The following is a 288,358-nucleotide window of genomic DNA, read 5'->3' as shown; positions in this document are numbered from 1 at the left end:
CCCCGGACTTTCCACAAGCCCACGCCAGCCCACATGGCCGCCTCTCCCCGCGGCGGCGGCGGCGGTAGTGCTGCCCAGCGCTCCGGCATTGTCCGGGCTTCTCCCGCCACGAGCAGCCCAGCAGCGGCGGAGGAAGGCGAATGCGGCTTGGAAGCTGGGAGGGGGGCGGAACGTCTTTGGCCACTTAGCTCTTCCGCCCCCCTCCCAGCTTCCAAGCCGCATTCGCCTTCCTCCGCCGCTGCCAGCCGGAGCGAGCTGTTGGGCTGCGCGTGGCGGGAGAAGCCCGGACAACGCCGGAGCGCTGGGCGGCACTGCCGCCGCCGCCGCGGCATTGGGCTTGGTGGAAAGTCCAGGGGCAGCTCCAGCGACTCCCCTCCCGTGGCTGCTCGGTGGAAGGCAGAGGGCGCGAGGAGGAGGAGGGGGGGCGAAAGCCGACGCAAGGAGAAAGCGGAGGGGTGGGGGGTGGCGGGGAGGCATAAAAAGAGAGGAACCCCCCTCCCCGCACTCACATTCTCTGACTAGCTAGAGGCGCGTGTGCGCGGGCGCGTGTGTCGGTGTGATTGCGACTCCCCTCCCGTGGCTGCTGTTGAGGCGGCAGCGGCTCTCTCTCCATTCTTCTCTTTCCCCCTCTCAGGCTCCGAACGCTCCTGTCCTGGCTAAATCGTGTGGCAGCAAACATCCTTTGGGGGTTTGGAAGGTGCTACTTCTCCTCCCCAGCTAAACCCCCAAAGCATGTTCGCTGCCACACGATTTAGCGGCGAAGTAACGTGAAGGATTGGAAAGCTGAAAACGCCCGGTTTCAGCTCCCCAATCCTCCACGTTCCTTCGCTCCTGTCCTGGATAAATCGTGTGGCAGCAAACATGCTTTGGGGGTTTGGAAGGTGCTACTTCTCCTCCCCAGCTAAACCCCCAAAGCATGTTCGCTGCCACACGATTTAGCGGCGAAGTAACGTGAAGGATTGGAAAGCTGAAAACGCTCGGTTTCAGCTTCCCAATCCTCCACGTTCCTTCGCTCCTGTCCTGGCTAAATCGTGTGGCAGCAAACATGCTTTGGGGGTTTGGAAGGTGCTACTTCTCCCCCCCAGCTAAACCCCCAAAGCATGTTTGCTGCCACACGCGAGCGATCCGGGAGTCCAGGAGGGGGAGAGAAAGAGAAAGAGAGAGGGGGGAGAGAGAGAAAGGGAGTGATAGAAAGAGAGAGAGAGTGAGAGATGCTCAGTGAGCCTTTCTTTGAAGTTGCCTTTCTTTCTTTCTTTCTTTCTTGCTCTTTTTCTTTTTTTTTTTTTTTTTTTTAAATTTTTTATTACAAATATATACACATTTACATACAATATATGTTTTATATTAATACAAGGCTAAATCAACGCGTAACAAATACACGAACAAACAAACATGACATACAAACAAACAAAAATATTCTTTAAAAAAAGATCTAATTGCTTATTTAAGTACATTAATAACAATAACTATTCACTTAGCATATTTTATAATATTTGTACTTGTATTCCCTTCAGGAGGTAAGTTTTGAATGATTTTTGATTTTAAATTATTTTCTGGTGAATCATGTTGTGTCCTCAGCGTATACCATTTTCTCTTGTAGGTTGTCACTGTTTTTTAAATCATTTAATTCTTTCTTATCCGCCTTCTTTTATTCATATTCAATTTCTTTAATGTCATACAGATCTTTTTTTATAAAAAGGTTTTTTGTATATATGTCTTTTGTATATTTTTTTTTCTATGTAATGAAAAGGATATAAAGTATTGTTAATTTGATTTTTTCTTTTGAATTTTATTTCTTTTCTTAAACCAGTTATAAAGATGTATCCAGGTTTTATCGTGTTCGGAATCCTCTTTGTTTTTTAATTTAATTGTTAGTGCGTCAAATTCGGCACAGTCTAATATTTTTTTAATTATCAAATCGTCTTCAGGTGGTTCGGGTTGCTTCCAATTTTGAGCTATCGTTATTCTAATTGCTGTCAATATATGAATTAATAAGTAGTGTTTGTTTTTTTCAATTTTTTGATCTATAATTCCCAGGAGAAAGGCTTCAGGTTTTTTATTTATCTTCATTTGTAAGATCTCTTCTATCCAATTCTGCATTTTGTTCCAGAATTTTTTCATTTTTGAGCAGGTCCACCAAATGTGGTAATATGTCCCCATTTTTTTGCACCTCCAACATTTTGGGCTTGTTCCTTTATACATTTTGGCTAATGTTGCCGGTGGAAGGTGCCACCTATAATACATTTTGTATATGTTTTCCTTATAAGCTGTAGATTTTGTTAATTTATAGTTCTTGGTCCAAATTGATTCCCACTTATCTAAATTTATGCTATAACCAAAATTTTTGCCCCAACTATGTATACTATTTTTAACAATATGTTCCTCCATTTTATAGTGTAGCATATATTTATATATTTTGGAAATCATTTTTTTTTCTTGGCCTAAAATTATCTTATCTAATTCTATCTCTTTTATTTGTATTTCCTTCCTTTTCCCTTCTTGATATTTTGATTTAATTACGTTATACGCCCACCAGTCGATTTTGATTCCAATTTCTTCTAATTGTTCCCTAGTTTTTAATTCCCCATTTTTTTCTAATGTTTGATAATAATTTAACATTTTGTTTAGTTCTCTTGAGTTTGGATATATCGTCGCCTCTAAGCTTGAGTACCATTTGGGAGTTTGGTGATAGTACATTTTTTTGATTTTTTTCCAAGTTGTGTATAACGAGTTTCTTATTATATGTTGTTTGAAGTAACTATGTGTTTGTTCTTTATTTTCCCACAGGATAGCATGCCACCCTATTCTCATATCGTGTCCTTCCAGTATTAGAAGTCTCTTATTTTCCAATTTAAACCAATCTTTCAACCAATCCATAATTGCTGCAGTATAATATAATTCGAAATCTGGTAGTGCAAATCCTCCTTGTTTGATATTATCTTGTAGATATTGTATTCTAATTCTAGGTTTTTTTCCGGCCCAGACGAATTTTGTAATCATTCTATTTAGTTTTTGAAAAAAGTCTTTTCTTAATATAATTGGAATCGTCCTAAATAGATATAGAATCTTGGGTAAAATAGACATTTTTATTGTTGAGATTCTACCTATGAGCGAAATAGGCAATTTGTTCCATTTTTCTAATTTCTTTTTTATTTCTTTCATCAAAACTGTGTAATTATCTTCCTTTATTGTGATCGCTTTTGCTGTTAATCTTATTCCCAAATACTTAACTGTTTTTACTATTTGTAAGCCTAATCTGTCTTCTAATATTTTCTTCTCTGTATTTGTTAAATTTTTTGTCAGTATTTTGGTTTTTTGTTTATTAATTTTAAGTCCTGCTACTTTTCCGAATTCAGTAATCTCCTTTAATAAAACTTCCCCTGATTCAATTGGATCTTCTATATTGAATACTAGATCATCGGCAAATGCCTGAATTTTGTATTCTTGTCCTTTCAAATTTAATCCTTTAACATTTTTATTTAACCTTATCTGATTTAATAAGGTTTCTATGGCCAAAATAAATATTAATGGGGAAAGGGGGCATCCTTGCCGTACTCCCTTTTCTATTTTTATATTTTGCGTTAATTGGTCGTTTATTATAACTTTTGCCGATTGTGTAGAGTATATCGTCTTGATTGCTTTTATAAATTTTTCTTTAAATTTCATTTTGGTCAGTTGTTTAATGAAGAAGTTCCAATTCAAATTATCGAATGCTTTTTCCGCATCTAAAAATATTAGTGCCAAATTCTTTCCTGGGTTTACCTCATAGTATTCTAAAATATTTATAATGTTTCTCAAATTATTTTTTATATTTCTGTTTGGTAAAAAGCCGTTCTGGTCCGGATGTATGATTTCATTAATTATCCCTTTAAACCTTTCTGCTAATATTGTTGTAAAGATTTTGTAATCTGAGTTTAGTAATGCAATTGGTCTGTATTGTTTTATTAAATATCTTTGTTCCAAATCTTTTGGTATTAGTGTTATTAAACCTTCCTTCCAGGATTCAGGCATTGCTCCTTTGTCTAACACCTCGTTCAACATCTGTAGTAATAATTTTTTGACTGGTTCATATATTTCTTTGTAATATTCGGCTGGTATTCCATCTACTCCTGGGGTTTTGTTATTGTTTTGTTTTTTAATTGCTAGCTCTAATTCTGTCATATTTATAGTTTTATCCATTCTATCAATGTTAGTCTCCGATATTTGGGGTAATTCAATCTCGTTCAAATATTGATCTATTTCTTCCTCTTTTATCTCATCATTCCTATATAGCTGTTCAAAATAGTTTTGTATTATCTTTTTTTTTTCTTCTATATCGATTTGTTTTTTTCCCTTTTCATCTTCCAATTGTTGGATATATTTCTTCTCTTTCTGCTTTTTAATTTTATAGGCAAGCCACCTTCCCGGTTTGTTTGCGTGTTCGAAGTAATTTTGTTTTACACTTTTGATTTTTTGGGCTATTTCTTCCTGTGCTATCAAGTTTATCTTATGTTTAATTACATCTCTTTTTTCTTTTAGTTCGATTTTTTTTGGATCTTTTATCCATTCGGCTTCTATTTGTTCTAATTCTTTTTGATTTTCTCTCATCTCCCTATTTTTATCCTTATTTTTTTTACTAGTGTATGCAATGGTTATCCCCCTTATATAGGCTTTGGTTGTGTCCCATATGTTTTGTATGGTTGTGTCTTCATTCCAATTTTTTTCTAGAAAGATATCTAATTCTTTTTTTGAAAATTCTTTGTATTTATTTTCTTGTATAATTTTTGTATTCATTGTCCATCTATTTTTTTTGGTTTGGTTTCCTCTAATTATAATACTTACTGGGTTGTGGTCTGCCCAAAAGTTGGGTTCTATTTCTGCTGATATTATCTCTTGTTGTAATTCTATATTTGTCCATATCATGTCCAATCTGGACCATGAGTCATGTGGGTGTGAATAATAAGTATACTTACATTCATCTCTGTGTCTTTCCCTCCACGTGTCTTTTAGTTTAAATTCCTCTATAATATCTTTGAGTTTTTCTGGTATTGTTTTTTTCTTTTTACTCTTTTCTTTACCTTTATAGTCTTTGTCGTAATCTATTATTATATTGAAGTCCCCAATCACACAGATGTTTCCTTTTTCAATTTTTATTATTTTTTGGTACAACGTTTTATAAAAAGATTTTTGGTCTTTGTTGGGAGCATAAATCACAATTAAATTTGTTTTTTTTTTATTAATTTCAATTTCTGTTATAAGTATTCTACCCTCTTCATCACTGTCAATTACTTTTGGATTTAACCAGCTTTTAATATATAGTGCAATTCCCCTTTTTTTTTTGTTTGCAAGTGATGTGAATAGTTTCCCTAGTTTCGGGTGTTCCAATACTTTCTTATCCTTTTTCCTTACATGAACTTCCTGAAGGCATATTACGTCTAAATTTTGTTTTATTAATTTTGTAAATGTTTGTCCTCTTTTTTGAGGAGAGTTCATTCCGTTTATATTCACCGAGAATAATTTAATTTCCTTATTCATTCTTCGTCAACTATCTTGCCCTTTTGCTGCTTCTAAGCTCTCTGTAATTTTCTGTTTTCTCCCCTTTCCCCTTGCTTATCTTGTCTGTTCTCTCTTCCTCTATCTCTCCCTCCTCTTGGCTTGTTGTCTCCAGTTCTATGCTGCTTTCCCCTTCTTTTTTCAGATGTTCTCGAATAAATTTATCTGCTTGTTCTAGTGTTTCTATATTTATTTTCTTCCCCTTCCACGTTAGCATCACCCCCTCTGGCACTAGCCATCTAAATTGTATCTCATTTTTTATTAATTTGTTTGTGAAGTAGTGGTAATCCCTCCTTCGTTCCCTAATTCTTTTAGGTATTTGTTTTAACACAATTATGTCTTTCCCTTTGTACGTTAAGACCCCTCTGGTGTTCCTGTATATCTCGTCTCTCAGGGTTTTTTTTGTAAATCTAAGGTGGACCTCTCTGGGGAGTTGGTGGCGACGTGCGTAATTGGTTTGCACTCGGTATACCTCGTCTACGTGGTTAATTAGTTCACTATCATTTATTTTTAACTCTTCCGCAAAGAGTTCAACTACAGTCGCAAACAGGTTCTCCCCTTTTTCTTCGGGTATATTTTGTAGCCTGAGATAGAATGAGGCTTTTTCGAATTCTAATTGAGCAATGGCCCCTTCTAAGTCTTTATTTACCCTCCTAAGGTCTTCTTCGTTTTTAGTTAATCTCAACTTGTTCGCTTCTGTTGTCTCTTCCACTTGTTGAATTTTAATTTCCTGTCTGTCTACTGCTTCCTTAACATCTTCTATTATACTGTTAAATTTGGCAAAGTTTTCATTTACTTCCTCAAATTTTTTTTGTGTCTCTTGGTGGTTTTTAATTATAGTTTCTTGGGTTTGATTAGCGGATTCCTGTTGTTTTATCATAAATTCTTGAATTTTGTCTAGGGAATTTTGTAGGCTTTGAAGCGAGGGTGCCTGATCCTTAATTTCTCCTGTAACTATATCGGAAGTTGAAGAGGATTTCTGCACAGCTGGTGATAGTAGGGTTAAATTACCCCTTCTCATTGACTTGGTTAAAGTCCCTTCCCCCTTTCTTTCTTTCTTTCTTTCTTTCTTTCTTGCTCTTTTTCTTTCTCTCTTTTACCTTCCCTTCCTCTATTTCTTCTTTTCTTTCTCCTTTCCACCTTCTTCCCTCCCTCCCTCCCTTCACTCATTCCTCTCTTACTCTCCCCTTTCATAAGTTTCCTTGCTTCCTTCCTCTGTTCCTGTCCCTTCCCCCTTTCTTTCTTTCTTTCTTTCTTTCTTTCTTTCTTTCTTTCTTGCTCTTTTTCTTTCTCTCTTTTACCTTCCCTTCCTCTATTTCTTCTTTTCTTTCTCCTTCCCACCTTCTTCCCTCCCACCCTCCCTTCACTCATTCCTCTCTTACTCTCCCCTTTCATAAGTTTCCTTGCTTCCTTCCTCTGTTCCTGTCCCTTCCCCTTTTCTTTCTTTCTTTCTTTCTTTCTTGCTTGCTTGCTTGCTTGCTTGCTTTCTTGCTCTTTTTCTTTATCTCTTTTACCTTCCCTTCCTCTATTTCTTCTTTTCTTTCTCCTTCCCACCTTCTTCCCTCCCTCCCTCCCTTCACTCATTCCTCTCTTACTCTCCCCTTTCATAAGTTTCCTTGCTTCCTTCCTCTGTTCCTGTCCCTTCCCCCTTTCTTTCTTTCTTTCTTTCTTTCTTTCTTTCTTGCTCTTTTTCTTTCTCTCTTTTACCTTCCCTTCCTCTATTTCTTCTTTTCTTTCTCCTTCCCACCTTCTTCCCTCCCTCCCTCCCTTCACTCATTCCTCTCTTACTCTCCCCTTTCATAAGTTTCCTTGCTTCCTTCCTCTGTTCCTGTCCCTTCCCCCTTTCTTTCTTTCTTTCTTTCTTTCTTTCTTTCTTGCTTTCCTTCTTGCTCTTTCTTTCTCTCTTTTACCTTCCCTTCCTCTATTTCTTCTTTTCTTTCTCCTTCCCACCTTCTTCTCTCCCTCCCTCCCTTCACTCATTCCTCTCTTACTCTCCCCTTTCATAAGTTTCCTTGCTTCCTTCCTCTGTTCCTGTCCCTTCCCCCTTTCTTTCTTTCTTTCTTTCTTTCTTTCTTGCTCTTTTTCTTTCTCTCTTTTACCTTCCCTTCCTCTATTTCTTCTTTTCTTTCTCCTTCCCACCTTCTTCCCTCCCTCCCTCCCTTCACTCATTCCTCTCTTACTCTCCCCTTTCATAAGTTTCCTTGCTTCCTTCCTCTGTTCCTGTCCCTTCCCTCTTTCCTTCCTTCCCACCCTCCGTCCATTCATTCACCCATTCCTCTCTTGATCGCTTAAAGCCGGTCCCTGGTGCAAAAAGGGTTGGGGACCTCTGTCCTACAGGATTGGGTGGCAGAGAAGTTGAACATATGTAAATTTAAAAGTTTAAGAAAGTTTACAAGTTAAGTGAAAGAAACTTCATTATTCATTTATATGTACATGTACATTTCTTCATTAAAAACATGTCTTTCTGCATAATTTAGACTAACTTTGTGAGTTTTTTGAGGGCTGGAACCAATTAAAATTATTTACATTAATTCCTTGGGGAAAAGTCGTTCGAGATAAGAGCTGCTCGACTTAAGAGCCCAGGTCCGGAACGAATTAAACTCTTATCTCGAGGTACCACTGTATATGAGATTGTTAAACCCCTAATATAGGCCTTGGCAGTGTCCCAAATATTCTGTAACGTAGTATCTTTGTTCCAATTATCTTTTAAAAACAAAGTTAGTTCTTTACCCATAAATTTTATATATTCCTTATCCTTCATTATATTGGGGTAGATCGTCCACCTTTTGTTTCCCTTTTTGGCTGTTTTTAGTGTTAGTATTATTGGATGATGATCCGCCCAAATGTTCATTCCAATGTTGATTTTTTTCCTATCTTGTTTTCAATCTCGCTATTGGTCCATAACATATCCAGTCTGGACCATGATTGATGGGGTGGTGAAAAGTAAGTGAATTGTTTATTTCTCTCCCTCAAAATGTCTTTAAGTCTGTATTCCTCCACCATGTCGAAGAATAAAGAGGGTAATCGATTTCTATTGTTAGCTTTATTTCTTTTCTTCCCTGTTCTATAGTCAATATTCAGATCTACAATGGCATTAAAATTGCCTAACAGGCATATATTTGGATTTTGTATCATATTAATTTGTTCATATAGTTTTTTATAAAATTCCTTTTGATTAATATTTGGTGCATAAATTACAATTATTGAAATTTTTTTATGTTCTATTAGAATTTCAAGGATTAGGATTCTACCTTCCTCGTCTGAATATATATGTTTGGGGTTGAGCCATTCTTTTGCATACACTGCTATACCTCTTTTTTTATTTTCATCTGAGGCCACAAATAATTTGCCAAGTTTTGGATCCTCTAGTAATTTTTTTTCTGATTTTTTGATATCGGTTTCCTGTAGACAAATTAAGTCTGCATTTTCTCTTTGTAGTTTTTGATTGTTTGTTTCCTTTTAATTATAAATTTTAATCCATTGATATTAACCGAAAATATATTTACTGGCCGTTGCTCAGTTACTATTTTTTCTCTTTCCTCTCTTAAGTCTTGACTGGTACTTTTTTCTTCTGTTTCTTTGTCCCTGCCTTCCTGACTTCTGGATTCAATCTCTGGGCTGCTCTCTCTGTTTCTCTCTAGGGTTTCTTCTATAAATCTGTCCGCTTTTTCGTAGGAATCAATTTTAATTCTCCTGTCCTTCCATGTGATTAGTAATCCTTCCGGGATTAACCATCTAAATGGAATCCCTTGTCTGATCAGTTTGTTGGTTAAGAATTGAAAGTCTTGTCTTCTTTCTTTTATTCTTTTCAGAACTTGTTTTAATATTATTATTTTCTTCTCTGCATACCCTGTGCAATTGTAATGTAGAAATATATTTATTTCAGCAGCTAGCAAGTAAACAACATTCTATGTCTCATACCCAATAAAGATCAAACTGGCCAAAGTGACCATGTAATTTTAAAATCATATTCTCATTTAAATATAGTCATTGTTAGGTCAATTGTATACAAAATGGGAAAAAATCTCTTATTTTCTTTACAGTAGTGCAATAGAGTTATGATTAGTAGTAAAGACTAATAAACTAAGGACAGGGAGAGAACTACTTCAAGTAGCAAACATTATTTATGTTCTTAGCTTCATTTACAAGGCCAAAGGCTTAATACCAGAAGTGAAAAACTTGATTTCATTGTGGATGTGCAAAGAATAGGGCAGCCCTTGCTGGATGGAATGAGGTAAAGGGGGGTTGGCGGTGCAGGTGGGCCAAAAACAACAGGTGTCGGCAATCCGTAGCTCTTTTGTCCCACTGCTGTGGCTTTCTGTTGGATGATCCCACCACTGGCTGTCCAGACCCTCCCAATCACTCCTTGCCTGGCCTGAGAAGGGAAAGGTGTGGGGGGGTGTGGAGATTCACTCCATATTCCAGAGCAGAAGTGAAGTTTAATCTCTTACTAGGTCTTGTGGGCATTTCTTCTAGTCCCTCTTGGTGCTGTGTGCACCTCAGAGAATCAGAGAGAGTGAGAATGATATATATAAGGCCAAGGTTGCAGGTTCAAGTCCCAGTGAGGGTATGGTTAGCTGATGAGGCCAAAATAAGGCCGAAATAGATCTATCCTAGTCTCCCTTAATTTTCAAATTCAGCCAAAACATGTGACACACACACACACACACACACATATATATATACAGTGATACCTCATCTTACGAACACCTCATCAAATGAACTTTTTGTGATACGAACCCGGGGTTTACGATTTGTTTGCCTCGTCTTAAGAACCATTTCTGTCTTATGAACCCGAGCCTGCCCTCTTACTGCGTGTGCGCTTTCTGACTGCACAGGGATTTCCCTGCCTTGTGAATGTCAGCGCTGCAATTTCCCATTTGATTGCTGTCCCTGTTGGGTTTCCATGAGGGGGATAGAGCCGCACCTGAACATGGAGTCGGTTTAGGAGCCGTGGCCTGCTCGGAGGAGAAGCCACTGCAGCCACCATTTCCTTCAGAGCCGTGCCGGGCTCTGAAGCGGCGCAAAGCTCTCCCTGCCTCCTCTGCGACCGGGAGGCTCCAAGAGGAGGATGACCATGTTCAGGCGCTGGAGTCCCCTTTACCCGGCTCCGGCCCTCCCGTACCCACGGCCTCCTGCCGATGCCCCCTGCATGCTCGCCCGCCCTATCCACCCCTCTCTCTGGCTTTCTCCTCCTCCTCCTCCTGTGGCCGCCTTCCCCAAGGAGCCACCCAGCCACAGAGGAGGCGGGGAGAGCTTTGCACCACTTCAGAGCCCAGTGCGGCTACGAAGAAAATGGTGGCCACAACGGTGGTGGCAACTGTGGTTTCTCCTCCTCTTCCTCCTCCTCCTCCTCCTTTTGCGGTTGCCCTCTTCAAGGAACCTCCTGGCCGCAGAGGATGTGGGGAGAGCTTTGCACCACTTCGAAGCCCGGTGCGGCTCTGAAGGAAAGGGAGGCCACAGTGATGGTGACAGCTGCAGCACTCCTCCTCTTCCTCCTTCTCCTCCTGCGGCTGCCTTCCCTAATGAGCCTCCCAGCCCCAGAGGAGATGGGGAGAGCTTTGCGCCGCTTCGGAGCCCAGTGCGGTAGTGGCCACACCGGCGGTGGCCGCTGCAGCTTCTCCTCCTCTTCCTCCTCCTCCTCCTCCTGTGGTTGTCCTCCCCAAGTAGCCTCCTGGCCACAGAGGAGGCAGGGAGAGCTTTGCGCCACTTTGGAGCCCGGCGTGGCTCCGAAGGAAAGGGTGGCCACAGCGGTGGTGACAACTGCGGCTTCTCCTCCTCTTCCTCCTCTTCCTCCTTTTCCTCCTCTTCCTCCTGCGGCCGCCTTCCCCAAGAAGCCTCCCAGCCACAGAGGAGGCGGGGAGAGCTTTGGGCCGCTTCGGAGCCCAGTGTGGCTCCAAAGAAAATGGTGGCCACAGCGGTGGTGGCCATTGCAGCTCCTCCTCCTCTTCCTCCCCCTCCTCCTCCTGTGGTTGTTCTCCCCATGGAGCCTCCTGGCTGCAGAGGAGGCGGGGAGAGCTTTGCGCCACTTTGTAGCCTGGTGCGGCTCCGAAGGAAAGGATGGCCACAGCGGCAGTGACAACTGTGGCTTCTCCTCCTCTTCCGCCTCCTCCTCCTGTGGTTGTTCTCCCCAAGGACCCTGCTGGCCCCAGAGGAGACGGGGAGAGCATTGCACTGCTTGGGAGCCCAGCACGGCTCCAAAGAAAATGGGGGCCACAGCAGCAGTGGCAGCTGTGGCTTCTCCTCTTCCTCCTCCTCCTCCTGCAGCTTCCTTCCCCACATGCTTGTCCGCCCTATCCGCCCCTCTCTCTAGCTTTGTCCTCCTCTTCCTCCTGTGGCCGCCTTCCCCAAGGAGCCTCCCGGCCCCAGAGGGGACAGGGAGAGCTTTGTGCCACTTTGGTGCCCGGCGCGGCTCCGAAGGAAAGGGTGGCCACAGCAGCGGTGACAACTGCGGCTTCTCCTCCTCTTCCTCCTCCTCCTGCAGCCACCTTCCCCAAGGAGCCCTGTCGCTGCCCCCGCACTCTCATCTGCCCTATCCGCTCCTCTCTCTGGCTTTGTCCTCTTCTTCCTCCTGCGGCCGCCTTCCCCAAGGAACCTCCCGGCCACAGAGGAAGCGGGGAGAGCTTTGCACCACTTTGTAGCTTGGCACGGCTCCGAAAGTAAGGGTGGCCACAGCGGCGGTGACAACTGCGGCTTCTCCTCCTCTTCCTCCTCCTCCTCCTGCAGCCACCTTCCCCAAGGAGCCTCACAGCCACAGAGGAGGCGGGGAGAGCTTTGTGCTGCTTTGGAGCTCAGCATGGCTTCGAGGAAAATGGGGGCCACAGCAGCAGTGGCAGCTGTGGCTTCTCCTCCTCTTCCTCCTCCTCCTCCTCCTCCTGCAGCCGCCTTCCCCAAAGAGCCCCGTCACTGCCCCCCGCATGCTTGTCCACCCTATCCGCCCCTCTCTCTGGCTTTGTCCTCCTCTTCCTCCTGCGGCCGCCTTCCTAAGGAGCCTCCCAGACACAGCGGGAAGAACTTTGGGCCGCTTCGGAGCCCAGTGCGGCTCCAAAGAAAATGGTGGCCACTGCAGCTTCTCCTCCTCTTCCTCCTTATCCTCCTCCCGTGGTTGCCCTCCCCAAGAAGCCTCCTGGCCACAGAGGAGCCGGAGAGAGCTTTGCGCTGCTTTGGAGCCCAGCGCGGCTCCAAAGAAAATGGGGGCCACAGCAGCAGTGGCAGCTGTGGCTTCTCCTCCTCTTCTTCCTCCTCCTCCTGCAGCTGCCTTCCCCGCACTCTCGTCCGCCCTATCTGCCCGTCTCTCTGGCTTTGTCCTCCTCTTCCTCCTGTGGCCACCTTCCCCAAGGAGCCTCCCGGCCCCAGAGGAGATGGGGAGAGCTTTGCGCCGCTTCGGAGCCCAGTGCGGTAGTGGCCACAGCGGCAATGGCCGCTGCAGCTTCTCCTCCTCTTCCTCCTCCTCCTCCTCCTCCTGTGGTTGCCCTCTCCAAGTAGCCTCCTGGCCGCAGAGGAGGCGGGGAGAGCTTTGCGCCACTTTGGTGCCCAGCGCGGCTCCAAAGGAAAGGGTGGCCACAGTGGCGGTGACAACTGCGGCTTCTCCTCCTCTTCCTTCTCCTCCTGTGGCCACCTTCCCCAAGGAGTCCCATCGCTGTCCCCCACACTCTCGTCTGCCCTATCCGCTCCTCTCTCTGGCTTTGTCCTCCTCTTCCTCCTGCGGGTGCCTTCCCCAAGAAGCCTCCCAGCCCCAGAGGAGATGGGGAGAGCTTTGCACCGCTTCGGAGCCTGGCATGGCTCTGAAAAAAATGGTGGCCAAAGCAGCAGTGGCCACTGTGGCTTCTCCTCCTCTTCCTCCTCCTCCTCCTGCAGCTGCCTTTTCCAAGGAGCCTCCCGGCCACAGAGGAGGCAGGGAGAGTTTTGTGGTGCTTCAGAGCCCGGTGTGGCTCTGAAGAAAACGGTGGCTGCAGCGGCGGTGACAGCTGTGGCTTCTCCTCCTCTTCCTCTTCTGTGCTCCGAAGTGGTGAAAAGCGCTACCCGCTTCCTCTGCAGCCGGGAGGCTCCTTGGGGAAGGCAGCCGCAGGAGGAGGAAGAGGAGAAAGCCAGAGAGAGGGGCAGATTGGGCGTCTGAGCATGCAGGGGGCAGCAGCGGGGCTCCTTGGGGAAGGCAGTCGCAGGAGGAGGAAGAGGAGGAGAAGCTGCAACTGTCACCACCACTGCAGCCACCATTTTCTTTGGAGCCGTGCCCAGCTCCAAAGCCACGTAAAGCTCTCCCTGCCTCCTCTGTGGTTGGGAGCTCCTTGGGGAAGGCAGCCGCAGGAGGAGGAAAAAGCCAGAGAGAGGGGTGGATAGGGCGAGTGAGCCTGCAGGGGCAGCAGTGGGGCTCCTTGGGGAAGGTGGCTGCAGGAGGAGGAAGAGGAGGAGAAGCCAAAGCTGTCACCACTGATGCGGCCACCCTTTCCTTTGGAGCAAAGCCGGGCTCCAAAGTGGCGTAAAGCTCTCCCTGCTTCCTCTGCGGCTGGGAGGTTCTGAGGGGAGGGCGACCATGTTTGGGTGCTGGAGCCCAGTCCCCCTCACCCGCCTCCAGCCCCCTCACTCCTCTAGCCTCCCATCGCTGCCCCCCGCACGCTCGCCCCCTATCTGCCCCTCTCTCTGGCTTTCTCCTCCTCTCCTCCACAGAGGAGGCGGGGAGAGCTTTGCGCCATTTCAGAGCCCGGCACAGCACTTTGTTGGGAAAACTTTCAAGGAGGGTGGGAGCCCCGCCATTTGACAATCTGCAAGGCAGCTTCCTGCAGGTGTCAATCCACCCACAAGGCTCCCTCCAGGCAGCCTGCGCTGTCCCCCCACCTACCCATCCCACCCGCCCACCCGTCCCCGAACAAGGATCCAAACGCCGGCAGTTGTGAGGAAAATGGGGTGAGTCTTGGGCTTGCACGTATTATTCGCTTTCCCACGGATTCCTATGGGAAACATTTTTTCATCTTACGAACTTTTCACCTTACGAACCTCATCCCAGAACCAATTAAGTTCGTAAGAAGAGGTATTACTGTATGTGTGTGTGTGTGTGTATGCTATGTATGTATGTATATGAGAGAGAGAGAGGAGAGAAGATACTGAAAGAGATGAGAGAGGGGGAGAGGGGAGAGAAAGAGGAGAGAGAGAGAGGAGATACTGATATAGATACTGAGAGGGAGATGTGTGAGAGAGAAAGAGAGATACTGAAAAAGATGAGAAAGAGAAGAGGGGGAGAGAGAGATGTGAGAGAGATGGAAGAGAAACAGATAGACACACAGAGAGAGCTACAGACAGAGATAGAAAGAGAGGAAAGAGAGAGATGACAGAGAGAAAGATACTGAGAGAGAGAGAAGGACAGGTGAGAATGAAAGGGAAGAGAGAGAGGAGTGGGGAGAAAGATGAAATATAGAGAGAAAGTTGAGAAAGAGAAAGAAAGAGAGAGTTGAGAGATCCCGGTGTTTTGTTTTATGTGGAAAATGAGTCCAATTGGCTCTTTGAGTGTCTATGTTTGCAGAAATAGGCAGCTAAGTTAAATCCCTAAGGACCACATTCTGTCAATGGGAGTCCAGGTGCTTCAGCAAGCAGCGTGCTGGATTCATATTAGAGATCCACAGGATTTAAAAATATGAATTTAGTGGTCCCTCTGGTCCGAAAGGCTGATCTAGTCCAATCCCCCTCCCCAAGCAGAAGACCCTACACCTGTGATGGTGAACCTATGGCACGCGTACCACCTGTGGAGCCATCTCGGAGGACACTCAGGACTTTGCCCTGTGTCAGCTGCAGCAGGGGTGCTCATGCTGCCAGCTGATTTTTGGCCTTGGAAAAGGCCGTTTCACCCTCCGGACCCTTCAGGAAGCGCCCCTGAAGCCCCAGAGGCAAAGACATCCCCCAATGGACAAACCAGAGGTTCGGGAAACCACACTTCCTGTTTGCAGTTGTACTGTTTTTTTCAGTCTGGAGGGTTGAGGGAAGCTTCTCTGAAGCCATGAGTACAAAAAACCAGCACAACATAATGATTCAAGTTGGCGATCCGTGCAGATGCTTAATCACATCGTTAGGCAGTGAAAGTTAAAAAAAAGTTAAAATAACTCAAGTATAGATTTAGCAAAAGCAGCAAAAGCAGCAAACCAGATTCAACTTAACAATAAGGAGCGATGAGACACAACAAGCAGCTCAAAGCAGCAAACGGAGGTGAGGGAGGGAAGGAGAGAAAACAGAGGGAGCACATTACCAGAGAGAGAGAGAGAAGAAAAACCATGCTGTCGTTTACTAAAGTGTGAGAGAGGCGAAACCTAAAAATACTTAACAGAGGCAGTACATTACCAGAGAGAGAGAGAGAGAGGCAACCTATGTAACCCTGCCATTACCCAGCTGAGGCAACCCGATTAGTTCTGCTGCTCTCCAGCTGATTTAAATTACTTCTCTGCTAAAGAAGCCTCCCAGCTGATCTCCATACTGTTTTAACTGCAATTGCAACTAAAGTGCCTCCAGCCTGCCGAAGCAGCACCAAACAAGGCAAATAAGGCACAGCCAATTCCCCACAGCCCTGCAATTTAAATTGGGGAAAAGGTGAACCTCCAAGAGCCCTATTCCCTAGACAGCCCTGCACAACTGACTCAAATAAGCCCAACAAAGTTACCTGGGAGCTTGCAAAGAAATGCAGATGAGTCTTCAGCTCTGTGATCAGTGAAGAACCATCATTGAAGAACCATCAGTCTCCTGCAGCTCATTTCAACAGTGTTAGGATCCAACTGACTCTGCAAATGCCTGAGCCTTCCCAAAGCTGATTTAGGATTAGGAGCCTCCATTACCACGTGTTCCATCAATTTAACAAAGACCAAGAGACTTCCTGTGGTCTCGGAAGTGAAAGCTTCTATCAATTTGAAAAGTTACTTAATCTGGCAGCAACGCTCCAGCTCCCCTAGTAGTTGGGAGGGATCCTATCAATCACATTTTCAGATATATCTATACCCTGCTACCAGCCAAGCTATCAACTAAGGCTTGAGCCATCTGAAGCTTGTAAGACAAAGCTTCATTCCCGAAGCACAGCTGACGCAGGAGGTTCCCCTGAGCCCCTGAAATCAGCAGAAGTAACCCAAGCCGCAAAACTTGCCTACTCTGTACCCAGCTGATGAGGGAGGTTCCCCTGAGCCCCTGACGTTAGCAAAGGACACCAGGCTTCATTTCCGATGCACAGCTGATGCAGGAGGTTCCCCAGAGCCCCTGACATCAGCGGAAAAAGCCCTAGCCCGCTCCGTGACCCGGCTTCTTCTCTACCTGGCTTTAATTGGCATCCAGCTGGCGTGAGAGGTTCCCCAGAGCCCCTGACGTCAGCAAAAGTCGCCCTAGCCCTCTAGGTGCCCCAGAATTGCACACGGCAAACAGCGGACACAGGTGGTTCCCCAGAGCCCCTGAAGTCAGCGGTAGACGCCCTGAGACATCCACGGAGCCCTCCACGAGGACTAGCTTCATACCCTGCACCCAACGGAAGTGCCCCCCCCAGAAAAGATGCCTGGATCCCTGCCCTCACACCCAGCACCCAGCTATGCGGGTAGCGGAAGACACCAGGAGCCCCACCTGAGGGCCACAATCAACACCCCGCATCCCTGATGCCAAAGGAAGACACCTGGAGCCCAACCAAGACTGTCTGAGCCTCCTCTATCCCTCGACACCACTCCCAGCGCCCTACTATCGTTGGAGTTCAAGCGACAGCGCAAAACGCCCAGAACCCAATCCACCCGGCACTCACAAAAAGATTTCCAAACCTCACCCCCATGACCATGCCGTGCAGGAAAAAACCCCAAGTAACTGAAATGACTGTTTCTCATAACATCCGCATTATATGCAACATCAACATAAATACACAAGAAGGACTCACAAAATGCCATTCCTGCAAAAAATCTGCTCATCACACCTGCCTCAGCATCAATAAACATGTCGCCACTTTTCTCCAAGACAATCCCTCATTCTACTACTTCTGCCCATCCTGTACTCCCAAACCAGACCCCTTTGACAATTTATCTGATGTAATCTTCATTGCAGTCTCTAAATCCCAACAATCATACACTGAAAGCATGGAACCGTGGATCACCGCCATTGAAAAAAACATCCAAGAACTGATCAACGCTAAAACTCCAAAACAAGTGCCTTGCGCCACCCTGCCACCACCTCTCAATGCCCAGTCCAGGCCTCCAAAACCTCTATCTCCAAACCCTACTACTGACATCTCCACCCTGGTGCAAGATGCCATGGAACGGCAACAAAAATGCCATAACGCTGTACTTTTTGGCCTAGAGGAAAATGGGGAAACCGATCTATCAAATATTCGTAGTATCATCCACAACCATCATCCTCAATCAATCGCCCCTGACGATATTTTAGAGGTTTCTAGAAGCGGCCCTGTATTAAAGTACAGTGATGAATCAATGGCTCCCCGGTTATGCAGAATAGTCTGCAAAAATGAAACTACCAAACAACAGTTCATTAAGACCATGAACTCCATCGCCAGAAATAATGCAAAATACAACAAACTCAGATCCAGACCAGACCTAACACTACTCCAATGCATCCGCTCTCGGGAACTACGGGCTGAACTCCGGAGACGTTGTGACCAAGGTGAAACTACATTGACTACCGCTCTGATTGCATCAGGACCAAAACTCATAACCCTTCATCTCCAAACCCACTGTCCCTCCTCAACCATCCCACACTTCTCCACCCACCATCCCTCATCTACAAATGGACCCCCCCAGCACTTCAAGCAATGAATAGGATAGCACGCCTCTTACTACCTCATTTCAATCCAATTTCAACTCAAATCAATCCAATCTCACCCCTGATCACAAACTCAATCTCAAATGTAAACTAATCAATGCAAGAAGTATTATCAACAAGTTGTCTGAATTCCTCATCCTACTTGACACCAACTTATTTGACTTAATCTTTGTTTGTGAAACATGGCTGAATCCTTCCTATCCTGACTCCTTCATCACACAAAGTAACTACCTGGTCTTCCGGTCTGACCGTGAATCCCGCAGAGGGGGTGGTGTAGCCATATTCTACAAAAGTTCACTCAATCTAAAAAACATTCAAGTTGCACATGATCTTATCCTCCCTGAAAGCCTAGTTTGTGACATTTCCCTCAACACTACACTCCGTTTCCTAATGTGCTACGGAGCTCCAAACTACGACATTACCCATGCAACTAAACTAACCTCCCTCCTAACTTGGGCAACCTCCTGCCCCCATCCCATTATCTTCCTTGGTGACCTCAACCTACCACATATCAACTGGTCACTAAATGAATGCTCCACTGAACCTGTATATACCGCCATCTATAATGCCGTCACCAGCCTAGGACTGGAACAATTAGTATCAAACAACACCAGACTCAACAACTGTCTCGACCTCATATTCTGCAACAGCAAAAGTGCTATCTATGGACTGCACACAAAAGAACCCTTCTCCAACAGCGACCACAGTACGATCAACTTCAACCTCAACCTACATCATCTAAACACTCACCAGAATAACGTGGCTCCTAAGTACAATTTTAGGAAAGCCAACTATGATCTCATAGATGCCAATCTCTCAATCCTTAACTGGCAATCCTTGTTCTCTAACTGCATCACCACTGATGATCTCTACAATATGTTCTTACTCCAAATCAAAAGGCTTATAGAACTACATGTGCCAATCACTTCTTCCAGAAGTAAACGAAAAAATAACATACCTGTCTCGATAAAGAAACTACAAACTAAAAAAAGATCCCTCTGGTGTAGAAACAAAAAAAGCCCAGTAACCAACTTTAAAGTCCGCTACAAAAGCTTATGCCAACGAATAAAAGCAGAATGCCTCAACTATCACAGCAAACAAGAGGAAAGCCTCCTTCGCACCAAGTCTAACCAAGCATTCTATAACTTCGTCAACAACAAACTCAGTGACTCCAGACCTATTTCACCACTCGTAGGACCCAATAACAAAGAATACCATGATGACCCATCCAAAGCCAACCTCTTCAACTCTTTTTTTTTTGCCTCTGGTTTTGTTAATAGCAATGGCTCTTCCCCCATCTTCGCAAATCGCACCTCGAACCCACTAAAAAACCTAACCCAAATCGTCTTCACTGTAGACCACGTAGAAAAAGCAATCCCTGACCTCAAACCTTCCCTATCTGCCGGACCAGACGGTCTCTGTGCATACTTCCTAAGGAAACTTTCTTCTGCTGTTGCTGAACCCCTAAGCATTATCTTCCAAAAATCCTTCAGAACCAGCACGCTCCCCAAGCTATGGTCAAAAGCAGTAGTCATCCCCATTTTCAAAAAAGGAGACCCTTCACTAGTGGACAACTACAGACCAATATCTCTCTGTTGCATTCCTTGTAAAATCATGGAATCGATTATAAATCGATCAATCAACCTCTACTTAGAATCTAATAACCTACTCTCAAACAAACAATTTGGATTCAGAAAGAAATTATCCTGCAACCTACAACTACTTCACTGCAAAACCATTTGGACTACCCACCTCGACCAAGGAAAATCCATTGATGCAATTTATATAGACTTTTGCAAAGCCTTCGACTCAGTGGTCCACGACAAACTACTCCTAAAACTCAAATCCTATGGCATCTCAGGACTCCTCTACAACTGGATTACTGCATTCCTGTCAAACAGGCAACAAATTGTCAAAATTGGTATCGCTATCTCCACCCCCATCCCTGTCATAAGTGGCGTTCCCCAGAAAGCGTACTAGGTCCTACTCTCTTCATTCTCTACATCAATTACCTCTGTGACCATATCGAAAGCAACTGTGTTCTTGTTGCCGACGATGTGAAACTTTTCAACACCACTGACAACACACTCACTCTCCAAAAAGACCTGGACTATGTTTCAGACTGGTCTAACACCTGGCAACTTCAAATATCAACCAACAAATGCTCTACCCTCCACATCGGCAAAAAGAATCCAAACCGCACATACGAACTGAATAAAGAATCTGTCACTGCCAACCCACACTCAGTAAAAGACCTTGGAATACTAATATCGAATGACCTAAGTGCTAAAGCCCACTGCAACAATATCGGCAAAAAAGCTTCTAGAGTTGTTAACCTGATCCTACGCAGCTTCTGCTCAGGCAATCTCACACTACTCACAAGAGTCTACAAAACTTTTTCCAGACCCATGCTAGACTACTGCTCATCTGTCTGGAACCCATACCACATCTCAGACATCAACACCCTTGAAAATGTCCAAAGATATTTCACCAGAAGAGCCCTTCACTCCTCCAGTCGAAACAGAATATCCTACGAAAATAGACTAACAATCCTGGGCCTAGAAAGCCTAGAACTACGGCGCCTAAAACACGATTTGTGTATTGCCCACAAGATCATATGCTGCAACATCCTACCGGTCAATGACTACTTCAGCTTCAACCGCAACAACACAAGAGCACGCAACAGATTCAAACTTAAAACGAACCACTCCAAACTTGACTGTAAAAAATATGATTTCAACAATCGAGTTATCAAAGCGTGGAACTCATTGCCGGACTCAATTGTGTCAACCCCTAACCCCCAACATTTCTCCCTTAAACTCTCCACGATTGACCTCTCCAGGTTCCTAAGAGGCCAGTAAGGGGCGTACATAAGTGCACTGGTGTGCCTTTCTTCCCCTGTCCAATTGTCTTTCCTTTCTATCACTTATCATATATATTTTCTTTCTTTCATATATCCTCTCCTCTAAGTTCACTTTACCCTTATATATATTACTACATGTCTATTTTTCTTCCTATGTATTTGTGTATTGGACAAATGGATAAATAAATAAATAAATAAACAAAGGCAAACAGAAGTGCATTTTCCCAAATGTGAGGTGAGTTGGAATCCCAGGAAAGCGAGGCTTCTTTGGGAGAAGCTCACCCAGTTGCTGCAACAATCATGGAAGTAGAAGGCAGAAGGACAGGTGGGCAGGGGAGGGAGAGCTGGGGGAGGGGTAATAGCATTAGCTGCACCATGGGAGGGGTGGAGGGCCTTCTAAGTAGCTCCCTTGTGAAAGGGGAGGAGGAATCACCTTTTCTACTGCAGCTTTCAAAGTGGCTGCTGATTTTCCTTCTCTGTCCCATACACACACAGAGAGCAAGTTGCAGTCTGACTCTTTAAGGCAATGTTTCCCAACCTTTTTTGAGCCGGGGCACATTATTCACATTTTCAAAATCCTGGGGAACATTGAGCGGGGTGGGTGGGGGGTTTGGACAAAAAAATATATCTTCCTCCCTTTCGCTCTATTTCTCTCTCCCTCCCTCTCCCTTCCTCTCTCTCTCTCTCCATCCCTCTTTCTTTCTCCCTTCCTTCCTCTCTCTTGCTGTCTCCTTTCTTTCTCTTTCTCTTTCTCTCTCTCATTCTGTCTCTCTTGCTATCCTTTTCTTTCTCCCTTCCTCTCTCTTTTGCTCTCTTTCTCTCTCCTTCCTTCCCCCCTCTTGCTGTCTCTCTTTCTTTCTTTCTTTCTTTCTCTCTCTCTCTCATTCTGTCTCTCTTGCTATCTCTTTCTCTCTTCCTTTCTTCCTGTCTCTTTTGCTCTCTTTCTCTCTCCCTCCTTCCCCCCTCTTCCTGTCTCTCTCTTTCTTTCTTTCTTTCTCTTTCTCTCTCTCTCATCCTGTCTCTCTTGCTATCCGTTTCTTTCTCTCTTCCTTCCTTCCTCTCTCTTTTACTCTCTTTCTTCCTCCTTCCCCCTCTTGCTGTCTCTCTCTCTCTTTCTTTCTTTCTCTTTCTCTCTCTCTCATTCTGTCTCTCTTGCTATCTCTTTCTTTCTCCCTACCTTCCTCTCTCTTTTGCTCTCTTTCTCTCTCCCTCCTTCCCCCCTCTTACTGTCTATTTCTTTCTCTTTCTCTTTCTCTATATCTCTCATTCTGTCTCACTTGCTATCTCTTTCTTTCCCCCTTCCTTCCTCTCTCTTTTGCTCTCTTTCTCTCTCCCTCCTTCCCCCCTTTTGCTGTCTCTTTCTTTCTCTTTCTCTCTCTCTCACATTCTGTCTCTCTTGCTATCTCTTTCTTTCTCTCTTCCTTCCTCTCTCTTTTGCGCTCTTTCTCTCTCCCTCCTTTCCCCCTCTTACTGTCTCTCTCTCTTTCTTTCTTTCTTTCTTTCTTTCTCTCTCTCATTCTGTCGCTCTTGCTATCTCTTTCTTTCTCCCTTCCTTCCTCTCTCTTTTGATCTCTTTCTCTCTCCCTCCTTCCCCCCTCTTGCTGTCTCTTTCTTTCTCTTTCACTCTCTCTCTCTCATTCTGTCTCTCTTGCTATCTCTTTCTTTCTCCCTTCCTTCTTCTCTCTTTTGCTCTCTTTCTCTCTCCCTCCTTCCCCCTCTTGCTGTCTCTCTCTATCTTTCTTTCTTTCTCTTTCTCTCTCTCTCACATTCTGTCTCTCTTGCTATCTTTCTTTCTCTCTTCCTTCCTTCCTCTCTCTATTGTGCTCTTTCTCTCTCCCTCCTTCCCCCCTCTTGCTGTCTCTTTCTTTCTTTCTCTCTCTCATTCTGTCTCCTTTGATATCTCTTTATTTCTCTCTTCCTTCCTCTCTCTTTTGCTCTCTTCCTCTCTCCCTCCTTCCCCCCTCTTGCTGTCTCTTTCTTTCTCTTTCACTCTCTCTCTCTCATTCTGTCTCTCTTGCTATCTCTTTCTTTCTCCCTTCCTTCCTCTCTCTTTTGATCTCTTTCTCTCTCCCTCCTTCCCCCCTCTTGCTGTCTCTTTCTTTCTCTTTCACTCTCTCTCATTCTGTCTCTCTTGCTATCTCTTTCTTTCTCCCTTCCTTCTTCTCTCTTTTGCTCTCTTTCTCTCTCCCTCCTTCCCCCTCTTGCTGTCTCTCTCTATCTATCTTTCTTTCTCTTTCTCTCTCTCTCACATTCTGTCTCTCTTGCTATCTTTCTTTCTCTCTTCCTTCCTTCCTCTCTCTATTGTGCTCTTTCTCTCTCCCTCCTTCCCCGCTCTTGCTGTCTCTTTCTTTCTTTCTCTCTCTCATTCTGTCTCCTTTGATATCTCTTTATTTCTCTCTTCCTTCCTCTCTCTTTTGCTCTCTTCCTCTCTCCCTCCTTCCCCCCTCTTGCTGTCTCTTTCTTTCTTTCTCTCTCTCTCTCTCTCACACACACATTCTGTCTCTCTTGCTATCTTTCTTTCTCTCTTCCTTCCTTCCTCTCTTTTGCTCTCTTTCTTTCTTTCTCCCTCCTTCCCCCCTCTTGCTGTCTCTTTCTTTCTCTTTCTCTCTCTCTCTCATTCTGTCTCTCTTGTTATCTCTTTCTTTCTCTCTTCCTTCCTCTCTCTTTTGCTCTCTTTCTCTCTCCCTCCTTCCCCCCTCACTTTCGCCAGCCTCTGGAGAACGAGAGAGAGTGAGAGCGACAGAACAAGATAGAGTGAAAGTGACAAGGAGAGAAAGAGAAAGAGGGGGGAGAGAAAGAGATAGCAAGAGAGAGAGAACAAGAGAGAGAAAGGGTGAGAAAGAAAACAAGAGAGAAAGAGTGAGAGAGAGAAAGCAAGAGAGAAAGAGTGAGAGAGAAAGCAAGAGAGAAAGAGTGAGAGAGAGAAAGCAAGAGAGAGAGAGAAAGAAAACAAGAGAGGGAAAGTAAGAAAAAGGGAGAGAGAGCAAGAGGGGGGGAGAGAGAGAGAGAGAGGAAGAAAGCAAGATAGAGAAAGAGAGAGAGAGAAAGAAAGAAAGAAAGAAATGAAAGGAAGGAAGGAAGAGAGTGAGAGAGAGGAAGAAAGCAAGATAGGGAAAGAGAGAGAAAGAAAGAAAGAGATGACAGAGGAAGGAAGAGAGTGAGAGAGGAAGAAAGCAAGATAGAGAAAGAGAGAGAGAAAGAGAGAAAGAAAGAGATGAGAGAGAGAGAAAGAGAGTGAGAGAGAGGAAGAAAGCAAGATAAAGAGAGAGAGAAAGAAAGAGATGAGAGAGGAAGGAAGAGAGTGAGAGAGAGGAAGGAAGCAAGATAGAGAAAGAGAGAAAGAAAGAAAGAGATGAGAGAGGAAGGAAGAGAGTGAGAGAGAGGAAAAAAGCAAGATAGAGAGAAAGAGAAAGAAAGAAAGAGATGAGAGAGGAAGGAAGAGAGTGAGAGAGAGGAAGAAAGCAAGATAGAGAAAGAGAGAGAAAGAAAGAAAGAAATGAGAGAGGAAGGAAGAGAGTGAGAGAGAGGAAGAAAGAAAGAGATGAGAGAGGAAGAGAGTGAGAGAGAGGAAGAAAGCAAGATAGAGAAAGAGAGAGAAAGAAAGAAAGAAATGAGAGAGGAAGGAAGAGAGTGAGAGAGAGGAAGAAAGAAAGAGATGAGAGAGGAAGAGAGTGAGAGAGAGGAAGAAAGCAAGAGAGAGAAAGAGAGAGAAAGAAAGAAAGAGGTGAGAGAGAAAGGAAGAGAGTGAGAGAGAGGAAGAAAGCAAGAGAGAGAAAGAGAGAGAGAGAAAAAGAGAAAGAAAGAAAGAGTTGAGAGAGGAAGGAAGAGAGTGTGGTAGAGGAAGAAAGCAAGATAGAGAAAGAGAGAGAGAAAGAGAGAAAGAAAGAGATGAGAGAGAAAGGAAGAGAGTGAGAGAGAGGAAGAAAGAAAGAGAGAGAAAGAGAGAGAGAAAGAAAGAGATGAGAGAGGAAGGAAGAGAGTGAGAGAGAGGAAGATAGCAAGATAGAGAAAGAGAAAGAAAGAAAGAGAGAGATGAGAGAGGAAGGAAGAGAGAGAAATGATAGAAAAAAGGGGAGAAAAAAAGAGAAATGAGAAAATGATTGAGGCAGAGAATGACAGGAAAGAGAGAGAAACAGAGAGAGAAGTGACTCTTGATTTAAAGCATATGATAAAAGCACTTAAATAATAACATAGAAAAAAACCCAGCCCTCACCTGTTTTTATTAATAGTTTTGCTGATTGTTTTAGTTTTAATTTTACTGGTTGTTTTAGTTTTAAATTATTAATTGATTTTAATAAAAAAGAAGGCATTTGTTTGTTTGTTTGTTTATATGCTGCCCAGTCCCAGGTTTTTCCTTATTTCCAGATTGCATTTCTTCTTGGTGAGGTTCCGCCCATTGCTTCTTGTACTACCTTCAGGTGGCATGGAGAATAAATAGATGCCATCTGCTCTGTGGCAGCCCTTTAAGGATTGGGAAACTACTATTATATTCCCCCTCAGTTTTCTATTTGTTGAGCTAAACATACTTGTTCTCTTAGCCCTTGGTCATAGGATTTAGCCTCTAGGCCAGGGGTGTCAAACTCAATTTCATTGAGGGCCACATCAGGGCTGTGTTTGACCTAAGTGGGCTGGGGGACGGCTTGCCCAGGGTGTGTGGTCATGGTGGCATGGCACGTGATTTGGGGGGTAGTAGTTTTAAAATGGAGGCAGGAGCAGACATTTAGGCTGTATGGGGCCCCAAAATTCCGGATGGCGGCCCTGCTTCCCCATGATACATAGGGTGAAGGAAGCCGCCGCTGCAGTTTCCCCTCTCCCCCCCCCCCACACACAAACCGTCCCTTCCCCTGTGTTCTAAGGTGCGAGGCTTCTACTGAGAATGGGGATGGAGGGGGCACAGCAATCGCCGGGCGCTGAGCTACCACGTGGGCTGAAGGAAGCTGCTGCTGCAGTTTACACACACACACACACACACACACACCTTCCCTGCCCCAGCATTTTAAGGTGCAAGGTCTCTGCCGGGAATGGGGATGGCGGGGGGGCACAGCAATCACCAGGAATATTTTGGATATTCATCTTTCATGGTTTTCCTGGATTTTCCTTTATTATCTGTGATATAACAGCCATAAGCCCCCTTTGAAAAAACTCGTGGAAGTAGCGAATCCGTGAAAGATGAACCATGAAGTAGCGAGGGATTACTGAACCTGCTCAGTAGGCTGCAGCATAAGCCCAAATTTACATTGTTTAAGATTGACAGTGAAAAGGGTTTAGTTCAAGTGGCAGCCTTTTTATCAGTTTTCATCAGAAAATAACGTGGGAAGCAAATCCCTTTCATTAACTGTTCTCTGTTAAGCTCATCCTCTAGCCCCATGATGGTGATTCTATGACACCCAGTTTTCACAGAAACTGGGGTGTTTGTGCCTTCCCCAAGCCCTCAGAAGCATTCTGCAAACTCTCTGTGTGCCCATTTTTTGAAAAAATTGCCCTGTTTTTCACCTGTTTTTTGCAAAAAGCGGGGTGTGCAGAGTGTTTGAGAGGCCTGCAAAGTGCTCCTGGAGGGGCCAGGGAGGACAAAAACTTTTTTCTTAGCTTATCTCTTCACAATCTTTATGTGTCTTATAGTCTGAAAAATATGGTAAATTGCCCTATTGGCACTTGGAGCTTGATCCTTTCTTCTCTGTGGCAGCCCCTCAAATATTGGAGTACTGCTATCATGTCTCCCCTAGTCCTTCTCCTCACTAGAATGGTTCTTGTAACCATTCTTCATATGTTTTGGTCTCCAGGCCCATAATCATTTACACATGGCCTGGCTAGGCTCCATTTTCGCTGGCAGAAGCACCACAGGCCCATGTGCCATATCTAAGCATCCCGTGGGCTAAATCTGGCCCATGGGCCTTGAGTTTCACATCCCTGGTTAATACTATGTACAATTATACATTTATCACCTAAACTCCTGATCAAAGAGGACATTTTCAGATTATCTTGCATTTTCAAGATTCAGTGTGAATCTTAAGACTTCCTATATCAATACATCTGAAGGGCAACAGGATAGGAAAAATTGCTATAATTGTTTGGAATGATTAAATATAAACAATGAAAATTGCACTACCTTTTTCTGAATCTTTCATTTCTTATATTCTGAGTGCTATACATCAGGGGTGTCAAACTCAAGGCCTGTGATTAGATCCAGTCCGCGGGTCTACCCTGGAAACATCTAAGGACTGGCCCACAGTACCTTTGCCCAGCCCAGGCTGACCAGGCACTGATCTCCTTTGGGCATGCACACACACACAGGGCCTGGTGTCCCTGGGGACTGCATGCTGAAGTGCTGCCCTTCACCCAGGATGCCAGCCCATGTGCACTCAGAGCCTTCTGGGTGCAGGCTCAGGGCTGCAGTGCAGATCTCAGGCTGGCTGCAGTCTGGCCTGGATGGCTGCCACCAGGTGGCAGATCAGTGCTGCACCTTCACTGGGGCCTCCATAGGAAGAAATAGCTATGGACTTTATAGTAGCACTTCTAGAAAGTGGTGGCAACACTGTGATCTGGACTTGTGATAGACCTGTTTTCCAAACAGGCCCTGTGTTCCTTGTTCTGGACTTCCCTTGGCAAAGAAATTGGCCAAGATGTTCATCAAACAAATCTGCCAGCTGCATGGAGTTCCACAATGGGTGATCTTAGACCAAGGAGTTCAGTTCACCTCTAAATTCTGGAGAGAGTTCCTGAGATCCATTGGGTCATTGCAGGGGCTTAGCTCAGCTTCCCATTGAAGTACAAGTAGAGTCATGGAACGTACAAATAGAACAGCCAACATGGAGAACGGGTATAGAAATAACTGCCCCCTCCCACTTATTTTATACTGAGAGTCTTTGGGGCTCTTTTCACCATGTTAGCCATCCCTCTGTATAACTCTATCTTGAAGAGATGGTTGTGCTTTGTGAATCAGAGTGACAGTTTTCTTATTAACATCATTCCCACCTATTATACCTCTATTTACAAAACCTTAGGAAGAGGAGGTAATAAGACTCTAAAAGAAAGAGAGCATTTCTTCTCATATATAACATTTTGGACAATTCTTGAAGGACTGAGGTTCTGTTTTTTTTAATATATCTTAACATATTCTATGTTTTAACATATTTTTAATATTTTTAGTGGTATTGTGAAATTTTTAACATTTTTAAATTTTAAATACATTTTATTTACATATATAACAAATACACAAAGACAATACAAACATACAAAATTAAAACTCACAATGAGAAGTGGGCAAGTGCGTGGCAAGTCTGTATAATAATATTAACTATGTGTATTCTCTATAGCCTAATAGCAATACATACTAATTAGTACTATCGATAATAATTAAATTGACAAAAAGTAAACAGAAGAGAGATGATAGTCTTAATTAATATGAATATCTTGATTTCCTTTAAACATTAAACTTTGTCACCAGGTAATTTTCTTTTACCCTTTAACCATGGTATCCTTCTGCGCCGGCTGGAGGGGTTGGGAGTGGGAGGCACTGTTCTTCAGTGGTTCTCCTCCTACCTCTCTGGTCGGTCGCAGTTGGTGTTAGTGGGGGGGGTCAGAGGTCGACCTCTAGGTTTCTCCCTTGTGGGGTGCCTCAGGGGTCGGCCCTCTCCTCCCTGCTATTTAATATCTACATGAAACCACTGGGTGAGATCATCCAAGGGCATGGGGTGAGGTATCATCAATATGTGGATGATGCCCAGTTGTACATCTCCACCCCATGTCCAGTCAACAAAGCAGTGGAAGTGATGTGCCGGTGCCTGGAGGCTGTTGGGGTCTGGATGGGTGTCAACAAGCTCAAACTCAATCCAGACAAGACTGAGTGACTGTGGGTTTTGCCACCCAAGGACAATTCCATCTGTCCATCCATTACCCTGGGGCGGGAATTATTGACCCCCTCAGAGAGGGTTCATAACTTGGGCATCCTCCTCGATCCACAGCTAACATTGGAACACCATCTTTTGGCTGTGGCGAGGAGGGCCTTTGCCCAGGTTCGCCTGGTGCACCAGTTGTGGCCCTATTTGGACAGGGAGTCATTGCTCACAGTCGCTCATGCCCTTATCACCTCGAGGTTTGACTACTGCAACGCTCTCTACACGGGGCTACCTTTGAAAAGTGTTCGGAAACTTCTCCTCAGCAGGGTTGAAAAGGCAGGCCTGCCCTTACAGTCTTGTGGAGAGTTATCAACTGGGAGTCCTGTGACCTTGCTTCGATTCTTGGCGTCTCTGATCTTGGCTTGTGGCCTAGAAGGCTGAAAGACTTGGAGGAGCCGTGGATTTTATTATCTCCAGTGTTGTTTTTGCCTGGCCTTCGTGAAACCTCTGTGAAGCTTCATCGTGTTCCTGTCTGTAAGAACAGTTTTTGTTACCTGTGTTTGCTTTCCAGTATATAAACTGCCTTTGCTTTTTACCAGTGTGTCTGATACTCTTTTTGGTTGGTGTTGGCGTCTGGGGGGACCCAGACAGAACATTTAATAACTCTTTTGTTTCTTTCGGGACCTTTGGAAGATTAGCGAAGTTAAAGATTTTTTGGATTAATGGCTCCTGGATTTCCTTATTTAAATTGTTCTTGTTTACATATAGTTTACTATAAAAATCCCAGGCAATCTGTTTTTTCCCATCTAGATCATGGCAAACTTCTCCTCCTTCTGTTTTAAGACAATTAATCATTTTCCTTTCTTTCTGTTTTGTAAGCTTAGTAGCCAACCAGTTACTGGGCTTATTCACATTTTCAAAGTAATGTTGTTTGCTACTTTTAATTTGTTGAGCGAGTTTTCCCTTGTCTATCAAATTTAATTTGTGCTTTATTAAAAGCATCTGCTGTTTTGTATCATCATTTGAAGTTGTTTTTGTAGCTCCTCTTCAATTTTTTTGTATTTCCTTTCCAAACTTTCAAAATTATTTCTTTTCATTTTATAGTCCTTGACCATATATGAGATTGAAATTCCTCTAATTACTGCTTTGGCCATATCCCATAAGTTTTGTAAGTTAATATGTTCTTTGATGTTTTCTTGGAAAAAGATATTAAGTTCTTTTTTCACTTTCTGCCAAAATCTTTATGTTTTAAGATTGCTTTTTTAAATGTCCATCTGTTTATCCCTTCTTTTCCTTTCCAAATTAGTCTTAGTGCGCTATGATCTGAATCTAGATTAGTTTCTATTTGGGTATTTATTTCGATTGTTCTCCAAATCATATCTAATCTTGACCGTGACTTATGTCTATTGGAGTAGAAGGTAAATTTTCTAGATTGTAAATTTCTTTCTCTCCAGCTATCTTTGAGTTTAAATTCTTAAATTAATCCCAGAAAAGAATTAGGAAGGGTTCTTTTATTTTGTTTTTTATTTGCACCATTTTTATAATTGAATTCTTTGTTAATTGTTCCATTAAAATCACCCATCATGCAGATATTGTCGTTTGCAAATTCCCTAATTTTATTTTGCAGTTTTTATAGAATTTCTCTTGGCCCTCATTTGGGACGTCTATATTAATCAAAGTTATAAATTCATGATTTTTCTGAATCTCCACCATTAAAATCCTCCCTTCTGTATCTTTATATCTTAAATTTGCTTTAATATTTGCATGTATGTAAAAAATCACCCTTCTTTTTTTTCTTGCACTAGAGATGTAAATAGATTTCCCAATTTATTTCTTTTGAGTAAGTGTTCAAATTTTTCTTTTATATGGACCTCTTGTACGGCTATTATATCTGGGTCATTCTTGCTTAACTTATTGTGTTCCTTTTTTTTGTGCATTTAAGCCATTTATGTTCACAGAATAAAGTTCAATCCCTAAGTTAGTCTCTTTTTGTGAATTTATTTTACTTGTATTTGGGCCTGACTTCTCTTGTATTTCTAACTTCTTTAGGTTCTTCTGTCCAAAAATTCTGCACTAGTAGGCATTACCAAAACATATGCATAAACACTCCTTTAGCTTGGCACCCATGTCAGCAAATACCTTTAACATTCTGCTGAAAGTATGCAAGTTGAACGGGTGTGTAATACCACTTATGTAATATTTTCTTTCTCATTTCCCTAACTCTTGTATTCTTAATTTTCCTTATATTCTCTACTATATTTTTTTCATTTCTTGAGCCTCTACTTGTATCTCATTTTGCCACCATTTAGTCAATAATAATAATAATGAATAATAATTTATTAGATTTGTATGCCACCCCTCTCCAAAGACTCGGGGCGGCTCACAAGAATAATAAAAACAATGTTACAGAGGAACAAATCTAATATTAAAAGAGAAAAAACATATAAAACCCCATAATTTAAAACCAAACAACACATACATACCAAACATAAAATATAAAGGCCTGGGGAAGGTGTTTCAGTTCCCCCATGCCTGGCGATATAGGTGGGTCTTGAGTAATTTACGAAAGACAAGGAGGGTGGGGGAAGTTCTAATCTCCAGGGAGAGTTGATTCCAGAGGGCCGGGGCCGCCACAGAGAAGGCTCTTCCCCTGGGGCCCACCAAATGACATTGTTTAGTCGATGGGATCTGGAGAAGGCCAACTCTGTGGGACCTTATCAGCCACTGGGATTCGTGCAGTAGCAGGCGGTTCCGGAGATACTCTGGTCCAATGCCATGAAGGGCTTTAAAGGTCATAACCAACACTTTGAATTGTGACCGGAAACTGATCGGCAGCCAGTGCAGACCACAGAGTGTTGTAGAAATGTGGGCAGATCTGGGAAGCCCCACGATGGCTCTCGCGGCCGCATTCTGCATGATCTGAAGTTTCCAAACACTTTTCAAAGGTAGCCCCATGTAGAGAGCATTACAGTAATCGAACCTCTAGGTGATGAGGGCATGAGCGACTGTGAGCAATGACTCCCTGTCCAAATAGGGCCGGAACTGGTACACCAGGTGAACCTGGGCAAATGCCCTCCTCGCCATAGCCGAAATATGGTGTTCCAATGTTAGCTGTGGATTGAGGAGGATGCCCAAGTTGCGAACCCTCTCCCCCCACCAGGGTAATGGACGGACAGATGGAATTGTCCTTGGGAGGCAAGACCCAGAGCCACTCCATCTTGTCTGGGTTGAGTTTGAGCTTGTTGACACCCATCCAGATCCCAACAGCCTCCAGACACCGGCACATCACTTCCACTGCTTCATTGACTGGCCATGGGGTGGAGATGTATAACTGGGTATCATTGGCATACTGATGATACCTCACCCCATGCCCTTGGATGATCTCACCCAGCAGTTTCAAGTAGATATTAAATAGCAGGGGGGAGAGGACTGACCCCTGAGGCACCCCACAAGAGAGAAACCTAGAGGTTGACCCCTGATCCCCCCACTAACACTGACTGCAACCGACCAGAGAGGTAGGAGGAGAACTATTCCCCACTCCCAACCCCTCCAGCCTGCACAAAACGATACCATGGTCGATGGTATCAAAAGCCGCTGAGAGATCAAGAAGCACCAGGGCAGAGGACAAGCCCCTGTCCTGGGCCCGCCAGAGATCATCCACCAAAGCGACCAAAGCAGTTTCCATGCTGTAGCCGGACTACTGAGGGCTTAGATAATCGGCTTCTTCCAAGGACCACTGGAGTTGGAGTGCCACCACCTTCTCAATAACCTTTCCCATAAAGGGAAGATTGGAGACTGGACGGTAGTTATTAAGCAGGGCTGGGTCCAGGAAAGGCTTCTTGAGGAGGGAGCACACAAGTGCCTCCTTATAAGGAGCCGGAAAGGACCCCCTCCCTAAGGAGGCGTTCACAATCTTCTGGACCCAGCTCCATGTCACCTTTCGGCTGGTCGAAACCAACCAAGAGGGACACGGATCCAGTAAACAGGTGGCAGAACTCACAGCTCCAATGGCCTTGTCCACTTCATCAGGTGTCACCAAGTCAAACTCCTCCCAGACAGATGGACAAAGACACTTAGCCCCAGTCACCTCGACTGACTCATTGTCAGCCGATACTGCTATACAATTGGAGTCGAGGGCCACCCGGATCCGAGCGATTTTATAAGTGAAAAATGAGTTAAATTCCTCAGCAGTGCCCTGCAAGGGCTCCCCAACTCCCCAGCTGATTTAGAAGGGAGTGGGTCACCCTAAACAGAGTTGCTGGGCGGGATTCCTCTGATGCAATCAAGGCGCCATGGTACACGCATCTTGCCACCTTGAGTGCCACTTTGTAAGTCTTAATAAAAGCTCTTACAAGTGTTCGATCGGATTCGGACTTCCTCTTTCTCCATCGCTTCTCTAGACATCTCTTCTGATGTTTCAACTCCCGGAGCTCCTTGTTGAACCATGGAGCTCTACGGGGTCTAGTGCCACAGAGAGGTCACAATGGCGCAATTCGGTCAAGAGCCTCCACTGCAGTCTTGTTCCAGGCCTCAGCAAGAGACTCCGCCAAGCTGTGGATGAGTGAATCTGGTAAAACCCCAAGAACTCCTGTGCTAGTCCAGAGGAACCACCGAGTGATGGCAGATTGAAGTCCCCCAGGACAATAAGTCCAGGGAACTCCACCGCCAACCCGTCCACCTCTTTGAGCAGCACAGGCAGGGCTGTTGACACGCAGCTGGGAGGCAGGTACGTGAGTAACAAGCCCACCTGAACCCCTAAGTCCAACTTCACAAGGAGGGACTCACAACCCGCAATCTCAGGGGCAACGAGTCTACGCAGGCAAAGGTTCTCCTTGGCTACAATAGCCACTCCTCCCCCACCTTCCCTGGGGTCGAGGCTGATGCCATACCTATAACCCGGCTGGGCATATTTCTGAGAGAGGAACTCCTCTCTCCGGGCCCAGCCAGGTTTCAGTCACACATGCGAGATCGGCCTCCTCATCCAGGATCAAATCCCGTATGAGGAGAGCTTTGTTTACTACCGATCTGGCATTGAGCAGCAGCAGCTTTAGCCCAGGGCCCGGATTACACTCGTCACCAGGACCTCAGGTAGAGTTCATGGGACCAGAACAATGGATCCTTGGATCACATCCCCGTCTGATTTCACTAACATCTTATATATATTACTTGCTTGCGCCTTGGTACCCTCACTTTTTTCTCTTATTATTTTCTCTAACTCTATCTCCTCCCTTAATAGTGCTTATTTATTCTCTATTTCATTCAGATATTTACATATTGCATTTGTTTGTAGCCACCTTCCCTTACCCAACCGCCATTCTATGTGATTTCTACTTGGCCTCCCATCCTTCTCATATAACTGTTCTATCCTAATTATCCCTCTTCCCTTCAACGCTCCTATAACCCTATTTAAATTTGTTTCATTATCTCTATTTATTACATATAGTGATGACAGTTTTGATTTATATAATCCTATTTTCCTCTGCCATTTTTTCCAAATTTCCATAGTCCCTTTCATGGGACCTACTAATTTATCTAAGTTGCTCCTATTCCACCTTATAAAAATTAATTCTCTATTCTTCATCCTGTTTATTTGTTTTTCTAATTTCACCCATTTATTTTTGAATAATTGCAGCTCCATTAATCTTTCAATTTGAAAAGTTTCCCTATACAACTCTAAACAATGAATTCCCCATCCACCCTCTTTTTCATTCACTATTAACCACTTTTTCCTTATCCTTGGTCTCTTATCTTCTTCAACCCAATAATTAAATTTTTTATCCCACTCTCTAAACCTGGATGCTAATAATCCCCCTGGCAATACATGAAACAGGTACATCATTTTGGGAAGTATCATCATTTTTAATCTTCTTATTTTAGTCATTCTCCTTAGCATTTTTCTTTCCAGCTCCTCATCTGTTTCAACATTTTCCTCCATATTAGTCTATAATTCATCTCCTCGTTTTTCTCTGGATTTCTCAATAACCAAATTCCCAAATATTTAATTTTCTTTAATCCTAACTTCAACACTGATTCTTTCCTAATTTCTATCTGCTCTCTTGGATCTGTATTTAAACACATAATCTCTGATTTTTCCATAATGACCAACAATCCCGATTCCTGTTTAAACTCTTGCAAAATATTTCTTATGCCTTTAATCATCTCCATCGGGGTCTGGGTCAATATAATTGCATCATCTGCAAATAGGTTTCGTTTCATTTCTCTTTCCCCTATTTTATATCCTACTGAAGTATTATCTTGTCTTATCTTGTTAGCTAATGTCTCTATTGCTATTACAAATAACATTGGAGATAAACGACATCCCTGCTTGGTGCCATTTGTATTTTGATTCTCTGCGTTCTTTGTCCATTCACATATATGCTTCATTCCCTTTAGAATTCCACAAAATTTGTACCCCATATTTCATTCCTTACATACTTTGTATAAATAACTATAGTTAACTTTATCAAAAGCTTTATAAACGTCTAATTCAAAATTCCCAATTTCCTTTTAGTAACGGTAGCATGGTGCATAACATTTATTACATTTCTAATTGGTTCACTTATCTTCCTACCTTTCACAAATCCATATTGACCCTCTTCAATTACTTTTGGTAAAATATTTTTGAGTCTGTTTGCCAATATCATCATAAATATTTTATAATCTTTTATAATATCATGAGTTAACAATATATTATTAAACAATTTCCCCAAATGCGGCAACAGTTCATTCATATAAGTTTTATAAAATTCTCCTGTAAATCCACTCGGGCACGGTGCTTTGGCTTGTTTTAACCCTTTAATTACTTTAGCAATTTCATCTTGTGTAATTTCTGCATTCAATATTTCTTTATCTTCTTCACTTACTATTTTCCCAACATTAAGGACTCCTATATTTACTTGCTCCTCTTTATATAAATCCTCATAATACTATCTCATAATCTTCTCTAGCTGCTCTTTACCATATCTAACCTTTCCACTGGAGTCTCTTAGTGCTAATATACATGATTTTTCTTTCCTCTTCTTCAAATATCTTGCCATTTGTTGCATTGATTTTGTTCCCCAGCTCAATATTTTTTGCCACATCATCATTCTCATCTTATTCCATTGGATCTCATCATACACCATCAATTGTTTCTTTTTCAATTTCAATAGAATATTCCAATCCCTATTCTTAGTTAATCTCAATTCTATTTCCCTTATCTTCCTTTCCCTTTCTCTACCCCATCTCTTTCTAATATCTTCTTCCATACATATACATTGTCCCTGCATATAAGCCTTACATGCATCCCACACAATTAATTGTTTAATATCGCCCACATCAATAATTCTAAAATATTCACATAACTATGTCTGCAATTTATCTTTATCTTGTTCACTAGAAGTTACAACTGCATTATATCTCTAAATTCTTCGATTGCATTCCTGACCTATTTCCAGTTCTGCCAGTAGTGGGGCATGATCTGACAACCAAATACTTTTAATATCTACTTTTTAAACTTGTATATTACCCACCCTGTTCATTAATATATAGTCAATGCAACTAAATGTATGATATCTTGCTGAATAGTAAGTAGCTCTATTTGGTATATCTGCATGGAGATCCACCATATTAAGTCTATTTAAATGTAACATCCTACTATTTCCAGTCCCATTTGTTAATTGCATATTGAAATCTCCTGCCAAAAACATTGTGCCCTCCATAAAGTTATCCAACTTCCTCTTTGTATTTATTATAAATTGTTTTGTTTTTGCATTCAGGGCATAAATTGCCACCAGTGTCAACTTCTTTTGATTAATTTTCCCTTTAACAAACAACCACCTCCCTTCTCTATCTTTTTGAACTCCAACCTCTTCAAATAAAACCCTCTGATGAATAAGAATCGCCATACCTCTACTATTTTGCATTCCTCGTGATTCATATACCCATTTCCAATTTCTATCATTAATCAATTTATCTCTTTCTCCCCGTCTTTTATGTGTTTCTGTCAAAATCATAATATCCACATTGTTTTGCTTATCCATCCTCAATATCCTGTAACATTTCAAATCTGATCCCAAACCATTCACATTTAATATCATTATAGTACACTCACTCATAATATACAAGAATAACCCTTTTCCCTCTTGTTTTGCTCTTGCTTTGCTTATTTTCCCTTTCCTCACCCCAGTCACCCCCCAAAGTGCTTCCCCCCATGCTCCCCCCACCAAAAAGGGGGAGGACAAGAAAAACCCTTGTCCAGTCATGAGGCACTTCTTCTGATTGCGTTCCCACACTGCTGAGCTCCACTTGCAACCACTTTTTAATATAATTAGAGAGAAATATTCCCCTCCCACCCTCCCTTAGCCATTTGAATAAAACCTTCTTTTTGTTTTTTCATATTTATTTCACCTTTTCCCCTTCTCCCCCCAACAAGAATAAAAATTAACACTAAGTTCCAGAACATCTCCAAGAGGGGATGATAGAATCAGTCAACTCTTCACTTCTTCCCTTTCTTCTCACGCTGGGCTCTTGTTTTCCTCTGCTTCCTTCTGATGGCCTCCACCTGCCCCGTTAACTTCTTCAGCTGCTCCTTCCTTTGCCTTTCCTCCTTGTCTGGGGTACTGCGACCACGGAAATAATTTTTTCCTCCTTCTCCTCCTTCTGCTCCTTTTGGCTCTCCAACTGCTCCGCTCTGCCCACCTTCCATTCCTTGTGCTTTGCTTTCTCCCAACTCATAGCCAGTTAGGTTCTATCATATCTCAAGACCTAAAATGGTCACCTAACATCAAAAACATCATCAAAAAAGCACAACAAAGAATGTTCTTTCTGCACCAGCTCAGGAAGCTCAAACTGCCGAAGGAGCTGCTGATACAGTTCTACAGAGGAATCATTGAGTCTGTCATCTGCATCTCTATAACTGTCTGGTTTGGTGCTGCAACCCAACAGTACCAACACACACTTCAGAGGATAATCAGAACTGCAGAAAAAACAATTGCTGCCAATCTGCCTTCCATTGAGGACCTGTATACTGCACAAGTCAAAAAGAGGGCGGGGAAAATATTTACTGACCCCTCACATCCTGGACATAAACTGTTTCAACTCCTACCCTCAAAACGTCGCTACAGAACACTGCACACCAAGACAACTAGACACAAGAACAGTTTTTTCCTGAACGCCATCACTCTACTAAACAAATAATTCCTTCAACACTGTCAGACTTTTTACTAAATCTGCACTTCTATTCTACTAGTTTTTCTCATCATTCTTATCATCCTTTTCCTCCCACTTAGGACTGTATGACTGTAACTTGTTGCTTGTATCCTAAGATTTTTTATTATTATTGATTGTTTCTTCATTGCTTATTTGACCCCTATGAAAATCATTAAATGTTGTACCACATGATTCTTGACAAATGTATCTTTTTCTTTTATGTATGTTGAGAGCATATGCACCAAGACAAATTCTTCATGTGTCCAATCACACTTGGCCAATAAAATTCGATTCTATTCTAAAACAAAGATTAGTGATAAAGAGATTATCCAATTATTTTATCAGGAATTATATAACAAAGGAGAAATTAAAAAAGAATTAATCTTAAAATACTTTAATGAAATAGAACTAATACTAATACTAATACTAATGAAGATCAATCTTGTTAGTACAAGTACATGAATATAGCCTTGCTTCCAACTGTAGGGATTCAGCTCCAGTGATCTCAGAGGCTGATGTCTTAGAAGAACTTGGACAATTAAAGACAAATAAGGCAATGGGTCCAGATGCCATCCACCCCAGAGTTCTTAAAGAACTCAGATATGTGATTGCTACCCCCCTAACTGATTTGTTTAACCAATCCCTTTTAACAGGAGATGTTCCTGATGATTGGAGAATGGCCAGTATTGTGCCTATCCACAAGAAGGGCAGTAGAGAAGAAGCTGGTAACTACAGGCCAGTTAGCTTGACATCAGTTATAGTTAAAATGATGGAGACTCTACTCAAAAAGAGGATAAATCAGCGCCTAAAAACCAATAACTTATTGGACCCAAACCAGCATGGCTTTACTGAGGGCAAATCATGTCAGACTAATCTCATTGATTTCTTTGACTATGTCACAAAGGTGTTGGATGAAGGTAGTGCCGTGGATATTGCCTATCTGGACTGCAGCAAAGCCTTTGAATCAGTTCCACATAAAGAGCTGATAGATAGGTTAGTGAAGATTGGACTTAATCCCTGGATAGTTCAGTGGATTTGCAGTTGGCTGAAGCATAGATATCAGAGGCTTGTTGTTAATGGCAAGTATTCTCAGCAGAGCCTGGTTACAAGCGGTGTGCTACAAGGGTCTGTTCTGGGTCCTATTCTTTTTAATATCTTTGTGAGTGACATAGGGGAAGGTTTGGTAGGGAAGGTTTGCCTATTTGCCGATGACTGTGCAATAGGGTTGATATTCCTGGAGGCCTCTGTAATATGGCAAATGATTTAGCTTTACTAGATAAGTGGTCAAAGCAATGAAAACTGCAGTTTAATTATTCCAAATGTAAAATAATGCACTTGGGCAAAAGTAATCTTCAATCTGAGTAATGTATTGGCAGTTCTGTGCTAGCAAAAACTTCAGAAGAGAAGGATTTGGGGGCGTGATTTCTGACAGTCTTAAAATGGGTGAACAGTGCAGTCAGGTGGTAGGGAAAGCAAATAGAATGCTTGGCTGCATAGCTAGAGGTATAACAAGCAGGAAGAGGGAGATTGTGATCCTGCTGTATAGAGCACTTGTGAGACCACATTTGGAATACTGTGTTCAGTTCTGGGTAATTCATCTACAAAAAGATATTGATAAAATTGAACAGATCCAAAGACAGGTTACAAAAATGGTGGAAGGTCCTAAGCATAAAACCTATCAGGAAAGACTTAATGAACTCAATCTGTATAGTCTGGAGGACAGCAGGGAAAGGGGGAACATGATCAAAACATTTAAATATGTTAAAGGGTTAAATAAAGTTCAGGAGAGAAGTGTTTTTAATAGGAAAGTGAATACAAGAACAAGGGGGCACAATCTGAGATTAGTTGGGGGAAAGATTAGAAGTAATGTGAGAAAATATTATTTTACTGAAAGAGTAGTAGATGCTTGGAACAAACTTCCAGCAGACGTGGTTGGTAAATACACAGTAACTGAATTTAAACATGCCTGGGATAAACATATCTCCACCCTAAGATAAAATACAAGAAATAGTATAAGGGCAGACTAGATAGACTATGAGGACTTTTTCTGCCATCAATCTTGTATGTTTCTATGTTTCTATGGTACATAAACTACTTGGGTGTTGCCATACAGTAAACTAACAATGTTAGTCTGTAAAATATAAAGACTGTACTTTTAAGGAAATATTACTGGTTGGCCATAAGAGGGCACCAACACCATTCCCTTTGGGGGGAGTTACTTTGTTAGATATATCTTTGCCTGTGAGCTGTATTATTTTTGCTGTGTGCAGTTTGTAAACTATTAAAGTTATATTATTGATTCTGTATATTTGTAAATAATAATATTGTTGTATATACATTGATACTAAGTCTGAGTCATTGTCTGGCTAACCCACACTACCTACATCCACAATAACTCTGCTTAATGTATGTTGAAGGTTTTGCACTGAGACATACTAACATTGGTTATGGGCCCAGGGCAGAGGGGTGTAGTTTTTGAATGTGTATATTGAATGTGTATATTGTTTTATCTTCACTTGATGACAGTTACGATGACTATGTTTCATCATTAGGAGTGTTAACCAGAGATGAACTGATTTTGACCAAGGTGACTGGCCATTTGCTAGAGGAAGCAAGAATGTGGTATGACCATTTGCTGTTATGAGATAAGCCTTAAGAAAAGCCTCAAGACAAGCCTCATGAAAGAAGAGACCTTGTGTCTAGAAATGTTTCTGTAAAGAAATACTATATTTGTCAAAGGCCAGGACATTTAGCCAAGTTTTGCTGAAGGAAAGAGAAAGAAGTATCTGGTGATTCTTTTGTTGCTACCAGGAATATTAAACAAACCAGGAATGTGAATTGTAGTTTGTGGGTTGTTGATAGTGGGTTGACACATTGTTTAATTAATGATAAGAGCTGTTTTGGAAAACTAAGTGCCAGTAATGAAAGTATCTGTTTAGCTAATGATTGGAGAGTTAAAGCAGCTGGGGAAGATGAAGCAACATGTCCATTTCCTAAAGAGACAATGTTCTCACTATTTATTCCTCAGTCAAAGTATAACCTGTTGTCTGTAAATGTATTAGCTAAGATGGATTATACAGTATTGTTTAAGAATGATAATTGCATTATTGAAAAAGAGGGGTATAAAATAGTTGTAGAACTAAAATATGGTTTATATGTTATTAATGAAGAGAAACAAACTAAAACAAATGCCATGTTTAGTAATGTGAAACCTCATGATAATTGTATACATTTAATGCATAGAAGAATGGGGCATTTGAATTTTCAATTGGTGAAAAAGACAATTGGTCTTGTTAATGGCATAAAACTTAAACCATGTTCCAGGTTTGTTGATTGCAACATTTGCCATGAGGAGAAAAACAAAGTTATCCCTGCAAACCATTATGAAGGTTTTAAAACTAAGGATATATTAGAGCTGGTGTTTGTGGATGTGATAGGTCCAATGAGGAAACCTAGCTATGGTGGCTCACACTATATACTAAGCATTGTGGATCATTTCTCAAGGTTTGGATTTGTTTATGTGATGAAGACGAAAACAGATACCTATAGACTGTTTTATAACTGGCTAAAGTTTGTTGAGAGAAGGATGAATAAGAAAGTTATTAGTGTGGTGACAGATAATGGTACAGAATTTACTAACCAGAGATTTGTTGGCTTGTTAAAGGATGCTTGTATAGAGCAGTGTTTCCCAATCTTTTTTGAGCCGCGGCACATTATTCACACTTACAAAATCCTGGGGAACATTGAGTGGGGGGGGGGTCCGAGCGGGGGGGGCTAAAAATGTTTGGACAAAAAACCCCTCTCTTCCTTTTGCCCTATTTCTCTCCCCCTCTTTCTTTCCCTCTCTCTCCATCCCTCTTTCTTTCTTCCTTTCTCTCTTTTTTGCTCTTTCTCTCGCCCTCCTTCCCTCCCTCTTTCTTGCTTTCTCTCTCTTGCATTCTTTCTCTCTCTCTTTCTGTCTCTCTTGCTATCTCTTTTATTCTTTCTTTCTCTCTCCCTTGCTTTCTCTCTCTCTTTCTCTCTCTCGCTTTCCTTCTCTCTTCCTCTTTCTCTCTTGCTTTCTTTCTCTAACTCTCTTTCTTTCTCTCTTTCTCTCTCTCTTCCTCTCTCCCTATTTCTTTCTTTCTTTCTCTCTCTTGCTTTCTCTCTCAGACACACTCTTTCTCTTTCTGTCTCCCTTGCTTTCTCTCTCTCTTTCTCACTCTCTTGCTTTCCTTCTCTTTCTCTCTTGCTTTCTTTCTCTCTTCCCCTCTCTCTCTTTCTCTATTTTTTCTTTCTTTCTCCCTTGCTTTCTCTCTCTCTCTTGCTTTCCTTCTCTTTCTCTCTTGCTTTCTTTCTCTCTCTCTCTTCCTCTTTCTTGCTTTCTCTCTCTCCCTTGCTTTCTTTCTCTCTCTTGATTTCTCTCTTGCTTTCTCTCTAACCCTCCTTTTTCTCTCTCTCTCTTTCTCTCTCATGCACCACGCCGGCAACATAGAGAGAAAGAGAGCCGAGAGAGAGTGGAGGGTGGCTTGCCGGTCTGCGGCCCCCTGGATCAACGGCCCCGCATGGCCCCAGCGCAAACTCCGCCGTTGCCTTCGCCTCCACCTAAGAGGCAGCAGCCACATCCAATCCTTCGCCCTCCCAGGTGTCTATGGTGCTCAGTGCCCGGCCACGCACCGCCTCCACCTCCCGGTACCCCGCCCAACTTCTACCTGCAGGAACGGGTGGTGGGGCGCCATGAAGGGCGGCACTTGGAGGCCACCACGGCACCGTTGTCATCAAGGCGCAAAGCCACGCAGTCTCAGATCGCTCGCTTCTCTGGCCAGCAAGCTGGCTGCCTGGGAAAGCGGCGCGCTTTTTAAATGCCCGCTTTTCAAACGCGGCACTTTCCCGGGCAGCCGACTTTGCTGGCTGGAGAAGGGAGTGATTCAGGACTGCGTGGCTTTGCGCCACTTCAAAAATTTATGTGGGGGGGGGGGTTCCTAATGACTGCGCGGGCGCACGCCCACGCAGCTTAGAAGCAACAGTGGCCGGCACCCTCCCACCGAGCCCCAAAAGCTCACTTCCCGTCACCGCCAGGGAAGCTCCAGCCAGGCTGGGCTCACGGCACACCTGACCATGTCCCGTGGCACACTGGTTGGGAAACACTGGTATAGAGCATAGGCTGTCTGCACCATATAGGCCACATCATAATGCCTTTGTAGAGTGAAGAGGCCAAACATTACAAGCCATGATTAGGACGATGATAAGGGATTCTGGCTTATCAATTCAGTTATGGGCTGAGGCATTGATGTGTGCAAATATGATCTTAAATAATGTTGTTCACTCGGCGACTGCAGAAATACTGTTCATGAAATGGTGTGGTAGGAAAACTGACTTGAGTTATCTTCATGTGTTTGGAGCACTAGCATGGGTGCACATTCCATCACAGCTTAGGAGAAAAGGACAGCATAAAGCACAATTATTGTACTTTTTTGGATATAACAATAATCACAGGTCCTATAAGTTTTGGGACAAGTACAATGGTGCTTGTTGGTATAGTGCAAGTACCAAGTTTTTGGAAGACACTGGATGGAATAGGGTAGAACATCCTGAAGGGACAAGTGAAGAAGTTGTCATTCAGACTCCATTATTTATGGAGAAAAGGATAGCTGTCAGAGACTGCGTAGCAGTGTTAGAAGTGAGTCTGAAGAGTCAGTGAATGAGGAGTCATCAAGAGATGAAACTCCAGGTATCAGTGAGAGTGCTCCAGTAGTGGATGTAAAACTTAAAGTGAAAGAAGAGCCAATGCCAAGTGTTAGCGATGTAGTTGTTCCCAGAAGAGGTACTAGAATTAGGCAGGAAACTGATAGGTATCAAGCTAATGTAGCTTGTAAAGCCGTTGTGGAACTATCGCATTATAGCAAAATTAGTTTGTATCCAGATAAGGAAAGGAAACATTGGTATGATGCAATGAGGAAAGAATTGGCTGCAATGAAGGAGTTGAGTGTTTATGAGGAAGTGCAGTTGCCTCCAGGAGAGCATTTGGTTGGATCTCGCTTGGTTTATAAGATTAAGACCGGGTCCAATAGTGCTATTAAATATAAGGCTAGGTTAGTAGCACAAGGTTTCTCCCAGATGGAGGGTGACTATGATGAAGTATTTGACCCACGTTTGTGGGCAGCAACTCTAAGGACAGCATTGGTTTGGGCTGCAGAGCACAAGTGCTGTGTCCACCATGTGGAAACTGCATATTTGCATGTGCTATTGCAGCATAGAATTTATATAAGAATTCCACTGGGTGTTACTCATGAAAAAGGTAGATGCTGGAAGCTGAAGAAGAGCTTACATGGATTAAAGCAATCTGGATACAAGTGGAATTTGGTAATAGTGAAAGAACTGGAGAACATGGAGTTTAGAGGAAGTAGTGCTGATCCATGCATGTTTATAAGAGAGAGAAAAGGTTCCATGGAGATATTGTTGCTTTTCACAGACGATATAGCAATCATTGTTCGGTCTGTAGAGTCTGTTAACAGAATTGTGAAATATTTAGAAAAGAAGTTCAGAATAAGGAATTTAGGTGAGATTAGGCAATATCTAGGCCTTGATATTGTAAAAACAGACAAAAGCTATAGGTTGTCACAAGCTGGAAAGATTAACAGTCTGCTAAAGAAATTCAATACGGAGAATTGCAAGATTGCTAGAACTCCGGTGGAGAGTTGTTTGTGCATAGCAAGGAAAAAGGGAAGGCTGTTGATAAAGAACTGTATCGTTCACTTATAGGGAGCTTGTCGGTATTTGGGAAACTGGTCATGGCCAGATATAACTTTTAGCATGAATCAGTTGGCACGGAATAATAAGGAACCAACTGAATATCAGTGGAAGGCGGCGAAAAGGATATTGTGGTATCTAAAGAGTACCATGTATTATGGTTTATTTTTGGAATCAGATAATAGATTGGAATTGACAGCATATGCAGATGCCAGTTTTGCCTCTGATAATGTGATCAGAAAGTCTATGACTGGATTAGCTATTTTGCTTGGTGGAGCCTTGTTAGGCTGGATGTCAATGAGACAGCAACACATCGGTTTGTCTACAATGGAGTCTGTTGCAGTTATGTACAGATTTAGTGGTGTATCGGCAGTTGCTGATGGACTTGGGTATAGAGTATAAAAAGCCTATTACAGTGTATGAGGATAGCCAGTCAGCTATAAGCATGGCTAAGAGTAAAGCTATTAAGACTAGATCTAAACACATGGTCCTATCTGGACCGGGACTCATTGCTCACAGTCACTCATGCCCTCATCACCTCGAGGTTTGACTACTGTAATGCTCTCTACATGGGGCTACCTTTGAAAAGTGTTCGGAAACTTCAGATCATGCAGAATGCAGCTGCGAGAGTAGTCATGGGCTTACCTAGGTATGCCCATGTTTCACCATCACTCCGCAGTCTGCATTGGCTGCCGATCAATTTCCGGTCACAATTCAAAGTGTTGGTTATGACCTTTAAAGCCCTTCATGGCATTGGACCAGAATATCTCCGAGACTGCCTCCTGCCGCACGAATCCCAGCGACCGATTAGGTCCCACAGAGTGGGCCTTCTCCGGGTCCCGTCAACTAAACAATGTCAGTTGGCGGGCCCCAAGGGAAGAGCCTTCTCTGTGGCTGCACCGGCTCTCTGGAACCAACTCCCCCCGGAGATTAGAACTGCCCCTACTCTTCCTGCCTTCCGTAAACTCCTTAAAACCCACCTTTGCCGTCAGGCATGGGGAATTTATACATGGTATGCTTGTGTGTGTGTCTGTTAGTATATGGGGTTTTTAAAATCTTTAAATATTTTAATTAATTGGATTATTTATTATTTGTTTCACTTGTTGTGAGCCGCCACGAGTCTTCGGAGAGGGGCGGCATACAAATCCAAATAATAAATAAAAATAAAATAAACTTGAAGTATTTGAATGTGACACAGCGTGTAAAAGATGGGATAATCAAACTTGAATACTATGAAAGTATGGATAACATAGCTGACAATTTTACCAAGGCACAAGGTGCTAAAATACATGCTGAGAATTGTAATAGATGCAATATGAAACAATGAACAGAAACTGTATTGTCAACCCCAACGGGGGAGATTGTTAGTACATGGTAAGTAACCTACTAGGGTGTTGCCATACAGTAAACTAACAATGTTAGTCTGTAAAATATAAAGACTGTACCTTTAAGGAAATATTACTGGTTGGCCATAAGAGTGCGCCAACACCATTCCCTTTGGGGGGAGTTACCTTGTTAGAGATATCTTTGCCTGTGAGCTGTATTATTTTTGCTGCGTGCAGTTTGTAAACTATTAGAGTTATATTGTTGATTCTGTATATTTGTAAATAATAATATTGTTGTGTATACATTGATACTAAGTCTGAGTCATTGTCTGGCTAACCCACATTACTTACATCCACAATAACTCTGCTTAATGTATGTTGAAGGTTTCACACGAGACATGCTAACAAATCTACATTAAATGACAAAATTACACCTTTAGAACTAAATACTGTAATGCAATCGCAAAACAAAAAAAAACAATAGAGCCCCAGGTCCAGATGGGATTCCATTTGAACTTTATAAATACAGTCAGGACCTCTTGGAACCTACAATGGTAGACATCCATAATGAAGCTCTTGTGGAAGGTAAACTTCCAAATTCATGGTCTCATGCATATATAACAGTAATTCCTAAAGAAATTAAAGACAGAAAGTATTGTGGTTGCTGCTGTGTAAGAGCAACCCAGTGGGGTCACCCACGAACGCAAATCCTAGAAAGAAGAACCTGGACACATTCTCTCTCTGGGTGGAGTGACATGGTATAGAGCCATGCGCTCCTATTTATTTGGGAACATAAGGAAATGGGGTATGATTACATATACATGTCAAAATGATACATCAACCATACAACTTCAAACGTATCTTTGAGTTTCTTCTTTTCCCACACATATCAAGGAACGATCTTCAAGGAACTTCCTAAAAAGCAGATGTTTATTTGCACCTTTTTTATCTGGCTTAATCTCCCTTAATTGGCCTGCTGGTTTGTGTGCTCCTGGCAATGAAACTTCCCCCTTTGATCCTATAATGTCCTGTCCGGAGTTGTAAAAGCTTTGAGATATTTATTCTGAGCCCCTGTTCCCAGGGATGCAGATTAGGTTTACGACCTTTCCTTGTCCTGGGTTTTTGAATCAGGGTCACACAGAGTATATATATATATATATTTACGCTAGAATTCCAGATTAATAAAAATCCTATCTAATATAACTTGCTATACTGCAACATCTCCTCCTTTTTATTTGAATGCAAGCACCTTATGTCGGTGCTCTGTTCTTATTTTATCCATCGGATCCTCACAAAACAGTCCTGGGGGGGGTTAAGAGGCTGAGTAGATTCATACAATACATCGTGAACAAGGGCAGAACGACACATAGAAAACAAGGAAGGAATACATTGGATAAAACAACATAACAATATAGCGGCTGAAATGATACCTATCACATACATAAAAATTACCCTTAACCAAGAGCCATCAGGAAGCCATGACCATAGAGCATTCCACCAATTGGGTAATATGTCTGTGCCCATGTTGTCCAACAATTGTTTCATCCCTTTAATCTGTTCTTCAATGGTGGCAGAGTTATCACTGAGATTGAAACAACACATGTTCTTAACTGCCTGACAGCCTCGATGGTGCAGTAACAATAAAAAGTCAATGGCAGCCCTGTTATCTAATATCGCATGTCTCAGATCAGATTGCTCTTCATTTAAACCAGTCAAGGCGATGGAGGTTCTGTTAATATCTTTTGCCAAGGTACAAGCAAGCTTTCCTATCAAACGCTGATTGTATGCTGCCAAAGCGGGCACTCCTACAAGTGAGGCAGTTAAAGAAATATATTCAGCTTTGTTCAATAAGGCAATGCTATCATCACAGGTGTTATCCAAGGGAATAACAGTTCTGCGTTGCCGATAATGGTGAGACAAAAGTACATCTTGCTTGGAGGGGAGAGCAGGAACTAGGCGGGTCAGGCTACAAATGGTTTCAGATAGGTTTGCTGGAATATAATTGAAGGTCCTGTCACCACATGTAAAAAACCATCCTGGGGGAAGCAGAACATGACCATAGGCAAATGATACATTTTGAATGATTGAGCAATTGCGCTTCCACATGGCAGGTGACAATTTAAAACAGCATGGGTGGGATTGATGGGTGGAACAGTTAACAATACGGGCACATGCCACATCTGCTCCTATGGCAACGTGAGGGGTATATAATGACATTGCTCCAGAAGGGAGACGATATGACTTGGGACCCCATTCATAATACCGGGCATAATGTAGTTCCTGGGCAGTTAAAAACATCGACAAAGAGGAATCATTAAGGAACACAGGAAGGGGGGTGCATACAGGAATCAGACAATGCCCAAGAACCATATGCATATCAACAGTTTGCGACAAACAAAATATAGACAAGTTGGAAATATTTGCGAGACGTAGCCAAATATTATACTCCATCCATTGTTGCAGGTCCATAGAACGTCTGGGGCGGGTGTAAGTGGGAGCACGGGAACAGGTAGGAAAAGCAATAATAAAAAATATGCACAAAAAACACAATAGAAAAATAAAAATGTGTAGAAAAAATGGCGTACATGACATTGGTCCATTTAATTTATCCCATAGAGTGAAATGGGAGGCGCGTTTGTGAATGCGCAAAACAGGGCATCCTCGTGGAGGAAAGTGTCCTGGAGGGTCAGGAAAAACCTCATCATAAGGTGGAGGCTGATGTAGTCCGGATTCCTGGATGGACGTGGGAACAGCTTCTGTAGTTGAGGTGGACATCATTGATCAAGGATACAGCACTCAGAGAGGTCAGGGAGGGATTGCTTCTTTTCCTTAGTTTTTGGCAAAAAGGGACGCACGTGCTGGCCAGGGACCCACAGAACACGATCTTGCAATTGCATATCAGTGTATCCTCGGCCCCAGGTGATGAGATCTGCAGGGCCTCTCCAGGTCAGATCTGGAAGTAACCTGTAATAAACGGGGGGCCGGGGGGGCAAGGATTCATGCGTGGCAAAATGTCGCTGTGCAGCAGTAGAGAGAGCGGAGGGCCCAGTTAAGTTTAGAAAATTAAGAGTAAAAAGTACTCTGTTTAATTGGTTTTGCAAGGATGGGAGGCCCGGAGGGATTTTCTCCGTTTTTAATTTTTCTAGCGCCCGTTTAACGGTTAAGTTTCCTCTTTCAACTATAGATTGACCCTGACTGTTATGAAAAATGCCAAACTTATGCTTCATGCCCCAAGTATTACAAAATTGCGCAAAAGCTGAGCTTTTATAAGCGGGCCCATTATCTGTTTTGAGTTCTTTAGGGCGTCCCATCGTTGCAAAGGTGCGAATACAATGGTTGATAACATGTTTCGTGGTCTCGCCTCTCTGTGGGGAGGCCATAATAAAGCCAGAATAAGTATCAACAGAAACATGTAAATATTTCCAGGGCGCAAAAGGTTGGAATTGCGTAACATCCATTTGCCAAATTTGTGAAGCCTCAAGACCACGCGGGTTGACCCCCATGGGAATGGAGTTAGCATGCTGACCGCATGTGGGGCACTGCTGAACAATGGCCGAGGCTTCAGATTTTGAGATACTAAATTGTTTGGCGCGAGCTTTGGCATTTTGGTGAAAATAGGAGTGGCTCTCCCAAGGGGTAGGGGAGGACAGAGAAAAAACAGCAGGTGACCGTGCCGCCTTATCGGCAGTGTCATTTCCCTCGGTTAGCATTCCTGGGAAAGGCTGATGACTGCGTACGTGAGCAACAAAAAAGGGGGCAGTCCTAGCCATAACTAGCTGCTGGAGAGTCAAAAACAGGGCCAATAAGGAGCTGTCAACAGCTGGGGACAGATAAGCATCAAAAATATTAAGAATAATCTGGGAAACATACAAGGAGTCTACAATAAGATTAAAGGGTGTATCAGACAGTTTCTGAAAGGCCAAAATGGAAGCAGCCAATTCTGCACGTTGAGCAGAGGTTTGGGATGGGGTGTGGTGTATAATCCATTGGCCATTTCTTTGAAAAACGCAGGCTCCCCTGGTTTTTGTCCCGTCAGCAAAAACAGTTAATGCCTGCGGGATAGGTTGGTCTTGCATACAGGTGTTAAAGCGGACAGGGACCAACTGAATTAATTGAATGCGAGTGTCCGCAGGTAGATGATATAAGACCTGACCAGGCCAGTCCACAAGGGCCATCTGGAGGTCTTCACTTTGAGAAAATAAAGATTCCCACATGGGGAGGGGAAGGGGGACATAAAGTGAGACTGGCTCAAAACCTATGAGCATGAGACAGCGGCGGCGGCTGCGAACAATTAGAAGAGAATATAATGAAAAGCGAGAAGAAATAGTTTTTCGGGGTGTGTGTGGAAGATGAATCCATTCAATGATTAAGATCGATGAGGGCAACACTTGTATAATACAAGCAGTAGGAATAGAAGGAGTGTTAAGCAAAAGAAGAGACAGAGGGGTATTTTCCTGGCATCTATCCACCCATTTAACGCGCAGCGCATTATTGATTTCAGCCAATGTATCCAGCTGCTCAGGGGTGAGGTGAATAAGATCTGAGGGGGAGGAGGCTCCCGCCAGGGCAGAAAAGAGGGGGGTCAACTGAGAAGTTGTGAACCCCAAGTAAGGGCGAGCCCAATTCAGCGATCCCAAATACTGCTGGAGCTGAACCAGGGTGGCAGGGGAGGGTAAAGACAAGGAGGGAAGAACAGAGGAGGAATGGGACTGGGAAAGTTTGTGACCCAGATACAGAAAGGGTTCTGTTTGCTGAACCTTTTCAGGAGCTATAGTCATGCCATTAGCAGTTAAATGTTCAATGAGAAGGAGCAGAATTTGTTGAAAGGATGGGTGAGGCATATCAGCGCAAACCATGATGTCATCCATGAAGTGATAAAGAAGAACGTTTTCATGGGCGAGGCGAAAGGGCTCTAATAGTGAATGTACTATGTACTGACACATGGTAGGGCTGTTTAACATGCCTTGAGGTAGAACTTTCCACTGATAGCGAGAAGTAGGATAACTATTGTTAAAGACAGGGAGAGTGAAAGCAAACAGCAGGTGGTCTTGAGGTTGCAGCGGGATAGAAAAGAAAGCATCCTTTAAATCTATTACAGCCAGTTTGAAGTTTCGTGGAATGAGATTGGGGTTGGGCAATCCATATTGTAAGGGACCCATGGGGCGAATTACTTTGTTGACAGCCCTAAGATCTTGCAAGAAACGCCAATGGCCACTTTTCTTTTTAATTACGAATACCGGAGTATTGTAAGGGCTGTTGGAGGGCTCCAAATGACCAAGACTTTTTTGCTCCTCCACTAGCGCTTTAAGAGCTGTTAATTTTTCCAATGAGAGTGGCCATTGATCGATCCAGACAGGAGAAGAATTGAGCAGTTGAAGGGAAAGCAAGGGGTCAGACATAGTTAGTCAAGGACAAGGGAAGCGTTAAACTGAGAAAGAAGATCACGTCCCCAGAGGTTGACGTGAAGGGGCAAAACAACAGGACGGATACGTGCCTTGGTCTTAGAAGAGGGGATTGTAGCTTCTATCCAAGTAGTACTAATCTGTGCACTCTGAATGCCGCCAACGCCCCTCACGGCCGGTGAAGATTGCAAAGGCCAGTCAGTGGGCCAAAGAGAGGACTGGATGACGGTGACATCAGCTCCGGTATCTAAAATACCAGAAAAGGGAATGCCATTTAGAAAAAGGGTCAGCATAGGTTTAGATGAAGAGACAGAAGAAGTGAGGAGAAGTGTATTCCATGGGTGCTCCTCATGAATGGAAAAATCATCATATTTATGAGGATCAATTTCTAGGGGTACAGGCACAACGACAGCAACATCAGAGTCTTGCTGCACCACAATGGGAGAATCTGGGATACAGACAAGAGCCAAGGAGGTTAGGTCATGGGCAGAAAGTAAAAAGGGGGAAGCAAGAACCCCTTTGGAAATAAGGTCACGATGAGGATATAGCATAAGTGGCAAGGAAGGGGGAAAAGAGAGAGACTGAACGTTTAAGGGAAGAAAGTAGACAAGACCAGGGGTCTGCAGAGATACAGTTTCTGCAGCTTGAACAATTGTGGATTGGACAAAGGTAGTAAGTTTACCAGAATCTATCACCCTAACCGGTGATGTCAGGATGGCAATGGGCTGGGGCTCCTCTGGGCGTTCCTCACCCAAATGAATGGAGTCCCGTTCAGGGGGTAGGGATAAGGCAAAATGAGAAGTGGCCTTGAGAGTGGGGCTAGCCACATGCCCCGAACCTAGTTTCCCGAAATCGGTTGGACATTGCTAGGAGAAAGATTAGGAATAAATCTGTGGCTGGCACGGCATTCACGGGCCCAGTGCCCAAGGCGGCCGCATTTAGGACACGGGGTTTGTGGTCGCGCACCTGTGGTTTGAAGGGCAGCACCACCGCCCGGGGCATAGCACTGGTTTCGATAATGCCCATAGCACTTGCAATTGAAGCAGGCACCTGCCTTGGGGTGGGAAGAAGAGACCTGCAAGGCAGAAATGGCAGAGGCCATGAGTTCAGCCTGATAGGTAAGAGAGCCTACTCGAGCTGCTTTTTGCAAATAATCAGCCAGGTTTTTTGTGGTATCTCCACGAAGCGGTTCAAGAACTCGCTGACAATCTACATTGGCATTCTCATAGGCTAAACGTATCAACACTTCTTGCCGTGCGTCAGAATTGTTAATATCCCACTTCAAAGCTTTTTGCAAATGTTCAATGAAAGTGTCATAGGCTTCGGAGGGGCCCTGACGAATTGTAGTGAAGGAAGAAGCAGATTTAGAAGCAGGATCATCTATCTTAGAAAAGGCATGAAGGGCACACTCATTAATAAGAAGAATATAAGCCAAGTTAGTAGTTAGCTGTTGTTGTTGAGTCAAGAACGCTCCTTCCCCTTTAAGCTGGTCCAGCTGGAATTGCCCAATTTGGTCATGTTTTTCCTCACATTTTTGGTAGAAGAGAGATTTCCAAATTACAAATTGAGTAGATGTCAGACATGCCTCTGCAAGTGTCTTCCAATCCATAGGAAGAAGGTTATAAATTGCAGTAAGGTTTTTTAAAATAGCCTGACAATAGGCAGAGGTAAGACCATATTCATTGATAGCTTCTTTCAAGTTCCTCAAAACCTTATAGGGAATAGCCCTATAATGCGGAACATTACCCCCAAAATCAACAGGGAATCGGGAAATAGTTTCAAGATCTTCTGGAGAAAGAGATGGGTCAGCCAGGGCGGAGGCAAGCCCTTGTGCAACCGCACTGCCAGAAGAAGAATCCGAGCAAAGAGGGGAGGTGAAGTAAGCAGAAGCAGGAGTAGAATTTTCCTGGGAAGGTGTAAGTACAGGAGCAGAAAAATCCTGAGAAGGCACAGGCACGGGATCTGGGGGGGGGCATGGATTGAGGAAGGCAGGGTTCAATGAAGGAGGGGGAATAAGATGGGGGGGGGTGCCAAAGGCTCAATGGGATGAGCAATAGAGAGGTTGGAAGAAGGGGGGGATCAAAGTTGTGAAAGCGGAGGGCAGCAAGGACAGCCTTCCAAGTTAAAATAATTTTTGCAGGAGCACAAGGTTCCTGGTAAAGGTACGTACCTATCTTAATCCAAATGGCAGGCTTTAATGAGCCGTGAGGAGGATAAGAGGGACAATGTTTCCAGACATAAGTTAAGACTTGGCGTAACTCACGTTTAGTAGGGAAAAGAAAGTTTTTTCTTAATTTACATTCAAAAGCTCTGAGAATTTGCCCAAGTTCCTTTACATGAAGGTCCCTTTCCCTGGACAAAACTACTCCCATACTTACAAGAATCGTCCGTTCCTTTCCTGACGAACGACGAAATGCGCAGATAAGCGATGAGAGTCTCAGGCACGTGACGATCGCATCGGCACGCTGAGGTAACAGGATAAACCTGCCCGTATTTCTCCACCACTTGTGGTTGCTGCTGAGTAAGAGCAACCCAGTGGGGTCACCCACGAACGCAAATCCTAGAAAGAAGAACCTGGACACATTCTCTCTCTGGGTGGAGTGACATGGTATAGAGCAGCGTTTCCCAACCAGTGTGCCGCGGCACACTAGTGTGCCGCGAGACATGGTCAGGTGTGCCGCCAAACTCCTAGGGCAGCTGGGCGGGGCACTGCCGGTGCGGCTACTTTCCGATGCCGCTATTGTTGGCGCTCTCCTGCTGGGCCCCAAAGAAGGAAGGCGGGGGAAAAGGAGAGCTTCATTCTTCGCACCGGCAGCAAGAGGAGGAGGGCGCCATCAGCAGCGGCACCAAGTAGTAGTCGGGGGATGGCAGTGACAAGAGCTCCAGGGCGGAGGCACCAGCAGCGCCCCGCCCAGCTGGAGCTTCCCTGGCGGGGGCGGCAACCAATGTCCTTTGGGGCCCGGAGGGAGGGCGGTGGGAGCAGGAAGGTGCCGGGCCGCGCACGCCTGCGCCAGCGCACCCCAAAACACCCCCCCGCACACCCTTTTCCAAGGGCGCACCCGAAGCCGCGGCCGGCCCCCCGCACCTCTAGCCCCCTCGCACCCCTGGCTACTCACCGCTGCCTTCACCGAAAGCACTTTTGTCCCGGGCTCTCGGCGAGGGGGATGCAGGAGAGGCGGCGAAGGCGATCTCTCTCATTCTCCGGAGGCTGGCGAAAGTGATTTTCAATGTCGGGGGCGCGGGACGGCGTGCGCTCTCCCCCTCCCCCTGCCCCATTCAAAGTAAGCTGGCAGGGGGATGGGGAGAGAGAGTGCCGGCCCGCGCCCCCGACATTGAAAATCACTTTCGCCAGCCTCCGGAGAACGAGAGAGATCGCCTTCGCCGCCTCTCCTGCAGCCCCCTCGCTGAGAGCCCGGGACAAAAGCGCTTTCGGCGAAGGCAGCGGCGAGTAGCCAAGGGTGCGAGGGGGCTAGAGGCGCGGGGGGGCGGCCGCGGCTTCGGGTGCGCCCTTGGAAAAGGGTTCCCTTTTGCAGGGCTCCCGCTTGCAGTCAGCTGAGAGAGAGAGAGAGACATATAACTAAACTAAACATCTCCCCTGGGCACGTTGAAGTTATATATGGTATGCCTGTATGTGTGTATGTTAGTATAGGGGATTTTCTTAAACTCATAATATTTTAATTAATTGGATTGTATTGGATTGTTTTTCACTTGTTGTGAGCCGCCCCGAGTCTTCGGAGAGGGGCGGCATACAAATCCAAATAATAAATAAATAATAAATAAATAAATATAAGAGAGGCAGAGAGAGCGAGAAAGAGAGACAGCAAGAGACGCAGAGAAAGAGAGATAGAGACAGAGAGAGAGAAAGAGAGACATAGCAAGAGAGGCAGAGAGAGAGAAAAAGAGAGACATAGCAAGAGAAAAAGAGAGACTTAGCAAGAGAGGCAGAGAAAGAGAGAAAGAGAGAAAGAGAGACATAGCAAGAAAGAAAGAGAGATAGCAAGAGAGGCAAAGAGAAAGAAAGAGACATATAGCAAGAGGCAGTGAAAGAGAGAGAGAGAGCAAGAAAGAGAGAAAAAAGCAAGAAAGAGATAGCAAGAGAGACACAGAGAGAGAGAGAGAGAGAGAGAGCAAGGGAGAAAGACATAGAGGGAGGGAAGGAGGGAGAGAGAGCAAAAAAGAGGAAGAAAGAAAGAAAGAAAGAGGGATGGAGAGAGAGAAAGAAGGGAAGGAAGAGAATGAGGGAGGGAGAAATAGAGCGAAAGGGAGGGAGAGATTTTTTTTTGTCCAAACTTTTCTTTAGCCGCCCACTCCCCCACCCCCCGTTCAATGTTCCCCAGGATTTTGAAAATATGAATAATGTGCCGCGGCTCAAAAAAGGTTGGGAAACACTGGTATAGAGCCATGCACTCCTATTTATTTGGGAACATAAGGAAATGGGGTATGATTACATATACATGTCAAAATGATACATATCAAGGAACGATCTTCAAGGAACTTCCTAAAAAGCAGATGTTTATTCGCACCTTTTTTATCTGGCTTAATCTCCCTTAATTGGCCTGCTGGTTTGTGTGCTCCAGGCAATGAAACTTCCCCCTTTGATCCTATAATGTCCTGTCCGGAGTTGTAAAAGCTTTGAGATGTTTATTCTGAGCCCCTGTTCCCAGGGATGCAGATTAGGTTTACGGCCTTTCCTTGTCCTGGGTTTTTGAATCAGGGTCACACAGAGTATATATATATTTTTATGCTAGAATTCCAGATTAATAAAAATCCTATCTAACATAACTTGCTATACTGCAACAAAGTATATCGAAAACTACAGCCCAATCTCCTTGCTTAACACCGATTATAAAATTTTTGCTTCCATAATTGCAGAAATGTTTTAAAAAATTCTAAATTGCATAATACATCCCGACCAAAATGACTTTCTCCCATTGAGAAATATTGGCACAAATACAAGAATAATTCTAAATACTTTAGAATATTATGATAAAAATAGTGATAAACCGGCTGCTTTGATATTTGTGGACCTATAAAAGGCCTTTGACAGCCTCTATTGGCAATACTTCACAACACAAATAACCACTATGAAATTTGGAGATAACTTTGTTAATTTAGTTGGAGCAATCTATTCACAACAGTCAACCAAAATACATGTCAAAAACTATATTACTGAAAAAAGAAGTATAAGGAAAGGTGTACGCCAAGGCTGTCCTTTAGCTCCTTTAATTTTTATTCTCACAATAGAAACTCTGCTAAACAATGTAAGAAATAATAAAGAAAATCAAGGATTAAAAATTTAAAAAGAGCACTATAAAGGACAAGTGTTTACAGATGATATGGTTTTTATTATACAAGATCCTTTAGAAATTGCACCAATCTTACTTAATGAAATTTACAATTTTGGATAGCAGGGCTAAAAATAAATAAAGAAAAAACTAAAATAATAACTAAAAATATGACATATAAACAGATTATTGAATTAGAAGAAACTCTTAATTTAAAAACTACAAAAAAGGTTAAATACTTGGGTCTATGGATCACACTGAATTGTAGCACCATTAAAAAGGATAACTTAGATAAACTAAGCACTGATATACAAAAAGATCTTACTTTCCCTAATAGGCAAGATAGCCGCAATAAAATCCAATATTCTTCCACGATTCCTGTATTTATTTCAAACTGCACCAATTAAACTAAATAAAATGTTTTTCAACAATCTACAAAAAAAAATTCATAAATTTATTTGGGCAAAAAAGAAAGCGAGGATTAAACTCAAAAACCTGCACGACCACAAAGTAAGTGGAGGCTTCGGACTCCCAAACTTTGAAGCTATAATACCAGGCCTTAATTCTCACCTTATTAAAAGACTGAATAATATTTTTTAAAAACACAAGAATACTAACCCTTGAAGGATTCAATCTTCAATCCGGATGGCACTCCTTTCTGATATCTGAAAACCATAAACTACCAAAATATTTTAAGCAACATTATATAAGGAAGACACTAATAGACACCTGGCAAGACATAAAGAAAAATCATTATCACTTTATTCCAAAATGGCTATCTCTGACTGAAATGACAATATATTAATGCATTATTCTCTGAAAAAAATTGAACAACTACTAGATGAAAACAACAACTTAATTACAAAGCAAAAACTCACTGAAAAGGGGATTAATTATGATTGGCTACTTTACCTACCAATTAAGTCTAAATATAAAGAACACAAAAGCAAATATGGTTTCCAAAAAAACTAACTCACTAGACAGGATTATCCTAGACCCAGAGGGAAAAATAATATCCAAAATTTATATTTTTTGTTAAAATATGATACTATAGAGCAGGGGTCTCAAACTCGCGGCCCGTGGGCCAACTGCGGCCCTCGGGACAATAGTTTGTGGCCCCCAACTCAATATCAAAGTTTAATGTTAGTGCGGCCTGAGTTTGATACGAATGGTACTTTTCAGTGCTGTCTCTTTCTATATTAAATATGTTCTGCCAGTTGTAAGCCATTCACTGATATTTCCTTTCTGCAGCATTTTGTTGAACAATTCGGCCATTTTTGCATGCAGGCTGGTCAGGTATTTCAGCCAAAAACCATGCACCTGATCAGTGCCAGGGGATGTCCAGTTCTTTACCCTCTTCACTCTTTCTGCAATCATTCCAGGTGTTATCCCCAACTGCTGCATATTGCTTCCTGAGAATTCCTTCTCAAACTCCTTTATCCATCCAGCAGTCCTGTTATAGTCCTTTTCAACCTCCCAGAGATCTTTCCAGAACTTTGTTGTTATTTTCACCTCTGGCCTTTCAATTTTCTTATCTGTTTGCTGATGCAGGTTCCGGTAGAACTGCCTCTGATTGCATTGAAATGTTTGATTCTGCCTGTACTCATATCGCTCAATTTTCCTAGCTGTCACTGTTATCTGCTGCTTTACAATTTCCAGAGCTTCCTCGATCTTTCTTGTACTAAGCCAGTACTTTTTTGTCAAATAGTCTTTGATCTTCTGATTGTTCAGTTTCTGCTCCTTAATGTTCTTCAAGTTACTTGCATCTGATCTCAAGATTTTGAATTTCAGTTCTAGTCGGATTTTCTATTTTGGTTTTCCAGTTGGTTTTCCAATTGGTTTCTGTTGCAGTAACCCTAGTTCTTCAGTTACTATCACAGCTGTACTGTAGGCAAGCTGATTCAATTCTTCAATTGAAGTTACAATGACAGTTGCAAGTGCAGAGTTAATATCTTCCATCAGTAGGACAAGTCGTTTCTTGCTTATGTTTTTTAAGGCTGGCAGTCTCTTTCGCTCTGTATTGGACCCTGCATGAGCAAGCATTTGGTCCTTAAGTTCTTGCTGCCTTTGAGTCATAGTGCCAAGTGTCTCATCTGCAGCGTCTTGCTGTCTTTACAAGTTTTCATTAGGTTCCAGTTGTGCAGTGACTCCAGATCTTATTGGAGCTTCTACTGGTATCAGATCAGATTTTGGTGTTTCTATTTTGCAAATTTTCTGTATTTCTTCTAATTCAACTTCACTGAACATTTGGTTCCTGATTATGAGTTGTCGCTGATTGGCCAGTCGAAGTTCCATTATTTTTGAGTCTGCATATTCTTGTATCCTTAATTGGTACATCCGTCTTTGATATCCATGTTTTTCAGGCTCCAAGGTTGTAATAACACTTCATGATTGTGCAATTCTCTGACATTGAGAATTTCTGCCACTTTTTGATTTGTAAACTTTGTTTGTTTTGTTCCTGTAGCTCATTTGTTGATGGCTGCCCAGGTTCCACAGCAGCCACCGCGGTCCTTTTTATCCTGGGCGACGACCAAGCCAGTATGGACTTCTTTTTGTTTTGTCTCTCCATTAGTTTAAATGGGTTAGGTACGTTTAGTCTGGCTCCTCTGCTTTGACCACTGCGGCAAGGTTAGACCTACCAGTAGTTTACACTACCACTGGCACAGCTCTCAGCTTCATTGAAGCACACAAGCCCCACTATCACAACAAGGTGTACCCATAAGTGGGGATTATTATTATTATTATTATCATCATCATAATCATCATCATCATCATCATTATCATTTTCATTTTATTTATTTATTACTGATTTATTTATTTATTTCTTATGAATTTGTTAATTTATTTTTATTTTTTAACACAAAATAAAGACATTTGATAACATTGAAATGTTTTTCTAAGAGCTTTTCATGTGGAAAACCTGATGTGGCCCAGCCTCACCCAACCTCTACCTCCAGTCGCCCCCAGATAAATTGATTTTGAGACCCCTGCTATAGAGGAAGAAGTAAAAGGGTCAAAGGTCGCATGGGCTGAAAATTTTGGCTATCCAATTAATCTGATTGAGTGAGAAAAAATTTGGTCTACAAACTATAAGATAGTATTGGCGACTTCCTATAAGGAAAACCAATACAAAATATTCTACAGGTGGCATTTACCCCCTGCTAGACTTTCTAAAATGTTCCCCAATATGTCTTCGCTCTGTTGAAAATGTAAAAACCAGCCTGGAACCTATTACCATGCATGGGGGACCTGTGAATTTTCAAAAAATACTGGCAAAAAATTTAAAACCTTCTTGATCAAGTCACATCACAGACCATTAAACCCAAACCAGAACTTTTCCTTCTAGGAATCTTTAGACAAAAATTTACAAAAGAAAACCAGTATATCATCATACAAATCCTTTCAGCAGCCAGAATTATATTTGCGCAGTTCTGGAAATTCAGCAGCCAGAATTGTATTTGCGCAGTTCTGAAACTATTCCAACTACAATAAACATTTTGATAAAAGTTATGGAATATGCAGAGATGTCTAAAATAACAATGGAAATTCAAAATAAAGATGAATCAGACTTCTACAAGGCTTGGGGAAAGTGGTATCACTGGTTATCACAAAAAAAACCCTAACTAGTCTTCAAAAAGAAGAAAAACTGAACAACACTCCCCCTGTTTAACACGATAATACATGAACAGAGCAGCACTAAAAGGTATCAGCCAGGAGAACTTGAAGACAGTTATTAAATCTTATAATTTAAACTACTGTTTACACTCTTTAGACAAAATATTTATAGTGTTTAACCCCCATTGATCCATGAATCTTTACAAACTGCACCGGTTTACTCTTATAAATAAGACACTGGTATATGCACACTTGCTACTTATTTGCACCTCAAAGTCGTAAAATTCTGAAGTGTCAGCTATATGGCAGACATCCTTTTTCCCCCTCTTTCTCTTTACATTTCTCCCCATCCCTTCCTCTATCTTTTCTTTCTATCCCTTTTTACCACATTATGTATTCTCGATATTGTAATCATATTTTTGCTCACATATTTTTGATATTACCATATATTATGTAATATACTTTTTTGTTATGTTTGTTATGTTTGTTTTCTCCTTTTAATGTTAATATTCAATAAATATTATTTTTTTAAAACCAAATATTTCTTTCATTACCATACGCTGTTCATTTATGTCTTTAATATACTGATGTATCCATTCCATGTTTCTAATTCCACTTATTATCATTTTTATAATCCAGCCAAAATTTCAAAGGAAAAAAATGGGAGCTTTACCACCTCTTTTCCTTCTTTTGATTTACTCTGCTTTATTTATTCAGCAAAAACAAAAGTCCCGAGGGTTGCACCCAGGGGTGGGCTACTGCCTGGATGGGGGTGTGTGTGTGCAGTGGGGTAGCAAAAATGGAGTTCCACCCCAGAGCACCCAATTTGCACTGAAAGATATTGAAAGAAAATGCATAAACCATGCCCACAGCGTGGTAGTAAAACTTTTGGTAGCCCTTCACTGGTTACACCCTTCTTTCTTTCTTTAAAATAGTGCTCATGCTTTAAGTCAGTATTATTCCTCTTTATTATTCTGTAGTCTCAATTTCATTATTTTGTAAATCCAGTGTGTAAATAGGTATATAACAATCAGTTTAGTTATAATAAGGTAGAGATAACTTTCAATTCAAATCTTTAAAATAAATTATTTTTCCAGAACCACACCTTCCTTTAAAACTTCCAGCAAGACTTTTTTTCCCCAAGTGTTTTCTTCAAGTTTTTAATATGCTTATTTATTTATTTATTTATTTATTTATTTATTTATTTATTTATTTATTTATTTATTTATTTATTTATTTATTTATTTATTTATTTATTTATTTATTTATTTATTTATTTATTTATTTATTTATTTATTTATTTATTTATTTATTTATTTATTTATTTATTTAGATTTGTATGCCGCCCCTCTCCGCAGACTCGGGGCGGCTTATCCCACCGCTAGCATTTAGCTTCCATATGTTTTCCCTCATATTTCTGGGATTACTCTTAAAAAGCAACAGTCCTTTTAAGCCCAGATCACAAACCACTTGCTTTTCCCTCCTGCTCAGTCTTGGTGTATGCTGCTGCTGCTCCACATCATTGGCTAGGAACTTTCCAGTTCAGGGAGGGGAGCTGCATCCCCCTCTACTTTTGTGGCAACCCCCTTCACTTTGCCCCCTCTCTGGGGGAATGTTAGGTCCCAATCTGGGACCCTCGGACCTAGAGTATTCGGAGTCGGCCGATGCCGCTGAAAGAGAAACCGGAAGGCCTAATATTTTTTTTTCTTGTTATTTATATGTTGGAAAAAACTTTGTTTCAAATTATCTTTGACTTTTGATGCAAGTCTTTGTTCATTCTGAGCCTTTGCTTTCTTGACTTCGTCTTTGCGGATTCTGGCTATCTGCTGATATCCTGCCCCAGTTATATGCCCCCTTTTCATTTTTTGTATTTATCTTTTTTGTCTTTCAAGTTGTCAGAGAGATCTTTGTGCAGCCAGACTAGTTTCTTCTTTGATTTCTGGTTTTTCTTTCTCAGTGGTCTTGTGCTGGACTGAGCTTTTATTATCATGTTTTTTCATAGTTTCCAAAGATTTTTGAGTTGTATTCCCCTTTAGGATTTTCATCTAAGGAATATTTCCCATGTTCCGTCTGAATTTATTAAAATCAGCTCTTTTAAAATGTAAGACTCTGGTATCATTATGTTCTATTGATTCTGTTTGCATTATGTTGAATTCTAGTATGCCATGGTCACTCTCACCCAGGTTCCCTGTAGTTTCAACTTCCTTTATCATTTCTTCTCTGTTTGTAAGTATTAAGTCCAGTAAGACTGTCCCTCTAGTTTCCTCCTCTACCTTTTGGAGAACAAATTTGTCAGCTAGGTTGGTTAGGAACCTATTTGATTTCTCACTGGGTGCAGAATTAGTTTTCCAATTGATATCAGGGTAATTGAAGTCCCCCATTACTATTGTAGTGTGTTTCCTACATATGTTTGTAAGTTGGTTGGCAAAAAGGATATATATTTCTTCTCCTTGATTGGGTAGCCTATAATATGCACCTATGGCCATGTCTTTCTTTTTTTCCCTTTTATATTGACACACATGCATTCTAGGAGGTGTTTAGTCTGGTTTCATGCAATTCTGTAGCAATATAGTGGTCCTTTACATCAGTGTTTTTCAACCAGTGTGCCGTGGCACACTAGTGTGCTGCGAGACATGGTCAGGTGTGCCGCGAAGAAGGAAGCTCAGGTTCCGGTCTCGCAACTTTTTGTTGAGAGAGTGAGAGTGAGAAAGAGAGAGAGAAAGAAAGAGAGAAAGAGAAAAAGAGAGTGAGAGAGAAAGAAAAGAGAGAAAGCAAGAGTGAGAAAGAAAGCAAGAGAGAGAGAGAAAAGAGAGAGAGAGCCAAAAGGGGAGGAAAAAAGAGAAATGAGAAAATTATTGAGACAGAGAATGAGAGGAAAGAGAGAGAAACAAAAGAGAGAGAGAAGTGACTCTTGATTTAAAGCATATGATAAAAAGCACCCAAAGAATAAGAGGAAAAAACCCCCCAGCCCTCACCTGTTTTTGGAAATGGTTCAAAAGTGTATACACAAACACACACACAAGGGGGGAGGAGACAGGGATGGAAAAAGAGAGGAGAGTGTCTTAGGGTGTCATTTTGGTTGGTGGTGTGCCCCAGGATTTTGTAAACGTAAAAAATGTGCCGCGGCTCAAAAAAGGTTGAAAATCACTGCTTTACATAAAGTGCAACTCCATTTCCTCTTTTATGGGGTCTGATATTTTGGAAGAGTTTGTATCCTTTTATCAGTATGTTCCAGTCATGGATTTCATCTCTCCAAGTTTCTGTTATTCCAACTGTGTCATATCAACCTTCGTGTATTAATAGTTCAAGTTCACCCTGTTGTTCCCCAGACCTTGTGCATTTATATATAGCCACTTGAGATCTTTATGCCTGACTCTGGATGTGCTTCCTTTGTCTCCTATTTGGTGTTTGAGTTTGTCTTCCTTCCCATCCCTCCTTACTTCATTATTTGCCTTGTTTTCTAGGGGGTTTTGCTTGGAATTAGGCCCTGGAGATCCTAAAGACTGCTCACCCTTCCCCCTCAATTTTAGTTTAAAGCTTTCCTGATAATTTGTTGATTTCTGGGTTCTGTTTTTTGTTCTTGCATCATGTCCCTCAACTGGATAGGCGGATTAAATAATTAACTGTGCTTCCAGTTTCTCATCTTCCTTTCTAACACTCATAATTTCCAGGATTGTTCAGGTTTCTCCTTCATTTGTGCCCACCAAGAGAAAAAGGTGATTATTTAAATAAGAAATTTAATAATAAATGTGACCTCTCCATCTTGTCCTCAACAACCACTTTTCCAAATATGATATCAGTTTTGCACACAGACCTCAATTCTTGTTTGAAAAAAATCACCTGCCATCATGATAAGAATACAGTAGTTCTTGGGGGGGGGGAGTTGGATCCATGGATTCCCAAGTAACTTCTGCAACACTCTGTTACTAAGCACTAATATTGTGAAAAAAAATCTAAATTGTCATGTTAGTGGCACATCTAATTGGATTTAGAAAGTCTAATTAGATCACAAAATTGAACTGGATTACTTCAGATTGAATTAGATGATACAGATTATTCTGATCATGGACAAAAAAAAGGTCTTCACAAATCATTTTAGAAGCTTCTTTACATATGTATAAACAGATATTTCCAAATTAGTTTGGAAATCTGGAATGAATCAACTTAATTCAATATAAGAATTCAAGCAAGATCAGAACAACTTTCTGCTTCAGATTAATTCTGATTTTAACAATATTAATTAACATATTAATGAGACTATTAAACACTCATACAAATTTCTACATTTTTGGATTTTTGTAAATATTCAATTCATAATATCTAGTGTGCATTCAAAATATTTAATGATAATATATTACTGGCCTTATTATGACTATATAATAATTTCATAATTCTTATAGATAATATGATATGATAATATATAATATAATAATTATAAATTATTATGGAATTTTATGTAGCACTTAGAATATATATACTAAAATATCATTCAAGATAGTATTAAAGAATTTCCAGCAAAGCAAAAATGCTTCTTGAACAAAGAACAATATTTCCCAAACTCATGTATTGAATTACAACTCTGATAACAATAATTCTTAACTAAGCATTGTCCATATTGCCAGGGAATTATAAGTGTGAATGCCAATATAGATTTTTCTTTTTTACAGTTTTGACCACAGTACAACAAATGGCAGCACTACAGCAACCTCTTTGCTGAAATCGATTCCCTCATCTATGCTGACTGAATTTCAATGTATATTAATAATAATTAATAATAATTTATTAGATTTGAATGCTGCCCCTCTCCGAAGACTCGGGTGTATGCCCATCTCTCAAGGATGATGTCACCTCAGTGCTGTTTTTCAGGGTTTGTTTCAAAGGAAAGGTAATTGTTGCTTGGAAGCTGAAGGAAAAAATCATATAACAGCAATGTTGTAAATTTTTGAGAGGAAAGACAAACAAAAGCACAGAGAATAAAATTAGTTGTAACTCCATTTCTGAAAAATATGGCCACATAACATTAAATATTTTATGTCATAAATAGAAAAGTTTATTGCATAAGGAAAAGTGGCAGTGTATGGTAATAAACATTAGTGGAAGTATCTGTTGCTATAAAAGCTTCACTGAAAATATATTTAAATATAAGCACCAGAGTACAAACGCAGTAAAGCATAATGATGTTATTCTACCCCACCTATTACTGTGATATCGACTTCTGTGCACCATAAACAGAAAACAAATAATATTACATCTTTTCTATTTTCTTTGATTTTCAGAGGCTTTGACCTTATTTTTATGTTAGGCTCCTGAAAATAAACCACCTGCGTAAAAAGAAAGCATATAACAAATTAGGACATTAGCAAACAAATTGCCCGGGGTTTTTTTTCCTTTCCAGAATTGAAAATGTGTCCTTGGATGAATGAAGTTCAGGGAAAGTCAAGAGAACGGTAAAAGGACTTTGCAGGGGAGGGGGGTAGCATCTGAAGGATGATCCTTATTAGGTGAGAATCCAGTATACGGTAGCTAATTCTCTGTGGCAAAAAAACCTATCCATAAAGATTGCCTGCAGGATTGAGGACACCTCCTTTTTGCTAGACTATCCATGCCCAATTCCTGCAACCTTTCCTCGTATGTTTTAGTTTCTAGTTCCTTTATCATTCTGGTTGCTTTCTTCTGCACTTTTTCTAGAGCAGACCTGGGCAAAGTGTGGCCCGGGGGCTGGATGCGGCCCGCCCGCTGTCTGTGACCAGCCCGCAGAGGTTGGAAGGAAGGAAGGAAGGAAGGAAGGAAGGAAGGAAGGAAGGAAGAAGAAATGAAGGAAGGAAGGAGATATGGAGGGAGGGAGGGAGGGAGGAGAAATGGAGGAAGGAAGGAAGGAGATATGGAGGCAGGGAGAGAGGGGGGAGGGGGGAGGGAGGGAGGGAGGAAGGAAGGAAGGAAGGAAGGAAGGAAGGAAGGAAGGAAGGAAGGAAGGAGAAATGGAGGGAGGGAGGAAGGGGTGGGCAATTAATTTATAATTATAATATAATTATAATATATAATAATATAAATATAAATATAAATATAAATATAAATATAAATATAAATATAAATATAAATATAAATATAAATATAAATATAAATATAAATATAAATATAAATATAAATATAAATATAAATATAAATATAAATATATAAATATAAAATTATAATTTATAATTTATAATTTATAATTTATAATTTATAATTTATAATTTATAATTTATAATTTATAATTATAATTATAATATAATTAACTCAGTTGTACCCAATAATATACAGTATTGGGTAGAACTGAGTTAATTATATTAATCTGGCCCTCTAAAACCATGCAAATTTCTCATGTGGCCCCATGGCAAAATTAATTGCCCACCCCTGTTCTACAGTATCAATGTCTCTTTTATAGTGTGGTGACAAAACTGAATGCAGTACTCTAGGTGTGATCTAACTAGGGCATTATAGAGTGGTATTGGCACCTCCCTTGTCTTGGAGTGTATTCCTCTGTTTATGCAGCTTAAGATTGTGTTGGCTTTTTTAGCTGCTGCTGCACTATGTTGGCTCGTGTTTAGTTTGTTGTCCACTAAGATTCCAAGATCTCTTTCACATTCACTGCTGTTGAGAGTGTTTTCACCCAGTTTGTATGTGTGTTTTGGGTTTTTCTTACCTAGGTGTAGGATCCTACTTTTCTCTACATTGAACTTCATTTTGTTTGTTTGGGCCCATTGCACTAGTCCAATTACAGTGGAACCTCGACATACGAGCAGCTCTACTTACGAGCTACTCGAGATAAGAGCTGGGAGGGGAGCGACATTTTTGTTCGCCTCCCGAGCTCACATTCGGGATACGAGCGCCAAGGAGCTGTCTCCTGAAGCCGAACACTAACTTCCGCTTTCGGCTTCAGGAGACAGCTCCTTGGCGCTCGTATCCCGCGTGTTTTAAAAGGTTGCAGCCGGCCTGGGGGGCTCGGGGGGTGCTGGCAAGCCCCCCAGGCCGGCTGCAACCTTTTAAAACACGCGCGCTGCTTCGCAGCTCTCTGCTGAATCCGGAACGCTAACTTCCGCGTTCGGATTCAGCAGACAGCTGCAAAGCGGCGCGCGTGTTTTAAAACATCAGAGCCGGCATGGGGGGCTCGGGGGGAAGCCCCCGAGCCCCCCAGGCCGGCTGCCACGTTTTAAAACACGCGCGCTGCTTCGCAGCTCTCTGCTGAATCCGGAACGCTAACTTCCGCGTTCGGATTCAGCAGACAGCTGCGAAGTGGTGCACGTGTTTTAAAACGTCAGAGCTGGCCTGGGGGGCTCGGGGGGAAGCCCCCGAGCCCCCCAGGCCGGCTCTGACGTTTTAAAACACGCGCGCTGCTTCGCAGCTGTCTGCTGAATCCGAACGCGGAAGTTAGCGTTCCGGATTCAGCAGAGAGCTGCGAAGCAGCGCGCGTGTTTTAAAACGTCAGAGCCGGCCTGGGGGGCTCGGGGGCTTCCCCCCGAGCCCCCCAGGCCAGCTCTGACGTTTTAAAACACGTGCACCACTTCGCAGCTGTCTGCTGAATCCGAACGCGGAAGTTAGCGTTCCGGATTCAGCAGAGAGCTGCGAAGCAGCGCGCGTGTTTTAAAACGTCAGAGCCGGCCTGGGGGGCTCGGGGGCTTCCCCCCGAGCCCCCCAGGCCGGCTCTGACGTTTTAAAACACGCGCACCGCTTTGCAGCTGTCTCTGAACGCTAACTTCCGCGTTCGGCGGCAGCGGGTTTTTTTGTTGTTGCACGGATTAATTGACTTTACATTGTTTCCTATGGGAAACAATGTTTCGTCATACGAGCGTTCTGACTTACGAGCCTCCTTCCGGAACCAATTAGTCTCGTAAGTCGGGGTTCTACTGTATGGTGAACCTTTTTTTCCTCAGGTGCCAAAAGAGCATGGGCACATGCTATCGCACATGCACAAGGGCCCACACCAATAATTCAATGCCTGGGGAGGGAGAAAACAACTTCCATGCCCCCCAGAGGCCCTCTGGAGGCTGGAAATGGCCTGTTTCCCAACTTCTGGTGGGCCCAGTAGGCTTGTGTTTCAGCCTCCCTGGGCTCCAAAGGCTCCCCTGGAGCCGGGGGAGGGTAAAAATGCCCTCCCCTTTGCCCCCAGAGGCTCTCTGGAAGCCAAAAACACCCTCCCAGAGCCTCTGTGTGAGCCAAAAATCAGCTGGTCAGCACACAGATGTACATTGGAGCTGAGCTAGGGCAATGGCTTGCGTGCCAGCAGATATGGCTCCACATGCCACCTGTGGCACCCGTGTCATAGGTTCGCCATCACTGCACTAGTCTGTCTGGATCCCTCTGTATCCAAAGCCTATCCTCTGGAGTGTTGGTCACTCCCGCCAGCTTGGTGTTGTATGCAAATTTGATTAGTTCCCCTTCTATTCCCTCATCTAAGTCATTAATAAATATATTGAAAAGTACTGGGCCTAGGACTGATCCTTGTGGTAACCCGCTACTGACTTCTTTCCATGCGAACATGGACCCATTTAGGGCTACTCGCTGATGTGGTTGGTCAACCAGTTACCAATCCACCTGGTAGTGTTGCTGTCTATCCCACTTTTCTCTAGTTTGTGGAGTAATAGATTGTGGTAAACCATGTCAAAAGTTTTGCTGAAATCCAGATATATTAAGTCTACTGCATTGCTCTGGTCAATTTGGTCATAGTATTGAAGAATGAGATGAGGTTGGTTTGGCATGATTTGTTCCTGATAAACCCGTGTTGGCTGTTGGTTATTATGTTATTATGTTATTTGTCTCTAGGTGGTGGGAGATCTGTTTCTTGATTATTTTTTCTAGTATTTTCCCAGGTATTGACGTAAGGCTGATCGGTTTGTAGTTTCCTGGGTCGGTTTTTTTTTCTTCCTTTTTTATAGATGGGGACCACGTTTTTATAGATGGGGACCACATTTCCAATCGTATGGTAGTTCTCCTGTAAGCCATGATCTTTGGAAGATGTGATAAAGTGGTTTGGCAATGTGACCTCTGCTGGGGTGAAGTCCATCTGGTCCTGGATATTTGTACATGTTGAGTTCTGACAGTCTTTTTGCTAATGTGGAGTTGAATTCCAATTCTATATCCTGCAGCTGTGTTATTGGTTTGTTGGATAAAGCTTCTTTTTGAGTGAAGACACATGCAAAAAATGTGTTGAGTAGTTCGGCTTTGTCCGTATTGTCTGTTATTTCTTTGCCATCTTCTCCTTTAAGTGGACCAACTGTTTCTTTGGGGTTTTTTTTTACCGTTTATGTGTTGGAAGAAACTTTTTTTATTGTCTTTGACTTTTGTTGCTAGGCTTAGTTCATACTAGGCCTTTGCTGTCCTGATTTTTTGTTTGCAGATTCTGGTTGTCTGTTGATATTTAGCTTTGGTTATGTGTCCTTCTTTCCATTTTTTGTATTTGTCTTTATTTCATTCAGTTTGTCTGTGGGTTAGGTTTAGGTTTATTGGATTTATATGCCGCCCCTCTCCGCAAACTCGGGGCGGCTCACAACAATAATAAAAAACAGTACAGTACACAATACCAAATCCAATGCCCACCCATCCAGTTCCAATTGAAATTAATAATCTCATAAAAAACAGTATATATAAAAAACAGGCACACAGTCAATCAATCAACAAAACAACATGGGCAAGGGGGAGGTGTTTTAGTTCCCCCATGCCTGACGGCAAAGGTGGGTCTTAAGGAGTTTACGAAAGGCAGGGAGGGTGGGGGCAATCCTAATCTCAGGGGGGAGCTGGTTCCAGAGGGTCGGGGCCCCCACAGAGAAGGCTCTTCCCCTGGGTCCCGCCAGACGACATTGTTTAGTCGACGGGACCCGGAGAAGGCCAACTCTGTGGGACCTAACCGGTCGCTGGGATTCGTGCGGCAGGAGGCAGTCCCGAAGATATTCTGGTCCGGTGCCATGAAGGGCTTTATAGGTCATAACCAACACTTTGAATTGTGACCGGAAACTGATCGGCAGCCAATGCAGACTGCGGAGTGTTGGAGTGATATGGGCATACTTGGAGAAGCCCATAATTGCTCTCGCAGCTGCATTCTGCACGATCTGAAGTTTACGAACACTTTTCAAAGGTAGCCCCATGTAGAGAGCGTTACAGTAGTCGAGCCTCGAGGTGATGAGGGCATGAGTGACTGTGAGCAATGACTCCCGGTCCAAATAGGGCCGCAACTGGCGCACCAGGCGAACCTGGGCAAACGCCCCCCTCGCCACAGCTGAAAGGTGTTTTTCTAATGTGAGCTGTGGATCGAGGAGGACGCCCAAGTTGCGGACCCTCTCTGAGGGGGTCAATAATTCCCCCCCCGGGTAATGGACGGACAGATAGAATTGTCCTTGGGAGGCAAGACCCACAGCCACTCCGTCTTGTCTTGGTTGAGTTTGAGTTTGTTGACACCCATCCAGGCCCCAACAGCCTCCAGGCACCGGCACATCACTTCCACTGCTTCGTTGACTGGACATGGGGTGGAGATGTACAACTGGGTATCATCGGCATATTGATGATACCTCACCCCATGCCCTTGGATGATCTCACCCAGCGGTTTCATGTAGATATTAAATAGCAGGGGGGAGAGGACCGACCCCTGAGGCACCCCACAAGGGAGAAACCTCGGGGTCGACCTCTGACCCCCCACTAACACCGACTGCGACCGACCGGAGAGGTAGGAGGAGAACCACTGAAGAACAGTGCCTCCCACTCCCAACCCCTCCAGCCGGCGCAGAAGGATACCATGGTCGATGGTATCGAAAGCCGCTGAGAGGTCAAGGAGCACCAGGACAGAGGACAAGCCCCTGTCCCGGGCCCGCCAGAGATCATCCATCAACGCGACCAAAGCAGTTTCCGTGCTGTAGCCGGGCCTGAATCCAGACTGCTGAGGACCTAGATAATCGGCTTCATCCAAGGACCGCTGGAGTTGAAGTGCCACCACCTTCTCGACAACCTTCCCCATGAAGGGAAGGTTGGAGACTGGACGGTAGTTATTAAGCACGGCTGGGTCCAGGGAAGGCTTCTTGAGGAGGGGGCGCACAACCGCCTCCTTATAAAGTGGCGGAAAGGACCCCCTCCCCAAGGAGGCGTTGACAATCTCCTGGACCCAGCTCCGTGTCACCCCTCGACTGGCCGAAACCAGCCAAGAGGGACACGGATCCAGTAAACAGGTGGCGGAACTCACAGCTCCAATGGCCTTGTCCACTTCATCAGGTGTCACCAAGTCAAACTCCTCCCAGACAGATGGACAAAGACGTTTAGCCCCAGTCACCTCGACTGACTCATTGTCAGTCGACTCTGTTTCACAATTGGAGTCGAGGTCTGCTCGGATCCGGCCGATTTTATCAGCGAAAAACGTGTTAAAATCCTCGGCACTACTCTGCAAGGGCTCCCCAACTCCCCTCTGATTAAGAAGGGAGCGGGTTACCCTAAACAGAGCGGCCGGGCGGGATTCCTCTGATGCAATCAAGGCGGCATGATACGCGCATCTTGCCGCCTTGAGCGCCACTTTGTAAGTCTTAATATGAGCTCTTACAAGTGTTCGATCGGATTCGGACTTACTCTTCCTCCATCGCTTCTCCAGATGTCTCTTCTGGCGCTTCAACACCCGGAGCTCCTCGTTGAACCATGGAGCTCTATGGGGTCTAGTGCCACGGAGAGGTCGCAACGGCGCAATCCGGTCAAGAGCCTCCCCTGCAGCCTTGTTCCAGGCCTCAGCAAGAGACTCTGCCGAACTGTGGACAAGTGTATCTGGAATAACCCCAAGCGCCATCTGGAAGCCTTCTGGATCCATCAGGCGTCTGGGGCGGAACCTCCTAATTGGTTCCGCCTCCCTGCGGGGAAGGATTGGAGCCAGGAAGTTAAGCCGCAGTAGGAAATGATCTGACCACGACAAAGGCAGCACTTCTAAGCCCCTTAATCTCAGATCATTACTCAGTTGCTCAGAGAGGAATATCATATCGGGTGCGTGCCCACCCTCGTGAGTCGGACCCTGAACTACTTGAGTCAGGTCCATGGCTGTCATGGTGGCCATGAACTCCTGTGCCAGTCCAGAGGAACCGCCGAGCGACGGCAGATTGAAGTCCCCCAGGACGATAAGTCCGGGGAACTCCACCGCCAGCCCGGCCACCTCCTCGAGCAGCACAGGCAGGGCTGTTGACACGCAGCTGGGAGGCAGGTACGTGAGTAACAAGCCCACCTGAACCCCTAAGTCCAACTTCACCAGGAGGGACTCGCAACCCGCAACCTCTGGAGCAATGAGCCTACGCAGGCCAAGACTCTCCCTGGCTATAATAGCCACTCCTCCCCCCCTTCCCTGGGGTCGAGGTTGGTGCCATACCCGAAACCCAGCTGGGCAAATTTCAGAGAGAGGAACTCCTCCCTCCGGGCCCAGCCAGGTTTCGGTCACACAAGCCAGGTCGGCCTCCTCATCCAGGATCAGATCCCGGATGAGGAGAGCTTTATTTACCACCGACCTGGCATTGAGTAGCAACAACTTGAGCCCAGGGCCAGAATTACACTCATCACCAGTGCTTTGAGTTAAGCTCATGGAGCCTGAAGAAGGGATCGCTACTAAGCAGTGATTCCTCCTTCCCCTGGAACGGCTAGCTTCCCCTGGAACGGCTAGCTGTGGGGTCTTTGTGTAACCATGCTGGTTTCTTTTTGGATTTCGTGTATTTCTTTTTCATCGGGACGTTATTGTACTGAGCTTCAATAATCATGGTTTTTAAAGTCTCCCAAGCTCCCTGCGTAGTTTTGCCTTTTAGGGCTTCTGTCCAAGGGATTGCTCTCAGTTTTTCTCTAAGTTTGTTGAAGTCCACTTTTCTAAAATCTGGGACTTTAGTGTTGTTGGGTCCTGTTGTTTGTGTTAGCATTATGTTAAACTTTATAATGGTATGGTCGTTCTCACCCATTGCCCCTTCGGTTTCGACTCCTTCTATCGTTTCTTCTCTATTTGTGAGTAAAGGCTGCCCCTCTAGTTCCTTCCTCCACTTTTTGGACAATGAAGTTGTCTGCAACACTGGTTAGGTATTTGTTTGATTTTTCACTTGGTGTAGAGTTGGTTTTACAATTGATGTAATTGAAGTCTTCATTATTATTACTGTTATTTTTCTTTCATATGTATGCTAGCTGGCTAGTAAAGAGGCTGTCTATTGTTTCTGTTTGGTTTGGTGATCTGTAGTACACTCCTATTGTTGTGTCACACTTTCTTTTCTTTAATGTTTACCCATATTTTTATTTTATTTTATTTATTTTGTCCAATACACAATAATACACAATGAAGGTTATAGAGGATATAGTAGAGAAGAAATACGAGATATAGGAGAGACTATAGGACAGAGGACGGAAGGCACTCTAATGCGCTTATGTACGCCCCTTACTGACCTCTTAGGAATCTGGAGAGGTCAACCATGGATAGACTAAGGGTAAAATGTTGGGGGTTAGGGGATGATACTATAGAGTCCGGTAAGGAGTTCCATGCTTCGACAACCCGATTACTAAAGTCATATTTTTTACAGTCAAGTTTGTAGCGGTTAATATTAAGCTTGAATCTGTTGTGTGCTCTTGTGTTGTTGTGATTGAAGCTGAAGTAGTCTTTGACAGGCAGGAGATTGCAACATATGATCTTGTGGGCAATACTTAGATCATGTTTAAGGCATTGTAGTTCTAAGCTTTCAAGACCCAGGATTGTAAGTCTAGTTTCGTAGGGTATTCTGTTTTGAGTGGAGGAATGAAGGGCTCTTCTTGTGAAGTATCTTTGAACATTTTCAAGGGTGTTAATGTCTGAGATGCGATATGGGTTCCAAACAGATGAGCTGTATTCTAGGATGGGTCTGGCAAAAGTTTTGTAAGCTCTGGTAAGTAGTGTGATATTTCCAGAGCAGAAGCTACGTAGGATTAGATTAACAACTCTTGAGGCCTTCTTAGTGATGTTGTTGCAGTGGGCTTTGGCACTTAGATCTTTAGTTATTAGTATCCCGAGGTCCTTGACCGAGTGGGGATTATCTGTGATAATTTGTTTATTAAGTTTGTATTTGAAGTTCTGATTCGTTTTGCCGATGTGTAGGACAGAGCATTTGCTGGTTGAGATTTGGAGTTGCCATGTGTTGGATTAGTCAGAAACTGAGTCTAGGTCTTTTTGTAAAGTAGTTGTGTTATCAGTGGTGTTGAAGAGTTTTACATCATCTGCAAAAAGAACACTGTTGCTTGTGATGAGATCACAAAGGTCGTTGATGTAGAGAATGAAAAGTGTAGGTCCCAGTAAGCTACCTTGGGGGACACCACTTTTAACAGGGATGGGTGTGGACATGGAGCTTCCTATTTTGACCACTTGTTGCCTGTTAGACAGAAATGCAGTAATCCAGCTGTGGAGGGATCCTGAGATGCCATAGGATTTGAGTTTTTGAAGTAGTTTGTCATGGACCACTGAATCAAAGGCTTTGGAGAAGTCAATATAAATTGCATCTATAGATTTTCCTTGCTCAAGATGAGTTGTCCATATGTGTTTGCAGTGAAGGAGCTGTAGATTGCAGGATAGTTTTTTTCTGAATCCAAATTGTTTGTTAGAGAGCAGATTATTAGTTTCTAGATGGAGAATAATTGATTGGTTTATAATTGATTCCATAACTTTACATGGGACGCAGCATAGTGATATTGGTCTGTAGTTATCGACAAGAGAGGAGTCTCCTTTTTTGAAGACAGGGATGACCATTGCTTTTGACCATATCTTAAGAAGTGTGCTGGTACTGAAGGATTTTTCAAAAATTATGCTTAGTGGTCTAGCAAAAGAGAGCTTTTTTAGGAAGTATGCACATAGACCATCTGGTCCAACTGATAGGGAAGGTTTAAGGTTGCATAATGCTTTTTCGACTCGGTCTTCAGTGAAGTCTATTTGGGTTAGGTCATTGAGAGAGTTTGAGGTGCAAGTGATGAATTTGGGAGATGAGCCGTTGCTGTTGACAAAGACAGAGCTAAAGAATGAATTGAGAAGGTTAGCTTTGGATGAATCATCGTGGTATTCTTTGTTGTTGGGTCCTTTGAAAGGTGGGATAGGTCTAGAGTCCTTGAGTTTGTTGTTGACAAAGTTGTAGAAGGCACGATTGGATTCGGTGCATAGAAGGTTTTCCTCTTGTATGCTGTGGCAGTTGAGACATTCTGCTTTTATTTGTTTGCATATGCTTATATAACAGCTTTTGAAGTTTACTAGTCTTTTTTTGTTTTTACGCCAGAGATTTTTTTTTTTAATTGTAATTTTCTTATTGAGATGGGGAGGTTATTTTTCTTGGTTGAGGCAGATGCAAATGGTACGTAAAGTCTGATGATTATTTTAATCTCAAGCAAGAATATGTTGTAGAGGTCATCCATAGAGTTGCAGTTAGAGAATAAAGTTTGTCAGTTTAATGTTGAAAGATGGACATCAATGAGTTCGTAGTTCGCTTTTTTGAAGTTGAATTTTGGAGTCACATTATTTGGGTGGATTTTAGTGTGGCTTAGGTTGAGGCTGAAGTTTATCATGCTGTGGTCACTGTCGGAAAAAGGTTATTTTATTTCTAAGCCATATATTGTACTTTTGCTGTTGCAGAAGATGAGATCCAGACAGTTATCTAATCTAGTATTGCCACTTACTAGTTGGTCAAGTCCCAGACTGGTGACTGTGTTATATATAGTAGAGTGGATAGGTTCCATGCTACATTCATTTAATGTCCAGTTAATATGTGGTAGGTTGAGGTCACCAAGGAAGATGATGGGGTGTGGGCAGTGGGTAGCCCACATTAGTCGAGCTGATAATTTATTTGCATGTGCGATGTCATAGTCAGGAGCTCTGTAGCAGAGTAAGAAGCGAAGTGTGGTATTTAGGGATAGATCACAGACAATAGTTTCAGGGAGTAATAGATCCTGCGCAACTTTGATGTTTTTAATGTTTAGAGATATTTTGTAAAATATAGCTACCCCGCCTCCTCCTGCGGGATTCACAGTCATAACGAGAGACAAGATAGTTCCTTGTTGTAATAATGGAGTCTGGGTACGATGCATTAAGCCAGGTTTCACAGACAAAGATAATATCATAATATGCTTTCTAGAGGGTTTTCTTCTCTTGTTATTTGTATCTCTGTGGCATTATTATATACAGTGCAACTCCACCTACTTTTTTGTGTGATATATTTTTTTACAAAAGTTTGTATCCTTTAATTTGTGTGTTCCAGTCATGTCTTTTGTCCCACCAGGTTTCACTTATTCCAACTATGTTGGGTTCGCCTTCATGGATTAGTATTTCCAGTTCACCCTGTTTGTTCTTCAGGCTTTGTGCATTTGTATAGAGGCATTTGAGTTCTTTGTGCCTGCTTTTGGGTGGCCCTTTGTGTCTTCTGATTGGTGTTTGGGTATGTCTCCCTTCCCTCTTTGATACGTTGTTAAACTTGTTTGCTGAGGGACCTTGTTTGGTGATAGGTCCTGAAGGTTCTGGAATATGGTCATTCACCCCACATGGTATTAGTTTAAAGCCCTTCTAATGAGTTGGGTCAGTTGGTTTCCAAGGACATTCTTCCCAGTCTTGGTGAGGCGTAACCTGTCCCTTGCTAAAAGCCTGTCCTGGAGAAAGTAAAGTCTGTGATTGAAGAATCCAAATATGCATGCCAGCCAGCTGATTTTTGGCTCAGGCAGAGGTTCTGGAAGAGCAATTTTGGCCTTCAGAGGGCCTCCAGGGGCGAGGAATGGCATTCTCACCCTTCCCATGCTCCAAGAAAGCCTGTAGAGGGCAAAAAACGTGCTTATCAGGCTCACTAGAAATCAGAAAATGGGGTAGTGGGGAAAGAGGGGCATGTGCAGGGGCGGAGCAGTGTAGGGGGCATGTGTGGATGCACAAGGCACAGGGCATGTGGGGGGCATTGAATTATGGCTATGGGCATGAACATGCACTTTTGGCACCCAAGAGGGAAAAAAGGTTCGTCATCACTGCCCAAAATGATAGGCTCAAAATCTAGATGTGAATACTGGGTCCTAACTAACAAAATTAAATTCAATGCAGAGTACAGTAAAAATCTTACACTTAGGCAATAAAAATGAAATATAGATTTGGAAAAACCAGGCTTAATACCAGTAACTGTGGGAGGGATCTTGAAGTTTTAGTGGTCAACCAGTTAGATATGTGCCAAGCAGCAAAGACCTGCCATCTTTGGTGCTACAGGTGCACCCTCCAAGACCGCCATGGGTGTGCATGTGTCCAGCAGGTGCAGGTGCACACATCAGCATAAGATTTGACTTATGCGCTTGCGCAGCAAGCCAAATCTCATGTAAGGGCGTGCACACGAGTGGGATTTCAGTGATTTTCATTGACATCTTTGCTTCCACGCATACGCAGAAACACAAAATCAGCGAAAATCACTGAAATCTTGCTCATGCAAGTGTCTTCATGAGAAATTTCACTTGCTGCACATGCGCAGAAGTCAAATCTCATGCTCGCGTGTACACATCCCCAAAATTGCTACCGGAATGTAACATCCTACCATTCCAGTAGCAGGCCATCACTGGAGCCAAGATTGTGCAGGGGTAGCCAAAAAAGCAAGTGTTATCCTAGGTTGCATTAAGAGAGGGAATCAATCAAGATCACATGAGATATCAGTCTATAAAGCCTTAATAAGGCCACACCTAGAACACTGCATCCAGTTTTAGTCACCACAGTATAAAAAACCTGTTGAGACTCTAGAAAGAGTGCAGAGAATAGCAACAAAGATTAGGGGACTGGAAGCTAAAACATATGAAAAACATTACAGGAACTGGGCATGGCTAGGCTAGGCTAGGCTAGGCTAGTGAAAATAAGTACCAAGGGAGACATGATAGCAGTACTCCAATGTTTGAAAGGCTATCACAGAGAGGAGGGGGTCAAGCTATTTTCCAAAGCACCTGAAGGCCAGACAAGGAATAATGGATGGAAACTGGACAAGGAGACATTTAACCTAGAAATAAGGATAAATTTTCTGACAGCAAGAACAATAAATCAGTGGAACAGCTTGCCTTCAGAAATTGTGTTTTATCACTGGGAAGCTTTCAAGAAGAGACTGGATAGCCATCTGTCAGAAATGGTATATGGTCTCCTCAGTGGTGGGATTCAGTTTTTTAAAACAACCAGTTCTGTTGGCATGGCTTATTTGGGGCGTGGCTTGGTGGACATGTGACTGGGTGGGTGTCAGTCTCCACACTGCCTGCTTGCTTTGGCTGCCATATAAATGAGGGGTGGAGGGAAGATTAGGTATTTAGGAAGGGAAAGGAGAAGCTGCACTGGAGATGTCTCTTCTTGTGTTTGATTAGGGGCCTAGGGAGGAAAGTTCTCATCACATACTGCCGGGCTACATGGACATGTATACAGCTTGCTCAAGGTCAATCGATGGACCAGATGTGGAAGCCCAAACAGCTGGTACACCCACCTGACATCTTGGGACATTGGGATTGGATTATTTTTCTAGGGGGTTTATGAGGAGAGGGTTTTGGGATTCTTTGTATAAGCGTTTATGCACCTTTTGCCTCAGAATTTGCTTTCATTTTAGCGCTATCAGTTCTTATCTAGTAAAAGGACTTTTCTCTATCAATATGGAGTTGGGGTCTTTCTTTCCTGGACTTTGAATGGAAGCACACCTGACAGTGGTTGTGTCTAGCTGGTTATATGACCAGGTGGGCATGGCTACATGTATAGGAACTACTCAGAGGCAATGTACCCTCTAATTTTTTTTCGGTGTGGGCGGAAAAGTATAGTGTCTGAGCGACAGTCCCTTTGGGACTGGGCGGCATAGAAGAATAAATAAACAAACAAATAAACAAACAAATAAATAAATAAATAAAAAAATCCCTTCTTTTTTATTAAAAGAAATTAATAATTTAAAAAAACCAAAATCCATTACTATTAAAACTAAATCAACCAGCAAAACCAAAAACATAACTATTAATAAAAACAGGTGAGGGCTGGGTTTTTTTTCTGTTATTATTTAAGTGCTTTTACCATATGCTTTAAATCAAGAGTCACTTCTCTCTCTGTTTTTCTCTCTTTCCTGTCATTCTCTGCCTCAATCATTTTCTCATTTCTCTTTTCTCCCCTTTTTTCTATCATTTCGCTCTATCTCTTCCTTCCACTCTTCTCTCTCTCTCTTCCTTCCTCTCATCTCTCTCTTGCTTTCTCTCTCTCTCTCTTTCCCTCTCTCCCCCCCTCTTTCTCTCTCTATTTCTCACTTTCCCTCTCGTTTTCTTTCTCTCTCTCTCACTCACTCTTTCTCTCTTGTTTTCTTTCTCACACTCTTTCTCTCTCTTGTTCTCTCTCTCTTGCTATCTCTTTCTCTCCCCCCTTTCTCTCTCTCTCTTTCTCACTTTCTATCTTGCTGTCTGTTGCTCTCACTGTCTCTTGTTCTCTCTCCGTTCTTCTCAGCGGAGGCCGGCGAAGGTGATATTCAATGTCGGGGGGCGCGAAAGAAATCAAATTTTAGTTACTAAACCAATAAACCCCCCAATTATTTTTTTAAAAACCAAAAAACCAATCAAATATACGCATACATGCCATTCAACACAATTTGGCTGTGACAGATGGTAGTAGTCACAGCCCCAAACCTACCAGCAAAGTCAGGTCTTCACAGCCTTTCGGAAGGCCAGTATGGACATCGGGGGGGAGTTGATTAAATAGAGCCGAGTAGCTACAGAGAAGGCCCTCCACTGTGATCCCATCAACTTGCATTGCTTAGTCAATTGTACCTGGAGAATCTTATTAGTCTCTGGGAGGTATGCAGCAGGAGACGGTCCCATAAATAGTCTGGTCCTAAGCCACATGTAGAGCTTTATAGGTAATAACCAACACATTAAATTGGTACTGGAGACTTATTGGTAGGCAGTGCAATGCACAAAGCATTGGTATTACATGGGTGTACACCTATGATGGCTCACGTGGCTGCATGCTGGACTATCTGCAGTCTCCGAACACTCTTCAAGGGTAGCACCATGTAGAGCACATTGCAATAATCGAGACAGGAGGTGATGAGGGACTGAGTAACTGTGTGCAAATTCTTCTGGTCCAAATAGGGCCGCAACTGGTATACCAACTGAACTGAGACAAAGGTCCCCCTAGCCACAGCTGAGAGAAGGTAATTGAGGCTCAGCTGTGGGTCTAGAAGAACACACAAGTCCTTGTTCAAGGGGATCCTTGGTTATGTGTCCTTATTGGTCCTTGGTCCTTGTCCAGAGGGTCAAAGTCCCCCCCTCAGAATGGTGGATGGACAGATAAAGTAGTCTTTTGGAGGAAATGCCCAGAGCCACTCAGTCTTGTCTGGGTTGAGCTTGAGCCTGTTGGCTCCCATCCAGACCCTTAGAACTTTGAAGGCACCGGCACATCACATTAACCACTTCACTGAATTGGCATGGGGTGGAGATGTATAACTGGGTATCATCAGCATATTGATGATACCTCACCCCAGTGGCTTCATGTAAATGTTAAATAGATGGGGGGGAGGACAGACCCCTGCACCACCCCACAAAGTAGGGGTCAAGGGGTAGACCTCTGCCCCCCCCCACTAACACCGGCTATGAGTGATCAGAGAGGTAGGAGGAGAACCACCATAAAATGCCTCTCACTCCCAACCCCTCCAGCCGTTGCAGAAGGATTCCATGCTCAATGGTATCGAAGGCCACTGAGAGGTCAAGAAGCACCAGGATAGAGATCTGCCAGAGATCATCCATCAGTGTGACCAAAGCAGTTTCTGTGCTGTGACTGGTCCTGAACCCCAGACTGAAAAGGGTCGCACTGCTGTGGACAACGATTTAACATCTAGTTAGTTTTTTACATAGGCTCTGCCCCTTGTTTGTGCCTACCCCAGTGGGTTCCTTATTTTCTAGGGATCAGATTTTGATGTGTTGGAACTATCGAGTTAGCTTAAATTGGCTTTAGGACCGGAGGACAAATTGTGATGCTGCAAATTGATACAGCAGAAAACGGTGGCCGTGCTGTGTGGGAGATAATCCCAATAAGCAGAGGTGAGGCGAGTCGAACCACGCTGAGCCAGACCACAGACAGTTGACAGTGGATACAGTGGAAACAAGCCAGGAGGAGAGAGGAGAGAGAGGAGAATTTGCCATGCTCCTGTGTTGTGGGGGTCAAGCTAACCGAGCTAGCCAAATGAGCTGCTGAGGATTGGATCCAATTCCAGTGAGTGAGAGCGGCAGGTGTCTGGCGTCTGAAACTAGCAACGGAGGATGGTGTGTGCTAAACATTTAACTTTGAACTGGGAGCCCCTGGACTGAGGCAACATTGCTGAGCTGCCGAACAAACCGTCTGTTGAGGACTGGGCCCTGACGCTGGCAGGTGAGAGCAGCAGTTGTCTTGATTCCTGGGGCAAGCAGCAGGGACACATATTCAGCTTTTTTAACTGGGAAGCCCCTTCCCAGAAAAACCCCAAGATGAACGGTGAGAACAGTCAGTGGAGATTTCATTGAGACTGAGAATACTGGAACTGAATTGAAAAGAGAATAGCCGAGCTGGTAGGTGAGAGCTACCAGTGGAAAGCTAACATTCAGAAATTATTGGAGACAGAATTACTTACAGCTGTGAAGGGCTCGGGATTTCCTTCGAATGGATCTTGGATTATTGGAGGGCTGGTTATTGGAACACCTAGTGAAAAGATTTTAATATAAGACACTATAACCAGCATTACGAGCAGAGGACACTCATGATTCAACCACTACTGTATATTGAAGATCTTTCCTTTTAGACTTTTTGAACTTTGGAGTCTGATGGCCGTATTCAATTTAATCCTTGCTATAGTAAACATCAACAAAACCTATTGGGATAATATCAGACCCAGGATATCATACACCAACCCAGAATTGAACATTCCCTTTATATGTAGCATTATTTATATCATAGAGACATTTTTAAAGGATATTATTGCCCCTCATTTGAGGAGAGGGGAGGGCAATTTTCTATATCTGTAGTCTTATGTTTTTTAACTAACAGGGTTTTTTAGTTTAACTAATAGGTTTTTAGCTAATTTTAATTTTAATTTTTAATTAAGTTATGAGGGGGTAATTTTAGAAGGATAACTGTGCAATGTGGTATTGATTGGAATATGAATGGATTGGATGAGGAGTATGAGTGAGGTAAATGGTTGAACGGAAAGGCCAGCCTGCCAGGGAATAGAGAGACCGGAGGAGTGGGGAAGTCTATCTCTGGATAGGTAGAGGCACAGAATATTCTGGTCGTGCTGGGAAGAGGCAGATATGGCGGAAGCCATGGGGTAGGCCACACATGGGGAACTAGGCCTCACTGCTTGAAAGCGATCTCTTGTTCTGTCCCCATGAGCTCAACCCAGAGTACTGGTGATAGGCGAAATCTGGACTGTGGGCTCAGACTGTTGCTGCTTAATGCCAGGTTGGTTGTTAATACATCCGGGATTTACTCCTGGAGGAGGAGGTCGACCTGGCGTGTGTTACTGAAACCTGGTTGCGCCCGGTGGGAGGAGTTCCTCTCTCTGAGATATCCCCAGCCGGGTTTCAGGTGTGGCATCAGCTGCGACCTCAGGGAAGTGGGGGAGGAGTGGCTATTATAGCCAGAGAAACCCTCAACCTATGCAGGCTCTCTGCTCAAGGAGGTGGCCGGGCTGGCAGTGAAGTTCCCAAGACTTGTTGTTCTTGGGGACTTTAACACACTGTCGCTCGGTGAGCCCTCTGGGCTGGCATGGGAGTTCATGACTTCCATGGCAACCATGGACCTGACTCAAGTAATTCAGCGGCTTCATGTAGATGTTAAATAGAAGGGGGGAGATGATGGATCCCTGTGGCACCCCACAAAGGAGAGGCCAAGGGGTGGACCTGTGCCCCCCTCCCGCTAACACCAACTGCGAGAGACCGGAGAGATAGGAGGAGAACTACCACAGGACGGTGCCTCCCACTCCCAGTCCCACCAGTCGCCACAGAAGGATACCATGGTTGATGGTATTGAAGCCTGCAGTGAGGTTGAAGAGCACCAGGACAGAGGAATGTCCCCTATCCTGGGCCCACCAGAGATCATCCATCAGTGCAACCAAAGTGGTTTCAATTCTGTGACTGGTCCTAAAACCAGACTGAAAGGAGTCCAGATAATCAGCTTCTTCCAAGGACTGCCGGAGCTGGAGTGCACCACCTTCTCAACAACCTTACCCAAGAAGGGCAGGTTGGAGATTGGCCTGTAGTTTTTCAATTCGACTGGATCCAGTGACAGTTTCTTGAGGAGGGGTTGCACAACCGCCTCCTTTAATGGCTGCAGAAATGACCCCTCTCTCAAGGAAGCATTAATGAGCATCTGGATCCAGCCTCATGTCACCTCCCAACTGGCCAAAACCAGCAAAGAGGGGCAGGGTCCAGTAGGCAGGTAAAGGAACTCACAGCTCACATGGCCTTGTCCATAAAAGGACTCTGAGTTTTATTTGTCTGAATTCTGACTGGCAGCCTGACTGGTCTATGAGTCGGACCTTGGATTACTTGGTTCAGGTCCATGGTTGTCATGGAAGCCATGAACTTCTGCACCACCTCTGAGGTTTCGCCAGGCGATGGAAGATTAAAGTCCCCAAGGAACTCAACCGCCAGCCCGGTTACCACCTCGAGCAGTGCAGGCAGGGCTGTTGCAACATAGCTGGGAGGCAGGTATGTTAGCAGCAAGCCCACCTGAAAACCTAAGTCCAACCTCAAGAGGAGAGACTTATACCCAACCTGTGGGATACCACCAAGGCCTATATCAGGGGGCTCTCTATAGTTTATCTAGCTAACTGTAAAAAAACTAGATAAACCAAAATTGATACCATGACCACTAAAATGAGCAGACTCGAAAACAAACTACTAAAGGACTCCCAAAATTGTAAAATATTAGAGGAAATACATATGACAAAACATGAAATTAATCTTCTCACTCAGGAAAAAATAAATCAAAAATTAAAAAGAATAAAACAGTTTTTTTTTTCAAAAACATCAATAAACCAGGAAGATATTTGGCCCATAAAGTCGCAAACAAAAAAAGTGAAAGAAATATACATATATTAAGAGTTGATGGTGGTGTTGAACAAATGAAAGATAAAGATAAAAAAGATAGTATAGAAAAAATTTGACACCAACTTATACAAACAAGAAGACGTTGAAGAAAAACAGATTGAAGAATACCTGACCCAAAGCAATTTACCCACAATTACAGAGGAAGAAAGAATACTGTTAAATGCTAAGATTACACCAACTGAATTAACAATAGCTATAGAGAAACAAAAAAAGAACAAATCCCCCGGCCCAAATGGTATCCCATTTGAAATCTATAAAACCATACAGAAGCAACCATTACAGAGCCCCTTATATTAGAACTTTTAATATGATTCTGGGCAAAGGAACCCTGCCAGGATCCTGGAAAGAGGTTTATATATCCCTGATTCCCAAAAATGAATAAAACAAGAGCTTGATACAAAATTATAGGCCTATTTCCTTATTAAATATCAATTACAAAATCTTGGCATCAATTATGGCAGAAATATTTTATTTTGTACCCTGCATTCAGAAGTGGAAAGATAGTCCTAACCACGTGCTGTAATGTAGCAATGTGTGCAGCCTCCACTTCCTCAGTGCCCCTCAAAGAGAACGGCTATGTGGACAACTGTTAGTTCAGGAAAATTATGTGCAGTGGAGCACAGACACAGCAATTCTGGTCTCTCTTTATGTAATTCCTATAATGCTCTTGCAGATTTAAATTGTGAGGTTGCTGTGGACATTAGCGAGGCCCCCCAGGTAGAGGATGAGGGGATGTTCCAAAGGGAAGTTGTTGTAAGAGAGGTGCATGGTGTTACCAAACATCAGGTGCAGTTAGTGGAAATAAAAAGAGGATGCCTTTTCTTGTGGGTGACTCGACTGTTAGAGGTGTTGATTTGGGACAGAGTAAGGATGTGGTGAGGCTGATGAAGTGTCTCCCAAAGGCCACTGCCAGCAGGGACAGAAAGCGGATTACAAACATTGTGAAGTCTGTAAGTAAAGATAATAACATTGATGTGGTGGTGCATCTTGGCACAAATGATTTGTCCCAGAGAAATGTTAATCAAGTAAAAAGAGATTTCCAATGTCTTAGTGTGGAGCTGGGCAGAATAACTGATTCAGTGACTTTCTCAGAGGTATTACTGTTTGTGATCAGGAGGATAAAACAACTTGTATTACAGAGGTTAATGAGTGGTTAAGGCAGTGGTGTAAGGCTGAAGGTTTTGGATATGTTAGTCATGATGTTAGTAGGTGGTCTAATAGGGAGATGTTTAAGAGGGATGGTTTGCATCCATCATACAGAGGTACTCAGGTGCTTGGTGAGGAGTTCAGAACTTTTTTGGACAGGCATTTAAACTAGGTAAAGGGGACATAGATGTAACCTATATGAATGATTTCTGTCCCCGGACAACAAGGATAAATCAGTTTGTTGAAATGGCCAGTGTTGTGCCTATCCACAAGAAGGGCAGTAGAGAAGAAGCTAGTAACTACAGGCCAGTTAGCTTGACATCAGTTATAGTTAAAATGATAGAGACTCTATTCAAAAAGAGGATAAATCAACACCTAAAAACCAATAACTTATTGGACCCAAACCAGCATGGCTTTACTGAGGGCAAATCATGTTAGACTAATCTCATTGATTTCTTTGACTATGTCACAAAGGTGTTGGATGAAGGTGGTGCCGTGGATATTGCCTATCTGGACTTCAGCAAAGCGTTTGATATGGTTTCACATAAAGACCTGATAGATAGGTTAGTGAAGATTGGACTTAATCCCTGGATAGTTCAGTGGATTTGCAGCTGGCTGAATTGTAGATATCAGAGTGTCATTGTTAATGGCAAGTATTCTGAGCAGAGCCTGGTTACAAGCGGTGTGCCACAAGGGTCTGTTCTGGGTCCTATTCTTTTTAATATCTTTGTGAGTGACATAGGGGAAGGTTTGGTAGGGAAGGTTTGCCTATTTGCCGATGACTGTGCAATAGGGTTGATATTCCTGGAGGCCTCTGTAATATGGCAAATGATTTAGCTTTACTAGGTAAGTGGTCAAAGCAATGGAAACTGCAGATTATTGTTTCCAAATGTAAAATAATGCACTTGGGCAAAAGGAATCCTCAATCTGAGCATTGTATTGGCAGTTCTGTGCTAGCAAAAACTTCAGAAGGATTTAGGGGTAGTGATTTCTGACAGTCTCAAAATGGGTGAACAGTGCAGTCAGGCGGTAGGAAAAGCAAATAGAATGCTTGGCTGCATAGCTAGATGTATAATAAGCAGAAAGAGGGAGATTGTGATCCTGCTGTATAGAGCGCTAAAATTGAACGGGTCCAAAGATGGGCTACAAAAATGGTGGAAGGTCTTAAGCATAAAACTTATCAGGACAGACTTAATGAACTCAATCTTTATAGTCTGGAGGACAGAAGGGAAAGGGGTGACATGACCAAAACATTTAAATATGTTAAAGGGTTAAATAAGGTTCAGGAGAGAAGTGTTTTTAATAGGAAGGTGAACACAAGAACAAGGGGTCACAATTTGAGGTTAGTTAGGGAAAATATTAGAAGTAACATGAGAAAATATTATTTTACTGAAAGAGTTGTAGATGCTTGGAACAAACCTCCAGCAGACATGGTTGGTAAATTCACAGTAACTGAATTTAAACATGCCTGGGATAAACATATATCCATCCTAAGATAAAATACAGGAAATAATATAAGGGCAGACTAGATGGACCATGAGGTCTTTTTCTGCTGTCAAGCCAGGGCCACCATCAGGAATTTTGGGGGCCCATACAGCCTAAGTGTCTGGCCCCCCCCCCGCCATTTTAAAACTATTTTAAGTCGCCAAGCCACTCCATCCCCCGGGGATCATTTCCCGCTTCACGCCAAGTGAGGCGGTCCCATAGGCCAGTGCTTCCCAACCTTGGCAACTTGAAGATATCTGGACTTTAACTCCCAGAATTCCCCAGCCAGCGAATGCTGGCTGGGGAATTCTGGGAGTTGAAGTCCAGATATCTTCAAGTTGTCAAGGTTGGGAAGCACTGCCATAGGCTATTTCAGGAACTGGGTTAATCCGATTGTGTGGACTCGTCCAGGAGAAAGAAAGAAGCGGGAGTGACAAGGGAAAGAAAGATCCTCCTGGCATCGGTCAGGCGGAGCGAGGCTTATTTACGGCTCCTTGGCACTTCTCCCTTCTTGTTGACAAAAAACTATGTGCTTTCTAGCGAAGGGAGAGGGGAGGGGGATCCCACACCCGGCAGCCACCGGCGAGGAGCTGGAAAGGATGAGGGGAGAGAGAAAAAGCAGGGTACCAGCAGTCAGGCGTGTGTCTTGAGGGGGCACTCCCATCTGGAAGGAAGGGAAGAAAGGCGAGGGTGAGCTAGGAAGGAAGGGAGGGAGGGAGGGAGGGAGGAAGGAAGGAAGGGTAAAAGGGGCGAGCAAGAGAGGAATGGGTGAATGAATGGACGGAGGGTGGGAAGGAAGGAAGGAAAGAGGGAAGGGACAGGAACAGAGGAAGGGTGCAAAGGAAGCAAGGAAAGGTGAAAGGGGAGAGTAAGAGAGGAAGGAGTGAAAGAAGGGAGTGAGGGAAGAAGGTAGGAAGGAGAAAGAAAAGAAGAAATAGAGGAAGGGAAGATAAAAGAGAGAAAGAAAAAGAGCAAGAAAGAAAGCAAGAGAGAGAATGAAAGAGAAATAAAAAGAGAGGGGGAATGAAAGAAATGGAAGAAAAAGAAACAAAAGAAAGAAAGAAAGAAAGAGAATAGAAAGAAAGAGAATGAATGAGAAATAAAAATAGAGAGGGGAAATGAAAGAAATGGAAGGAGGGAAGGAAGGAGAGAAAGAAAGAGAAAGAAAGAAAGCAAGAGAAAGAAAAAAAGAATGAAAGAGCAAGAGAGAGAGAGAGAGAAAGAGAAAGAAAGAAAAAGAAACAAAAGAAAGAAAGAGTGAAAAAGAACCCAGCCCTCACCAGCGCCAGCAGCAGGAAGGCGAGTGAGTAAGCTAGCGCCCGCCCAAAAGAAGCCATCGAAACCGCGGAAGCGCTGCCGGTGGATCTCCGGGCTGAACGAAGTGCCCTCCATCCCGGGAGACCTTGGTGCCTGGACGGCTTCCCTGCTCGAGGGGGGGGAAGGCGAAACAGGCCTAAGGGAGTCCAAGGTGTCCCAAATAGCCACTCCGCCCCGACTGCCCCAGTTTCCAGGAGGGGAGAAACGGAGCTCCTCGGCTGCTTCAGACCTTCTGCCCAGCTGCAAACCGCTCCGCCACAATTTCCACCACCTGCCTTGGAGAGTCTGGACCAACGACTGCTCCTTCCTAGAGTGGCAGAACGAGACAGGCGCCCCTTCTTTCCTCCTGCTGGGCAGAGAGCTTTTCCCTGGGAAACCCCACAACCCTTCCGGGCTGAATGAAGCGCCCTCCATCCCTGGAGGCCCCGGGTCCTGGACCGCTTTTCCCCTCGAGTGGGGCCGAAAAAAGCCCAAGAGAGTCCGAGGGGGCCCAGACAGCCACTCCGCCCCCTGCCCGGTTTCCAGGAGGGGAATCCCCGAATCCCCGGCCCAGCACCTCCGGAGGCCGAAAGGCGCTGCTCTCTTGCCCTCGCAATCCTTGGGGGACACACAAGGCCGGCGGAGAAGCCGGCCAGGCTCAGTCCTCTCCCGGCTTCCCCAGCAGCGCGGCTTGGCTTCCGTAGGGCCAAGTCACCCCCGCGCTTTCTTCCGCGGCTGCGATCAGGGCTCCCTGCCTGTCTGCCAGCCTCCCTGCCTTCTTTCCTCGTGGGGGTGGGAAGAAGGTGCGGGCCGCGGTCAGAGAAGCTCCGCAGAGGCGAAGTTTGGCGAGGTGTCTCTGGTCCTTTTGCTTTCCTTGGCGCGCTTTTCCCCATCGCAATCTGGGTTGGGGAGTTTTTGGCGGGCGCCGCCCCCCCATTTTCCAAATTCCCCGGGCCCGTGACGCCACTCCCAGTAGTACCACCCTATCGGCGACCCTGTGTCAAGCTTTTATGTTTCTATGTTTCTAAAGAATAAAATGGATTCTTAACAAATGTATCCACTCAGACCAAAACGGTTTTCTACCCCATTGCCAAATTAAAAACAATACCAGAGTAATTTTAGACTCCCTGGAGTACTCTGATATCCACATAGAGAAACAAGTAGCCTATATATTTTTAGATGCAGAGAAAGCTTTTGACAAAATTAATTGGCAGTACTTTAAAATGTAATTACAAATAATGAAATTCGGTGAAAAACTTCATACAATTAATTTATAACATTTAGAGTCAGCAAACAGCAAGAATATTATTTAATACAGATACAACCGATAAAATTTCTATTAAAAAGGGGATGAGGCAAGACTGTCTGTTAACCCCATTAATTTTTATTCTGGCTCAGGAATGCTTATTAAGGAATATCAGAAATAAAAAGGAAACACAAGGATTAAAAATAGGAAAGGAGGAATAAAAACTCCATGCGTATGCCAACAATGTAGTTTTCATGGTTGAAGATCCATTAATCACAGGACTATCAAAAAATTTGGAAAGATTGCTGGTCTTAAAATCAAGAGGGCAAAAACCAAGATTTTAACTAAAAATATGCCTAGTAAACAAAACAGTGAACTGGAGAATTTGCTTAATATTGATACGGCAAAAAGAGTCAAATATTTAGATTTGACACTAATATCCAAATACAGTTCCATAAAGAAAGACAATTATGATAAGACAATTCAAAAAATAAGGGAAGCTCTAGAGACATGGTACAGATTACAATTATTGCTTCTGGGAAAAATTGCAATAATAAAAATGAATACTCTTCCCAAAATTTTATTCTTATTCCAAATGGCACCAATTAAATTAAATAAATCCTTCTTTGTTAATCTTTTAAAAAATTACACAACAATTTATTTGGTCCAAAAGAAAAGCAAGAATAAAAATCACATATATGCAAGACCACAAACTAAGGGGTGGTCTCGGAGTATCAAATTGGGAGCTCAAACTCCACCTTTGGACTTTACGATACATTCTTATAGAGCTAGAGATTGGGTCCTAACCAAAACTTGGAAAGAGGAAAAGTTATAGCTGAACTGGGAAGGACCATTCCAAGGGGTATTAAGTGCTGAAACCACTGTGAGAACAAAAAAAAAGGGTTTCTCTACACTTGAGTAAAGGGACCAGTGGAAGAACTAGTCATCTAGACCAGGGGAAGGCAAGGGAAGGCAAAGTTGGCTCTTCTATGACTTGTGGACTTTAACTTCCAGAATTCCTGAACCAATCATGCTAGCTCAGGAATTCTGGGAGTTGAAGTCCACATGCCATAGAAGAGCCAACTTTGCCTACCCCTGATCTAGACTGTTCAATGAACTGAAGATATTAGAATACAGTGATCCCCCGGTTATTGCGTCCCCGACCATTGCGAACAGGCTAATTTGCAATTTTTCAACCCGGAAGTCAAAACACCATCTGCGCATGCGTGCCCTTTTTTCTATGGGCACGCATGCGTAGATGGCGCCGGGCAGATCAGCTGCTGGGCGGCTTCCCTGGGTCTTCCCCCTCTTGCTGGCGGGAGGGCGAGCAGCGGGCATCAGCAAGGAGTTTCCCCACCGCCCACGCAAACTCCTCGCTGCCGCCCGCCCTTCGCCCGCCCACGCCGTTCATTCTCGCCGCTTCCCAGCTGAGTCCTGAAGCGAATTCGCTTGAGGACTCAGCTGGAAAGCGGCGAGAGCGAGCGCCAGCGAACGGCTTGTCCGCCGCCTGCCTGCCCGCTAGTGAGGAGCCGAAGATTGGGGGCGGCGCGGCTGTTTTAAAACGTCGCTGCCGACATGGGGGCCTTGCCAGCACCCCCCAGACCCCCAACCCGGGTTTGGGGGGCTGCTAGGAAGCCCCCCCATGCCGGCGGCGACGTTTTAAAACAGCCGCGCCGCCCCCAATCTTCGGCTCCTCGCTAGCGCTGCGGAAGTAAAAACACCATCTGCGCATGCGCAGATGGTGTTTTTACTTCCGCAGCGCTACTTCGCGAAAACCCGCTCGTTGCGGGGGGGTCCTGGAACGGAACCCCCGCAATGATCGGGGGATCACTGTATTGGCATTTTGGGGTAACTTCAGGTTTGTTAAACTACAATTGGTATTTTAATTGTCTAATTAGAGACAAAAGTTAGTTGCTCAATGTGGGCAATCTCCTGCCCATGTTCTTTGTCCATGCTCATTCTTTGCTTTGTTATCTTACAGTGTATTTCTTGTGGCAGTGATGAAATTTTTTTAAATGACTATCAGTTCTACAAGTATAGCTTGGTGGGCTCCAGAACTGCTCGGAACCTGAATACCACTTGTAGCCTTGTGTTTGTGCTCCTGGGCAGCTCTCTGACCCCATTTCTATGGAGCAGGATGTTCCTGGGAACTATTTTGTTGTTCTATATCAGGGGTGAAAGTTCAGGAGAACCCTTCGCGGATGTGGTCTAATTTGTCGGTAGCAGTGGCTGGCTGGCTACCCCTCCAAACTGGTCCTCAGGTCACTGTTTGCCTACCCTGCCCCACCCAGTCTCTGTTCTGCAGCTTGCCTACCTGAAGCACTGTGCCCCGATCTGCCTGACAGGTAAGCCTACAAAGTCACTGCCTACCCAGTTGCCCCTGCCCCCCACCATCCCTACTCCATTGCTTGTGGCCCGCAGCCTCAACATATTTGCCTGCTTTCCAAGAGGCCTTCCCGGTGTTCCCCGCGGCCAGCTTACAAAGACAGGCGAGTAGAAGGCCGTGTAGAAGGCAAGCAAGCATATCGGGGCCAGCTGGCCATGGGGAAAAGAGCTAGCAACTCCCATGCCGCTTGCCTTCAAAAGTCGGCATCCAGCCCAGCCCGGCCAGTGGGTGGGCGGCCACTCCTTGGTGGAAACGCAGCTGCTGCTACTATGGGGCTGCGAGGGTTGGCAGCAGTGCTCCAAGATGGCAAGCGGTGTGCATATGCAGCAGCCCCAGGACATCTGCCTGCCATCCCAGACTGCTGCTGCTGCTGTTGACTCTCAGCCCCATAGAAGCAACTGCGTCTCCCCCAAGGAAGAGTGAGCTGTGGAAAGAATGGGCTTTGTCGATTGGCCTTGAGTTTTACCCTGTAGTTTTACAAGAACTGGCTTTCAGCTCCTGAACAATTACTTTAAGAGAACGGAGAAGGCTTCTCAATCAATATCATTCCACATCCACAGCCAGCTGCGCGTGTCTACGAAACGAAAAGTGGAAGCGCGGTAGTTGCCGTGCTTGCGCGTCCCCCAGGGTGGGACGACCGTCGGCCCCGCCCTAGAAAACAGCTCGGTTGGTTGGTTCTTCCTCCTCCGGGCCTGCCTTCCCTTTTGTTCTGCCAGTTGCGCCAGCGAGACGTGCGGCTGATCTGCAGACTATGGAGGTCGGAAGGCTGGCACACGGGCCTCCGAGCAAAAGCCAGGAGGCAGCGAGGCTGAGCGGGAGGCGCCGGCGGTTGAAACCCGTGTCAGAACCGTTAGCAGTCTGCTCCATGGTTTTGCTGATATTGGCGGCCACAATGTCCGAGGAGGTAGGGACCGCTGAGGCTGCCCAGAGCTTCGGCTATGGCGACGAGAAGTGCCACTATTACGCCGGGGGCGAGGTGTATCCTGGCGAGGCATCGCGGGTGCCCGTCAAAGACCACTCACTCCACCTCAGCAAGGCCAAGAGTAAGTGCACAAAAAGACCGCCACACCATATGGCCGGGAGAGGGGAACCAGAGGTGGAGCTGCCTGAGCCAGTCTCTGCCTTGTCTTTTCAGTCCTTGGGTGAGGGAAAGCCCCGAAGCCCCGTCACCTTAGCTGTATCTTTCCTAATTGCAAGCTGGGCTTCCTAACGTTGCTGGCGTCGGGTCCGCAAAGACCCTGCTTGAAAAGCCGTCCTTTCCGCACAGCGCCTGTTTTTATTGCCCTTAAGAACATTTGGTCTTCCTCAGTCAGGCTCAAGAATGGTTTGCATTTAGGGTGGGAGGCCGTGGGAAGTCCAACACATCAGGAGTGCTATTAAGGAGCAAACTGATGCATTGCATAGTGACACAAAGGCTCGTGGTAGAGCCTGAAAGATATTTATTTACCTAGCTAGCTAGTATTTGTAATATACCTAGATACAACATGGTTTATATGCACTGGTTGTCCAGCAAACCTGAAAAACAGGGAAATCGGCGGTTCAGGAAATATCAGGGAATTCGTTAAAAAAACTTTTTCAGGGGGAACAAACTGTATTAAAATGTTTAAAAGTCAGGGGAAAATCAGGTTAAAAAATGGATTGTGCTACCTGGTAGAGTCAAGCAAAAATGTGGCAACAACTTGCTTCCTCAGCTACTGATATTTCTCCATGGCTTAGCCGTTTGGTATGACGTCATCTACGACTGTGCCTTAACTAGATCACAAGTTACAGGGAAATGTCGGAAATATCAGGGAATTTCAAAATGCTTTCCTCCTGGACACCCCGATACATAAAACGTGTACTGATAAGAGGGAACAATTGGAGAGGGACGGTAGGCACGCTGGTGCGCTTATATGTTGCGATGCCAATGTTCCTTCGGGAAAAGAGTAATCACAGCAAGTCTTGCTCATTTTTCATATATGATGTCTTAATAACAACAGTATGGAGTTAATAAAAAACCTTTCTTCAGAAACTCAGAAATTTTTCAATAGCCACTATGAGCACAGAAGAAATGGGTTAAATTGAATAGCAATCACAAATATTGTATGTTGTTCCAAATATCTGCTAAATAAAGCTTCAGACAAAGGACACGTCAGGAAAGCTGCTGGTGTAATGAGACATACAAAGAAGAAGAAGAATCAGAGTCATTATTTTAGAAACTCTTATTTGGGGCCTAATTTTGAAATGGTAGAAAAATATTACGACACTTTAATACATTTCTAAAAATTTCTGTTTCTTGGGAAATTCCAAAAATGGATTATAATAGCAGTTCATAATAAATTAAATAAAAGGCACAACAGACAAAACCTATTCTTTCAATCTGACATACACCTACTTGATTTTGTAAGTTTTATTAGAAATATTTGAAAAACTACTACACCCTCCCTCCCCTATTTCTTTGATGCAACTATCATTTAATTATAGGCAAATGTTTTAGACTATGTTTATAAACTAAAATGTATTAATAATCCATTACAGAGTTCTTGGGAAATAATTTTAAAATATCAGGCATTTTAAAATAGCCATACCGCATACATATTCTGTTGCAAGTATGTTCCAATGACATCATCAGTTGTCTTTCTAACGTACAGTATTATATACTGAGAATATACAGATCCGTATAAAAGAATGTAGATAGGTATAAAATTGCTCAGTTAAGAATTTAATTTTTTTTTTCTAACCTGAATTGTGATTCAGTCTCTATTAGTTATGATCTTAAGTCTGAATTTTGTTTCAGTGGCATTAGATACCTGCTTCTATGTACTTTTACATACTCTGTGTACAGGGATGGACTATTGCCCAGACTGGGGGGTGGGGAATGCAGTGGGGTAGCAAAAATGGAGCTCCACCCCAGAGCCCCCAATTAGCACTGAAAGATGTTGAAAAAAAATGCAGGGCCTCCTGCATAAGCCTCGCCCAAAGTGTGATAGTAAAAATTTTGTGGTAGTAACATTTTTTCCCCATCATATCAACTTTTTAAGCTACAGGATACCCTCAAAAGTCATACAAATTGTGCATTTAAAGTAAAGTAAAAACTTACCAAATATATTGTTTATAAACAATAGTTTTATTCATACAAAGGCTATAATAGTTACTGCAAGTTAAATTGTGTTCATACAAATAGTTGCTTTTTTATTGAATGGTAATTATACATATTAAGGTTAAAATTTTTGTTTATAGCTTTTTCTGAAGTATTTAATCTGTGGACATTCTCACTTAATGCTCCAACAATAGTCAGCCATCATATCCCATCTATCTTGATACTGTGCCTACATGACTTTCAAATCTTAGTGGAATCGCTTACCCTGCTCATCATTGACTGAACCAAGATTTTCCAAGAAGTTAGCAAGATGGCTATGTAAAAAATGCAATTTGATGCTCATGTTGCAACCTCAAAAACTCATAATTCTCATAAGGTGTAGAGAAAAAAATTGATGTAGTAGAAGAAAACTGACTACAGTTTTGAAACCAGCATGCTTAATTAAGTATAAAAAAACTCAAAAATCAAACTCAACAGAAATTGTGTTACAATTTGTTCCCCAGTGTAATCTATTATTGATCGATCGATGGATAGCTAACTATACAGTACACTGAATCATGTGAAGAGTAATGTTTTGTAGAAATTTGTTACCATATTTTATCACTACAAACATAAACATTTACCTTTTGTAGCATACAAAATGCTGTCAACATAATCCATTTCTATTCATTGCTTTAACAAAAAGGCAATAGCCACAGCATTATTATATTCAAAGCCTTATTACACAAATATCTTATATTTAAATAATTATAAACTTTAAATATTGCCAGCTATCAAAGACACTTAGTGCTTTGTAATAAATGTCTGTAATACTTTTAATAGGTAACTACTTTTACATAGCTTAACCTTTACCATATTTTTTAAAACTTTAAAAAGAGTTTTAAAAATAATTTAACTTTATTTTATACATTTCAAGTAATGCCTCACACAATAAAGCTTAGCCATCATCCCCAACAACAAAAGCATTAATTCAATCCATAAACATTTGGGGTTGCATTTCTACCATCTTAAAAACTGTTGATGGATTTTAGTAGTTTAACAAGACTATATATTACCACAGCAAATAATAAAAGCAAAAGTTAAATGTTTAATATTTTGCCTACTAAATAGTCAAACCAAGTTGCACTTTTCATTTACTAGAATGAAAATATTACTTCATTCACTTTGAGTGACACCACTATTAATTTTTTTAATCACCATTTATTTGAAATAAAATCAAATTGTTGATTTTAAATGCTTTCATATTTTGTTTCTTGTTTTAGTTTCTAAACCAGCACCTGACTGGGAAGGAACAGCTGTCATCAATGGAGAGTTTAAAGAACTGAAATTAACAGATTTTGAAGGAAAATATGTTATTTTCTTCTTTTACCCTCTTGATTTGTAAGCTAATGTGTTAGCACATATGTGTTTTTGCAATATGTTTATTGAGCAAAAATATTTAATATATATTTCCATACATAGACAAAAAAATAGATAAAAGGAATTAAGGGATTTCCCTCCCATGTTGAATAGCGATAGCATCTAGATTTATATACTGTTTCACAGTGCTTTACAGCCCACTCTAAACCGTTTACAGAGTCAGCATATTGCCCCCAACGATCTGGGTCCACATTTACTGACCTCAGAAGGCTGAATCAACCTTGAGTCGCTCAGAATCAAACTCTTGGAGTGGGCAGTAAGCTAGCCCTATAGTACTGCCTTCTAATCACTGCACCATCATGTTTAATATCCGAAATCATTAAAATGGGAGAAGGGATATACAGTACTGAAAATGGCCAACTCAGCCTTCCATCCTTCCGAGGTGGGTAAAATGAGGACCCGGATTGTGGGGGCAATATGCTGGCTCTGTTAAAAAGTGCTATTGCTAACATGTTGTAAGCCGCCCTGAGTCTAAGGAGAAGGGCAGCATAAAAATTGAATAAACAAATAAATAAATAAATAAATTATTGCTGACTTTCTTAAGCACAACTGTTAATAAATGGAATATATAAATCTAGAATACAAATTTTAGAATATACACAAACATGTACTTATTCTTGCAACTGTAAAATTGCACAAATTTACTAAATTATGTTGAAAAAAGTTGAAAATGTGAAATTGATTTATTTGTGCTACCGAATAAGTGCTTATTAATATCTTAATGTCATAAAATACACAGTTACATTGGCATTGTAAAGATATGCCCATGCATAGCATTTGTCTGAAATGTTCAGAATAGAATATTAGGTACTCAATATAATAATGTTGCAGCTCAAGAAATTTTGTCAAGCACTATGGAAAAGATATTCATGCATTAGTAATATAGTATTAAAATAATACAGCATTTAAACCATTATTTCAGTTTTTAAAATATCTAATTTTAATCTCTCTTCAGTACATTTGTGTGTCCAACAGAAATAATAGCATTTAGTGACAGAATTGAAGAATTCAGAGCAATTGATGCTGAAGTGGTAGCTTGCTCAGTAGATTCACAGTTCACTCATTTAGCATGGTATGTTCTTTTCCCTATCTTTTTACTTACGCAAATTATTGGTAGTGAACCATTCAGTTTTACAGTCCTGTAAAATTCAAACAAATGTGATGCCTGAAATTTTTATAAAATCAATAACATTTCAATTTATAGTCCTTATGCCATAAATTTTAATTTATCTGAATTAATGGTATGTATAAGTCACTAAAATAACATTATTGAGGTATCTCAATAAGGGTGAGAATCACAAGGCTGCTTTATTCTTCCATTAAGAATTTTTTTGTTTAATTCTATGCAGTGGAATGGATTTTTCGTTGTGCTTTGGGAACATGTTTATTTATGATACCAATAATTATTCAAAATTAGCGTAAGGTATAAAATGATGCTTTAATAAAACATTTGGCTACATTTTATTGCAATAGGATAAATACACCTCGAAAACAAGGAGGACTTGGACCAGTGACGATACCTCTCCTTTCTGATTTGACACACCAGATTTCAAAAGACTATGGAGTTTATCTAGAGGACCAAGGACATGCTCTTAGGTATATAATATTGACTATTCTGGTTTTTTTATACAGACATTGCAGCAGTGACAAATGAAATACAGAATGGCTCAACTTCTTTAATCAAATATTTGTTATTATATCTTATGTGGTGCAACCCTTAAAAATTAGGTTAATAATTACTTAAATTGTATTAGTAATTCAAGTTCTATGTATTTAAATAATGGTGGAATTAAACATACAAACTATGTAGAGTATTTTAAATTGTTTTATTGTAGTTTACGTCATTAAAAAAGGGTTGCAGCAGATACAGCTTTCACTATTTACAAAAATGAATTTTTAATAGTTCATTTTTCTCATCTTTTCACAGAGGTCTGTTTATTATTGATGACAAGAAAATTCTTCGACAAATAACAATGAATGATCTTCCTGTTGGCCGATCGGTAGATGAAACCCTTCGTCTAATACAAGCATTCCAGTATACTGACAAACATGGAGAAGGTACTTCTCTATTCAGTTTGGTGGAATATTTAATGTGCTGACTTAGAAATAGGAGACGGTGAATTCTATCCTGTTTTAGGCATGAAAGCTGGCTGGATGATTTTGGATCAGTCACTCTGTCTCAGGCCAACTTATTTCACAGGTTTGTTGTTGTAGGAAAAATAGGAAGAAAGAAATATGTGTTTACTTCCTTAAGTTACTTATAAAGTAATAAAGGGGGATAAATGTCTAATAAATAAAATAAATGTTTTGATAGTAACAGTAATTAAATACAAATTTATAACATTTCCTCCTAAGCTGTGCTGTGCGCTATAGCGCACAAGATTTGAAATCTCAGCGCAGAAGATTGCAATTTTAGCACAGAGGTCCAACCTCTGCACTAGAATTGGCAATTAGAACTGTTGCTGCTCTGCAATCATAGGGAAGCAACAGTTCCCTTCCAGTAAAGATGGGAAAGAAAGGGGCCAATTGCAGGCCCACTTTCCTCCCAGACCCTTTAACCCTTTCTCTTTCCACCGGCAGCCATTCAGCTCGCCAGCTAAGGTAAATAAGCCCCTTATCGTTGTGGGGGAGTGGATCCACCGGCCTGCCACCAGCCCATTGGCCATCCTTGGGGGGGGCGGGTCCACCACCAGCCCAATGGCCATCCAGGGGGGGTGATCCGCTCCCAGCCTGATGGCCGTCCGTGGGGGAGGCAGATCCACCGCCCCCCCGCCAACCCAATAGCCATCTGTGGGGGAAGGCAGATCCGCCAGCACGCCGCCAGCCTGATGGCCGTCCGTGGGGGGGCATCCGCCACCAGCCCGAAGGCCATCCGTGGGGGGATGAATCCTCCGGCCTGCCGCCAGCCCGATGGCCATTTGGGGAAGGTGGATCCGCCGCCATCCATGGGGGGGCATCCGCCACCACCCCAATGGCCATCTGTGAGGGGGCAGATCCGCTGCCCACCGCCAGCCCGATGGCCATCCGTGGGGGGGGGGCCAAGCAGCCCCAGGAAAGAAAGAAAGGAAAGAAAGAGAGTGAGGGAGAGAAAAGAGAGGAAGGAGAGAAAGAGAGAGAGAAAGGGGAGAGAGAGAAAGGGAGAGAGAGAAGACCGAGAAAGAGGGAGAGAGAGGAGACCGAGAAAGAGGGAAAGAGAGGGGAGAGAAAGAGAGAGAGAGAAAGAAAGAAAGAAAGGGGAGAGATAGAAAGAGAGAAAGAAAAATGAGAAAATGATGGAGGGAAAAATGAGGTAGAGGAAAAAGAAACAAATGAGAGAGAAGGGGAGAGAAGGGAAAAAAGGGAGAGGGAAAAGATGTGGAGAGGAAGGAAGGAGGGAGGCAGGGAAGGAAGGAGAAATGGAGGGAAAAGGAAGGAAGGAAAGAAGAAACGGACAGAACAAGGAAGGAAGGAAGAATGAAATGAATGGAAGGATGGAGGAAGGAAGGACTTTTTTGGGGGGGTGTAAATTTTTTTAAAATTTTCTCTCAACATACATTCAAACAATACAGTGTACCATCTAATTATCCATGAATAAAATGCAGTATTTTGAAAATCAATCATCAAAAAAGTTGCAAAAGGTTTTTTTTCTAATTTTGTCATCCAGGTATATACTTTTATTTTAATTAAATTCCCTCCATAATGTTCCTTGAAAAACTACACCACTAATTATATTTCTAACTTATTAACCATTATGCCAAAGTGCTTTCTATATACATTTTTCTATAAACCAAGAAAACCTTAAACAGATGTTAACAAAAAAAAATTAAAAACATAAACATATAGGAATTTCAGACTTCTTCCTCCCCCTCTAAATAGCACATTTATCTAATCCCAAATTTAAAAATTATTTCAGTCCATCTAACATTTAGCCAATTAATACTTATCTACATTTCTCACTTAATTATTAATCTTAAATTTCAGTCAATTTGAGAAAAGAAAAAAAAGGGGGGGGGGAATCTACGTATTCTCTATTTTCAATCAATTAAAAATAATTAATATCATTAATCTCCCCAACAATTCTAAATTCAATTCCATTTATGAATTAATCCAAATCAGTATCACCTACTACACATCTTATTATAATCAATACTTCTAACTTAATTAAAACAGATCAGCAATTCCTAAATTCATATATCTAAATAGAAAAAATAATTAAAGTTTAAAAAAGAGCAAACAAAACAATACTCCAAGCTTAATCAACCCTTTTCAAACTCCAATTTCTTTCATCTGAACAGAACCCTTTTCTTTTTTTTTTGGTATCCCCTTTTAATCCCCTTTTCCATTTTATTCTTTCTATTCTTCCTTCTAGGAAGGAAGGACTTTGTTAGAAAAATAAAGGGGTTATTGGATCAAACTTTGGACACTTGACAACTGGCCCGTAGTTATGATGGTGGCAATGTCCCAATGTTATGTGAACATCTTTTGGGATCTTCTGACAAGCAACTGCAGGGATTCATTTAACAACTGTGGCAAGAAAGGTGATAAAGTGAGGCAGAACTCACTTAATAACCATCTTACTCAGGATAGAAACATTGGCCTCCATTGGGGTCAAAACAGAAGTCGAGGATTATCTGTCTGACCAGTGCACTCTTTTAGAAGGAGATCAGGGGCTGCCAAAGGGGCGCCGATGCCGAACGTGGTCCATCCGGGCAGGGCAGGCACAGGCCTTCCAGGAGAGAAAGAGGGAGGGAGAGAAAGGAAAGAGAGCGAAAAGGAGGGAGAGAAAAAGGGAATGAAGGAGGAAGAGAAACAAAGAAAGAGTGAGAGATATAGAGGATAGAGAGAAAGGGAGGGGGAGAGAAAGGGAGGGAGGGAAAGAGAAAGAGGGAATGAAGGAGGGAGAGAAAGAAAGAGAGATATAAAGGAGAGAGAGAAAGGGAGGGAGAGAAAGGAAAGAGAAAAGGTGGGAGAGAAAGAGGGAATGAAGGAGGAAGAGAAAGAAAGAGAGAGATATAATGGATAGAGAGAAAGAGAGAAAGGGAGGGAGGGAAAGAGAAAGAGGGAATGAAGGAGGAAGAGAAACAAAGAAAGAGATATAATGGATAGAGAGAAAGAGGGAGGGAGGAAAAGAGAAAGAGGGTATGAAGGAGGGAGAGAAAGAAAGAGAGATATAAAGGAGGGAGAGAAACAAAAGAGAAAAGGAGGGAGAGAAAGAGGGAATGATGGAGGGAGAAAGAAAGAGTGAGAGACAGAAAGGATAGAGAGAAAGAGGGAGGGAAAGAGAAAGGGAATGAAGGAGGGAGAGAAAGAAAGAGACATAAAGGAGAGAGAAAGGGAGGGAGAGAAAGGAAAGAGAGAAAAGGAGGGAGAGAAAGAGGGAATGAAGGAGGAAGAGAAACAAAGAAAGAGTGAGAGATATAGAGGATAGAGAGAAAGGGAGGGGGGAGAGAAAGGGAGGGAGGGAAAGAGAAAGAGGGAATGAAGGAGGAAGAGAAACAAAGAAAGAAAGAGATATAATGAATAGAAAGAGGGAGGGAGGGAAAGAGAAAGAGGGAATGAAGGAGTGAGAGAAAGAAAGAGATAAAGGAGGGAGAGGAAGGAAAGAGAAAAGGAGGGAAAGAGGGAATGATGGAGAAAGAAAGAGTGAGAGATAGAAAGGATAGAGAAAGAGGGAGGGAGAGAAAGGAAAGAGATGAGAGAGGAAGGAGAGAGAAAGGAACGGGAGCGAATTATGGATGTCAGAACTCGCGTACACGTTATAGTGTGCACCCACATTTTATTTATTTATTTATCTATCTATCTATTTATCTATTTATTTATTTATTTATTTATTTATTTAGACTTCTATGCCACCCAGTCCCGAAGGGACTCCTGCTCAGACACTATACTTTTCCGCTCACACTGGAAAAAAATTAGAGGGAACACTGCACGTGACTCCCTTTTTTTTCTAACGGATCAACGCCCAGGCATGAAAATGCCCTTCAGACATTATACCTTTCCGCCCACACCGAAAAAAAATTAGAAGGAACATTGATTTGGAATACGGTTCATTATTCCCTCAAAACTCCAAGATGGCATAATCCTGAAATTATAGTATCTTTCTCCTCACTATACAAAAAGGGAAGCGTTGGATGTTCCCTTTCTTTATATCATTATTCAGATTTTTAAAACAGAATAGAATAGAATTATTTATTGGCCAAGTTTGATTGGACACACAAGGATCTCATCCCGTGGGGTCAAAATGATCACAAGTACGGTGAGCAAAAATCTCAGACCCACATGGGGGAACCTAGTGAATGACTTGCAGAGAGCTGGGACCAACATAACAAAGGCTACCATCAGTTACACACTACGCTGCCAGGGACTCAAGATTCTGCAGTGCCAGACATGTCCCACTGCTTAAGCCAGTACATGTCTGGGCCCGTCTGAAGTTTGCTAGAGAGCATTTGGATGATCCAGAAGAGTATTGGGAGAATGTCATATGATCAGATGAAACCAAAGTAGAACTGTTTGGTAGAAACACAACACGTCGTGTTTGGAGGAGGAAGACTGCTGAGTTGCATCCAAAGAACACCATACATACTGTGAAGAATGGGGGTGGCAACATTAATGTCAACCTGTGCTGCCTGCTGCTGCATTCTTTGCTTGATTGTCATAGAGACAGGGAGGGGTAGATAATAAGGGGGGGTTGGGAAGTGCAGGAGGAGAAAAGTGTTGTTAAGTTTCGTTTTCCCAGATATTGACGAGACCGTTAGACGGGCACATTCCTGAGAAGCCCGGGAGGAGCATCTTGGACCACCGGATGCATCTGGACAATGGAGATTGGGCGGATGCCCAACAGGGGTGGTGGAAAAGGGGGTTTTAGTATGTGGGTTACGTGCCATTTTATTCAGACTTTGCTTTGCTTTTGATGCTTCAAGTTCTGATTTTGATAAATTCACTTTGAACCTTAAATGAAAGGACTCTGAGTTTTATTTGTCTGAATTCTGACTGGCAGCACCTGACAATTATGTTTTGGGGCGGTTTCTCTGCAAAGGGACCAAGATGACTGATCCATGTACAAAAGAATAAATGGGGCCATTTATTGTGAGATTTTGAGTGCTAACCACCTTCCATCAGCAAGGGCACTGAAGATGAAATTGGCTAGATCTTTCAGCATGACAATCATCCCAAATACACCGCCAGGGCAACGAAGGAGTGGCTTCGTAAGAAGTATTTTAAGGTCTTGGAGTGGCCTAGCCAGTCTCCAGATCTCAAACTTATAAAAAACCTTTGGAGGGAGTTGAAAGTCCATGTTGCCCAGCGACAGCCCCAAAACGTCACTGCTCTTGAGGAGATCTGCATGGAGGAATGGGCCAACATATCAGCAACAGTGTGTGCCAACCTTGTGAGGACTTATAGAAAATGTTTGACCTCTGTCATTGCCAACAAAGGATATATAACAAAGTATTGAGATGAACTTTTGTTATTGACCAAATACTTATTTTCCACCATAATTTGCAAATAAATTCATTAAAAATCAGACAATGTGATTTTCTGAATGTATTTTCTCATGTTGTCTCATGGTTGAGGTCTACCTATAATGTCAATTATAGGCCTCTCATCTTTTTAAGTGGGAGAACTTGCACAATTGGTGTCTGACTAAATACTCCCCCCCCCCACTGTATTACTAATTTTCAAATGATTAATATGTTTCTTTGTGTGTTGATGTTAAACACATTGGTTTAAGAATTACAGCATAATAAAATATGCAGAAGTTAACTTTGAATTTGGTTAAACATTCATCTAGTTACTGTATAAAACAAGATTTTGAAATATGCACAGCAAAATTAGATTTTCATGTTCACTTCATAAGTTTATGAAGAAATAAATTAAAATGTTATTGAGTCCTAAAGCAATGCCTACATCCTAGCATATATGTTCTAGATGCAAAGAGTTAGCTGAAAAACTCTCAGCCTAGTCTAGGCCTAGGTATCTAGAATTAGGATTTCACTGTCAAATTTTCATTTGCAGAAAATCTTTTTTTAAAATCTTTTAAAAAATCTTTATAGTAGGTATTTGGACTCAATAGTCTATGGAACAAGAATAAAAAGGCATATTTGTTAATTTTTAACCAACATATTAATCTTCATTATTTTCTCAGTTTGTCCTGCTGGCTGGAAACCAGGCAGTGAAACAGTAAGTTGTATTTTTTAAGCATTATCATTTGAAAAATGTCTATTGACACACACAGTCTTAACAGAAAATATCACATGGACATTTTAGTGCTATTTAACTATCTAGTTTTCTACCCTGCATGAAAATGAATGTTTGCTACAATCCTACGGGTGACATTTTATATGCTTTAGGTACATTTCATTAATCTGTCATCTTGCTTGGCATAGTGGATTTAGGGGCTATGTCAGACCTGAACTACTAATTATTTACATCTATTCAAATGCTGAACTTTCTCTCAAGTATACTTGAAGCATGTAGCAATAATTCTTTCACCACATGCTAATGCTGTAATACCAAAAAAATATTTTAGTTCATTCATTCAAGATAGAAATTCACAGTGAAAAAATTATTTATTTCCTATATTTCTAATGCTTTATTTTTCATTTTTTGAATTCTTTGGAAAAATCTATTTCAAAAGGGAGTATGCCTCTTATATAAATGTTTTCTTAAGAGTTGATATTGTAGATTGAATTAATATTCAAACTTTTCTCTGAATTCTATAGCACTTCAATAGAAAATGATTATTTGAATTAGATGTAAGTTGTGAAAACATCTGAATATGTTTCAGCCTTTTTCTCCCTGCCAGTATCAGCCTGTCTTCCTCAAATCTTTTTATGAAACTATGTTATTTCTTATTTTTACAAAACTCCTTAACTGACATTGGCTGTGGCTAAAACAAAGTTATGCTGGATGGGACTAAAGCAAAGACCTAAAATAGCTATTAAAGAATTTCTAACTTCTATTTTTTAAAGTAAAGTAGATCCATAGAATGTAGAGAGCTAGTGATAACTCTGTTTTTAAATCAGTCTGAAGATTTTTTTGAAAATGTGATAAAGAAAAAAGCTGCAAATAAAGTTTTTAAAAATATGTAACGTAAGACAATAATTTTAGTTATAGATTAATAATACAGTTTTTCAAAACGAACTATGCATACACATAAAAACTGTGTTTTGATAGTAATGCTTTTTTTTCTTTTGCAGATAATTCCAGATCCTGCAGGGAAATTGAAGTATTTTGGTAAAGTGAACTGACTGCTTTCTTCTAAACAGACAGCTTTCAACTAAAAATTATAAATAAAATTCCATTAATTTTGTTAATTCCTGTTGGAGTTGTTGTTCTTTTTTATAGTAATTTTATTAAAATTACAATTAAAAAGATAAACTAAAACAAAGTAAAAGGAAAAATGCAGTAGAAAAAAGGAAAGAAATAAAATATAATTAAAAATACATTTATAAAATATATATACTGTAAAGAGAATTCAAAACAAAAGCACTTTCCCATGGGAAGGATTTTTACAATTAATTCCAAAGTCTTATTTCAGATTCTTAGTTTGCAACTTTCCAAAATCAAAGTTCTAATCACCCTTTTGCTGTTTCTTCAAAAAAAACATTTTAAGGTCCTTAAACTTGTACTTAAAAACTTACTTCACTAGAACTGAAGAAAATTCATTGTGTTGTAAAGCATGTTGATCCAAAGGATCCTAAAATAAGCGATTTCTGAAAATGATCAAAACAAAGGAAGTATGGAGGGGGGGGCATGGTCAGCGCCACGGCAAGATGACTTTTCTCATGCTCCTGCGAGGGGATGCCAAATCCCCACTGTTTGGGGGAGCTGATTCCTGTCAGATGGCCCGGAATCTCCCTGAGGGTGTTCTGGTCAAGCAGAAATGACTCCAAAAAGCTCTGTTTTCAAGGCTTTTATTTTCAAAATAGTAAATCTTTATTTCTCTTCTTAAAATGGGAAGATCATCACGGTTACAATGCTACTATGCAAAGGCACATTCTAATTCTAACAAGCTGAGTTTGTAAAGCTATAAATCCTTTCTAATGAGCAGAGGAGGGTCTCTATGCTAGCGGCTTATCTCTGAGTCACATTAAAACTAAATTTGCACAGTTTACCATAATATATCAAAAGCTTCTCGGAGGCGAGGAATGTCGATCATATTTCAACCACGCAGTTTGACTGAAAGCAGCTTTGTTTCCAATGCATTTCAGGATATGATGCATTGGTTGATTTACACAATTCTAAGCTTGCAGATACAAAACTTTTTCCCAAACATCTCCCTTCTTTTTGCAAATCTTCTAAATCTTGTGTTTAAACAGAGCTGCCAGCGTCCCCCCCCTTATCTGAAGATGAACTGTTTTCCATGCTAACATCTAACTCATTTTTACCTACCCCCTCATCTCCACTGCTCTCCGACAGCTCTCTTAAATCAGGGTACATTAAAGCTTTTGTCTCTTCGTCCTCCAAATCTGACACTTCCTGAGGCTCACAACAGAAGGGGGGGTGAAAAAGGGGTCTTGGTCCCCCGCCATTTTGGGGCTCGGCATTCCTCGCAGCGGGAAGGTTTTCGATCTCGACCAGCAGCAGGTGAAACAACTTTGGTTGCCATAGCCACGGCAACTGCGTACTAGAAAAATAGGATTTAAAGCGTTGGAAGTCATCTGGAAGAAGAAACATAAGATTTTGTGTTGGAGGTTGAGAAGAAGTAAATTTGGAAGAAAGGGTGAGCTACTATGCCAGAGGGAGAGCTTGGCAAGGATTTTTAAAAAATTGTTTTGGAAATTGAGCTAAAGTGGAAGCAGAAGCGGCCATACTATTAGTGGACTGTTTAATTAGCATTAATTGAATTTAAAAATTAATTAAAACCCAAGAATTTTATAATTTGCTTTGCTTTTGGAAGTTGAGAGTTACATTTGGACTTTTTGAGACTATTAGAATTTAAATTTAAAAGTTTTACAGAAGCCAAAGAATCAAAAGCAATTGTGAGATCATATACTTGGACATCTGCTCGTGAAGTTGAGGTGATATCTGGTTGGATTTACAACTCACTGAATATGACCTTGATGCAATGGAATTGGGCAGATTGTTTTTATAAGAAATGATAAAGAGGAGCTGAGAACTTAAAACATTCAGGATTTGAACTTTAGCTGAACCTGAAAGGGGAAGAAGAAAAAGAAAGATTGATTCTTTTGAAGAAATTTGGCTTCTGGATGATATGAAGATTAATTGGACACTTGGACAAAACTTTTTGATATATTCTGGATGAAATGGGAGACATAATAGACTTATTTAAGGACATACTTAAAGATATTAAAGAGTGGAAAGAAAAAAATAGAAATAACAATACAATTTCTTTTACTCAAAGCTTTAACCAAGATTACAGAGAAAGCGAGGAAAAGAAGAATGCTGAACAGCTGGAACAGGTTGATCAACAGGGAAACAAGGATGGGAATATAAAAGTCATTAATGGGCACTTTCAAAAGGGACAGATTAAAGGATCTAATATTGATAAGACAGATGATTTCATATTTAATGAGTTGAAAGAGGATAAGGGATGCAGAAAGACAAATGAATTAGAAAATGCTTTGATTGAAGAGGGGTTTGAGGGTCACATTCTTGATGATTATAAAAACATAAGCACTTATATAATTGAGAATAGATGTGATCCGACACCCTGGAATAGGCAAAGGAAGAAAGGAACTAGAACTGGGGGGAAAAAGTCTAGAAAGATTTTATATTTGAACAGAAAGAGAGGAAAGGAGAAAACAATGATTTATAAAAAGATAAGAAATTCCTTGGGGATTTGCAAGGATGGCACCATGAGAAGGGATGATAGATTACTAAATGTGTATTGATTATGGAATGATGTAATTAGATTCACTTAGGTGTTGTTTTGAAATTTGTATGGCTTTATGAAATCTTAGTAAATATAGAACTATATAAAAATAGATTCTAGATTTTTGAAATTGCAAAAGATTGATGAAAGTTAACGACAATCATACAATACGTTTTGAATATTAACTGATTATTATATTAAATGAAATAATACAAAAGCAGATATGAAAAGCTATTATTTACATATTGAAGTTTTGATCGATTTTTATAATATTATAATATGATAAATGTCTAAGAATTGAGGATTTAAAATAATGGATTGATATGTTCTTTGTTGATTTTTTTTTTAGTTTTAATAGTAATAGAGTTTGGTGTTTTGTTCTTTCACAACACTATAATTTGGGTTTTTTTCCCTTTATAGTCCTTTTTTTGTAAAGGTTTTGGAGAATATTTAAGAAGGAGGAGTAGGCATGATGGCATATCTGAATTTGTAAGAGGAAAATGATATTAATTTAATAAGGTTAAAAGGAAATCACTTTTGAATTTAATTAGAAGAAAATTAGATATCTAGACTTCCGGGGTGACACTGTGCTGATGCAGGGCTGAAAAGTGAACCGCTGCTTTTCAGCATGAAATTTTCCAATTTTGGATACTTGAAAATCGCAATGCAAACCTTGTAGAGGGGAGCATCGAAGAGGGGGAAAGCCTTACATTGCAGGTGGAGGTGCAAACCCCCGTGATTGCAGGCTGAGAGACCCCAGGCCGGTTGGAAAAGAGGCTGGTGATATTAGCTTGCCAAGAGACATGGTGGCCCATTAAACAACAAGAAGAAGAAGGAGTGGAGAGTGGCAAACGGACAGTGATCCAGACAGCTTAAAAGTTTCTGGAGGCTTCTCGAAATCTTTAGAAAGAGACAACTAAATAATTTAAGGATAGGGAAGCTCCTGCTGTGAAAAAGCTGCAATTGGAAGAGAAGGAGCGGCAAGATCGAGCAAGAGACGAAGATTGGCAAGATCGAGCGAAAGATGGAGACAGAGAGAGGAGACCAATTGACAGACGAGAGAACTGAAAAAACATGAGGTGTCAGAGGAGGATCTTTTGTTGCTGTGCTGTGTTGTGCTGCGACTACAAGTTTGTTGGTGAAGGAGATTTGAAAGAGACAAGCAGTGAAAGAATAAAGGGTGGAGGAAGTGAGAAGTAGATCCCAGATCTGATAGAAGAAGAACGGATGGACAGTGTGTAAGCAGACATTATGGTTCCTCCCTCCCCCCATATCTGGTGAGAGAAGAAAGGATTATAGACTGAGTGTGTACGTAAGAATAAAACGGTGATTAACTGGATTTTATTTAAAATAATTGCAAAGATTAATTACTGAACTCTTTATTCTTACTGAGTATTATAAATATTGTTTTCTTCTATATATTGTTTTCTTCTATATCAGATTGTACTTAGGGAAAATTGGGTATAAATTTTTATTGTTTTTAACACCTTGCAGAGATTCCAATTTACATACCTCAAATTAAAATATAATACAATACAATATCAAAGGCCAATTTCTTAGTCAAATTAATCGTTTTTTCCAAATTATTCATCCAATTATTTTCTGGTACATATCATTCATTCTGTGCTATCTCCTTTCCTAATGCTATCATCCGGATTTTAGATAATGTTCTTTGCTTTCATTTGTATTTAAAGTGTTATAGCTATCTAAATTTCTCTTGGCTATTTGCTGTTTTTCTTAACTATGCCATTATGTTTCAGTCCCTTCTTAGAAAACACATTCCTACTTTCATTTAAAAAACAAAACAAAACCCAAAAACCTCATTTTATCATAACTGCCCTTAACAATAGAAAATATCCAAATTTACAACTCTTTAAAAGCCCAGGAAGGAAAGAGAAAAAAATAAAAATAAAGAAAGAATGAAAGAAAGAAAAAAGAATAGTGGAAAAGAACGGGAAAAGGAAAAACGCTATTCATATCATATCTTAATCCATACATAGGAGGAAGGGTTGTTATTAGAAATTTTAAAATACATTCTCTACTCAATTCATTTATTCCACTTCTTTCATTATATCAGTATGTCATTTCAACTTTAACAAATCAAAATAAATATAAATCGTTATTGCTCCATTATTTTATGCAAAAAGTATCCTCCATTTAAAACAAAACAAAACAAAAAAAGAACCAAAGTATTAATATTAATATTAATATTCTTCCCTCATCTAGATATTTTCCACTGCTGTTCTTAGTATGACAATCTTCCCTAATCTATAAACCCCGCTGCCAATCCCAGCATAATAATCTTCCCTAATCTATGTGTCACTGTCATATCAGTGCAATAATCTTCCCTATTCTAATTATTTTCACTGCTAAATGTACAGCCATAATCTTCCCTAATCTATATATTATCCCTAATTCTAAATGTCTTCCACTATTGAACTCAGTGATAATCTTCCCCAATCTATTGATTTTCTGTCTTTTCTATATAATGGCTAACATAATTAGTGCTAGTTATTATCCCATATTAATCCTACTACTGTTATTGTAATTCTCCTCCCTTTCCCTTTCCCCTCCCTCCCACTTTATCACCATAAATTAAATAAAATTTAAAAAAGAAAGAAAAGCAGAGAAGAAAATTTAAAAGAAAAAGTCATCCAAAGATAATCATAATCATTATTAAATATCTCATCTATGTTATGCGCAGTAATCAGAGCTTTTTTCATTTTTTTTTCATTTATAAGCCATTAAATTTTTTCCTCTTATATAATTCTTCCATTTTACACTTTATATCACTTGCTTGTATATTTTTTTCTATATTAAATATTAAAAAATCCAATTCATTAAGTATACTCAAATTTTTTGGTAATTTATAACTAAGAGCAAAGAAAAGAAAAAAGAAAGTGCTAATATCTTTTAGTAACTTTTAAATATTCTTACACGTATTTTAATTTTAATTTTCTTAGAAACATTTTAATTCTTAAAAGTATTTAATTTCAATTTATATTATTCAATATTATTCAATGTAATTTCAGTCAGATCAGACAGTCCAAATGTTATAGCAGTCAAATCAATTGGTCCAGTTAGGTGAAATCTATTCCAATCAGTTTAATTCAGTTCAATTAATTTAATCTTGAACATTATCTTCCTTCCATGGGTTTAGCTGATCAGTCTTTCCACGGCAAGAATACTGTCTTTAAATCTATGAGAAATGGCTGGTCATTCTCCTCTAGAGTTCTGTATTTAAACCAGTAGCAAACTGCTATATTTCCTCTGGCCACACGATGTCACTAGGTGATCAATTCTCCAAGTCTTCTCTATGTAGCTGTTTTGTGAATAGCATTAAATGACTCTTTGGCTGTTACTTCCTGTTGCTGTCACTTCCTGTTTTATTCTGCCCTTGTTCTTTGTTTATAGAAGAAAGGAAAGGTAAGAATTCCAAAATATAAGTTAAAAATTCCAAATTCCAAAACGCGAATTTCAAAGAGAACCAATTAGGTAGTTGAAAATAATCCAAATGATGGGCAATTTCACTATTTTAGAAGCTTTCGCTGAAATGCCATATTGCACAGTTAACTGCCTTCTTCAATCTTAGGCCATTTTAACTCCGTCCAGCAACCAAGCGAGAAACAAAGGTCTAAAATCCAAAACAGGCAATCTCTGCTTACCATCATAGACAGAAAATTTCTCCTTCCCCTCTGCAAGTATGTACTGTACCTCCAATTCTCTTCCAGATGGAATCATTCAGCTATCCTCCCAGCGTTGGTAGCAGCTGCAGCTGTGTCGGAACAGGCATGGCCACAGCCAGTGTGAGACAAGCCAGTTCGCCCAGTGAGGCATGACGGCCCCTGCCAGGCCCCTGGCAGCGTCCCAAGCGCCACTCTCCCTGCAGGCCCAGAACACCCGGGCAATGGGACTAGGGGGCCATTTCCCAGGAGAGAAGGAAATATTCCGGTGCTGCAGCCAATTGTACTTAGGGAAAATTGGTTTAAACAAGAACTTTTATAGTGCATAGAACCAAAGAACCACATGAACTTGAATTTTGGTTTAGACTAAATGCCCTTAATGAACTTGGAAACTCTTAATTGAACTTTGATTTGATTTGGACTAAACTTTCTGAATGAATTGAAATTATATGATAGAATTTGATTATATGTATCTATTAGATAGGTAATGATAAGTAATAATTTGTTATTACCGGTAATTTGTCATTAAGGTTGATATTTGACAATTAATTTCATTTCATTTCATTTCATTTATTGGATTTATATGCCGCCCCTCTCCGAAAACTCGGGGCGGCTAACAACAGTCATAAACAATATACAGTAAAAATCCAATACTAAAAACTAACTTAAAACCCCCTAATGTATAAAACCAACATACGTACAAACATACCATACATACAGTTGTATCAGCCTAGGGGGAGAAGAAGTCTTAATTCCCCCATGCCTGGCGGCAGAGGTGGGTTTTGAGTAGCTTACGAAAGGCAAGGAGGGTAGGGGCAATTCTAATCTCTGGGGGGAGTTGGTTCCAGAGGGCCGGGGCCGCCACAGAGAAGGCTCTTCTCCTGGGTCCCGCCAAGTGACATTGTTTCGTTGACGGGACCCGGAGAAGACCCACTCTGTGGGACCTAACTGGCCGCTGGGATTCGTGCGGCAGAAGGCGGTTCCTGAGATAATCTGGTCCGGTGCCATGAAGGGCTTTATAGGTCATAACCAACACTTTGAATTGTGACCGGAAACTGATCGGCAACCAATGCAGACTGCGGAGTGTTGGTGTAACATGGGCATATTTGGGAAAGCCCATGATTGCTCTCGCAGCTGCATTCTGCACGATCTGAAGTTTCCGAACACTTTTCAAAGGTAGCCCCATGTAGAGAGCGTTACAGTAGTCGAGCCTCGAGGTGATGAGGGCATGAGTGACTGTGAGCAGTGACTCCCGGTCCAAATAGGGTCGCAACTGATGCACCAGGCGAACCTGGGCAAACGCCCCCCTCGCCACAGCTGAAAGATGTTTCTCTAATGTGAGCTGTGGATCGAGGAGGACGCCCAAGTTGCGAACCCTCTCTGAGGGGGTCAATGTTTCTCCCCCCAGGGTGATGGACGGACAGATGGAATTGTCCTTGGGAGGCAAGACCCACAGCCACTCCGTCTTGTCTGGATTGAGTTTGAGTTTGTTGACACCCATCCAGGCCCCAACAGCCTCCAGGCACCGGCACATCACTTCCGCTGCTTCGTTGACTGGACATGGGGTGGAGATGTATAACTGGGTATCATCGGCATATTGATGATACCTCACCCCATGCCCTTGGATGATCTCACCCAGTGGTTTCATGTAGATGTTAAATAGCAGGGGGGAGAGGACCGACCCCTGAGGCACCCCACAAGGGAGAAACCTAGAGGTCGACCTCTGACCCCCCACTAACACCGACTGCGACCGACCGGAGAGGTAGGAGGAGAACCACTGGAGAACAGTGCCTCCCACTCCCAACCCCTTTCCGTGCTGTATCCGGGCCTGAAACCCGACTGCTGGGGACCTAGATAATCGGCTTCTTCCAAGGACCGCTGGAGCTGGAGTGCCACCACCTTCTCGACAACCTTCCCCATGAAGGGAAGGTTGGAGACTGGACGGTAGTTATTGAGTACGGCTGGGTCCAGGGAGGGCTTCTTGAGGAGGGGGCGCACGAGCGCTTCTTTATAGAGTGTTGGAAAGACTCCCCTCCCCAAGGAAGCGTTGGTAATCTCCTGGGCCCAGCTCCGTGTCACCTCTCGGCTGGCCGAAACCAACCAAGAGGGACACGGATCCAGTGAACAGGTGGCAGAACTCACAGCTCCAATGGCCTTGTCCACTTCATCAGGTGTCACCAAGTCAAACTCCTCCCAGACAGATGGACAAAGACGTTTAGCCCCAGTCACCTCGACTGGCTCGTTGTCAGTCGACTCTGTTTTACAATTGGAGTCGAGATCGGCCTGGATCCGAGCGATTTTATCAGCGAAAAACGTGTTAAAGTCCTCGGCACTACTCTGTAAGGGCTCCCCAACTCCCCCCTGATTAAGAAGGGAGCGGGTCACCCTAAACAGAGCGGCCGGGCGGGATTCCGCTGATGCAATCAAGGCGGAATGATACGCGCATCTTGCCGCCTTGAGCGCCACTTTGTAAGTCTTAATAAAAGCTCTTACAAGTGTTCGATCGGATTCGGACTTACTCTTCCTCCATCGCTTCTCTAGACGTCTCTTCTGGCGCTTCAACTCCCGGAGCTCCTCGTTGAACCATGGAGCTCTACGGGGTCTAGCGCCACGGAGAGGTCGCAACGGCGCAATACGGTCAAGGGCCTCCGCTGCCGCCTTGTTCCAGGCCTCAGCCAGAGACTCTGCCGGACTGCGGACGAGTGTATCTGGAAGAACCCCAAGCGCCTTCTGAAAGCCTTCTGGATCCATCAGGCGTCTGGGGCGGAACATCTTAATTGGTTCCGCCTCCCTGCGGGGGAGGATTGGAGCCAGGAAGTCAAGCCGCAGTAGAAAATGGTCTGACCATGACAAAGGCAACACTTCTAAGCCCCTTAGTCTCAGACCATTACTCAGTTGCTCAGAGAGGAATACCATGTCGGGTGAGTGCCCCCCCTCATGAGTCGGACCCTGAACTACTTGGGTCAGGTCCATGGCTGCCATGGTGGCCATGAACTCCTGTGCCAGTCCAGAGGATTCGCCGAGCGGCGGCAGGTTGAGGTCCCCCAAGACAATAAGTCTAGGGAACCCCACCGCCAGCCCGGCTACCTCCTCGAGCAGCACAGGCAGGGCTTGTGCCACGCAGCTGGGAGGCAGGTACGTGAGAAACAAGCCCACCTGAACCCCTAAGTCCAACTTCACCAGGAGGGACTCACAACCCGCAATCTCCGGAGCAACGAGTCTACGCAGGCAAAGGCTCTCCCTGGCTATAATAGCCACTCCTCCCCCCCTTCCCCGGGGTCGAGGTTGATGCCATATCTGAAACCCGGCTGGGCAAATTTCAGAGAGAGGAACTCCTCCCTCTGGGCCCAGCCAGGTTTCAGTTACACATGCCAGGTCGGCCTCCTCATCCAGGATCAAATCCCGGATGAGGAGAGCTTTATTTACCACCGACCTGGCATTGAGTAGCAGCAACCTGAGCCCAGGGCCAGATTTACACTCATCACCAGTATTCTGGGTTGAGCTCACGGAGCCGGAACAAGGGATCGTTATTAAGCAACGATCCCTCCTTCCCCTGTAACGGCTAGCTCCGTGACTCCCGCCAGTTACTTAATGGGAATTGAATTGACTTATTAATATAGAATTTACTGCAGGTTTAATTACTTTCCTTTCCTTGCTACTAGTTTCGGTAATTTATTAATCTGTTTAGTTTATTAGTTATATGTGATAATTTTATATTTTTTTAAAAAAAAGGTTAAATTATTCAAGAGTAAGAAGAAATATAAAAATATTAGAGGGTTAAGAATATGGCAACTTTCTCAACCATAGCTAAAATAATTAAGTAACCAACACTGATGATATAATCACCAGCAGTGCAAAAAACTACAACTGCTGCTGCTACAGAGCCGTGTGCCAGATGCACCTACATTACAGACATTACAAAACTCTCTGTACATAATACAAGAATTTATGATTAAACAAGAAGAATCTGTTATCATATTATCAAGAGGTAATATTACAAAAACATCAAGAAACCAGGCAAAAAATTGAAGAAGTATAAGCAAAGTTTGTAAAACTTAACGCCAAAATATAAGGAATGCAAGAGACAGTGACCAGCATGAGACGAATATAAAGAATTTAGAAGGAATAACAGAAGATACAAAAACAAGGGTAAATGAAACAGAAAGAATACTTAAAATAATTAATAAAGAAACGGCCATTGCCCATTTAGAATTTCAAAAAGCTTCCTTCTATTTAAGATTACAAAATATTCCTGAGGTGAAAGGAGAAAATATATTTACAACAGTATTGGAATTGCTATCAGAAGGTCTGACAATAGACGAAGAGGAGTTGAATAAATATATAGATGTGGTTTATAGGGTGCAAACTGTTCTGTCGGGCTCTCTGGTAGACTCCTCCCAAAAATTCACAGGTACAAATTTCAGACACATACATGTTTGAAAATTCAAAACAATGTTCTTTATAATGGAAATTCACTTAAACTAAGCCCTCTTTTGGTATAGCAAAGAGCACTGGTCTCCAAACAAACTGGTAATTTGTACAAGTCCCTTATCAGTTCTGTTATACTTAGCTTGCAGCTGTGAGGCAATTCACAGTCCTTCTTTCACAAAGTAAAACACACTTTGCTCTGGTTTAGTTTCCAAGCGGGGAAAAATCAGCACACAAAAAGGTAAAAGTCAGTAAAGCAGTCATGAAACACAACAATCAGATAATCCTCCACAATGGCCAAACCCACAGGCTGCTATTTATAGCAGCCTCACTAATTACCACAGCCCCACCCAACCACAGGTGGCCTCATTTTCTTTGATAATAATCTCTCAGTTGTTGTTGCCTATGCATCGCTCTCCGCATGCGTGGCTGTATCATTAACTCTTGTTCTGAATCCAAGGACGAGCTAGATAATTGATCTCCTTCTGAGCAATTCAAACTCCGAATCTTTAAATATCCTCCAAGAAAAAAGAACAACAACTTTGGGCAATTTGCTACGACTTAAAGCTTTCGCTAATCACCCCATAGCCGATTAGCCACTTCCACACCAATTTTATGCATTTCTGCTTCTGTAAATAGAAAAAATAAAAACAATCGATTTTGAATCTCTTTCTGTCTCTCCGCACTCTCCAGCATATCACTTAAACTTTTGTCACCTCGCCATCGCTCAAATCCATCCTCCTTCCAGATGTTTCAAGGCTTCTTCAATCTCTGCATTGCGTAGTCTTCCGCGGCTAGCATCAGCCAGGCATGGTGGCCTGGCCGACTTCGTGCCACCGCTGGTGCGAGACTAAGTCAGTTGATTTTCTGGTGGGGCATGCCGGCCCCAAACCAGACTTCTGGTAGCGTCCCCTACTTCATCTCCTCTGCAGGGAGGATCGGGCCTGGTTCAAAAGAACCAGGACCCCCGGATGGTGGGGATTCAGGGCTTCCCTCAGAAGAACGAGGAAGCCCTGTGGTGCCGCGGCCATTGACCCTGCCCCTCCTATCAACTTCCCAGCACTTTCCTTGCCACTCCCCCCCCTCTCCAATTCCGGTGCCTGGCTCCACTGTGCAGCCTTTAGAGGGAACACTGACCGGCAAGTCCCCGCAGCCCCGTGCCTGCCAGCCTTCCTTGTTTCATCCTACGGCTGAGTCTCCTTACCTTGGCTGTCTCAGCTTCCTTCCAGGGGGACTGTGGGGGTGGGGGGGTGGCTCCCTGAGCCTCTTCTTTCCTGGGCCACGTGGGAGCTGCAGTTCCAGAAGCTGTGTCGCCCGTGCCAAATAGCCCAGGAGAGAGAGCAGCCGTCGGGTGGGAGAAATAGTGCTCAGCTCCTGCGCAGTGTTGAAAAACCCTGTGTGGCATGTTGTTGCTGGGTGCACTGGTGCACATCCACACACCTTAGGGGGAACAGTGGTTACAAGGCCACAATTCACAAATCTTTTCAACGTCCAGCTGTCAACAGATTTAATTGTCTTCCTTTAGCTATAATGTTGATGATACTCAGTTATACATCTCCACCCCATGTCCACTCAGTGAAGAAGTGGAAGTGATGTGCTGGTGTCTGGAGGCTGATTTGGATCGGTGTCAACAGGCTCAGACTCAACCTTGACAAGATGGAATGGCTGTGGGTCTTGCCTCCCAAAGACAATCCCACCCAATCCATCACCCTGGGGGGGGGACTTTTCACCCCCTTCAGAGAGGGTCTGCAACTTGGGCATCCTCCTCAATCCACAGCTGATCTTAGATTACCATGTCTCAATTGTGGCGAGGGGGACATTTGCCCAGGTTCACCTGGTCCATCAGTTGCGGCCCTATTTGGACTGGGAGTCTCTTCTCACAGTCACTCACACCCTTATCATCTCGAGGTTCGACTACTGCAATGCCCTCTATGTGGGGCTACCTTTGAAGAATGTTCAGAAACTTCAGATGGTGCAAAATGCAGCTGCGCGAGCAGTCTTCAGCCTTCCAAGATATGCCCATGTCTCTCAGCACCAGACAGATTACTTACGGGACCGTCTTGTGTGTATCCCAGCGGCCAGTCAGGTCCCACAGAATTGGCCTTCTCCAGGTCCCATCACCTTGACGATGTCATCAGGTGGGACCTAGGGGAAGTGTCTTCTCTATGGCAGCCCCGCCCCTCTGAAATCAACTCCCTCCAGAGATTCGCACTGTCCCCACCCTACCCACCTTCTGCAAGAGTTTAAAGACCTAGCTGTGCCAGCAGGCTTGGGGCTATTAACTCCATCATCTTGCCCCAGTGAGTGAATGAATATATTGGTTGATTGATTGGTTGAATGTGAGTGATTGGTTTTTTAAGAAATTGGGGTTTTAGTATGTTTTAATTTTACATTTCTATATAGGTATTCACTTTTGTTGTGAGCCATCCTGAGTCCAAGAAATAGGGCGGCATAGAAATCTAATAAATAAAATAAAATAAAATAATAATTAATGAATGTCCATTTTAGGCCTTTAATCCTTCCAAATTCATTCTAAATTAAAATCTGAACAGATTGAGACAATATTCTTTTAAGACAATAATAAATTGTCCACTATTTCATTTGGCCACCCCCCACCCCCAAAAGGCACATTTATTGTTTTCCATTGGGTTTTCCCATAATTCTTTCCAAAAGTTCAAAGCTTTTTCTTTACGAACATTAGTTTAGGCTCTATTTTCATCAAGGAATCAGTCGAAGAGGTCTTGGTTTTTTCTGAACTGGACATTTTCATGATATTGTTTTATTCATCCTTTATATCTGTCAATTGCTGTTGCTATTACATCTTGTTTTATTTCTTCCATGATTTCTGTTACTGTTTTTTCCTCCAGGTTGTATTTTTTGTGGAAACTATTTTTCAGCTTTTTGTTCTTTAGTTTTCCTTCTTTCAAGTACTGACATCCCTTAATATTTTTTATATTTTATTTTCAAATCAAATTTCCTAGTTTGATGTTCCAGTGGGTTCCTTTTTTGGAATTTTTATAACCCAGTTTTGCAGTTATAACCATAGTTCCCTCTAAGCTGAGCAGTGAGCAATCGCTCACTTAAAAATCATCATCAACTCAGAGTTTTCCAAACCTGCCCAGAAGCCGAGAGGGAAAGAGTGAGAGGGAAGGAGAAAGAGAGGAAGAGAAACAGATAAAAAAAGAGACGAAGGAAAAGAGAAAGAAAAAGAATGGGAGTAAGGAAGAGAGAAAGAAAATCAAAATCTAGTTTGAAACTAGCTCAACTATTTAAGTGGCATTTTGATATTGATAGAGTTGCCCTATTATGAGCTCACTGTTATAGACACACAGTACAGTATTTTATTTTGAAATTCTCTGAGGCAAAACAGGGTGGGTTATTTGTTTGTTTGTTTGTTTGTTTGTTTGTTTGTTTATTTATTATTTTTGTGCCGCCCAGTCCCAAAGGGACTGCCGCTCAGACACTATACTTTTCCGCCCACCCCCCCAAAAAATTAGAGGGAACACTGGTTATAACAGCAGCTGTGCTATACATTAGTTTCATATAGTGTGTTGGATGGGATGGAAGTTAAAATGTTGTTCATGGCAATTAACTCATTTGCTATGCACTTCATGAATGGTAAGTAGTCTTTTTATTTCTGTTTTCTTTGATGTGGTTTTCAATATTTTTCTTTCAGCATTTTTGCTAGATCTTAGCTCCACATTTTCAAGTTGTTGTACAGGAAGATCTTCATTCTATATTTTGTTTTTTCCATTGGCTGGTCATTTGGTTCATGTGTTGGAACAGTTTCTTCAGCTTGTTCATCATTACTTGTTTTCTTTTTAGCCAATATTTCTACATGTTGCATTTCCACATCTGTAAAAACTTTATTATGGATGATGAAGTGTCTTTGATTCATTAATCTTTTTTCAGTTACATCACTTTCTGGGTGTTTTTCCTTCCACAGTGGGATCATTCTTTTTTTAAATCCCCTGGGTATTGGTTCTGCCTGGTAATAATATTTGATGATTTTTAAAATTTTCTTCAGTTGTCCAAGTTTTGTGGTTTGGTTCCAGTTGCTTTCCAGTTGCTCACTCTGGTTCCCTGGCAGTTACAACTGAGCCCTGTAGCCCCTTTTTTGACAGATGTCCAGGAGCCATAGCATCTGATGCAGTCCTTGTTGACCTGGACAACAAACAACCCAATGTGGAATTATGTTGATTTCATCTCATCATTACTGATGGTAGGTGCTTGGGTTGGTTCACAATGGTTATATCATTACTGATCCAAAGATTAATCCCATAAACATAGGAACTGCACAGCATAGCTGTTCAGTCCCAGCCATGGAAGCCTGTTTGCCTGTTTGGTGGCAGAAGTCAGAATCAGGAATTGGGGGCGGGGGGGGGGGCACAAAAACAGCCTAACTGCCTGTTGGTGGCAAAAGACAGGATTAGGGATGGGGGGGAGGGGAGGAAGTTTGATGTTTGTAAAACGTGTACATGATTTTAAAAAGTATACATGGTTGTAAAAAGTGTTCTGCTTCACTGGTATTTTATTAAACAATATAATACTACACCATTTGGTTCAGAATATTTTTTTTCTTTGTTTTCCTCCTCTAAAATCTGGGTGTGTCTTATACATCAGTGCGTCTTATACACCGGTGCTTCTTATACACCGAAAAATACAGCACCTGTTGGCGTAAAATGACAGAATCAGGGATGTGGGGGAGGAAAGCGGCCTACCTGTGTGTTGGTGGCAAAAGGCAGGATCAGAAATGGGGGGGGGGAGGAGCAGCCATTAAATCATCATCATCATCATCATATAGTCAAGAAATGGATTGTTGTATTTAGCATTAATTGTAGCTTTATTTTGTATTTTTAATTTTTTCCAATATAAACATACATATGAGTCTCAGGAGAAGGGCGGCCTAAACAATGAACAAATAAATTGATTGGTCAGGTCTTTTTTATGCTATGTTAACAATAATAATACAAATAGGAATATGGAATTCTAATCTTCCAACTTCAAACAATACTGTCCTCATTTCATATTTCTTTTGCATTTTCTCTTTAATTCATTTAAGCATAAATGACATTTCTTCGCACCCTGTATTTATTATCCCTTAGTAAATGTTATCATTCAATATTTTAAAAATCACTCATTATTCCACCGTAACATCAGTATTCCAAATGTATAGGCTTACTAATAACACCAATTTATTAACAATATTCAGTTCATCACGGGAGTGTATCTCAAGGTCCCCAACATTTCTAATTATTATTTTAAATTCACAATATCTTTTAACACACAGTTAATATTAATACTTCAAATAAATTGTGTAATCTTAAATTACCATCTACGAATAGAACAGAACAGAACAATCTTATTGGCCAAGTGTGATTGGACATACAAGGGATTTGTCTTTGGTGCATATGCTCTCAATGTACATAAAAGAAAATATAGATTCATCAAGAATCATGAGGTACAACAATAATCTAAACTTATTGGGATTGTGGTATTTTCCCAATTAATTAAAATATTTTCTCATTATCCATCATCTCTTAGTCTTTCTAAATTGATTTATTGATTTTATTGATTTTTTTTGGTTAATCTTTTATCTCTCTCTGTTGGAATCTTGTATCTCTTTTTAAATTTTTGTGTCTACTAAGCTTTCCCTTCTGAGTCCCTCTTGTCTCTTTCTGCTGCATTTTTTTTCAACACCTATCCACAGAACTTCCTTTCGTTTTTGTTTTTTAAAGGTGTTTTTCTCTCTTCTCTCTATACCTTTATAAATTGTAATATTTATTAATTGGATTTATATGCTGCCACTCTCCGGGGACTCAGGGCAGCTTACAACATATCAAAAAACAACAATGTACACAATATGAATATCTAAAATCCAATTAATTTAATTTAACTAATTACTCTAAAACTCTGGAACATTAAAAATCACTCATTCCCATTCAAACAACAGGCATGCATCACACTCGTCGGCCAAGGGGTTAGGGTCTAATGCCCCCAACCCTGTCAGCATAAATGAGTTTTCAGATTCTTACAGAAGGTGAAGGTGGGGGCACTACGAATCTCTGCAGGGAGCTGATTCCAGAGGGCTGGAATCCCCACATGTTTTCAGTGCTCTTTCTCCACCTCACGTCATGTCAGATTCTGAGGATGAGCCAGGCCCCTCTAGGTACCCTTGACTAGGGGGGTTGCCAGCTTATGCAGAGAGTGAGAGTGAGGGAGAAAGTGACCTGACTGAGCCTGAGGAATCATTAGAGGGGGTTGATATGACAATGGGGGGTGGTCCGAGTCAGAGGATGAGGGTGACATTAGAGTGAGAAGTCAGTGGATAGACTTTTGCTATAGGAGATTGTTGAGAAGGTGAGAGGAGTTGCATAGTAAAAGGTATTAGTGTACAGACTTAGCCTCTTTGGGGTGTGATGTCACTTTCAGGCAGTATAAAGGCAAAGAATCTTAGGAAATTGGGTGTGGAGTTTCAACATCATTCAATGGGAGAGTTGTGAGACTGGAAGTGTGATCGACCAAGGCTTTAAAACCATGACTTCTGTCTCAATAAAAGACATTCTCTGCTGGATTCACACACATTTAACATGCATAATACTTCTTCATACATCTCTAGTTCCATTTTATAGTGATTTAATACAGCTTATAAAAAGTATATTTCTATTATTCCAATATCTTGATATTTAAGAAGCTTCTATTTAATCAAATTGTATCAATCCCATAGTTATATCTCCCAAACGCCTTATTTTATTTTATAATAACTTACAGCCTTATAATTCCCTAATTATATATTTCCCAATTGCCCATTTTTTAAAGTTTTATTTCCTTCTCTTTTCTTCAGACCTTTTCTTCTTTTGCCTCTTAAAATATTCTATTAAGTAACATTAATAGTCCAAGTCCAAATTAATCCAGGTTAATCCACTAAATTCTTCCAGTCTTCCCAATCTATAATCCAATAGTCAATTTTAAAAAGATTTAGTTATCTGCAAATTAATTCTTTTTCATAACTATTCAAAAGTAAAGAAAAAAAATCCACTATTGAATGTTCTCGAGTTTTCTCAGACAACTTTTAACATCAAAGTCAACGTCAGGCCACTCACCAGATGTTGTTGCTTCTGTTTCGTATATTATATATTTGTGTATTAGATTAGCTTTCATTAAGTATACTGCAGCTATAGTGTTGCAGTACTTCTCTTTCTCCAATAAATGGCCCTCTTAAATTTCAATCCAAATAAACATTCTGTAAAAACTGCTGATTATCAGATAAGTCCAAGAGGTTTAGAAATTCAAATAATCAAATAGCTTCTCCTTAAACTTGCTTTCAAATTATTTGAATTTTTTTCCACACTGTCTGTATTTTTATAGCTTCTCCTGTTTCCTTTCTGCCTTTTTGATTTGGGTTTTTTCCCCTCCATGTTTCAATTCACTGCTATTTTAAGCTTAGGATTTTCTTTTCATATTGTTATTATTGCAAATCATTAAAGAAAAAGTTGGTAAAAATCTCACCCAATTTCAATGTTCCGTCCATACAGTGCTCCTGCACAATCTTGGTAACTGATTGTCCAGGCTTTGGGGTGGCCAGCAATGGTGGGCCTGCATGCTGCCATTCGGGGGGAACTAGTTTTAGACCTAACAAGGAATTTGTGGATTCCTCAGGGTCAGCAAAGCACTTCTCCTTCCTTCCCTATCCCTACAAGACCGCGGTGACCTAAAGGGTCTCTTGGCAGCAGTTACCAGCTGGATTTTCACCAAGTTCAGGAGAGCCTGCTATTTTCCAGCTGTTCTCACCGCAGTTGCAACTAGAACTGCATTAATTGGACCTTTCAACTCATGACATAAACACAGCGGGAGGTACTGAACCTGAGGTTATGGCATAGATTGATCAGTATACTTGATTCAGACAAAAGATTTTACAGTCATGTCATAAGTTCCACTAATTATTATTATTGTTGTTGTTATTATTATTATTATTATTATTTATTAGATAAATAATAATAATAATCCATAAACTCAGGGCGGCTCACAGCAATAATAAAAACAATGTACAATAACAAATCTAATATATTTTAAAAATATCTAAAAAACCCTTATTTAATAACAAGACATACACACAAACATACCATACATAAATTATATAGGCCTGGGGAAGATGTCTCAATTCCCCCCTACCTAACAGCAGAAGTGAGTTTTAAGAAGTCTACGAAAGGCAAGTAGGGTGGGAGCTGGTTCCAGAGGGTCGGGGCTGCCACAGAGAAGGCTCTTTCCTGGGTCCCGCCAGACAACATTGTTTAGTCGACGGGACCCGGAGAAGGCCAATTCTGTGGGACCTAACTGGTCGCTGGGATTCATGCGGCAGAAGGCAGTCCTGGAGATATTCTGGTCCGATGCCATGAAGGGCTTTATAGGTCATAACCAACACTTTGAATTGTGACCGGAAATTTATCGGCAACCAATGCAGACTGCGGAGTGTTGGTGTAACATGGGCATACCTAGGGAAGCCCATGATTGCTCTTGCAGCTGCATTCTGCACGATCTGAAGTTTCCGAACACTCTTCAAAGGTAGCCCCATGTAGAGAGCATTACAGTAGTCGAACCTCGAGGTGATCAGTTTCATGAGTGACTGTGAGCAGTGATTCCCAGTCCAGGTAGGGCCGCAACTGGTGACCAGGTGAACCTGGGCAAACGACCCCCTCGCCACAGCTGGTTTTCTAATGTAAGCTGTGGATCGAGGAGGATGCCCAAGTTGCGGACCCTCTCTGAGGGGATCAGTAATTCCCCCCCCCCCCAGGGTAATGGACAGACAGATGGAATTAACATGTTTTGTTTTTAGATATTAATTTAATTTAATTTAATTTAGTTGACTTCTATGCCGCCCACTCCGGTAGGACTCAGGGCAGCTTACAACAATAAAAAACAATACAATAGTACTATAATAAAAAGAAGTTGAACATCAACAGTAGATTTAAAACCCATCATAACCCTAACAAACCCATTATAAAAACACTAAAACCAATCTAACAAACATACATACCAGTCAAACATAATTTGGGCACATCAGGTGTTAAAGTTCATGGCCCACAGGCCTGTCAGCAAAGCCAAGTCTTAACAGCTTTTCAAAAGGCCAGTAGAGCAGGAGCAGTGCGAACATTGGGGGAGAGTTGGTTCCATAGAGCTGGGGCAGCACAGAAAAGGCCTACATTGTTTAGTCAATGGGACCCGGAGAAGGCCGATTCTGTGCAATAGGTCTCTGGAAAGTATGTGGCAGGAGACAGTCCCGTAAATAGGCCCTAAGTCATGTAGGGCTTTATAGGTGATAACCAACACCTTGAATTGTAACAGAAGACTAATTAGTAGCCAGTGCAGCATGCAGAGTATTGGTGTTATATGGGTGTACCGAGATACATCCATAATAACTCGCGCAACTGCATTCTGGATTATCTGCAGTCTCCAAACACTCTTCAAGGGTAGCCCTATGTAGAGCGCTTAGCAATAATGCTATGGTCCTCTCCCCCTGCTGTTTAATATCTACATGAAACTGCTGGATGAGATCATCCAGCACAAGGTGAGTTGTCATCACGATACTGATGATTCTCAGCTATACATCTCCACCTCGTGTCCAATTAGTGAAGCAGTGGAAGTGATGTGCCGGTGTCTGGAGGCTGTTAGGGTCTGGATGGGTGCTAAGAAGCTCAAGCTCAATCCTGACAAGATGGAGTGGCTGTGGGTTCTGCCTCCCAAGTACACCTCCATCTGTCCATCACCCAGGGGGGACTCTAACCCCCTCAGAGAGAGTCCACAACTTGGGTGCCCTCCTCGAACCACAGCTGACATTGGACCATCATCTTTCGGCTGTGGCGAGGGGAGCGTTTGCCCAGGTTCGCCTGGTGCACCAGTTGCAGCCCTATTTGGACAGGGAGTCTCTACTCACAGTCGCTCATGCCCTTATCATCTCAAGGTTTGACTACCACAATACTCTCTACATGGGACTACCTCTGAAAAGTGTTCGGAAAGTACAAACTGTACTGCAGCCGCGCGAGCAATCATGGGCCTCCCAATATATGCCCATATTTCTTCAGCAGCACTGGATTGCATTGGTTGCCAATTGGTTTCTGGACACAATTCAAAGTGTTGGTTATGACCTATAAAGCCCTACATGGCATTGGACCAGATTACCTATGGGACTGCCTTTTTCCGCATGAATCCCAGCATCCAGTTTGGTCCCACAGAGTCAGCCTTCTCCAAGTCCCGTCAATTAGACAATGTCATTTGGTGGGGCCCAGGGAAAGAGCCTTCTCTGTAGGGGGTCTGGCCCTCTGGAATCAGGTCTCCCCAGATATTCATACTGCTCCAACCACCCTTGCATTTCGTAAGAATCTGAAAACCCATTTATGCCACCAGGTTTGGGCTCATTAGATGCCAGCCTTTGGCCACTGAATGTCTAGTATGCTTATGGTTTGTACTTGTATGAATAATTTTAATGTCTAGTCTTTTATAATGTTTTAAATTAACTATTTATATTAATTGGATCTAGTTATATTATTGTATGCTGTTTTGTTACTGATATGTTGTGAGCCACCCCGAGTCCACGGAGAGGGGCAGCATACAAGTCCAATAAATAAATAAATAAATTAGCTTAATAGTTTATTGTTAGGAAAACAGCACTTTACATAGGGATTACATCTTACTATCAGTACCGGACAAAATGAGGTTTGTACAAATAAAAGGAACCAGCCTTGCCAAAATTTTCTACTGTTTTCCCCCAAAATAAGTCCACTTTGTCTCAGTCTTATTTTCTTTTGGGCACCAAAATAAATACTGGAGCTTATTTTTGGAGATGCCAAGGCAGGGGCTGAGGTTGGCATCACACAGGCCCCGCACACACGCCGCCTGCTACGTGATAAAACAAGGGAAAAGCAAAGCGGGCAGGGTGTGGGAAAAGGTCCATCTAGGAAAAAAAGAAAACAGAAAAGCACAAAGAGACGGACAAAAAGTCATACCTTTCTGCCTGCTGGGTCACATCAGCCTTCTGGAGAAAAGCCAAAGTTTCAATCATTCTCCGGGGTGGAGCACAGAGCAAGGCACACAGCCTGCCCTGAGGAGCGCCGGCTTGAAAGCAGGTGGCAAGGCAACTCCCCAAGGAGGTTGTGAAAATGGGCCCATCTCACTTCAACAGCTGCCCAGGTCTGGCGGAGGGCAAGGGTGGAATCAGTACTGAAACACAGTGGCAAACCCACTGGCCTCAAGAACTGCAGCCCTCTAGGTCAACTGCCATTGAAACAGTAAACACAGACCAAGCAGCGCCAAGTGGTGCAGCAGGACCAAAGCAGCAGGTGGAGGAGGAGACAGCAGTCACTACCAGACAGGTGACCTGCAGGTTGGGGCAAGGGCAGCGAGGACAAAAAATCCCCTCCAGCAGCAGACATGGTTGATTCACAGCAGCCGTGGAGGCCTTTCGCCATCACTTTCCCCTGGCTCCAAAACAGCAGAGTAAGGGGGCCAAGCTTCCCCCACCCATAGCAGGGGTGTGAAACTCAATGTCTGTGGGTTGAATCCAGCCCATGGTGGTACTTAGATCTGGTCACTGTGGTACTTCTGCCACAAAAACAGAGCTTAGGTGGGCTGTGCATGACCTCAACTTCTGTTTTCGCTGGCAGAGGATTGCTGGAGGCCGTTGCGGCCAAAAACGGGACCCAGGGGCATTCCTAACCTCCATTTTCACTATAAAAGCAAAACAAAATAGAAGGAGAAAAGAGGAAAGGCAACAAAAAAGAAAGATGAGAAGTGAGCAAGCAAGGAAAAGGAAAGAGGGGAGGAAAGGAGGGAGGGAGGGAGAATTATAATAAGAGGAAGGGAGGGTCTGGGGAAAGTCCTGCCACACAGCCCGACTATGCACACACACACCCATACATCCAAGGTCAAGCACAATCGTGGCCCTCAATGTAATTGAGTTTGATACCTGTGCTCCATAGCATGGCATCCGGCTTGAGAAGGGAGTGAAAGGGAAGAGGTAAGCAGGCAGGCAGGTCATTGAATGGGCAAGGGGAAGTTGCAGTGTCCTGCCTGTGGGGGCCTTGAAGTACATGGGTCCAGGGCATCTGTGGCAGCGCCCCCCACATGCCTCACCTCACCTCGTGAGGCTGCCATGCGCCCTCCTGTCCCATTGCAGCCACAAGCAACCCAAAAGTAGGATGGAGACTGATGGGGTCTTAACTAGGGCTTATTTTGGAATAGGGCTTAATATTCCCTATTAATCAAACTAGGGTTTATTTCCAGGGAATCTTATTTTCCAGAAAACGGTAATCTTAAAAACCTTAAAAAACAAGTATCAATCAGCACAATGAGTTTTTTTATGGATCCAAAGGGAAAGGGGGGAAATGTCTTAATTAGTCCAATATAGTATCTACACTATATGTTGAGGTTAAATAACGTACAAGTTTTTTAAAGTATGAGAGATATTCAGAAGCATTATTCTATACTATTTTGTATAATTCCTACTCAAAAGTAACTTTTTTTCTTTTGCTACTGATTATTTATTTATACAATATTTTGCCCATCCCAATCACAATTGGACCCTCAGCAAGATATTCTATATTTGTTTTATGCTTAAACATATGAAGAATATATGCAATAAGAACATTAAAATAGTTGTGGAAATAGTAATAAAAATACTTGGATAGAAATCTAAAACCTTTATGATAGTACTGTTTTTGGAGTAAAAACGCTTTTCTGTTCTTTCTGATAGCCACTATGTTTGAAGTTTCCAAGGCCATCCAAAGCTATAATTCTGTGCTGATTCTATGTTGTGTTTTCTTTCATAACTGAATCAAAGTGCCGTTTTCCATCCAAATACAACATAGATTCTGAAAGAAAAGCACAAATATCAAGTTTCATAAGATCACATGATTAGTTGGATGCTCAGAGCTTTTTTAGTTTTCACAATTTTCTTTAAATATTCATTTTCTTAATTTTTTAAGTCTGTGCTTTCCAGATAGATAAAACAAGTGTTCCTGTCTTTATCATCATAAGAAGATAATTAGTTCTTTAATTTAAAATAATTTGTATAACTGAAGATCAATACCAATAGATAATAACACCCTGGCCGACGAATGTCTGTATGGCTGTTGTCTGAATGTGTATGATTGATTTTAACATATCTGGGGAGTTTAGATTGTTTGTTTAGTGTAATTAATTGAATTTATCTATTGCATTCTGTTGTTTTTTATATGTTGTAAGTCGCCCCGAGTCCTCGGAGAAGGGCAGCATATAAACCAAATAAATGAATGAATGAATGAATGAATGAATGAATGAATGAATGAATGAATGAATGACAGATGAAATACTGAAAATAATCTGAAAACTGATGGCATAGATTAGAACAGTGATTGTGAAGCTTTTTTGGCTTGGGTGCCAAACGTGTGTGCATGTGCCCACACCCATAATGCAATGCCCTCCTCCTATGCATGTGCACAACCCCCCATGCTGTCTGCCATGCATGCACACAACCCCCACACATGCTGCTCCCCCCACACATGAGCACAGGCTTCACTGAAGCCTCCGGACCTCTGGTAGCCCACTGAGCCATTTTTTGCCGTCCCCAGACTTCAAGAGGTTTTTCTGAACTCCGGGGATGGCAAAAAAATGGGCCAACCGGAAGTTCAGACTTCTGGTAGGCCTGTTGGGCTGATTTTTGCCATCCGCAGGATACAGGAGGCGTTTGTTTGTTTGTTTGACTTATATGCCGCCCCTCTTGAAGCGACTCGGCAGCGTACAACATTGTAAATGCAGACAATATATATGAAGACAGGACAATAGTTGTTCAAAATAGCTGGGTCCTGGGAAGGCCTCTTGAGGAGGGGTGCACAACTGCCTCCTTGCAGAGAGCCGGAAGCCTGGGGAGAGTGAAAAGAGCCAAAAAGAAGGCTGAAAATCAGCTTGCCAGCACATGCATGTGCGCTGAAGCTGACCTAGGGAAATGACTTGTATGTCCTCAGATATGGCTCCGTGTATCACTTTTGGCATGTGTGCCATAGGTTTGCTATCACTGGATTAGTATGTTATATACCAGATAAACAAGCAGGCTCATATTTCTAAAGATCACTACTTTTAAATTCATTAATTATAAATTATTTTTTTACTCACATAGACAGTGAGATATTGAATTGATTACTCACCACCATATGTCTTGGGAACAACATCTGGTATTTCCTTCTCTATCATAAATGTGAAATGGAAGACATTGGTTGTATGGTGTACCCTGGTGTCTGGATCATAAACTTCACTATGCACCCGAACCTGGATGTTGTTTTTTTCAGTATAACAAACCTTTACAAATTAAAAATTAAGATCAATTAGTTATTGGGTATAGAATTTCAAAAATGAATAAAGTATGCATGACATTTTATTACATATAGTACTCATCTACAACAATTTGTTTAGCAATAGTTCAAAGTTATGAGGATAGGTTATACCAGCTGTCTGGACACTGAAGTTCCAGCCATCTCAGCACCCCACTGATTATGTGATCACAATCTGGACACTTGGCAACTAGTTCACACTTCGAACTGGTTGCCAAGCTCCTCACTCTTACATAACCACCATCTGCAATAAAGGTGCTTTTCCAAGAGGCAACTGACCTTTATGGTTTTTCTTTGAAGATGTTTCATTTCTCATTTAAGAAGCTTCTTCAGTTTTCACTGGATGGTGGGTTATGAGAACAATTAACCAATGGAACAGCTTGCCTTCATAGGTTGTGGGAGTTTCATCAATGGAAGCTTTCAAGAAGAGACTGGATTGGCATTTGTCAGAAATGATTAGTATCTGCTTGAGCAGGGGGTTGGGCTAGATTAGAAGATCTACAAGATCCCTTCCAACTCTGTTAACCTGTTAATCTAAATGGAATTTGTATTCCTTGCAGACAGCTGGTCATTTGCATTATTTTATTTAGAGAGTTGTTACGACCTGGAGGTTTATCTGTGGCATCAGGATCAACTAAATGGTGCAAATGAGTGCAGAGCCTTCTTGGAACTTATTTATTATTATTATTTATTATTTGGATTTGTATGCCGCCCCTCTCCGAAGACTCGTTAACTGTTAAAAGGACTGTGTTGTAAACTGGAGATAGATGATGAGAGCTGGTCAATTTTGAAATAGATGGCCTGTTCGACCCCTCTTTCCTCTGTCCAAAATGTGGACTTAGTTGTCTTCAAAATAATGGACTTTGTTTTTTTAATGCAGAAGGACTGCTGAATCTAGTCCTAATAGGTTTGTTCTATCTTGTGCCATTTGTTTATGAAGTGGTTGTCTTGTTTCTCCAATATACAGATTTACACATGGCTCACTGCATTGTACTGCATATACCATATTGTTGTTTGCATCTGGGTGCTTTATCTTTGGGGTGGATAAGTTTCTGCTTTAGTTCATTCTTGGGTTTGAAGTGTACATGTATGTTATGTTGGCTGAAAATCCTCCCGAGCTTTTCTGATATGCTTGCAACTTATGGAATGACTTTCCTTTTTTATTATTCTCTTCATTGTCTGTTATAGAGGAGCTCCTGTAGATCTTTTGATGAAGGCCTATGTGGAATAGCCACAGGTTCTAGTCTAAGGGCTTCCTTGATATGTTTTAGTTCTTTTAGCGAAACGTCTTCAAAGAAAAACCAGAAAGTCCAGTTGCCTCTTGAAAAAGTATCTTTGGAACAACTGTGGCCCAGATGACTGAGAATGTCAAGAAAGTCAATGGAAAAGACATCAAGGAAGGTTGCAAGTCAGTGGGGAAATTCTTCCCCATCCTTGTACTCTCTGCCAGCAGCTCTATGTTTGTACTGTGCCAGCCATTTGAATACTCCTGTACCCTCATACACCCTCATACACCCTCTCCCATAATTCTGAGCACCCCCTTGCTCTCTCCTCAACCCCTCCCCCCCCCCCAATGCGGGTCATTTACCTGCCAGCCAGATTGGGATTTGCAACTTCCTTCTGGCTTCCCCATTGACTTTGTTTATGGGAAGATAGCAAGAAATTGCCTTACGTAACCATCATGATTACAGAGATTGCTAGTGAAGTAGTCACGCTTTACAACCATATCACTTATTGATGGAAATTTCAGTCCCAATTTCTATTTAAGTCAAGGACTTCCTCTATTTAAATATCAGTATTTATCCAACTTCTTAATGTTCAATGGTAGAGTAATTCAAACACTTTAAATTACTGTAGTTTGATCTATTAATATATTTAATCTATTACCTGGGAAGAAAGTAATAGTAAGGATCCAATTTCAACTGGTTTTTGAAACATAATATCATCTACGGCTACCACATAAGGTCTGGAGTTTCTGGTATACAAAAAAAATACTGTAATTATGCATATTTATACATACATATAAAAGATGGACATGGATTGTTTTATATTTTAAATTATATTCCGTATTAGGATTCTGATATTTGTTAATAAATTATATAAAATATTAGTTTATAAAATAGAAATTTAATTGTGCATATTTTCCAAACTCCTTGGACTACAGATTTTTAGGTATTCATGACAATCCAGTAAAAAAATCTTAAGGAACCATCTTGTTTATAGCTCAAATTCATAACTTCTTACACACTAGCAAGTATAAAGACTATTATTTCACTAAGCTAAAATCAGCTTAAATACCGAAAGAGCTGATTTTACAGTTAATAAGCTATTACTAGAAGATAACTACAAGTAAAAATAACCCTCATATATATTATTTAGGAACAAGGTGAACTATTATGTGGAATTCCATGATTTCTAATAAAAAATTATTTGATTTATACTGTACTTGTTTTCCTTTCCACCAGTGCTAGAACATACATCTCCATATTTGAATATAAAAATACATGACTGGTAACATTAGATATGATCTTAATAATTTCCTTTGTAAGCGAAACTTGATCAAGTACTAAAGAGTACAACTAAAAAAGGATGCCTCCCGGAAGCATAAATCTTTGGAACTGTACAAGATAACATAGACTCAAACTAATTTTTCCATCAACATCATCTGCAAATTATCCTTTCTTCTGTCTTTTCTCTATTGCAGCTCTTATAGCTAGCAGTAAACTCTTAACATTTCCTTGTTTCTCTGCAGTGGTGATATCTATTCCTTATATACTGTCTAGTAACATAATCAATAGCTATTGATTTGACTTTATTGCAATGCTGCTTGTTTATTTATTAATTAAATATTGCTTCTTACAGCTGCCACAATCTTGCATTGGTAATATTGATTGCTCTGAGAACTCAATACAAGTAGTTTTTTACTTACAACCATTCACTTAGTGACCAAAGTTACAACAGAATTGAAAAAAGTATTTATGTCTGTTTTTTCACATGATCATTGCAACATCCCCATGGTCATATGATCAAAATCACTTGGTAACTTGCATAAATTTATGATAATTGTAGTGTCCCAGGGTCATGTTTCTGCAATCTTCTGACAAGCAAGGTCAGTGAGGAATCAAGATTCACTTAACAATTACGTTACTAAATTAATAATTACAGTGATTCCAGTCAGTATTTGAGAGGTTGCCACAAGGAGGAGAGGGTCAAATGATTTTCCAAAGCACCAGAGGGCAGGATAAAAAATAATGGAAACTAATCACGGAGAGAAATAACCTAGAATTAAGAAGAAACTTCCTAACAGTGAGGACAAGTAGAACAGCTTGCCATCAGAAGTTGTGAGTGCTACATCACTGGAGATTTTCCACTTGCCTGAAATGGTATACGGTCCCCTGCTTGGCTTAAAAGACCTCCAAAGTCTTTTCCAGTTCCAATTTTCCAAAAATCTTTCCATGGCTGCTATTTTTGCTAGCCATCCCTCTTTTCAGCATCTCCCCACCAACTTGTCTATCCCAATGGCTTCAGCATTTTCCCATAGCTGCCATTGATAGGCCCAGTGGTCCGCTCCCCAATCTTTCCAGCATCTTCCCACCAGCCTGCTTATACAGATAGTCCTCAATTTATAACAGTTCATTTAGCGATCTTTCAAAGATACAATAGGGCTGAGAAAATTGACGTTTGACCATTTTTTACACTTACAACTACTACACCATCTCCATGGTCACTTGGCAACTGGCTCAATTATTGTTGTAATGTCCCAGGGTCATGTGATTGCCTTTTGCGACCTTCTAACAAGCAAAGTCAATGGGCAAGTCAGATTCACTTAACAATTGTGTTACTAACTTAACAATTGCAATAATTCACTTAACAACTGTGACAAGAAAGACAATAAAATGGGGCAATACTCATTTAACAAGGGTCTCATTTAACAGAAATTTTGGGCTCAATTGTATCATAAGTCAAAGACAACTTGTAACATTTTAAACAATGTACATTTTTAGTCAATTCAATTCAGTTTTAGAATGAGAAAAGATGAGATGTGACTTAGAAAAATATTTAATAAGTAGTTTACACTGATTTAAAGTTCATTATGCTTCTTGCTCAGATTGTGCAAAGTGACCAAGCAAGGGAAGAAGAGAACCCCTTATCCTAAAAGCCTGGGAAGAGATGCTAGATGAGAAAAGAGATTGACATAGCCCTTCTCTAATATTCTGGCATATTTCAAGTGAAAGGAAGAGAGAGATAGCCTAATACTTACCCATAGCTGTAGGCAGCAGCCCATCCAAGTTCATATGCTTTTCTCATGAGAAAGCCTCCAAAGATTCTGTTGAAAATGTTACGTTCCTACATTTCAAAAATATCCATAGGATGAATTAATTTTGAGCATTTACACAAATTACTAAAGACGGGTTATCAGACCCTCTACTGTAGTACAATTACTCCCTAAAATGATAAATAGATTTCTTAATAATTTCATTGGGGCTAGAATTGGGCAAGAAACAAATATGCCACTTACTTTTAATAATTAAAATGTATGTATTAAAGAGATTTTAAAACTTTATAAAAATGCAATTGCCCTCAGGGTACAGACAAAGTCCAGGAAAGACTGACAGAATTCACATTCTCTTTGTATAAATAGATTAAGTTTAAAAAGTGACATCCTCCACCACAGCTATTACAACCAATACATACGCACACACATACACAGAATCCCAAGACACAGTTCGAAAAACCCTGACAGTATACACCTACATGCATACATCCTCAGCTCTTTAAAATTACAAGTAATTTGTATTATTAAAATATTCCATTAAAATATTCAAAATGCAGAATTATGGACCCTCTGAAAACTCAGAACCACAATACCCTAGTCAGCTGTAGATTATAAAACAAGATGAGATAAACAAGGATTTATTATATCTATCAATTGAAATGCTACTTTTGCTCTAGAAGAATTACATACTTATCGTTACTCTGTGCAAAACGCCAAAATCAGCAGACACAGAGCTTATAATAACAAGCATGAAGCTATTTAGTCAAATCTCCAGAACATTCTGCTAAAACCAATGTGGGAGCATATGAAGCACGTAATTATGTTCTAGAAGGGGGGGGGGGGACTGATAAGAGCCATAGAACTATCTTTGCATGATTCCCAGTAACTGTGCCTGATTCAAGTGCTTTTTTTTTGGCTAATAAGATATTGCTCAAGAACCAGTTTGGTATAGTGGTTAAAGCATCCAGTTAAAAACTGGTTGACTGTGAATTCTAGTCCTGTCTTAGGTATGAAGCCAGCTGGGTGACTTTGGTCCAGTCACTCTGAGCCCTGAAAATGGCAAACTATTTCCAAGAAGCCTTGCCAAGAAAACTGCAGGGTCTTCTCTAGGCAATCACCATGAATCAACCCTAACTTTTATAATCTCGATCCTCAGCAGTCCAGATTCAGGCCTAGCTACAACATGGAAACTGCTTTGGTCACACTGACGGGTGATCTCTGGTGGGGTCACTCCTCTATCCTGGTGCTTCTTGACCTCACAGCAGCTTTCGATACCATCGACCATGTATTTTTCTGCACCGACTGTGGGAGGCACTGTACTACGGTGGTTCTCATCCTACCTCTTCGGTCGGTCGCAGTTGGTGTTGGCAGCGGGTGAGAAGTCGGCTCCTAGGTCCCTCTTCTGTGGGGTTCCTCTCTCCCCGCTGTTTAATATCTACATGAAACCACTGGGTGAAATCATCCGACAACACGGAATGAGTTACCATCAGTACGCTGATGACACCTAGCTGTACATCTTTACCCTGTGTCTACTCAGTAAAGCAGTGGAAGTGATTTGCCGGTGTATGGAGGCTATTAGGGTTTGGATTGGGTGTTAATAGGTTTAAGCTCAACCCTGACAAGATGGAGTGGCTGCAGGTTTTCCATCCCAAGGATAACCCCATCTATCCATCCATTACCCTGGGGGGGGGGAGCTCTTAACCCCCTCAGAGAGTGTCTGCAACTTGGGTGTCTTCTTCAATCCACAGCTGAGCTTAGAACACCATCTCTCAGCTGTGGCGAGGGGGGCGTTTTCAGCTGGTGCACCAGTTGTGGCCCTATTTGGACAGGGAGTCTCTCCTTACAGTCGCTCATGCCCTTATCACCTTGGGGATCAATTAATGCAATGCTCTCTACATGGGGCTACCTTTGAAGAATATTCGGAGATTTTAAGTAGTCCAAAATGCAGCCGCTAGAGCTGTTATGGGCCTACAAATGTTTGCCCATATATCTACATTGCAAGCTGCATTGGCTGCTGGTTTCGTCTCCAAATGCAATTCAAAGTGTTGGTTGTTATCTATAAAGTCCTACATGGTTTAGGACCATGCTACCTATGGGATCATCTTCAGCCTCACATATCCCAACGACCAGTTAGAGCCCCAGAGTTGGCCTTCTCCAGGTCCCATCAACCAAGCAATGCCGGCTGGTGGGCCCTAGGGGAAGGGCCTTCTCTGTAGCAGCTCTGATCCTCTGGAAGTAACTCCCCCCGGAGATTCACACTGTCCCCATTCTCCTGGCCTTCCGGAAGGCCCTAAAAACTTACCTTTGCTGGCAGGCCTGGAACCATTGAGCTTTAACATTTTGCTCCGTCCGTTAGTATGACTGTGGTAAGAATGAGTGTGAGTGTATGGTTCTTAATTGGGTCTTTTAGATTTTAATATTGGACTTTTGAATCTATTTTTGAACTTTTATATGCTGTAAGCCACCCTGAATCTTTGGAGAGGGGCAGCATATAAGCCAAACAAACAAACAAACAAATAAATAAATACTTAAAGGCAAACACATACGTAAAAGCTATTGCTTAACAATGCTGCTTCCTCCAAATAAGTTGCAATATACACGAAGTGATGCATATAATGTATGTAACTTGAAGCAAGAGTTAAACAAAAGGATTAGTCTGCATCATCAGTAAATACTGATCAGTAAATACCTGTGGATGGCAGATCTCCAAACCCTTTAATTTTGTATCTTGCATCCATACTGAATTGGGTGGTAATACCCGACTATGAAAACTTAGTGTCCTAGAAATGGAGAAATACATATAACATTGTTAAGAACACTGCCCTATCCAATATTGTGAATTTCAATCTTTACCTAAGACTATATGGATACTACTTCATCCACATGCTGTGAATGGGAACAGGACCTTAGGTTCACCTACATATCTTACCTTGTCTTCTCTAATGCCTAAGTAAGATGACTGATGGCACTGCAATACAGTATCTGGAGACCTCATATTTGATATAGATGTTGAAGAATCCAGGAATATCTTGTTATTCTTTCCCATCACTATACTATAAACATATTCTGCTTTCAAACTGTCTCTCCTTCAATTCTTTTCTATAACAACCATCTTGTGAAGTATATTAAGCTGAGAGACTGAACCTAAGTTACACACAGTGCACTTATAACAGAAAAAAATTAATCCTGACTCTATGTAATCATAGCCGTATAACTGTGAGCATCACACTGTCTGGGAGTCCTCCAAAGTGTAATCCTAACACTGTATACTTCAGAAGAGGTATTCGACTGGTTTGGACTGGTTCGGGCGAATTGGTACTGGCAATTTGAACTGGTTTGCTGAATTGGTAAATACCACATCTGGGTGGCCCCACACCCAACTGCCCGTTCGCCCACTCACTGCTTGCCCGGCCCACCTGCCACTCAGTTGCTCTGCCTGCCTAGTCAATGGTCACCCCTTCTAGCTATTCAGCACTCGTCCTGTCCTCCCCTGCCCTATATATGTCACCTTCCCATGCAGCCGAGATAATTGCCTCACCAGTCACCTCGCCAATGCCTGCTCAACTTAATAAAGGTGACCAATACATGCCACCCGCTTACCCTTCACCTTTGGTTGGGGGCTGGGGCCACAGAGACGCACCATATTGCCGTTGGGGCAACAGGCAATGGGGTGTGCGTGCACAGCCAATGTGAAGAACAGGGCGGTGATGGCATGGCATCAGCTTTTTCGGTGCTTTCAAGACAGCTGATAGTTTTCGGCAGGCTCCAGCCATCCACTGCTGCCGGGAAGCAGCTGGCAAAGAGGTGGCAGCTCTTAGAGCCGGGGCCTGTGAAAAAGGGGAAACAGGGCAACACATGCAACTGGCAAAGGGAGAGTGGCAGCATGCAAGAGGAGGCCTTTGACAGATAAGGCCAGGTCTGGGCAGAAAATAGATAGAAAGAAAGGCTACAATAGCTGTAAGTTCAATTCTTTTTTCCTACCAGGATCTGTTGGTGTGACTTGGTGGGGGGTCATGTGACTGAGTGGCCGTGGCCATAAGTAACCATCAAGTTGGCCATGACCACTCAGTCACATGACCCCACCACCAAGCTATGTCCACAGTACTAGTAGGGGGAAAAAATGGAATCCCACTACTGGCATGGAATGCATTGACTCCTCGGAGAGGGGCGGCATACAAATCCAATCAATCAATCATTCAATCAAATCTGTAATGAATGTTTATAAATGAACTCCCTACCTTGAATCCAGAGTATTCAGGAACATATTATGGATAATATTTCTTTCATCTGCAGTAGGAGCAACCTTCAGTAAAGAAGCCCTACTAGATTCAAGCCGTCTGATCTTGTTCTCTGATCAATGGAATGAAACATGTAAAATGAATGACAATTGGCTTCCAACAGCTTTATTTCATCCTTTTTCAAAACTGATAAAATCTGCAAGCATGTTTTAGACTGTTATAGGTGCCAAACTATTTCACTCCCAAAGAACCTATGTTTCCCCAATTATTTAGTAATGCCCACAAAACAAAATTTTTAAACCCCCCCCCCCCCCCAAAAAAAAAAAAAAAACAGGCTAGGAAAGTACTTACTTTCTCCTTCCTTGAAGAGGTTTTCCTCTTCTGGGGTTTCAGCAATTAATGGATTGACAAATGCTGGTCTGAGGATATATTTGAAAAAAATCAAATCATATGTATTGTATATTGGACAAAGAATAAATAAAATAAAATAAAATAAAATATGCATTACAGTGGTGGACGGAATGAAAAGTTTTTGGCTGCAATCTAGCATAATTACTTATGTAGAAGTTCATTTGCAATGAGAACTCTGCATGCCTATTTTAGTGTTTTAAAACAACATTTTTTCTTATTACTAAACAACACAAATTATTTAATTTAAAAAGACAATGATCTAAAGAGGACGGTCAATAAAGTCCACTAGGACAATGTAGCACTTTAAATCTGAAGAATGTTGGGAGGGAAATACTCCCCGATTAGAATTCTTCCCACTGGGACACAATAATCAGTACTTTAAGGAACAATATTAAATCAAGAAGCAAGCTGCCAGAAAGAAATTTAATGACAAGAAACCAAGTTGAGTGACATTCAGCATGATTTCCCAGCTAGCTAGAATGATTGATATCCAAACATGAATTTTTATACCCTTTCTGGGGTTTTCTGTCTAACAACTGCCTTAGTGATGTTTAATCCTGTGTACTGGTGGCTTAATTTTTCCTATTCAGCTCTATTGGGCAGAGAAAAAGTTATTCTCTGCCTCCTGAGTCCCATCTAGTCGGGAGGAAATGGAGATTTTGCAGTAACCTTTCCTTCAAGTGTCCACCTGAGCACTATGGGGCTATACATTTTGTTAATGAGTCAGGCAAGTTTTTTTCCTTTCCTCTTGTTTTAGTTAAACTGTTTCTGATTTAATTATTTGTATTGTGTTTGAGTATTTGCTGGTCATGTTTTCTTCTTTTATGAGGGGAGGAGGGCCTTCCTTCAAGGCAAAACATGCTGCAGAACATGTAGGGAAGTGAAAACATGACACCTGTCAGGGGTTAAGTATGTCTATGAATCCTACAATAGCTGAAAAATCCACAATAAGGTCCAGCTGCTATAAGGAATTGTAAATAAGAGCTACATTCATTACCTTTGCACTCTAAAATTCCTTTTTGCCTTCAATATAAAATACTATACAGCTACAAAGACTGACATAATTTGGTATTTTATATCAATCATTTTATTGCTGCCTTATAGCTTTTATTGCCATTAATATTGATGCTCCTGATTTTTATCTTCTATCTGGCTTTGTTCTGCTATTCTACTTTTTTTCTTTTTGAATTGATTTGAATGGAATTATTTTGTTTTACACATTTTAAGTGGCCAAATGCTATTCAGAGAACTCTAGTTATGGCAAAATAAACAGTATAAGTAAACAAATAAGTCACCAATACTAACATAATATGTTAGTAGCCTTTACATATTCTGGAGTTCTTTAAAACCTAGGACTCAAATGTACTGAATGTATGATAACAGATTAGGCAAGTAGCTCAATTTTCTTTAAATGCTATAAAAGTTCAGTTCTAGATAACGATTAAAATGTTTAAAGCGTTTATGGGTAAAAACATACTATTTAATTATTTCCTATTTTAAAAGTAATTAAGGGTCATACTAAGAAAGGACAATAAAAAAACTATTAAGTTTTCAATAAATAGTTGATAAACCTACTACCCCCACTGCGCACTCTCCCCGTGAGTTGAAGTTCCACGATAATTGAAGGTTAATAGGTTCATCAACTTTTACCATCACTTGCATTCCTCACTGAATTTTTAAAATAAACTGCTAGGAATATTACCTTTTGTTTTCTGGATCACGGGCCACCATAACAAAAGTTGCATCTAACACAGGGTAATAAATTGCACCAAGCAACTAAAATAAGAGAATATGAGGGAGGGGGAAAACGATTAGAAACAGTATCCAGTGAAAATTCAATTAAAACTTGATACACTGTTTTAGAACTGAACTTTTTTTTTCTATGGATGCCAAAAAGAATAGCAGGGAAATTTAAGTAGAATACATACTATCAATATTTATTAAAAAGAGTTAATGTAAGATTCTCTTTATCAATTTAATTGTGCCGGTGAAAAATCACATTCTCTTCAAACAGGTCAAAATACATTTTAATAAACAAGGATGTTACATTCCAATTTGTACTGGAACTGTCCTTTTTTATTAGATTAAAATATAACACAACATACAAACATATATTGTTATTGTTACAGTTAAAATTGGTTTAATAATATTCACATATATATTGTTTATATATCTATCTAATACATATACATATTTTTATTTTCTATATATTTTCTATATATTTATAGATGGTTGATATTTGATATTTACACCTCTTGGATTTTATTATCCTTATTATTTAACCATTTGTACAGTCTGTTCTTTGTTAAATAATATTCAGATTCTTCTTTATCTTGCAGCTCCTTAGTCATTCTGTCCATCTCTGTGTAGTCGAGAATTTTTTCAAGATTTCCTTATCATTTGGTGTATCATTTTGTTTCCATTTTGCTGCATACGTTATTCTAGTGGCTGTGACTATATGTACTATTAGATAATATATTTCCTTCAAGTAGTTACCTGTAATAATTCCTAATAAATAGAGTTCCAGTTTCCAGTTAATACACATTTTTATTATATCCTCTATTATTTTTCTGATTTTGACCCAAAATTTCTTTGCTTTTTTGCACATCTACCACATATGGTAATATGTACCATGTGTATGTTCTGCCAGGCTGCCCAGAAACGAAGCAATTAATCAAACACACTCGCAGGCTTGTAAAAAGAAAGCAAAGAGGTTTTCTTTATTTACAGAAGGCTTCAAGCCTCTGCGTCTGCCAGAGCAAATGTTAGTTTATGAGTCCAACAGGTCAGAGTTAATTACTCAAGTCAGCCAAATAATTGTGTGTCCAATCAAATCCTTGTGTGTCCAATCACACTTGGCCAATAAAAAAAAATAATTCTATTCTATTCTATTCTAATTCATGGCTTAAATGTCAGAATGTCCAAAGATATCCAAAGCAAACATGAAATCACAATTCATCAAAGTCTTTCTCCAAAAACTGAACAATAAATTCCCACACCGTCATCTGCAAAACCTCTCCTTTTTCAAAGCTGCAGCAGTGTCTTTAATTCTTAACACCTGTGACCTAAAATCTGTTTCTGCATTTGCGCAGCTGCTCTTGGTGTCCCAACATTCTCCTTACCTAGACATTGAGAAAAGGATTGTTCATTATGTCCTCCCTGTCTGACTTAGATGAAACTCTGGCTGGAGATCTGACCGGCTCCATTTCCTTCTCTGCCTTTCCAACCCCTTCCTCATCGCTTTCTCCTTCTGGTTCATGATCTGATTCCTCCTCCAGCCAGATGGGTCTTCTCTGATTAGATGGCCCCAGCCAACCACAACAGTGTATTTCCAACAGAGAGGTGAAATTTTGTTTAACAGTTAAGTATAGTTTTGTAAAACACTCCTGAACTATTTCCTTTTTTTAAGTGATATTACTTTGTATATTTCTTTCCATATCCATTAAACTGAATTAACCAAGGCAGAGTACCAACAGACAGCCAGAATCTACAAAGAAAAAAAATCAGGACAGCAAAAGCCCAGTATAAACTAAACTTAGCAACAAAAGTCAAAGACAATTTAAAAAGCGGCTTCCAACACATAAACAACAACAACAACAAAAAACCAAGGAAACAGTTGGTCCACTAAAAAGAGAAGATGGCAAAGAAATAACAGACAACAGAAAGCAGAACTACTCAACACATTATTCGCGTCTGTTTTCACTAACAAAGAAAATACAAAACAATGGAATTGTACCGCAGCTGCAGAAATCAAAACTGGAACAAAACTGTACTTTAATAAAAATATAGTAAGAGACCACCTATTGGAACCTAATAAGTACAAACCACCAGGACCAGATGGACTACATCCCAGAGTCCTAAAGGAACTAGCAGATGTCATCGCTGAACCTCTGTACCACATCTTTCAAAAATCCTGGATCACAGGAGAACTACCAGATGATTGAAAATGAGCTGGCATGGTCCCTATTTACAAAAAATGTCGTCTGGTGGGGACCAGGGGAAGAACCTTCTCTGTGGCGGCCCCAGCCCTCTGGAACCAACTCCCTCTGGAGATCAGAACCACCCCCACCCTCCTTGCCTTTTGTAAGTTTTTGAAAACTCACCTTTGCTGCCAGGCATGGGGAAATTGACACCTCCCTTAACTACTGTTTTATATATGGTTTGATTGGGTTGTGTGATTATTTTATTAATAAGAATTTTTAAATTGTGTTTTTACATATTGGATTTCTACATTGTTATTATTGTTGTGAACCGCCCCGAGTTCTCGGAGAGGGGCGGCATAAAAACCTAATAAATTATTATTATTAATTATTATTATCTCATTTTTCAACACTGTGACCAAATCAATTGACCAGAGAAATGCAGTGGACTTAATATACCTAGACTTTAGCAAAGTGTATAACAAGGTGGATCACAATTAGGAGGTTCCGACCCAGACGCCTGATGGACCCTGAGGGCTTTCAGAGGGCATTTGGGGTTTTACCAGATTCACTCATCCACAGCTCAGCAGAGTCTCTTGCTGAGGCCTGGAACAAGGCTGCAGCGGAGGCTCTTGACCGAATTGCGCCATTGCAACCTCTCTGTGGCACTAGACCCCGTAGAGCTCCATCGTTCAACGAAGAGCTCCGGGAGTTGAAACGTCAGAAGAGATGTCTAGAGAAGTGATGGAGGAAGAGTAAATCCGAATCCGATCAAACACTTGTAAGAGCTTTTATTAAGACCTACAAAGTGGCGCTCAAGGAGGCAAGATGCGCATACCATGCCGCCTTGATTGCATCAGCGGAATCCTGCCCGACCACTCTGTTTAGGGTGACCCGCTCCCTTCTAAATCAGGGGGGGAGTTGGGGAGCCCTTGCAGGGTAGTGCTGAGGAATTTAACTCATTTTTTGCTGATAAAGTCGCTCGGATCCGGGCGGACCTTAACTCCAATTGCATAGCAATATCGGCTGACAATGAGTCAGGCGAGGTAACTGGGGCTAAAGGTCTTTGTCCATCTGTCTGGGAGGAGTTTGACTGGGTGACACCTGATGGACAAGGCCATTGGAGCTGTGAGTTCCACCACCTGTCTACTGGATCCGTGTCCTTCTTGGTTGGTTTCGGCCAGCCAAGAGGTGACATGGAACTGGGTCCAGGAGATTGTCAATGCCTCCTTGGGGAGGGGGTCCTTTTCAGCCCCTTATAAGGAGGCACTTGTGCGCCCCCTCCTCAAGAAGCCTTCCCTGGACCCAGCCGTGCTTAATAACTACCATCTAGTCTCCAACCTTCCCTTTTATGGGGAAGGTTGTTGAGAAAGTGGTGGCACTCCAACTCCAGTGGTCCTTGGAAGAAGCCGATTATCTAGGTCCTCAACAGTCTGGATTCAGGCCCGGCTACAGCACAGGAACTGCTTTGGTCACGTTGATGGATGATCTCTGGCGGGCCCGGGACAGGGGCTTGTCCTCTGTCCTGGTGCTTCTTTCTTGACCTCTCAGAGGCTTTCGATACCATCGACCATGGTATCCTTCTGTGCTGGTTGGAGAGGCTGGGAGTGGGAGGCACTGTTCTCCAGTGGTTCTCCTCCTACCTCTCTGGTCGTCGCAGTCGGTGTTAGTGGGGGGTCAGAGGTCGACCTCTAGGTCTCTCCCTTGTGGGGTGCCTCAGGGGTCGGTCCTCTCCCCCCTGCTATTTAATATCTACATGAAACCACTGGGTGAGATCATCCAAGGGCATGGGGTGAGGTATCATTAATATGCCGATGATACCCAGTTATACATCTCCACCCCATGTCCAGTCAACGAAGCAGTGGAAGTGATGTGCCGGTGCCTGGAGGCTGTTGGCGCCTGGATGGGTGTTAACAAACTCAAATTCAACCCAAACAAGATGGAGTGGCAGTGGGTCTTGCCTCCCAAGGATAATTCCATCTGTCCGTCCATCATCCTGGGGGGGGAACTACTGACCTCCTCAAAGAGGGTACGCAACCTGGGTGTCCTCCTCGATCCACAGCTGAATTGGAACATCATCTTTCGGCTGTGGCAAGGAGGGCGTTTGCCCAGGTTCGCCTGGTGCACCAGTTGCGGCCCTATTTGGACAGGGAGTCATTGCTCACAGTTGCTCATGCCCTCACCACCTTGAGGTTCGATTACTGCAACGCTCTTTACATGGGGCTACCTTTGAAAAGTGTTTGGAAACTTCATATTGTGCAGAATGCAGCCCGAGAGATATCGTGGGGCTTCCCAGATTTGCCCACGTTTCTATAACACTCCGTGGCCTGCATTGGCTGCTGATCAGTTTCCTGTCACAATTCAAAGTGTTGGTTATCACCTTTAAAGCCCTATATGGCATTGAACCGCCTGCTCCCGCACGAATCCCAGCAACCGATAAGGTCCCACAGAGTTCGCCTTCTCCGGGTCCCTTCTCTGTGGCGGCCCTGGCCCTCTGGAATAAACTCCCCCCGGAGATTAGAACTGCCCACACCCTCCTTGTCTTTCGTAAATTGCTCAAGACCCACCTATACCGCCAGGCATGGGGGAGTTGAGATAGCTTTCCCCATATTTTATGTTTGGTATGTATGTGTTGTTTGTTTTTCAATATGATAGGGTTTTATATACTTCTTTTTAATATTAGATTTGTTCACTATAATATTGTTTTTTTATCATTGTTGTGAGCCGCCCCGAGTCTTCGGAGAGGGGCGGCACACAAATCTAATAAATTATTATTATTATTATTATTATTATTATTATTACTACTACTACTACTACTACTACTACTACTATTACTACTACTACTCTGCAAAGTAAAGAAAAATGGGGTTGACAGTAACACAACAACATGGATTGAAAACTGGCTGATCAACCGCACCCAACGAGTAGTCCTAGGCCCAGTACTCTTTAACATATTTATCAATGACCTAGATGAGGGGGAATTCATTAAATTCGCAGACGATACCAAGCTGGTGGGAGTGACCAATATCCCAGAGGATAGACTCAGAATACAGAAAGATCTAGACAGACTTTTACAATGGACTCAAACAAACAAAATGAAGTTCAATGTAGAGAAAAGTAAAATCCTGCACCTACCGTGTTTCCCCGAAAGTAAGACAGTGTCTTACTTTCTTTTTATCCCCAAAAGCCCCACTATGTCTTACTTTCGGGGTATGTCTTATATTGGAAAAAACGGTGCGCGCTGGAGTCAGAAAAAGACATAGACAGATGGGGAGGGAGCCGGCCGGCCGGCGAGGCCCGGAGTGCGCTGCCAGTTGGGAAGGAAGGAGGGAGGGAGGCGGCCCCCGCTGCTTTCCCCGCCGCGCCGCTCCCAAGCGCCTTCCTCGCCCTCGCCACCGCCGCCTTCTCGCTCTCCAGATCCAGCTAGATGAGAGGCGATGGCAATGGCGGCGGCTGCGCGGTGCCCGTTAAGTTACCTCGTTGAGCAGGAAGGTAGCGCTGGAGTCAGAAAAAGACATAGACAGATGGGGAGGGAGCTGGCCGGCCGGCGAGGCCCGGAGTGCGCTGCCAGCTGGGAAGGAAGGAGGGAGGGAGGAGGCCCCCGCTGCTTTCCCCGCCGCACCGCTCCCAAGCGCCTTCCTCGCCCTCGCTGCCTTCTCGCTCTCCAGGTCTAGCTAGATGAGAGGGAGGCGGCAATACCCCCGTGTTTCCCCGAAAGTAAGACATATGTCTTACTTTCGGGGTACGGCTTATATTAGCCGACCCCCCTGAAACCCCCGATATGTCTTACAATCGGGGGTGTCTTACAGGGTAGGTTAAAAAAAAACCAAGACATACTACAAACTGGGTGAAACCACACTCACCACAAGTGACTGATAAAGGGATCTCAGAGTCTTGGTGGATAATCAACTAAATATGAGCCAGCAATGTGCAGCAGCGGCTTTAAAAGCCAACACAATCCTAAGCTGCATCAACAAGGGGATACACTCCAAGACTAGAGAGGCATTAATACCACTCAATAATTCCCTGGTCAGACCACACCTGGAGTATTGCATCCAGTTCTGGTCACCACACTTCTAAAGAAACATAGAGACTCTGGAAAGGGTACAGAAAAGAGCAACCAAAATGATAAGGGGACTAGAAGAAGAGAGATTGCTGGAACTGGGCACGGATAGCCTAGTAAAAAGAAGGGCCGGGGGGGGGACATAATAGCAGTACACAGGTGCTTGAGGGGTTGCCACAGAGAGGAAGGGGTCACATTATTTTCCAGGGCACCAGTGGGCCAGACGAGGAACAATGGTTGGAAGCTGACCAAGGAGAGATTCAACCTGGAAATAAGGAAGAATTTCCTGACAGTCAGAGTGATCAACCAGTGTACTGGCCTGCCAGCGGAGGTTGTGAACACCCCAACTCTGGACATTTTCAAGAGGAGATTGGAATGCCATCTCTCTGGGGAGGTGCAGGATTTCCTGCTTGAGCAGGGGGCTGGACTTGATGACCTACAAGGTCCCTTTCAACTCTAATAAAATAAAACTGTATACAGTGATCCCTCGATTATCGCGAGGGTTCCGTTCCAAGACCCCTCGCGATAATCGATTTTTCACGATGTAGGGTTGCGGAAGTAAAAACACCATCTGCGCATGTGTGCTTTTTTCATGGCCGCGCAGGCGCAGATGGTGGAGTTTGCGTGGGCGGCGGGGAAACCCCAATCTTTGTCTGCTCGCTGCTGCTGCGGCCGCCCAGCAGCTGATCTGCTCGGCAGCGCAGCGAGGAGCCGAATCGAGGTTTCCCCTTTGCGTGGGCGGTGGGGAAACCCCGATCTTCGTCTGCTCGCTGCTGCTGCGGCCGCCCAGCAGCTGATCTGCTCGGCAGCGCAGCAGCAGCAAGCAGACGAAGATCGGGGTTTCCCCGCCGCCCACGCAAAGGGGAAACCCCGATTCGGCTCCTCGCTGCGCTGCCGGGCGGCCGAAGGAACCTTCCCTGGGTCTTCCTCGCTGATGCCGCCGCTCGCCCGCCGCCCGCCGCCCCCCCGCCGCCCGCCAGCAAGAGGGGGAGAGATAGAGAAAGAGAGAGAAGGAAAGAAAGAGATGAGAGAGGGAGGAAGAGAGTGTGAGAGAGGAAGAAGCAAGATAGAGAAAGAGAGAGAGAAAGATGAGAAAGGAAGGAAGAGAGTGACGTCATCGGGTGGGAAAAATCGCGATATAGCGTTTCGCGAAGAACGAGATCACAAAAATCGAGGGATCACTGTATTGTTTTTGCTTTGCTTTTCTTAATTTGTAAGCTATCTTATTCATGTTCTCAAAGTATTTTTGTTTTGCCCTTTTGATTTTCTGGACCAGCTCATCATATATTAGTAAGTTTAACTGATGTCTCTTTTTCCCTTTATTTAATGTTTTGTGGTTCTTCCTGGTGTGAATCCTGAATTATTTTGAGTTCTTATTGCAATCTAACTTGTTGATGTTTCTTCTCTTTTTTTTTCTTTATTGTATATGTGGCTATTTGGAATGCTGACAATATGCTGTCATTAGAACCCTCATATATGCTTTGGTTATATCCCAAAGATTCTAGGTTGAAGTGTCTTCCTTTTTATTAACCATTTAAAATTGATTTAACTCTTTATTTAACATCTATTTAAATTCTTTATTATTAAGTAGTTGCCAGTCCATAATTCATCTATTTTTTCCCTTTTTCCCTGTCCATGTTAGTGTTACAGGAGTGTGGTCTGCACATTCATTACATTCAATTTCAATTCTACTGGTATTATTTCTTAAATTTGGGGTCATCCAGGCCATATCTATCCACAACCGTGTTCTATGTGAATTGGAAAAAAGGTACTGTATAATGGTTTTTTGTGTGGTGTAACTCTCTCCAGGTGTCGTATTGTTTTGTATTTGATGAATATATGTTTATTAAAAGTATGGATTTTGTCTCTATTTCCAATTTAACCATAGGAATTCTTCATTTCTCATCTGCATAAATTAAATTTTATTTTATTTTCTCTTTTATGTAGGTTGCTAATACCTTTTTTAAATTAACTGATACAAATGTATATATTTTCCCTAATTTTTTATTTTCCAATAGTTTGTTATGTTCTTTTTTGATATGAACTTCCTGGAGCAATATTACATCTAAATCCATTTTTTAAAAAATTGTAAATATTTTATTCCTTTTTTCCGGAGGATTAAGTCCGTTGATATTGATCAAGATTAGTTTAATATCTTCTCCCATTTCTATTCAATGGGAGTAATTCTTTGGCTTCCTTGTGACCCCAGGTTCTCTTACTACCTCTTGTATTCTTTCCTTGTCTCTCTTCTGTCTTTCTTCTATCACTTCTTGTTGTTGTTTCTTGTTCTTTATCCTTTCTCTTTCATTTTCTCTTTTCATAAAAATTCTGTGCTTTCTCCACTGAATCTATTTTTTATTGTTTTATCCTGCCATGTTATTCAAATCCCCTCCCGTAATAGCCATCTAAATGACTCATTGTGTTTTATGAGTTTGATATTAAGAAGTAATATTGTTGTCTCGTATTTCTAATTCTTTTTGGTATTTGTTTTAATGCTATTACTTCTTTTCCCATATAGGTAAATGTTTCCTCTTTTGGTTTCTCCTTATAAATTTTACGTGCAGTTCTTTCGGTAATTTATTCCTTCTCGCATAATTAGTATATCTCAATAAGCCTGATCTGTTTCTTGGATCATGTTTATTTCTTGTTTATCTATTTGCATCATTGCTTCCAGAATTTCTGCTATATTTTCCTTTACATTCTCAACCTTTTCTTCTGTATTTTAAAATCACAACTGAAAAGCTGCCCTTTCCCATTCTAAATACATAATTGGTTTTTCCAGATCCTTATTGGCTAGAATCACCATGTTTCCTACTTTAGCCTCTGTTTGTTCCACTTTCACTTCTATTGTTTTTTATTTTGCATTCATTTTCTATTATTTTATTTTGAATTTTCTCAATTTTATCGTTCATATTTTTTATCTTCTCTTTCATCTCCTGCATCTCTGTTTTTGCATGATGGGACCTTGTTTCCTCATGGTTATTGGCAATCGTTTCCTGTGTTTTATTTATCAATTATTGAATTGTCACTATAGTCTCTTGGATACTCTGCAATATTGCTTGCATATTTTATATATTAATTGTTGCATTATCTTTGTCTTTATCTTTTTCACCTTCTATCATTGTTTTTTTTAATTTTGTACTGGTGGGGATGTAACTAGATGTAATATAGTTTTTTTCCCTAGTCTGATTATCACATTTGAAGTAGCCATTTTTATCTTACACACAGCTTTACACAAGTTTTCAATTATAGCTATTTTTCTAACAATTACTTTTGTTATATTTATAAAGTTATAATTTATACATATAGTTTATTTGTCAAAATAGATCTATAGTAGTCTCCCTTCCTTTTCATTATCAGCAAATATATGTTACATCTACACACACATACACACACACACACATGTATATATTATATATAGTTTATAAAGTTATAAAGTTTTTAACTTTTGCCTTTATCTTAACTATTCTTACTTAAATTTACAACTCCAAAATTATTATCTATATTCAATCTATTTAATGTTATAATTTCCTTTAAAACTATAACAATTACAGTTACTAAGAAATCTCAAACATTCATAAGAATAATACAGAAATATTAAAACCAAATATTAATTAACAATGATACAGAAGAACCGTTGTACTCACCTGAACGGTCTTCTCCAGGTCCTGGAAGGAGAGTCCATCATGGGTTTAGCTCGAGTCTTATTGGTAGGGACTGAGTTATAAATTAATATAATTATCATATTAATTAGGTACCGCCCCCTTGCTGCCCCTGTACCTCAGTTTTAAAAAACGAATTCAAGTAGTAACAGAAATTTATTGAACAACCAACCACAACCAGTAACTGAATGCCACAATAACCATGGTTCAATGGGAGGGTATGGACTCTCCTTCCAGGACCTGGAGAAGACCGTTCAGGTGAGTACAACGGTTCTTCTCCCATGTCTCTGGAAGGAGAGTCCATCATGGGATATACCCAAGTTCCAGAGTTCCAGGGAGGGATATCATTGAATCATGTCCTAGTAGGATCACACACTTGCTGCAAAACTCTCCTCCCAAAGGACGCCTCGGCCGAAGCAAATGTGTCCAGTTTATAGTGCCTTATAAAGGTGGTAGGGGAGGCCCACGTGGCCGCCCTACAGATGTCCTCTATCGATGCCTGTGTAGCCCATGCCGCTGAAGTAGCGGCACTGCGAGTCGAATGAGCCGTGATTCCACTAGGCAATGTCCGGGAATCTGCTTTGTATGCCTCTGTGATACAAAGCTTCAACCACTGGCTAATGGTCTGCGAAGACACCTTGAGGCCCAATCGATGTTGACTAAACGAGACAAACAGAGCCTCCGACTTGCGGAAAGGAGCAGTGCGCCTAATATAGAGTTTCACAGCTCTGCGCACGTCTACTTTATGCCACTTAAGCTCCAGCGGATGTGACCCATGCACGCAGAAATCTGGCAGGACAAGTTCCTGTGTCCGATGAAAATGGGTGTTGACCTTTGGTATGAACGTTGGGTCCAAACGGAGAACAACCTTATTAGGATGAAACGTACAAAGGTCCGGCCTTACTGACAAGGCAGACAGTTCCGACACTCGTCGTGCCGATGTAATGGCCACCAAGAACGCAGTCTTAAGGGATAACATCCTTAAAGAAACCGTCCTCAGCGGCTCGAATGGTGGCGCTGTGAGCGCTTGTAATACTATGGTAAGATCCCAAGTAGGAAAACGTCGTATTGGTGGGGGATGCTGATTGGCAGCCCCTTTCAGAAAGTCCCTGATCAAGGCATGGTGAGCCAACGAACCACCATTTTCAGGTCGAACAATCGTTGCCAAAGCTGCCACCTGTCTTTTTAAGGTGTTGGGAGCCAGCCCTTTCTCTAGGCCGGATTGTAAGAATTCCAACACCACTACTACACTAGCATCCTGCGGTCGCTGATGTCTATCCCTACAAAAGGTGGTGAATGCGGTCCAAGTGGCCTGGTAAATCCTAGTCGTTGAAGGCCTCCTGGCCGACTGGATCGTAGTGATGACATTCTCAGGAATATGCCAGGCTCTCAATCTGTCCCCTTCAAGTGCCAAGCGGTCAGATGGAACCACTGTGGCTCCGGATGAGAGATTGCTCCCTGAGTGAGGATGATTTGGTCGTCCGGGATCCGCCAGGGTGGAACGATTGAGAGTCCCATTAGGTCGGCGAACCAAGCCCTCCGCGGCCAATGGGATGCCATCAGGATGATCTCCGCCTGTTCCACTATGATCTTCTCTATCACCTTGGGAATAAGTGGTGTTGGCGGGAAGGCGTATAGCAGTTCTTTGGGCCATGGGGAGTGTAAGGCATTGGTCCCCTCGGCTCCTGGCGTGGGAAACCTGGAATAAAACCGGGGAAGCTGAGTATTGTACGTAGTCGCAAACAGTTCCACCGTCGGGTTGCCAAACCTTTTGGTCACCTGCTGGAACAACCGCGGGGTTAGGCTCCACTCCCCTGGGTCTACTGTTTGTCGACTTAGCCAATCCGCCTGAGTATTGGCGTCCCCCACAATGTGCTCCACATGGAGAGATGCCAGGTGGACCTCTGCCCAGTCGAAGAGGAGCTGAGTTTCCTCCATCAGTCTGAGAGATCTGGTCCCCCCCTGGTGGTTGAGATGCGCCCTGATCGCGACATTGTCCGTACGGACCAGCACATGCCTTCCCTGAAGGAACGGAGTGAAAGTTAGCAGGGCGAGGCAGACAGCTTTCAGCTCCAGGAAGTTGATATTCGTTGGGGTCAAGTCCTGGGGAAGCCACAACCCCTGAGTCACGTGACAGTCCACATGTGCCCCCCAACCAAGGAGGCTTGCATCCGTGGTCACAATGACTTGTTGTAAGTGGCCAAAGGGAGACCCTTGATGTATTGCCCGGGACTGCCACCATTTCAAGGAGGCCCGCAGGCGACTTCCTACCGTGACCAGTTTGTGTGTATGACTGACCCGTCGTTTTTGGTACGGGAGTAATGTCCATTGCAGCGTGCGAAAATGATACCGTGCCCAGGGGACAATGTCCACGCATGACACTAGTGTCCCGAGCACCTTGGATAAAAGGGCCAGCGTTACCATCCGCTGGTGCTGCAACTTGTTGACTAAGGCCTGAATGTTGCGTCGTCGTTCCAGTGACAGGTAAACTTCCATGGTGGTGGTGTCTATCACCGCGCCGAGATGAGTAATAGTGGAGGTGGGGAAAAGGTGACTCTTTCCCTCGTTTATCGTAAAGCCATGTTCCTGCAACAGTGTTAACGTGGCTCGTAGGTCTCGCTGCGCAGTCGCCAGATCCCTGGCCAGTAAGAGGATATCGTCCAAGTAAGCGATTAGTCTTATCGATCGGGACCGTAAGAAAGCGATCAGCGAGTCCAGTAACTTCGTGAAGGTACGCGGGGCGGAGGATAGTCCAAAAGGCATTGCCCGGTACTGGTAGTGCGTCCCCTGGACATAAAACCGGAGATATCTCCGGTGTCCCGGATGGATGGGGATATGCAAATACGCCTCCTTCAGGTCGATGGATGACATGAGATCTCGGTTCCTGATTGACGCGAGAATGGTGCGAAGGGAGGCCATTTTGAACCTGCGGTATAGCACATACCTGTTTAGGCGTTTCAGGTTCAAAATTAGCCTGCAACCTCCCGATGACTTGGGTACTATGAAGACCCTGGAGTAGAACCCCATGCCCTCCATGTGGGTTGGCACCCTCTCGATGGCGTGGATCTCTAGGAGGTGTGCAATCTCTTGCTCTAGCAATGCCCGCTTGGCAGCATCGGCGGGTACTGGACAGGGCACAAAATGGGTAGGTGGAAGGCATAAGAATTCGAGGCGAAGCCCTCGGGTCACAGTGTCCAAAATCCAAGCATCAGAGGTTGTGGCCGTCCAGGCGGTACAAAACCTTTGGAGTTTTCCCCCCAAAGGGATCTGCCCTGTGGAGTCACTTGGCTCCACGGAAACCTCGTTGGTTGGAGCCACGAAAGGGCCGTTTTGACGGTTGATATCCTCTGCCCCGGCCCTGGAAGTAGGTCCTATCGCTGCGGTACGAATAGGACTGACCATAATGGCCCTGCGAGTAAGGCCTGGAGGCCTGGGTAACTCCAGAAGCTGGGTCCCATCGAAATGGCTGCCGGCGTCGGTATGGGGTGCTATTGCGATCCTGGCGCCTAGAGGATCTGGTGAGGACCTTCCTCTTGTCCTTGTCCTCCACCAGAACAGCCTCCAACACCTCCCCGAACAACTTCGTGCCTTCAAAAGGGGCAGATGACAAGCGCCACTTCGACTTGGCATCCGCCTGCCAGTGTCGAAGCCAAAGTAGGCGACGAGAAGAGATAGTAGAGGCCATGCCCCTTGCGGCAAATTTCGCTGCGTGTAAGGTAGCGTCCGCCGAGAATTCGGCCGCAGCCAGGAGCTTGTTGAGATCCTGTTTGAGACGAGGATCTTCAGGTCCCATCCGAGCCTGAACCTCCTGGAGCCACATGATGGATGCTCTATTAAAGATGGATGCCGTTGATGCAGCTCGTAGGGCCCAAGCTGCCATCTGATGGGCCTTTTTCAGAAGGGTTTCGGCCCGTCTCTCATCTGGCTTAAGACTATCCGCCGTTTCGGAAGGAAAGGCGGCATTGGACACCAGTGTGGCTACCGGCTTGTCCACAGGCGGAAACTGTAATAGATTCTCCATCTCGCTATCAAAGGTGTAGAAACGACGCTCTACATTAGAAGGGCCTTGGGCCGCTGCTGGGTGTTGCCAGGTGCGCTTGATGTTCTCTAAGAATATCTCCATTGCAGGAACAGTATCGGACTCCCTGGGCTGCTCCTTACACAGGGAAGCAGAAGTTCTGAGTCCATCACCTGCATCCGGAGGTGCCGCCGCACCTGGCACATCCAAGGTTTGTTTCACCTTGTGCAAGAGTAGCCTAAATAATGTTGGCTTAAATAGCCCCGCGGGAGCAGGTTGTTCTGGAAAGGCATACTCATCATCAGACAGTTCATTGTTCCCATGCTCACTGTCTTCTTCCAGCAGCCCAGTGTCTCCTGCCAGTGAATCCAGCCCAGGTGGGGGCGGTGGTGCTGACCAAAGGTCCCTGGGATGGTATGACTGCTATAATGGAGGTGTCACACCCTGGGCCCCAACCACCATTCCCTGCGCATAAACGTTAGCAATCATGTCCTGCAGGGATGGCGGGAAGGCCTGCCAGGCATCAGCTTGGGATCTAAGCCCTGCAGCTGTAGGTGTGAAAGATGCAGAAGGGGCCCCAGTTGGCTGGGTTGCAGTAGAAGGCCCATAGTAAACCTGGCTGACTGAAGCAGGCCTCTCAGATCTGGCATGAGGTGAAGGTAATGGTGGAGTAGGGCACGGTAAGGCCTGGCGGTCTGGAGACCAGTCCTTCTCTGTAGCAGAACCCAGAGCTCCCAATGCCAGTGTCCCTGCTTGTGGAAGCGGCTGGAATGGGGGTACATGCAGAACCCCTGAGGCTGGAGAAGCCAATGCTGCATCTAAGCGTTGCTCTAAAGCCCTTATTTTTCTCTCAGCCTCCTTCAAAGAGGAAGAGGTTTGGGAGGACTTGGCCTTGGACTTAGAAGAAGTCCTTTCTTTGCCCTTGGGGGGTGCCGGAGCAGATTGGATTTGCTCCCCTCCCTGATCCATCTGCTGATCAGCCATCCTTATAGAAATGGGGCAGCGTTTACTCACAAAACTGTAGAAATCGTTATACTAGAAGCACTACACGAAGCCTGAATCCACACAGAATGAAAGATTTAATTCCTGACAGTTGCTCACCACGTGAGTAGCTGAGCCAATGAAGCGTGTTGCCGGGCAGAATAAAGGCCTGGCTCCTGGCGCCCTGCCAAATCGCGCCTAAATCCGAGCGGGAAATTCCTCCCGCGTGTCATCTGCAGGTTAAAATGGCGGGCGCTACCAACTGCCGCCCTGGGGGGGGGTGTGAGGTCCCCCTGATTACAATATGCACGGCCCTTCAGGCGCCGTGACTTTTTGCTGCTTGCCAAAAGGCTTGGGGATTCCCCGCTCTCCGCTGGGGTCCCCAGCGGCCGCTCGCTTTGTTCCGCGGCTTCAGCTGCAAGCGCTTTGAGGCTTGTAATAGCAATCAGCTGTGAGGCGCTCCGAAACTGATCCCGGCTTCAGCCAGGCAGCGCGCCTGCCGCTCGGTCAAGGCGCAGCCTTTCCTCATCAATTGGAAACGTTTTCCGCTGCCCCCTTAAGTGGGTAGGGGGCGGACCCCTCCCACTTGGGGTGAATAAGCTAGATATGGCCACGGAGGTCAGGGATCTCCAGCTCAACCTTCCTCGTCAGGGCAGTACTCGCGGGGAGAAGAGGCCCCATGAGGAGATCGTTGGGGGCGCTGCCCGCGGAGGGCAGAAACCCCTAAACGATGAAATGATCTGTGAAGACAGAAAAAACAAGATTAAAGGCAATACAGTACATTCATATACATTTATTACAATAATACTTTATTAAATCAACATTTTCTAAGACTACTCCCTCAGGAGTAAAAAACTCAGAGTCCCTTCCTTGACTGAGTTTTTTAAAACTGAGGTACAGGGGCAGCAAGGGGGCGGTACCTAATTAATATGATAATTATATTAATTTATAACTCAGTCCCTACCAATAAGACTCGAGCTAAACCCATGATGGACTCTCCTTCCAGAGACATGGGAGAATAAGAGAAACTTTAATACTTACCAAGGCTTTCCTTCGTTGTATTTAGTCCAAGCCCAATTAGGAATTTGGTAAAACCCCAAACGCCCTCTGAAAGCCCTCAGGGTCCATCAGTCCTATTAGTTTTGTCCTTTCCAATCTAGTTTTTTAGTTTTTTTCTCTCTTCTTCATCTTCTCTTGTTACATTCACTATATTATTATTGTTGTTGTTGTTATTATTGTTATTAAAAAGTTTCACTAGACCAATCCTTGAATACAGCTCATCTGTCTGGAACCTACACCACATTTCGGACATAAACACTCCAGAAAATGTCCAGAGATACTTCACTAGAAAACCCCTCCACTCCTCCACTCGGAACAGAATACCCTACGCAACTAAATTTACAATCCTAGGTTTAGAACCCTTATAACTACATCGCATAGCCCATAAAATCATCTGTACACCATCCTTCCTGTCAACAATCACTTCAGCTTCAACCACAACAACACACAAGGACACAACAGATACAAACTTAAAGTAAACGGCTCTAAACTCAACTGCAGGAAATGCGATTTTAGTCCCCAAGTAGTTGATGCATGGAACTCACTATCAGACTCTGTAGCATCATCACCTAACCCCCAAAATTTTACCCTTATACTATCCACTGTTGACCTCTCCTGATTCCTAAGAGGTCAGGAAGGAGCATGCATATGTGCACTAGAGCAGTGTTTCCCAACCTTTTTTGAGCCGCGGCACATTATTCATATTTTCAAAATCCTGGGGAACACTGAACGGTGGGGTGGGGGGGTGGCTAAAGAAAAGTTTTGACAAAAAAAAAATCTTCCTCCATTTCGCTCTATTTCTCCCTCCCTCTTTCTCTCTCTTCCTTCCTTCCCTTCTTTCTCTCTCTCCATCCCTCTTTCTTTCTTCCTCTTTTTTGCTCTCTTTCTCTCTCCCTCCTTCCCTCCCTATGTCTTTCTCTCTCCCTTGCTCTCTCTGCCTCTCTTGCTATCTCTCTTTCATTCTCTCTCTTTCTCTCTCTCTTGCTATCTCTTTCTCTCTGTGTCTCTCTTTCTCTGTCTCTCTTTCTCTCTCTCTTGCTAGCTCTCTTTCTTTCTCTCTCTCTCTCTTTCTCTTTCTCTCTCTCTCTCTCTGCCTCTCTTGCTATGTCTCCCTTGCTCTCTCTCTCTCTCTCTCTCTCTGCCTCTCTTGCTATGTCTCTCTTGCTCTCTCTCTCTTTCTCTCTCTTCCTTTCTTCTCTGCGGAGGCCGGCGAAGGTTTTTCTTATTTTAAATGTTCCGGGTGGCAGGGGGATGCGGAGCCCGCACGCACACACCCCTGACATTCTAAATCCTGCCTCAGCTGTGAGAAGAACGCCTGCCCCGCCTGTCCTGTAGCCCTTTTGCTGACAGCCTGGGACAAAAGCGCTCGGTGAAGGGACTGCAAGAGGGGCCGGGCGGGCGTTAGCAGCCGGATGAGGAGGATGAGAAGCCGCTGCAGCCACCCCCAATCCCCCCCCTTCCCTGGGTGCCTTCCAAAGGCCCCTGGAAAAAGGCAGGAGGTAGCAACGAGGCGTGAGGACAAGCAGGCAGCTTGGCGGAGGGGAAGCACTAAGGGGCTCCCCTCCTTCCCCACCCCCGCGCTTCTCTCCCGCCCTGGCTTTTGCTTCGCCCGCAGATTTCCCCGCAGTTCAAAAGGAGGCAAGACGTGGCCTGGATGAAATTGCGTGGAAATCATGGGGCGAAGCGAAAGCCAGGGCGGACTCGCAAAGGCAGGCTCAGGCTGCATGAGGAGAAAGAGGCGGAGGGAAAGAAGGCGACGGCAGCAGGACCTGCAGCTCGGTGGGCGTCTCCTCGTGGGATAGAATCCTCTCTTTCTCATGCTGCTCCCACCATGGCTGCGCGCGGTCCCGGTGCCCCTGGCTGAAGGTCGTCCTGTGGCTGGTCTTGGGCTTTACGGTTGCTTCCTGTTTCCCTCTCCTCCCTCCGCCTGTGTCTACCGCCAGCGCCTCATTCCTCGGAGCTGCCGCTTCCTTCCAGGCAGCCCAGCCACACTGCCGTAGAAAGTGCAGAGGTTATTGCCGCCACCTCTGCCTCCACTCAGGGAGCCATCGTGGTTGAGCTGAGCGAGAGGAAAAGGCGCGGTGACCACGGTGGTTCCCTGAGTGGAGGCAGAAGCGGTGGCAATAACCTCTGTGCTTTCTACGGCAGCGTGGCTGAGCTGGACGGAGGGAAGCGGCAGCTCCCACTCGAGGAACCCAAGGCAACGGGCGACGGCTTGGTGGAGGCGACGGCGGGAGACACAGGCGGGGGGAGGAGAGGGAACCAGGAAGCGACTGTGAAGCCCAAGACCATCCACAAGGCGACACTGAGGCAGGGGCGCTGGCAGCGCCCCGCCCAGCTGGAGCTTCTTGCGGCACACCTGGCCATGTCTCGCGGCACACTAGTGTGCCGCGGCACACCGGTTGGGAAACGCTGCACTAGAGTGCCTTCCGTCCACTGTTCAAATGTTTCTCTCTTACTAGTATCATGTATATAAATATTATCATATCTTTGTATACCACCAATATGTACATGACAAAACAAACAAATAAATATAAAGAAATAAATATTATCTCTGGCCAAAAGGCTTTGAAAACACACTTATGCCAGCAGGCCTTGGGCCATTGAACGATTGTATGCTGCTCCGGTCAGTAGTATGAATGACGGATGGTTGTATTTTGTTTTATATCAGGTTTTAAAGTTGTATTCATTTTTTATAGTATGTATTTTTTTTTAGTACAAACAAAATCTGAAATCCAAATATTCAAATATTATCCAGTCCAAGTCTTTAAGATTCTCCAACTTTTAAAGACTTTATTCTTTTGGTTTTTGCAATCGTATTACAATCAAACTTTCACTTAACAACTCCTCAGTTCTTTTCCTCCGGTCTGTCACAGTTTCAGTTTAGATCTCCAATGAAAGTAACAAACAGACATCCAAAGGAGAAAGTTCTTCTTATCAAAGCAACACTTTCGTTTCCTCTATTTTTCCTCATCTCGTTACTTTTACTTTCTCTCTATAAGAGCTGCTTGCCTGTTTTGACAGTTAGAGAATTTCTGCCAGTTAAATTCTTTTCTCCACTTTATCAGATATCCAATATTTTGAATCTGTATGATACTCTGATCCAACCTACTATTAATTCCTTCTTCGCTTCCTGCTAGATAGGTGCCATTGCTATAGACCTGTCAAAAGGACAGGCTTTTCTCTTTTGGTTTCTGAAACTTCTCCTAAGTGATCAGGAATCTGCTTCACACATGATCACTCTCCGTACTGTCCTCTACCCATTCACAGATCTGCCCATGATCTGTGATGCCTGAACGAGCATTGAAACAGAGAAAAAATGTGTTAGGGTCTAGGAGTCATCCTCTGCAACACATATCACTCCAGCCAATCCCATCAGAAACATGTACCTATTTCTTTTGAATACTGTTTTACTATTTGGCTATCCTGCCACAGGATTTCATTACAGGATACAGTATAGCTTGCCATATGTAAGAATCTAAATTCAGAAACCCTTAGAGCAAATGAAGCTCACTGTCATTAACCTGAAGCATGTGTATCTTCACTTCCATTGAAGTTTTTCCAACCCAGGAAACATTCCCAGTGAACTTGATATCACAATCCGGATGAATATGCTGCTTCCATAAACCTAAAAAGATATAAGAAGAAGATCAGAGCACAGATTCTAAGGACTGATAATCCACATTTATCTAAGAGAGAATACTACTACTTTTAAGAGCTCAATTTGGGGTCAGCAACCTTTTTAGGTAGCAGGCAGCTTCGTGCAACATTGTAGTATCAATTATTTTCCACTGCACTCCTGCAACTTAAGCAAAAACATTGACACTCTTGGTAATCTTGCAAGAATTTGGTCTTTTAAAACAGCGTTTCCCAACCGGTGTGCCGCGGCACACTAGTGTGCCGCGAGACATGGCCAGGTGTGCCGCAAGAAGCTCCAGCTGGGCGGGGCGCTGCCGGCGCCCCTGCCTGAGTGTCGTCCTGTGGATGGTCTTGGGCTTCACAGTCGCTTCCTGGTTCCCTCTCCTCCCCCCGCCTGTGTCTCCCGCCCTCGCCTCCACCAAGCCGTCGCCCGTTGCCTTGGATTCCTCGAGTGGGAGCTGCCGCTTCCCTCCGTCCAGCTCAGCCACGCTGCCGTAGAAAGCACAGAGGTTATTGCCACCGCTTCTGCCTCCACTCAGGGAGCCACCGTGGTCACCGCGCTTTTTCCTCTCGCTCAGCTCAACCACGATGGCTCCCTGAGTGGAGGCAGAGGTGGCGGCAATAACCTCTGCACTTTCTACAGCAGCGTGGCTGGGCTGCCTGGAAGGAAGCGGCAGCTCCGAGGAATGAGGCGCTGGCGGTAGACACAGGCGGAGGGAGGAGAGGGAACCAGGAAGCAACCGTAAAGCCCAAGACCAGCCACAGGACGACCTTCAGCCAGGGGCACCGGGACCGCGCGCAGCCATGGTGGGAGCAGCATGAGAAAGAGAGGATTCTATCCCACGAGGAGACGCCCACCGAGCTGCAGGTCCCGCTGCCGTCGCCTTCTTTCCCTCCGCCTCTTTCTCCTCATGCAGCCTGAGCCCGCCTTTGCGAGTCCGCCCTGGCTTTCGCTTCGCCCCATGATTTCCACGCAATTTCATCCAGGCCACCTCTTGCCTCCTTTTGAACTGCGGGGAAATCTGCGGGCGAAGCAAAAGCCAGGGCGGGAGAGAAGCGCAGGGGTGGGGAAGGAGGAGAGCCCCTTAGCGCTTTCCCTCCGCCAAGCTGCCTGCTTGTCCTCGCGCCTCGTTGCTACCTCCTGCCTTTTTCCAGGGGCCTTTGGAAGGCACCCAGGGAAGGGGGGGGATTGGGGGTGGCTGCAGCGGCTTCTCATCCTCCTCATCCGGCTGCTAACGCCCGCCCGGCCCCTCTTGCAGTCCCTTCACCGAGCGCTTTTGTCCCAGGCTGTCAGCGAAAGGGCTACAGGACAGGCGGGGCAGGCGTTCTCACAGCTGAGGCAGGATTTGGAATGTCGGGAGGGGTGCGTGCGGGCTCCGCATCCCCCTGCCACCCGGAACATTTAAAATAAGAACAACCTTCGCCGGCCTCCGCAGAGAAGAAAGGAAGAGAGAGAAAGAGAGAGAGAGCAAGAGAGACATAGCAAGAGAGGCAGAGAGAGAGAGAGAGAGAGCAAGAGAGACATAGCAAGAGAGGCAAAGAGAGAGAGAGAGAAAGAGAGAGAAAGAGAGCTAGCAAGAGAGAGAGAAAGAGAGACAGAGAGAAAGAGATAGCAAGAGAGAGAGAAAGAGAGAGAAAGAGAGAGAAAGAAAGAGAGAGAATGAAAGAGAGATAGCAAGAGAGGCAGAGAGAGCAAGGGAGAGAGAAAGACATATAGGGAGGGAAGGAGGGAGAGAGAAAGAGAGCAAAAAAGAGGAAGAAAGAAAGAGGGATGGAGAGAGAGAAAGAAGGGAAGGAAGGAAGAGAAAGAGGGAGGGAGAAATAGAGCGAAATGGAGGAAGATTTTTTTTTGTCAAAACTTTTCTTTAGCCACCCCCCCACCCCACCCCACCGTTCAGTGTTCCCCAGGATTTTGAAAATATGAATAATGTGCCGCGGCTCAAAAAAGGTTGGGAAACACTGTTTTAAAATATTAAAAAAGAGCCTTGTTGACGCAGTGGTTAGAGTGCAGTATTGCAAGCTCCTTCTGCCAATCACTGGCTGCCAGCAGTTCGGCAGATCAAATCTCAGTAGGCTCAAAGCTGACTCAGTCTTCCATCCTTCCAAGGTCGGTAAAATGAGGACCCAGATTGTTGGAGGCAATATACTTACTCTCTGTAAACCACTTAGAGAGTGCTGCAGAGCAATGTGAAGCGGTATATAAGTCTAAATGCTATTGCTATTGCTATTAAATTACATTATTTAATTTTCCAGAAAAAAGTAATAACTAGTGTTGGGCGAACCAAACTTGCATAGTTCGGGTCCATATCAAACTTTGTGGTGTTCGGCATATCGAACCCGAGTCCGAACTTTTTAAAAAGTCTGTATTCAGGTTCGGCGTTTGCTCGAACACCGCGGTGGGCGGGAGGGGGAGGTGGGGAAGGCTCTGACTCAGTGAAGCTGGCTGAGAAACTTTGGGAGTTTAAGTCCACAAAGTCTTAAAGTGGTCAAGGTTGGCTGGCTGAGGAACTCTGGGAGTTGAAGTTCACAAATTCTCAAAGTGGCCAAGTTGGACTAAATAAATAAAGAAGTTAAGGCCACGACACCGTCTTGCTCGTCCTGCAACCCAGAGCAATACTGATTGGCTGCCGAGCAGGAAACAAAACCAAAGTCTGCACCAATCACCTGTTGTGCCCATTGCCCAGGGCAGCCTTAGCTCACCCCGGCGCTCTTTGGAAAGTGGCGGGTGGTGGGTTCTGTGTTGACATAGGCCCCTCCCTCCCGTCTTCTGCCAAAGCAGCCCACGGCCACCTGTCTCCTTTTATTTCTTACAGAAAAGGCTTCGATGCCACAGCCACGCCTCCTCATTTAATTTCTTTTGCCACTGCGCACGCGATCATGTCAGTTTCCCCCATGAAAAAGCAGAAGATGGAGTCGGCACTGGAGCAGCAACACACCACCATGGTGGCCAATGACCGGCCAGAGCCCTCCCCGCCTCCCCCTCCCGGCCATCGCTTGCTTGATGGAGCCTGACACCACGGTCATCGGCCACCATGGTGGTGTGTTGCTTGACCTGCTCCAGCGCCGACTCCATCTTCTGCTTTTTCATGGGGGAAATGGACATGATCGTGCGCGCGGTGGCAAAAGAAATTAAAGGAAGAGGCGCAGCTGCGGCATCCGAGCCTTTTCCGTAAGAAATAAAAAGGAAACACGCAGCCATGGGCTGCTTTGGCGGAAGACGGGAAGGCGGGGCCAGAGGTGTTGGGGTTGGGGTTGGGTTTGGGCGAACTTACCCGAACTCTGCCGCCAAGTTCGGCCGAACACGCCGAACCCAAACTTCGATGGGTTCACCCAACACTAGTAATAACACATCTTTTCTGTTCTGTTTAAATACAGTATATAAGATATAATGTAAAATAATGTCTAGCCTATGAAGTGATATATGTATTTATTTGATTGGACTTTTGAGCAAAATGGAAAGGGTAGGTTCAAAAATGACATGTTGGCCACAAATACAGGTGAAATTTAAAAAATTAGAATATCATGCAAAAGTTCATTTATTTCAGTAATCCAAATTAAAAGGTGAAAGGTAATATATGAGACTCATTACACGCAAGGCAAGAAAGTTCACGCCATGATTTGTCATAATTGTGATGATTATGATCAGTGAAGGGCTACCAAATTTTTACTACCACACTGTGGGCGTGGCTTATGCAGGATGCCCTGCATTTTCTTTCAACATCTTTCAGTGCAAATTGGGTGCTCTGAGGTGGAGCTCCATTTTCACTACCCGACTGCAATAGCCCACCCCTGATTATAATGTATAGCTCATGGAAACCTCAAATCCACAATCTCAGAAAATTAGAATATTACATTCAATCAATAAAACAAGGATTGTACATAGAACAATATTGGATCTCTGAAAAGTAGAAGCATGCACATGAACTCAGTACTTGATTTGGGCTTCTTTTGCAGCAATTACTGCTTCAATGCAGCGGGGCATGGAAGCTATCAGCCTGTGGCATTGCTGAAGTGTTAAAGAAGACCATGATGCTTCAATAGTGGCCTTCAACTCTGCTGCATTGTTCGATCTCATGTCTCTCATCTTTCTCTTGGCAATGCCCCATAGATTCTCCAGGTCCTGCTAGAAAATGAAGTCAGCATCCCCATAAAACTCGTCTGCAGGAGGAAGCATGACTCTGTGTTGATCCTTGACTTAATGAAGCACCATATACCAAAACCAACAGATAACATAGCGCCCCAAATCAACACAGACTGTGAAAACTTCGTGTTGGGCTTCAAGCATCTTGCAATGTGTGCCTCTCCATTCTTCCTCTATACTCTGGGGCCTCTGGTTTCCAAATGAAATGCAAAAAATTCCACAGTTTGTGTCGATTTGTGGAACCATGTCATCTGCTGGTGTTGGTCCACTGTGCTTCATTAAATCCAGGGTCAATGTGTTCTGTCTGGGTCCCCCCAGACGCCAACACCAACTAAAAAGAGTATCCAGACACACTGGTAAAAAGCAAAGGCAGTTTATATATTTGAAAGCAAACACAGGTAACAAAAACTGTTCTTACAGACAGGAAGGTTATGAAGCTTCACAGAGGTTTCACGACGGCCAGGCAATAAAACAGGATTCTTGCTGGCAAAAACAACACTGGAGGTAATAAAACCCACGCCTCCCCCAAGTCTTCAGCCTTCGAAGCCACAAGCCAGGATCAGAGACGCCAAGAATCGAAGCAAGGTCACAGGACTCCCAATTGATAACTCTCCACAATACAGTAAGGGCGGGCCTGCCTTTTCAACCCTGCTGAGGAGAACCACACCCAAACCCAGCTGTTACCAATTCAGGAATGGAAATACCTTGCTAATTGGCCCCTTCTTTGGGCTGCCCGTCTCTGCCTCATATCTATGATAGCCTGGGCGTCTTCATCTAATGAATCCAGGCTACTCGCTGGGGAGAGTCCCCCCCCCACGGGGGTCTCAGGCTGCTCTCCCTCCTCCTCTTCTGCCTGGTCTTCCCCCTCCTGTTCATCGTCCTCCCACTCTGAGCATGGATCCGGCAGAGTTCCAGCCGTTCCCTGAGGAGCCTCAGGCTGAATCACAACACAATGCAGCCGTCTACCAGGAGATTATGGAGCATTTCATGCTTCCTCCCACAGATGAGCTTCATGGGAATGCTGACTCAATTTGCTATCAGGATTGGCATCTGCCCACACTGTCAAAAGCATCAAAACCTGGTTCAATGACTGTGAGATTAGTAATGCTTGATTGGCCAGCAAACTTGCCAGACCTGAACTCCATAGAGAATCTACCAGGCATTGCCAAGAGAAAGATGAGAGACATGAGACCGAACAATGCAGAAGAGCTGAAGACTGCTATTGAAGCATGCTGGTCTTTCTTTCTTTCTTTCTTTCTTTCTTTCTTTCTTTCTTTCATTTTTTTGTTCTTTCTTTCATTCTTTCTTTTGTCCTTCCTTCCTTCCCTCCCTCCCTCCATCATTCATTCATTCATTCATTCATTCATTCATTCATTCATTCATTGTATTTCTATGCCACTGACTCCCAAAGGACTCCAGGCGGCTTACAACAGGATATAAAATACCAGTTGCTGGGAACTATGAGGTAGAAGGCAGTCTTGGAGAGACATCTAGAGAAGCGATGGAGGAAGAGTAAGTCCGAATCCGATCGAACACTTGTAAGAGCTCACATTAAGACTTACAAAGTGGCGCTCAAGGTGGCAAGATGCGCGTATCATGCCGCCTTGATTGCATCAGCGGAATCCCGCCCGGCCGCTCTGTTTAGGGTGACCCGCTCCCTTCTTAATCAGAGGGGAGTTGGGGAGCCCTTGCAGAGTAGTGCCGAGGATTTTAACACGTTTTTCGCTGATAAAATCGCTCGGATCCGAGCAGACCTCGACTCCAATTGGAAAACAGAGTCGACTGACAATGAGTCAGTCGAGGTGACTGGGGCCCGTACTTGCCCATTTGTCTGGGAAGAGTTTGATCTGGTGAAACCTGATGAAGTGGACAAGGCCATTGGAGCTGTGAATTCCGCCACCTGTTTACTGGATCCGTGTCCCTCCTGGCTGGTTTCGGCCAGCCGAGGTGACACGGAGCTGGGTCCAGGAGATTGTCAACACTTCTTTGGGGAGAGGGTCCATTCTGGATCCTTACAAGGAGGCACTTGTGCGCCCCCTCCTCAAGAAGCCTTCCCTGGAACCAGCCATTCTCAATAACTATCACCCAGTCTCCAACCTTCCCTTTATGGGGAAGGTTGTTGAGAAGGTGGTGGCACTCCAGCTCCAGTGGTCCTTGGAAGAAGCCGATTATCTAGGCTCCCAGCAGTCAGGATTCAGGCCTGGCTACAGCACAGAAACTGCTTTGGTCGCTCTGATGGATGATATCTGGTGGGCCTGGGACAGGGGTTTATCCTCTGTCCTGGTGCTTCTTGACTTCTCAGCGGCTTTCGATACCATCGACCATGGTATCCTTCTGCGCCAGCTAGAGGGGTTGGGAGTGGGAGGCACTGTTCTCCAGTGGTTCTCCTCCTAACTCTCCGGTCGGTCGCAGTCGGTGTTAGTGGGGGGTCAGAGGTCGACCTCTAGGTCGCTCCCTTGTGGGGTACCTCAGGGGTCGGTCCTCTCCCCCCTACTATTTAATATCTACATCAAACTGCTGGGTGAGATCATCCAAGGGCATGGGGTGAGGTATCATCAGTATGCAGATGATACCCAGCTTTACATCTCCATCCCTTTCCCAGCCAGTGAAGCAGTGGAAGTGATGTGCCGGTGTCTGGAGGCTGTTGGGGTCTGGATGGGTGTCAACAGACTCAAACTCAACCCTGATAAGATGGAGTGGTTGTGGGTTTTGCCTCCCAAGGACAATTCCATCTGTCCGTCCATTACCCTTGGGGGGGAATCATTAACCTCCTCAGAGAAGGTCCGCAACTTGGGCATCCTCCTCGATCCACAGCTCACATTAAAGAAACATATTTCAGCTATAGCGAGGGGGGCATTTGCCCAGGTCCGCCTGGTGCACCAGTTGCGGCCCTATTTGGACCAGGAGTCACTACTCACAGTCACTCACGCCCTCATCACCTCGAGGCTCGACTACTGTAACGCTCTCTACATGGGGCTACCTTTGAAAAATGTTTGGAAACTACAGATTGTGCAGAATGCAGCTGCGAGAGCTATCATGGGCTTTCCTAAATATGCCCATGTTACACCAACACTCCACAGTCTGCATTGGTTGCCGATCGGTTTCCGGTCACAATTCAAAGTGTTGGTTATCACCTATAAAGCCCTTCATGGCATCGGACCAGAATATCTCCGGGACCGTCTTCTGCCGCACGAATCCCAGCGACCAGTTAGGTCCCACAGAGTTGGCCTTCTCCGGGTCCCGTCGACTAAAGAATGTCGTTTGGTGGGACCCAGGGGAAGAGCCTTCTCTGTGGCGGCCCCGACCCTCTGGAACCAACTTCCCCCGGATATCAGAGTTGCCCCCACCCTCCTTGCCTTTCGTAAGCTTCTTAAAACCCACCTCTGTCGTCAGGCCTGGGGGAATTGAGACATTCCCTTCCCCCTAGGCTTATATAATTTATGCATGGTATGTCTGTCTGTATGATTGGTTCGTTAAATTGTGTTTTTTAAAATTACTTTTAATATTAGATTTGTTTACATTGTCTTTTTACTGTTGTTAGCTGCCCCGAGTCTGTGGAGAGGGACGGCATACAAATCAAATCAAATCAAATCAAATCAAATCAATAAATCAATCAATCAATCAATCAATCAATCAATCAATCAATCAATCAATCAATCAATAAATAAATAAATAAATAAATAAATAAATAAATAAATAAATAAATAAACTGGCTCTGAGCCATGTAGAGCTTTAAAGATACTTATCAACACCTTGAATTGTGCCCGGAGACCAATAGGGAGCCAGTGCAGCTCACAGAGGATTAGTGTAATGTGAGTGTACCTAGGTGCACCCACAACCACTCACATGGCTGTATTCTGCACCAATTGTAGTTTATGAATGCTCTTCAGGGTAGCCCCATGTAGAGTGTGTTGCAATAATCCAACTATGAGGTGATAAGGGCATGAGGGACTATATGGAGAGCTTCCTGATCCAAGAAGGGTCGCAATTCCATAACACTTCAGCAGTGCAACAGGCTGATAGCTTCCATGCCACGTTGTTCTATGTACTATCCTTATTTTATTGATTGCATGTAATATTCAATTTTTTTTGAGATTGTGGATTTGAAGTTTTCATGAGATGTACACCATAATTGTTACAATTATGACAAATCACAGCTTGAACTATCTTGCCTTGCATGTAATGAGTCTCTCTCATATATTATGATTCACCTTTTAAGTTGCATTACTCAAATAAATGAACTTTTGCACAATATTCTAATTTTTTGAGTTTCACCTGTATATATTCATCAGAACATGTAGTTATTCCTGAAAAAGGTCATCTAAATGTGTCAGGAGAGCTCTGCCTTCTCTTTTGCATCTTCCCAACATCTCAGCTGTTTTTCATAGTGTGAATTTCCCAGATAGATATCAAGCCATTAGTAATTAAACACCTACCAATTTTATCCACGAGTGCTGTAACAATTGATAAAGGCGATCTCAAAGTGGCTTCAATTTTTGTATGAGTATAACAAATAAGAACTGTAAACAAATAAATAAACAGAGATGCTCTATTAATTACTCTTAGAATTTATATATTTCCCCTATATTTCCCCAAGGGACTGGTGAAAATCTTTCAGCATGATCGTTGTATCATCCAAATACATTTTTAAATATACAAAGTTTATAGGCTACCTGCCTTATAATATGATTAAAGAGAGTTCAATCTGCCAAATGAAGACTAATAAGGATAGTTTATTTTATTTATTACAATATGCAATATTGTACAGTGGCTTGTCCTGTCAGCGTTAGTGGGGGTGTTATTTTCTTCTTTTTACTTCCTTGGTTAGGCTGTTCTTTACTTCTTGTCTGAAATGGTAGTTCTTTGATTAGGGTATTAGGGGACATTGTACCCTGATATGTCAAGCTACTATATACAAACTACAAGCAAACCCTTGTAGCATTGAAGATGTTACCTAGTTGGGTAATGAAACATCTGCAAAGGAACTATCAAGCTCAGAAAGCACCAAGGTCTTGACAGTTCAATCCTGATGTACATGCATATATATTCTCTTCTATTAGTAAACAATTACTTGGAAATACAGTGGTACCACTACTTAAGAACGCCTCTACTTAAGAACTTTTCTAGATAAGAACCGGGTGTTCAAGAATTTTTTGCCTGTACTTAAGAACCATTTTCTACTTAAGAACCCGAGCCCAGAAAAATTTCCCAGGAAGTTTGAGAGAGGCACAAAGGCCCGGCCAGTTTCCTTCCATTCCCCCTGGGTTTCTCTCTCTGGCATGGTGTATGGGAGGCAGCCTCACACTGGGTGTATAGGAGGTGCATGCTACTCCTTGCCGTTTCAGAGTCCCTCTTTATTTTAAAAGCCTTAAAGTTTTGGATTTTTTGATTTCCACTCCCCTCACCTTCTCCCTTCGGCAGCGACTATCCTCCTCCTTTTCTTCTTCCTCCTCTTCCCCCCACCCTAATTCTGAGCTTTTATTTCTTTCCTAATGGGTTTGCACACATTATTTGCTTTTACATTGATTCATATGGGAAAAATTGTTTCTACTTAAGAACGTTTCTACTTAAGAATATGACCACAGAACGAATTAAGTTCTTAAGTAGAGGTACCACTGTACTTAAAATAACACAGCAGGAAAATAACAAAAATTGCTGCCAAAGTTTTAACAGATAATTGATTGCACTGTTTTTCAATTTGGATTACACAGAACTTAATACTCTGCTTTCATTTTATACAAATAAAAAGGTGGTATATGTAATGAATACAGTGATCCCTCGATTATCGCGAGGGTTCCGTTCCAAGACCCCTCGCGATAATCGATTTTTCGCGATGTAGGGTTGCGGAAGTAAAAACACCATCTGCGCATGCGCGCCCTTTTTTCATGGCCGCGCATGCGCAGATGGTGGAGTTTGCGTGGGCGGCGGGGAAGACCCAGGGAAGGTTCCTTCGGCCGCCCAGCAGCTGATCTGCTCGGCAGCGCAGCAGCAGCGAGCAGACGAAGATCGGGGTTTCCCCGCCGCCCACGCAAAGGGGAAACCCTGATTCGGCTCCTCACTGCGCTGCCGAGCAGATCAGCTGCTGGGCGGCCGAAGGAACCTTCCCTGGGTCTTCCTCGCTGATGCCCCCGCTCGCCCGCCCGCCCGCCGGCAAGAGGGGGAGAGATAGAGAAAGAGAGAGAAGGAAAGAAAGAGATGAGAGAGGGAGGAAGAGAGTGTGAGAGAGGAAGAAGCAAGATAGAGAAAGAGAGAGAGAAAGAAAGATGAGAAAGGAAGGAAGAGAGTGACGTCATCGGGTGGGAGAAATCGCGATATAGCGTTTCGCGAAGTACGAGATCGCGAAAATCGAGGGATCACTGTATTACTTATAATAAAGCAAAAAATGACATGATCACTTATTCCAGAAGCATTTTTCATTGCTACAAAAATACATTAAACAGGAAGTCACAATAATGTTATCTGCACTTTTAAAGGAGTTCTAAATAAGTAACTCAATTTAATTCATTAAGTATAATAACTGCTTTCAGAATAGATGGGGAGGGGAAAAATAAAAGGATCAACCATTTTTTTAACTCTCTTTCACTGATCCCACTGAGGCACTTCGTTACCAATTTTCATCTTACCCAAGGAACAGTCATTAAGAACAATGCTAATTGTAATATCAATTCAGTGGTTCCAAATAGAACAGCCAATTTCAAAGCTATTCCTATGCAGTATGTTTAATTAACAATGGCATAGATGTTATATAATCCAAATGTGTTCAAATTTTTCCAACCTCTCAGATCAGTAGAAAAAAATGAAATATAAATTATATAAGTATCACATACCTCCTAAGCTGTCAAGGTCTTCAAGTATTCGACCAAATCTAAAATTACACAGCAATTAATCTGTATGCATGTTACAACACCAACAACCAAGTGTTTTATTTTATTAAAAAATAAAAGTGGTCTATCTTTACCTGACAGTGTTTTGCATATTGAGATATTTTTCTCTTATTTCGGGCTGACTTCCTAAAGGCAAGATAACTTCTATATAGCTGTCTTTCATTTTCCTAGGGGGCAGATCAGCTTGGGTTTTAGCAAGGAGTGTATGCAAGGATTTTCTTTCATTCATTGCTTGCACATGGTCTCTGGAGGAAGGGTAAAGCAAAATTAAATTATGCTGCATGGGTAAAAACAATCAAACCGCAGCTTATCAGACTTCAGATGCAATGGACAAATTTCTTTGATGGTTTAGGCATGTATAAAATCTGATTTGCACTTAATTAGCATTTGAGTCTCACACACACCTTCCCCCATGACTCAGTTAAATCACAGGTTTGCTCTATTAAGAAACTATAAATCATTATTAATCTGCAAGAATAACCAAAGTGTTATTGTTTCACCTCTAAGCAATGCAGTTGTACCATGATCTATATATACAATACCATACCTCCAATTGGTGGATGCTCCCACTAGTTCTCTCAATTTACTTCGCACTGAAACAAAATAAAACCCAGTCAGAAATATTTTAATGGGATAAACCTGACCAAGGACCACTACAGTACTGAACTTCTGAAAAGCAGAAGTGTAAGCAGAAGTCAAGCAAAGAATGATTGAAAAGCAAAAGCTGGCCAGGTTCACTGAGATTTTAATGAATGGTATATTTAATAATGAATATCATGCTTTCTTGTTTCTGTAACATTTTAATTTCCAAAAAAAAATTCCAGTTATCTAGAAAACTTATTCATTTCTTTTGAATTTAAATTTCAGATTACCTACTCTTTCACAACCTTGAATGGCATATAGGGATTTAAAAAGAACAAAACAATACCTACCATTAAAACCATGAAGGATCATACAAGAATATTTGGATATCGTGGCCTACTCTTGATTGTTGCCCAGCAAGAATGGTTTGACATTCTAAAATAAATATTCAAATCATGTCACTGTATATACCAGTGATGGTGAACCTTTTTGTCACTGTGTGCCAAAAATACGCATGCACATGCACACCACCACCCATAATGCAAAGTGCGGCCCCTTGAACTCCCAGTTGGTCCGTTGTATCATTTTTTGCCATACCCAGGCTTCAGGAGGCTTTCCTGAAGCCTGGGGAGAGCAAAAAGGGTCATTGGTTAATGTGATACGCCCTTTCTCGTAGGGTGGAGCTAGTCTCCAAAGATGGGAATGACACCAACCATAGCCAATAAGGACTGAGCCTGAAAAGTATAAATAGGAATAACACCCTCTCTTTTGTGTCAAGGAGTAAAACAGACTCATAGTGCTGCCCCATATAACATACAGTTAAGAAGACTACTGCAAGGACAGCCAGCCAGTAAAAAAATTATACATAAAAGGGAGGGAATTGGAGACTAACTCCACCCTATGAGAAAGGGTATATCATGTTAACCAACCCCCCTTCTCCATAGTGGGTGGAGCTAGTCTCCAAGGATGGGGCATACCAAAGCCCGTGTCCTCAGGGAGGGTACTTATGGATGGCTGGGCTGGTCCAAGTTCCATTCCTGCTATTGAAGCACCCTCTGGCCAAAGAATGCTTCAGCCGAAGCAAATTGGTCTACTTTATAATGCCAGATAAAACGTGAAGGAGGCGTCCAAGTTGCATATCTTAGCAATTGAAGCACAAGTCAACCAGGCTGCAGAAGCGGCAGCACTTCAAGAAGAGTGGGCAGTCAAAGGAGCTGGAGAAGGCTAATTGTTCTTAGGTGACTGAAATGGCCGCTTGAATCCAGCATCCCCCCATAGCAGAGGGAGCCTTCTGGCCAACCGCAGCACCCTGAAAACAGATGAACAGAGACTCCGATCGTTAGACGGATGAAGTTCGTCTGATGTAAGTATCTAAGGTGCATCACATATCGAAAGTGTTCCACAAGTTCTCCTGTTCATTTGTGGGGTGTGTACAGAAATCTGGGAGCACAAATTCCTGTGACCTGTGAAAGGAAATGTTGACTTTGGGTGTAAAAGAAGGATCTAATCTTAAGACAACCTTGCCATCATAAAAAACACACAAATCATTGCATATAGAGAGAGCTGCCAGCTCCGATATTAGTCTGGCAGAAGTAATTGCCATTAGGAAGTCTAATTTTACCATTAGATGGTAGAGAGTAGCATCTTCCAGCGGCTCAAACAGAGACAGAGTGAGACCATTAAGTATGGTTGCCAAGTCCCAGGATGGGTACCTGTGCACCATTGAGGGACAGATGTTAACACCCCTCTTAATGAATCTACTAATAAGTGGATGGTGAGACACCGAACCTCCCAAGTGACATGAGAGCACCATGGCAAGGGCAGCCACCTGGCATCGGAGGGTGTTTGGTGAAAGACCTTTGGACAATCCCTGTCTCAGGAACTGAAGAATCTTGATGATGGACAGATCGACAAGGGAGCAACCCTCCTAGAGACACCACAACTGGAAAATTTGCCATGTTGCTGAGTAGATCCATTCCGTGGAATGTCAACAAGATGATGTTGTCTGGTACCTGGCGACGCTTTAGAGTGAACTGCTCAAACACCAGGCGGTCAGCTGCAGCCAGCATGGGTCGGGATGCTGCACTGACCCCTGGGCAAGTGACCACTCTGTCGGCAGGATCCTCCAGGGTGGAGTGACCAACAGTGACATGAGGTCCGCAAACCAGGCCCCCCTTGGCCAGTGGGAGGCCAGCAGGATCACCTTTGCTCATGGGTCCAGTATTCTGCAGATAACCTTAGGCAGGAGAGGAAGGGGAGGAAATGCATAAAGTAGGCCATGAGACCATATATAATGGAGAACATCCATTCCCTCTGACACCGGAGTCCAGTATTGAGACAGGAATCTGGTGATGAGTGTAATTCTGGCCCTGGGCTCAGGTTGCTGCTACTCAATGCCAGGTCAGTGGTAAATAAAGCTCTCCTCATCCGGGATTTGATCCTGGATGAGGAGGGCGACCTGGCATGTGTAACTGAAACCTGGCTGGACCCGGAGGGAGGAGTTCCTCTCTCTGAAATTTGCCCAGCCGGGTTTCAGATATGGCATCAACCTCGACCCCGGGGAAGGGAGGGAGGAGTGGCTATTATAGCCAGGGAGAACCTTTGCCTGCGTAGACTCGTTGCTCCAGAGATTGCAGGTTGCGAGTCCCTCCTGGTGAAGTTGGACTTAGGGGTTCAGGTGGGCCTGTTTCTCATGTACCTGCCTCCCAGCTGCGTGGCACAAGCCCTGCCTGTGCTACTCAAGGAGGTAGCCGGGCTGGCGGTGGGGTTCCCTAGACTTATTGTCTTGGGGAACCTCAACCTGCCGATGCTCGGCGAATCCTCTGGACTGGCACAGGAGTTCATGGCCACCATGGCAGCCATGGGCCTGACCCAAGTAGTACAGGGTCCGACTCACGAGGGGGGGCACGGTATTCCTCTCTGAGCAACTGAGTAATGGTCTGAGACTAAGGGGCTTAGAAGTGTTGCCTTTGTCATGGTCAGACCATTTTCTACTGCGGCTTGACTTCCTGGCTCCAATCCTCCCCACAGGAGGCGGAACCGATTAAGTTGTTCTGCCCCAGGCGCCTGATGGATCCAGAAGGCTTTCAGAAAGCACTTGGGGTTCTTCCAGATACACTCGTCCACAGTTCAGCAGAGTCTCTAGCTGAGGCCTGGAACAAGGCTGCAGCGGAAGCCCTTGACCGAATTGCGCCGTTGCGACCTCTCCGTGGCACTAGACCCCGTAGAGCTCCATGGTTCAACGAGCAGCTCCGGGAGTTGAAACACCAGAAGAGACGTCTAGAGAAGCGATGGAGGAAGAGTAAATCCGAATCCGATCGAACACTTGTAAGAGCTCATATTATGACTTACATGGAGCTCTACAGGGTCTAGTGCCACGGAGAGGTCGCAACGGCGCAATCCGGTCGAGAGCCTCCGCTGCAGCCTTGTTCCAGGCCTAAGCAACAGACTCTGCCGAACTGTGGATGAGTGCATCTGGAATAACCCAAGCGCCCTCTGAAAGCCCTCTAAGTCCATCAGGCGTCTGGGGCGGAACTTTTTAATCGGTTCCGCCTCCCTGTGGGGAAGGATTGGAGCCAAGAAGTTAAGCCACAGTAGAAAATGATCTGACCATTACAAAGGCAGCATTTCTAAGCCCCTTAGTCTCAGATCATTACTCAATTGCTCAGATAGGAATACCATGTCAGGTGCATGCCCCACCTCATGAGTCGGACCCTGCACTACTTGAGTCAGGTCCATGGCTGTCATGGTGGCCATGAACTCCTGTGCTATCCCAGAGGTTTCACCGAGCGACGGCAAGTTAAGGTCCCCCAAGACTGTAAGCCTGGGGAACCCCATCGCCAGCCTGGCTACCTCCTCCAGCAGCACAGGCAGGGCTGTTGACACGCAGCTGGGAGGCAGGTACGTGAGTAACAAGCCCACCTGAACCCCTAAGTCCAACTTCACCAGGAGGGACTCACAACCCACAATCTCTGGAGCAATGAGTCTACACAGGCACAGGCTCTCCTTGGCTATAATAGCCACTCCTCCCCCCCCTTCCCTGGGGTCGAGGCTGATGCCATATCCGAAACCCAGCTGGGCAGATTTCAGAGAGAGGAACTCCTCCCTCCGGGCCCAGCCAGGTTTCAGTCATACAAGCCAGGTCGGCCTCCTCATCCAGGATCAAATCCCGGATGAGGAGAGCTTTATTTACCACCGACCTGACATTGAGTAGCAACAGCTTGAGCCCAGGGCCAGACTTACACTCATCACCAGTGCCCTGAGTTAACCTCATGGAGCCGGAAGAAGGGATTGCTACTAAGCAGCGATCCCTCCTTCCCCTGGAACGGCTAGCTCCATGGCTTCCGCCATACCTACCACTCCCCAGCAAAACCGGGATATTTTGACCCTCTGCCACCCCAGAGATAAGTGTTCCCCCACCTCCTGCCCTTCCAGCATCAGGTGTGCCTGAAATTTCATTCATATCATATTCATTCATTTCATACATATTATAATCCCTCCCACCCGCCCCATTCCATCTATCACCCCCTTCTCATTCATTTCCATTCAAAATATTCCATTTATTCAATAATTATTAACATAATCCCATTCATTCATACCTTAAATACATTAATCCCTAAAAATAGTTTAAAAAATTAAAAAATATATAATACATATACCAGAAATATAAAAATAGCCTAGATGTACTAATTAATTATCAATTACTCTAAAACTAGTACTAGATGTCAAATTATTAAATATTTTTAAGACCAAAATACAGGGAAAAAATCAGTTAAAAATCAATTAGTTAGCAGTTCTTAGATCATCAACAGCTAGGTGGTGCCAGACTCTGGAGGAAGAGAGCTAATCTGGAAGATCCAGATAAATGCTCAAGTCTGTTAAATAAGAGTCCTTGGGAGAAAAACGCTATCGTTAGTGCCGTCCGCTGCCGCCGCCTGGCCACTCACAGTTCGTAATCGTGTGTCTCAGATATTATATTAACTCGGACTCCTGCATCTCTACAGCTCCCCCGGCTCTCGTGTTCGCTCCGGTCACCCTGTGATAGTTACTGTTCTTACTGGACAACAACTCCAGGTCTCCACACTCTCCTCTCACCGCGATCCCGCACAGTCTCTTAGTAATGCTGAACAGCCTCAGAACAGCTCCTCGCCCTCTCCTCAGCCTCGGCCTTCCCTCTCTCTCTGCCGTAACCTCCTTTCCCTCGATAATGACAGCAAATATGCCCATATTACACCAACACTCCGCAGTCTGCATTGGTTGCCGATCAGTTTCCGGTCACAATTCAAAGTGTTGGTTATGACCTATAAAGCCCTTCATGGCACCAGACCAGATTATCTCCGGGACCGCCTTCTGCTGCACGAATCCCAGTGACCAGTTAGGTCCCACAGAGTGGGTCTTCTCTGGGTCCCGTCAATTAAACAATGCCACTTGGCGGGACCCAGGGGAAGAGCCTTCTCTGTGGTGGCCCCGGCCCTCTGGAACCAACTCCCCCCAGAGATTAGAATTGCCCCACCCTCCTTGCCTTTCGTAAGCTACTTAAAACCCACCTCTGCCTCCAGGCATGGGGGAATTGAGATACCCTTTCCCCTAGCCTTTACAATTTTATGCATGGTATGTCTGTATGTCTGTTTGGTTTTTATTATATGAGTTTTAATTGTTTTTAGTATTGGATTATTATTATATGCTGTCTTATTATTGCTGTTAGCTGCCCCGAGTCTCCGGAGAGGGGCGGCATACAAATCCAATTAAATAAATAAATAAATAAATAAATAAATAAATAAATAAATCTAGGAAGTTGGGCATTTTGCAGGATAGCAGAAAGGTCCATGATGGGTTGACCATAACATTCCACTAAGATTTGGAAAGGGAGGGATGAAGACACCACTCCGCCTGATCCACATCATGATGGCTCAGCCAATTGATCATCGTGTTAGCTACCCCTGAAATATGTTCTGCTGAGATGGAAAGCAGATGTTTCTCTGCCCATAGTCCTAATGTCTTGGCCTCAGCCATCAATCATTTAGAGATGGCAACTCCCCCCCCCACCTATTAATATGGGCTTTGGCTGTCACATTATCAGTCAAGATTAGTACATGCTGGTCAGATAGTAAAGATTGAAATTGCTGAAGGGCCAGGAAGACCCCCTGGATTTCAAGCAAATGTATGGGCAAAGCAGTTTCTAGAACAGACCAAGTGCCTTGGGTAACCTCAGCCATAACATGAGCACCCCAACCAACGTTCCCTCTAATTTTTTTTTTTTTTGGTGTGGGTGGAAAACTATAGTGTCTGAGCGGCACATTTTCATGCCTGGGCACAGATGTCACCCAAGACAACTTGCTGCATAATTATTTGGGACTCCGTGCTGGGCAGAATAAGGTCTCTTCCCACTACCCTGTTTCCCCGAAAATAAGACAGAATCTTATATTAATTTTTGCTCCCAAAGATGTGCTATGTCTTATTTTCAGGGGATGTTTTATTTATTTATTATTATTATTATTTTGCTTTTTGCTTTTTTAAAAAAAAATATTTTTATTAATTTTAACAAACAAACATGACAAACATGACATATAACAAAAAGTGGAGCTACAATTGCTCCTCTTAAAATAGAAGTCTTCATTGTATACAAAGAAAAAAGATCTATTACTGTTTAACACCATCTAGAAAATATATAGAAACCGGGACTTCCGGTTTGAGCTCGACCGCGTCGGGTGTGCGAAGGCACAGCTCCGTCTTTGCACCACCTTCTTTCACGATCGTAGGGCGCGATTTGTGCTTCATTGACACTCGAAGGGGTCAACCCAGGACAGGGGGTCTCCCGGATCCCCCGGGACGGATCGCCACTGCCCCAGAGGGTAGGGAAAGCCCCGCAGCTATGTTCGTGAAGAACTGTGCCCAGGCGGCTGCCCGGGCGCGGGCATAGCGGCTGCCACAAGAAGGAACTTAAAAAATAGAACTAAGAAGTCTACGGAGAATCTGATCAGCAGAAAAAGAAGATTAATAGCACCTCAAGGTAATCCTTTGGTATTCCAATGTCTACAACTTGAAAAGAGAAGATCCCAGATCGAAAGGCGAAACATAAACAAAGCAAACTAACTGTAAGTGATATCCATACGCTAAGAACAAAAACAGCTGGAACTACTTGTCTCTGTTAAATTTGACAGTATAACAATTTCGTATTTTTTTTTCTAAATTTTAAAAACTATATTGTGTTTCTTTTTCTTGATATTTACATTTTTATAGTTATTTCCTTTTTTTAAACTACAACAAACTATCGGATTGGTAATTAGATAAATTGGAAGAACATTGAGATCGGATTATTTAAAATGAACTGAACAAACGAACAATGAACTGAATTACAGTGATCCCCCGGGTATCGCGATCCCGATCATTGCGAACGGCTATATGGCGATTTTTCAACCCGGAAGTGAAAACACCATCTGCGCATGCGCACAGTTTTTTTCTATGGCCACGCATGTGTAGATGGCGCCGGGCAGATCAGCTGCTGGGCGGCTTCCCTGCGTCTTCCCCCTCTTGCTGGCGGGAGGGCGAGCGGCGGGCATCAGCGAGGAGTTTCCCCACCGCCCACGCAAACTCCTCGCTGCCGCTCGCCCGCCTTCGCCCGCCCACGCCGTTCGCTCGCGCCGCTTCCCAGCTGAGTCCTGAAGCGAATTGGCGAATTGGCTTCAGGACTCAGTTGGGAAGCGGCGCGAGCGAACGGCTTGTCCGCCGCCTGCCTGCCCACGCACCCGCTGCTCGCCCCGCCCCTCGCCCGCCCACACCGTTCGTTCGCGCCGCTTCCCAGCTGAGTCCTGAAGCGAATTGGCTTCAGGACTCAGCTGGGAAGCGGCGCGAGCGAACGGCGTGGGCGGGCTAAGGGCGGGCGAGCGGCAGCGAGGAGTTTGCGTGGGCGGTGGGGAAACCCCAATCTTCGGCTCCTCGCTGCTGCGGCGGAAGTAAAAACACCATCTGCGCATGCGCAGATGGTGTTTTTACTTCCGCAGCGCTACTTCGCGAAAAACCAATCATTGCGAGGGGTCCTGGAACGGAACCCTCGCAATGATCGGGGGATCGCTGTAAATGGATTGATTTACAAATCGTTTTATTTGAATGAACTTTTAATTACTTGGAATAAATTTTGGAATTTTTATTTTATCCTTTAATTTCATTTGGAATTCGTGTTTTAGGAAATATATAAGGGACTATTTTTCCAACTAGACATCAGAGGCGCAAGGATCTCTTTTTTCTTTTTTTCTCTCTTTTTTTAAGACAGCAAGAAGAAATAGACTTATTTTTACTCTAATTTGGATTTTATTACATTATATTTGATATTGGCTTGGAGTTTTCATTTTTTGGATATTGATATTAAGGCATAACAGTTTTAAGCTTTTTTTTCTCTCTATTTTATATTTGGACTTATTTGGATTATTGGACTCTTGATATTTTTTTTCCTTTTTTCCCTTTTTTTAAAAAAATATTTACATATCTACATTTTTATTTCTATTTTTATCTCTTTTTTCCCTTTAAAATATTATATATAGATTTTTGGATTAAATGATTTTAATAGTTTTCTTTTTCTTCTTTTTTCACTATTACTCCTGCTTTCTTTTCTTTTTTTTAATTAAATAAATTAAGAAACTAATATGTGCTAGAAGTTTTATTCTCTCCCCTTTTCTACCTGGTGCCCCCTCATAAGCTTTGGATTTAAAAAAAATTTAGAGATTGGTTTTCTCTTATCTTTTCATTCTTGGTTTTTTTTCAATTAACTACGTTTGCCTCCTCTTTTGCTAATAAAATTGAATTGATATTTTCTATATTCTTTTTCCCTTTTTAATTTTATATTTTATATTCTTAGTATTATAAATTTTAAATCTTTTTCTTTTAACTGTGAACAATATGAGATTGTCTTGAGAAACTGTAAAATAAGGTAGAAATTTTGAGATATGATAGGTTCTTACAGGGCACAAAGTGTGACTTCGGGGACAACAACAACAACCTGAAAGCAAACAGCTACTCCAACTCCAACCCGAATGCCCAAAGAATCTCCAACATCATCTCTGCTACAACAAAGGACAATTACAACAATGTTAGCCAAGGAAAAGGAGAAAGAAAAGGCATCTACAGAACTAAACTTTCAGTCTATTCAAGATACATTAGCAGGCATCCAAGATTTTATGCAGAAGACACAAACTCAGACAAAGACTCAACTTGAAACTAACAAAGAAGAAATGAAAAAATACTTAGAGGAAATGAAGCAAGAGATGAAAAATGAGATGGGTACGTTGAAAGCTGTGATCAAAAAAGAGATTGGTGAACTTAAAACCGAAATAACAGAAGTAAAAGGGAGCATGACTGAAATGGATGGGAACATGAAAGTCATACAACAAAATCTACAAGAAAGTGAAAAGAGATAAAAGCAACAAAAGAAAAAATTCAAGATATGGGACAAAAGGTAGAAGAATATGAAGATCATAACTACGTAGCCTGCAGAGGCTTTGACATAGCAATTACCAACCTCGAACTCCAATCAGCATCACATGGCCTGAGATTTCAAAATATTGAAGAAGAAAGAGATGAAGATTTATCGGCAAAAATGGTGGAAGTAATAGGAGAAATTTTACAAGCCGACCCAGGAGAATTGATAAGAGAAATAGACGAAGTGTACAGAGTCCAAACTGGATATGTAAGACACCACAATTTACCAAGAGAAGTACACATCAAGTTTGCAAGGAGAATAATTAAAGGTGATATACTCAGACAGGCAAGAAATCAGATCTTTAAACGTAATGGAAAAGAAATTACGATCTTGAAGCAAATTCCTAAGAGGGTAAGAGAAAGTCAAAGAGAATATTACTTCCTCACAAGTGTTTTAATTAAAAAGAACATTGTCTTCAGATGGTTGGTACCAGAAGGCCTTACCTTAACCTGGCAAGGAATGAAAGTGAAGATAGAAAGTGTGGACCAGGCAAAATCTTTCTTTGCACAAAGTGGGTTGGACAAGATCGATCAATTTCAGATAGAACTTAAGAGTACAGATGAAGCGAGGGGGGCCACCGGTGGAGAAGGGGGAGAAACACAGATAGTAGAAACAACCATAGGTTTCACAAGAACTGGTTTTAGATACGAGAATTCTAGAACCGAAAAAAACCAAAAAATACTACAAATAAAAGATGACTCATGATTTGAAAAAAATTTCAGTTAACGTTAACGGATTAAATAATCCAAGGAAAAGAAATCAAATATTAACTAAACTTAAGAAACAAAAAGCACAAGTAAATATCCTACAAGATGTTCACATTAAAAAAGCTAAAAGAAGTCTTCTTAACAACCCAAAACTAGGCAAATTATATACTAGCCTGGCAAATCAAAAGAAAAGAGGAGTTGCAATGTATATTGATGAATCAATTGAATCCAAACAAATATATAACGACGGTGAAGGCAGGATTTTAATGGTACGATTAGAGTTAGAAATAAAACCTCTTGTAATTATTTCAATTTACGCACCGAACGACAACCAAAAACAATTTTATAAAGAATTACATGAAAAAGTAAATGAATTATCAATAGAAAATATGATAATAATAGGAGATTTTAATGCAATTTCAGATGATCAAATAGATTATACAGGGAAAAGAAAAAAAAGGTAATTTTACCTGGGACATTTTGGAAAATGCACACAGAATTATTATTAAAAGATATATGGTGAGAATATCATTTAAAAGAAAAACAATATACAGTGGTACCTCGAGATACGAGTTTAATTCGTTCTGGACCTGCGCTCTTAAGTCGAGCAGCTCTTATCTCGAACGACTTTTCCCCATAGGAATTAATGTAAATAATTTTAATTGGTTCCACCCCTCAAAAAACTCACAAAGTTAGTCTAAATTATGCAAAAAGACATTGCAAGAATAAATGTAACTTTACTTATTAATAAGATGATAAGCTGAGAGCTTTCCTTCCCTTCCTCTTTTTACCCAAAACAATCAACATGGCAAACTTTTATTTTTATTCATTAAACTGTAGTTATTTATTCAACTTCACTGCCACCCAATCCTGTAGAGGGAGGAAAGAAGGGAGGAAGGAAAAGGAAAGCAAGAAATGGAGGGAGGAAAGGAAGGAAGGAAAGAAAGAAAGAAAGGAAGAAAGAAAGAAAGAAAGGAAGAAAGAAAGGGTGAAGGGACAGGAACAGAGGAAGGAAGCAAGGAAACTTATGAAAGGGGAGAGTAACTTCACTGCCACCCAATCCTGTAGAGGGAGGAAAGAAGGGAGGAAGGAAAAGGAAAGCAAGAAATAGAGGAAGGGAAGGTAAAAGAGAGAAAGAAAAAGAGCAAGAAAGAAAGCAAGCAAGAGAGAAAGAAAGAAAATGAAAGAGAAATAAAAATAGAGAGGGAGAATGAAAGAAATGGAAGGAGGGAAGGAAGGAGAGAAAGAAAGAGAAAGAAAGAAAGAAAGAGAAAGAAAGAAAGAAAGAAAGAAAAAGAAAAAAGAATGAAAGAGCAAGAGAGCAAGAGAGAAAAAGAAAGAGAGAGAGAAAGAAAGAAAGAAAGAAAGGCAACTTCAAAGAAAGGCTCACTGAGCATCTCTCTCTCTCTCTCTCTTTCTATCCCTCTCTCTTTCTCTCCCCCCTCTCCCCCCTTTCCCTCTCCCCCCCAGGCCGGCAGCGATGTTTTAAAACAGCCGCGCCGTTTGCGAGCTAACTCCTGAGGTGCGGAAGTTCGCCTTTGGCGTTTGGGCCACTCGGAATGTGAAATTCAAAACAGCGTTCGGATCCCCCCACCCCCAGCAGAAGCCAAGGACCCCCAGAGTGGGGCGGCAGGGGAGGCGACCGCCTCTCCACTCACCAAGTGCCGGGATACGAGCCGAGAAGAGCCGGGCTGGCTTACTTTCCTTCCTTCCCGCGCTGATGCAGAGCCACTCGAACAAAGCGTCACGCCCCCCTGACGCTTTCGGCGGCAAAAGAGCCCAGCGTCGCTTCGGAAGCCGCCGAAAGCATCAGAGGGGCGCGACGCTTTGTTCGAGTGGCCCTGCATCAGCGCGGGAAGGAAGGAAAGTAAGCCAGCCCGGCTCTTCTCGGCTCGTATCGCGGAGAGGGGCGGCATACAAATCCAAGTAATAAATAAAATAAAATAAAAAAATGTCTCTCCTCTCCCGGCTCTTATCTCGAGTAGCTCTTAAGTCGAGCAGCTCTTATGTCGGGGTTCCACTGTACTTTTTATTCTAACCCACATAAGACTTGGTCCAGGATAGATATGGCCTGGGCTCCAGTACACATAATGGAACAAATCAGTGACATAGAAATAAAGACAAATACTTGGGCCGACCATAACCCCCTATTGATACATTGAAAAGGCAAAAAGAGAATAAACAATTGGTCAATGAACAGAAACATAGTAAAAGATCCAGAATACAAAAAATGGATAGAGAAGGAATTAGAAGTTTTTTAAAAAATAAATAAAAATGGAGATACCACCCTTCAAAACCTTTGGGATACAACAAAGGCGTATATACGTGGGTTAACAATCTCTTTTATAGCAAAACAAAAAAACAAAAAACAAAGAGAAGAAAGTATATTACCAAAAATTAGAGAAAGAATTGAAAAAATTAGAATTGTTAATGCAAAAGGATGAAAATGATGATAAAGTTAAAAATCAGAGAGAATTAACTAAACATAAATTAAGATTGGTAGAGCAAGAATCAATAGCAGAAAAAATAAAAAGAGCAAACAGGAATATTTTGAATATGCAAATAAACCAGGAAGATGGTTTATTATTTATTTTATTTTATTTATTTATTATTTAGATTTGTATGCCGCCCCTCTCCGCAGACTCAGGGCGGTTGTCATATAAACTTAGAAAAGAGAGGGAAAATAAGATTATTAAAAAATTGACGGACGTTAAAGGTATAATAACACATAGAACGGAGGAAAAAAAGGAAATAGTATCAGAATTTTATAGGAAATTATACAAGAGAGAAGAAATAAAAGAAGATTCGATTTTTGAATATTTAAGGAATATAGACCTACCAGTTTTAACTGAATCACAACAGCAAAGATTAAATAAACCTATTACAGAAATAGAACTAAGACAATCTGTAAAGAATCAGAAAAATAACAAAGCGACGGGCCCAGATGCTATACCAGCAGAATTTTACGTTAGATATAGAAATACTTTTTTCAAATATTTTGGAAACATATAATCAAATAATAATAGAAGGTAAATTACCCAAAACATGGTCAGAAACCTTAATAACTTTAATACACAAAGTGGGTACAGAAAAGGAAAAAATTGAGAACTATAGACCAATTTCATTGTTAAATGTGGATTACAAAATTTTTGTATCAATTTTTGCCAATAGATTCAAAAGTATTATAAATGACATGATACATAGTAACCAAAATGGATTTCTCCCAGGCAGACAGATAAAAAACAATTTAAGAATAATAATAAACACATTAGAATATTATGAACAGCATCCAGAAAAACAAATGTCACTTGTATTTCTAGACGCGAAAAAAGCATTTGATAACCTAGATTGGAATTTTATGAAAATACAATTGAATAGGATGGAGGTTGGAACAAATTTTTTTAATATAATAGATGTGATATATTCAGAACAATCAGCTAGAATTATAATAAACAACGAACAGACAGAAAAAATAGCAATACAACGAGGAGTAAGACAAGGCTGCCCAATATCTCCATTATTATTTATTATAACACTAGAAGCTCTGTTGATAAAAATAAGAACTGATAAGGAAATAAAAGGATTGAAGATTTAAAAAGAGATTTATAAATTACAAGCGTTCGCAGATGACGTAGTTTTCATTTTAGAAGATCCTATAACATCAATTTCAAGGTTAATAAATTTAATTGAAGAATATGGGAACGTCGCAGGTTCGAAAATAAATAAAGAAAAGACACAGATATTAACAAAAAATATGACAGAGATACAGAAAAAACACTTAGAAAATTTAACAAACATGAAAATTACAAAAAAAGGTAAAATATTTAGGTATATTTAGCCATATCTTTAAAAAATGATAACTATTTAAAATTATTAGGCCATATCAAAAAAGATTTGGAAGTTTGGAGTAATCTACAACTATCACTAGTGGGAAGAATTTCTACAATTAAAATGAATATTCTCCCTAAAATCTTATTTCTTTTTCAAGTTATCCCAATTAATCCTGGATCAAAAATTTTTGTAGGATTAAATAGGACAACAAAAAAATTCATGTGGCAAGGGGAAAAAACCAAGAATTAAACAAAATTCATTAGAAGACCGTAAAGAAAGAGGAGGCCTAGTCCTCCCAAACTGGAAATTATATTATCAAGCTACTGCCCTAACATGGATAAAAGAATGGTTGATATTAGAAAACCAAAGATTGCTTAATTTGGAAGGTCATGACTTAATGCCGGGTTGGCATGCTTTTGTATGGTATGGAAAGTTAAAAACACATTCATATTTTAAAAATAATATTATTAGAAAAGTATTGATTGATGTATGGAATGAAATAAAGAAAAATCATTTTTTAGTTATGCCAGAATGGATTTCACCAATTGAAGCCATTTCTCATCCGAACTTTATAAAAGAAGGAAAGATTTGGAAATACAGTGATACCTCGTCTTACGGACTCCTCTTCATACAAACTTTTCATGATACGAACCCAGTGTTTAAGATTTTTTTGCCTCTTATTCCGAACTATTTTCACCTTACGGACCCGAGCAGCTGCCAGGATTTCCCTGAGGCTCCTTGATTCCCTTCATTTTTGCCAGTGCTGCTTTGAATCCCAGGGACAAACTCCCCCCTTCCAAACTGCATGGGGAAAAGACTCATGGAGCTCAAGAGAGGAGAAAGGTGTGGGAGAAATGAGCAGAATGGGGTGGGCAAAAACGGGAGGGAAAGACTCATGGAGCTCAAGAGAGGAGAAAGGTGTGGGGAAAATGAGCAGAACGGGGTGGGCAAAAATGGAAGGGACTCATGGAGCTCAAGAGAGGGTCTTTTTGCCTTGCTTGGGACTGCCACCTCTCACTGTCCCTCCCCCCACTCCATTCACCTCAGCTTCGTCTGCCCGCTGCTTTTTTTAAAAAGCCTTAATGTTTTGGATTTTCCTAATGGGCTTGCACGCATTATTGGCTTTTCCATTGATTCCTATGGGAAACATTGTTTCATCTTACAAACTTTTCACCTTACGAACCTCGTCCTGGAACCAATTAAGTTCGTAAGACGAGGTATTACTGTATAGGGAATTATTGAATAACCAATTAAAACTAAGAACAAAACAAGAATTACAGGAGCTAGGTATTGAATTGGACTGGTGGCAGTATATACAGATTAGTTCTAGATATCAAATGGATATTAAAACCTACATTTTTCAAAAAGAAAATAATGTATTAAGTAAATTATTAATTCAAAATCAAGTGAAATTAATTGGAAACGTATATAAATATTTAAAAAATTACAGAACAATAGGTTGGATATTGAAAGATAACATGATCAGTTGGTGCAGAAATTTTGGCAAAGAGATAAATTTGGAAACATGGGAAAAGATATGGGTATATAATTGGAAAATAACAAAATCAATTTCTTTTAAAGAAAATCAAATTAAGATGTTTTATAGATGGCATCTCCCACCACATAGGATTTCTAAAATGTTTCCTAATGTTTCTCCCGTCTGCTGGAAATGCAAGAAAGAAATTGGCACATATTTTCACACATGGTGGACAAGTCCTGAAGCAAAGAAATATTGGAATAAAGTAGAGAAATGGTTAAAAGAAATAACAAATGAGAAGATAAAAAAGACTCCGTAATTCTTCCTATTGGGTATTTCAGATACGAAGTATAAAAAAGAAGTTTACTACTTAATAATACATATTTTAGTTGCAGCAAGAATTACATTTGCACAGAAATGGAAAGAAAAAGAAATACCAAAAGATATAGAAGTATTTTAAAAAATTATGGAATGTGCAGAATTAGACAAGATGACAAAACTTTTGAACAACCAAGCTGAAACAGAATTTTATAAAACATGGGACAAAGTATATAAATGGTGGAATTTTCAAAAATGGTGGTAAAATTAAATAAGTAATAATTTATAATTATTTGAACATATCAATTTGAATGTTAACTGTATGCATATATGAGTGAACATTTAGAAATAAATATGACAGGGTTTTCTTTTTTAAGTTACACCAAATAAGCGAATTTTAAAAAATCTATAACATGATAACGATATATAGAATGTAATAGTTTAAAAATAACATAAATATAGAGTATTTTTGCAATATTATAAATTTTAAAGTCTTATTTTTTATATTTTAATATTAGTTTAAGTATTTGATATTTTTATAGACAAGAAAATTAATCAACATAAAGAATACAGTTAAATTTAACAAGAATATAGTATATGTATGTTATATTTCTGCATTGATCTGACTATAGTTAGTTTGTATTAGTTAGACTTCTGCAATAGGAGTAGCAATGGTAGCTCCTTAAATGTTTAATGTTGTTTGTATTTGTTTCATTTTCCTCTCCCTCGTTCTTTCCCTCATCATTTTCTCATTTTTCTCTTCCTCTTTTTTTCTCTCTCTTTCCATCTCTCCCTCTTTCTTTCTCTCTCCCTCTCTATCTCTCCCTCAGCCCCCCTCTCTCTTTCTATCTGTCCCTCTTTCTCTCTCTTTCTCTCACTCTCTTTCTCTCTCCCTCTTTGTATCTCTCCCTCTCTCTCTCCCTCTCTCTCTATCTCTCCCTCTTTCTTTCTCTCTTTTTCTCTCTCCCTTTCTATCTCTCCCCATTCTTTTCTCTCTCCCTCTTTCTCTCTCCCTTTCTCTCTTTCTTTCTCTCTCTCTTGCTTTCTTTCTCTCTCTTTCTCAATCTCTTTCTATCTCTCCCTCTCTTTCTCTCCCTCTTTCTTTCTCTCTCTCCCTTTCTCTCTCCCTCTTTCTCTCTCTCTCTTTCTTTCTCTCTGTCCCTCTTTCCCTCTCTTGCTTTCTTTCTCTCTCTCACTCTTTCTATCTCTCTCTCTTTCTTTCTCTCTCTCCCTTTCTCTCTCCCTCTCTCTCTTTCTTTCTCTTTGCCCCCTCTCTCTCTCTTGCATTCTCTCTCTCTCTTTCTCTCTATCCCTCTCTCTCTCCAGCAACTGCTTTCTCTCTCTCTCTCTCCAATTACAGGTAGTCCCTGGGTTACGTGGTCCCCGACTTATGACGTTTTGTCGTTACGATGACCTGGGGACAGCAGCGGAGCTCGGAGGCTGCAACAATGCAGCGTGGAGAAGGACAGGCTGTTGGTCCCTGCCGCCGCCGCTTCCGCCTCCATTCAAGCAAAGGGATCTCCGCGGTGGGCGGCCTTGGAGGCTGCAGGAACGCAGTGCCAAGAAGGACCGGCTGTTGGTCCTTTGAAGCAGCCGCCACCCACCACGGAGATCCCTTCGACCAAATGGAGGTGGCAGCGGTGGCGACTTCAAGGGACCAACACCCAGTCCGTCTCAGCGCTGCATTGCTGCAGCCTCCAAGGCCGCCCACTGTGGAGATCCCTTCGCCCAAACGAAGGCAGCGGCGAAGGGATCTCCGCAGTGGGCGGCAGCAGAGGCTTCAAAAACCAACAGCCAGTCCTTCTCAGCGCTGCGTTGCTGCAGCCTCCAAGGGCGCCCACCGAGATCTCTTCACCCGAACAGAGGCGGTGGTGGCCTCGGAGGCTGTAGCACCGCAGCCCCAAGAAGGACCAGCTGTTGGCCCCTTGAAGTCACTGCCGCTGCCTCCATTCAGGCGAACTCGGGGGTTCCTGAATCTCCCATTCACTCACCGCAGAGGAGGAGGTGGGGAGGAGGAGGAGCAGGTGAGCTGAGCTTTCTTCCGCTTCCTTCGAGGTGGCAGGTGAGCTTTGCAGCTTTGCCTCCATGGAAGCAGAAGGAAGCTCAGCTCAGGGGCGAGCCTGGAGCAGCAGCCACCGCCACCGCTACCTACTCCGCCCCGCGCTTCGGCCGCACCGGGGCCAAGTAAGACGAGGCTAGGCCTGTCGCCCCCGGCTCCAAACGTGGGGCCTGGGCGGTGGGTGAGCATTGGGAGGGCCTCGCCGTCGCCTGGCTGGGGATGAGCTCCCCTCCCCGCGATCCGAGATGGCGTGGCCGTCAACAAGTTAGTGCGCGGGGGGGGGTGTCCTGATGGCTTGCTTATGGCCCCAAAGGTATCAGCCCTGCAGCATCTTCAGCCACTCTTGCAGGGCTTTCAGGCTGAGGGCAGAGGCCAGCACCCTCCCTGCGGGGCGGCGAAGAAGCAAAAAAGCGGCACTCTCCCACTCTCTCTCCCTCTCTTTCTTGCTTTATTTTTCTCTCTCTCACTCACTACCTTTCTAGCTCTCCCTCTTTCTCTCTCTCTCTCCCTCTCCGCAGCACACCCCCCCCAACGCCACAAGTGCCCAAATGCGCGCAAACCTCACAGGTGCAAAATCCCTGAAGAAAAAAAAAAGCAAAAAGCACTGGAGGGACCAAGACGGTCTGTAGCTGAAGGCCTGGAGGAGGAGGAGGAGGAAAGCCAGGGGGTGGGGAGGAAAACGGGCCTGCAATTGGCCCCTTTCTTTCTCGACTTTAGGGAGAAGAACTGTTGCTGCTCTGCCATAGGGCAGCAACAGTTTCTCTCCCTAAAGGCGGCAAAGAAAGGGGCCAATTGCAGGCCCGCTTTCCTCCCCGCCCCCTGGCTTTCCTCCTCCTCCTTGCCGCCGCCAGACGCTCAGCAGCAGAGTGGATGGGAGATTCAGGAGCTTATTATATAGACCAGTAAAATCTTGTACGCTGCCGCGGGCTGGATATATGGCCTCAGCGGGCCGCATCCGGCCCGCGGGCCATAGTTTGGTCACCGCTAGTTTAAATGCTAGCCACCGGCCCGTTTTATTAGCATGTTCAAAGAATTCCTGCTTTGCCCGTTTAGTTTTTTCTGCTAACTGTTCTTGTTCTATTAAGTTTATTTTATGTTTAACTATCTCCCTTTTCTTTTTATTCATGTCGTCTCCCTGGCTACTTTGTGATGTTGTTTCCAAAACTTTTAATTCTGTCTCTAGTTGTTGAAGTTGGTGTTTTTTCTCTTTGTTCTTTTTTGCTGTGTAGGATGTTGTCAGACCGCGTATGTATGCTTTGGTTGTGTCCCATAGGTTTTGTAGTAAAGTGTCTGTGTTATTGTTTAAATTGGGAAAAAATTCCAATTCTTTTTCTATCCAGTCTTTATATTGAGGATCTCTCAAAATATTTCTATTCATTTGCCAATAACTCTGTTTTCTATTTCCTTTCCAAGTAATTGTTAGTGGATTGTGGTCTGCCCAGTTATTTGTTTCAATTTCAATACTCGAAACATATTCAGAAATCTGAGTTGAAATCCATGCCATATCTATTCTAGTCCAAATTTTGTGGGGATTTGAATAAAAGGTGTATTGTTTATTTGTAGGGTGGCAATCACGCCATGTATCTTGTGATAGTAACTCTGAAGTCAGTTTCCATTCTTATCTTTCTTTTTACCTGAGTAATCCATTTGACTATTGACTATTGCATTGAAATCTCCAATTATAATCATATTTTCAATAGATAGCTCAGTTATTTTTTCATGTAATTCTTCATAAAATATCTTTTGGTTTTCATTTGGCGCATAGATCGATATAATGACGAGAGGTCCTGTTTCTAAGTTTACTTGCAAAATTAAAATTCTACCTTCTTTATCACTGTAAGGTTGTTTAACCTCAATCATTTCGTCAATATAAACTGCTATGCCTCTTCTTTTTTTTCAACTAAACCAGTAAACAAGTTACCTAATTTAGAATTGTATAGTAAAGTTCTATTTGAATTTTTAATATGAACTTCTTGTAAAATTATAATTTGTGCTCTTTGGTTTTTAAGTTTAGAAAATATCTGTTTTCTTTTCCCTGGTGATTCAATCCATTTACATTTACGGAGAAAAATTTTAATATCAGAGTACATTTCTATTTACAGTATTTTTTGGTTTCTTTGGGTTCTCGAAGTCTAGTGCTTAACACCAATTCTTGTTGTATTTGTAGTTGTTTTTTCTTAAGTTCTTGTGCCTCCCCCCCCTCCAGAGGCTGTCCCCCGTTCCTCCTCTCTTTCTCTACTTTCTCTGTAGGGTTGGTCATGTCTGAACAGGCCAGATTGTTCATAAAAAACTCTGGCTTCATCAATGGTCTCTAATTTTATTCTAACTCCTTGCCAATAGAAAGAAACGCCTTCTGGAATCAGCCAACGAAATATTATTTTTTCTTTAATTAAAATTCTTGTTAAGAAGTAGAATTCCCTCCGGCTTCCCCTGAACTCTTCTTGGCACTTGTTTTAATACTATGATGTCTTTTCCTTTGTAGTTTAAGTTTTCACTTCTTGCCCATATTAAAATATCATCTCGTATGGTCTTCCTAATAAATTTAATATGCACCTCTCTTGGTAAGTTGTGTTTTCTTGTGTAGCTGGTTTGGACTCTGTAAATTTCGTCAATTTCTTTTATTGCCTCTTGTGGGTTCATCTGCAGAATCTCGCCTATTATCTCCGCCATTTTTGAACTCAAATTTTCCTCCTTTTCTTCATTTACATTTTGGAACCTCAACCCATGTGAGGCTCATTGTAATTCTAAATTAGTAATGGCTTCGTCAAAGCCTCAATTTATCACATTGCTGTGGTCTTCAATTTCACCCATTCTTTGTTCTGTTTTCTCCATTTTATCTTCGACCTTTTTCATCCATTGTTCATTATATTTTAAGGTTTGTTGAATCACTTCAATTTTTCCATCCATAGCTTGCACACTTCCCTTCACGTTTCCTAGCTCAACTTTCAGATCACTCATTTCTGCTTTTATATCTCCATAATGTTTTTTAGCTTCTTGGTGGGCATCCTCTCTGTTAGCATCCATGGAGATCTGAAGTAGCGCCAAGGAATTCTGAATGGTCTGCAAGGTTGGTTGTGTCGGGATCTTTTCCTTTTCTTTCTCCTTACTCAGCATACTGGTTATTGTTTTTGTGGTAAAGGAGATGGCGATGGTGAAGGAGACCCTTGTGGAGTAGCGGATGGAGTTGTAGTTTGTTTCTTAGAAGTTTTTACAATAGTGGACGTAGTGGACATCTTAGGTGTTTTTCTGGGTCTTCTAAAACCTGTAAAATATATCTGCTTCCAAAATAAATAAATAAATAAAGTAAATATAAATAAAAGTTACTAAATTGTTCTAAGTTCCACAGAACATAATTACCGTTTCTGGCAAACATATTCTTAAAGAAAGACTGAACAGCAAAAGGCTTAATGAAGAACCTAGGCCAGTGATGATGAACTTTTTTTGGCCTGTATGCCAAAATGGTGTGCTTGCGCGAAACAGCGTGGGTGCATGTGCCCACACCCATAATTCAATGCCCCTATATTGTCCCCATGCATGCACACAACCCTTGTGCTATCCCCGTACATGCACACAACCCCTCTGTGTTGCTCCCACACATGCACATAGGCATCACTTAAGTCTCTGGACTTCTGGTAGGCCTGTAAGCCATTTTTCGACATCCCCAGGTTTCAGGAGGCTTTCCTGAAGTCCAGGGAGAGCAAAAAAAAGCCAAAAGATGGCCAAAAATCAACTGGCCACTGTGCGTATGGTCACTAGAGCTGACATTACAGCAATGCTTCGTGTGCCCTCAAATATGGCTCTGCTTGCCACCTCTGGCACGTGCACCATAGGTTCACCATTCATGGTATATACATATCCATTTTTATTTGTCCTGAAATTGCAAGGAAAGTTTAAGCAAGGAGCAGGTTTACCTTTTCATAGCTAAGAGGATACCAACACACATCTGAAAATGCACATCTAGGTTCTCTAAACAAATCAGATGCATTTTCTGATACATCTCAATCATAACCATCAGCATTTGTGCTTTAGTCAAAATGTCACACTCCAATAGAAAACAAACATTAACAATTGAAGACTTTGATACAAAGGAAATGTGAGAGAATCAGAAGGCAATAGCATCTATGGAAATGTGGAGTTAGATGAGAGTTGAAATCTTTTCTTAAAATTTTTATTTTTTATAAACAGTTCACTTAATGACAGTATGAAGTTACAACAGCACTGAAAAAGTGACTTAATGCAATTGTTCACATTTATGATCATTGTAGCAACCTTATAGTCATGAAATCAAAATTCGGATGCTGGGCAGCTGACTCATATTTATGACAGTTGCAGTATACTGGGATCCCTTTTGATATCTTCTGACAAGCAAAGTCAATGGAGAAGCCAGATTCACTGAACAATCATTAACTTAACTGCAGTGTTTCACTTAACAAGTGTGGCAAAAAAGTTCATAAAATAGGGCAAAACTCACATAACAAATGTTTTGCTTAACAACAGAAATGTTACGCTCAATTGTGGCCCTAAGTATGGACTACCTATAAATTGATCCAAGTTGCTTCTTTGTACCTTGAATCCTATTTCATTCCACCTTCACTGTCTGTCTGTGTGCATACATACATACATGCACACACAAACATTAAACCGAGAAGATAAGTAGATTAAACCCAAAGGTTCTGTAAGATTTTCTTTTCCTTTATCCTGTTTTCAAGTATCAATTAACTCCTTAACATTAACTGCATAATTCTTTATTTGTGTCAAAGCACCTTCAAAGCATAAACATAGAACATTCAGACCTGAGCAAATAAAATAGGTACTGTATAAAATAAGTCGTAAAAATATATCGATTGTAAAAAGTATGTAAAATGAGTATGGTTAAAACTAAATGCATAGTAAACAGTAACTGAATTTAAATATGCCTGGGATAAGCATACAGTGATCCCCCGAGTTTCGCGATCTCGATCATTGCGAAACGCTATATCGCAATTTTTCCACCCGATGACGTCACTCCCTTCCTTTCTCATATTTCTTTCTCTCTCTCTTTCTCTATCTTGCTTCTTCCTCTCTCACACTCTCTTCCTCCCTCTCTCATCTCTTTCTTTCCTTCTCTCTCTTTCTCTACCTCTCCCCCTCTTGCTCTCGAGCGGCGGGCGACACCCAGGGAAGGTTCCTTCGGCTGCCCACCAGCTGATCTGCTCGGCAGCGCAGCAGCAGCGAGGAGCTGAAGATGGGGTTTCCCCGTTGCCTGGGCAACGGGGAAACCCCCATCTTCGGCTCCTCGCTGCTGCCGCGCTGCAAGCGAGCGGCAAGCGAGCAGCCGGGCGGGTGGGCGAACGGGCAAGCGGCAAGCGATCTTGGGGTTTCCCCTTTGCCTGGGCGGCGGGAAGACCCAGGGAAGGTTCCTTCGGCCGCCCAACAGCTGATCTGCTCCGCAGCGCGGCAGCAGCGAGGAGCCGAAGATGGGGTTTCCCCGTTGCCTGGGCAACGGGGAAACCCCATCTTCGGCTCCTCGCTGCTGCCGCGCTGCAGAGCAGATCAGCTGTTGGGCAGCCGAAGGAACCTTCCCTGGGTCTTCCCCGGGTCTTCCCCGCCGCCCACACGCAAACTCCACCATCTGCGCATGTGCGGCCATGGAAAAAGGGGCGCGCATGCGCAGATGGTGTTTTTACTTCCGCGCCGCTACATCGCGAGAAATCGATTATTGCGAGGGGTCTTGGAACGGAACCCTTGTGATAATCGGGGGATCACTGTATATCCATCCTAAGATAAAATACAGGAAATAGTATAAGGGCGGACTAAATGGACCATGAAGTCTTTTTCTGCTGTCAATCTTCTATTTTTCTATGTAAACAATTTGTATGTTATTCTGAAATCTACAGTCTATTTCTGAAAAGGACTATATCATACATTCCAGCCAATCTGTTCATTACAGAATGCTAAAAATAGGTTTCACTGATCTTATTAAAATAAATACACAAAAGGAATTTTCTCTATTAAAAAATAGTGTGCACAGCAACCAGATCGCCTCCCACCAAGATTGTGAGAACAAGCAATAGTAGGGATTATAAACATGTGGGCAGATACTTAAAGCATCTGCATCTTTCCAAGAACTGTGCAAAAAGAAAAGCATTCTGTTTAAAATATTTCTGGTAGATGCTATAGGCATATATACTAGAAGCACCTATTTTTTTTACAATGAAAAGCATTGCACATCCTTCATATTTTTTCTGCCAATTTTATGTGGAGGAATAGAAGAAGATTTCAAATGGAAAATGAAATTATCTGATTTCCCCATTAACACTGATAAAGAAGGGCAAGTAGAGGATAAGGATAACTTACAGGACTGCTGTCAACCTGCGCTGCCTGCTGCTGCATTCTTTGCTTGGTTGTCATAGAGACGGGGAGGGGTAGATAATAAGGGGGGTTGGGAAGTGTGCAGGAGGAGGAAAGTTTTGTTAGAATAAGTTTCGATTTCCCAGGTGTCGGCGAGACCGTTAGACGGGCAAATTCCTGAGAAGCCCGGGAGGAGCATCTTGGACCACCTGATGCATCTGGACAATGGAGATTGGGCGCATGCCCAACAGGGGGGTGGAAAAAGGGGTTTTAGTATGTGGGGTACGCGCCATTTTCTTCAGACTTTGCTTTGATTTCGATGCTTCAAGTTCTGATTTTGATAAATTCACTTTGAACCTAAAATGAAAAGACTCTGAGTTTTATTTGTCTGAATTCTGACTGGCAGCCTTGACATTAAGCAAAGTCTGCCTTAACAGTCACTCCTGGAGAGCAATCTACCAGGGACTGGCAAAAGATGTCTCGAAATGAAAGCAAAGGGGTGACTTCAGAAGAAGAAGTTGCTCTTAAGAGCCCGGGACCCCTTAGCCTGGAGAAAGAGGAAACATCAGACCTCAGCAGAGACGACCATGCCAGACGGGTTCGATGATGGTCCATCGGGGTAGGCTCAAAAGGTCTCCTTGGAGAGGGAATGAGAGATTTGGATGCAAATGTGACCCATCGGAAAAAGAAAAGTAAGGAGAAGTGAGTGGTTAACCAGGAAGAAAATCTACTGACAGAATTGGTGTCAGGGATTAGGGATGTCCTGTCAGCGGTAGAAAAGAAAAGTCAGGCTTCCCTAAAAGCCATTCCGAGTGAGGAAGAGGGGGAGGAGGATCAAATGCCAGGACCATCGGGCCAGGGAGAACAGTGCCAACAGGCAGCTGCCCAGAGCCCTCCCTCCCCGAGGCCAAAGTCCCGTGAGCCCAAAATGTCTGGCACAGAGGGGGGGTGAGCATGCAGAAGCAAGGCCCCAACCGCCCCCCCCCCTTTACCCAGCGCTACGATGGAGGGTCGGCAGGGCTGAGGTATTTCCTGGCCCATGTAAATCAATACATGGAACATTATGAGGATGAATTCCCCAATGACCCAGCCCGGGTTAGGGTGGTGACCCGGGCGCTGGATGCGGAAGCCGCAAATTGGATGGTGTCATTGCATGAGAGGCGAGACCCCGTCCTCAGGAATTTTGATCAGTTTATGACGGCACTCAGAGGATCTCCAAGCAGAGAGGAAAGCTAGATCAAAGCTAAAAACCCTGAAGCAGGGAGGGAGATCAGTTACTGAATACACACAGAAGTTCAGGGAACTGATGGCTTATGTGAGCTCGTACCCAGTGAATATTCTGATGGAATACTACATGGATGGGTTGGATGATGAGGTTTACCGGCATTGCAGAGGCAGAACAACCCCTAGAACCCTTAGCAGATGGTTCGAGCTGGCGGCAGAGGTGGAGATAGATCTCCAGAGAAATCAACAGGAGAAAAGTCCCCCCCCCAGGGGAGAGAGGGTCCTGAAGAAAACGCCCCGAAGTTTCCCAGACAAGCCCAAATCTACAGCGTGTTTATGGTGTGAGAAAAAAGGTCATTGAGCTGCGGAATGCTTTGCCAAACCTGTGCCGAGGGTGACACCTAGTGGCGGGAAAAAGTCAGAGCAACGGATTAAGAAATCCCCAGAGACTGCCAAAAGTGGAAAGGAAACCATAGAGGTTGCCCCCCCAAAAAAGGGAGGAGTTGGGATCTCCGGATCATTCTAACATCCTGGAAAGCGAGCCAGAAGAAGCCTTCTCGGTAAGTCCCCCCCTGGTTGTGTATACATTCCCCTAACTTTAAGGGACCAGAACAGGGGGACGAGGGGAAGCATGGTAGCCCTACTGGATTCCGGCTGCACCAGGAATTTGATGTCCCCTGAAGTGGCAGAGAGTTTGGGCCTCAAAATCAAGAAATTAAGGGACCCCATTTCGTTCACCCAGTTGGATGGAACTATAGCAGGGGGGAAGCCCTCCACTCAGGAGACAGGGACTTTAATTATGACCATGGGCTCCCACCAAGAGACTATGCAATTCATTGTGGGACCTGTGCTTGATAGTGCAGTCATTTTGGGACTTCCCTGGTTACAGAAATGGAATCCAGAAGTAAACTGCCGTACTGGAGAGGTCACAATCTCCTACAAGGGGAAAGAGGAACTGGGATTTGTATTGGCAGAATTGGGAAGGAAAGCTCCCCCCCAGTGGAAAAAATTGCAGGTGAGGAAAAATCCCCAGAGAATATTGGGATCTTAAGGCACTTTTCAGCGAAAAGGAAACCATAGGGCCACGGACTGTAGTATTGATATCGCGCCTGGAGTGAAATTGCTCAAACCCCGGATGTACTCATTGACCCCTGGGGAACTGACTGAGTTACAGTGATTCATTGATAAAAATTTGGAAAGGGGATTTATAGAACCAGCCAGACCTCGAATGGCGGCCCCCATCATGTTCAGAGAGAAGAAAAACGGCTCGCTCCGCCTAGTGGCGGACTATAGAAATTTAAATGCCATTTGTACACACAATGTGTACCCCCTGCCCCTTATGAAGGACATCTGGCGAAAGGGAAGTTCTTCACAAAATTGGACTTACGCGAAGCGTACTATCGGGTGCGTATAAAAGAGGGAGATGAGTGGAAAACTGCTTTCAACACTCCGTTGGGATGTTTCCAGTTTAGGGTACTCCCTTTTGGCCTGCAGGGGGCGCCAGGAGTTTTCATGCAACTGATCAATGAGGTATTGCATGAACATTTATTTAAAGGATGCTTGATCTACCTAGATGACATTTTAATTTATTCGGAGTCCCTAGAGGAATATGTAACTCTGGTCAGAGAAATTCTAAAGAAACTCAAAACTGTGGAACTGTATGCTAACTTAGAAAAGTGCGAATTTCACCAGAGCAAAATCGACCATTTGGGCTATTGTATCTCACATGATGGGGTGGAAATGGATCCTGGGAAGGTAAAAGCGGTCCTGGAGTGGAAGGCTTCACAAACTAGGAAACAATTACAAAGCTTTTTGGGTTTCGCAAACTTTTACCGGCAATTTATCCCAGCGTTTTCTCAGATAGCACTACCGATTACCAGCCTACTCAAAATGAAGGAGAAGGTAAATCCAAACCCAATGGGCCTTTGTTGTGGTCCATGGAGTGCCAGGCAGCTTTCGAAAAGCTAAAAAAACTGTTCGTGAGCGAACCAATTCTCAAACATCCTGATTTGGAAAACCCGTTTGTGGTACAAGTGGATGCCAGCGATGTGGTTGTGAGAGCGGAGTTACTTCAACGAGATGAGAGACAGGTGTTACGTCCCTGTGCATATACATCGAAGAAGCTAAGCGACACCGAGCGGAGATGGGCAGTGTGGGAAAAGGAAGCGTTTGCTGTATGCTGGGCACTGCTCTTCTGGAGACACTTCCTAGAAGGAACAAAGCAACCTTTTGAGATGTGGACAGATCAAAAAAACCCTGGAAGCTTTGAAAAACCGCCAGAGGCTATCCCCTAAACAAGTCAGATGGGCGCAACATTTCAGTCGGTTCAACTTTTCTTTTCTTTTTTTTTTTCAATTTTTTTATTAATTTTTCATAAAATAAACAGACACACATACAAACACTAAACATAAAGTGGGGGTGTATTTCCCCTGCTTCTTTTGAAAGTGTACATTCAGGTACAGAAAAAGAATACATAATTGAATATATGTTAAATGTTAAAAGGTTTAGTAAATTTGAGTTAAAGTTTTACAAATCTTGAATACAATATGAATATTAGGTAAAATTAGTATAACATAGTCATCAAAAAAAAATACCTTTAATGTAATCTTAATTACTATAGTAAAATACCATATTCATCAAACAAAACATTTAAACTAATTTCAACTATTATACATATATAGACCAAAGTTCTTAATATGTTGCTTATGCTTATACTTATACATAAACTACTATGTCATAATCATCAAAAAATGCATTTAAACTAGTATTAATATTGTTATCACCTAGGTAAAAACAAATACAAAAAGTTAACTAGAAATAAATGTGTATATCTTATTTTTTCTTATCTATCCATTCATAAACATTGTTCCATGTTTCATAAAATTTAGTATCTTCTTGATCATTTAATCTTCTTGTCATCATGTCCATTTCAGCGCAATCTAGTATTTTAGCTATAATTTCTTCTTCCTTGGGGATTTCCTCCCCTTTCCAATTTTGTGCATATATTATTCTAGCCGCAGTTAATATGTGTATAATTAGGTAAAGAATTTCTTTCTTGTAGGTCTGATTGGTAACTCCTAATAAGTAAAATTCCGGGGTATTATCTATATCTTGCTTTATTATCTCTTTTAATATTTTCTCGATCATCTTCCAATATATTTTAGCTTTACCACATGTCCACCATTGATGGTAATAGGTTCCTATATCCTTCTTACATTTCCAGCATAATGGGGATGTTTTGGGAAACATTTTTGCTATCCTGTTTGGTGGGAGATGCCATCTGTAGAACATTTTGATTTGATTTTCTTTTAATGAAACTGATTTGGTCATTTTCCAGTTATTAATCCAAACTTTCTCCCATGTATCTATGTCTATTTCCTTGCCAATATTTCTACACCATCTTATCATAGTATCTTTTAAAGTCAACTTCCGGTTTGGAGGAGATCGCATCGGGGTCTCTTCGGCAGCGCTCTGCCTTGGGATCCTTTCTACCCCCTCCGAAGGTCGCATTTGCGATCGGATCGGGCCCGGATGGCCCGATCCCAGAACAGGGGGCTCCCCTCTGCCCAAGGAGCCGTCGCCAAGACTCCGGAGGCAGCGGTTCGCCCCACAGCTTCGGAGACGGGAGAACCGTTCCTCTTCCCATAAGAGGATCGGCCAGCGCTTTCTCCCCTCACCCAGCGGGAAGGAGAAAAAAGCCTAAGAAGTGAAAGTACTAAATCAATTTGACTGGAAAAGAATACAGCAGAGAAAGGACCTAAGGTAAAAAAAACCTTTTTGTTTCGTGTTTAAAAGCAGAAGATTCGATCGTGAAAGTTCTAAGTGAAAGTTCTTTTTTTTTTTCAATAAGGCGAAGGTGAAAGTTTTTTCCTGTTTGGATTCATCCGCAAATAACAGCCGGATCTAACTTTTTCACTTTCATTTTTTCCATCTTGAACTTGAACTTTGGAATTTAAAAAATAATTTTTTTACTTTATGGATTAACAAAATAACTCAAATTTGATATGACTATTTAGAAAATTTAAATTGCTAAAGGAAATTACTAGTGATGATTAGAATTTGTTTTTGATAGATTGCTAAAAACATAGTGCTCCGGGCTTAAATTCTGAAAGCGGAGGAACACACTCTTGCTGCCTTTTTTTTCCATCTTGTTGTTTTTTTTTCACAACAATGAAATAACTCAATAACCACAAAATAAATGAAATTAGAAGTGACTGAAACCTTTCCTTTGGACTATTTACATCTGGATTAACCTATTTGGATTACTTGCTGAGTTTCTTTGGATTATTTGCTGACTCCTTTTGGATTATTTGCTGAGAACTTTTTAACATCTGCCTTGCTGTACGAAATTTAACTTGACTCCATCTTGGGATTTGTTTCTTTGCTCCTGCCTTGAATTTGGAAAATAAACTGACTCCATTTCAAATACAAGAAAACTACTAATTTGTCTTTCCCTTTGAACTTGAAAGTGAAATTAAACATAACTTTGTCCTTTGAGACCTAGACTTACATCCTTACTCTCTAGCAAAACTACAGGACCTATAAGAAGAACATAAGTATATAATATTGATATTGTGTTTCTTGAATAATTATTCCTTTCTTCTTGATCTCTCCCTGACTCTTTTTTTTTCTTCTGCGCACTGCTAGTTTTAAAAGAAACCTGATTTGAAACATATGCATTGTTAACAAACCTTGGTCCCCTGCTCTATTTTAATTAGCTGAATTAAAATATCACCTCCTTTCTGTTTTTTACTTCCCCTAAAACAATTTCTTCCACTCCTTTTATTAATTTTATTAATTTTCTCCTCTTTCTTCTCTCCCTCTCCTTTTTTCTTTTCATAAATTTTCTTTTTCATGCTCTCTTTTATTTTTTATGAATAGCTAATATTTTTCCTTTCGTTTATTTACTTTGTCCTCCTACTAGATTATTCATTTCTAACTTTTACTTTTTACTTCTTCTTTTTTTTTAAGTTTTACACCTGCTCTTCTTGGCATTGCATATTTAGAGTTTTAAAAATCACAATAATTCTGTTGGTAATTGTTGGTAACTGAATTATATTTTAAGGGAAATTGTCAATAATAGTTTGACAGATTTGGAATTTATAGGAATTCTTTTCCTTTTACTACATACAATTGGAAATTAACTTAAACCAATTTAAATTTTAAAGAGTGGATTCGAATTAGACAATGTCAAATACTTCAACCTTTGTCAAAACGGTCAAAAAACAAACTACAGCAACAATTCCCTCTCCACAAGGGTCACCGCACCCTTCTCCGTCGCACCAGGTGTTAACCATGTCTACAAAGGACAAAGACAAAGAAAAAACAATGCAGTCCAATTTTGCAACACTACAAGAAACTTTGAACACTTTGAAGGACTTTATGTTTAAATCTCAAGAGGAAGCCACCCAACAAAGAGAGGCCATAAAAGAGGATGCAACACAACAAAGAGAAGCTATAAAAGCAGACCTGGCGGAATTTAAAATGGAGATGGCCCAACTGAAAGTTGATATGGGTGAGATGAAAGACCAGATAAAGGAGATTCAACAAACATTACAAGAAAGTGATGACCGAGTCAAAAAAGTCGAAGAGAAATCTGACAAAAATGAAAAAAGAATGGACTACCTTGAAGGGAGAGCTGATGCAAGATACAGAAGATATGACGAATCAATCACTCAGTTGGAGATGCAACGAGCTTCGTATGGACTTCGATTTCAGAATATAAGAGGAAAAAGATGAAGATTTAAAAATGACTATGGCTGAAACTATTGGAGGAATACTCCACAGCGCTACTGAAAGAAATCGATGAAGTATACAGAATCTCGAATAGCTACATCCGTCGTCATAACCTCCCAAGAGAGATACACATTAAATTCACAAGAAAAGCTCTGCGAGATGACATACTTCACTGGTCAAGAAATGCCAAACTCCAACATCCAGGAGTTGAAATAAAAATACTAAAACAAGTTCCAAGAAGTGTCAGAGAAAGCAGAAGAGATTACCACTTTCTAACCCGAATTCTGATCAAAGAAAATATAACCTACCGTTGGCTTATCCCACAAGGCCTTTCTCTGACATGGCGCTCTACAAGATACAAATTGGAAAATGTAGAACAAGCTATGTACTTTTTTGAAAACAGTGGCATCAGCCGCCTGGACCATGCAAACCAGCAACAAGTGGTTGAACAACAACTAGTTCAACAACAACCAGGGGAAAAACTAACATCTCAGCAAGAAGAAGATCTGGGGGCTACTGCTCAGGCAATAGAGCAGGACCAAGGCGCCAGAAGAGTTCAACCTCAGCGAGAAACCAAAAAACCTATTAAATGACAACAAGTAAAGATTTAAAAATCTTTTCTGTAAACGTCAATGGACTTAATGAACCAAGGAAAAGGAAACAAATTTTTTCTAAAATTAGAAATCAAAATGCTCAAATTACAATATTACAAGAAGTGCATATTAAAAAAAACAACCAAAAATTACTGTTGAATCCAAAAATTGGAAAAATGTATGCTGCATTAGCAGATTAAAAAAAAAGAGGTGTAGTGATGTATGTTGAGAACTCTATAAATTCCAAACAAATATTTAAGGATAATGAGGGTAGAATATTGATTGTACAAGTTGATATTGAACCTAGACCTTTAGCTGTTGTTTCTATTTATGCCCCTAACGAAGATCAAATGACATTTTATAAAAATTTGCATCAAACAATAATAGACCTAGCTATTGAAAATGTATTAATAATAGGTGATTTTAATGCTATCGCGAATAGACAATTAGACCACTCAGGGGGGGGAGGTAACAATAAAAGGAAAAGAAACAAAAAGACAAGAAGGAATTTGCTACCTAGTACTTTTCAAAAAATGAAAGGGGAATTAGTGTTAAATGATATTTGGAGGGAAAGATACCCCCATAAGAGACAATATACTTTTTACTCTAACCCCCACAAAATATGGACAAGAATAGACATGGTATGGGCACCAAAAACGGTTGCAGAACAAATAAGAGATGTAGAGATAGATGCAAATACGTGGGCCGATCACAATCCAATAGTGGTTTCTATGAGAATGAATAATAAACAGAATAATTGGCGGATGAATAGAAATATATTGAATGATAAGAAATATAAGGATTGGATCGAAAAGGAATTAAAAATATTTTTTGAAATCAACAAAACTTCAGAAACTACGCCACAGAACTTATGGGATACAGCTAAAGCTTATATAAGAGGATTAACAATATCTTATATTGCAAAATATAACAAGGAAAATAAATTAAAGTATGCACAATTAATAAATGAATTGAAACAATTAGAATTTTTATCACAGCAACACATTAAGAACAGAGACTTAAAAACAGAAATAAATGTAATTAAACATAAAATTAGAATTATAGAACAAAACCAAATAACTGAAAAAATTAAAAGAGCAAAGCAACACTATTTTGAACATGCAAATAAACCAGGCAGATGGTTAGCATATAAACTTAGAAAACAGCGCCAATCAAAATTAATTAAAAAACTAGAAGACAAAGATGGTACAATAAAATATGATACAGAAGGAAAGGCAGACATTGTGTATAATTTTTATAAAGATCTATATGCCAAAGATAATGTTAGCGAAGATGAAGTCTTTAATTATTTACAAGCTTCAAAATTACCACAAATAACAGAAGACCAACAGGCCACCATGGATGGACCAATAACTATGGAAGAACTCCTAACAAGAATTAAAAAACAGAAAAGCAACAAGGCCACAGGCCCAGACGCCATACCGGCAGAATGGTACAAGATAGAAAATGAAACAATAAGAAGTCACATGTTAGAAACCTTCAATCTATGTAGACTTGAGGGTAAAATTCCTAAATCTTGGTCAGAATCACTGACAACTTTAATACACAAACAGGGCACAGACCCAGAAAAAATTAAAAACTATAGGCCCATATCATTATTAAATGTAGATTATAAGATATTTATCGCCATTTATGCAGACAGACTCAAAAGAGTTATAAATGGAATAATACACCAAGACCAAAATGGGTTTCTACCAGGGAGACAAATTAAAAACAATCTTAGAACAGTAATAAATACATTAGAGTATTATGAACAATATCCAGGTAAGACAACATCTTTAATGTTTTTAGACGCTCAAAAGGCCTTTGATAACGTCAATTGGATATTTATAAAAATGCAATTAAATAAAATGAGATTTGGCCCAAAATTTGTTAACTTAATAGATACTATATATTCAAAACAAACAACTAACATAATATTGAACAACAATCAATTACCAACACTCGATATAAATAAGGGAGTTCGTCAAGGTTGCCCTATATCACCATTGTTATTTATCATGATTCTTGAAACTCTATTAATTAAAATAAGAGCGGATCCTAAAATAAAAGGTTTAACTGTAGGAGATGAAACTTATAAAGTCCAAGCCTTTGCAGATGACTTAACGTTCATAATTGAAGAACCGATAACAACAGTTCCTACTTTACTGCAAGCTATTGAACAATATGGAAAGGTAGCAGGTTTAAAGATAAACAAAAGCAAAACACATTTTTTGACTAAAAATATGAACAAAACACAAGAAACTAAATTAGAAAGCATCTCTGGAATAAAGACTGTAAAAAAAGCAAAATACTTAGGAATAAATTTAACAGCGAAAACAATAACATTAAAAAATGATAATTATACAAAATTACTAACAGAAATTAAAAAAGATTTAGCAATGTGGAATAATCTGAAAATATCATTTTTAGGAAGAATTGCAACAATTAAGATGAATATTCTACCCAAGGTTTTATTTCTCTTCCAGGTAATTCCAATAAATCCAGGGGGATTTTTTAAAAAAACTTTAACAAACCTAGTTAAAAAATTCATATGGCAAGGGAAAAAAGCAAGGATAAAAATGAACTGCCTAGAAGATATTAAAGAAAGAGGAGGATTTGGCCTTCCAAATTGGAAATTATACTATCAGGCTGCCGCATTAACATGGCTTAGAGAGTGGATAACTCTAGAGAACAAAAGAATACTAAACTTAGAAGGACATGATCTTATGCTTGGATGGCACGCATTTGTATGGTACGATAAGGAAAAAAATCATTCATATTTTAAAAGGCATACATTAAGGAAGTATCTACTAGAAGTCTGGAAAGACATAAAGAAAAATCACTTTTTAAATATCCCAGAATGGCTAGCTCCCCTAGAAGCAATAACGCATCCAAAGTCCATAAAAGACAAGAAAATAACTTATAGATATAAAGAGTTACTAAATGACCAGATGAAGCTAAAATCTAGGATTAAATTACAAGAAGAAGGGATAATAATAGACTGGTGGCATTATGCTCAGATTCGATCTAGATACCAGGACATTGAGACTTATGTAGCAAGTTGCCCGGTATGTGCAGCCGCTAAACAAACCCCAGGTCGCCCCCAAGGACTGTTGCAGACAGTCCTTGGGGGACTGTCTGCATAATATAAAGAGATAAAACTCTTTATAAAATATAAAATATAAAGAGATAAAACTCTTTATATTTTTAATAAAAGTAAGAATCTTTTAAGCAATCTAATTACTACCAATCCAATAAAAATGATAGGGAAAATATATAAATTTCTCATCGCTCATAAAAATATAGAGTTGACTCAGTCGGTTCAACTTTTCACTGCGCTATCTACCGGGGAGGAGCAATTTCATGGCAGATGCTCTGTCAAGAATGCCACAGTACAACAGCAGGAGGCTGGAACTAATTCAATCAGTAATACCACCCTCACAAACTGCTTGCTCAGCGATGACTCGGCACCAGAGCACCAAGAAAATGGATCTTCCGGACAATCTGATGGCAAACCTGCAAAAGGCGTTAGAAACTGATGACTGGTTTAGGACTCATGAGGGTGATTGCACCAAAAGGAACGGCCTAGCTTTGCTAGGATCACGCTTGTATGTCCCACTGACGTTGAGGCCTCTAATACTGGAAAGAGGGCATGACTCTAAGGTGGCAGGACATTTTGCTTTCTTGAAAACCTTGCATTTATTAAGAAGGCAGTTCTGGTGGCCCTCCATGAAAAAGGACATTGAGACTTATGTAGCAAGTTGCCCGGTATGTGCAGCCGCTAAACAAACCCCAGGTCGCCCCCAAGGACTGTTGCAGACAGTGGCGAGACCGGGGGCACCCTGGAAGGAAATATCAAGGGATTTTATTCTGGATCTACCTGAGAGTGGGGGGAATACAGTGATTTGGGTTGTTACTGACCTTTTCTCCAAACAGGTGCATTTTGTGGCATGTTCAAAAATCCCCACTGCCAAAACACTAGCAAGACTGTTCATACAACATGTGTATTGGCTGCACGGAGTTCCTGAGCGGATCATATCGGATCGTGGGATGCAGCCAGATCCCCCAGCCCCATTACTCATTGAGGGTGAGCAACATTTTGAGGTAAAAGAGGTGTTGGACTCTCGGAAAACCAGGGGGAAAACTCAGTATCTGGTAGCCTGGAAACATTTCCCAGCATCACATGCAGAAGGGGTGGACGAGAAACATATGAATGCTCAGAGGGAAATTGACTGTTTTCAATTGAGATTTGATTTATTAGATTTGTATGCTGCCCTTCTCCGTAGACTCGGGGCGATATCCTGATAAACCGTAATGTAGTATTGTATATATTTGTGTTGTTTTGTTTTGTCTTTTAGGACTAAAATCCCATTTCCAGGGAGGCCGAATGTCAACCTGCGCTGCCTGCGCTGCCTGCTGCTGCATTCTTTGCTTGGTTGTCATAGAGACGGGGAGGGGTAGATAATAAGGGGAGTGTGCAGGAGGAGGAAAGTTTTGTTAAAATAAATTGACAACCGCCGTCTGCTGCATAAATCCTAGCGGCCGGTTAGATCCCACAGAGTTGGCCTTCTCCAGGTCCCGTCAACCAGACAATGTCATTTGGCAGGGCCTAGGAGAAGAGCCTTCTCTGTGGGGGCACCGGCCCTCTGGAATCAGCTCCCCCCAGAGATTCGTACTGCAAGAGTCTTAAGACTCACTTATGTCACCAGGCCTGGGGCAATTAGATCTTGCCCCCCTGACCAATAAATGTGATGCATGGTGTGATTGGGTTGTCTGATTGAGTAATGTATAGTGTTTTTAACTGTAGTTTTTTAATGTATTAGATTTGTTTTGTATGCTTTGTTTCTATATTTATTCTGTGAGCCACCCTGAGTTTTCGGAGCAGGGCGGCATACAAATCTAAATAATAATAATAATAATAATAATAATAATAATAATAATAATAATAATAAGAAGAAGCAGCAGCAGCAGCAGCAGCAGCAGCAGCAGCAGCAGCAGCAGCAGCAGCAGCAGCAGCAGCAGCAGCTTTTTTGGAAGCACTCTTGGCTGCTTTGCTTTGGCTAAAAACATAAGTGAGGGGAAAACAAATCCTGAGGTGGGTGGGGGAGAATAAGACCAAGGTAGGAAGTGGAATAAATCCTCTAAAGACGATACGAATAAGTTGGATGGATTAAATAATATACCATTGGACCTGACATTTATTTCCAAATATTTCATATTTACCAGAGAGGATCTGTCATTTGCTTTGATTTGTAAGCAAAGAAGGGAATGTATTCCACTGGCAGAAAGCAGGTAAATGCATCAGAACTTCTGATGGATAACAAACGAGGGCAATAAGATTTAGAGTTCAAGTTCTCATCTAAATATGATATTCTGGGACAGCCACACTTTTTATCCCCCATGGGAAAGAAAGTAGGGAGGACATAGCTTTTGGAGTGCTCAAAGGTTGAGATACAGTGTAAAAGCAATAAATAAATAAACTGCAAGCATAGATCAAGAAGCTAAGAGGATATAAAGTTGCAGGAGATTAACTAGTTATAGGTTAATAATGAAAAGCAGCACACATACATAATTTGCATTTTGGTTAGTAAGACATATTTCATTTGCTTAATAGTATAATAGTATAAACAGAATCCTATCAGAGTTGGACAGCAGATAAATCCAATTAATTAATTAATTAATTAATTAATTAAACAAACAAACAAACAAACAAGCCCATTTAGTACCGTTAAGAAGAATAATTCAGAATTCCCAGAAAATATGAACTTAAGTTTTTAATTAAGCCTCCAATAAAGAAAGAAGAAGCATAACCGAGCAAAAAGTCATATTAAAAAGATTACTACAACATACCATTATTCACATGAATGGGGAAATGTCCTGTGCAAGAAAAAAACAATTAGACTATCATGGATTTTTTTTAAAAAAGGGGAAAAGGAAAAACAACTGTATTATTTTTCAAGTCAGTTACACAAGATGGCACGCTCAAGTACATGTTAGTATATTCTGCAGTACTGATAATTTATTACTGTCTCCAAGTTAAAATTAATTAATTTTCCAGGCAAATACAATATGGCAGAAAATAAAACTGTATGTTTATTTTTTTTCTTCAGTTTCATATTCTTATATTTATTTATTTGTTTCATCTAAATCTCTATTGGAAAGAAAAGTTTTTAATTATTGTTCTGCCTGGCCCCAGGCCACCCAGACACGAAATAATTAATCAAACACACACACACACACAAGCTTTTAAAAATAAAGCAAAGAAGTGTTCTTTATATTCAGAAGGCTGCGAGCCATGGAGTTTCAGAGCAATGTTAGTTTAAGAGTCCATCAGGTCAGAGTTAATTTACTCAAGTCAGTACAGAAGCCTTTCTGGCTTACGTTAGCCAAAACTCATGGCTTAAATGTCCACAGCAAAGACGAAAGCACAATTCATCAAAGTCACTCCAAGAACTGAATTGATAAACTCCCACATGTCATCTGCAGAACTCCCCTTTTTCAAGGCTGTGGCAGAGTCATTAATTCTTAACACCTGTGACCTAGAATCTGTTTCTCCTTTTTCGCAGCTGCTCTTGGGGTCCCATCATTCTCCTAACCCAAACATTGAGAATAGGATTATTCATGATGTCCTCCCCCTCTGATTCAGAGGAAACCCTGTCTGGAGATCTGACTAGATCCATTTCCCTCTGTTTCTCTAACCCCTTCCTCACTTCTGTCTCCTTCTGGTTCACTGTCTGATTTCTCCTCCAGCCAGACAGGTCTTCTGTGATCAGACGGCTCCCACTCTTCTGAGTCAAAATCAGCAACCATAGGAGCTGGCCTGAACCCAACCACAATTATCCAGTAAAATCTAGTCAAAACATATTTGATATAAACGTTTTGTCACTAAAAAAACCCAGAATTCTTATTATTTTACTTTTTTTGGTTATTTCTATAGCTTCAAAGAAATAGACAGATAAAACGGATTGCACCGTTGCGACCTCTCCGTGGCGCTAGACCCCATAGAGCTCCATGGTTCAACGAGGAGCTCCGGGAATTGAAACGCCAGAAGAGATGTCTAGAGAAGCAATGGAGGAAGAGTAAGTCTGAATCCGATCGAACACTTGTAAGAGCTTTTATTAAGACTTACAAAGTGGCGCTCAAGGCGGCAAGATCCACGTATCATACCGCCTTGATTGCATCAGCAGAATCCCGCCCGGCCGCTCTGTTTAGGGTGACCCACTCCCTTCTTAACCAGGGGGGAGTTGGGGAGCCCTTACAGAGTAGTGCCGAGGATTTTAACACGTTTTTCGCTGATAAAATCGCTCGGATCTGGGCGGACCTCGACTCCAATTGGAAAACAGAGTCGACTGACAACGAGTCAGTTGAGGTGACTGGAGCTCGTACTTGTCCACCCGTCTGGGAAGAGTTTGATCTGGTGACACCTGATGAAGTGGACAAGGCCATTGGAGCTGTGAGTTCCGCCACCTGTTTGCTGGATCCGTGTCCCTCCTGGCTGGTTTCGGCCAGCAGGGAGATGACACGGAGCTGGGTCCAGGAGATTGTCAATGTTTCTCTGGGGAGGGGGTCCTTTCCGGGTCCCTACAAAGAAGCTCTTGTGTGCCCCCTCCTCAAGAAGCCTTCCCTGGACCCAGCCATTCTAAACAACTTTCGCCCAGTCTCCAACCTTCCCTTTATGGGGAAGGTTGTTGAGAATGTGGTGGCGCTCCACCTCCAGCGGTTCTTGAAAGAAGCTGATTATCTAGGCCCTCAACAGTCAGGATTCAGGCCCGGCTACAGCACGGAAACTGCTTTGGTCACGCTGATGGATGATCTCTAGCGGGCCTGGGACAGGGGTTTATCCCCTGTCCTGGTGCTTCTTGACCTCTCAGCGGCTTTCGATACCATCGACCATGATATCCTTCTACACTGGCTGGAGGGGTTGGGAATGGGAGGCACTGTTCTTCAGTGGTTCTCCTCCTACCTCTCCAGTCGGTCGCAGTCGGTGTTAGTGGGGGGTCAGAAGTCGACCTCTAGGTTGCTCCCTTGTGGGGTATCTCAGGGATCAGTCCTCTCCCCCCTGCTGTTTAATATCTACATGAAACCGCTGGGTGTGATCATCCAAGGGCATGGGGTGAGGTATCATCAGTATGCTGATGATACCCAGCTTTACATCTCCACCCCATATCCAGTCAACAAAGCAGTGGAAGTGATGTGCCAGTGCCTGGAGGCTGTTGGGGTCTGGATGGGTGTCAACAGACTCAAACTCAACCTTGATAAGACGGAGTGGCTGTGGGTTTTGCTTCCCAAGTACAATTCTATCTGTCCGTCCATCACCCTGGGCGGGGAGTCATTGACCCCCTCAGAGAGGGTCCGCAACTTGGGCGTCCTCCTCGATCCACAGCTCACATTAGAGAAACATCGTTCAGCTGTGGCGAGGGGGGCGTTTGCCCAGGTTCGCCTGGTGCACCAGTTGCGGCCCTATTTGGACCGGGAGTCACTGCTCACAATCACTCATGCCCTCATCACCTCGAGGCTCGACTACTGTAATGCTCTCTACATAGGGCTACCTTTGAAAAATGTTCGGAAACTTCAGATCGTGCAGAATGCAGCTGCGAGAGCAGTCATGGGCTTCTCCAAATATGCCCATGTTACACCAACACTCCGCAGTCTGCATTGGTTGCCGATCAGTTTCCGGTCACAATTCAAAGTGTTGGTTATGATCTATAAAGCCCTTCATGGCACCGGACCAGATTATCTCAGGGACCACCTTCTGCTGCACGAATCCCAGCGACCAGTTAGGTCCCACAAAGTGGGCCTTCTCTGGGTCCTGTCAACTAAACAATGTCGTTTGGTGGGACCCAGGGGAAGAGCCTTCTCTGTGATGGCCCCGGGCCTCTGGGACCAACTCCCCCCAGAGATTAGAATTGTCCCCACCCTCCTCGCCTTTTGTAAGCTTCTTAAAACCCACCTCTGCCATCAGGCATGGGGGGACTGAGATATTCTTTCCCCCTAGGCCTTTACAATTTATTTATTTATTTATTTATTTATTTATTTATTTATTTATTTATTTATTTATTTACACATGGTATGTTTGTATGTATGTTTGGTTTTATAATACAGGTTTTTTTTTAGTTGTTTTAGTATTGGATTGTTACATGCTGTTTTTTATCACTGTTGTTAGCTTCCCCAAGTCTACGGAGAGGGGCGGCATACAAATCCAATAAATAAATAAATAACTCACTAAACCCAAATTACTGCATAGTTTTATGCCTGAGGAAAAGGAACAGCAACATAGTTTTCTGAATTTACTATTAGTTACATTACCTTCTTCCGTATTCTGAATAACCTGGGAGCCACTGCCAGATGACATCAGCATCCTAAACAGGATAGGATGGGCCTTGCTTAATGAAAACCATCTGTATCAAAAGGAAAATACAGAATTGTCAATAATATCAGCGTAGCATTGGACTCCTTTAATCCTAGATTTAAGGTCAATAAATTGAACGGAATTATCTTCCTGTATTTTAACATGCTCCAAGGAAAATTGGGATTACAGCCCCAAAATTCTTATCCAGAGTCACTCTTGGAATACCTGAAACTGGCAATGTGCAAAATACTGTAAGTTGCCATAAAACAGATATGAATTGTGTTCTGCTGGTTACCTTGAGTTATTTATGAAAATAATAAAGGTAATATAACAATAAAAAATGAACAATGGCATATTATGTGATCATTATCACACTTATGGAGAATCCCATAACCTATTTAATCTTTTATTGGCAACCTGGAAAGACTGTGGTATCATACTCTGAAAAAAGTTCCTAGAACAGCATCTAGTGTGCCTGACTCCCAGATTTTGTTGGTTCTGGGACTGCCTCTTTGCCTCAGCCTGCAGAACAAGTGTCTCCTTGAAAAGAAGAAGGCCAAGCTGCATCTTTATCCTCCAAGCTTAACAATCAAAGGTTAAGTTATCTCAGTGTTAATGTCCATTCTCAAAACGTTTAAATCCCTCTTACAGATACCCTTATATTGCAGCTGTGGTCTCCCTCTGGGGCACTTTCTCTGCACTAATTCACCATGCAGGAGATCTTTCAGAATCCGCCCATCATCCATTCTCACAACATCCCAAGACAGCTGTTTCAATAGTGTATATATGCTAGAAATTCCAGCAGATTTCAAGATTGCTATTTGAAACTTTGTTATGTCAGGTGATGCCAAGGATACTTCGGAGACAGCACATTCAACTTTCTATTTTGCCATATGTAAAGGGTCCAAGACTCGCTACAAGAGTGTGCTCAGGACACTCTTTAAACCATATTCTCTAGAGAATTTACCAATTCAGTATCTAGAGAGAGTGTGTTGGCGATGGTTGAGCCAACATGCACAAAGTCATGGACAACCTCCAATTCTTGTGCAAAGATTGCAATATGGGGAGATGAATCCACATCCTGACCCATGACTTACGTTTTTTTTTCAGGCTGATTGTTAATAATAATAATAATAATTATTATTATTATTATTATTATTATTATTATTATTATTATTATTAGATTTGTATGCCGGCCCTCTCCGTAGACTCGGGGTGGCTCACAGCATTAATAAAAACAATAATATTTAAATTATATTTAAAAATATTTAAAAATATCTAAAAACCCCTTATTTAAAAGCAAAACATACACACAGACATACAATACATAAACTATATAGGCCTGGGGGAGGTGTCTCAATTCCTCCATGCCTGACGGCAGAGGTGGGTTTTAAGAAGTTTATAAAAGACAAGGAGGGGAAGCCCATGATTGCTCTCGCAGCTGCATTCTGCACGATCTGAAGTTTCCGAACACTTTTCAAGGATAGCCCCATGTAGAGAGCATTACAGTAGTCGAACTCGAGGTAATGAGGGCATAATCCCAAATCTTGGCAGGCTTTGCTAAAACAGTCAATGAGTCGTTGAAGATCTTTGGCACAAGGAGCAGTAATGGCAGCATCTATATCCACATATAATCACATGCATGAAGAATTTACTTTCCAATGATTGAGGGGGGAAATATTTCAAAAGCTATCCAGACAGGAATAATTATCAAACAAATCAAAATCATTTTTTCATCTGCATATGGGGAAAGAAATTAGATGAGACAGCATACTGCACAGGACTGTATCTCCCTAGCTTCATATGTCAAATGCTTGGAGTTTACAAGAATCTTTGCACAAAGAGGTTATTTCCAGAGTATTCCTAGGAATTTACTCTTTTTCCAAACAATTTGATTTCAGGAAAAAAATATCCTGTAATCTTCAACTCTTACACTGCAAAAACATATGGATCACTCAACTTGATCAGGGTAAAACAATAGATGCAATTTACATAGACTTTTGTAAAGTCTTTAATTTAGTGGTACACAACAAACTACATCTAAAACTAAAATTCTATGGCATCTCTGGATCCACACATTCCTGCCTAATAGACAACAAGTGGTCAAAATAGGAAGTACCATATCAAATCCTGCTTGTCAACAGTGGTGTCCCTCAAGGCAGTGTTCTAGGACCAATACTCTTCATACTCTATGTAAACGATCTTTGTGATCATATTATAAGCAACTCTGTTCTCTTTGCGATGATCTTAAACTATTTATTTAGTTTATAGACAATGCTGCTACCCTTCAAAAAGATGTTGATCATGTAGCAGAATGGTCAAACAACTGGCAACTTCAAATCTCAACCAACAAATGTTCTGTCTTACACAAAAAGAATCAGAATACAAAATACAAACTTGGAGGAAACGAATTTGTAGATGACCCTCACTCTGTCAAAGACCTTGGAGTACTCATATACAACAACCTAAGTGCTAGAGCCCACTCTAACAACACTGAGAAAAAGGCATTAAGAGTTGTTAATCTAATCTTGTGTAGCTTCTTCTCTGGCAATATTACACTGATAACTAGAGTTTACAAAACATTTGTTAGAACAATTCTAGAATACAGCTCACCTGTCTGGAACCTACATTGCATATCAGACATTAATACAACCGAGAGAGTCCAGAAATATTTCACAAGAAGAGTGCTTCACTCCTCTGCTCACAACAAAATATCTTATTCCACCAGAGTTGAAAATCTGAGATTAGACAATTTACAACTGTCGCCTCCGATCTGATCTAAATGTAGTTCATAAAATCATATACCAAATGTCCTTCCTGTTAATAACTACTTTACCTTCAACTACAGCAATACACGAGCACGTAATAGATTCAGACTACATGTAAAACGCTCCAAACTTGACTGCAGAAAATACAACTTCAGCAATAGAGTGATCAATGCCTGGAATGCACTACCTGACTCTGTGGTTTCTTCCCCCAACCCCAAAACTTTAACCTTGGACTGTCTACAGTCGATCTCTCCCTGTTTCTAAGAGGTCTGTGAGGGGAGTGCATAAGCACACCACTGTGCCTACCGTCACTGTCATATTGTCCTATTGTCCTCTTTTATCCTTACTTTTCACTTTATGTTATGTTTATACAAACTACTGCTATTCTATACCTGTTTGATAAATAAATAAATAACATAAATAACATAAATAAATAAAATAAATAAACCTGCTCTGAGATTTCATCTGGTACCAAACTTTATTTCAGTATTTGAGATTGTTAGCCCAAAGCAATTGTCATAGCTGAATAGGGTATAAGCTCTGTATATTTATTTTCACCTAGCGATATGTCATTTTGTAGATACCGGTATTTCCCAAATCTTAGCCTATCTTCCTTGCGTTACCAAAAATATTGCCATTCCAAATTTGTCCAAATTATTTCCTCTATCCTGGGCCTGGCTTTGTGCCAAATATTGTTATCCCTCCATTTGCCTCTCTTTCTCTCTTATGTTATCCATCTTTTTTATCAGTTCTGTAGCTTCAAAAAAATATGTAAAAATCAGGATTCTGTAGCAAGGAAAACCAGAGCTGGTTAATTTACTCTGATCCCATGTCAGTCTTTAAACAAATGCATTTTCTGCCTTCGATTGCTCTCTCCTCTTCCTAAGGTTACTTTTGAAAATCATAGTATGAGATTTTTTAAAAAGATTTTAAATAAATATATAAATAAATAATTGAAACTTGAAATTTGCTAGATTGCAATGATGAAAACTATTAAAATGTACAAAGATGCTTGGGCATTTTAAATATTTCTCTAAGCTGGACCCTACATTAGTCACTTCATAATATCATCATTTTACAATGTATTATATTGGGCAGTTAAGCTCTTATGATCCCTAGTAAGTCAACAAGATATTATATATATATAGCTAAATATCTTAATAGTTAGATAACAATTAAACAGAATGAAAGTATAATTCTGAGAAGACCAATAATCAGAAGAAAAATAACAGTGATGGCATGCATTGGAGTATGGTCGGTCAATCTTCTAAAAAAATATTTATGTCAACACCAGAGGCTGGTCACTTCATAGCCTTTAAAAAGGATGCAAACTAGCAAATAATATACTCTGTTGTCTATAGTATGATTCTTGTCTAAGGATTAGGAGGGGAGGGGAGGGGAGACAGGGGAGAGGGGAGAGAAGAGAGAAGAGAACAGTGATTATAGCAAACTGGTTCCATATTGGTTTGAGATCTGATTAGGCTATATCTGTGTGGTCAAAGCAGGACACTGGGTTACAGTATGTGAAATTAAACAACAAAAGATCTATATCTTTTCTGAAATGCATCTTTCCTATTTTTGCTACCCAGAGGCTTGCAATTTTTCTTCTTTGACCATGTCCAAATGTACAATGTAAAGGAAAATAAATTGTTTTAGTATTGGATTTGTATTGTTTTTGTTGTGAGCCGCTCCGAGTCCTCGGAGGGGGGCGGCATACAAATCTAATTAATAAATAAAATAAATAAATAAAATGTGCAACTTTCACTTCCAAATTTGGAAAAACCTTTCTAAATATCTCAGAACACACTAAAACCTTAAGTAACAAATCGTGCTAATCCAAAATAAACCAACTGTTTTGCAGTTTAACATAAACCCTGATTGACACAATACACTTTATGTGACTGTTTGTTATTGTCTTAGCCACGGCGGATTGTAAGCCATAGTTTACGAAATTATATCGGATTTCACAAAAACCGTAAAACCTCCTACAGCAGAAGGAAGCAAAATTGGGGGAGACGACATAAGAGTACGATCCTCGTGTACGGAAGAGGGTGCAATAAATCTAACTCTCCAGAATACAGTGAATCCTACTGTGCTGCACGTATTGGTGGGCGGAAAGAAAGCGCAGATCCAAAACAGCAACATCCGAGATGTAGTTTTTCCCCACCCAGTGCTTTTTTCTCACACTGCGCAAGTCGAAAGGCTCTAGGCCCGGGCGGGGGGCAGGTTTTGCCGTTGGGAAACTATTCGTTTTGCGATTCGATTGATTGTACAAAGAAAACCGCCGCCTTAGAGCCCTTCTAGTACTCGCCTAACCCAAGGGAAATGTATTCCGCTCTCGGCTCGTTACTCCTTTTTTTCATTCTGGGCCCACCTAGTTTGTTGCAAAGGTAGAATCGGGGAAAGTACTGAAGTTGCTATAAATCATTTACCTGCGCGACAGCATTTTGCTCCAGAGATCGGTAAAACGCCCGGCTTTGGCGAAACCTCTGCTTTGTCCCTCTCTGTTAGAGTCGCACTGTAAATCACGTGTGCCGCCTGTCAGCGACCACGCCTGGAACAAGAACTTGGCTGTGCCTGCTAGACTGGCTCAGACTTTCCAATTCTTTAGCAAGGCTTCGTGCTCTTCTAATTTAGCAGATACTGTATATTGACAAGTCTCTTTCCTTAAAGCAATACTTCTCGATTATTTTGGGTTACACCCCCCTAAGAAGAAGTACACATTTTGCGCCCCCACCAACTCTCTAATCTGGGCCCCAATGGAATTTTAGTGTTTTGACAGGGGTCAGGCCAGCTTAAGCAAGCCAATGTTTTGGGGGTCGCTGGCCTGGCCCAATAAGTGCTGTCTCTGCTGGGCACTCACAGTGAATGGGGTGGAAGGAGGCTTTAGCATGTGGTTCAAAGCTTTTGCCCAGCTGCAATGGACGTCTCCTAGCAGATTCATCACACCCTTCATGGCCAATGTTCCCTCTAATTTTTTTTCGGGGTGGGCGGAAAAGTATAGTGTCTGAGCGGCAGTCCTCTTGGGACTGGGCGGCATAGAAGTACAAACAAACAAACAAATAAATATAATAAATCCCTTCTTTTTTATTAAAAGAAATTAATAATAAAACAAAACAAAACTCTATTACTATTAAAACTAAAACAACCAGCAAATCCAAAAACATAACTATTAACAGGTGAGGGCTGGGGGTTTTTTTCTCTGTTATTATTTAAGTGCTTTTACCATATGCTTTAAATCAAGAGTCACTTCTCTCTCTGTTTCTCTCTCTTTCCTGTCATTCTCTGCCACAATCATTTTCTCATTTCTTTTTTCCCCCTTTTTTCTATCATTTCTCTCTCCCTCTCTCTTCCTTCCACTCCTCTCTCTCTTGCTTGCTTTCTTCCTCTCTCTCACTCTCTCTCACTCTCTTCCTTCCTCTCTCCTCTCTCACTCTTTCTTTCTTGCTCTCTCTCACTCTCTCTTCCTTCCTATCTTCTTTCTCTCTCTTTCTCTCTCCCTTCCTTTCTTTCCTTCTCTCTTCCTTCCACTTTTTTCTCTTTGTCTCTCTCTTTTCCTTCCTTCCCCTCTTCCCCTCCCTCTCCCTCTCTTTCTCCCTCTCCCTTTATATTTATCTCTTCCTTCCTTCCTCTCTTCCTCCCTTTCTCTCTCCCTCTCGTTCACTTTTCTCTCCCTTCCTTCCCTCCCTCCCTTCTTCTTTCCTTTCCTCTTTCCCTCCCTCTCTTTCCCTTCTTTCTCCGGCGAGCAGCTGGCTTTGCTGACTGGCACAAGGCTCAAGCCAGCTGCCCAGGAAAGCCAGGAAGGTCCTCCTGCCCCACCCCAGCCGAAAACACAACGGAGGTCTACCGCCACCAGCTTTAGCCTCCCGTTGCTCCACCCCGCTTCACTTCACCTGTCATCCTGGACCTCCGTTGTGTTTTCGGGGGGGAGCGGCAGGAACGCCCTGTGCCGGCCAGGGCTTTTCAAATGCGCTGCTTTCTTGCAACTCTTTCCTGGGCAAGGGGGGGGAAGAGGCCACTCCCCCCCCCCCCAGGAAAGAGATGCAGGAAAGCAGCGTGTTTAAAAGGCACACTGATTTCCCGGAAAGCTGGCTTTTCTGGCCAGCACAGGGCTTTCCTGCCGCTCCCCCCCGAAAACACAACGGAGGATGACAGGCAGGGCGAAGCAGGGTGGAGCTACGGGAGGCTCAAGCAGGCAGCCTCCGCGCTTTTCTTTTGGTGGAAGAGGAGGAGAGGGGGCGGATCGGGCGGGCGGGGGGCAGCGCCTTCTACTGCCGGTGCCTCCCTCCCCCCCGTGGAGTGGCAGGGGGATGGGGACTGCACGCCCGTGGAAAAGGGTGCGCAGGGGGGTATTTTGGGGGGCGCGCATGCTCACGCACACAGCTTACAGGGAATGGTGTTCATGGCTACCGTGGAGAACAACAAGAACCCACGTAGCCACCCTGCCTGGCCTGGCCGCCTTCTCTTCTGTGCTTGGAGCAGCATGCAACTGGGAAAACACTCACCGTCTGGGGGGATTTATCAAGAGGGACATGCCCCACTCTTTGAGAAGGGCTGCTTTAAAGGGACTTGAGCTCAGTTCTTATTTGAATTTATAACACCATCCCTTTGTTTCATTGATCAACTGCTTGCAAATATTTGATTAAGTGAAAAATCATTACATGAGGGGGGATTTCCATCAGTTGTGCTTCAGCTACACAAGCCTGGGGGGTGGGGAGCTGTCATCACTGATTACCAATTACTAACCATAACACAAAGTCAGTCAAGATGACAGGGACCCGTCCTAATCCATCTGTGTGTGGGGAGTTTTGACCTGGTAAGACCTGATGAAGTGGACAAGGCTGTTTAATATCTACATGAAACTGCAGGGTGAGATCATCTGAGGGTACGGGGTGAGTTACCATCAGTATGCTGATGATACCCAGCTCTACATCTCCACCCTGTATCCACTCAGTGAAGCAGTGGAAGTGATGTGCTGGTGTCTGGAGGCTGTTAGGGTCTGGATGGGTGCTAACAGGCTCAAACTCAATCCCAACAAGACAGAATGGCTGTGGGTACTGCCTCCCAAGGACACTTCTATCTGTCCATCCATTAACCTGGAGGGGAGATTTTTGACCCCCTCAGAGTGGATCCACAACTTGGGCGTCCTCCTCGATCCACAGCTGACTTTAGAACATCATCTCTTGGCTGTGGTGAGGGGGATGTTTACCCAGGGTTACCTGGTGCACCAGTTGCGGTTCAACGATACGGCTACCTTTGAAGAGCGTTCGGAAACTGTAAATTGTGCAGAACGCAGCTGTGTGAGCAGTCATGGGCTTGCCCAGACATGCACATATCTCTCCAAAACTCCACGGACTGCAATGGCTGCCAATTGGCTTCCGGACACAATTCAAAGTGTTGGTTATGACCTATAAAGCCTACATGGCATCGGGCCAGAATACCTATGGGACCGCCTTCTGCCTCATGAATCCCAACAACCGGTCAGGTCTGACAGAGCCGGCCTTCTCCAGGTCCCATCAACTAGAAAATGTCATTTGATGGAGCCTAGGGGAAGAGTCTTCTCTCTGGGGGCCTCTGGAATCAGATCCCCCCATAGATTCATACTGCCCCCACTCTCCTCGCTTTCTGCAAGAGTCTTAAGACTCATTTATGCCGCCAGGCTTGGGGCCACTAGACTCTTGCCCCTGGCCAATGAATGCGTTGAGAGAAAGTTGATTGAATGGGAACAATAGTTTGTTATGGTTCTTGGGTTTTTTAGATTTTAAATTTAATTAATTGGATTTAATATGTTATATATTCTTTTATTATATGTTGTAAGCCGCCCCGAGTCCTCGGAGAGGGGCGGCATAAAAGTTCAATTAATAATAATAATAATAATAATAATAATAATAATAATAATAATAATATAAAATAGAAAGCGATTGGAGGAGCAGGAGGCAAGGTTTTTTGTTCCATTCCCAAATTTGTGAGAGCTACTGGAAGATCAGAGAAAGAAAGTCTCAGAAAGATTCAAGAATGAATTAAGACAATTTACAACAGAAGTCACAAACTGGTGGTCTATGAATCACTGGTGGTCCGCAAGAACTTTTTGGTGGTCGGTAGAAAAATTATTTGCATTTTTTATATTGCACTAAATCAGGGGCTCTCAAACTACACCCCCTGGGATGGAGACATGCAATGAATGTTTGTATTGTTGCTGCAGAGAGTCTCCCCTTCAGGGTATTTTTGGGTGGATTGGAGCATGGCAAACATAAAGAAAGAGCTACCAAAATACTTTCAGCATATCAATTGCCCCACTAGAGGCAAGAATACTTTAGACCATTGCTACACAACACTAAAAGGTGCTTATCAGTCTTTACCATGAGCAGCTATGGGACACTCTAATCATTGCATGATTCAACTTGTATCTGCTTACAGGCAAAAAATTAAAACCACAAAACTGACAATTAAATCAGTGAAGACTTGGACTGTTGTGTACTATATATTTTATATGTTGTGAGCCACCCCGAGTCCTCAGAGAGGGGCGGCATAGAAATCCAATTAATAATAGTAATAATAATAATAATAATAATAATAATAATAATAATAATGAGGAGGAGGACGAGGACGAGGAGGACGAGGAGGACGAGGAGGACGAGGAGGACGAGGAGGACGAGAAGGACGAGGAGGACGAGGAGGACGAGGACGAGGAGGACGACGAGGACGACGAGGACGACGAGGAGGCAAAGTTAAAGCTACTGTACAGCTTGCTTTGACTGCACTGATTGGAATATTTTTGAAGATACCTATGCAGACCTGGATAAACTCACAGATGCTGTAACATGATATGTCAGCTTCTATGAAGACCTATATGTACCGACCAGGAACCTGCGAATATACAGTAACAACAAACAGCTAAACTTAAGCAGCTAGGTTGTTCCAAAGAGGAAGCCAATAGAAAAGGTGATAAAATGCTGTATAATCAGGGCAGAAATATATTAACAAGGGAGCAAAAAGAAGCTATTCTGAAAACCTAAAGAATCAGTTCTCAACAAATGAACCAGCAAATGTGAAAAACTCTTAAAAATATCACTGGTTATGGCAAATCTCCTTCCCAGGCTGAAGGAAATCAACAACTGGCAGATGACCTGAATGTGATTATTGCAGGTTTGAAAGGAAACTACAGTCACCTATCTCCACAACCCCCCATCTCAGACACCCCAATAATAGCCAAGCCTCATGCAACTGATCCCATACCATTGAGTTTACAACCCTGTTCTCAGGGGTGGGCTACTGCCCGGATGGGGTGGAACGCAGTGGGGTAGCAAAACTGGAGCTCCACCCCAGAGCACCCTATTTGCACTGAAAGATGTTGAAAGAATAATAATAATCCTGCATAAGCCACACCCACAGTGTGGTAGTAAAAAATTTGGTAGCCCTTCACTGCCTGTTCTGCTCCAGCTATAGACCACAAAGAACTCAGCACATACCAAGTATGTACAAACCTTAGTTTACTCCAAAGGGTTCTTTTTGTAGACTTTAATTCAACATTCAATACCATCATTCCAGACACTCTTCTAACTAAGCTGAACACACTTGTAAATGGATCATAAGCTTCCTAACAAACAGGAAGCAACAGGTGAAGCTAAGCAGAATCAATCAAATACCTTTACAATTAGTACAGGGGATCCCCAAGACTGTGTGTTCTCTCCATTTCTTTCTCTATACCAATGACTGCATCTCTAACGAGCCATCTGTTAAACTGCTGAAGTTCGTAGATGACACAACAGAGATCAGTCTCATTCAAGACAATGATGAATCTGCATACAGAAAAGAAGTTGAACAACTAGCCTCATGGTATGACCAGAACAATCTGGAAATGAACACACTGAAAACCATAGAAATGGAGGTAGACTTTAGGAAAAACCTTCCCATACTCAATCTTCTATGTTTCTATACTTATACCTCTTACAATAATAGACAACACAGTATCAATAATAGAGACCTTTAAATTTCTAGGTTCTACCCTATTGCAAGATCTAAAATGAACACCTGTTGTGGTTGGCTCTGGACCAGCTCCTGCCCCAAGGACTGTGGGGATGGATGTGGGTGAATCTTAGCAGTGTCAGAGGCCCGTGTTACTGCCGTCTGCTGCTGACAGCGACACAGGGAGTGAATGTGAACTGGGATCCTCAGAGGACGGCCTGGCAGACAGCCAATTAGGAAACAATTCATCCTCCTCCTTATCTTCTTCGCTGGACTCGGATGAAAAAGCATTAATTGACGTACGCAGGTGAAGGGCAATGAATAGAAAAGAGCAGTTACGTAGGTATTACAAGAGATAAGAGAGTTCACCTGTGGTTGGTGTGGTTCAACTAATTAGGGTTGCTGTTAAATGGGCAGTGTGCCGGCCGCTCAGTGTGGAAAATTATCTATTTGGAGAAAGAGGAAGTGACTTCCTCTAAGGCAGGGGTCGGGAACCTATGGCTCGCGAGCCAGATATGGCTCTTTTGATGGCCGTATCTGGCTCGCAGACAGGGCTCCTAGCACTGAGCTCCCGCTCGCAGCTGTCCCCTGGCTCCTGCTCGATGCCACGGTTTTCGGCGCTGTCCTGCTGGGCCCCAAAGACGGAAGGCAGGAAGAAGGAGAGCTCCATTCTTCTCGCCTTTTTCCCGCCTTCCGTCTTTGGGGCACAGCAGGACAGCGCCGAAAACCGCGGCATCGAGCAGAAGCCGGGGGACAGCTGCGAGCGGGAGCCCCAGGAGGGAAGTACCAGCAGCGCCCCGCCCAGCTGAAGCTTCACTGGCGTCGGCGGCAAATGTCCTTTGTGGCCCGGTGGGAGGGGGGGCTGCAGCGGCCGCAGGCAGTCGCAGGGAGATGGCGGCGGTGAGAGGGAGCTCCAGCTGGGCTGGGGGTTCGGGGGGGCCATGAACGCCGCCCGGAGCCAATGGCTTCTTTTGGGCTTACTTGAATTCCTGCTGCTGGTAAGCGCGCGCGGGTGGCCGGGTGGGAAGGGCGAGGCGCGAGGGGGAGGCAAGTGGAGAAGCGGAGAGAGAGAGAAGTGGACCAAAAGAAAGAAAAGGGAAAGAGAGGGAGGGAAAGAGAAATGGAGAGGAAGGAAGGAGGGAGGGAGGGGAGGGAGGGAGAGAAGGAAGGAAGAGAAAGGAGGGTAGAAAGAGAGGGGGAGAGAGAGGAGAGAGAAAGGAAGAGGAGAGATAGAAAGGAAGAGAGAGAAAGAAAGAGGGATAGAAAGAGAGAGAGAGTGAGAGATGCTCAGTGAGCCTTTCTTTGAAGTTGCCTTTCTTTCTTTCTTTCTTTCTTTCTTTCTCTCTTTCTCTTTCTCTCTTGCTCTCTTGCTCTTTCATTCTTTTTTCTTTCTCTTGCTTTCTTTCTTTCTCTTTCTTTCTCTCCTTCCTTCCCTCCTTCCATTTCTTTCATTCCCCCTCTCTATTTTTATTTCTCTTTCATTCTTTCTTTCTCTCTTTCTTGCTTTCTTTCTTGCTCTTTTTCTTTCTCTCTTTTACCTTCCCTTCCTCTATTTCTTCTTTTCTTTCTCCTTCCTACCTTCTTCCCTCCCTCCCTTCCTTCAGTCCTTCCTCTCTTACTCTCCCCTTTCATAAGTTTCCTTGCTTCCTTCCTCTGTTCCTGTCCCTTCCCCCTTTCTTTCTTTCTTTCTTTCTTTCCTTCCTTCCCTCCCTCCATTTCTTGCTTTCCTTCTCCTTCCTCCCTTGTTTCCTCCCTCATTCCCTTCTTTCACTCCTTCTTCTCTTACTCTCCCCTTTCACACCTTTCCTTGCTTTCTTTGCACCCTTCCTCTGTTCCTGTCCCTTCCCTCTTTCCTTCCTTCCTTCCCACCCTCCGTCCATTCATTCACCCATTCCTCTCTTGATCGCCCCTTTTACCATTCCTTCCTTCCTTCCTTCCGATGTGGGCCTGGGCCAGCAGAGTAGTTTGCTTTTGCACCCCGTCTCGAGCTCCCTTGGTGCCAACCCGGCCCTCCCCACTTCAGAGAGAAGGGGGAGAAAGAGAGAGAGAGAAAGAGAAAGAGAAAGAGAGAGATAAAAAGAGAAAGATAGAGGGAGGGAGAGAAAGAGATAGAAAGAGACAAAGAGAGGGGGAGAGAAAGAGAGAGAGAAAGAAAGAGAGAAAGGGAGATACGTACGGCTCTCGCGGAATTATATTTCAAAATATGTGGCGTTTACGGCTCTCTTAGCCAAAAAGGTTCCTGACCCCTGCTCTAAGGACTCTCTTTGCATCGATCCCAAGACTTGGACATTAAACCATAGTTAATTGTGTGAGTTGCCAATGGTTGAAGAAGGGTAGCTGTGATGTTTTCACATTTGCTTGCTAATTGCTTTGTGTTTGTTTATTGCTTTTCACTGCCTTCAAGTCTGTTGTTTTGAAAGTGTGCCCTTTGACTGCAAAAAGGGTGTTTTGCTTTCCTTTTATTTTCGATAAAAACTTTGTTCTTGGTTTTTCAAGTGTGCGTGTTTGAATTCATACCTTTGCACCTAATTTGGGGCTCATGCCATTGAGCCAGGCAGAACAACACCTAACATCAAATACTTAATCAAAAAAGCACAACAAAGAATGTTCTTTTTGTGCCAACTCAGAAAGCTCAAACTGTCCAAGAAGCTGCTGATATAGTTCTACAGAGGAATTATTGAGTCTGTCATCTGCACCTCTATAAGTGTCTGGTTTGGTTCTGCAACCCAACAAGGCTGACACAGACTTCAGAGGATAATTCAAACTGCAGAAAAAAACAATTGCTACCAACCTGCCTGACAAATCAAAGAACAGGTTGTGAAAATATTTACAGACCCCTCACATCCTGGACACAAACTCTTTCAATTCATACCCTTAAAACAACGCTATAAAGCACTGCACATCAGAACAACTAGACACAATAATAGTTTTTTCCCCTAATGCCATCACTCTTCTAAACAATTCCCTCAACATTGTCAAACTATTTACTAAGTCTGCACTACTATTAATCTTTTCAACATTCCCATTGTGCTGTCCCCAGAGACAGAGATAGTTGGACTGTATTTAGGCATGTCTCCTTAAGATATTCCTTTAGGGGAAATGTAGTGAAATTGCACTCTGGGTAATGTAGTTTACATGCGGCCACATTTATGTATTCGTATTGGCTCTGACTCGGGATGAGGGGTAATTGGAGATAACATTCCAGTGAGTCTTTTGTCTTCACTCACTAAGCCAGCCAGCATGTAGATGCTACACCTAGAGCAGGGGTCAATTCAACCTCTTTTTACCTGCACAATGGGAAAGATTATACTGCAAAAGAATCACATCATATCTGTGAGTTATTGTGAGAATGCCTGTAATAAAATGATTTGTGATACCTTATTGTGCTGAGTTATCTGACTGGGAAAAGTTGATTTTGTATCAGAACAGTAAAAAGAGGTTGTAAAAAGAGGCAGTAAAAAGAGGAGAAATTCATGTCCGCTGGCACAGCTGCAAGCCTTCAAAGCAATCACTGCTGCCTTAAAGAAGTAATCAGCCTACTAAAAAAGATTAAACCTCCCTCTGGTTCCCTGCAAACTTAATAGCCTGAAAGAGGTCTAATCCCTCTTCTGATGACCTGAAGCCTTAAATTCTCATCCTGAGGTTGCTGCATGCTATGATACTGCCTCCTGAAGCCTTAAGAATAAGAGAAAAGAACACCCCCCCCCCCACTTCTTTCCCCCAAGTTACTGCTTTGGAAAGGTATTGCTCTAATCCGTTCAGAATAAGGGAAGAAGGGGGGGCGTGTTTGCATTTAAAGGCTATTATTCTTGCCTGTTTCAACTACTTCTGGATCTACAAACTCAGAGTCTATGCTTCTCTCCACAACACTAACTAAGAAGCCTATATTAAAGTTATGCCTGAGAATTGAATGCTTGTTCTAGAAAACAGCACGTGGCTCCCTTTAGACAAAGGAATTAAAGGGCCAGTGCACCTATGCCTTTACTGTACTAGCAAATGGCACCATCTACTGGTTGAAGTGGAAATCCACTTGAATACGCCCAAGCCTTAGCAAAGAACCACGCCATCTGGTGGTCACAATCTGAATCTCAGTTAAAATACACCAAAGCTTAGAATACGCTTGCCGCCTCCCTCTACTGGCCACCAGCTGAATTTTGCTAAACACACTAAAGCCAAGCAAGCCAAGACAAGCCAAAGCAAGACAAGCCAAGCAAACCTAAGCAAGCCAAGACAAGCCAAAGCAAGCCAAACAAAGCGAACTTAAGCAAGCCAAGAAAAGCCCAAGCAAGCCTACCAAATCAAATCAAAACAAGCCAAGCATAGCCTAACAAGCCAGTCCGGCAAGAAGCAAAGCAAAGCAACAGCAAGCAGCAGACAGCAAAGAGCAAAGCCTAAGTACCTCCCACTCTTGAACACTAACAGCACCTCCTAGTGGCTGTGGACAAGCAACTAAATATGAAGTGGGAACAATTCAACTCACAGCAGAGCCTATATGAGGAATGGAACAAGTACTACCAAAACATGGAAAAACTTTGGAAGAAATTGTTATATGTCTCCAACATCAAGGAAGAAGAGCTTTCCTGACATCACATTCGGTTGCTACATGAAGAGTGCAAGAGAATTTGCATACTTTGGAAAAACTGTGAATGGCAGCTAATCGACACTCAACAGGAGTTACAAGATGAGGATCTTCTGAAGGACTCACAAGCTATCCAGCAGACAAACAAAGAATGAGCGAAGTTCCTCCTACACAGATTTCATTTTTTCACATCCATCGAAGATGAAGAGGCACAATTTGAAGCAAAATTAGCCAGACTAAAGGAAGAAAAGGCCAGATCATGGGCCAACAATGAGAAAGAAATGGCCAGAGCACAGGACAATCATGAGGTATTCAGGGTGACTCGCTCCCTTCTTAACCAGGGGGGAAATGGGGAGCCCTTGCAGGGTAGTGCCAAGGCTCTTAATCAGTTTTTCGCAGACAAAACCGCTCAGATCCGGACTGATCTTGACTCCAATTGGAGTGCAGAATCAGCTGACAACGTGTCAGTTGAGGTGACAGGGGCCTGTCTTAGTCCATCTGCTTGGAGCAAGTTTGACCTGGTGACACCTGATGAAGTGGACAAGGCCATTGGAGCTGTGAGTTCCACCACCTGTTTGCTGGATCCATGTCCCTCCTGGCTGGGTTCGGCCAGCAGGGATATGACACGGAGTTGGGTCCAGGAGATTACCAATGCTTCTCTGAGGGAGGGGTCCTTTCCGGCTCCGTACAAGGAGGCACTTGTGCGCCCCCTCCTCAAAAAGCCTTCCCTGGACCCAGCCGTATTCAACAACTATCGTCCAGTCTCCAACCTTCCCTTTATGGGGAAGGTTGTTGAGAAGGTGGTGGCGCTCCAACTCCAGCGGTCCTTGGAAGAAGCCGATTATCTAGGCCCTCGGCAGTGAGGATTCAGACCCGGCTACAGCATGGAAACTGCTTTGGTCGCGCTGATGGATGATCTCTGGTAGGCCCAGAACAGGGGCTTGTCCTCTGTCCTGGTGCTTCTTGACCTCTCAGTAGCTTTTGATACCATCGATCATGGTATCCTTCTGCACTGACTGGAGGGGTTGGGTGTGGGAGGCATCGTTTTACAGTGGTTCTCTTCCTACCTCTCTGGTCGGTCACAGTCGGTTAGCAGGGGGTCAGAGGTCAACTCCTAGGTCCCTACATTGTGGGGTTCTCAGGGGTCGGTCCTCTCCCCCCTGCTATTTAATATCTACATGAAACCGCTGGGTGTGATCATCCAAGGGCATGGGGTGAGGTATCATCAGTATGCTGATGATACCCACCTTTACATCTCCACCCCATGTCCAGTCAACAAAGCAGTGGAAGTGATGTGCCGGTGTCTGGAGGCTGTTGGGGCCTGGATGGGTGTCAACAGACTCAAACTCAACCCTGATAAGATGGAGTGGCTGTAGGTTTTGCCTCCCAAGGACAATTCCATCTGTCCATCTATCACTCTGGGGGGGAATTATTGACCCCCTTGGAGAGGGTCCGCAACTTGGGCATCCTCCTCGATCCACAGCTCATATTAGAGAAACATCTTTCAGCTGTGGCGAGGGGGGCGTTTGCCCAGGTTCACCTGGTGCACCAGTTGTGGCCCTACTTGGACCGGGAGTCACTGCTCACAGTCAATCATGCCCTCATCACCACGAGGTTCGACTACTGTAACACTCTCTACATGGGGCTACCTTTGAAGAGTGTTCGGAAACTTCAGATCATGCAGAATGCAGCTGCGAGAGCAATCATGGGCTTTCCCAAATATGCCCATGTTACTCCAACACTCCGTAGTCTGCATTGGTTGCCGATCAGTTTCCAGTCACAATTCAAAGTGTTGGTCAGCACCTTTAAAGCCCTTCATGGCACCGGACCAGGGTATCTACGAGACTGCCTTCTGCCGCACGAATCCCAGCGACCGGTTAGGTCCCGCAGAGTTGGTCTTCTCCGAGTCCAGTCAACTAAACAATGTCGTTTGGCGGGACCCAGGCGAAGAGCCTACTCTGTGGTGGCTCCGACCCTCTGGAATCAGCTTCTCCAGAGATTAGAACTGCCCCCACCCTCCTTGCCTTTCGTAAAGTCCTTAAAACCCACCTCTGTCATCAAGCGTGGGGGAACTGAGACATCTCCCTCTGCCTCTGTAGTTTTTGTGCATGATATGACTGTATGTATGTTTTTATATATTGGGGTTCCTTGCTTTTTAGACTTTTTAAATGTACTATTGTTATTTTTGATTCTAACTATTAGATTTGTCATTATATATTGTTTTTATTACTGTTGTGAGCCGCCCTGAGTCTACGGAGAGGGGCGGCATACAAATCTAATTAATAACAATAACAATAACAATAATCAATGGCCAGTTAGGTACTTTAGGCATTGCCACATATCTTTCACAATATTGCAAGTGGATATGCCAGGGAGTGAGACAACTTATCTGACTGGGGTGTTTTTTTGTGCACTTTTGGAAGTCCATAGAATTGAGCTATGTTTTGGTCAGTAGCTTTCATTCTCTGATATACTACTTTGGTGTTTTGATTTGATGCTTGAAACGTTTTAAGGGTTTTGTTGATCTTGTTGGTCAGCTTGACAGCTGGGCTGGTGTTAATGTTATTATAAGTGGATGTATCCTGTGGGAGTTGCTTGACCTTTTGCCTGTAGTCAGCCTTGTCTAGTAAGACTATTATTCAGGGGACTTCCGGGGTGAAGCCACGGTGAGCGGCTGGAAGAAAACAGGAATCTACTCTCTAAACCCAAATTGCCTGCAATCAGAGGCATCCAGCTAGTGATGCAATCATCGTGAAGCAATGACTAAGCTTGTAACTCCAAAAAGGGGGAATGCAGTCAGCACCATGTTGACTGCTTCAGCACTGTGACAGCCCTAGTAACAGCAGAAGTAAGATTTCATACATTTCTGATGAATCGCCAAGGAAACAACCCAATTGATAGATGTGACTTACGGTAACTTTGATAACTGAATAATCTGAAATGTTAAGTGGTGTGTGAACTGTGCTCAAATAAGAGGGGGGAAACCCCATATTACTGATAGCCAATAAGCAGTGAGAGAAACAGTGGTACGTTGTCACCATGGCAGAAAGCATGAGAGCTGTGGCTGGTGGGAAGAGCTTAGCCACCAAAATCATCTCTGTGCAAAAGTGGATTGGGCTTGGAAACAACTGGGGCTTTTAAGTTTCTGCTGGAGAGACTGATGGGAGACAGGAGAGCAGTGAGAGGTGTCAGTGAGGAAAGTGTGTATTGCAAGCAGAGCAGAAAGTGTGTATTGTGAATGGAGAATAGAGGAACCATCGGAGAGCGATCGGAGCAGAGCAGAATGAGTGAGCAAGTGAGATGAAGTGAAAGGGAAAGCTTCAGCGGACAAGTGGACGGCTGTGGAGACATTGGAAACGGCGATGGCTAAATATTGAGGGGGATCAGAGCGAAGCGATGAAGAGGAAAGTGCATACTGTTAAAAAGTGATAGACACAGCAATTGAGGGTGAGTGGAATGGAGTGGAAAGAAGAATTTCACCAGATGAAACAGAACGAAGTGGAGCAAAAGCAGGGAAGTCGGAGAGAGACTGGACTGTTTGATTGCTGAAAGGTGGATTTATACTGTGAAAGTTAAGACTTCGTGGACTGGTAACTGATCTTGTAAGATGTGCAAACTGAGTTAACTGAGGGAGAAGGGAGAAGAAGGTGCCGCTCCCCACCCACTAACAGAATGTCAGATCCAGTTAATGTAACTGATCTGGCTTGAAACACAATAGGAGTGTAAGTGTTAAATTGAAACTTAAAATTAATTAGACTTACTGTTCAAGCATCTAAACTTTTCTTATTCCAAAAGAAGAACAGCATCTGGGAGAAGAACTTAATGAACTATTAAGACTTTGATTTTTGGGCTCAACAGTATATATTACAATTGCATAACTAGATTAATTTATGTTTTAGCTTTTGAACTCTACTCTTTACTCTTTCTTCCTATTCTTTCTTTCCCTCTCTAATCAACATTATTTAAATATTATTATAAAATAAGATTGTATAGAAACTAAGTAAGAACATTTTATTAAGGTTATTATTAGACGTATTAGTAAGTTAGACTTTATATAAGATAATATATTAATAGTGCAGATTTAATAGAGATAAATTGCTGATATTAATTGCTGATATTAATTTTTGATTAGGAAATTCATATTATTTTTTGACAACTTGCTGTATTACTATTAAATTTCGTATTAACATAACACCATAACCAAATACTTTCCAAAGAAAGTCGAATCTAAGCAGACCTGGTCTTACAGGAAAAAAAGCATTACCACAAATCGAGTGATCTTTTCAATTTATTCAAGATGTCTACCACAATAACTATCCAAAAATGGTCCAAGAAAACAAGATCAATCCCAGCTTTGCCAACAGCTTTCCCCTCAACCCAAAGATCAATTGAGAGCATGTTGGTGACAGAAAAGGCAGGAAGTCAAGCTCACTCAATGCAGGCAACTCTATTGGCAATTCAGGAAGCAATGATGAAGATGCAGGGAAAAAATCATTCAGGACCAGCTCACTATCAAAGCTATGACTGCAAGCAACGGTCATACTCATCTTCAAAGAAGGAGATCCCAGTCTAGTTGAAAACTAGACAACTAGACATATGCAAAGTCATGGAAACAATCATAAACCAATCAATTACTCTCCAGCTAGAAACTAACAACCTAACAAACAATTTGGTTTCAGAAAAAAATATCCTGTAACCTGCAACTCCTTCACTGCAAAAACATATGGATTACACATCTTGATCAGGGCAAATCTATAGATGCAATTTACATTGATTTCTGTAAAGCCTTTGACTCAATGGTTCATGACAAACTACTTCTAAAACGTAAATCCTACAGCATCTTAGGATCCCTCCAGCATTCCTATCAAACAGACAACAAGTTGTCAAAATAGGGAGCGCCTTATCTAATCCTGTTCTGGTTAAGAGCGGTGTACCTCAAGGCAGCGTACCTGGACTAACACTCTTCATATTCTATATAAATGACCTTTGTGATCACATTACAAGCAACTGCATCCTCTTCGCCGACAATGTCAAACTTTTCAACACCACCAATAACACAGCTACTCTCCAAAAAGACCTTGACTTTGTGTCTGAATGATCAAACATCTGGCAACTCTAAATTTCAATTCAAAAATGCTCTGCCTACACATTGGCAAAAAGAATCAGAACACCAAATACAAGCTGAATAAACAAGACCTTGCAGACAACCTGTCAGCGCCCCGAATAGCATCTGGGAAATAAATTAGATTCCAATCCAATTATCTTATCCATGCTTCAATTATTAACAGAGCCATGTTGGTCATGCCGTTTCCTTTTTTTTTTTTTTTTAATTTTTTTTATTAATTTTCATAAAAACAAACAAATACATACAAACAATAAACATAAAGTGGGGGTGTATTTCCCCCGCTTCTTATGAAAGTATACATTCAAATGTAGAAAAAGAATACATAATTAAATATATGTTAACTATTGTAGAAAAAAAAAGTTAATAAATTTCAGTTAAAGTTTTACAAATCTTAATTTCGATGTAGATGTTAAATAGGGTTAGTATAACATAATTACCAAAAAATACCTTTAATATAATCCTAATTACTATAGTAAAATAATATCAAACCTTCAATCCAAACGATTAAGCTAATTTCAACTATTATACATCAAAGATCTTAGTATGTTGCTTATACTTGTACATACACTACTATATCATAGTCGTCAAAAAGTACTTTTAAACTAGTATTAATATTGTTATCACCTAGGTAAAAACAAATACAAAAAAAACAACTAAAAATCAATCTATATGTCTTATTTTTTCTTATCTATCCATTTATAAACATTGTTCCATGTTTCATAAAATTTAGTATCCTCTTGATCGTTTAATCTTCTTGTCATCATGTCCATTTCAGCGCAATCTAATATTTTGGCTATAACCTCTTCTTCCTTGGGGATTTCCTCCCCTTTCCAATTTTGCGCATATATTATTCTAGCCGCGGTTAATATGTGTATAATTAAATAAAAAATTTCTTTCTTGTAGGTCTGATTTGTAACACCTAGTAAGTAAAATTCCGGGGTATTATCTATATCTTGCTTTGTTATTTCTTTTAATATTTTTTCAATCATCTTCCAATATATTTTTGCTTTACCACAGGTCCACCATTGATGATAATAAGTTCCTATATCCTTCTTACATTTCCAGCATATTGGGGATGTTTTGGGAAACATTTTTGCTATCCTATTTGGTGGGAGATGCCATCTATAAAACATTTTAATTTGATTTTCTTTTAGTGAAACTGATTTAGTCATTTTCCAATTATTAATCCACACTTTCTCCCATGTATCTATATCTATTTCCTTACCAATATTTCTTCACCATCTTATCATAGTATCTTTTAAAGTCAACTCTATATTTTTATGAGCGATGAGTAGTTTATATATTTTCCCTATCATTTTTGTTGAATTAGTGGTAATTAAAGTAGTTAAAGGATTCTTACTTTTATTAAAAATGTAAAGAGTTTTATCCTTCTGATATCTAGATCGGATCTGGGCGTAGTGCCACCAGTCTATTATTATCCCTTCTTCTTGTAGTTCAATTCTAGATTTAAGCTTCATCTGATCATTTAATAATTCTTTATATCTATGAGTTATTTTCTTGTCCTTTATAGACTTTGGATGCGTTATTGCTTCTAAAGGAGCTAGCCATTCTGGGATACTTAAAAAATGATTTTTCTTTATGTCTTTCCATACTTCTAATAAGTATTTCCTTAATGTATGCCTTTTAAAATATGAATGGTTTTTGTCCTTATCATACCATAAAAATGCATGCCATCCAAGCATTAAATCATGTCCTTCTAGGTTAAGTGTTCTTTTGTTATCTAAGATTATCCAATCTCTAAGCCATGTTAATGCAGCGGCCTGATAGTATAGTTTCCAATTTGGAAGGCCAAATCCTCCTCTTTCTTTAATATCTTCTAAGCAATTCATTTTTATCCTTGCTTTTTTCCCTTGCCATATAAATTTTTTAACTAGGTTTGTTAAAGTTTTTAAGAAGATTCCCCCTGGGTTTATTGGTATTACCTGAAAAAGAAATAAAACCTTGGGTAAAATATTCATCTTAATTGTTGCAATTCTTCCTAAAAAAGATATTTTCAAATTATTCCACATTGCTAAATCTTTTTTAATTTCTGCTAGTAATTTTATATAATTATCATTTTTTAATGTTATTGTTTTCGCTGTTAAATTTATTCCTAAATATTTTACTTTTTTTACAGTTTTTATTCCAGAAATACTTTCTAATTTAGTTTCTTGTGTTTTATTCATATTTTTGGTCAAGAAATGTGTTTTGCTTTTATTTATCTTTAAGCCTGCTACGTTTCCGTATTGTTCAATGGTTTGTAGTAAAGTAGGAACTGTTGTTGTCGGTTCTTCAATTATGAACATTAGATCATCTGCAAAGGCCTGGAGTTTATAGGTTTCATCTCCTACAGTTAAACCTTTTATTTTAGGGTCCGCTCTTATTTTAATTAATAAAGTTTCAAGAGTCATGATAAATAACAATGGTGATATAGGACATCCTTGGCGAACTCCCTTGTTTATATCAAGTGTTGGTAATTGACTGTTATTCAGTATTATATTCGTTGTTTGTTTTGAATATATGGTATCTATTAGGTTAACAAATTTTGGGCCAAATCTCATTTTATTTAATTGCATTTTTATAAATATCCAATTAACGTTGTCGAAGGCCTTTTGAGCATCTAGATACATTAAAGATGCCATCTTGTCTGGGTGTTGTTCATAGTACTCTAGTATATTTATTACAGTTCTAATATTATTTTTAATTTGTCTCCCTGGAAGAAAACCATTTTGGTCTTGGTATATTATTCCATTTATAACTCTTTTGAGTCTCTCTGCATAAATGGCAATAAAAATCTTATAGTCTACATTTAATAATGATATAGGCCTATAGTTTTTAATTTTTTCTGGTTCTGTACCCTGTTTATGTATTAATGTTGTCAGTGATTCTGACCAAGATTTGGGGATTTTTCCCTCAAGTCTACATAGATTAAAGATTTCTAACATGTGGTTTCTTATTGTTTCATTGTCTATCTTGTACCATTCTGCAGGTATGGCATCTGGGCCTGTGGCCTTATTACTTTTCTGTTTTTTAATTGTTGTTAGGAGTTCCTCCATTGTTATTGGTCCATCCATGGTGGCCTGTTGGTCTTCTGTTATTTGTGGTAAATTTGAAGCTTTTAAATAGTTAAAGACTTCATCTTCAATAACATGATCTTTAGCATATAACTCTTTATAAAAATTATACACAATGTCTGCCTTACCTTCTGTATCATATTTTATTATACCATCTCTGTCTTCTAATTTTTGGATTAATTTTGATTGACTCTGTTTTCTAAGTTTATACGCTAGCCATCTGCCAGGTTTATTTGCGTGTTCAAAATATTGTTGCTTTGCTCTTTTAATCTTTTCAGTTAGTTGGTTTTGTTCTATAACTCTAATTTTATGTTTAATTACATTCATTTCTGTCTTTAGATCTCTGTTCTTAATATGTTGCTGCGATAAGGATTCTAATTGTTTTAGTTCATTTGTTAATTGTAAGTACTCTAATTTCCTTTCCTTATTATGTTTTGCTGTATAAGATATTGTTAAGCCTCTTATATACGCTTTAACTGTGTCCCATAAATTCTGTGGAGTAGTGTCTGATGTTTTATTAATTTCAAAAAATATTTTTAATTCCTTTTCAATCCAATCCTTATATTTCTTATCATTTAATATATACCTATTCATCCGCCAGTTGTTCTGTTTATTATTCATCGTCATATAGACCACTATTGGGTTGTGATCAGCCCATGTATTAACGTCAATCTCGACCTCTCTTATTTGTTCTGCCACCGTTTTTGGTGCCCATAACATGTCAATTCTCGTCCAAATTTTGTGAGGGTTGGAGTAGAAGGTAAATTGCCTTTTGTGAGGGTGTCTTTCCCTCCAAATGTCACTTAGTAATAATTCCGCTTTCATTTTTTGAAAAGTACTAGGTAGCAAATTCCTTCTTGTTTTTTTACCTTTTCCCCTTTTTTTATTACCTCCCCCTCCTGAATGGTCTAATTGTCTATTCGCGATAGCATTGAAGTCACCTATTATCAATACATTGTCGATAGCTAAGTCTATTATTATTTGGTGTAAATTTTTATAAAATGTCATTTGATCTTCATTGGGAGCATAAATAGAAACAACCACTAGAGGTCTAGGTTCAATATCAACTTGTACAATCAGTATCCTACCCTCTTTATCCTTATATATTTGTTTGGAATTTATAGAATTCTTAACATACATCACTACACCTCTTTTTTTTTGGTCTGCTAATGCAGCGTACATTTTTCCAATTTTGGGATTCAACAGTAATTTTTGGTTATCTTTTTTAATATGAACTTCTTGTAGTATTGCAATCTGAACATTTTGATTTCTAATTTTAGAAAAAATTTGCTTCCTTTTTCTTGGTTCGTTTAGTCCATTGACATTTACGGAAAAGATTTTTAAGTCTTTATTTGTTGTCATTTAATGGGTTTTTTGGTTTCTCGCTGAGGTTGAACTCTTCTAGGACCTTGGTCCTGCTCTATTACTTGAGCAGTGGCCCCCAGATCTTCTCCTTGCTGAGTTGGTAATTTTTCCCCTGGTTGCTGTTGAGCTGGTTGTAGTTGGACCACTTGTTGCTTACTTGTGTGATCGGAGTGGCCAATGCCACTCTTTTCAAGAAAGTACATGGCTTGTTCTACGTTTTCCAATTTGTACCTTGTAGAACGCCATGTCAGAGAAAGTCCTTGTGGAATAAGCCAACGGTAAGTGATATTTTCTTTGATCAAAATTTTAGTTAAAAAGTTATAATCTCTTCTGTTTTCTCTGACACTTCTTGGAACTTGTTTTAGTATCTTTATGTCTACTCCATGTCGTTGGGGCGGGGAGTTTCTTGAATAATGAAGTATCTCATCTCGCAACGCTTTTCTTGTAAACTTAATATGTATCTCTCTTGGGAGGTTGTGTCGACGGATGTAGCTATTCGAGATTCTGTATACTTCATCAATTTCTTTCAGTAAAGCTATAGGGTCCTCTTGGAGTATAGCTCCAATAATTTCCGCCATAGTCATTTTTAAATCTTCATCTTTTTCCTCTTTTATATTCTGAAATCGAAGTCCGTATGAAGCTCGTTGCATCTCCAGCTGGATGATTGATTCATCATATCTTCTGTATCTTTCATCAGCTCTCCCTTCAAGATAGTCCATTCTTTTCTCATTTTTATCAGATTGCTCTTCAACTTTTTTAACTCGGTCATCACTTTCTTGGAGTGTTTGTTGGATCTGCTTTATCTGGTCTTTCATCTCGCCCATGTCAGCTTTCATTTGGGCCATCTCCACTTTAAATTCTGCCAAGTCAGCTTTTATGGCTTCTCTTTGTTGTGTTGCCTCCTCCTTTATGGCTTCTCTTTGTTGTGTTGCCTCCTCCTTTATGGCCTCTCTTTGTTGAGTGGCGTCTTCTTGTGATTTAACCATGAAGTCCTTCAAAGTATTTAAAGTCTCGTGTATGGTTGCAAGGTTAGACTGCATTGTTTTGTCTTTGTCTTTATCTTTGGTGGACATGGTTAACACCTGGTGCGAGGGAGAAGAATGCGGTGACACTTGTGGAGAAAGGGTAGTTGGTGTAGTTTGTTTTTTTGCTGTTTTAACAAGGGTATGGGACATTATCAAATTAGAATCCACTATTTCAGATTTTAAAATTGGTTTCAATTTATATATAGTGAAAAAGAAAAAAATTACTATAAATTCCAAATCTGTTCAGTGTATTTTGTTAAAAAAAGAAATTCCCTTATAATATAACTATACCAATTCAATAGCAATTCAATTAATAACAAAATTCAAAAGAAAAAAAAATATTATTATTTAATGCCACAGGAAAAGAGAACAGGTATTAACCTTTGCAAATAAGAGAGAGACAAGAAATGAAAGAAGGAAAGGAATATCAGCTATATGTAGAAAACAAAAGGAAAAGCATTGGAGGGGAAACTTTGGGAGGAGGGAAGGAAGAGGAGAAGGGGAAAAAAATAAAGTGAAAAGAGTTGTTCAAAGGGGGAAAAAAAAAGGAGGGCAATATTTTAATTCAACTATTTAAAATAGAGCAGGAACCCAAGGGTTATTAACAATGCATATAGTTCAAACTAAACTTCTTCTAATAATAAAAATACACAGGAATAGAAAAAAAAAGTCAAAGGAAAGTCAGGAAGAAAACAAATAATTATTCAAAGACACAATAGCAATATTGTATACTTAAGTTCTTCTTATAGATCCTGTAATTTTGCTAGAGAGTAGAGATGAGGATCCAAGTCTCAGAGGGTGAAGTTGTATTTGATTTCAATTCAAGGTTCAAAGAGTAAGACAAATCTAAGGCTTGCTTGTATTCGGAATGAAGTCAGTTTATTTTCCAAGTTAAAGGCAGGAACAAAGAAACAGATCCCAAGATGGAGTCAAGTTAATTTCCGTGCAGCAGGGCAGATGTTAAACAAAAGAATTCTCAACAAATAATCCAAAAGGAGTCAGCAGATAATCCAGAAAGGCTCAGCAAGTAATCCAAATAGGTTAATCCAACAATAAGTAATCCAAAAAAGAAGTGATTTCAATCTCTTCTAGATTCCATTTAGTTCATAGTTATTAAATTATTTCATGTTGTGAAAAAGAGCAACAAGAGAAAAAAAAAAGGCAGCAAGACTGTGTTCCTCCGCTTCAAAATTTAAGCCCAGAACATTATGATTTTAAGAGCCTATCAAAAACAAATTCTGATCATCACTAGGAATTTCCTTTAGCAGTTAAAATTTTCTAAATAGTCATGTCAGATTTAAGCTATTTTGTTAAACCATAAAGTCAGGAAATTATTTTATAGGTTCCAAAGTTCACGTTCAAGATGGAAAAGTAAAAGTAAAAAAAATTAGGTCCGGCTGTTATTTGCGGATGAGTTCAAACAGGGAAAAACTTTCACTTTCGCCCTGAAGAAAAAAAGACTTTTACTTAAAACTTTCACGATCTTCTGCTTTTGAACACGAAACACAATGGAAATTTTTACCTTAGGTCCTTTCTCTGCTATATTCTTTTTCAATGAAGATATTTTGTACTTTCACTTCTTAGATTTTTCCTTCTTCCCGCTGGGTGAGGGGAGAAAGCGCTGGCCGGTCCTCTTAAACAAAGAGGAGCGGTTCTCCCGTCTCCGAAGCTGCGGGGCGAACCGCTGCCTCCGGAGTCCTGGCGATGGGTCCTCGGGCAGAGGAGAGCCCCCTGTTCATGGATCGGGCCATCCGGGCCCGATCCGATCGCAGATGCGACCTTCGGAGGGGGTAGAAGGGATCGCCTGGCAGAGCCCTGCCAGAAACGTCCCGCCAGGTCATGCCGTTTCCAATCCCAATACAAACTTCCTTCCAGTTCCCCATCCAGGTTAAGGTTCATCCCCATCCCCACACCAAATGATTATTTATTTGAGTTGAAAGGGACCTTGACGGTCATCAAGTCCAACCCCCTGCTTAAGCAGGAAATCCTACAGCACCCCAGCCAAATAACAGTCCAATCTCCTCTTGAAAATGTCCAAAGTTGGGGAGTTCACAACCTCCGCTGGCAGCCGTTCCACTGGTTGATTGTTCTGACCATCAGGATGTTCTTCCTTTTTTCTAGGTTGAATTTCTCCTTGGTCAGCTTCCAACCGTTGTTCCTCATCTGGCCCTCTGGTACCCTGGAAAACAGGGTGAGTTCATCACAAGGACCAGTCCGAGTGCAAGGATTTCAGTGACCACCTCCTTACATCCCTTGATGCAGAACAAAAGATGATCTTGGACTCTAAGAAAGGAATTTGTTGTGGCTAGTAACTTTCCCTCTCATGCAACTTCCCCTCCCAATTCCCATAATACTAATCTACTGTGGCAGGCCAAAGTCTCTAACTCCACATGATGGCTTTTGCCCTGGCAGGTGGCCCCCCTTTGCAAAGAAACATCTCCTGAAACAATAGAATAAAACACAACAGGGGTTAGTATTGCTTTTATCCCCCTCTTTCTCCCCCCCATGGAAACACTTGGGCTTGTTCAGGTATTTTTCATGGAACTGTTTAATTAACCTATCAGCCATGACATCCCGACTCTTAACCCAGGTAGCCTCCGACAAAGGGTACCCTTTCCAATGAATTAAGTTCTGTAATTTTCCACAGAAAATGTGGGAATCCAAAATCTTTTTCACTTCATAGTGGGTTTCCATAGTGGGGGAGGGGGCGGTTGTATATGTGCTCAAATGTTCGACCCAATCACTTGTTTTAGCAGGCTGCAGTGGAATATGGGATGGATCTTTCCTAGGATTCTGGGTAATGCAAGCTGCACCGTGGCCTGGTTGATTACTTTCATGATTCAGAAAGGGCCTAGAAATTTTGGACCTAGCTTTTTGCTAGGCAGGTTTAACTGAATGTACTTGGTTGACAGGAAAAACATTCTCCCCCACTCTAAAAGAGGGTTGGAATGGTCGATGTTTGTCTGCTTGCTTCTTGTAGGCTTCCGCTGCCTCAACAAGCGCCTTCTTGGTGTCCTCACATCCTCTATTTAGTTTCTTCATCCACTCCATCAACGTGATGGACAAAAGAGGTTCTGTAGACAATTCTGACATGGGAATGAAATCTTGTCCACTGGTGACCTGGAAAGGAGTTAGTCCCATACTGCTGTGTACAGAGTTGTTGTATGCTACTTCCACAAAAGGCAACAGTTCAGCCCAATTATCCTGCTGTAGCCCACATAACATCTGAAGTATTATTCCACTAGGGTGTTAGCTCTCTCAGCTGCTTCATTAGTGGAAGGGTGGAAAGCTGAGCTAAGTCCTTGGGTGGAACTAATGGCACAAATGAATTCTCTCCAAAATCTAGCCGTGAACTGGATCCCCCGATCTGATATGATTCTATGGGGAACTCCATGCAATCTGTAAATGTGTTTTAGGAATAACTTAGCCAGATGTCTGGCAATGGGTAGTTCTGAACAAGGAATGAAATAAACAAGACTAAATCAATGACAATCCAAATAACTGGTCTCAGGAAGTTCCACGATGAAATCCATCACTATTTCTTCCCAGGGTTTACTAAGGTTAACAACTTGCTGAAGCAACCCAGGAGGTTTACTGGGCCTGGTGGCACAGGTGGAACAACTCCTTACATAACCTTCGACTTCTGCTCTCATCCTAGGCCACCAGAACTGCTTCCGCACCAGGTGCAATGTTTTCAGGAACCCAAAATGCCTCCCTAGTCTGGAGTCATGACTTCATTGGAGAATCTCTAATTACAGGCTAGCAGGCACATATAATTTGGTTCCCTTCAAAGCCAACCTTTCTCTCAGTGTTAGGATTTCCTTGTGGTTGTTGAACCATGAACTAGTTTGGCAAAGCCAACTTCAATTTGTTCTCCCACTCCTTCTCCCCTTGTGAGGGTTGTCTCCTAGTCTGGTCTTGGGTGCGGACAGGTGTGGCCTTCTCTTTTTCCTCAGAAGGGGGGAAGACATGGGATGATTGGATGGACTTCTTCCTTTCTTTGGCTGTTATACTTCGGTTTCCATGACAAAGCGTCAGCAATGAGATTCTTCCCGGCTGGGAGGGGCGGGTGACCAAAGTAAGAGACTGAACAACGAACCAAATAAGAAAGGGGTGCAAATTAAGCCCACTAACATTTCAGAGGATAAAAAATGCCCACCCAGAATCAGACACAAACACCTAAAATGCCTGTACACTAATGCACAAAGCCTGGGGAACAAACAAGATGAGCTAGAAGTACTAATGATTAGGGCCAATACGATCTAATTGGTATATTCTTTCCCCCTAGGCCATTACAAGTTATGCATGGTATGTTTGTCTGTATGTTTGGTTTTACTAAAAGGGTTTTAAGTTGTTTTATTCATTGGATTGTTACTTGCTGTTTTTTTATCATTGTTGTTAGCCACCCCGAGTCTGCGGAGAGGGGCGGCATACAAATCCAATTAATAATAATAATAATAATAATAATAATAATAATAATAATCAGAAACATGGTGGGACGAATCACATGACTGGAACACACAGATAAAGGGCTACAATCTCTTCAAGAAAAACAGGTCAAACAAGAAAGGAGGTGGAGTTGCACTATACTGAGCTATATCAATCCAAAGAACATAACCCCCTTGAAACCATATGGGTTAACATAAAAGAAAAAAAGGACAACATTACAATTGGAGTTTACTACAGGCCACCAAACCAAACAGATACAATGGACAACCTCTTTACAACCCAACTATCAGCAATATGAAACAAGCACAGCACAATAATAATGGGGGACTTTAACTACCCCGACATTAACTGGAAAACAAATCAGCACCAAATGGAAAGTCTGACAGATTTCTCACCAGCCTCGCCGATAACTTTCTAACTCAAAAAGTGGAAACAGCAACCAGAGGGACTGCAATACTAGACCTAACTTTAACAAACAGGGAAGAAATGATTGAGGGAATAGAAGGAGAAGGGACGCTAGGTGAGAATGGCCATACCATCCTAAAATTCAACATTGTGCAATCACTAACTACAACACCCAACTCAACTACAGCCCCAGACTTCAGAAAAGTAGACTTTAACAAGCTCAGAGCAAACCTGAAGAATAAACGCTGGAAGAAACTTCTAAAGAGTAAATCCACACAGGATGCCTGGGAAGCCCTAAAAAACACTATCATTGAGGCCCAAAACAATTCAATCCCCACAAAAAAGAAAAGCAGAAAAACTAAAATGAAACCAGCATGGCTAAACAAGGACCTTGCAGACAACGTAAAAGAAAAAAAAAGCCAAATACAACAAATGGAAAGAAGGACTCATAACCAAGATGGAATATCAGCAAACAGCCAGAACCTGCAAGCAAAACATAAGAACAGCAAAAGCTCAACACGAACAGCACCTCGCAATGAAAATTAAGGACAATAAAAAAAGCTTCTTCCACCACATAAACAACAAGAAAAAATCAAGGAAACAGTCACCATACTAAAAAAAACAAAGATGGTAACGAAATCACCGACAACAGAGACAAAGCACAGCTGCTCAATACCTACTTTACATCAGTCTTCACACATAAAGGAACCACCAACCAACCAACCTACAACCTAACTGCAAATAACAGCCCCAGAACCGAACTCAATACAGACAAAGCTATCATTAGGGACTACTTGAGGGAGCTTAACGAGTACAAATCACCGGGACCTGACGGACTGCACCCCAGAGTCCTAAAAGAACTGGCAGACACCATAGCAGAACCTCTTCTCCTCATCTAACAAAAATCTTGGGCCACTGGAGACCTACCAGAAGACTAGAAATGAGCGGATGTAGTTCCCATCCACAAAAAAGGGAAAAAAGACGGATCCAAGCAACTACAGACCTATTAGCCTGACTTCAATACCTGGAAAAATACTGGAGAAAATAATAAAACAACAGCTTTCCCACTACCTGGAAACAAACAAGATAGGGACTTCCGGTCTGGTCCGGGACCGCTGCAGAGGCTCCGGGGCAGGGCTCTGTCCCCGAGACTCCTTTCAACCCTCCAGAGGTCGCGGTTTGCAGTTGGATCGGGTCCGGATGGCCCGATCCTAGAACAGGGGGCTCCCCCCGGTCCGAGGAGCTGTCGTCGAAGTTCCAGAGGCAAGGGTCTGCCCTGCAGCTCTGGAAAAGGGAGAACCGATCCTTGGCACCCAGAGGATTCGGCCATTGCGATCCCTCCACACCAGTGGGAAGCAGAAAAGCAAAAAGAAGAAAGCGGAGATTTTGAAGCCTAATAGAGTGGAAAAGGAATACTAAAAGAAAAGAAGAATTAAGGTAAAATTTCATTGTTCCATGAAAAACTTGGAAGATTGGAGTAAAGTGAAAGTTTATTTAACAAGGCGAAAGAGAAAGTTGGAAGAAAAATTCATATCCTGGGGCCAAACAATGGCCGGATCTATTCTCTTTTCTCTCTCTTTCGTTTGTCATACTGAAATTGAACTTTTGAACTTTTAAATTTGGATTAAAGTTGGACATAAAATTCAAATTGGCATGAAAGTATGAAGAGATATGATTTGGCAAAGCTGCAATAAGGATTGGAATTTCTAAGTCTACAGAACAACATAGAATCCCGGGCACTACTTTTGTTTGCGGAGGGATTACGTTTCCTTTGTTTTAATTTTCAACTTTAAAATGAAATAAACCTGCAAATAATTTAAAAACTTAATGATTTGATGAATTTGCAACTGATGAATTAAATAAGAGGATTTATACTGTTCAAGTGATCGTAATTGGAGTTGCTGTTATTGGATTATTGGCTTTTTTCCTTGGATTTGCTGCAAAGAAGAGATTGTCTTTCTTTTTTTTCTTTTTTTCTTTTGCCTGCCTTTGAAGGATTACTTTAAAATAAAGTTTGGAACTGAACTAAACTCAACAATTCTGATTTAGAAAAAACACCAGACTTTGGACTTTGGCATAGTGATTGAATAAGATTTAAACAAGACTTGGACCTACGATTGGAACATTAGACTGTACAAATTTAACTTAATTTTATTTTCTGGTATTATTTGGCATTTCGAGACTTGGAAAATAACCATAAAAGGATTGGGAAAATTACATAGAACTTCAATCAACAAGGATTTCCACATTTAAAAGAAGATTATAAGTATATTATTGTTGCATTTTTGATATCTTGTCTTTTCTTCTTTTTTGTCTTTTCCTTTCTTTTTTATACATTATTCCTGTTTTTCCTTGGTCTAGGCATTAAGTATATTAATAGATATCAATATAAATTTTAAAATAGAAATTGTTTGAGATAAATGAATTGCTAAATATTCCTTGATCCCCCTCTCTCTCCCTGTGGTGGTGTTCCTTTCCCTTTTTTTCCTCGCTTTTCTTTCTCTTCTCACTTCTCTTCCCTCTGCTGCCTTCTTTTCTCCTTTCTTTATTTTTTAAGACTAATAAATTAGTTAACTGAGATTGATTTGCTATTATATATTATATATTATTTTTTTCTGAAATAGAAAGAAATTTTAAAGGCAAAATTTTAAAAATAAGAATAAGGATTATTGAAAATTTTCTTTTTTAATCATTGATAAGGTATACATAAAGTATTGATATATATAAATTTTAAAGCATAAGGATTATTGATATATTTGTTGTGTTTCTGCATTGTGATAGTTAGAAATTTTTAAACATTAATAGAAAAATAAGTAATAAAGCTTGACAGGATTGGAGTTTGTTGGAGTTTTCTTCTCCCTCTTTAATATATATATATATATATATATATATATATACAGATACTAAAAATACCAATTAATATAAAGTCTACAATAAGAAATAATACAGAAGAACCTTACAAAGCTTAGGATGTTGAGCACATCTACATATACTAAAACTATCAAAAAACAAACACTAACATTGGCTTCATCTCCTCAAGTATCACCTCAGCCATCTCCAGTACATCAAAGCGCGACTGCAACCATGCTTGCCAAAGAGAAGGAGAAAGAGAAAGCACAGCAGCCTACCCTTGTAACGATACAAGAGACATTGAATGCAATGAAACATTTTATGTTAAAATCTCAAGAAGATGCAAATCAACAACTTGAAGGTTTAAAAGCAGAAATGAATGAACTGAAGGCGGACATGGGAGAGATGAAGGAGCAAATGAAGGAAATACAACAAACCCTGAAAGAAAATGAAAAAAGAGTAAAGGCAGTAGAGGAGAGAACTGGAAAAATGGAAAAAAGAATGGACTATTTTGAAGATAGATCTGACGCACGTGACAGGAAATATGATGAATCAATTACACATCTTGAAATACAACGAGCATCCTACAGTTCAAGATTTCAGAACATAATAGAAGAAAAAGATGAAGATTTACAAACAAAAATGGCAGAAATTATTGGAGGAATCCTTCAGATGGACCCCACGGAACTAACAAAAGAAATTGATGAAGTTTTCAGAGTACAAACTAGCTATGTACATCGGCATAATCTACCAAGAGAAGTTCATATCAAATTTGTTAGGAGAACTTTAAGAGATGATATTTTGAAATGGACAAGAAATGAAAAACTACAAGACAAAGGAAAAGAAATCACAATACTGAAACAAGTTCCAAGAAGAGTAAGAGAAAGTAGAAGGGATTACTATTTTTTGACTAAAATTTTGATCAAAGAAAATATAACATTTCGTTGGCTTATTCCAGAAGGACTTTCACTTTATTGGCAAACCAAAAGATATAAAATAGAAAATCTGGAAGAAGCAAGAGACTTTGATGAAACCAGCAGAATACGCCAACTTGAACAACCAATGAAAGAACTGCCAGAAAGAAGGGAGGAGGAGATGGGCAGCGCCGCACAGGGAGGAGAGGAGGCCCTAGGTGCGAGAAGAAAACAACCACAGCGCGAATCCAAAGATACCAAGAAATACTACAAATGATTACGTCAAAAGATTTGAAAATCTTTTCTGTAAATGTAAATGGTTTAAATGAACCGAGAAAAAGAAAACAAATATTGACAAAAATTAAAAATCAAAAAGCACAGATAGTAATATTACAAGAAGCTCATATTAAAAGAACAAATCGAAAATTATTATTAAATTCAAAAATTGGAAATATGTATGCTGCATTGGCAGACCAAAGAAAAAAAGGGATAGCTGTATATGTTGAAAATTCCATAAACTCCAAATAATTGTATGTAGATCAAGAAGGTAGAATATTAATTGTGCAGATAAATATAGAGCCTAAACCTCTTGTCATCGTCTCGATTTATGCCCCAAATGAAAACCAAATGACATTTTATAAACAATTGCATCAGAAAATAAATGAATTAAATATTGAAAATATGATTATAATTGGCGATTTTAATGCAATTTCAAATAGACTATTAGATCATTCAGGGGAGGGGGAAATAATAAGAAAAAGAAAAATTTATTACCAACCACTTTCCAAAAGATGAAATCTGAGTTATTATTAAATGATATTTGGAGGGAAAGACATCCCCAAACTAGACAGTATACTTTCTATTCAAACCCCCATAAAATTTGGACAAGAATAGATATGGTGTGGGCTTCAAAAACAACTTCAGAACAAATAAAAGAGGTAGAAATAGATGTAAACACTTGAGCAGACCATAATCCTTTAGTAGTATATTTGAAAAGCAATAAGAAACATTCAAATTGGCAGATGAATAGAAATATTATAAGAGATAAAAAATATAAGAAATGGATAGAAAACGAATTAAAGATATTTTTTGAAATAAATAAAAATTTAGATACCTCCCCTCAAAATCTATGGGATACCGCTAAGGCATACATTAGAGGATTAACAATTTCCTATACAGCAAAGGTAAATAAAGAAAAAAAGATACAACATGAACAGTTAATTACTGAATTAAGACAACTAGAGTCTTTATCGCAACAAAATGCCAAGAATAAGGAGATTAAGGGAAAGATAGAATTAACTAGACATAAAATTAAACTTATAGAGCAAAATCAAATAGCAGAAAAAATTAAAAGAGCTAAACAACATTATTTTGAACACGCCAATAAGCCAGGGAAGATGGCTAGCTTACAAACTAAGGAAACATAGACAGTCAAAAATAATCAAAAAGTTAGAGGACAAAAATGGAATGATAAAATATAATATAGATGAGAAAGCAAAGATAGTACAAAAATTTTATAAAGAGTTGTATAAAAAAGAAGATATTAATGAGGAAGAAGTTTTTAACTATCTAGAACCCATAAAGATACCGCAATTAACGAAGAACAACAGGAAAGTTTAGATAGTCCAATAACTATCGAGGAACTACTCACAACTATTAAAAAGCAAAAAAACAACAAAGCAACTGGTCCTGATGCTATACCAGCAGAATGGTACAAAATAGATAGTGAAGTAACAATAAATATGTTGGAAATTTTTAATGAAAGTAGAATGGACGGTAAAATTCCAAAATCATGGTCAGAATCCTTAACTTTGATTCATAAATCAGGAACTGATAAAGAAAATATTAAAAATTATAGACCCATATCATTATTAAACATAGACTACAAAATATTTACTACAATTTATGCTGATAGATTAAAAAAGATTTTAAATGAGAAAATGCATCAAGATCAAAATGGGTTTTTACCAGGTACACAGATTAAAAAGAATCTTAGAATGATTATTAACACATGAGAATATTATGAACAACATTCTGGAAAGTCAATATCATTAATGTTCCTTGATGCTAAAAAAGCCTTTGACAATGTAAACTGGACCTTTATAAAAATGCAATTAAATAAAATGAGATTCGGTACCAAATTTGTAAATTTGATAGATGCCATCTATTCAAAGCAAACAACAAAAATTATATTAAATAAGGAGCAATTAGAAACATTTGAAATATGTAAAGGAGTTCGACAAGGCTGTCTGATATCACCTTTATTATTTATTTTATCCTTGAAAGTTTTATTGATAAAAGTAAGAGCAGATCCAAAAATAAAGGGTTTGACTATTGGAAAAGAAATATATAAAGTTCAAGCATTTGTAGATGATCTGACTTTTATAATAGAAGACCCGATAGCAGCAGTCCCAATACTGATACAGACAATAGAACAGTATGGAAAAGTTGCAGGGTTAAAAATAAATAAGAGTAAAACACAATTTATAGTGAAAAACATGAATAAACTTCAAGAAAGAAAACTGGAACACATCACAGGTATGAAAATAGTTAAATACTTGGGAATATGGATAAAATCAAAAACAATATCATTAAAAAATGATAATTATATGAAATTAATCGCAGAAATTGAAAAAGATCTAGCAATATGGAATAATTTTAAAATATATTTTTTGGGGAGAATTGCCACAATTAAGATGAATATTTTGCCTAAGATCTTGTTTTTGTTTCAGGTCATACCAATAAATCCTGGGGGGATATTTTTTAAAAATTTAACAATGATAGTAAGAAAATGTTTATGGCAAGGAAAAAAAGCAAGAATAAAGATGAACATTTTAGAAGATATTAAAGAAAGAGGAGAATTTGCTTTACCAAATTGGAAATTATATTACCAGGCAGCCGCCTTAACATGGATTAGAGATTGGATAATATTAGAAGATAAAAGAACATTAAAATTAGAAGGATACGACCTTATGCTTGGTTGGCATGCCTTTATATGGTACGATAAGGACAAAATACATACATATTTTAAAAGACACACAATAAGAAAGTATTTGTTAGAAGTTTGGAAAGATATAAAGCAGAAACATTTTCTAACTATTCCCGACTGGATTTCTCCCTTAGAAGCAATAACACACCCCAATTCAATAAGGGAAATGAAAATAATAAGATATAAGGAACTACTAGATGGGACTTCTGGGGGTGGGGCCATGGTGAAGCAGAGCTAAGGGAGATACTGCTCCACTTGACTCTGAGATTTTCCGTTTGGGGGGCTCTTTTAGAACCATCGCAAATCCCGGAGAGGTGAGCGATAAAGGTGGGAATATTCCAGGAAGATGTTGGTGTGCGCAAACCCCACTTTCCGTGGCTAGATCTCACTGAACCCGACGGGAAAGAAGCCAGTGTGACAGCACTACGGCCCGAAGACATGGCGACCCCTTAAGACATCAGGAAGGAGATAACGCAAGAGAGACGGCGTAGACCAGTGGACCAGAGGGTGTCAGCCAAAATAATAAGAAGAAACAAGATCGACCTCAAAAGTTCCAAAATAAGATAGAACAAGAAAGTCTCCTACAAGATTAAAACGTCGACGCAAAAAAACCACCAGATCGGAGCGTAATTGTGAGATCGGAAAGATTACAACCTTAAACATCTGCGTGAGTCCACCAGCAGCAGGAAAGCCCAATTACTACTTTTTTTTTTTGCTCTGCCCTTTGACGTTTTTCTTTTTGGACCTTTTTCTCTCTCTTGTAATTTGTTGTGATATTTAGTCTATATTATATTACGTGGGTCTTGACTTTTCCCTCCCCCCGGCTTTTGCTACTTTCCCCCCCTTTTTTCCCCCTTTCTCTCACCCCACGCTGATTGCGGCTCCTTTAAGGAAACCTAAGGAAACTTAAGAAACTGCCGTAACTTAAGAACTTGCCGTAAGTAACTTAAGAACTTGCCGTAAGCAACGAGAGCAAACGTGAGCAAATATGATGCAACGAAAATAACAGGCATCTAAAGCAAATAGACTCACAATACTAAACATGACCCTAGGACAATCCTCTTCTCTTCTTTTTTTTTCTTCAATCAACTAAATTTTATAACTCCGTTACTTTTGCTTCCCTTTTTCTTTTTTCCTGTGATATCTCAAAAGTAGATGACAACGTAAACACCAAATAGCTTCCTGTCGGGAAAGCTCTCCAAACTGTGATACTGCCACTAGCGGCTTCCCCCCCTCCTTTTTTTTTTACATATATATTTTTTCTCTTCCCCCTCCTCATTTTTCTTTTTTCAATACCGTTTTTTTTTTCTTTTTTGTGATCCCTTTTTCCCCATACTATAATAGACTGGTTTAAATTCCCTTTGAACTCTTCCCTCCTTTTTTTTTTTAAAAAAGGATTTCCAAACAGAACTTCCCAGCACCCTTTTCCCCCCTTTTCTTTTATATTGCCCCTCATTTTTAATATCCTTTTATTACGATCCCCTCCCTCTAATAAATGTTTCCCCCTTTTACTCCTCCCTTACTTCCCCTCCCTTAAGTTGTAATTTAACATAGTAACATAGTACCAACTTTCTAGATATAGACATAAGTTATAGGCAATTAGATATATTTATGTATATTCATGTACTTTTCATAATTTAAAGTTATATATTTCTAACTTAAATATTTAAGTACTTCCATGAATTGTATTAATTAATTAATTAATAACTGATTGTGATGTAAAAAACCTAATTAGTAGTTAGTCATTTGTCTGAATTAATTATATCTCTGAGTCTGTAAAAAAAGAATATATATATATATATATATATATATATATATATATGTTTTTCTTATGTCGGATCACCCTGGTATATTTTTAAGGAACGTCACAGCTCCTTTTTTTTGCCTCTAGGCCCAACCCAGGGCCACTGCAAGGCAGTAATATATTTATAGCCGACAAACTATATTTTGTATGTGTTAAATGTTTTTAGCTGGAATTTTAAAATTAAGGGAGACTAGGATAGATCCATTTCGGCCTTATTAGGCCTCATCAGCTAGCCACACCCTTTCTTTACTGGGATTCGATCTGGGAAGCTTCTGCATTGTAAAGCAGAGAGCTAGCAATTAGACCCATCAGATCTGAATCCTCCCAGCTCTGTACCAGGGAGGGGGTATATGTTTTTCTTATGTCGGATCACCCTGGTATATTTTTAAGGAACGTCACAGCTCCTTTTTTTTGCCTCTAGGCCCAACCCAGGGCCACTGCAAGGCAGTAATATATTTATAGCCGACAAACTATATTTTGTATGTGTTAAATGTTTTTAGCTGGAATTTTAAAATTAAGGGAGACTAGGATAGATCCATTTCGGCCTTATTAGGCCTCATCAGCTAGCCACACCCTTTCTTTACTGGGATTCGATCTGGGAAGCTTCTGCATTGTAAAGCAGAGAGCTAGCAATTAGACCCATCAGATCTGAATCCTCCCAGCTCTGTACCAGGGAGGGGGTATATGTTTTTCTTATGTCGGATCACCCTGGTATATTTTTAAGGAACGTCACAGCTCCTTTTTTTTGCCTCTAGGCCCAACCCAGGGCCACTGCAAGGCAGTAATATATTTATAGCCGACAAACTATATTTTGTATGTGTTAAATTGCCTAGAGGCAAAAAAAAGGAGCTGTGACGTTCCTTAAAAATATACCAGGGTGATCCGACATAAGAAAAACATATACCCCCTCCCTGGTACAGAGCTGGGAGGATTCAGATCTGATGGGTCTAATTGCTAGCTCTCTGCTTTACAATGCAGAAGCTTCCCAGATCGAATCCCAGTAAAGAAAGGGTGTGGCTAGCTGATGAGGCCTAATAAGGCCGAAATGGATCTATCCTAGTCTCCCTTAATTTTAAAATTCCAGCTAAAAACATTTAACACATACAAAATATAGTTTGTCGGCTATAAATATATTACTGCCTTGCAGTGGCCCTGGGTTGGGCCTAGAGGCAAAAAAAAGGAGCTGTGACGTTCCTTAAAAATATACCAGGGTGATCCGACATAAGAAAAACATATACCCCCTCCCTGGTACAGAGCTGGGAGGATTCAGATCTGATGGGTCTAATTGCTAGCTCTCTGCTTTACAATGCAGAAGCTTCCCAGATCGAATCCCAGTAAAGAAAGGGTGTGGCTAGCTGATGAGGCCTAATAAGGCCGAAATGGATCTATCCTAGTCTCCCTTAATTTTAAAATTCCAGCTAAAAACATTTAACACATACAAAATATAGTTTGTCGGCTATAAATATATTACTGCCTTGCAGTGGCCCTGGGTTGGGCCTAGAGGCAAAAAAAAGGAGCTGTGACGTTCCTTAAAAATATACCAGGGTGATCCGACATAAGAAAAACATATACCCCTCCCTGGTACAGAGCTGGGAGGATTCAGATCTGATGGGTCTAATTGCTAGCTCTCTGCTTTACAATGCAGAAGCTTCCCAGATCGAATCCCAGTAAAGAAAGGGTGTGGCTAGCTGATGAGGCCTAATAAGGCCGAAATGGATCTATCCTAGTCTCCCTTAATTTTAAAATTCCAGCTAAAAACATTTAACACATATATATATATATATATATATATATATATATATATATATATATATATATATATAATCTTAGGTAGCAATTATTATTAAGAAATAGTTAAAAGATAAGCTGAATTGAACTGATTATATTAATTAATTCTCTTTTTTTCTCTTTTACACTTGTTTTTCTCTTTTTCTCTCTTCTTCTATATAACTTTGCTATAAGTGTATATAAATAAGTGTGTGATCAATGTATAGGTAATAATAGATTAATAGTAGATTAATAAGTGAATAATATAAGATACTGTTAGCATCGTATAAGTTTAATTCCTTTTTCATACCAACTCCATTCTTTTTCCCTTTTTTCTGCTACCCCTTCTTTTATACTTTTGGGACACCTCGATAGGATAAGTACAAATATATTATATAATTATAAATATAAAGAACAGAATTATTATAGCATTACAGCAGTCTAAAAACAGTGAATTTAAGGTGTTTTAAATATTGATTCTTCAATATAATTGTGATTACAAGACTCTCTGTATTTTGAACATTGAATGAAAATGTGGAGTAATTTTCTTAAAACGGTAAAAATGACACAAACCTACACTAAATCACTTAAGAAGCAAACTCCAACAATCTCGACGGAGATGACTATAATAGAAAAGCAAGAACAAGGACCAACACTTCAAACTATCCAAAGTTCACTGGATCTAATCCATGACTTCATGAAACAAACACAAGAAACTATGTTCAAGACGCAAGAAACCATGCTACAAAACCAAATTCAGACAAACAAGAATTTTGAACTTATGAAGGGAAACATGGAAGAAATTAAAACTCAAATAAAGAATATACAAGACACCATTGAAAACCATGATCAAAAAATCAAACTATTAGAAGAAAACTCTGTGAAGACAGACCGTAAAATAAAAGAAACAGAAGCGAGATTAAGAGCGGAAAACCACGAGCTAGAGGGCGCTGTTGCCTTATTAGAAATGGAAAAAGCAAATTTCTATCTGCGAGTCCAGAATGTACCCGAAACTAACGATGAAGACCTTTTCAAAAAAATTACGGAAATATTTACTACACTTCTGGAAGTAGATGAAGAAGGGCTCAGGAACCATATTGACGAACTATACAGGGTCCAAACAAACTATGCGAGACGTTTTAACCCTGCTGTTCTGTTCGAAAAAACTCCCTAATCTTATGTTCCCGGGTCTATTTGACCAGGACTGCAAATTGATCATTTTAGGTACTTATATTTGGTCTTTTTGAAAGCTTTTTTCACCTGGAAACAAGTTTGAACATTTCTGCACACAATGGAATGAAAATTGAACTGAAAAATTAATCCTTATTGGTTTATTTTGCACATAAATGTGCCTACCCCCCCCCCGTTTTTGTGAATTTTGTTTAGGTTTATTGATAATTTTGCCTGCAAAATGCATTCTATTTTACTAAAGTTGGTGTGGGATTGGTAGCTTGAACCTTTCTGAACATAATGATATGAAAATTGAACTGAAAAAAAATGATCCTATTGGTTTATTTTGCTCATAAATTGGCCCCCATGCTTATACTCAAATAGGCTTATACTCGAGTAGGCTTATACTCAAGTATAAAACGATATGGTCTTATATTCAAAAATAAACCAATAAGAATCATTTTTTTCAGTTCATTTCTATTTTTCTTATGTTTAGGATTATTCAATTTAGTATATCAAAACTTTTGGGTTTATTGATAATTTTGCCTGCAAAATGCATTCTATTTTACTAAAGTTGGTGTGGGATTGGTAGCTTGAACCTTTCTGAACATAATGATGTGAAAATTGAACTGAAAAAAATGATCCTATTGGTTTATTTTGCTCATAAATGGGCCCCCATGCTTATACTCAAATAGGCTTATACTCGAGTAGGCTTATACTCAAGTATAAAACGATATGGTCTTATATTCAAAAATAAACCAATAAGAATCATTTTTTTCAGTTCATTTCTATTTTTCTTATGTTTAGGATTGTTCAATTTAATATATCAAAACTTTTGGGTTTACAGTGATCCCTCGATTAGTGCGGGGGTTACGTTCCAAGACCTCCCGCACTAATCGATTTTCCGTGGTATAGTGGTGCGGAAGTAAAAACACTATCTGCGCATGCGTGCCCTTTTTCCATGACCGCGCATGCGCAGATGGTGGAGCCGGGGAGCAACGAAAGTGCAGAAGCCGACAAAGATTGCTTTGAATGTCGGCTGCCCCCACCCCCCCCAACACCTGCCCGCCCGCCGTTCACCCGCCCGCCTGGCCACTCGCTCGCCCGTTCACCCGCTCGCTCGCTCGCCGCTCGCCCATTCACCCGCCCAGCCGCTCGCTCGAGAGCAAGAGGGGGAGAGATAGAGAAAGAGAGAGAAGGAAAGAAAGAGATGAGAGAGGGAGGAAGAGAGTGTGAGAGGAAGAAGCAAGATAGAGAAAGAGAGAGAGAAAGAAAGATGAGAAAGGAAGGAAGAGAGTGAGAGAGAGGAAGAAAGAGAGAGAGAGAAGAGTGGAAGGAAGAGAGAGAGAAATGATAGAAAAAAGGGAGAAAAAAGAGAAATGAGAAAATGATTGAAGCAGAGAATGACAGGAAAGAAAGAGAAAGAGACAGAGAAGTGACTCTTGGTGATGACGTATGACGTCATCGGGTGGGAAAAAACGTGGTATAGCAAAAAAACCGTGGAGTATTTTTTAATTAATATTTTTTGAAAAACCATGGTACAGTAGAACCTCGACATACGAGCTGCTCTATATACGAGCATTTCGAGATGCGAGCTAGGAGGGGAGATATATTTTTGTTCTACTTACGAGCCCACATTCGGGATACGAGCGTTCCTTCCACCGCCGCCAGGCTCCGCCCAGCTGTCATTTTGTAGAGAAGCAAGAAGCGGAGGAAGAGCTGGATGCTGGCGGCGGCGGAGGAAGGCAAATGCGGCTTGGAAGCTGGGAGGGGGGCGGAATATGGGAGGAGAGAGGCAGCCTCCACGCTTTCCTTTCGGAGGAAGAGCTAAGTGGCCAAAGACGTTCCGGGCCCCCCCCGCTTCCAAGCCGCATTCGCCTTCCTCCGCCGCCGCCAGCCGTCGCCCAGCTGTCATTTTGTAGAGAAGCGAGAAGCGGAGGAAGAGCTGGATGCTGGTGGTAACGGAGGAAGGCAAATGTGGCTTGGAAGCTGGGAGGGCGGCGGAACGTCTTTGGCCACATAGCTCTTCCTCCGAAAGGAAAGCGTGGAGGCTGCTTCTCTCCTCCCATATTCCGCCCCCCTCCCAGCTTCCAAGCCGCATTCGCCTTCCTCCGTTACCACCAGCATCCAGCTCTTCCTCCGCTTCTCGCTTCTCTACAAAATGACAGTCGGGCGGAGGCTGGCGGCGGCGGAGGAAGGCAAATGGGCTTGGAAGCTGGGAGGGGGGCGGAATATGGGAGGAGAGAGGCAGCCTCCACGCTTTCCTTTCGGAGGAAGAGCTAAGTGGCCAAAGACATTCCACCCCCCTCCCAGCTTCCAAGCCGCATTCGCCTTCCTCCGCCGCCGCCAGCCGGAGCGAGCTGTTGGGCTGCGCGTGGCGGGAGAAGCCCGGACAACACCGGAGCACTGGGCTGCACTACCGCCGCCGCTGCCGCGGGGAGAGGTGGGCATGTGGGCTGGCGGCATTGGGCTTGGTGGAAAGTCCGGGGGCAGCTCCAGCGACTCCCCTCCCGTGGCTGCTCGGTGGAAGGCAGAGGGCGCGAGGAGGAGGGGGGCGAAAGCCGACGCAAGGAGAAAGCGGAGGGGTGGGGGTGGCGGGGAGGCATAAGAAGAGAGGAACCCCCCTCCCCGCACTCACATTTTCTGACTAGCTAGAGGCGCGCGCACGCGCGCGTGTGTTGGTGTGATTGCGACTCCCCTCCCGTGGCTGCTGTTGAGGCGTGAGCGGCGGCGGCCGCCTCCGGTGCACAGCTCTCTCTCCATTCTTCTCTTTCCCCCTCTCGGGCTCAGCCGGCTTTCTGGCCGGGGAAGCAAGCGATCCGAGACTGCCTCGTTTCCTCTTCCCGCCGCCCGCCGCATTCGGAGCCCGAGAGGGGGAAAGAGAAGAATGGAGAGAGAGCCGCGCGCTGGAGGCGGACGCCGCCGCTGCCGCCTCAACAGCAGCCACGGGAGGGGAGTCGCAATCACACCGACACACGCGCGTGACTCCCCTCCCGTGGCTGCTGTTGAGGCGGCAGCGACGGCGGTCGCCTCCGGCGCGCAGCTCTCTCTCCATTCTTCTCTTTCCCCCTCTCGGGCTCAGCCGGCTTTCTGGCCGGGGAAGCAAGCGATCTGGGACTGCCTCGTTTCCTCTTCCTGCCGCCCGCCGCATTCGGAGCCTGAGAGGGGGAAAGAGAAGAATGGAGAGAGAGCCGCGCGCCAGAGGCGGCCGCCACCGCTGCCGCCTCAACAGCAGCCACGGGAGGGGAGTCGCGCGCGTGTGTCGGTGTGATTGCGACTCCCCTCCCGTGGCTGCTGTTGAGGCGTGAGTGGCGTCCGCCTCCGGCGCGCGGCTCTCTCTCCATTCTTCTCTTTCCCCCTCTCGGGCTCCAAACACTCCTGTCCTGGCTAAATCGTGTGGCAGCAAACATGCTTTGGGGGTTTGGCTGGGGGGGAGGGAGTTAGGAAGGTGCTACTTCTCCCCCCCCGCCAAACCCCCAAAGCATGTTTGCTCCCACGGGGAAGGGAAAAGGCGTCGGCTTAAGCCCTTCCCTGTGCTTCGGAAGCCGCTGACGCGCCCCTCTGACAGCGTTCGGCGGCTTCCGAAGCACAGGGAAGGGCATTGAAAAGGCGCGATGCTTTTCCGGGCAGCTGGCTTGCTGGCCGGAGAAGCGAGCGATCCGGGAGTCCAGGAGGGGGAGAGAAAGAGAAAGAGAGAGGGGGGAGAGAGAGAAAGAGAGGGATAGAAAGAGAGCGAGAGTGAGAGATGCTCAGTGAGCCTTTCTTTGAAGTTGCCTTTCTTTCTTTCTTTCTTTCTTTCTTTCTTTCTTGCTCTTTTTCTTTCTCTCTTTTACCTTCCCTTCCTCTATTTCTTCTTTTCTTTCTCCTTCCCACCTTCTTCCCTCCCTCCCTCCCTTCACTCATTCCTCTCTTACTCTCCCCTTTCATAAGTTTCCTTGCTTCCTTCCTCTGTTCCTGTCCCTTCCCCCTTTCTTTCTTTCTTTCTTTCTTTCTTTCTTGCTTGCTTGCTTGCTTGCTTGCTCTTTTTTTCTCTCTTTTACCTTCCCTTCCTCTATTTCTTCTTTTCTTTCTCCTTTCCACTTTCTTCCCTCCCTCCCTCCCTTCACTCATTCCTCTCTTACTCTCCCCTTTCATAAGTTTCCTTGCTTCCTTCCTCTGTTCCTGTCCCTTCCCCCTTTCTTTCTTTCTTTCTTTCTTTCTTTCTTTCTTTCTTGCTCTTTTTCTTTCTCTCTTTTACCTTCCCTTCCTCTATTTCTTCTTTTCTTTCTCCTTCCCACCTTCTTCCCTCCCTCCCTCCCTTCACTCATTCCTCTCTTACTCTCCCCTTTCATAAGTTTCCTTGCTTCCTTCCTCTGTTCCTGTCCCTTCCCCCTTTCTTTCTTTCTTTCTTGCTTGCTTGCTTGCTTGCTTGCTCTTTTTCTTTCTCTCTTTTACCTTCCCTTCCTCTATTTCTTCTTTTCTTTCTCCTTCCCAACTTCTTCCCTCCCTCCCTTCACTCATTCCTCTCTTACTCTCCCCTTTCATAAGTTTCCTTGCTTCCTTCCTGTTCCTGTCCCTTCCCCCTTTCTTTCTTTCTTTCTTTCTTTCTTTCTTGCTCTTCTTCTTTCTCTCTTTTACCTTCCCTTCCTCTATTTCTTCTTTTCTTTCTCCTTCCCACCTTCTTCCCTCCCTCCCTTCACTCATTCCTCTCTTACTCTCCCCTTTCATAAGTTTCCTTGCTTCCTTCCTCTGTTCCTGTCCCTTCCCTCTTTCCTTCCTTCCTTCCCACCCTCCGTCCATTCATTTACCCATTCCTCTCTTGATCCAAAACCAAAACTAAAATTATAGTTAAAAAAATGACAGCAAAAGACAAACAAACTTTGACTAGTAAATTAAAATTGGAGATTACAGAAAGAATTAAATATTTAGGAATAAATCTATCAGCTAGATGTATAACACTAAAAAAAGATAACAACGATACACTACTAAAAAAATAGAATCACAATTGGATACATGGACTAAATTACCAATCTCATTATTAGGAAGAATCGCCACAATAAAAATGACAATATTACCCAAATTCTTATATTACTTCCAAATAATTCCAATAAAATTAGAAGGTACCTTTTTAAAAAAACTAGACAAATTAATATCTAAATTTATATGGCAAAAGAAAAGACCAAGAATCAGACTTAAATGGACACAAGATAATCCAAAGCAAGGGGGACTTGGCCTACCCGACTTCAAACTTTACTACCGAGCAGCAGCGCTAACATGGGTTAAAGAGTGGATACAACTTGAAAATACCAGACTACTTGCTTTGGAGGGACATGATATCCAGTCCGGATGGCACAGTTTTATTTGGGATAACAAATCTACAACACACTCATATTTTAAACACCATCTGGTAAGGAAGTCAGTAATGGACAACTGGAACTTAATTAGAAAGCAACATTATTTTAAAATACCATTATGGTTTTCAAGCATAGAAGCAATAATTTACCCAAATACTATAAACCGACAAAAACTATTAAAATACTCACAATTATTAGATAAAGATTCAAAATTAAAAACACGAACACAGTTGAATGAAGAAGGGATAAAAGTGGACTGGTGGTGCTACTATCAAATATCATCTAGATTCCATGTAGATATAAAGAAATATGGAATACAGAAAAATTACACTACATTAGATAAAATCTTATTAGGCCCCCACAAAAAATCAATTGCAAACATTTACAAAATACTCCAAGAACACCAAAATGTAGAAGAAATAGTTAAAGGGAATATGATCGCTTGGGCAAAGAATGTAGGCCATACAATACAATTGGACCAATGGGAAAAAATATGGCATGCCAACTACAAAATCACAAAATCCACCGCATACAAGGAAAATGCAATACAAATGTTTTATAGGTGGCATATGCCCCCCGAAAGACTAGCAAAAATGTACGCTAACCTTAAGCCTAATTGCTGGAAGTGTGGTGAGAAACAAGGCTCATACTTCCATATGTGGTGGACCTGCAGACAAGTTAAAGAAATCTGGCACAAACTTCAGAAATGGATAAAGGAAATAACCAAGATTGAATTAGAAATGAAACCTGAAATATTTTTGCTTGGCATTATTGAAAATCAGATGAACAAGGAACATTACTATTTAATACAACATTTAATAACTTCAACGAGAATAGCTATCGCACAATTCTGGAAGAATGAAAATATGCCAAATGAACGGAATTTAATTTAAAAAATGTTAGATTGTGCTGAAGCAGACAAATTAACAATGGAGCTAAAAGGAAAAGAAAAAACGAAATACTACCAAATATGGGAAGAATTTTATATTTGGCTAAATAAAAGAACTCACCTTTATAGTGCTGTGTGACAAGGAAGTAATTTAAATACATAAAAACCCAATTACAACAAACATATAACTTAAATCGCTGGGTTAAACATCGCCGGAAACTTAAGAACAAAACGAAGATAGGACGCTGTCAACAGTCTCTATTAAATATATCCCTTGCATGTTTTTTCTGTATTTTCTTTTCTTTTTCTTTTCTTTTTTTCTTTTTTCTTTTTTTCTTTTTTCTTTTAAAACCCAGAATCAATTCTGGAAAATTCGTTATCATTTAAGTCCTCTGACTCTTCCTTCCCTCCCCCTCCCCCCCAGTGAACTGTAACAGTTCTGAAAGCTTTAAATTACTAATTGGGCGGCATATGGGTGCCGCGGTTTTTGTTGTTTTTTGTTTTTCTGTTGTTGTTTTATTTTTGTCAATACATTTCTAGATTACACTTGAGATAAAGTCATATTGGGTTGATCAAGGTGTTCATAATAATCCGATAAAACCGTTCAGAGTTTTATGTTATGTCGCTATAAAGGTTTCTCCACTATCCGTTAATGTATTTTTGATCTACAATTTGTGTTGTTTCCTTGTCTTTTTTTTCTTTCTCCATTTGTTTTTTGATTTTTACCCAGTCGTAAAATTTTTCCCAATTCTTATAGAATCTCGAATCTTCTTTATTTTTAAGTTTTTGGGTGAGCCTATCCATTTCTGCACAATCATTTTTTTTTTTAATAATTTCTCTTTCACTTGGTGTATTGTTTTTTTTCCAATTTTGTGCTATTGTGATTCTTGTAGCTGTAATTATATGCTGTATTAGGTATAGGTCTTCTTTTTTATTTTCGAAATCCTTTATGCCCAGGAGGAATATTTCTGGTCTAAGTTTTAATGAAATTGCTGTGATTTGTTGTATCCATGTTTGAATTTTTTTCCATAGTTTTTTTATGCGTGGGCATGTCCACCATAGGTGATAGAAGGTTCCAGTTATGCTGTTGCATCTCCAACAGTTTGGTTTTAGGTTGGGGTAGATCTTAGCCAATCTAGTTGGGGGTAAGTGCCATCTATAAAACATTTTTTGTAGATTTTCTTTGTATGGTATTGATTTAGTAATTTTCAGGTTTCTCCACATTTGTTCCCATTGTTCTATATAGATGTTATGACCTATATTTTTAGCCCAAGTAATCATATTATCTTTTACTATTTCAGTTTCCATAGTGTACTCCATTATATAATTGTACATTTTGGTTATAAATTTTTTTTCATATCCTAATAATATTTTGTCAATTATACTATCTTTTTCTTGGATTCCTTCTTTCTTTTTGTCTTTATTCCATTTCGTCAAAATTTGAGCATAGGACCACCAATCAATATTGATATTTTGGTTTTGTAGTTGTTGTCTAGATTTTATAACTCCTTTCTCATCTAATGTGTGGTTATAATTCAGCACTTTTTGTATTTGAAATAAATTAGGGTGTGTAAGGGCTTCAAGGCTGGAATACCACCTAGGAATTTTGGAGTAATGTTCTTTTTTAATTCTTAACCATACATTTATTAAGGAGTCCCTGATCATGTAGTTTCTAAAATATACTGGTATTTTCTCTTTTTCATTCCATAGGAAGCTATGCCAACCCTGTAGAATGTTGTGTCCCTCCAAAGCTAAAGTTCTCTGGTCTTGGAGGGTTATCCATTCTTTTGCCCATAGAAGAACCGATGCTTCGTAGTAGACTTGAAAGTTTGGTAGTCCAAATCTGCCTTGTGTTATTCTGTCTTGTAGAGCTTTAAATCTCACCCTTGGTTTTTTCCCCGCCCAGATAAATTTTGAAATAGTTGTGTTTATTTTGGTGAAAAAGTTTTTGTTCAATTTTATTGGGATAGTCTGGAATAAATATAAAAATTTAGGTAAGATAGACATTTTAATTGTAGCTATCCTCCCTGATAACGAGATGTGAATTTTATTCCACCTAATTAACTGTTGTTCTGTTTTTTTAATAAGTAGATCATAGTTATCCTTTTGAATTGTGCCACACCTTTTAGTTAGTATTATGCCCAGATATTTTACTTTTTTGACGATTTGAATTCCTAAAATGTTTTCTAGTTCCTGTTCTTGTTTGATGTTCATGTTTTTGGTTATGATTTTGGTTTTTTGTTTATTGATTTTTAGACCAGCTACCTCTCCATATCGTTGAACTTCTCTCAATAGATATTCCCCTGCTTCTATTGGGTCCTCCAAAATAAATGCTAAGTCATCTGCGTAGGCTTGGACTTTAAATTCCTGTTTTTTTATCGTGAGATCTGTGATTCTCGCATTGGTTCTTATTTGATTTAGTAGTGTTTCTACTGCTAAAATATATAGAAGCGGAGATAAGGGGCATCCTTGTCGGACTCCTTTTGAGATTTGAAAAGACCTCGTTAATTCACCATTAAGTATTATTTGAGCTGATTGGGTGTTATATATAGTTTGAATCATTTTTATCATTTTTGGGCCAAATTGCATTTTTTTAATTAATTCAAGAGTAAATTCCCATCTTAGGTTATCGAAAGCCTTTTGGGCGTCCAAAAATATTAGTGCTAATTGTTTTTCTGAATGTGTCTCGTAATATTCTAAAGTGTTGAGTATTGTTCTTGTGTTGTTTCTTATGTATCTACCTGGGAGGAAGCCATTTTGATCTTCCTTTATTATTTTATTTAAGATTGGTTTGAGTCTTTCGGCTATTATTGTCATAAAGATTTTATAATCAACATTGAGAAGGGATATTGGCTGATAATTTTGTATGTGTTTTTTTTTCCCGGGTCTTTCAGGATTAAACTTATTAAGGCTTGTGTCCAAGATGTCGGTAGCAAACCTTTTCCTAATACTTCGTTAAATATTATTACTAGAATTTCAAGTAAAGACTCCTTTAGCTCTTTATAAAATTCGGCCAGTATCCCATCTGGGCCTGGAGTTTTGCTATTCTTTTGTTTAGCTATTGCGTATTCAACTTCTGATATGGTTATTTCTTTATTTAGTATAGTTTCATCTGATTCTGCTATCTGTTGTACTTTCGCTTCCTCTAAGTATTTATTTAATTGGGCTTGATTTGTTTCTTCCTTTTGATACAAATGGGCATAGTATTCCACTGCTATGTTCTTTTTTCCCCCCAGTATATGTTGTATTTCCCCGTTTTTATCTTCTAAAGTTTGTATGTATCGCTCTTCTTCCAGTTTTTTTAGTTTATAAGCAAGCCATCTACCTATTTTATTCACGTTTTCAAATTGGTATTGATTGGTCTTCCTTAATTTTATGACAATTTCGTCTTGTATTATTAGATTAATGTTGTGTTTTATTGTGTCTATCTCTTCTCTTATTTTTCCATTTTGGAGGTCTTTTTGAGCTTCTATTTCTAAGTGTTTTAGTTTACTCTTAAATTCGTCTAATTTCCTATCTTTATGTTTCTTTTTTTTTGCTAGGTAAGCTATTGTTATCCCTCTCATAAATGCTTTTATTGTATCCCAGATGTTCTGAATAGTGGTGTCAGTATTCCAATTGTCTCTTAAGAATAGCTTGAGTTCTTGTTTAATATGTTTAATATAATCCTGATCTTGGAATAATAGCTGGTTTATGGACCAACGGTGTTGTCTTGGGGTCGGTATTTTAATTTTCATCAATATTGGTTGATGGTCTGCCCATATGTTTGGGCCTATTTCAATCTCGTGGATTAATTTCCCAAAATTTTGGTCTGTCCAGATCATGTCTATTCGGGACCACGACTTTCGGGGCAATGAGTAAAAAGTGTATTCCCGGGCAGATGGATGTCTTTCTCTCCAAATATCTACCAATCTATATTCCCTTGCTATTTCCTGGAATTCTGATGGGAGTGTTTTCCTATTTTTCAATTTTTTCTTCATAGATTTAAAATCTTTTTTAATGTCACTCACTGCATTATAATCCCCAATGATACAAATGTCCCCTTTTTGTATATGTGCTAACTGTTCAGCTAATTTTTTGTAGAATTGTTTCTGTTTTGTGTTTGTAGCGTAAATCGCCACTATCACTATTTCTCTATATCCTATTTTAATTTTTACAATCAGTATTCTTCCATCTTCATCTGAGTAAATTTTTTCCGGTTGGTATATGTCCTTGATGTATAAAGCAATCCCTCTCTTTTTTGAGTCTGTTAGAGCTGTGAATAGTTTACCTAATTTTTTATTTTCTAGGAGTTTACGATCCTGATTTCTGATATGTACTTCTTGAAGGCATAATATATCTGAATTTTGTTTTAATAATTTCGTCATTATCTGTTTTCTTTTTATCGGAGAATTCAATCCATTGATGTTTACAGAAATTAACTCAAGTGTTTTTAGCGTCATTTTCTTCCCTTTTTTCCCGGTTGCTTTCCTTTCCTTTATTGACGTTTAGCCGCCGCTCTTGTTGTAACCCTTTGTTCCTTTTGTTGTTCTTCCTTGTCTTGTTCCTCCTCTCTTCTATCCTCGGTCCGTCTCTCCTCCTGTGGTAGATCTTCTATAGTTTGACGGTTCTCTGGCTCCTGTTCTAGATGTTTTTGAATGAAATAATCTGCTTTCTCGAACGAGTCTATTTTGATTTTTTTCCCATTCCACGTTACCAGGAGACCGTCCGGAATTAGCCATCGGAATGGGATTCCCCTTCTCAATAGCTTTGCTGTGAAGTAATGGAACTCTCTCCTTTTCTCCCTTATTCTTTTCGGGATCTGTTTGAGAATTATTATGTCTTTTTCTTGATACAAGATTTTCCCATTTCTTGTTGATTTGTATATTTCGTCCCTAATAGATTTTTTGGTAAATTTTACGTGGACCTCTCTGGGTAATTTGTGGTTCTTGTTTGAATTCTGTAAATTTCATCGATGTGGTCTTTGACCTCGTCTAGTTCAATTTGTGTATTATCAGTGATCAGCTGCGCTAGTTTATTGAATAGATCTTCGTCTGCATTTTCGGGAATGTTTTGAAAGCGGAGAAAGTAAGCTGCTTTCTCCATTTCCAGGATTGCGATTGAGTTTTCGAGCTCGTTATTGGCCGCAATTAATCTTCCTTCCGCTTCGATTCTTCTCTCATCGATTCTTTTTGTGTCTGTTTCAATTTTTTGTATCCTCTGTTCATGGTTAATTATAATTTCCTGTATGCCTTCCATTCGGTTTTCCAAACCTTCAATTTTTCCAGACACTTTTTCAAAGTTTTGTTTTGTTTCTTCGTGGTTTTGTCTTATGGTTTCTTGGGTGACTGTAGCTGCCTCTTGGCTGCGGACCATGAACTCTTGAATCAGGTTTAATGAGGCCTGGATCGATTGCAGAGAAGTTTTGTCGGTAGTTGCCATTTCTATATTTGATTTTGTGCTTTGCGTCGTCGGTGTTCCTGGTGTGGGTTTTTTTTGGTATTTAGAGAAATTGGTTGTCATACTCCCTTTCCAGATAAGAGTAATTAACAAATTGTCCAAGATAATGTCCTTTCCACGTATTCAATTGATTAGTAAAGGAGGAGTTGTTGTTTGAGTCACACTTTAAGGTTAGTCTCACTTGGTAAGTTGGAGTAATTGAAATTCGTTCTAACGTAACTAAATTCTCCAATATTTAGTATAAAAGTAGTCAAATATAAAATTTCTAATTACTAATTTCTAACTGATTATATATATATATCTTTCTTAACTAGTCACTTATTATCAATTGTTATCAATTGTTATCGATTGTTATCAATTAATCAATTAAATAAATAGTAAATAACAGTATTCAGTACACATATAAATAAGGTATGGATAGAAATAGAGTTTGAGTGAACAATTAAGGTAAATAATTAATGTACTGTCAAGTAGTATTAGGTAGTTAAATGAATTAATTACTTAGTTAATAGTTAACAGTTAATAAATAGTAATAAATAGCTTAAATAGTATAAATCTAACTTAAGTTGTTTCTAAGCAGGTCTTAAAATCCTTAAAACACTTTATAGGTATTATTATAAACACTATAGTTAATAATTAATCTTAGATAGTTTAAATTGATATCAGTTGTCAATTGTCAATTAATTTAAAGGTCTTAATACCACAACTAGTCAATTAATCAATTAATCACTTTTGATTCTTAAATAGAAAAAGAAGGGGTCTTTTTAAAATCTTAATTAGAGAAGGAAGGAAGAAAAGAGAGAGGGGGAAAAAGATTAATACAATAGGAAAAAAAAGGAGAGAAGGGGGAAAAAAGGGAAACAATAAAGTAGAATCAAGAATAGGCAATTAGCTTTTTAGCTTTTAGTATTACAACACATTCCAGTCAGCTCAAAAGATTCGCAGCGTTCACTTTAAATACGGCTCAGCAGTTCAGTCAATGTTATTCACCAATGATCGAGGTATCCTGGTTTGTCAGCAACGGTTTCTCAGATCTCCCTGCAGGCGTGCAAAAGAAAAAGGCGTCTTCTCTCCTTCTCTCTCCTTCGGTCGCATTAAACTATGAAACCCCAACAGACCATTCTCAAAGCCACAGCCTCCTTCACTTCCTCTCCTGCTGTCTCCCAGCCGGATTTCTTTCTCCTTCGTCTTACAATCACTAAGAGTAGCTGGATTCGCTGGGAGAGAGGAAAGGCAAGTAACAAAACAAAAAGGGGACCGAGAACAGGCGGCGGTTGTCTCAAATCTTCCGCTGCTGGTCTTACTTGTCTCCTCCATGTAGATATTCGGCTGTTGAGATCCTTCACAACTCGGCTCCACTGCGTTCTGACCGGTCTAGGCCTCCCGTCTCATTTGGTTCGCACCTCTCCCCGGTCTCCGCTCTCCGCTCTCCGCTGCAGACGTTCACGATATACTACTTTCTATAACTGTTCTCGCCTCTGCTCTTTCTCTCCTCTCTCTTTGTCACCGACCACACCAGCCACACAGCACCAGATCCTCCGTCAAGCTACAGTCTCCTTCACACAGAACTTCCTCTTTTACCTTTCTAACCGGCTGTGACTACTTCCGCCCACCATCAGCAACTTACTTTTCCCTTCAAAAAAAAGAAAAGCTCCGCTCTCCTCAATCGCCGCTCGTTAATCACAGGAGACTATATAAGTTCTCACAAAGCCGTTGTTTAGCACCTCTAGATCATTCTGGGTAAGTAATTTTTTTCCCCCCAAACCGCTGCTGCCGCCGCTCTATTTCTTTAACTTCCTTGATGACAGCTCAGTAAGCCAGGCCTTCGGGCTGAGGACAAACCCCGGCTTTTTTCCCCGCTCAACTACGGGGGTTTACCACCCGCTAAGGGAGGGGTTGCGACTCCCCCGTAACCAGATGCTTCCCCTAACTATAAATCTTCTCACTAAGAAGAATTAACACCACTAAGTAGTCTTTTAAGCGAGAAATCTCGAGTACAAACCAGGAGCTACTGATTTGCACGTCGCTTCAGCCTGGCTCCACCCCGGAAGCTCCCTTTCTTTTTCTTTTTTTATGTAAATGTATTGTCTGTTGTTGTTGTCTTATATATATGTAAATAAAAATTATTTTCAAAAAAGAAAAGAAAAAAAAGGAACTACTAGATCAGGGGTCCCCAACCACCGGGCCGCGGACCAGTACCGGGCGGCGGGGCATGTTGCACCGGTCCGTGGAGTCAGCAGCTGCCGGCCCTCATGCCGCCACCCCCTCCCTCCAGCGCTTCGCCTCCCGCTGGGCAAGAGGCCTCGGGAGGCAGGTTCTGCCGGCCACAGGACGATGGACAGAGGGGCGGGAAGGACTGAGAGGCTCAAGCCTCTTTTGGCTTCTGCCGCGGGGCGCTTTTGCGTTTTTGGCTGGGGGGAGGCAGGAGGGCCAGCCTGACCCCCTGTCTCCAGCGCTTAGCCCCCGCTGGGCAAGAGGGCTTGGGAGGCAGGTTCTGCCGGCCACAGGGCGATGGCGGGAAAGAGGGGCGGGGAGGACCAGCACCCCCATGCTTAATCCCGCCCCCAACCACACCCCTTTCCGCCCCCACCGGGCCATAGAAAAATTGTCTTGCTGAAACTGGTCCCTGGTGGAAAAAACGTTGGGGACCACTGTACTAGATGACCAAATGAAATTAAAACCAAGAAACAAATTACAAGAAGAAGGGATTATAATTGATTGGTGGCAATATATTCAGATCCAGTCTAGATTTCAAAGAGACAGCACGATATACATTTTCAATAAAAGTTAAAAAAAATTAGGTAATTTACTATTTACTAATCAGACTAAATTAATAGGGAAAGCATATAAATATATGATTGGTTACAAAAACATAGATTTGACCCTAAAGGATAACATGATAAGCTGGTGCAAAAATATTGGTAAAGAAATTGATATAGATACATGGGAAAATGTCTGGACTTCAAATTGGAAAATGACAAAATCGGTCTCGCTAAAAGAAAATCAAATTAAGATGTTTTACAGGTGGCACCTCCCACCGAACAGGATAGCGAAAATGTTCCCTAAGACCTCTCCACTATGTTGGAAATGTAAGAAAGAAATAGGTTCCTATTATCATCAATGGTGGATGTGTAGTAAAGTTAAGCTTTATTGGAAAATGATAGAAAGAATAATATAAAAAACCCTGGAATTTTATTTACTGGGCATAACCAATCAGAAATATAAGGTTTTTTTTTTTTACATCTAGTCATTCCTATTTTGACAGCGGCCAGGATAGTATACGCGCAAAATTGGAAAGGGGAAAATGTTCCCAAAGAAGAGGAGGTTATTAAGAAAATATTAGACTGCGCTGAAATGGATATGATGACAAGACAGTTAAAAGACCAAGAGGAAACAGAATTTTATGAGATATGGAACAAAGTATATATATGGATAAATAAGAAGAAAAACTAAAAGTAAAAAGAATAAGAGAATTGCATAAGTAGGGATATGACTTAAAAGTTATGTTAGAAGTAGTTTATATATGAAGATTTACTATATAAGGTAAAACAAATTTCTTCTTTTCATTTAAAGTAATGAGTTGATTTAAAGTGTTTTTAATGTATTCTTTTTTCTGTATTGAAATTTTACTTCTAGAATAAGCGGGGAAGATGCAACCCCATTTCTATGTTAAATGTATGTTTGTCAGTTTTGTCTATTTTATGAAAATTTAATAACATTTATTGAAAAAAAAGAAGAAACAAACAAGATAATATCCAACAGCCAACATGGGTTTGTCAGAAACAAATCATGTCAAACCAATCTCATATCCTTTTTCAACACCATAACCAAATCAGTAGACCAGCGCAACACAGTGGACCTCATATACTTAGACTTCAGCAAAGCTTTTGACAAAGTCTCCTAATCAACAAATTAGAAAAAAGCGGAGTAGATTACAACACATGCAGATAGATCAATAGCTGGCTGACCAACCGCACCCAACGAGTTGTCCTCAGCGGTTCCAAATCCACATGGAAGAACATAGGCAGTGGGGTACCACAGGGTTCAGTCCTGGGCCCTGTGCTCTTCAACATTTTCATCAACAACTTGGACGAGGGAATAGAAGGGCAACTGATCAAATTCGCAGACGACACCAAGCTGGCGGGGGTAGCCAATACCCTAGAAGACAAGCTCAAATTACAGAAAGACCTAGACAGACTAACACAGTGGGCCCACACCAACAAAATGATGTTTAACATTGACAAGAGCAAAGTCCTTCACCTAGGCAGAAAAAACACATATAACCTGGGAGAAACCCCACTTAGCAGTAGCGACTGCAAAAGAGACCTCGGAGTCTTGGTGGACAATCAACTAAACATGAGCCAACAATGTGCAGCAGCAGCTAAAAAAGCCAACACAATCCTAAGATGCATCAACAGGAGAATACACTCCAAGACCAGGGAAGTCTTAATACCACTCTACTACGCCCTGGTCCGACCATACCTGAAGTACTGTATTCAGTTCTGGTCACCACACTTCAAAAGAGACATTGAAACTCTGGAGAAGGTGCAAAAAAGAGCAACCAAGAAAATTAAGGGATTGGAAACCAAGACTTATGAAGAGAGACTGAGGGAACTGGGCATGGATAGCCTAGAGAAAAGGAGGACTAGAGCGGACATGATATCAGTCTACAAGTATGCAAGGGGATGTCACAGAGAGGAGGGGATCACTTTATTCTTCAGGGCACCAGAGGGCCGGATGAGGAACACCCAGGAAAACAAATGTCATTAATGTTTTTAGATGCAAAAAAAGCTTTTGACAACGTAGATTGTATATTTATTAAAATGCAATTAAATAAAATGAGATTCAGAACAAAATTTGTAATTGTAATTGATGCTATATATATTCGAAACAAATGGCAAAAATTATATTAAATAATGAGCAATTGGAAACATTTGAAATTTTTAAAGGTGTGAGACAGGGATGTCCGATCTCACCCTTACTATTTATTTTATCTTTGGAAGTTTTGCTGATAAAGATAAGAGCAAATAGTAAAATACAGGGACTAACTATAGGGAAAGAAACATAAAGTACAAGCTTTTGCAGATGATTTGACTTTTATAACTGAAAATCCTATAACAACAATACCTATTTTGATCAAAATGATAGAAGAATATGGAAAAGTCACAGGCTTAAAAATAAATAGAAATAAGACACAACTTGTAGTTAAAAATATGACAGAATCACAAGAAAGACAATTAGAATTTGTTACAGACATGAGGATAGCGAAGAAAGTAAAGTACCTAGGAATTTTGATTATATCTAAAACTATATCCTTAAAAAATGATAATTATATAAAATTGCTTGAAGAAATTAAATTAAATTAAATTTATTTAGAAATATGGAACAATTTGAAATTATCTTTCATGGGAAGAATTTCTACAATTAAGATGAATGTTTTACCTAAGATGCTGTTTTTATTCCAGGTTTTAACTATAAATCCAGGGGGGGAATTGTTTAAGAATTTAACAACAATAGTTAGGAAATTTCTTTGCAAGGCAAGAAGGTAAGAATAAAATTAAGTATATTAGAAGATATAAAAGAAAGAGGAGGTTTTTCATTACCCAACTGGAAACTATACTACCAGGCTGCCGCCCTAACTTGGATCAAAGATTGGATAACATTAGAAAACAGAAGAATATTAAACTTGGAAGGTCACGACCTTATGCTTGGTTGGCATGCCTTTATTTGGTATGAAAAGAATAAAACACATTCCTATTTAAAAAAAACATACAATAAGAAAGTATTTATTAGAAGTTTGGAAAGATATAAAGAAAGATTACTTCTTAACTATTCCTGATTGGATTTCCCCATTATGTGCAATTTGCCACCCCAATTTGATGCAGGAAAGGAGGATATTAAAATATAAAGAATTAATAGATGATCAAATGAAATTAAAACCAAGACATAAACTACAAGAAGAGGGGATAAAAATAGACTGGTGGCAATATGCCTAGACACAATCTAGATTTCAAAGAGATAGTAATATATATATATTTAAGAATAGTAAAAACTTCTTAGATAACTTATTAACTACAAATCAAAGTAAATTAATAGGGAAAGCATATAAATATAAAAATATAGTTTTGACTTTAAAAGATAATATGATAAGTTGCTGCAAAAATATAGGCAGAGAAATTGACCTAGAAACTTGGGAGAAAGTTTGGATTTCAAATTGGAAAATGACAAAATCAATTTCTTTAAAAGAGAATCAAATTAAGATATTTTATAGATGGCATCTCCCACCAAATAGAATTGCTAAGATGTTTCCTAATACATCCCCCAAATGTTGGAAATGCAAACAAGAAATAGGCTCTTATTATCATCAATGGTGGACTTGTTACAAAGCTAAGCTATATTGGAAAATGATAGAAAATTAAAGCAATTACACTACAAGAAATAGAAAAAAACCCAAAATTTTATTTATTAGGTATAACGAAGTAGAAATATAAGAAAGATATTTATTATTACTCATTCATATTTTGACAGCGGCCAGGATATTTTATGCACAAAACTGGAAGGGAGAAAATACTCCCACAGAAGACAATGTAATAAAAAATATCTTAGATTGTGCAGAGATGGATATGATGACAAGACGGTTGAACAATCAAGAAGAATCAGAATTTTATATTATTTGGAATAAAGTTTATATATGGATAAATAAAAAGAAAAAGCAAATTTAAATGATATGGAAAAGTGTAAACATATTAGAATAACTTTTTTAATCTTTATTTTTTTATTATAAATGTTTGAATTATGTAAAACAAAATTCTTCTTTTCATTTAAATTAGTATATTGATTTTATGAATTAATAGTATATTCTTTTTCTGTATAAAAATAGACTTCTAAGATGAGAGGGGTAATTGCAACCCCAATTATATGTTAAATGTTTGTGTGTATGTTTGTCTTTATTTTATGAAAATTAATAAAGTTTATATAATTAGAAATTACATCATATATTTTATTTTACAGTTATAACTACATTTGATTATATTATAAAGTAAGAGAAAATTTGAAGAAGCAAAGTGAGGGAACTTCACCTTCTTTATAATAACATACAATTTGTTCCAAACATAATATTATATAGTTTAAAAATACACACAGGATGTCAAGTACATCCACCACTACAAAGACAATTTAAAAATCAACCTTAACCTCCTCTATATCTCCACAAGTGTCTCCATTGCCTTCGCCTGTGCATCAAAAAACAATCACAAGTATGTTAGCCAAGGAGAAAGAAAAGGAGAAACCACAATCACAATCTATGCTCCAAACAATCCAGGAAACACTGGCAGTCATGCAAGATTTTATGTTGAAATCCCAAAATGAAGCAAAAACAACATGAAGAGTTAAAAGCGGAAATGGGGGAGCTGAAAGCTGATACAGGAGAAATGAAAGCAAAGATGAAAGAAGTAGACGATAAAGTAGCAGAAATACAACAGACTTTGAAAGAGAATGAACAAAGAATCAAGACAGTAGAGGGGGAAATAGACAAAGTTGAGCAAAGAATGGATGATTTCGAGGACAGAAGTGATTTTCCAAACAAAGGATACGACGAATTAATAACACAACAAGAGTTACAATGTGCATCTTACGGTTTGAAATTTCAGAATATAACAGAAGAAAAAGATGAAGATTTACATGCAAAATGGCAGAAATTATAGGAGGAATCCTTCAGGTGGATCCCCAGGAACTAATAAAAGAAATCGACAAACTTTATAGAGTGCAAATAAGCTACATTCAAAGACACAATCTACTGAGAGAAGTCCATATCAAATTTGTGAGGAAGACCATAAGAGATGACATTTTGAAATGGACAAGAAATGAAAAACTGCAAGACAAAGGAAAAGAAATTACAATACTCAAACAAGTTCCAACAAGAGTTCGAGAAAGCGGAAGGGAATATTACTTTCTGATCAAAATCCTAATCAAAGAAAACATAACCTTCCACTGGCTTATTCCAGAAGGCCTCTCTTTGTATTGGCAAACACAAAGAGTGAAATTGGAGAATATCGAAGATGCCAGAGAATTTTATGAAACAAGTGGTATACGCAAATTTGAACAACAAACAAAGGAAGTATCTATAAGGAAAGAAGACGAGTTGGGTGATACCAGCCAGGAAAAAGAGGAAGCAATGGGTGCAAGAAGGAAACAACCACTGCGTGAATCTAAAGATACCAAGAAATACTACAAATAACCATGTCAGAAGACATGAAAATATTCTCAGTCAAAGTAAATGGACTAAATGAACCAAGAAAAAGAAACCAAGTATTCTCCAAACTCAAAAAACAAAAAGCACAGAAAGTAATATTACAAGAAGTTCACATTAAATAAACCAATAGAAAATTGCTATATAATCCAAAAATAGGGAATATATATACCAGTTTTGCAAATAAAAAAAGAGGTATTGCAATGTATATTGAAAATTCAATAAACTCCAAACAATTATATACTGACCAGGATGGTAGAATCTTAATTGTACAATTGAATATAGATCCAAAACCTCTTGTCATCGTCTCTATCTATGCACCCAATGATAACCAAATAAGATTTTATAAACAACTACACCAAAAGATAAATGAGTTAAATATTGAAAACATGATTATAATTGGCGATTTCAATGCAATCTCAAACAGATCACTGGACCATTCAGGTAAAGAAAGACAAAAAAAGAAAATAATTTTGCCAACTACTTTTCAGAAAATGAGGTCAGAATTATTATTGAATGACATCTGGAGGGAACGACATCCTTTAACTAGACAGTATACTTTTTATTCGAACCCTCACAAAATTTGGACAAGAATAGATATGGGCTGGGCTACAAAAACTACTACAGAACAAGTTAAAGGAATTGAGATAGATACAAACACTTGGGCAGATCACAATCCTTTAGTGATATATTGGGAAAGACATAAGAAACAAATAAATTGGCAGATGAATAGAAATATTATAAGAGACCTACAATATAGGGAATGGATCGAAAAAGAACTAGAAATCTTCTTTAAAATTAACAAAAACTCAGAAACTTCCCCTCAAAACTTATGGGATACCACAAAGGCATATGTCAGAGGTTTAACGATTTCTTATACTGCAAAGAAAAACAAAGAAAGAAAGACACAATTGTCACGCTGAAAATTGCCAGCCTCAGAGACATTTAGTAATTAAAGAGTTAACTTTGTGTGAAGACGTATTTGTTGTGTTGTCCCTTGAGACATGTTTTATTTTTCTACTTTTATAATAAAAGAAATCTTGTTTTGAACAAACGACTAAAGGCTTTGTCTATCGCCTCCGCAGGATTAATGTTCTAATGGACATTAATCACTTACAAACTCTGACAACAATATGAACAATTAGAGAAAGAACTAAAGTAATTAGAAGAAGTTTCACAAGTTTCACAACACAATTCAGAGGATCAAGAGATTAAAAGAAAAATAGAACTAGTCAAGCATAAAATAAAACGTATAGAACAAAACCAAATAGCTGAAAAAATTAAAAGAACCAAAGAGCAATACTTTGAACATGCCAATAAGCCAGGAAGGTGGCTCGCATATAAACTAAGAAAACATAGACAATAAAAAATAATAAAGATATTAGTAGATAATAAGGGTATGATAAAATTCAAAATTGATGAAAAATAAAAAATAGTACAGGAATTTTACAAAGCGTTATATAAAAAAGAGGTAATAAAAGAAGATGAGATTTTTAAATATTTAAATCCCTTAGATTTACCTCAATTATCAGAAGAACAACGGACAAGTTTAAATAGCCCATTCATAATGACTGAACTACAGATAACATTAAAAAAAACAAAAACCAAAGCTACCGGCCCAGACGCTATACCGGCAGAATGGTATAAAATAGAAAGTAATGTTGTAATGAAAAGCATGTTAGAAACTTTCAATTGGATCATAATGGATGGGAAAATCCCCAAATCCTGGTCAGAGGCCTTAATAACACTTATACATAAAACAGGTTCAGACAAAGATAAAATACAAAACTATAGACCTATATCTTTATTAAATGTTGATTATAAAGTTTTCACCTCTATTTATGCATCAAGACTTAAAAAGATTTTGGACAAGAAGATACATGAAGATCAGAATGGTTTTCTACCAGGTAGATAAATAAAAAAATAATTTAAGAACGATTATTAATACTTTAGAATTTTATGAACAACACCCAGGAAGACAAATGTCACAAGAGCCGGGGTGGCGCAGCAGGTAGAGTGCTGTACTGCAGGCCACTGAAGCTGACTGTAGATCTGAAAGTCAGCGGTTCAAATCTCATCACCAGCTCAAGGTTGACTCAGCCTTCCATCCTTCCGAGGTGGGTAAAATGAGGACCCGGATTGTAGGGGCAATACGCTGGCTCTGTTAAAAAAGTGCTATTGCTAACATGTTGTAAGCCGCCCTGAGTCTAAGGAGAAGGGCGGCATAAAAACCAAATTAAATAAATAAATAAATAATAATAATATTCTTAGATGGAAAAAAAAGCTTTCGACAATGTAAATTGGACATTTATTAAAATGCAATTAAATAAAATGAGATTTGGAACAAAAATTGTCAATGTAATAGATGCAATATATTCAAATCAAACAGCAAAAATCATATTAAATAATGAACAACTTGAAAAGTTTGAAATTTTCAAAGGTGTGAGGCAGGGTTGTCCTCTCTCACCTTTACTGTTTATACTAACTGTTGTGGTTCAGCCTGGGACCCCTCCGGGAATGGCTGATTTGCTGTCGGCTTCCAGCTCAGAGGGAGAGGCTGAGGACCAGGAGGTGCAGCCTGACGAGGAAGCGGAATCCCAGGCTGAAGAAGAAGGACAGCCAGAGTTCCACCAGGGGGAGCTCTCCCCAGCAAGCAGCCTGGATTCCCTGGGGGAAGATGCTCATGACATCATAGATATGCGACAAAGGAGAGCTAATCAGAGACGAACTCAATTGGCTAGGTATTTCCAGCATTAGAGGTCACAGCTGGGTTTGGGTGTGGTGCTTGGGAAAGGATAAAAGGCGGCCCCACCCTTCCTGGCTTGTGGAGTTTTATCTTGGAGATTCGTGAGACCTGTCTGTGAACTTTGGTGGCTACAATCCTGGTTTGTGCCTTGGACTATTGAAACCTTGGGGGGGGGTGCCAGCAAGAAGCTTGTGAAATTGACTGGACATCAGGACCCTGTTGTAACGTATTGTAACCTGTCTGCTGTGAAGACAGGTTTTCCTTTGTGCTTATTTTTTCCTGCTATAAAATACTTTTGGATTTTACCAAAGTGTCTGGCTGTTTTTTCAGTGGGTGTGGAGGTCTGGGAAAACCCAGACAGAACACTAACTTTGGAAGTTTTATTGATAAAGATAAGAACAAACAATACAATTAAAGGACTAACTATAGGAAAAGAAACCTATAAAGTACAAGCTTTCGCAGATGATGTGACTTTTATAATTGAAAACCCTATAACATCAATACCTAATTTAATAGAAATAATAGAAGAATATAGTAAAGTTGCAGGTTTAAAAATAAATAGAAACAAGACGCAATTAGAAGTCAAGAATATGACAGAAACAGAGAAAAGACAACTAGAACACATTATCTGGCTTACATCTAAAACCATATCCTTAAAAAATGATAACCATATGAAACTTACCGGTGAAATTAAAAAAGATCTAGAAATATGGAATAACTTGAAATTATCTTTCATAGGGAGAATTTCAACAATTAAGATGAATATATTACCTAAGGTATTGTTTTTATTTCAGGTGTTACCTATAAACCCAGGAGGGAAATTTTTCAAGGAGTTAACAACGATAGTTAGGAAATTCCTATGGCAAGGAAAGAAGGCATTAGAAAATACAAGGAAAAATTAAGTGCATTAGAAGATATAAAAGAAAGAGGAGGATTTGCATTACCCAATTGGAAATTATACTATCAGGCAGCAGCTTTATCTTGGATTAAAGATTGGATAACATTAGAAAATAGAAGAACACTAAACCTGGAAGGTCACGATCTTATGTTAGGTTGGCATGCCTTTATTTGGTATGAGAAGGACAAAACACATTCTTACTTTAAAAAACATATAATAAGAAAACAAAAAATATTTTCTGTGAATGTAAATGGACTAAACGAACCGAGAAAAAGAAATCAAATATTTTCTAAACTTAGAAAACAAAAAGCACAGATAGTAATATTACAAGAAGTTCATATTAAAAAGACCAATAGAAAATTATTATTGAATTCTAAAATTGGAAATATGTATGTCAGTTTGGTGAACCAAAGAAAAAGAGGGATAGCAATGTATATCGAAAACTCAATAAACTCCAAACAATTATATGCTGACCAAGAGGGTAGAATATTAATTGTACAGGTAAACATAGACCCGAAACCTCTTGTCATTGTCTCTATCTATGCTCCAAATGAAAATCAAATGATATTTTATAAGCAATTACATCAAAAGATAAATGAATTAAATATTGAAAATATGATTATAATTGGTGATTTTAATGCAATTTCAAACACATCATTAGATCACTTTGTGGGGGGGGGGGAAGATAAGAAAAAGACAAATATTTTGCCAACTGCTTTCCAGAAAATGAGATCTGAGTTATTGTTAAATGATATTTGGAGGGAAAGACATCCCTTAACTAGGCAATATACTTTTTATTCAAATCCCCACAAAATTTGGACAAGAATAGATATGGTTTGGGCTCCGAAAACAACTTCAGAACAAATTAAAGAAATTGAGATAGATACAAATACGTGGGCTGACCTCAACCCTTTAGTGATATATTTGAAAAATCATAAGAAACATTTGAATTGGCAGATGAATAGAAACATTATAAGAGATCAACAATATAAGAAATGAATAGAAAAATAATTTTAAAAATTATTTAAAATTAATAAAAACCCAGAAACTTCTCAAAATTTATGGGACACTGCCAAGGCATATATTAGAGGACTGACTATTTCTTATACAGCTAAGAAAAATAGAGAAAAAAAGATACAATATGAACAATTAATCACTGAATTAAATCCACTAGAGGTACTATCACAACATAACTAAAAAAATAGGGAGATTAAAAGAAAGATGGAATTAGTTAAGCACAAAATTAAGCTCATAGAGCAAAACCAAATAGTGGAGAAAATTAAAAGGGCCAAACAGCATTATTTTGAACATGCCAATAAACCAGGAAGATGGCTCGCATATAAATTAAGAAAATATAGACAATCAAAAGTAATCAAAGAGTTAGTAGATAATAAAGGAATGATAACATATAATATAGATGAAAAAGCAAAAATAGTAGAAGAATTTTATAAAGTACTATATAAAAAAGAGGAAATTAAAGAAGATGAGATTTTTAAATATTTAGATTCTTCAGATTTACTGCAATTAACAGAAGAACAACAGAAAAGATTAGATAGTCCAATCACAATAGAGTAACTACAAACAACTGTTAAAAAGCAAAAAAATAACAAAGCAACTGGACCTGACGCCATACCGGCAGAATGGTATAAAATAGATAGTGAGGTTATAATGAATAACAGGCTGGAAATTTTTAATGAAAGTATAATGGATGGGAAAATTCCCAAATCCTGGTCAGAATCTCTAATAACATTAACTCATAAATCTGGAACTGACAAATAAAAAATAAAAAATTACAGACCCATATCATTATTAAATGTGGATTATAAAATATTTACTTCCATCTATGCAGAGAGGCTTAAAAAGATTTTAGATGAGAAAATACATCAAGATCAAAATGGGTTCTTACCAGGCAGACAAATAAAAAATAATCTTAGAACGATTATTAACGCATTAGAATACTATGAACAACATCTGGGAAAACCAATGTCATTAATGTTCCTCGATGCCAAAAAAGCTTTTGATAATGTAGATTGGATATTTATCAAAATGCAACTAAATAAAATGAGATTCGGTACAAAATTTGTAAATATAATTGACGCTATATATTCAAAACAAATGACAAAAATTATATTAAATAATGAACAATTGAAAAAAATTGAAATTTTTAAGGGAGTGAGACAGGGATGCCCGATCTCACCCTTATTGTTTATTTTATCCCTGGAAGTTCTGCTGATAAAGATAAGAGCAGATAACAAAATACAAGGATTGACCATTGGAAAAGAGACATATAAAGTTCAAGCTTTTGCAGACGATTTGACTTTTATAATAGAAGATCCCATGACAACAATACCATCCCTGAGAGAAATGATAGAAGAATACGGTAAAGTTGCAGGCCTAAAAATAAATAGAAGTAAGACACAATTTCTAGTTAAAAGCATGACAGAACTACAAGAAAGAAAATTAGAAAGTATCACAGGTATGAAAATAGTGAAGACAGTAAAGTATCTGGGAATTTGGATTACATCTAAAACTATATCTTTAAAAAATGACAATTATATAAAACTGATTGAAGAAATTAAAAAAGATTTAGAAATATGGAATAATTTAAAATTATCTTTCATCGGGAGAATTGCAACGATTAAGATGAATGTTTTACCCAAGATATTGTTCCTATTTCAGGTTTTACCCATAAATCCAGGGGGGAAATTTTTTAAGAACTTAATAACAATAGTTAGAAAACTTTTATGGCAAGGCAAGAAGGCAAGAATAAAGCTAAGCATTCTAGAAGATATAAAAGAAAGAGGAGGATTTGCACTACCAAACTGGAAGCTATATTATCAGGCAGCCGCCTTAACATGGATTAAAGAATGGATAATATTAGATAATAGAAGAATATTAAATCTGGAAGGTCACAATCTTATGCTTGGCTGGCATGCCTTTATTTGGTATGATAAGGATAAAACACACATATATTTTAAGAAACATGCAATAAGAAAGTATTTACTGGAAGTTTGGAAAGACATAAAGAGATATCATTTTTAAACCATTCCTGACTGGATCTCTCCTCTAGAGGCAATAACCCACCCCAATTTGATGCAGGAAAGAAAAATAATAAAATATAAAGAATTACTAGATGATCAAATGAAATTAAAATCAAGATATAATTTACAGGAAGAGGGGATAAAAATAGATTGGTGGCAATATATTCAGATCCAGTCTAGATTTTATAGAGACAGTAAGATATATATTTTTAATAAGAGTAAAAACTTTTTAGGTAACTTGTTAACTACAAATCAGAGTAAATTAATAGGGAAAGCATATAAATATATGATTGGATATAAAAATATAGATTTGACTCTAAATGAAAATATGATAAGCTGGTGTAAAAATATAGGTAAAGAAATCAATATAGAAACATGGGAGAAAGTTTGGATCACAAATTGGAAAATGACAACATCGGTTTCATTAAAAGAAAACCAAATTAAGATGTTTTATAGGTGGAATCTTCCACCAAATAGAATTGCCAAGATGTTTCCCAATACATCCCCATTATGTTGGAAATGCAAGAAAGAAATAGGTTCATATTATCACCAATGGTGGACTTGTAGTAAAGCTAAGCTATATTGGAAAATGATAGAAAAATTGATGAAAGAAATAACAGCACAAGAGATAGAAAACCCCCCGGAATTTTATTTATTGGGTATAACAAAGCAGAAATATAAGAAAGATATCCTCTATTTAGTTATTCACATTTTGACCGCGGCCAGAATAGTCTATGTGCAAAACTTGAAGGGAGAAAATACTCCCAAGGAAGAAGAGGTAATTAAGAAAATATTGGATTGCGCAGAGATGGATATGATGACAAGATGGTTAAATAATCAAGAGGAATCAGAATTTTATATTATTTGGAATAAGGTGTACACATGGATAAATAAAAATAAAAATAAAATGTAAACGCCATAGAAAACTATAAATATACTAAAATGATTAATTTTTTTCTTTTCCTTGTCTTATTCTTTTTATTGTAAGTTTTGAACAAAACTCTTCTTTTCATTTAAATTAGTATGTTGATTTAAGGTATTAATAGTGTATTCTTTTTCTGTAAAAAAATTGACTTCTAGGACAAGAGGGGAAATTGCAACCCCAACTTTATGTTAAATGTTTGTATGTATGTCTGTCAATTTTTATGAAAAATTAATAAAGTTTATTTAAAAAAGAAAACATCTATTAGAAGTTTAGAAAGACATAAAGAAAGACCACTTCTTAACCATTCCAGATTGGATCTCCCATTTGGAAGCAATTTGCCACCCTAACTTAATGCAGGAAAAGAAGATACCAAAATATAAAGAGCTAATCGATGACTAAATGAAATTAAAATCAAGACAAAAATTAAAGGAAGAGGGAATAACAATAGATTGGTGGCAATATATCCAGATACAGTCTAGATATCAAAAGAATACTAAAATGTATTTATTTAGGAAGAATAAAAATTTCTTAGGAAATCTATTAACTACAAATCAGAGTAAATTAATATGGAAAGCATATAAATACATGATAGGATATAAAAATATAGACCAGACTTTGAAAGACAATATGATAAGTTGGTGTAAAAACCTAGGAAGAGAAATCGATTTAGAAACTTGGGAAAAAGTTTGGATATCCAACTGGAAAATGACAAAATGAGTCTCATTAAAAGAAAATCAAATTAAGATGTTCTATAGGCGGCATTGCCACCAAACAGAATTGCCAAGATGTTTCCTAACATGTCCCCAAATTGTTGGAAATGTAAACGAGAAATAGGTTCCTATTTCCACCAGTGGTGGACTTGCCATAAAACTAAATTATATTGGAATATAATAGAAAAGTGGATAAAAGAAAACCCCAGAATTTTTTTTATTAGGCATAACGAAACAAAAATATAAAAAAGAGGTTTTTTAAAAATTACTAATATTTTGACAGAGGCAAGGATAGTATATGCACAAAATTGGAAGGGAGAAGATATACCCAAGGACGATGATGTAATAAAGAAAATTACAGAATGTGCAGAGATGGATATGATGACAAGGCGGCTAAATAATCAAGAAGAATCAGATTTTTACAATATTTGGAATAAAGTCTATATAGGTTAAATATAAAAAATAAATGAATGAATAAATAAATAAAATATAACAAAATTCAAATGACCTGAAAGCATGTAAATGTATTAAAATAGTTTATTTTTTTTATAACTACAGTTAATAATGGTTATATTAAATAAAAACAAAAATTCTTCTTCTCATTCAAATTACTATGTTGAATTTGCAATTGATAGTGTATTCTTTTTCTGTATTAGAAAGAGTTCTAAAATAAGTGGGGCAATTGTAGCCCCAAGTATATGTTAAATGTATGTTTGTTCTGTTTGTTTTTTTAATGGAAATCAATAAAGATATTTTTAAAAAAAACCGTTCTAAAAGGAAATAAAACCAACCCACTAAACAATTCCATAACCAATTAATATGAAATTTAATTTGAGAACGATTTTATATCATATCGCTCTTTATTTGTCTTTAAACCAAACAGAAATTTTTACTCTCACCATAACATTTCAATACAACTATTTATCAACACCTATATTAACTTTTATACTCTTTTATATAAGAATACATTTATTATACCTTACATATACACCCCCAATTTTATTACTATACCATGTCGTATCACCTAAAAACGTCTGCGTCACACGCAGATTTACCCCTCCTCACTATTCTTTACTCTCTTCTTCTCTTACTTAAATCTCAATTTCTCCCTAATCATATCAGTTGATTATTAAAACATTCTCTTTCCTTAACTATACTCCCATTTTCTACTCTCCATTTATGATAAATCATTTTTACTAACTAATATATATATATATATATATATATATATATATATATATATATATATGCACTTGAATTTAAATGTTATGAATTATAAATAGAGTACAAGATATACATGGTAATGACAAGGACAACTTATATGTACAGTGATCCCTCGATTAGCACGGTCTCGATTAGCGCGAAACGCTGCAACGCGGTTTTTCAAAAAATATTAATTAAAAAATAAGTTCTCTCTCTCTTTCTCTCCCTGTTGCCGGCGTGGTATATGAGAGAGAAAGAGAGAGGCAGAGAAAGAGAGAGGCAGAGGTTGGGCGCATTACCGGGCGGTGGAGGCGGCGTGGGGACGCTGGGTGCCGGGGACACCGAGGAAGGGGTGGACGTGGCCTCTCAGCTGCAGAGCCGAACAAGGGCGGAGGCAACGGCGGAGTCCGGCGCTGGGGCCATGCGGGGCCGCTCATCCAGGGGGGCATGGACTGGCAAGTCGCCCTCCTTTCTCTTTCTTTCTCTCTCTTATACCACACCGGTAACAGGGAGAGAAAGAGAGAGAGCGGAGGGCACCTTGCCGGTCCACGCCCCCCTAGATGAGCGGCTCCGCATGGCCCCAGCGCCGCCCAGGCAAAGGGGAAACCCCAAGATCGCTTGCCGCTTGCCGTATTGCAGCGAAGGAGGCGAAGCAAGGCTCCAAGCTGCAATACGGCAAGCGGCAAGCGGCAAGTGATCTTGGGGTTTCCCCTTTGCCTGGGCGGCGGGAAGACCAAGGGAAGGTTCCTTCAGCCGCCCAACAGCTGATCCGCTCCGCAGCGCGGCAGCAGCGAGGAGCCGAAGATGGGGTTTCCCCTTTGCCTTTACCCCATCTTCGGCTCCTCGCTACTTCCGCGCTGCGGAGCAGATCAGCTGTTGGGCGGCTGAAGGAACCTTCCCTTGGTCTTCCCCGCTGCCCACACGCAAACTCCACCATCTGCGCATGTGCGGCCATGAAAAAAATGGCACGCATGCGTAGATGGTGTTTTTTACTTCCGCACCACTATAACGCGGAAATCGATTAGCGCGGGAGGTCTGGGAACGTAACCCCCGCGCTAATCGAGAGATCACTGTATACTGTTTAAGAAATAGAATATTGAGATATAAATTTGTATGTATTACTACGCAACAATTTTACTATTCTCCTGCATCTTTTTTGATTCTGTACCCCCCTTTTTTTTCTGTTCATATCCCCCTTTTTTAAATTAATTTAATAAATATTTTTTTTATTAAAAAAAAAGAAAAAGAAAAATGCCAATTTTTCCAAACTTCCATCAACTTCTTAGGCCATGTTATCTCTGCCCAAGGCATCGCCATGGACACTGAAAAACTCAATGCCTTGCAAACTTGGCAACCTCCAGCTCAAGGCAAAGATGTCCAATGATTTTTGGGATTTGTCAACTACTACCGAACCTTCATTCCCAACTTCGCCACCTTGACAGCGCCCCTCACCCACCTTCTCCAGAAAGGAGTTCCATTTCAATGGGGCACCACAGAGCAACAAGCTTTTCTCAACCTCGAAAAAGCTTTCATGCAAGAACCTATTCTCCAATACCCTGATCCTGCCCATCCATTTATCATAGAAGCTGACGCCTCTGACGTTGGAGTCGGGGCTGTACCTCTCCAACAACGCCAAGATGACAGACCTTTGTTTCCCTGTGCTTATTATTCTAGGAATTTAACACCTGCGGAACGTAACTATACCATTTGGGAAAAAGAACTTTTAACCATCAAAACTGATTTTGAGACCTGGCAAAATCACCTGGAAGGAGCCCGTCACCAAGTAAAGGTCAGAACTGACCACAAAAACTTGGAATTTCTCCAAACTGCCAGGAAGATGAGCCAGAGACAAATCCGATGGTCCTTTTTCTTCACCAGATTCGACTTCCATGTTACCTACATTTCCAAGTGTGACAACAAACAAGCCGATGCTTTGTCCCACAAACCTGAATACACCCAAACCCAAGAACCTGAGCCGCTTCGTAACATTCTGCCTCTCATGTCAATCGCAACCGCCCATGATGCGATAGATCTTCGAGAACAAATTTGGGAAGTGCAACGCCAGGACCCCTTTGTCACCCAAAGAAAGCAAGACATAGAACCTGATTCTCCATGGACTGTCGCTGATGACTTGCTCCGCTACCGTGACCTGCTCTACATTCCCACAGATCTACTCCAAGGTCTCATCCTCAACCAGTGCCACGATAATTCAGCAGCCGAACACTTTGGCCTCTTCAAAACCCTACACCTCATCTCTTGCACCTTTTGGTGGCCCAGACTCCTCCATGAGGTCAGTGCCTACGTTAACTCCTGCATCCGTTGTCGCCAATCCACGGTTGCCACCAGACCCCCTCCAGGATTATTGCAACCTTTGCCTACACCTGAAAGACCCTGGGATACCATTTCCATGGACTTCCTCACCTGTTTACCTGTCTCTCAAGGATTCACTGCTATATTTGCAGTGGTGGACATGTTAACCAAGATGGCTCATTTCATCCCTTGTCGTTAAATTGCTACGGCCAAGATCACAGCTCAACTATTTATCCAACACATCTTTCACCCCCACGGCTTACCCAACGCCATCGTCTCCAATCGCGATCCCCAATTCACCGCCCAGTTTTGGAAAGAACTCATGACCGCTCTCCAAGTCAAAATTTCCTTGGTGTCCACCCATCACCCCCAAACCGACGGGGGGAACGGAAAAAGTTATTGGCATCCTGCAGCAATACCTCCGTTGTTTTGTTCATGA

At 41.5% G+C, this 288,358-nt stretch overlaps 2 protein-coding genes across 7 annotated transcripts; one reads left to right on the top strand and one right to left on the bottom strand.

Moving 5' to 3' along the window:
* Positions 1-92,816: 92,816 nt before the first annotated feature.
* Positions 92,817-105,965, top strand: PRDX4 (peroxiredoxin 4). The gene is made up of 7 exons (XM_070750613.1): positions 92,817-93,217; positions 96,516-96,633; positions 97,628-97,744; positions 98,146-98,268; positions 98,600-98,730; positions 104,795-104,829; positions 105,849-105,965. The coding sequence occupies exons 1-7, from the start codon at positions 92,926-92,928 to the stop codon at positions 105,897-105,899; spliced, it is 867 nt and encodes a 288-aa protein (XP_070606714.1). The 5' UTR covers positions 92,817-92,925; the 3' UTR covers positions 105,900-105,965.
* A 23,142-nt stretch (positions 105,966-129,107) lies between these two features.
* Positions 129,108-219,306, bottom strand: ACOT9 (acyl-CoA thioesterase 9). Of its 6 annotated transcripts, none has more exons than XM_070750710.1 (16): positions 219,129-219,306; positions 213,886-213,977; positions 210,430-210,456; positions 172,795-172,840; positions 172,322-172,492; positions 172,191-172,228; positions 169,800-169,883; positions 161,108-161,211; positions 141,583-141,656; positions 139,821-139,888; positions 139,470-139,581; positions 137,921-138,011; positions 135,217-135,302; positions 132,843-132,930; positions 130,773-130,923; positions 129,108-129,461 (listed from the first exon to the last, which is right to left on the bottom strand). In XM_070750710.1, the coding sequence occupies exons 1-16, from the start codon at positions 219,140-219,142 to the stop codon at positions 129,397-129,399; spliced, it is 1,311 nt and encodes a 436-aa protein (XP_070606811.1). In that variant the 5' UTR covers positions 219,143-219,306; the 3' UTR covers positions 129,108-129,396. The 6 variants fall into 6 exon arrangements, with proteins under 6 accessions (XP_070606811.1, XP_070606813.1, XP_070606814.1 ...); XM_070750712.1 differs by lacking the exon at positions 219,129-219,306 and adding an exon at positions 218,788-218,852; XM_070750713.1 differs by lacking the exon at positions 219,129-219,306 and adding an exon at positions 173,180-173,264 and having other exon boundaries at positions 213,886-213,917.
* Positions 219,307-288,358: the final 69,052 nt, after the last annotated feature.

The sequence above is a fragment of the Erythrolamprus reginae genome, chromosome 4 (genome assembly GCF_031021105.1).
Source record: "Erythrolamprus reginae isolate rEryReg1 chromosome 4, rEryReg1.hap1, whole genome shotgun sequence".
NCBI lineage: Eukaryota > Metazoa > Chordata > Lepidosauria > Squamata > Dipsadidae > Erythrolamprus > Erythrolamprus reginae.
Note: the sequence above shows the minus strand (reverse complement) of the source record. Positions and strands in the feature narration are given on the sequence as shown.

Bases quoted from the DNA above. Each gene is read 5' to 3' on its own strand.
- PRDX4 (XM_070750613.1), top strand. From the start codon at position 92,926: ATGGAGGTCGGAAGGCTGGCACACGGGCCTCCGAGCAAAAGCCAGGAG. The intron at 97,745-98,145 runs GTATGTTCTTTT...TTATTGCAATAG, and splicing joins CAGTTCACTCATTTAGCATG to GATAAATACACCTCGAAAAC. The intron at 104,830-105,848 runs GTAAGTTGTATT...TTTCTTTTGCAG, and splicing joins GGAAACCAGGCAGTGAAACA to ATAATTCCAGATCCTGCAGG.
- ACOT9 (XM_070750710.1), bottom strand. The intron at 172,493-172,794 runs GTATGGTATTGT...CCCTTCCTCCAG, and splicing joins GGAGCATCCACCAATTGGAG to AGACCATGTGCAAGCAATGA. The intron at 135,303-137,920 runs GTATTTACTGAT...TTTGAAATGTAG, and splicing joins TGGAGATCTGCCATCCACAG to GAACGTAACATTTTCAACAG.